The following is a 245,170-nucleotide window of genomic DNA, read 5'->3' as shown; positions in this document are numbered from 1 at the left end:
CCGCTTGCTCTCCTCCCCCTTTTCCCCCCACCAAACTGCTGGACCTCGGTACATGAACCGTAACTCCGGTGCTCCCAGTGGCCTTTTAAATTTTTTTCCCATTTTTCTTTTGATAGAGGGTGTGATAGGGAGAGAGGAAGGCTGCAACAATTTATTTATTTAATGATGGGGCAGGGGATTGAACCTGGGACTTCAGAGCCTCAGGCATGAGAGTCCCTTTACATAACCATTATGATATTTTCCCCCACCCTCCAGTTAGTTGTTCTTTACACAATATAACACACAGGATTTGTATTCAAGAGATTCCAGGAGAGAGACCCCAGGTTTAATCCCTGGCACCATCAGTAGCCACAGCTAAGCAATGCTCTGGGGGGAAAAACTATATATATATATGGTATTCTTTTAAAAAATTTTTTTTATATTTTATTTATTTTTTTTCCCTTTTGTTGCCCTTGTGGTTTTTTTATTGTTATTGTAGTTATTGTTGTCGTTATTGATGTCATTGTTGGATAGGACAGAGAGAAATGGAGAGAGGAGGGGAAAACAGAGAGAGGGAGAGAAAGACAGACACCTGCAGACCTGCTTCACCACCTGTGAAGCAACTCCCCTGCAGGTGGGGAACCAGGGGCTCGAACCGGGATCCTTATGCCAGTCCTTGCGCTTTGCGTCATGTGCACTTAAACCGCTGTGCTACCACCCGGTTCCCTTAACTTTACCTTTTAAATAATTTTATTTATTTATTGAAGAGGCAGAAATTCAGAGGGGCAAGGGAGGCAGAGGGAAAGAGACAGACACCTGCATCCCTGCTTCACCACTCGGGAAGCTTTCTCCCTGCAGATGGGGACCAGGGGCTTTAATCTGGGTCCCTGCACACTAATCTGTGCTTATAACCAGCTGTGCCACCACCTGGCCCCCATCTTTTTAATATTCTAAAAGAGAAAAACTAATCATGAGGGTCGGTGCCTTTAGAGGTATGTGCAGAAGTGTTGGGGAGGTGGGGTGGGAGGCTTGGGGACAGAGGGAGCTGGTGCCATCCATGGTGCAGTGAGGGGCAGGCTGAGTTAGTGACTAACTGTGAACAGGTAGTCTGGAAACAACTTCCTCTGCTAAACCAGTTCTTCCACTTTCTGACCAAGCCATTTACAGGATTAACAGGACTCCACAATCCAGAGCGGAGGAAGGTGACTACTCTGGTATCTGTGATCCTTCTCAGTAAGCCCAGGGACAACATGATAGAACACTCAGATGGTCAAGTGATGCCGACAGTGGAGCAGGTCTACCAGGGATCTGGAAAGTTAAAGCAAAGCCCAGGTTCCTGACTTCTAGAAGCCACTCTCCTAACTGACTGCACGAGCAAACGCACGCCGCCTGCAGCCTGCCTCGAACAAGGGACACTTAGTGCTGCTGGAAGCCTTGGAAGAAAGCACAGCCTGCTGTTTCTCTCTGCTGATGTTTGAAGAGCTTCTTAACCTCCAGTGAAGAGGACCTGCGGGCAGAGAGGGTAGAGGGAAGCCCAGACAGCCGGAGAGTAAGAAAGAGACTGAAATCAATCGAAGCCAGGTACTCCAGGGGATGGTGTCAGTCCAGAAAGTGCAAAAGCACATGCTGGGGAGTAGAGGGGACAGCTCCCTCCACCACCACCACCCCTACTGGCACATTTCTCCCTCTGCCTCTGCCTCTGCCTCTACCTCTTCCTCCCTCTCCCTTCAGCTCCCCAGAGGAGCACTGCACATAAAAAACCCCAAAGCCTGTCTGAGGAGTGCTGCCAGGTTAGAGCCATCCTCCACCTGGGCTTGGATCCAAATAACACTTGGATCAGGTGTTCAGGCGGCACCTACAAAGACAAATGGCACTATTCCCATTCGTGCTCCTGGAAAGCTGTCAGGGTATTATTTCTCTGGCCTCTGACCCCCATCTGTGCTTTCCCATATGCCCCCTCCTCAAGCCTGGAGTCAGCCCTCCTGGCATCAGCAGTGAAGGACACTGGGCTCAGGGAGTGGCTTTGAGATTTATCTGGGGTGGTCTGGGAAGTGGTGCAGTGGATAAAACATTAGACTCTCAAACATGAGGTCCTGAGTTCAATCCCTGGCAACATGTGTAACAGAGTGATGTCTGGTTCTTTCTCTCTTTCCTAGCCTTCTCAGAAATAAATAAACAAAAAAAATTTTTTAAGAAAAAAAAAGATTATCTGGGCACTTGCCAACACGTGTTCTGATCTCTGTAGCACATCTGCTGGCTTCCACCTACGATAGACAGATGTAGCCAGATGGTAGTGGTGCACTCTGAGTTCATAAGTAGTGTCCTTATGTCCTGATACTGGGGAATAGGGCAAGACTCCGGTCATAGACATCAAGTTCTTTCCTTGTGTTAACCTCTATCCTGGTGTTTTGAGCAGCAGCTGAGGGAGAAAATGGGTAGTGGAATATTGTCCCACTAAAGGAAGCCAGCTGATGCCAGCAAAACAACACAAAGGCCAGGCAGTGGTGCATCTGGCTGCGTGCACATCTTACTGTGCTCATGGACTCAGGTTCAAGTCCCTAGTCCCTACCTGCGGTGGGAGGGGATGTTGTGGAAGCCCCATGAGCTGTAAAGCAGGGCTGCAGGTGTCTCTCTGTCTCTTTCCCTCCCCTCTCCATTTCTCTCTGTCCTATCAAAAAACAAAAATAAATCTCAAAAGATTATTTTTTTTTAAAAATTACACATATGGCAACCTACTTTAAGAAGTGACAACCTAATTTTGTTGTCTGGAGCAGGGAGAGAACCAAACTGCCCTTACATAGAAATTAAAAGCAGCTGCCATAAACTGGATCCCATAGTTACAGCAAGGGAGTTAGTAGTGATGCAAGGTGTAAGTCTGAGGAGAGGACACCAGCCCTGCGTACACCAGCTGGGTGTGGAGCCCAGCATCCTGAAGGGGTAGGAGAGGGGCTGAGGTCCACTTCACGAGACCTGTAGACAAATGCATACCTTCTCTTTTTTTTTTTTTTTACTATTTTTATTTTATTAGTAATTTAATATTGATTTGTAAAATTACGAGATAACAGGTATGATTCCATATTGTTGCCATGAGTTGTCCCCTCCTTTCTCAGGGTAAAGAGGGGGATAGGAGGCTAAGTATATATTGAGTCTCAGCAAGAATCTCTCCATAGTGGCTGGAGATAATAGTTCAGCCAATCAATGGAGGGCAGGACTTGTATGCTTGAGTTTCCCAGTTTGATCCCCAGCAGCACATGTACCAGAGGATTCTGCCACATTTCTCCCTCTGCCTCTGCCTCTGCCTCTACCTCTTCCTCCCTCTCCCTCTGCCTCTCCTCTACCTCTTCCTCCCTCTCCCTCTGCCTCTCCCTCTCCTTCTCAATCTCCCTCTTCCTCTGCCTTTCCTTCTCCCTCTTACTTCCCCCTCCCCTCCCCTCTCCCTCTTTCTCCTCCCCTTTAAATAGTACAATGAATCTTTGTAACAGGTTGCAATAGAGATGACAGCAGTAAACCACTAAACCCATATTTGCATATGTGCATGCCAGTACTGGTTAGCAGAACATAGCTAATATAAGAGACCATGGTTTCAGACAGTTAGTCTAGACTTTCAGATCATTGGCCTAAAATATCGATAATGATTTCTCATGACCTTACCTTTCCTATTTGTGATTATGACTATATTCTTATTCCAGGTATGTATTTGTGATTATTATTTTTCTCTTATTAATCTTGCCATTGTTTCCTTGTCTTGCTGGTATTTCTTTTTTTTTTTTTTTTTTCGGAGAGAGTTGCTTAATTTACTACATATGAGAGAGCAAAAAGAGAGCAAGAGAAGTGAGCACACCATTCTGGTACATGTAATGCTAGGGATCAAACCGGAAACCCCGGATACGCAACTGCAGTGCTCTCTACCAGTTGAGCTATCTTCCCAGCTGCTTTGTTGATTTTTTTTTTCCCCCACCAGGGTTACTGTTTGGTGCTCAGTTGCCTGCATGATGAATTCACCACTCCTGGAGGCCATTAATTTTCTTTTTGATAGGAACAGAAATTGAGAGGGAAGTGGGAGGTAGAAGAAGAGGGAAGAGAGAAAGACGCCTGAAGTACTGCCTCACCCCCTCGTGATGCTTCCCCCTGAAGGTGGGGACTGGGGCCTTGAACCAGGGTTTTCGCACATGGAAATGTGCTCTGCCCAGTGTGTACTCACTGCTTGGCCCGTTTGTTGACGTTTTTAAAATTGCCAATTCTTCACTTTACTTTTGGATCTAGGGTTTCCCTTGGGGCTGGAGAGGACAGGTACATCTATTTCTCCCCGTTATTAGCTGCTCTTCCTTCATTCTGTAGACACTGCCACTCTTTTTGTCCGTGCTCTACTCTCAGCTGTGGTGTCCTTCCTTTGGTCCCGGAGCAGGAATGAACTGTTAGCTGTCACTATGTGCAAACGTGAAGTGCTATTTTCATAACTGTTCAGGCATTCCTGTGACAGGGCTTCATGCCTGCATGGCAACAAGAATAACTAAATTTAACTCGATCAAGTCCCATAAATAGTTCCGTCAGGCATTTTTTTCCACCAGCATCTGCTGTGAAGCGCTCTCTCTCTCTCTCTCTCTCTCTCTCTCTCTCTCTCAGGTTCTCTCTGAGCCCATCCATTCAGGAGTTGGTGCCACGGCTGGCTCTTAAACCAGGCAAAAGGCTGGGGCTCGGTGCCAGCACTACGGCCATTTTTCCTCCCTTCCCCTTTTATTTGATAGGATAAAGAGAAGTTGAAGGGGGGGGGGTAAACACCTGCAGACCTGCTTCACCACTCATGAAGCAGTGTCCCCCTTGCAGGTAGGGAGTAAAGAGGGTGGCTCAAACCCAGGTCGTTGCACTTGCTGATATGTGCGCTTAACTGGGTATGCCGCTGCCACCCCTGACCCCCATTCTTTTGTCCAGGCAACTGAGCACTCTGACCCACTCCTCTCCAGGAGTGTATCTTTGTGTATCTGAAATCAGCATTGTTAGGTTCTTTTTTCTTGCCAGAGGAAGGGATGCTCTGTTTGTGGCTGCCCAGGCAGGCTGTGTCAGAGGGAGCTCTCCTGGCCCTCCCCTCCATCCAGCATCCAGTGGTCCTCTTGAGACACTGTGTGGAGTGGGCAGCCCCCCCTGTTTCCAGGTTCATGTATTACCTTAGCTCATGCACAGAGAACATTTCTCATCAGTGTTCTGGTTTGTATAATGTCTTCAAATTGAGATTTGACCTGTTGTGAAACTGCTGTTGCCAGGAAATCATTGCTGGTTAATGTCCTAATTGCTAATTCAAAAGCAATTTAAGTTTCTTTTCTATCTGAAGTAGTCTCCTATACAGCTGTAGTCAGAAGGGGAAAGCATAGTGTCCTTCCTTCTAAATTGCAAGTGGACAGTACTCCCAGTACAAAAAAGATAAAAGCGTAATAGGAGTGGGCTGCAACCCAGAAGTCCCCCTTCTGCTCTGATTTTTAAAAATATCATTTATTTATGATTTATTGGAAAGAGACAGAAATAGAGAAGGAAGGGAGAGGGAGAGAGAGACACATACCTGCAACACTGTTTCACTGCTTGTGACACCCCTCCCACAGGTGGGGGCCAGTGGCTTGAACCCTGGTCCTTGCACAGGATAACGTGCACTCAACCGGGTGTGCCACCACCTGGCCCCTCTGCTCTGACTTTGAAAGAACAGTTTTAGGTCCTTTGTATGTTTTGGTTTTCTCCATTTCCATTTTCCTCCACATTGAAGTGGCAAGGCTTAGGAGACTCCTAGGGGAATTCTCAAAATACCAGATCATCACAAAAGGCCAGACTGAGCAAAGTCAGATGCAGAAGCTAAACTTGAAACCTCCACTCCGGGTTTCCCCTGGTTCCTTAGCCTAACGCTCAGCCACACTCCAGGTTAGAGAACACACCCTGACTCTGTTTGTTGCGTTGTTTGAGATTCCCTCTGTCTAGTTTCATAAATGCCATGTTCTCCTGCCCCCAAGAATGATTCATATACATAAACATAAATCAGGGAACGTCCCCCAGGCTCCACAACAGGATCCAGCACCATCTGGAGAGGGAAGTCCTGGCCCTCCCACTCCTCGTGACTGTGCCGTGGATTTCCAGAAGTCAGGAGCATTTGGTTTTCATCATCTACCACTTCTTCCATGTGGTAGGGTGGGGATTACTCTGCTGCGTCGTCTTCCTTAGGCTCAGAAAGTTAGAGATTTCCTCTCTGAATTTTTGTGGCTCCTGTTTAATATCTTTAAAAGAATTTATTATTATTATTATTTATTATTATTATTATTTTATGGGGAAGGGAGCCTTGAGTAATCAAACCACAAGGTCTAGACTCTTGGGCCCAGGGTGTTTGTTCCCTTTGGCATGGCCCTGTCTCTTTGGACTGTAGACTACAGAATCCAGCTTACACTTCTCCAAGTCTAATGGATTAGGAGAGAGACCAGGTGATGGCACAGCTATGTGTTTGGACCAGGATTCCCCAGTTCCCACTTGCAGGGGGGGGGCAGGGGAGCTTCAGGAGTGGAGGAGCAGTGCTGCAGGTATCTCTTTCTCCCTCCCTATCTCTCTGTCACTCACCTGTATCAAAAACTTACGTAGTTTCCAGGAACAGTGGAGTCATGCAGGCACTGAAGCCCAGCAGTAACCCTGCCATCTCCCAGTCTGCCTAGCAGGCGTCAGGAGGAACCTTCCCAACAGGCTCTTTCCTGATTTAGCTCAGCAGGAGCAGCATCCAGGGAGAGCTCTAGAGTCCCATAAAGTCCCCCACAATGCAGACAGCCCCCGGAAATCATTACTCTTGCTGCAATTAGCAACTCAGCGGCCATAATGGGCTCCTTGGCATTAGCCCAGTGGCCCAAGTGTTCCACTGTGAAGGAAGAGAACCAGACAGCAGGCTTGTGACAAACGCTGGAAGGGAGTATTATGAAAGGCTAAAGGCGGCAGTGAAATTAGGGCACATGTAGCTAGCACTTTGTAGTTTTCAGTGTACAAAGAAGAATTGGAACAGGTGAGTTCATCATTATGCCATAGCAGAGGGTGACAGGGAAAATGTTAGGGGACAATAGGTAACACATCAAATGGTAACAGGGAAAACTCATGCACACCTGTCACAGCCACGCCAGGATGGCTCAGAAACTCAGCAAATATTAGCGGGTATTCTCACCCCTGCCTTTGGAGGGGACACTTTTATGAACCCCCGTTTATGTATGAGACTTCTAAGGACCAGTTCACCAACATGTGGGCAAGCTGACAGTGCAAACCCACCATGCCACATCATCTCTCAGACACGCCCCACCCCTCTCAGTAGGTTAGGGGAAGCCATCATGGTGGAGGGGGAGCAAGCCTGTTTCCCACCATACTCCCCCAGATCCAGAGAGCTCAGAATGCTGTTACATCTAGTTTAGGAAGCTCCAACTCAGCCTCTTAAACTCAGGGTGTCCCAGGCAGCCATCATGCCAAGCATTTTAGAAAGGGTCTAGCCAATTTTCCTTAGCCCTCCAGGACCAGTCCATGAGGGTGAAACATCATGTCTGAGTTCTCTTATGAAGAAGGAAACAGTTGGAGCAATATGAGAGTTTACCTGGATAGAGCATTTGCTTTGCCATGTACACAACCCAGTTCAAGTCTCAAGCCCCCTCCTCCCACTGCATGGAAGCTCTGGTGCTGCACTAGCTTTTCCTCTCAACCTGTCTCTCATTATCTATCTACTGAGAGATGAAGGAAGGTCACTTAGGAGTGGTGAAACCTTGATGACAACAAGAAGAAACAGGATGAGTGGTGAACCCCCTGGATCCTCTCGGACCAAGGGAGAGCAGGCCCCACTGCACTGGGTTTTCTTTTGTTGGGGAGACTGTCTGCCAGACACGGCCTGCAGGGGCTCCAGATTGCAAAAGAGAGCAGCCTCTGGGAGGTGCTGACTCTTGCCCCACCTTCATGCTCTTTCCTATGCACACACACAGTCCTGTAAACAAAGGCCCACAGCAGAGTGGCCTTCTGCTGAAACAGAGGTGACTTAGGGCAGCAATTAAGCAGCAATTCTTTGTTTTCTGTTTGTTTGTTCCCCATGCTGGGGCTCCCCCAGCTCCGAACTGAGTTATTCAGATAGAAAGACAGAGGCAGGGGAGAGAGAGATACCACAGCACTGGATATTCTCCCAGTGCAGTAGGGGCTGGGCTCCACCCTGGGTCATGCACAGAGCAAAGCAAGAACCTTCCCAGATGAGCCATCTCCCTTTCTTTCTCTCTTTCTTTCTTTCTTTCTTTCTTTCTTTCTTTCTTTCTTTCTTTCTTTCTTTTTCTTCCTTTTTACCAGAGAACTGATCAGCTCTGGCTTAAAGTGCTGTGGGGGATTGAACCTGGAACTTCAGAGCCTCAGGCATGAGAGTCTCTTTGTATAACCATTATGCTATTTACCACCACCCGGCCGCCCCCCAAACAGCTCATCTTTTAAACTGGAAGTGTTTAAAACTAGTCATTTCCATTTGCCTTGTCAAGCCACTCTTCAGCTTTTGGGCCTCAGTGGAGCACACTGTTCCTTCCCTCCAGGGGTCATGACCTGGGGCCTTGGGTCAGGAGCTCAATGGTCTCAGGTGTCCCTCAGCACAATGCCATGTAGTGACAAACCTGTTCAGTAGGCCACTGCCATGCCTGCTTCTCTAGAGCTACAAGGCATCTTGAGTTGTTGCCACAGCTGAGAGGGCAACTTTTTCTTATTAGAAATGTCTCTGGACATTTCTAATGTCAGGCGGTAGCGCAGCTGTTAAGCGCATGTGACGCGAAGTGCAAGGACCGGCGTAAGGATCCCGGTTCGAGCCCCCGGCTCCCCACCTGTAGGGGAGTCGCTTCACAGGCGGTGAAGCAGGTCTGAGGTATCTTTCTCTCCCCCTCTCTGTCTTCCTTCCCCTCCTCTCTCCATTTCTCTCTGTCCTAACAATGACAACAATAACAACAACAATAACTACAACAACAATAAAAAGGGCAACAAAAGGGGAAAATAAATAAATAAAAATAAAAAAGTAAAAGTAAAAAAAGAGAAATATCTCATTTGGGGAGTTTGAAAGGTCCAAAGCACAAATGATTTTTCATCCACAGAAATACTCCCTCTATCCTAGTTCCCTTTCCATCTCTCTGCCTCCCCCCACCTAAGCCCTGGCCTGACTCAGTGCTGGTGGGTGAGGCAGGAGGGTTAACATAGTCAACCCTCTGATTAGACTTAGACCTATCTCCTTGTTATTTGCTTTCACCCTGTTATATATGCTTCCTTGATCTCTCTTCCTGCTTTTTAAAAAAATGAATATTAAAAGCAATTTATTTTAGTGAGAGATACAGAAAGCAAGACAGAGACAGACATCAGAGCACTGCTTAACTCTGGTTTATGGTGGTACAGGGGTTTGAACCTGAGATCTCAGAACCTCAGGCATGAAAGTCTTTTGCATAACTATTATGCTGTCTCCCCAATGCTTATGAGTATATCTTTTTAAAATATTTATTTATTTGTTCCCTTTTGTTGCCCTTGCTTTATTGTTGTAGTTATTATTGTTATTGTTATTGATGTTGTCATTGTTGGATAGGACAGAGAGAAATGGAGAGAGGAGGGGAAGACAGAGAGGGGGAGAGAAAGAGAGACACCTGCAGACCTGCTTCACTGCTTGTGAAGTAACTCCCCTGCAGATGGAGAGCCGGGGGCTCAAACCAGGATCCTTGCCCCCGTCCTTGTGCTTTGCACCATGTGCGCTTAACCCACTGTGCTATTGCCTCACACACACACACACACACACACACACACACACACACACACACACACACACCACACACACACAGTTTCATTTTGGATGCCTCTCCTGCCCTTGATCTCCAGAACCGTGAGGAGGACATTCCTGTTGGTCAAGTCCTCAGTCTATGGTATTTCTTGCAGGAGCCTGAGCAGGTTAAGACAATGTGTATGTGTGTGTGTGTGTGTGTGTGTGTGTGTGTGTGTGTGTGCGCGCGCAACTATTTTCTGGGTAGTAATTTGCTGACAAAGAGCTGACAAAACTGCTGAGAGGAATTTTAAAAGACCTAAATAGATGGAGAGATGCCTCATGTTAATGAGTTAGAAGTGTAAGTAGTAGAAAGGTGTCAAGTTTTTCCCCAAAATGATCTATAAAATTGCTGTGATCGTAATCAACAATCAGTATGTCTGCAATAAGCAGATTACATCTATATGCACAATCTGACTCTATGTATGTATAAATCAGATGCATTTACATACACACCTGATTCAAAAATCCTTAGGAAAAGATAAAGCACCAAAATGGACAAAGTGAGAAAGAATAACTAATTTTGAGGACTTACACTATCTGATTTCTTTTTTTAAAATCTTTATTTACTGGATAGAGACAGCCAGAAATTGAGAAGGGAGGGGATGATAGAGAGGGAGAGACAAGAGAGATACTTGCAACACTACTTCACCACTTGCAAAGCATTCCCCCTGCAGGTGGGGACTGGAGGCTCGAACCTGGGTCCTTGTGCACTATAACATGTGTGCTCAACCAGGTACACCACCACCTGGCCCACTATCTGATTTCAAGACATATTATATAGCTATCGTAACCAAGGCAGAATGATGCTGGCATAAAGACAGAAAGTAGTTGGTGGATCAGAATAGACGCTGTCTAAATGGATAAGGAAATCTATGGTTTACTTCTGATAAAAGTGTTTCTTAATGAAGAAGAGACAGTCTCTTAGCACATGGTGCTGGAACAGTGGGAGAACCACATACAAAAGTAGAAAGCTCTCTCCAATGTATCCAGAACCTCTTGTCTCTAGAGCCCTACCCCACTAGGGAAAGATTGACAGGCTGGGATGACCTGCTAACACCCATGTCCAGCAGAGAAGCAATTATAGAAGCCAGACCTTCCACATTCTGTACCCCAAAAAGAATTTTGGTCCATGCTCCCAGTGGGGGAGAAATGCTAGGGGGAAGATGACCAGAGGGCTCTGAACTCCAACTCCATCAGGACCTGAAGAGAGGAGGGAAAAGGGAGGGATATTCAGAAGTAGTATTAGGTATAAGTGTGACTTGGAAGGGAAGAAAAGATGGGGGAATCGGGCGGAAGCACAGCGGATTAAGCGCACATGATGCGAAGTGCAAGGGCCGGCTTAAGAATCCTGGTTCGAGCTCCCGGCTCCCTACCTGCAGGGGAGTTGCTTCACAGGTGGCGAAGCAGGTCTGCAGGTGTCTATCTTTTTCTCCCCCTCTGTCTTCCCCCTCCTCCCTCCATTTCTCTCTGTCATATCTAACAAAGACGCCATAAATAACAACAACAATAATAACTACAACAATAAAAAAGTAACAAGGGCAACAAAAGGGAAGATGAATAAATAAATAAATAAATATAAAAAATTAAAAAAAGAAGATGGGACCATGGGAAAAACTGGGCGAGTATATACAAATATAGACAGATAGTTGTAGAAATAATAGTTAACCCATATCTGCAACCTTGGGAGAACTACTGTAGCTTCCAATGGAGGGAATAGGGATACAGAACTCTGGTTCTGGTGGTGGGAATGGTGCAGAGTTATACCCCTGTTATCTTATAGTTTTGTAAATCAATATTAAATCACTTCTTCTTCTTCTAGCGTTTGCCCTTCTTCCGTAGCCAGTCAACAGCGTCAGGTTGAGCCTGATGTCTGCTTGTTGCTGGCTTTGAAAGTGACTGGGATCCATGTGGATTCAGTCGGCTAGGAAGGATCGTCAGTTTCCCCAATAAATGGGTACTCACGGGATGCACCACGAGAAGGTCGATCCAGTGCGTCCCATTAAATCACTAATACATTTCTTTTAAAAAGCTCCTACCATATCTCACACTGTGAAATCAATTCCAGAGGAATCATAGCCCTAAGTGGAAAAATCAAACTCTCTAAAATGTCTGCAAAGAAATATCAAAGAAAATCATTGTGCACTGAGTTAGACAAAACGTTTTATAAGTGTCACATCAAAATCACATTTATAAATGAAACAAAAATTTAGAAATTGAGAACTTCTGGGCCAGAAAATTTCTTACAGGTCATCTCTAATGCTCATGTACACACACACACACACACACACACACACACACACACACACACACACGATGTAATAACATCTATTAATATTTGTGCACACAAATTATTTGAGGACAGAAAGATACAGGTTCAGACTAAGTGGCAGGTGGCTGTTCCTCTCCATACCTCCCAGTGGTCTGGTCAGAGGACCAGTGGGAGGTTCTAGGGTGTGAAGACCTTGCAGTGAAGTCTTACAAACCAAATGGCCTCTTAAGGGGCTGAACTGGCAGGATTTTGCAAATTGGAAAATAAGAATCACACCTGACTCTGCTAATTACCAAGTGGTTAATCCTGAGTCCACTCTCACCCCTTCCGCCCGTCTCTCCCCCTCCTCTTTGAGAGTCAGAAAGGACTTGTTTTGGATCCTGACAGGTCCAGGAAGACAGCCAGTCCTGTCTCTTCCGCTCTAGTTGGTACAGTTCTGGCAACAACCCCAGAACCACCAACTTGACCCAGAGAATTCAGGACTTTCTTAGTTTTATTCCTGAAAGTCCCAAGTCCTTGCAACCAAGACCAGGACAGCTGGTGGAGGGGCAGAGACATTTGGGGTTCTTTGGGCTGAGCCTAATAATAAAATTGCCATCATAGGGATTAATAGGAGAAAAAAAATCTAATTCTATACAGACAGGGTGCCTCAGAGATATGAGTCCCCACCCAGAGTAAGTGGGACCAAAGCAGGCTGAGGCTGAGGTGGCACCCCGGGTTTTGGAGAAGAGGGTCAGGGTCTGGGCTGCAAAGGGGAGGCAGGTAATATATAGGAAGACAGGAAGAGCAAATGCTTGGTGGGTAAATGATGTCATGCCTTGCGGAGACCAGGAAGTGCGCTGTGGATAGTCTCCCACACTTGGCTCCGAAGCACGAGGTTGTCTCTGGAGGGAGCTGCCTTTCTGCTGTGGACAAGTAGCTAAACTCTTTTTCTTTTCTTTTATTTATTTTCCTTTTGTTGCCCTTGTTTATTGTTGTTGTTATTATTGTCTTTCTTGTTGGATAGGACAGAGAGAAATGGAGAGAGGAGGGGAAGACAGAGACGGGGAGAGAAAGACAGATAACTGCAGACCTGCTTCGCCACCTGTGAAGCGACTCCCCTGCAGGTGGGGAGCTGGGGCTCGAACCGGGATCCTTACATCAGTCCTTGAGCTTTGTGCCACGCGTGCTTAACCCGCTGCACCACTGCCCGGCTCCCAAGTAGCTAAACTCTTTTTAGGCAGCTAAGGGGGTGGAAAAAGGAAAACTACCTAAGTCCATCATGCCTTTTAAAAAAAGATCCGCCTAAAAATAATCTATATGCCAGAGAGACAGATTTCGATGTGGCAAATAGCGCTCCCCTTCAATGGTTTCCTGAATTATTAGTTTTTTTGGTAAATGAACTCTGAGATTCCTAGATCCTTATTTCTTTCCATTTCTTTCTCTTTCTTTCCTTTCTTTTGTTTTATTATTATTATTTGTTTGTTTTCTAAACAGGCTTCACACTTGCATGGTTTCCCTCTTTCCAGAGGACTCTCTGTCTTTTCTTTCATAGGAAAACAAAAAACAAAAAACGTGGAGAGGGAGAAGGAGAGAGAGGGGGGAGAGGGAGGTGAGAGACACGACAGTACCACTATACCACTTACAAAGCTTAGTCTTGTGTCTGGCGCTCCAGTCAGGTGCTGGAACCAGAGTCCTAGAACACAGTAAAGTGGCTGCTCTGCGGATGAGCCGTCTGATTGATGGTCCCTCACCCAGACCTTCAAGTGTTTATTTTCACATGAAATTACTGGGACCAAATTTGGACCTTAAGCTTGATAGTCCTATTTATCCAGAGTGCCACTTCCTGGCTGTGAGATCTTTCTTTCTTTCTTTCTTTCTTTCTTTCTTTCTTTCTTTCTTTCTTTCTTTTTAAAAGATTTTATTTATTTATGAGAAAGACAGGAGGAGAGAGAAAGAACCAGGCATCACTCTGGTACATGTGCTGCCGGGGATCGAACTCAGGACCTCATGCTTGACAGTCCAAAGCTTTATCATTGTGCCATCTCCCGGACCACAAGATTATTTCTTTTCTTTTCTCTTTTTCTTCTTCCTTTTTAATTTTTTTAAATATTTATTTATTTATTCCCTTTCGTTGCCCTTGTTGTTTTATTGTTGTAGTTGTTGTTGTTGTTGTTGATGTCATCATTGTTGGATAGGACAGAGAGAAATGGAGAGAGGAGGGGAAGACAGAGAGGGGGAGAGAAAGATAGACACCTGCAGACCTGCTTCACCGCCTGTGAAGCGACTCCCCTGCAGGTGGGGAGCCAGGGGCTCAAACCAGGATCTTTACACCAGTCCTTGCGCTTTGTACCACGTGCGCTTAACCCACTGTGCTACTGCCCAAGACCCTCTTCCTTTTTAATTTTTTAAAAGAGAGTCAGTCTATATCTTCTTTTCTTTTAAACTATATATATATATTTTTTTTTCCACCAGAGTGGTGGGGCATAGAATTGAACCTGGACCTTGGAGCTGCAGTCACAAGAGTCTCTTTGCATAACCATTATTCTATCTACGCCTACATATATATGTTTTTTTTTGCCACCAGGGTTATTGCTGGGGCTCAATGCCAGCACTATGAATCCACTACTCCTGGCAGCCATTTTTTTCCTTTTTTCTTTTTTTTTCCTATTTTATTTGATAGAACAGAGAGAAATTGATAGGGGAAGGAAAGAGAGCGGGAGAGAGAAGTAAATCCCCCCTGTAGAGGAGCAGAGGCTGGAAACTTGGTCCTTTCCCACAGTAATGCATGTGCTCAACCAAGTGTGTTACTGCTGACCCATCATTGTTAAAGGATTTTTATTATGATAGAGACTGAGAGAAATAGGGTGAGAGAAAAGGTGAGAGACAGAGACACCTGCAACACCGCTTCACTATTTGTGAAGCTTCTCTCCTGCAGTCAGAGACTGGGGCTTGAACCTGAGTCCTCTCAGATGATGTGAATGTTACCAGTTGCACCACTGCCCAGTCCTGAGATTTTTTTTTTTTTTTTGCCTCTAAGGTTATTGCTGGGGGCTTATTGCCTGCACTAGGAATCCACTGTTCCTGGTGGCCATTTCTTTATTTTTTAATATAGGATAGGACAGAGAGAAATTAAGAGGGGAAGGGAGGATAGAGAGGGGAAAGAAAGACAGACACCTGCAGACCTGCTTCACCACTTGTGAAGCGACCCCCCTGCGGGTGGGGAGCTGGAGGCTGGAACAGGGATCCTTGAGCATGTTCTTGCATTTTGTACTATGTGCACTTAACCTGGTGCACCACCGCCTAACTCCCCTGAGATCTTTATTTCTTTTTTTATTTTATTTTTTTTAATTTAATTTATTTATTTTCCCTTTTGCTGACCTTGTTGTTTTTTATTACTGTTGTAGTTGTTATTGATGTCGTCATTGTTAGATAGAACAGAGAGAAATGGACAGAGGAGGAGGAGACAGAGAGGGGGAGAGAAAGACACCTGCAGACCTGCTTCACTGCCTGTGAAGCGACTCCCCTGCAGGTGGGGAGCCGGGGGCTCAAACCCAGATCTTTACGCCAGTCCTTGTACTTTGTGCCATGTGCACTTAACCCACTGCACTATTGCCCGACTCCCGAGATCTTTATTTCTTAAGGAATCTCTGGGGAGGGAACCAGATGAACAGGAATGTCCTTCAAATCTTTGAAGAGATGGCAGTGGGTCAGGAAGGCATCCTGGGAAAACACACACAGCTCCTCATCACAGCCTGGGGTGTGTGGCTGCCTGCTTCTCACTGAACTCTGCTGTTCTCCCCCCACCATGGGAGGCTGTGTGTGTGTGTGGGGGGGGGGGGTGCAGACATAGCCTGCTTCAGGAATGAATGTCCTGGGGGCAAGACTCAGAGACAGCCAGGCGCAAAGCAACCACAGACAGGAAATTTCATTTCCAGACCTCCTTCAAACTCTTCCTTCCTGACTTATTACAGTCAGAGCACATTTAATTGTGCAAACAAAGCTGAGCCTCCCTCAGCTTCCTTAAAGTTCAGAGTTGAACTTGAGTATTTCACATAAACACAGCGAGCAGGGGGCGGGGAGGATGGTGCTGGCCGAATGGGGGAACACCCTGTGTCTTGCCATCTTTTATATAGACTCTCTGCTGCCACTGAGAGCACAGTGGGATTCCTCACCCCCACCCACCCCCACTATGAGATAGAAATGAAGCTGCTTAAGAGCTTGTTCTGTAATACTGTGCAGGGAGGCCTTGCAACACTCCAAACAAAGCTGAGTCTTTGTCCTTTTAATATGGGATTGGTCCCCAGGATGTCCAGAGCAAGCCTGTCCCAATATGTGTCACCTTGGTATGTAGAAATGAAGCCCCTGGAGACCTTGAAGCTCAAAGGGGGACCTCTTGCCTCTTACCCCATCCCCATTCCAGTCCCTTTGCTTTGTGATTCAGAAGGGACACTGTTCCTGCCAATGACCTAGAAGAGTGTAGTTTGGGGAATATCATCCAAATGGAGGTTTATCGGATCACACGCCATCTCTCTCTGTAACTGTCCCTTTTACCTTGGAGGCTTCTCATCAGGGGAGACTTCACCTCTTTCTTTAACACCCCAGGCCCCTTGCCACAAGATCTAAATCCTTGTGTGAGAAGTAGCCCGGTTGGTTTTAGCCTTTTTCATTGATGTCTAGCAACCCAGTCTGACTACAGACCCCTGACTTTTACATGGCTACGTGACTACAACCACGCCTTGTTTTTCTTCAAAATTAGCTTAGACTTCCCAGCCCCTTCCTAAATCTCCCATCCCCATTATAGCCACATTATAAACTCAGACTTCCTGGCCAGAAGCCCCTTCCTCAAATCTGTCTTTCCCAGTCTAGCCACATTGTCCTGGCCAAAATCCTCTTCCTGGCACTTTCTTTCCCACTATAGTCCCTCCTAATACCCACCCCCACTCCCTTTTCCTGAACGTGCCAATTCCCTCTCACCAGCGGGGAAGAGAACAGGTTGTTCCCATGTCCAGTCATGTATAAAAAGCTCTGAAGATGGCCTTTGGGGTGCTTGCTGCTTTATGCCCTTGCACCCTTTTGTATTTATATATATATGTAAAGCTTTTGCTTTGCTCATGACTCTAAGTTCTCAGTCCTTGTTTTAAGACATAGAAATAGTGCGTTTTGCACTATTTCCCACACTTGCTTCTTTTAGAATTGGAAACCATGTTGATTCTCCCCATGTAGATTATTAAATTTCATTGCATTCTCCTGTTAATCTGTCTGTTGTTCATTTATCCAGTCTCAGAAGATAAAGCTGGAGGGGGCTTCTCCTGTGCCCCATCATAAGAGATGTTTGCTGTTCCTAGGTCTTTGGTAGAAGTTGCACTGCTTTAAAAATCCTTGGAATGACTGCTGGTCGTGTCAATGGAAGCCTGTCCTGGATAGGTTCCCATGCGTGGATAACGTCTGTGACAGCGGAGCTGCATGGAGACACAGAGGAACAAAATCAGGGTTGGCCCCCAGCACCTCTTGGGACCTATCCTGGAAGGACCACAAAAGGGGGATGGTGGTCCCACATCTTTCACGTTATAGAGACAGCATCAGGGAGCATAGCTGCTCCACTGCAAGGCTGGAGGTGACAGAGGCTGGACTACGCAGTCGCTTGGATGTAGTTCTGACACGTACACTGCTGCAATGTCCCCGCTCCTATGTCCTACCCAACTGTTCTGCCCAAACGGGTGAGGGCAGTAAGACTCACCCATGTTGGGGTGAGTCCAGCTCCCTACCCCCAATTGAAACGTGCTGAATCAAACCCAGCTTTCTCGGTTTTCACAAGTGTTTGGCTTTATCTCTCTTTCAGAAATCCTTTCTGAGCCCCGTCCTGAGTGTCTGGAAAGCCATATGTTTCTGTGCCTGAGGTGGGGTGGGGGCCTCCCTCCAAGTCTCTGATGCAGAAAACCCCAACAAGAAAAGGTCCCATAGCCCCTAGTGTGTCTCCCCTGGGTAGGAGTGGGTGTTGGTCCTCTGTTCCCACCCAATACTAGGAATAGGGTTGCAGCTGAAGACAGAGGCAGCCTATCTTTCTGTCAGTCTGGGGACACATGGCAGGACGGAAGCAGACTCAGAGAAGGTGGGGGAGGGCCTGACGAGCCCCAGATGGTGCATCCCCAGCAGGGAAATCGTCCTGCCCTCGAATTTAATGACTGGGTATGCCTGGCAGGAGTCTTCCAGAGTTAATTCAGCAGAGGAAGTACCCCCCAGGGACCATAAGTAGAGGCTGAGCCTTCCAGCTCCCCTCCCTAACCCCCATAGCTGTGATTGTCGTGGATAAAGGAAGAGAGTAAGTCTGGAGTCTCAGCTGCTGAACCAGCGGGCAGATAGCAGCAGACCCCAAGTGTGTCTCCAGCTGCATCCCCATGTCCAGCCATGGCCCAGGGCCTCCTTCACCAAGGAAGGACAATATGTCCATGCTACCAGGCTCACCAGCCACCTAGGAGACGTGGGTCCTCTTCTACCTTCTTTGCTTTGGCAGGGCCTTCACCTTCTCCACCTCACTCCTGTGTCCTTAGAGCATCTGCCTGGAGCCAGGAGCTATATTTGGAGGGGGCTCAGGAGTGAGGATGGGGCCTCACCCCAACTTGCTGCCCTTTCTATGATTTCACCATTAGATATTCTACCTTTGTGTCTTGTGGACACAGAGACTCTGGCAGCATGGTTTTGGTGGAAATTGGGCCAGTCAACACCTTATAGGCTGTTCCAACTGCTGGGTTGTAGACATTAAGGTCTAGGGAGAAGCAAAAATGCTGGAATGGTTGCAGAGGTGGACAGGGTGGTGGCAAGATTCCAGGCTCAACTGAGATTGGGTGATTCCAGGTGCACAACAACAGCTGTCATCCTACATCAAAAGGCCATAATAACAGCCATAATGGGGAAGACGCATAAGAGGACTCCTGACCTGCTGTCAGCCCTCGTGTGGCAATGACACCAGGGCTGAACACCCGAGGACCATGGCAGGCACTGTCTGTGGAGACCGTGGCCACCCCAGCTGGTACAGGACAGGACCAACCCAAGAACACAGACCACCTGTACCATCCAGACATTGAAGTGGGATGGGGGAGGGGGGAAGACATGGGAGTTGGAAGAGATACCCATAAAGACCCCTTGCTTGGAGGGAGGGAAATATTGCAGTTTTTGCTCTTGAATCTGTGGACTAAAGTTCCCTTTGGGAAGCTGCTTGCTTGAACAGCTTTCTTCTGTCAAAGCTCCAGGTCTGTCTGTCTGTTGTTCTCTCTCTCCCCACTTTCAAAGTATACTTTTCCTTTAAGAAACTGCTTGCTCAGACAAAACACTTGCGTTTACATCTATTATTATTATTTTGCTTACCACCATTGTGTCATGTTAAGTTTGTAAGCTCAGAGTCAGCATAGCTCTTGGGTAGGACTTCTGGAGCCTTTTTCTGCCAATGACATTGATGTAAGCCTGCTATGTACAGGTTTGATCTGGGTTCTGGCATGACAGTAGTGGGCACTGGGATGGGACGGTGCTACAACAGGTGACTAATCACCGGAAAACTACATTTGTATACATATGAGTATATGTATATATTTTAAGAGAGAATGTTCTTAAGAGCTACCACAGCAATACAAAACAGCAGCTCAAAGAGTTCAAACTACTTCTTCTTCTTCTTCTAGCGTTTGCCCTTCTTCCGTAGCCAGTCAACAGCGTCAGGTTGAAAGCTGTCAGGAGCTGCTTGTTGCTGGCTTTGAAAGTGACTGGGATCCATGTGGATTCAGTCGGCTAGGAAGGATTGTCAGTTTCCCCAATGAATGGGTACTCACGGGATGCACCACGAGACGGTCGATCCAATGCATCCCGAACTACTGAGCAAAGACATTGAGGAAGCAAATAGCCTGCAGAAGGGTCTGAGCCAGGGAAAGTTCCTAAAGTTGAATTTTAGGGCAGCAGGCACTAGACAGGTGTATGTGTGTGCACGCGCGCTCACGCATATGAGTGTGTGTATTGAATATGTGTAATTTTGTATGTGCATGCACATGTGTATTCCTGTAAGTGTGTATGCATGTGTCAGTATGCGTGCATGTGATAATGAATGTGTGTGCCCAGACTGTAGGCCAGGCAGGAAGGCCCTTTGGTGAACAGGTGTGCTGTAGCTGGACAAGAAGGCCCTGATGACAGGAGTGTGGGGCCAGTGCAGTGGGGACTGAAAGGGAAAGAAGTGTGAGCAAGGAAGAGGCCACATGTTCAAGAGGTTTGTTTGCATTTTATCCTTAGAGAATAGGACAATGTCAATGGCTTTAAGTCTTGAGAGGACAGATTTATTTTTTCTGCTAGGGTTTTATGCCAACACAATTCCACTTCTGGCATAGATTTTTTCCCTGCCAAATAGAGGGTAAGACAAACACACACACACACACACACAGACAGAGAGAGAGAGAGAGAGAGAGAGAGAGACCGACCACAGCATTGCCTCACTGTTCCTATAGCGTGTTCTGTATGTGGCTTCTATATGGCAGCAGGGAGCTTGAACCTGTGTCCTCAGGCAAGGTAAAGTGTATGCTCTAAAGGGTGAGTTATCTCCCAGTGGCCTCTTTCCCCTTTTTCTTGTTTGCTTTGGGGATTCTCCCTGGCTATGCACTTGCACAATTCCACCATTCCTGCTAGATTAATTTTTTTCCTTTCAATCACAGATAGAAACAGAGGGAGGCAGAATGTACTACTTCATAGTTTGTGAAGCCCCTGTTGTGTGAGATTCTCCCATGTGGTAATGAAAGTTAAAACCCAGGTCTTCAGGCATGGCGAAGTGTGTGCTCTACCAGGTATCTCCCAGGCCCAGCTTGGTGGTTTTTTCAAAGTTGCACTAGGCTGCTGGGAGAAGGTGTGAGCATGGAGCAGGGAGGGAGGGGTCGTGGCCATGGGAGGCAGCAGCAGCAGTGTGCACCAGAGAGGAGCAAACCACAGCAGGAAAGTCTATTTCCCTGCAGTGTGCAATGTGCATTGGTGACTACCCTCATGCCTTCACATGAAGGGAGAAGCATCCAACAGGAAGAATGCGGGACTTCCTACAAAGCGTTCTCCTCCCTGACCCACTCCTGCTAGGAGAAGGTGGGCAGTGGGGCACCTGCTTGAGCACACCCATCATCTTGTGCAAGGATCTCGCTGGATTCAAGCCCTCAGACCCCACCTGCAGGAAGGAAGCTTCATGAGTGGTGAAGCAGTGGTCTGGTGTCTGTATCTCTCCCTCTCCTCTCGATTTCTTTCTGTCTCTATTAAAAAACAAAACAACTGGGGGGCCGAGTGATGGCGCACCTGGTTGAGAGCACATGTTACAGTGCTCAAGGATCTGGGTTCAAACCTTTGGTCCTCACCTGCAGGGGGAAAGCTTTGCGAGTGTTGAAGCAGGGCTGCAGGTGTCTCTGTCTCTCTCCCTATCTCCTGCTTCCTTCTCCATTTCTGACTGTGTTTATCCAATAAATAAAGATAATTAAAAAAAAAAACCTGCGAAGGGTAGGCGGCTGCACTCTATGGACCCCAGATGGTGGCTGGGGTGGGGTGGTGCCCCAAGCCCATCTATGTGTCTCGTGCCCGTGCGGGTATCTCGCGCCCGTATGCGTGTCTCGCACCCGTGCATGAGTCTCGCGCCCGTGCATGAGTCTCGCGCCCGTGCATGTGTCTCGCGCCCGTGCATGTGTCTCGCGCCTGTATGCGTGTCTCGCCTGTGCATGAGTCTCGCGCCCGTGCATGTGTCTCGAGCCCGTGCATGAGTCTCGAGCCCGTGCATGAGTCTCGCGCCCGTGCATGAGTCTCGCGCCCGTGCATGAGTCTCGTGCCCGTATGCGTGTCTCGCGCCTGTGCATGAGTCTCGCGCCTGTACGCGTGTCTCGTGCCCGTGTGCGTGTCTCGCGATATTTCCTCACCGGAGGCTTTGAGCGCCTGGCAGCCATAATCCACGTGGGCTGTGCTTGCATTTAGCCACTTGGGGAAATACTTGGGGAGGCCTGGAGCCCTGTTGAAGAGGCAGAACTGATCGGAGCCCCTGGTGAGGACCAGACCCCTGGGGTGGGGGGTATCACTTCTCCAGCCAGGGCGCCCCCAAGAGAGACCCGGGGTGCTGAGAGTCGGAAGCGCGGGAGGTGGTGGAGGGCAGCGCCTGCGATGAGGTCCAGGGGGCCCTCGGGCCATGCAGGAACCGGCCTTCCCTGCAGCGTGAGAGGCTCAGGGGCCAGCCGAGGACCTCCCCCCCCAGCGCCCGCCAGCTGCCCTTGAGGCTAAGGCACCCTGTGAGCAGCAGCCTGGAGGCCCTGGGGTCACCGCGGACGCCACCACCCTCCCCAAGCAGCACCGTGGCTGGAGAGCAAGCCAGGTGGGAGCGTGTCCGCGGAAAGCCAGTCGGGGTGGTGGGGGGCGACGACAGCAGGTGCAGTGAAGGGAGCATGAGTTGGAGGAGGACTTTCCCCCACCTCGCATGGCAGCTTTGTTGCTTGTTTCGAAGACATGGTAGAATGGCCTCGGAGGTGAGGTGTGCAGTGGCTAAAGCTCCGGACTTGCAAACATGAGGTCCCGCCTTGGACCTGTGGCATTGCGTTTGCCAGGGTGATGCTGCGGGAGGGCTCTCTCTCTCTCTCTTTCTCTCTCTTTCTCTCTCTCCCTCTCTCTTTCTCTCTCCATCTCTCTCTCATTAATAAATGAATCTTGAAGAGAAACAAAAATGATGGTAGAAAAGGAGGGCTGAAGTGGGCAGGAGAAGATGGGACCCCGGTACAGAGAGATGAAAGGGTCTGTTTGCCAGAGAAAAGGTCCCCCGTTTACATTTATCAGGTGGGCGAAGGAGCATTCAGAAGATTGCTCCTGAAGCTTTCTGGTTTCTTTCTTTTCTTTTAAAAAATTTTTAAATGATTTTAATTTATTTATTGGATAGAGGCAACCAGAAATTGAGAGGAAAGCGAGAGGTAGAGAGGGAGAAAGAGAGATAACCTGCAGCATTGCTTCACCATTCTCAGAGTTTTCCCTCTGCAGGTGAGGGACCCGGGGCTTGAACCTGGGTCATTGCATGTTGTAACATGTGTGCTCAACTAGGTGCGCCACCACCCAGCCCCACCTTTTTTATTTCTTTTAAAATTTTTTTTAAATTTATTTTATTTATTTTCCCTTTTGTTGCCCCTGTGGGTTTTTTTTTTTTATTGTTGTTGTAGTTATTGTTGTTGTTATTGATGTCATTGTTAGATAGGAAAGAGAGAAATGGGGAGAGGAGGGGAAGGCAGAGGGGGAGAGAAAGATGGACACCTGCAGACCTGCTTCACCACCTGTGAAACGACTCCCCTGCAGGTGGGGAGCCGGGGGCTCGAACCGGGCTCCTTAAGCCAGCCCTTGCACTTCACGCCATGTGCACTTAACCCGCTGTGCTACCACCCGACTCCCACCTTTTTGATTTCTAACTAAGGTAAAAGGGAGAGGTCTGTAATGTGGGGAGAGAAAGGTCAAAGGTTCAGAAGAATTGTCTCAGAGCAAGACAGAGGGAGCAGCCAAAAATAAAAAGCCTAGCATGTGTGTCTGACTGAGCAGAGGTGACCTCTGCAGTACTCACCAGTCCAGTTGTTGGGCAGACCAGTCCAGGTGGACAGCTGGGGTCACCAAGCCTGGAAGAAAAAGAGCAGGCTAGCTCAGGTCCAGAACAAGCATAGCCTCTGTCACAGGGCAGCTCACACACATGCAGGCTGGGACCAGTGAGACAATGACGGTGAACCTCACGCACATGTCTTTGGGGGGGTGTAAAAGGAAATGGAGGTTCCGGGAGAAAAGCCCCACAGACATGAGAACATGCCAACCCCACACAGTGTCCCCAGCTGGAATCATCTACCTTTTCTCATCATTGTTAGAACTAATCAGTAGCCGAAAAACAGAGCCAACCTAGATTTTAGGTGAGCTTATTTGAAGACTCAGCCTGAGTACTCAATAGTGAAAGGTCTTCTGTCCAAAGTTGTTGTGGTTGTGGTTGTTGTTATAGTTGGTCTATCTTATTAGCCTCTTTTTCTGGGAGCTGGAGACAGGCATCGTGTACTGCCTAGTTGCGTGTCCCTGACAGTGATGGTTGATGTGACTTTAGGTTGCTCCTGCCTTTTTGTGTCCGTTCTTCTCAGAGAGTATGGAATCTTCATGTATGGTTTCTTCACAGGGCCAGACTTGCTGTGTCCTGACTTTGGGTTCTCACATACATCCAAGAAAGGTGGCTTCAGACTAATTTCTTTGACAAGTCACAGCTTCTTTCACAAAGTGATGTGAGTGAAATGACAGTATTTGGAGACTGTAAACGGGAGAACATTCAGCAGGAAGAGAGCAGAAACTCTGAGTGTCATTAGAAGGATGCATCAGATGCTTTCATATCCAGCTTTTCTGACTAAAATATAAGACAATGGGGGGTATGAAACAGTAAATTATTTAATCCAGAAAGCAAGAAAGGGAATCCTAGAATAGGAAAATTGTACAGTCAGTACTTGATAATATAACAGATTTAAATCCCAGTATACTATTAATAATATTTGGATGAAACAAAATTGGGCTAAATGTTCCCATTAAAAGGCAAAAATTGCTAGATTTAAAAAATATTACAATCCAAGAGCCTCTCCACTAATGGAGATGTTGACCAAGAAAGCAAAGTCTGGTTGAGTGATAGCCACTGCATTAGAGCTCAGTGTTTAGTACCAACAAAACGGAAGTGCAGCAGGGCCAGGCTGTGGCACACCTGGCTGAGCACACACATTACCAGGCACAAGGATCCAGGTTCAAGCCCTCCCAGCCCCCACCTGTAGTGGGGGTAAGCTTCACAAGTGGTGAGGTAGTGCTGCAGGTGTCTCTCTCTCTACCTCCCCTTCCACTCTTAATTTCTCTGTCCCATTGATTCATTCATTAATTACAAATAACAAGAGGGATAGAAAAAGAACTGGAATGCAGAGAACACAGACCCTTGAGCCTGCAGGGACCATGTTTATGTAGGCAAAAGGGGTAGGACTAGGTCTGTTTATGCAAATGAAGTTTTCAGTCAGTGCTGTTCTGATTGGTGCAAAGTGGAAAGTGACCCATCTTGGGAAGTCTTGGGATCACTGGGTGGCTTTTGTCTCCAATGTGGGTGCATTTGAGCAAGATTATAAGACCAGGTGCTCCTGGAGGGACCTAAACCCCAACCCTCAGTGGCCTCATGATCCTTTATGGTTTTTACCTTGACTTTGATGGCTCCTTGTCCTTGTTTATATTTATGAGAAAGATAGGAGAGAGAAAGAAGCAGACATCACTCTGGTACATGTGCTGCCAGGGGTCGAACTTGGGACCTCACACTTGAGAGTCCAGTACCTTATCTACTGTGCCACCCCACCCCCAGACTACCGATTGTATTTATTTATTTATAGAGAGACTATAGTACCAAAATTTCCTTCAGTGCTGTGGGGGCTGGGCTTTAACCTGGTCATACACATGACAAAGCAGCACACTGTCCAAGTGAGCTATTTACCAGTGGCTTTTTTTTTTTTTAAATATTCTTTTCAGAGGATGATGCACTTGCTGCACACTGCCACTAGTCACTCAAGTCCCCGAAGCAGGTTCTAGGTACTGAGGAGGCTTCCAGGAATTCCATGGCAGTTGGAGCCCTTCAAGGGAAGGGGGCCATTTCCTGTACTGGTCTTGGAAGGGGGTGCCAATCAGTTGGGTCACTCATGATTGGAGCAGCCTTTGGTGAGAGCTGGTGAGTTCTATGGCGGTGTCAGGGGCAGAGTGAAGGCAGCCTCCTTAGGATGGAGGTCCTGAAGACAGCCACCCATCACCCACCCTGGAAGATGTTCTCCTCCCTGGTCTGTCCTGGCAGGTAGATCATCTTCTGGACTCCATATCTCCATTATACTTCATCCAGCCACTCCAGAGCAGTCCCTGCCCTTCTCTGCCCGCTGTCTTCTCCAGGAAACCCCCAACCCAGGCCTCCTCCTGTCAAAAATCCAGCACTAAGCTACCTCCCCAGGAGCTATCCCTGCTCTCCACAAATGAGTGCACAGATTTGACCTTTTCAGAAGACACCACTGTGTCAACAGGAACATCCTGGCTCTGGCCCTTGCCTTCAAGATGGCTATGTGGGAGTTTTAAATAAGTCCTCACCGGGGACTTATTTAAAGTATTTGGGGGACACTGGAGCTCTCCCACTTAAAGTACAGCTTGAAAGGGACCCTATCATTAAAAATCTACATATATATTTGCAGGGGCCAGGTGGTGGCGCACCTGGCTGAGTGCATATGTTATAACGCGCAAGGACCCAGGTTCGAGCCCCCGGTCCCCACCTGCAGGGGGAAAGCTTCGCAAGTGGTGAAGCAGGGCTGCAGGTGTCTCTCTATCTCTCTCCCTCTCTATCTCCCCTTCCCCTCTTGATTTATGGCTGTCTCTATCCAATAAATAAAGGTTTAAAATTTAAAAAAAAATCTATAAAAATATTTGCACATCATCTGTCTTGATTAGTAAGATCTGGGGTGTCCTCCTTTGTGTGGCACCTACAGGAGTCCTAACTTGCTTTACCCAAATCATGGCCCTTAGAGACATGAAGGTATTCTGGACCGTGTTACCCCAACTCTCCAATGAACTTTCCACCCCCAGGAAGAGCTGTGTGGAATTCTCCTGGCATATGGGGGATGTGAGCAGTTTTGGGGGAGTCTGAGGTTAGATCTGGTGAAATGCTGTGTTGGGGAGAGCACTAAAAGCAGGGCATAAATTAGGACAAGGACAATAGGATGGACTTTATATCCTGACAGTTCCCTGAGTCTAGCCAATGTCCTAGGGGTGCCATTTTCTTTGGTTGTCGTATCACCTTCCTGGGTTTCTTCTACCAACACATTTTGCCTTTTTCCCCACCCTCTTCCCTCTAAATTGCTGCCATCAATTGCTGCCTTCAGCCCTATCTCTGCCTTTCTCCTTCTGTCCCTTGGCAGTTGGCTATGATTTAAGAACGTGTCAAGATGTCACAGGATGTCAGGTTGGAATATTTGGAAGAAGTAAGCTCCATTATCCTGAGGTTCAAGCCGGATAAGTGGAGCAAGATGCTGGCTGCAGAGGAGAACATGGCCTTATTCACAGAATTCTTCGAGAAGCCTGATGTCTTTGTCCTGGTGATGACACTCAACCCCGCTGGCATGATCGTGCCCTGCCTGGGCTTCCCAGCCTCCCTCAAGTCCAAAGGCATTTACTTTATCAAGAAGGCGCCCGAGAATATCCGCAAGGACAACTACAAGGAGAGATTGGCCTATGGGGACCTAAGCCCTACGCCCGTGGACCAGCTGATTGCCGTCGTGGAGGAGGTGGGTGCACTGGTGGCAGGCGAGGACTTGAGAGGAGCCTGTTTCCTGTGCTGGCAGCGAGAGGCTTAGAGCCCTGCTACGCAAAGGGAGCCCTGGGGGCTGGTTGCAAACGTAGGAGCACAGGTCCCACCTGCCGGACTGCTGAGCCTTTTAGCTGGTGCTGTGCCCCTGTGGGCTGACAGGCTCAGCCATCCCACTCGTTCTTCATAGCACCAGGGCCCTGCCCGGGGCCTCAGAAGGTGTGGCTCATTCAAGTGCCATCAGCTGGTTTTCTCCAATTGTGAGACTCTGAGAAGTCAGGGGGGTTGCTTTCTGTCTCTCCACTCTCTGCTCCTCCCCAGAGGCCTCTGTGGGGAGACAGTGTGTGCCGCAGGCGAGGCAGGTACAGCGGGTGCTGCAGGTGCAGCCCACTTTGGACATTTCCAGCAGCCAGCACAGCGGGCACTTAGTCTCCTTGCTATTGCCTCCTCATCTGTGAAAGTGGGACTCTCATCCTGGCCTTCTGCCTACATGGAGCCCAGACTGCTTCCTTCACGTCTGAAGGGGGTGGGGAGGGGAGCTGGAGACTCAAAGCTGAAGTGCAGGGCCTATCTGTCGTAACAAAGTGTACGCTTGTGGAAGCCAGCAGTGTGCCACGCAGGAGTCTGAAGTCAGGCTGTTCACCAAGCCTTTCTCCTAGACATGTGGGCACTGCTTTCTCCCTGTGCCTTCAAGTGCTCATCCATCTGTGTGGGTCTGATCTCCTGTTTTATTTATTTATTCCCTTTTGTTGCCCTTGTTGTTTTTATTGTTGTAGTTGTTGTTGTTATTGATGTTGCCGTTGTTGGATGGGACAGAGAGAAATGGCGAGAGGAGGGGAAGACAGAGAAGGGGAGAGAAAGATAGACCTGCTTCCCCGCCTATGAAGCGACTCCCCTGCAGGTGGGGAACTGGCAGCTTGAACCGGGATCCTTAACGCCAGTCACCCTTGTGCTTTGCGCCACGTGTGCTTAACCCGCTGTGCTACCATCCAACTTCCCTGATCTCCTATTCTTACGAGGACCTCAGTCAGATTGGCTTAGCAACCACCCCGTGACCTTACTTTATGCTAAATTATCTCTGCAGAGTGTCCCCTCCAGAGGTGCACAAGGTTAAGACTGCAGAATGTAGACTTTGGAGGCGTGGACCAGCCCTGATTCCCTCACAGACGAAAGAGAATGCTTGCTGTGAGGATAGAGCAGTGGCTACTGCTGTAAGAGCTGGGCCTGCCAGCAGATGGCTTGTCACCTGTGACAGAGGCTCAGGAGCTGGCCTGTTGTTAGCCAACATTTTCCTCTTCCTTTCATGGGGAAGGGTGCAGGTCTCCCAGGTTCTGGGTGCCAAGGGTGGGGGCGCTAACTGGAGGAGATCCGGGCAGAACCACTGAACTTGCCTCCCTTCAGGTCCTGTATTCCCTGTTAACCCAAAGTGAAAACATGAGCGGCTGGCCTCGGGTGGTCTCAGAAGACATCGCGAAACAAGCCCACAAGCTGAAGAATGAGATGTTTGTGATGGGGGGCAAGATCAAAGGGAAAACCCTGCTGCCCATTCCAGAACACCTGGAGAGCTTGGACGGCACGTTGGAGTCCATGGAGAGGTAGGCAGCCTGGCCCAGGTCACCAGTGCGTGGAGGGCTGTCTGGGCCTTGATTAGTGAGCCCACATCACCTCTCTGCCTGCTGGTTTCAGAGCTCGGGAAACACATGAGCCACATAGTGCTGACAGGCTAGTTGACTGCACAGGGGAGGGCCGGAGTCAGCCCTGGGGGTTCTAGTTCTCGAAACTGCTGGGCTCCTGTGCTCCAGTCTCTCCTGTCACACACATATACCTGTCCAAGCATCACAAGGCCTGCACAAAATGCCACACTGTACATATCCACAGTCAGGAAAGGGGGCTTTCAGCTTGAGGATTTCAGCAGGTTGAGGCCCAGCAAGCACAGGACCTTAGGTGTCCCTTACCCTTGCCTGATCACTATGTGTACCTGCCAGATGTTTCACCCCCCAGAGGTGGCTGCGATTGGTGAGATGTCAAGTCAGGCTCTAACATCCATGCAGTCCCCGACTTGTGCCATGTGTGACTGTGTGAGGGCTTCTGGGACATGCCCTTGGAATATACACTTTGTCCCAGAGTTGGTCCACTTGCCCTGGGGTACAGCACCCAGCTCAGGGGCTCTCACAGTTGGGGTATTTGGAAACTTCTCCAGTCCCCTCGGGGCATCTGCAAGGAGATCAGGGTTATGTTGTAAGATGTGCCATGGATGGTTGTGGGGACCTGTTGACTGAGTGTCATGATGGTCCCCTCCTAGAAAAACATTGCTGGTGGCAGCTGTGCGTGGGGCTGCCAGAATATCTGCCCTGCTTGTTTGCCTTCCAGGTTGCCCCCTTCTCTGGACAACTCACTGCTGCATGCCATTGAGACCATCATCATTGACTGGTCCCACCAGATCAGGGACGTGCTGAGCAAGGACTCAGCCCAGCCACTGCTGGAGGGGCTGAACCCCTTACCTCGGGTGGAGTTTGAGTTCTGGGACGCCCGGCTGATGAATCTCAAGTGCATCCATGAGCAGGTGACAAAGCCTCTGCCTCATGCTGTGGCTGGGTGCTCAGCTGCTCGCTGGCCACACGGCCCTCATCCCATACAGGCCAGTTCAGAGCTCAGCCTCTCTGTGCTGGGTTGGGTGCCCAGAGTTACTCAGTCAAGCGGTCCACTACTCCAGCTGGCTGCAGGTCCAGGATGCCTTTTGTAAGGGCCTCTTTTGGAGGACTTAACAGACATCCTCTTCCCCTCTCAGCTCAACAGGCCCAAAGTCAATAAAATAGTTGAGATCCTGGAAAAAGCCAAAAGTTGCTATTGGCCGGCCCTGCAAAATGTTTACATGAACGTCACTGAGGGTGAGCTGGGGACCCTCAAGAAGTCCAGCTGGGGGTTCCTGGGAGGGCAGACCTATGGGGCAGATGTCTCTCCCAACCCTCTCCTTTCTGGAAAGATCCCATTTCTTGAGGGAATCAGTCCCAATAAGCACACTGAACAGAGTGGGTTGATAGCAGAGGCCAGTTGGCTCAGAGGTGTGCATGAGCAGATATTCTTCCCCGTGTAGGGCTGAAGGAAGCTGAGGACATTGTTCTGTACCTGAAGCCTCTGCGCATCTTGTTGGAGGAGATGGATCAAGCAGACTTCACGGTGGTGTGTTGGGGGTGGGGGTGGTGGAAATCACTTTACAAGCACTGGACCGGGTGAGAGAGCTGTGGGTTCCTTGGCTGTAGTTGGGCACCTCTCCCTTGCTCTCAGGGTCTCTGTTGAGAGCTGTGGGAAGGAAAGATGCTGCAACCCAACGCCTGTCTGTCTATCTGACTGTGTCTCTCCAGCTCCCAACCTTTATTGCCAAGGTGATGTACACCATTTGCTTTATCTGGGCCACCTCAGAGCACTACAACACACCCTCCCGGATCATTGTCATCCTGCAGGAGTTCTGCAACCAGGTCATCGAGATGGTAGTGTTGTCCTGCCCTTCCTCTCCTCTCTGTGGCTCTTCCTTGCCCCACTCCTGCTCAGACCTCCCTCCCCCACCCCACCCCCACCCCCACCCCTAGTACTAAAGCAGCAAAAATGTTGACACAGACACAAGGATTTTCAGATCCCAAGTTAAGGGTAGATGCTCTTAAGGTCCACTTCCCTCCCCATAGAGTCCTCCCCAAACCTGAAGTGTACCAGCCTACTGCAGCCCAGGCTGGGAGGGAGGCAGAAGAGAGGGAAGAAGAAGACAGAGCACTAGTCGAGGCGCTCCAGGGCAAGTTGGGGGTGGGGGAGTTGCGGGGTTCATCTTTTTCCACACTGAGCTGCAGCAGCTCCCCCTCTACACAGATTCCACCACTCCTTACCTTCCACAAGGATATATTCACAGCTACCCTCCTACACAAGTGAAAGCAGCACCCTTAGCTCTGGCTATAGGACTCGAAGGACCCTGGGACCCGGAGCTGTGCCCCGGCCCCAGCAAGTCTTACCATCCATGACCAAAAAGCCCTTTCGGTGGAGCCTTAGCAGGTGGAAGGACTGGTAGAGAGGGCGCTCAGCCTCCCCAAAATGACCTGGCAGTTGGCAGATAGGCTGAGACAGAAACCAGAGAGAGAGTTGATACTGTCCTAAGAAGCAGAACCAGCGAGCCCTGGTGAAGTGTCTCCGATGGCCAAAGGGCCTAGAGAGAGCACCCCAGGCTATCAGCTGGCTGAGACTCAGCAGAGCTCCAATCACCTTCTCTTTGAGCCAGACCCGAACCTTCCTGAGCCCAGACGAGGTGCTGAAGGGCCTGCAGGGGGAGATTGAGGAGGTGCTGAGTGGCATCTCACTGTCGGTGAGCGTGCTCAGGAGGCTCTACCACACCTATGACTTCTGCTGTGCCAACATGAACCTCTTCTTCAAGGTGTGTCCGGGTGCCAGAGCCAGAGTGGAGTCAGGTTGGGTTGATGCGGGCCCTGCAGCCAACACAGCCTCTTTTTCCTCCCTTCTCTAGGAAGGCAAAGAGCCAGTCCCTTGGGAATTTCCTTCATCACTTGCATTTTCCAGAATTAATTCCTTCTTCCATCGTTTGCAAACCATTGAGGTAAGAGAAAGTCTGGTTTCATTTAGCGTCATAGGTAACCCCAGCCCTTTCCTTCTTTGTCCCTCTCTGGGATTGCTTCCCAGAAGGGACAGTGATGGGCACACCCCAACAGTCTCTCCCGGGCCCTAGACCCATGGTGACTCGTTGCTTCTCCCAGTATGTTACACCTTCTGTTTGTGAACAGGCTGTTAGTATATTGAGTGACTGGTTTGGGGACCAAGAAGCCAACGGGAGAGTTATTGACAATAAGTAAGAGGGACCCCATGTAACATTGTTTGCATGTGGGGAGTGACACAGAACAAAGCAAACTTTAAAAGTTGTGCTTTTGCTTTGAACTCTGTATGTTTATCCTGCCACATTAACTCCATACACATGATACCCATGTCCCATTAAAAGAAGGGCCATCTTGACAGAGGACCTAGTGGGGGTTGTATTGTTATGTGGAAAACTGAGAAATGTTATGCATGTACAAACTATTGTATTTACTGTCGACTATAAAACATTAATCCCTCAATAAAGAAATTTTAAAAAGAAGAAGAAGAAGGGTCATCTTGTAACTACAAGGCACTGGCTTTGTGATGAGTGCCGTTGGACTAGTTTTAGAAAGGTTATCTGTGACCTCTGAGAGGAAGATGTGGCCCACTCAGGACTCAGATTACATCATCCAGTGACAATTCTCTTCCAAAAAACACTCACTTGTGGGGAGGAGGCCCCAGCTGTGTTCCTGGCCTGTAACTGTTGGTTCCTGCACGACTGATTCTGGAATGTGGTGGTTTCCAGGAAAGAGAGTCCTTGGGGTTGGAGGAGATGACTCTGCTCTCTATGTCCCAGATCCTCCTTATTGGGTGGAGGAGCCCGAGAGGAGGGCTGAGCTACACTGCTTCTTTACTCTCTGGGTTATCGTGGTTTTGCTTTGGTTGCATCCTGATCCTTTAGGGTTGCTGGCACAGGTGAGTAACATAAGCGCCACAGGGTCATCATCTTTGTCAGTACCTAGAGGCTGCTGGGGGCTCTCAGGAAACCTTCGGGGGTTCCCTGTCATGAGACCAGAAATGCTCAAACAAATGCTGATACTCTGATGAGACCACATGTGATGAAAAGCCAAAGTGAAGATCACAGAGAGCAAAGAGGGTTCTGGGCTAAGATTTTGGGGAGCCCTCAGGACTAGGGCAAGTGCTCCCCAAAAGAAGCTGGATTCACAGGCCCCAGGTAGCACAGAACCTGCAGTCCGGCAGGATCATCAGAGGTTGCCCCGTACCCTCCAAGCCAACGAGGCTCCAGCAGAGTGTTATTTATTTAGAGATGCATTTCAGTCAACAAGAAGCCAGGTCTCTTTCTCCTCCAAGTTCACAAATGGGAGATGCTACATATTGTGAAGAACTGTGGAGAACATTAACACAAATGAACATAACCCTCCCCACCACGTGACCCTGTGGCACTGGGGTCAGAGATCCAGTGTCGGAACCTTTGGATATGGTTATGAGGATGAATTGTCTAAGGATGCTGTTTTCTGTCTTTCTGTTTTGTTTTTTTTTCCTCTACCAGGATCTTTATAAAACAGCAATTGAGTTTCTAAAGCTGGAGAAGATTGAGCTTGGGGGAGTGAAGGGGAACATCCTCGGAAGCCTGGTCACCCAGATTTATGAGGAAGTGTTTGAGCTAGTGAAGGTTTTTGCTGAATGCAAATATGACCCCCTGGACCCAGGAGATTTGGTGAGTTTGGAGCCTTAGCTGCGTCAGTGGCAGATGCCATGGGAAGACACATAGATACGTACAGAGGTGTCTGCTTTTAAAGACATCACAAAACTAGCATGAGAGCATGGTCAGTTTAGTTCAGCAACCAGGCTGTCCTTGGGGATGGAGCAGGGACCAGTGTTGTGTGCTGATTACCAGGTAGGCATTTTCACTCATAGAGTTTTGATGAAGACTACGCTGATTTTGAGACCAAAATTCAGGATTTGGACCGGAGGCTGGCCACAATCTTTTGCCAAGGATTTGATGACTGCAATTGTATCGAGTCCTGTGCTAAGGTAGGTATGGTCAGGGTTGCTGGAATGGCTGATTTCTCGAAACCATATCCCATGGGTGCAGGTAACGCTAAGTGGACCTGAGCCCATAAGGAAAGGGTTATTTCCCCACCCCCCACCCCTGTGTCAGAGGGGGTCACTTCACAGGCAGTAAAGCAGGTCTGCAGGTGTCTATATCTTTCTCTCCCCCTGTCTTCCCATCCCCTCTCCATTTCTCTCTGTCCTAGCCAACAACAATAATAACAATACTGCTAACAACAATAATGATAACAGCAATGATAAACAACAAAGGCAACAAAAGGGGAAAAAATGGCCTCCAGGAGCAGTAGATTCATGGTACAGGCACTGTGCTCCAGCGATAATCCTGGAGGCAAATTAAAAAAAAAAAAGTGAGCAAGAAATGAGGTTTTTTTTTTTTTTTTTTTTTTTTTTTTAACTGATTCTCACTGTGTTCACTCAATAAAGAATAAAGATATGTCTTTTTTTCTTTTCTTCCTAATTTTATTTGGGCCCCCTGTGCCTAAATGATTTCATTTGTCTGGTAGGCTGTAATTTTTTTTTTTTTTTTTTTTAGATAGAAGGTGAGAGACAGGAAAAGAGAGGAAGAGGAGAAACACTGCTCCACCACTCATGAAGCCTTGTGCAGGTGGTCCCATGTAGTGGTCAGGGCCTCAAACCCTGGTCCGTGAGCCTGGTAAAGTGTGTGCTCTGTAGGCAAGCTATCCCCTACTCTTCTTTATTCTTATTTGACTTAATTTCCTCACAACTTAAAGGAATAGAAGTTAGAGAGAGGACAGGTTGCCATTAAAAACACATATATTTATTGTTTATTCCCCATGGTACTCACATATTTACTTACCAATAAGAAATCATAGGGTTATTGACTGAAAATACACCTCTTTATACAGCTTGTAGAGTATCTGTGTGCTCTTTGTTAACTGTTTGAGGGGAGTCAGCTGGGAGGTGACCCAGAGTAAGGCAACATACCTTGTGTGTGTGAGTGCCTGGGTTCTGTCCCAGCATTGCATAGAAGCAAGAAAGACGCGAGTAAATAGAATGTCACAGATAGAAGAGTGGTGCTTTGGTCTCAGGCACAAGATAATAAAATTTAGAAAATTTATTTATGAATAAAGTAAAGTTCCTACCTCACTCAGGCTGGGTGGTGGTGCACCCAGTTAAGCAAATATATTACCGAGTGCAGGGACCCAGGTTCAAGTCCCCACTCCCCACCTGCAGGAGGAATGCTGCACAAACAGTGAAGCAGGTCTGCAGGTATCTGTCTATCTCACCCTTCCTTCTCAATTTCTTTCTGTTCTATCTAATTAAAAGAAATTAGAAAGAAAAAGTCCCTACCCCACTCAAAATCACAGCACTGAGAAATCAGACAGATGCTATCGTTACAGGACTTGCCTTTGTTTTATCCACAGCACAGCTTCATGAACACACCCATTCATCTTTGTGACAGTTGGGCCTAAAAGATCCCTGGTGGGCTTTTTTGTGACTTGTGGTATATTTTTTAAAAGAATTTATTTATTTATTCATGAGAAACATAGGAGAAAAGAAAGAACCAGACATCACTCTCATACATGTGCTGCCGGGGATCGAACTCGGGACCTCATGGTTGAGAATCCAATGCTTTACCACTGTGCCACCTCCCGGACCACTCGTGGTATATTTTTAGATTGAATTCACACAGCACGCAATTCACCCCTGTAAAATGCACAGTGAAATGGCTTTCTAGTACATGGAAGGGCAGGCAATAGTCCATATCAGTTTAAATTTTTGTCACCCTAGTCTTCCTGTTCTGTTCATGTTGGGCCATCTTAGACCATCTCTCTGTCTCTGCAATTTGTCTGGTCTCACATGGTGAGTAAAAATCAAGTTAAGTTCACGTAAAATTCAGATTCTCACTCTCTCTTGGAAAAGTAGCTCTGGTCCCACCAGGCATACATAGTCCCTTATGAGAGCAAGTGACTGGAAGGAAACAGCTACTATTTATTCTGTGTAGGTAGAGTGGCGCCCTTTGCCCCAGTCCCATCAGTCTTTATTGTCCCCATTTCATATATTTGGATGACTTCCACAATTGAAAGGGAGGTTCTCTGCAGGGTGTAGCATGCTGAACTTTAGTTTACCTGAAAATTGAGTCTTCAGATTTTAATTGAGTGAGTAAGCATACCTATATGTTTAGGTAGCTTTCTTCCTGCTCTGTTGATCTATGGATGTATCTGTGGACCATGACTTTTTTCAGGTCTAAGCTATCTCTTTCCTTCCCTTTGCAAACCACGTGTTGCTATAGGCAGGACAGTCCCCATGGAGAATGCTCAGTAGTTACCATAGGATTTTAAATACCAAACATTTTGCCAAGCACTAGTGTTGTCTCAAAACAACCCACATTCTTTGCTAGACTCATTTCCTTCATTTGTATGTCCTATTTTGCCAGCTTAGATGGGTCAAGCTGCTGCCCAAGGTTACACAGCCAACAAACGGAGGAACCAGGAGCCCCAAACTAGCTCTGTTTCCAGGAGCCCGATGGGTCTCCAGGGTCAGCCAAGCAGCTGGGTTGTCTTGGTCAGCCCATAGTGATAGATATCTTTCTTGGGGGGTAACAGGCTTAAGCTTCCTGGAGCAGAGCTGGTGACTCAGAAAGCCTCATACCTTGAATGCAAAGATCTCTGCAACACGAATGCCCTTGCCTTTTAAACATCGTTTTTGAAAATGCAAATGCAAAGGAATCTGAAGCTTGGTGAATATAGATATGAGTTAAGTGGTAGATTGCAGTGACTCCAGGCAGAGATATCAATGAATGTAAATTAATACAGTTCTCTATGCCATTCCTTGCCTGGAACACCCTTCCCCTGGAAAGCTGCCTCCCCGAACTTACAGGAGAGACCTCCCTCCACCCTGAATAGCAGCCTCCCCCTTGTTCCCAAACTCCCCACTGCACCTTGAGACCATCCTACTAGGGCTTCCTTAGAATTTAGTTTTCTGGGGAGTCGGGCGGTAGTGCAGCAGGTTAAGTGCACATGGCGCAAAGCACAAGGACCAGTGGAAGGATCCCAGTTTGAGCCCCCGGCTCCCCACCTGGAGAGGAGTAGCTTCACAAATGGTGAAGCAGGTCTGCAGGTGTCTATCTTTCTCTCCCCCCTCTGTCTTTCCCTCCTCTCTCCATTTCTCTCTGTCCTACCCAACAACGACAACAATAATAACTACAATGGCAACAAAAGGAAATAAATAGATAAATAAATATTTAAAAAATTAGATTTAGTTTCCTGGTCCTCTACTGTGTGTTGATGGCTCCAGCTAGAGTATAAACTCACTGAGGGCAGGCAGTAGCTTTGAGTTTACATTGACTGTAGCCCAGCACATAACCAGTGCTTTTGAGTTTTTCCTTATACCTAGCCACCTTGTTACTGGAATCAAAGGCGAAGCTGACACCAGGTACCCCTTTCGGTACTGCTCAAAGCTCCATAGACTCCACAGCAGAGGACCTTGAGCAGAGGTTTTCAGGCAGCACTGTCATTGGGAAACACCAGCCCCTCCCCTGCCATGAGGTCACCATGGTCCTGGCTCCGGACCACAGTCTCTCCTTTACAACGGTCTAATACAAAAAATGAAAGTAATTTATTTATTGGATAGAGACAGAGCGAAATCAAGAGGGACAGGGGAAGATAACAACAAAGAGAGAGACATGCCTGCAGCCCTGCTTCACCACTTGCAAAGCTTTCCCTCTGCAGGTGGGAACCATGGGCTTGAACCTGGGTCCTCGCACTTTGTAATCAGGTGTGCCACCACCCAGCCCCAAGAAAGTCTTTTTTAATAAATTGTAACTCTTGTAAACCAACACTTTTCCTGCCTGCTCATGTTTCTCTCAGTACTTGAGTATTTTCCTTCCCATTTATCCCTGTGTTCTAATTAGGATAGACTCCTGGGGTTTCTTCCCTCTGTCCCTGGTTCCCTGCACATTCCCAAGCTGCCTTGGCACTCCTCCTCACTGTCAGTAATTCACACACAGCCAGAAATGTTCTAGAACAATTTTCCACATGACATCCTCTTGGCAGAAAATAAAATTAGCTTCCTTCCAGAAGCCAGAAGCCAAAAAACATGTAAGCATGAAAGGAAGGAAAAAGGTATAGGAAGAAAAAAGTGGGGAAGGTCACAGAGGAACATTTTTTTTCTCCCAAGCAGTCACATGACCATTTCTAACCATGACACAGGTGACCTGCTATGTCAAGAGCTCCCTTGCAGTAACTGGAGGAAACAGTGAACTAGACAGAATTTTAGTTTCTTTATTTCTATGATTGTTCCACCTGCTTTTGGCAACCTGAAACTCTCTCCTGTTTTCTTCCACCTTTTACTCTTTCCTCAAATGACTTAAATTTTTAATTTAAAATTTGTATTTATTTACTTATTTATTTGTTATTGGATAGTGACAGAGAGAAATTGAGAGAAGAGGGGGAGATAGAGAGGAAGAGAGACACCTGCAGACCTGCTTCACCACTTGTGAAGCGACTCCCCTGCAGGTGGGGAGCCGGGGGCTTGAACCAGGATCCTAACTGGTCCTTGTGCTTTGTGATTATCATTTTTAGAATACTCATTTATTACTGCTAAAGAACCAGAGCATCATTCTGATGCATGCAGAGCCAGGGACTGAACTTAGCACTTCCTGCATGTCATCTCAGCACCCTAGCCGTTGTGCCGCCTCCTGGGCTGCAATAGGCTGTTCTTGATTTCCACCAGTGTTATTGCTGAGGCTTGGTGCCTGCACAGCTCCATCACTCCCAGTAGCCTTTCTTTTTCTCCTCCTCCTTTTCCTTCGATAAAGGGTCTGAGAAAGGAGGAGAGACACTGTAGCACTTCTTACCCCTTGCATGCACTCCCATATGGTGTGGAGGTTTGAGCCCTGGTCCTCACTCATGGTAAAGTGTTCTTTTTACCAGATGAGCCACATTCCAGCCCTAAAAGCCTGTTTTACTATTTTATTATTTTTGAACAGAGTTCATATTTTTCAAACTTCAGACTGGGGCAAATCTGTGACTCAGGTTCGTAGTCTAACCCAGATAGAGTTTCCCTTTACCTGGGGAGGGGACATACCGCTTCAGCCCTAGGGCTCTTCCGGCCTGGTCTGGGGACCCCTGGAGGGAGTCATGGAGGTGGTGGGTAGAGGAGCTCGAGACCTCGGACTGGCTGCAGAGTCTTTTTTTTTTTTTTTTATTTAAGAAAGGATTAATTAACAAAACCATAGGGTAGGAGGGGTACAACTCCACACAATTCCCACCACCCAATCTCCATATCCCACCCCCTCCCCTGATAGCTTTCCCATTCTCCATCCCTCTGGGAGCATGGACCCAGGGTCATTGTGGGTTGCAGAAGGTAGAAGGTCTGGCTTCTGTAATTGCTTCCCCACTGAACATGGGTGTTGACTGGTCGGTCCATACTCCCAGTCTGCCTCTCTCTTTCCCTAGTAGGGTGGGTCTCTGGGGAAGCTGAGCTCCAGGACACATTGGTGGAGTCTTCAATCCAGGGAAGCCTGGCCAGCATCCTGGTGGCATCTGGAACCTGGTGATTGAAAAGAGAGTTAACATACGAAGCCAAACAAATTGTTGAGCAATCATGGACCCAAAGCTTGGAATAGTGGATAGGAAGTGTTAGGGAGGTACTCACTGCAAACTCTAGTGTACTTCTGCTTTCAGGTATGTATTTTGCAGTAGTTTATAGATACGTGTGAAGATATGCTCTCTCTCACAGAAACTGGTGTGTATCTAGGTTATGGGACTTTGTTAGAAAGTGAACCACCTGAGATGAAATTAGATTATACTATGAAAGGAAAGGTCTCACCCGAGTAATGAAGCTGAAGGGTTGTCATTCCACATGTGAAGTCTCTGGACACAGTCTGAAGTGAAGCATGTTGAGGTGGCAATTGTTGCGTTGGTTAGGTTGTGATCGGCGGATGCAATATTATTTGATATGGATTGGGAGAGACATACGGGAAAGTGGGCCCTATCCAAGGGTTCCAGGACTGGGGGAAGTAGGGGCTCTATAGTGGAGATGTGAGGTTCCTGCTGTCTTAGGGTTCAAAAAGACAATCGATAGTTAATTTTATCATCACATTATTTGGTAATTGGGTTAACTTTGAAAAGTCCTTTTGTTATGCTTTGCTGTACAGTACCCAGTATCTTGTATATAGCTATGCTATTGGATGCCTGGCTGCAGAGTCTATTCATTCTCTTGTCCCCCGCTCCCAGGTTGCCCTGCTCACTGGCTACCCCCCACCCCCACGCCTCCTGTCCCACAATGACCCTTTATGGACGGCTCCACTCTAATCCAATTTGAGTCACCATCTGATTCTAGTCAGAATCCTAACTGCCCCCCTCCCTGATAAGATGTCTTGTTCTCTTCTGCCAAGTTTTCCACTTGGCAAGCTATCCCCAGTGTTTCTCATACCTGGATGAGAGGCATGAGGTAGTTCCTTGCAAGGGTGCTCAGCATGATTACTAGTTCCAGGAATGCCCTTTTACTCCTCCTAGAGAACTTCAGGGTGGCAGCCTTCTGGTTGGCATCCACCTCAAAGGAGACCATGGCTTTCCCTAGTTCTAGCTTTGGAGTAGCTGGAACTTTGGAACCCCTGATGCTGATGTCCTGAGCTCTCCTGTAATTGTCTCAAACCCTCAGGGGTGTGACTTTCCACCCCCACTTCCCATTCCAGTATCTTGCACATTCTGGGCCCCAGTGCCACCTGTATCCCCCCACTAAACCCTCGGATACAGTACATCCCCTCCAATGCCTTTGTGGGATGCTGAACTACAACCTCCAGAAAAAAATATGCCCCTACAACCTAACCAACGCAACGATTGCCACCTCAACATGCTTCACCTCAGACTGTGTCCAGAGACTTCACGTGTGGAATGACAACCCTTCAGCTTCATTACTCGGGTGAGACCTTTCCTTTTATAGTACACTCTAATTTCATCTCAGGTGGTTCACTCTCTAACAAAGTCCCATAACCTAGATATACACCAGTTTTTTTTTTTTTTTTTTGCCTCCAGTGTTATCCCTAGGCCTCAGTGCCTACACTACGAACCCATTGCTCCTGGAGGCAATTTTTTTCCTTTTGTTGCCCTTGTTTATCATTGTTGTTGTTATCATGGTTGTTATTGCTGTCATTGCTGTTGCATAGGACAGAGAGACATGGAAAGAGGAGAGGAAGACAGGAGGAAAGAAAGATAGACAACGTGCAAACCTGCTTCACCGCCTGTGAAGCGACACCAGTATCCTTCCGCGGTCCTTGCACTTCATGCCATGTGCACACAACTCGATGCACCACCATCCAGCCCCCTGCTTAAAACTTTTGACTGTATTTCTTAGTTGTTCAAGCCTTTCCTGCCCAAACACTGATTTTTCGTGGCTCTGGAATACAGTTTTCAAAACACTGGATTTCATTTATGCTGTTAGTTTACAATTATTCTGAGACTCAGCGAACATCAACATGAAAATCATAGAAACACCTGCTCAATCAGATGTATCACAGAGAAAGGCACAGATGAATCTGTCTTGATGAACTTGGGTCTCTCTCCTGAGGTTTGGGCATGAACCTTGCATCCCCATCTGGGGGACCTGGTGAAGTTGTACCTCTCATTTCTCCCCAGCTCCTGTACATGTGTGGGGGCCTTTTGGAGCGACCCCTAATCCTTGCTGAGGTGGTGCCCCGGTACTCAGTCATGCTGGAGCTGTTTGATGCTGAACTGGACAATGCCAAGATCTTGTATGATGCTCAGATTGCAGCCTCGGAAAGTGGGACAATCCCCCCTATCCACAAAAACATGTCCCCAGTAGCAGGACAGCTCAAATGGAGTCTGGAGTTGCAGGAGAGGCTGGAGGCATCCATGAAGGATCTGAAGACCATTGACCATCCGTGAGTTAGGGTGCAGGTGGGAGTGCCGGGTAGGTGCTGCTTCCTTTCTCCCTCCCCTCTCTCTCCTTTTCCTTTTCCCCTCCATCTGCCCTCCCTCCTTTAAGAGAGAGAGAGAGAGAGAGATTGAGATATTTCAACACTCCTGGGTCAAGGTTTTTTTTTTTTGCCTCCAGGGTTATTGCTGGGGCTCAGTGCCTACACCACAAATTCACTGCTCCTAGAGGCTATTTTTTCCCTTTTGTTGCCCTTGTTTTATTGTTGTAGTTATTGTTGTTGTTATTGCTGTTATTGTTGTTGGATGGGACAGAGAGAAATGGAGAGAGGAGGGGAAGACAGAGGAGAGAAAGATAGACACCTGTAGACCTGCTTCACCGCCTGTGAAGCGACCTTCCTGCACGTGGGGGGCCGGGGGCTTAAACCGGGATCCTTATGTCAGTCCTTGCACTTCGCACCATGTGCACTTAACCCACTGCAGTTGTCATTTACCAAGTCCTGGTCATTTGGGACCACTTGTTGCAAAGGGTTGTGTCTGTCTGGATAGGTGACTACAGGCTAATGGCCTCTGTCTCTTTGGACACTTGAGTCTTGGATGAAGCAGAAAATTGCCCGTCTACATCATACCCTGAGATCTGGCAACTAGGTCAGGATGTTAGGCCCTAAAAGAGAGGAGGGCCTTACCACCCTCTCTTACTGATTTTAGGGTCATGTCCAGTGTGGAGGCCAATCTGGTCTACCAGAAATACGACGAGATGATGGAGCTGCTAAGAAACTACCGTGAGAATACCTACCAGCAGTGGGTGGCTCGGGTGGATGAGGACTGCCACTTCAACCTGGGGCAGCCCCTGATCCAGAGGGATCCCACCACAGACCTCATCCAAGTCAACTTTAGTAAAGCGGTGGGTGTGTGCTCAGGACTGGGGTTCCGCTATACTGGGGTGTGTGGAATGTGGGGGAGAAGCCCAGACCCCGCTCCGCACGCCCCCTGAGCCTAATCCATTTCAGTTGTCAGGGTGCAGAGAGTCCCCCATCTCTCCTGAGGCTGGACAGATGAACAAATTAATATCAGATTAGTAGGAAAAGTCAGAATTTTATGGCGTACACAGTCTTCATGGCTGTACATCAGTGTGGGTCAGAGCAGGGGTATTTATCCTGTGTTCAGGGACCTGGTATATCAAGAAGAGAGAAGAGAGAGGCTTGGGAATGGAGGAGACAGCATAATGGTTCTGAGAAAGACTTTCATTCCTGAGGCTCTGAAGTCCCAGGTTCAATTCCCCAAAACCTCCTCATGACAAGAAGCTGATAACTTTATCTACACTCTGAAAGTAAGAAGTTTCTCAGAGAGGGAGTGCTTGTACACTAATAAACCTGCAACTAGATGATATGTAAACTACATTCTCCTAGGTCATAGAAGCAGGGGACAGTGATCAGGTTTGTTTTTTTTTTTAAGAAGAGATCAAGGACTGAAACAAAAAACAAGAGATTATTTTAAGCCTCCAGGGCCTTAGCTCCCCTTAACTGAAAATTGTGGGCTTCTTTTTAAGTAATGGTGCTGACCTCGATGACTCACAGTTATTGCATTGACTTTAGTCCCAACTAAGGTCAATGCTACATTCAAAGGAAGAAGCCAGGCTCTGGACATATTGAGAAAAGTTATCCGAGCCTTTGGAGAAGATTGATCCCCTACTACCTCCAGCAGGAACTCATAGGGGATATTTATGTCTTCATTACTTGGAATTTTACTATTTAAGCATTTTTGAGAAGTGTATGTGGGATACACTTAAGATAGGTACCAAAATAGTATCCTCCTTGGAAATAGCTTCGTTTGAGTATGCTATTTTAAAGCTTGACTGCTTATCATTTGATCCAAAGGGGAAACATCAATTTAAGAATGTGAGAAATTAAAAAATAAAATGAAACAAAACACAAGGGTCCTTGCAAAATCTGGTTAAGCTGAGCAAGCTGGAGAGATTGGCACTAGGGGCTGCAGTGCGTTCCACACCCAAGAAGGGCCTCAGTGTGCCTCCATGTTCCAGGATGCAGGCAGGAGCCTCCTAGATCCTCAGGTACCTGCTCCACCCAGGAGGCTTCTGCCTGCAGTGACCCCAGGAGGCAGAGACACCCAGATTTGCTGTTTCCTCTGGAAACTCCTCTCTCACTAAAACCTGATTAATAGATTTTTCTCAAGCACCTTACTCACTGTATGTGCCTGGAATAAGTAAGTGAACCAGGAAAGCTTTCTGTCTTGGGGAGGAGGGTTGGGGGATGACGCATGAGCAGAACAAAAGAGGTCAAGCCTGTAATCCTGAGGAGGTGGTGAGAGCTGCTTCAAAAACTAGAAGGGCAGGTTAAGAGGGATCAGCAGAGCTGGAACAGGGATCAGGCTAAGGCTTTAAGCAAGGGCTTGCAGGAGGGAAGGAGATGAGCCTTCACAGATCTGCAGAGGAGTCTCTAGAAGCACCAAAGTGGGGTCAGGCGGGTGAGTGGGTGGAACAGAGGTGAAGCAGGAGTAAGGACAGGGCATGGGGAGGCTCATCAGTGAAAATGAGCTTTTTCTGAGTGACTTTGCATCCTAGGCAGGCTTTCAGGTAAAGGGGTGTCTAGATTTGATTAATATTTTTCAAGAATCCCTCTAGAAGGTAGAGTGAGGGTCCAGGACACCAGTTAGGAGCTTTTTGCTGTCATCCAGGTTGAGAGTTGAGAGAATGGAGATCTCTGGGGTATAACCAGTGGAGGAGAGGGGATGTGAAGGTTGGGCCCACAGGGAGGAGCAAGTGATGCCCAGAAGACTTTCTGCAAACAACCAGGGGACACTATGAGGGTGGCATCTGCCCACACAGGTGAGGCCAGCACCTTCTGTCTCTGGACTGAGAAATGGGGGTAGTGGGGAGAGATGTTTTAGGGTTCCCAGCAGCACCTCTTCCCACAGACCTCCACGGGCTTGGCGATCTCCAGCTTGTAAAAAGCACTCGGGCACTGCGCTCCTGCCATGTTGTGCAATCTGTGGAGGAGACCTCTGACCTCTGACCTCTCCTGTGTTCTGCCTCTACCTTAGTTGGTGGCTGTTCTGAGAGAAGTCAAGTACTTGAACTTTCAGCAACAAAAAGAAATTCCAATAAGTGCGGAGAGTTTGTTCTCACAGCATGAAATCTTCCGGAAGTTTGTGGGCAACTTGGAGCTCATTGTTGGCTGGTATAATGAGGTGAGTTGCTGTGAGTTGGTTTGTGTTCCTACTGCCAAGCTTTGACTTTGGTTTAGAACAAACACCAGTATGCAGTCTCTGAGGGGAGGAGAGTAAGAGGGTTCATAGTCATGTTGGAAGGTGGTCCAGGCTTCGCTCCACCATTCAGACAGACAGCAGAGCATAGATGGTGATCACCCCAAGCAGATAATGAGGGAATTCTGACTCCCCCCGGACTTGCATCTGTGGTACCTAATCGTCTCAGCTTCCTTAATTGTCTTTGTTTCTGGTTAATAGCAAAGTCATTGGAGATTGCTTCCATATTCCCATCATAGAGGAAGAGAGTTATTTCCTGGAGTCCAACTAGGATGACAGATTTCCCACTGACTATGGGAGGAAACTGTGTGTGTGTGTGTGTGTGTGTGTGTGTGTGTGTGTGTGTGTGTTCGTGCTTTCTTGATGGTGTCAGGGCGCAGTCACCTTCATTCAACTCTGTGGTGCAAGATTTCCATTTCCTTGCCATGGAGCAGGTGGTGGAGGACTAGCACCAGTCACTAAAGAGACTATGGATGGGTATCAGTCACCAATTAACCTTGGGGGACAAGCTATTTAGCAATAACCTCAGGGGGTTTTTTTAAGAGAACTGTCCCAAGGTCAACTGTCTGGGTCCTGGGGTAGAAGCTTTATAATTTGTGTACCTATGACAGAAGGTGACACTAACTATCTCTAGGAATTCTACAAAGTATAGTAAATCAGACAGCATGTCTGTCTCCTGTCCTGGTGTTATGCATACATTGAGGCAGACAGTCTATACATATGTCATGACTTTTCTGACAGCTTAATACTAGCTATCCCTTCACCAAAGTCCAGTGGACCTACTCTACCCTTTCAGCCCAATCCTTCCCCAATCACCACCACCACTGGTTTCTTGTTATAATCTCAAGTCAATCATTTTTATCATTGTGGGAACCTCACTGCTCCAGGCTGACTTGTTAAGACAGAGAGGAGAGAAGGAAAGACACCATAGCACTGAAACTTAGTCCAGTGTGGTGTGGGTCACATGCATGACAAAGCAGGCTCACTATCTCGCCAGCCCCTAAGACAGTTGGCAAATTGTAATTATATGCCCACTGGTTTTACACTGTGGAGTTTCCTTCTTTTTTTGGTAATTAAGATTTAAGTGCATACATGAATTCTTGATGATAAAAAATAATTTAAAAAGTTGAAATCACCTTAAATTTGACTTTCACATAATTCCCAGTAATGTAACACTAATAGTCTTTGATTTATTTATTATTATTGTTTTATATTTGATAGGAAAGAGAAATTGAGAGGGGAGAAGGGAGGAGGGTGAAAGAGAGGGAGAGATAAAGAGAGAAACCTGGGAGTAGGGTGGTAGCACAGCGGGTTAAGCGCATGTGGCACAAAGCACAAGGACCCCAGTTCCAGCCCCCGGCTCCCCACCTGCAGGGGAGTCGCTTCACAAGCGGTGAAGCAGGTTTGCAGGAATCTGTCTTTCTCTCTCCCGCTCTGTCTTCCCCTCCTCTCTCCATTTCTCTCTGTCCTAGCCAACAACAACGACATCAATAACTACAACAATAAAACAAGGGCAACAAAAGGGAATAAATAAATATTAAAGAGAGAGAAAAAAAAAAACCTTCAATGCTGCTTCACCTCTTAGGAAGCTTCTTCCCCCTGTGAGGGAATTTCTAAAATCTTAGCCCCTGAATGTGCTTATAGTATGTGCTTATAATATGATTGTAGTGTGTTTGTAAGAAAACCTCAGAGGGTGCCAAGAATATCTCTGCCCCCCCCCCCCATGGCTACTGGGGTCAAAGGCCCCTGGCAGGAAGACCAGAGCTGGGAGGAGGAGGAGAGAATGCAGAACTAAGAAGGGAACCAAATGCATATTACTAAGTCACAGAGACACAGAATAGAAAAAGCTGAAAATATATAGAAAGGCTGAGAATATGCAGAGAGATTGAGTCAGGTCAAGTAAGTGAAAACAAAGAACTGAGATAAAGAAGGTCAGACTGCAGCACTGTAAACTGAGCCATAGATAAGTAAAACAGAGGGCCAAGGGAGTAGATGTTTTATATAGAAAAAAGAGAATGTCAAGGCAAAGAAAGAGTTAACTAACCAAACTCTAAGAAAGAGAGAAGCCCCAGATAACAGTAGACCATGAGAAAGGACCCCCCCTCCCCACCACCCAGTGGTGTATCTTATGCTGAAGCTAAATTTTCCCAGACACAGCTATGCAGTAAAGATAACAGTAGCCGTAACAGTAACTAAGGCAACTGACCCTGAGCAATGGGTACAAGTCCCACCCCCTTAACCTTGCAGCCTCTGCTTCTGTAATGACACTTTCTGCTCTCAGCTTGCAAACACACACACACACACACACACCACACACACACACACACACACACACTGCCAATATAAGCTTGTACCGTCCTTTGTTTGGGGCTGGGGTTTTCAGAGTGATCTGAACTCTCAGTCTATGTGAATAAAACTCCTTTGTCCTCCACCCACTTTGGCTCCAATCTTTTTGATTTCCAGCAGAATTCCCTAACACCCCCCACAGGCAGGGACTAGGGGCTTAAGCCTAGGTCCTTGTGCACGATAATATGTGTACACAACCAAGTACACCGCCACTGGGCCCAACACTGATAGTCTTTGAGAGGTGTTAGATAATAAAAACTGTTGCCCTGGTTTCTAAAATTCAATTGGATTTGGAATAAAGGCCCTGAAACTATAACCTGTTTCTTACAGATTAAGACCACTCTGATGGATGAAGAATTCCCACTAGTAAAGTCTGAATTAGAAGCAATTGATGTCAAGTTACTGAGTGCTGAAACGACATTGTTCTGGAATGGTGAAGGTACACAGGCCACATTCTCACCTTGGGTTATTATGGGTGCCTGGTCTGTCCTAAAACAAACCCCAGGCTGTCTCTCTTCCCTGGAGGCCCACTCTTGACTTGAGCCTAAACCTGGCTGGGCTGGTTTAAAGTTAAATGATAGTCCTACCTGCTTGCCCGGCCCCAAAGAAATCTTACTTGTGTCACACAAACAGAACCAGGCTGAGGTTCCAAAGTTTCCAAGCTGCATGTGCATGAGGCCAGTGCTTTGTGGTGCTTTCTCATGTGAGTACAGGAGGTAAACAAATGCACATCACAGCTGGCTTGGCAGAAATTAGAAAAAGCTGGAAAAAGTATACCGGCCAATTCTTTTTCTCCTCTCACCCCACTGCACTGGATCCCCCAATTTCCCATATCCCCAGAACCCATCATGGCTCTTTCATGACCCTTCAGTTTGCCTTTAGCCATCCCCCCTTTTTTCAGCTCTCCTCTGCCATGTCCCCCCTTAACTCTCTCAACTGGAAAGCATTACTCCTAAAAACCCCTTCTAGATTTTTCCATGGAAAGAAGCCACAGGCTTCTTCTCTCTTACTTCTGCCCAAGAGCACATTTGTTCCAGCTGCTCCCACCCAGGACGCTGCGAGACATGTAAAGAAATTAAATTCTCTCCAGCATTTTGTTCATAGTTTGAGGGCCTTAGGACACACGGAGTGGGAACATGCAGGGGCAATCACAGGGTCATTTATCATCGATGCAAAGCTCCTGGGTGGAAGTAATGGTCCTCCTTTTTGGAGACAGGAGGTCCTGTTCCTGACGAGGCACAGTATGTGTTACTCCTCAGCGTCTCCTAGCAGGGAGCTCTCTGTGATCCCTGCTGGGTCATGTTCTAGAACAGAGATCATGTTTTCCAAGAGCTGTTACATAATAATGTGCAAACCAGCCCTAGAGAACTCTCCAACTTGCTTAATTTCTCATTTTTAAAGATTTCTATGTGCCCTTATTTCAGGTGTACTTGAATATATTCAGGAGATGAGAGAAATTCTACATAACTTGCAGAATAGAATACAAAAAGCAAAGCAAAACATAGATGCAATTTCCCAAGCCATGAAGGTGAGTTAAGAGCAGGGCACAGAGTAGGCTCAAGTTGATGCCCAGGAGAGAGTCTGGGGAAAGTATGGCCATTTGAAGATGCTCAGAGAAAGTGCCAAGACAGTGGGCATCCTCAGGGTGAGACTCTGGCCCCTATCATGATATAGGGTGATTCCCAAGGCTGGAATGGCTACAGCACTCAGCAGTGTTCAAGACTGCTCCATTCTGCTTGGCTGGGACCAGCTAGGAGAAAAGGTATACTGAGACTCAGCCTCACCTGGAACCAGTGCACTGCTCTATAAAAAAGCAGCCCAGTGTGTTGGTATGCTTTTAAAAACCCTTTCTGTTTCATTTGGTTTAAACCCCCCCTGCTTAACACTATTCTATTTACATAACCACTTCGTTCTATTTACATAACCACTGTTAACAAGCACCACCCTCCCTCCAGGGCATTGGTTCAATCCCCACTGGTTCAAGATATGTTTTTGCTCTGCCCCCTCTCCTTGTCACTCCACCTTCTCTGCGTCACATCCTGTTCCCACCCTACCGGGCTAGTATATTTATAAGGACAAGATTGTAGTTTTTAGTTTAGTTTAGCTTAGCTCAGCTTAGATTGTGCTGCGTCCTGCATGAATAAAGAGATACTGCCTACAGCTCAACCATGAGTCCCAGGTTGTCTGTCTCCCGTCAATGAAGCTCAGCCCGACACCAGTGGGCGCCAGGTGGTAGCACAGTGGGTTAAGCGCACATGGCGCAAAGCGCAAGGACCAGCTCAAGAATCCCAGTTCAAGCCCCCGGCTCCCCACCTGCAAGGGGAGTCGCTTCACAAGCGGTGAAGCAGGTCTGCAGGTGTCTTTCTCTCCCCCTCTTTCTCTCCTCTCTCCATTTCTCCCTGTCCTATCCAACAACAGTGACAACAGCAACAATAAACAAGGGCAACAAAAGGGAAAAGATGGCCTCCAAGAGCAGTGGATTCACGGTGCAGACACCGTGCCCCAGCAATAACCCTAACAGCAGAAACAACAACAACAACAAAAAACCAGTTTCTTTCATGTAGGCTCTATCTGAAAACTGAGGGAGGGAGATTCTTCACCTCGCCTGTGATCTGTCATCAGCTCCCACATGTGTCTCTTTGTCTCTTTCCCTGTTTATCTTTCCCTGTTCTCTCAATTTCTGGCTGTCTCCATCCAGTAAATAAAGATAATAAAAAAAAACTTTAAAAAAACACTAAAATAGAAGGGCTGTGTGGTGACTGCGTATGACCCTGCTCAAGGAGCTGGGTTCAAGTTCCTAGTTACCACCTGCAGGGAGAAAGCGTCCTATGCAGTGGAGCAATGTGGAGGGTGGGTGTCTTTCATAATTATTTCTCTTTCCTTCCCTCCCCACCTCTTTTTTTTTTTTTTTAAACTAGAGCACTGATTAGCTCTGGCTGGTTTATGGCCGGTGTCAGAGATTAAACCTGAGACTTTGGAGCCTCAGGTGTGAGAGTCTCTTTGCATAACTATTATGCTACCTACACCCGCCCTCTTTCCTTCCCTATGTCTTTCTGTCTTTCATCTCCTATAAGAAAAAAAAAATGCCACTGGTAATGAGACGCAGTAGTAACCCTGGTGGCAGAAAATTAAAATAGGGCTACACAGCTAATGAATGGGAGGGGTTATTATTTTTAAATTATCTCCTTTTATTTTTAATTTTTTAATTTTTTTTCTAAAATTGTGTTTAGATGATGCTGGTTTACAACAACACTATATGCTTTAGGAGTACAATTTCATGCCTCTACAAATGTTTGTTGCCACACCTGCCAATAAAATTTTCAACTATCTATTAACAATCCTTAATGACTCCCAGCTCACCAAGAGCTGAGAACCAGATTCCAGATGTAATTCTTCCTCTCTGATTTCCTTTCAGGATTGGTCAGCCAACCCAATGTTTGAAAGGAAAGATAACAAGAAAGAGGCCTTGCTGGACCTGGAAGGGCGGGCAATCAATCTCAGCAAACGATATACTGCAGTCAAGGATGCTGGTGTGAAGATCCAAGCCATGGTTGCAGTAAGAGCCACCCCAGGGAGCCCACTGCCTTTCAGAAGGGGGAGGAAGGAAGGAGAGACAGACATTATAAAATTGTCTCCAATCTGTCAGTAGTCATAGAAGGCTGCCATCCTTCATCTAAGATAGTCTTAGACTAAAAGAATGGGTCACTGGAATTGTATACTTTGGGTCTAATCCCTCTTGTTATATGTCTGCTGTTCACCCATCACAAGAAAACAGGCAAGTAACAGCACTGTTCAACACATCCTATCCCCAGGAAAGAGCTTGGGGGGGGAGGGTAGGTTAGTTGTGTGTGTGTGTGGTTTCCTTCCTAAATGTCCCACTCATGAGAGTGATAAAGCGACCACTGCAAGGGGAAGGTATGTATGGCATGTTGCTGATGACACATTTAAATGGGGAGGATGAGTGTGCCTGTGTCACTGCAGACATGTTTCAAGGACAGATGCAACATACTAGCCTGGCAGTCATAGAAGCCACACTGCACTGTGTGTGTGTGGGGAGGGGGGCAGTGTTCTCATGTCCTCCTTAAGGAGGCTTTTTTTTTTTTTTTGCTTATTTAGAGAGTAAATGTGAAAGGGGAACACTCCATTGGTCTGAAAAATCATGAAGTTCTGCCCCAAATTTAAGATATTTTCAGGGAAGCTTTTTCTTTCTGTTTCCTTTAGGGGAGGTTTCTTAGTGTCCAATGAAAATTGCTGGTACAGCTATGGGGATATCCTGTTAGACAACATGCCCCACAGGGATGCTGTCTACTGTTGGCAGTTCTCATGGTCCAGTCATTGCTGGGAAGGTTGTCACCCCAATGGACTGACTTGATTAGACAAAATCAAGTCTCATTTCCAGACCCTCTTTGCTCCTTTTTCCTTGGTGCCAAAAGGTTCTACAAAGTTAATTTACTTAGACATTCCTCAGATGTGCTGGAAATAACACAGGATGAATTTGACTACAGATCAGGAAAAGGTGATGACCACAGGGTCACAGACATACCATTGAGTGCTAAAGATAATGGTGGAAAGGAGAGTTAACCCCTATCTGTGTGAAACTTGGAGGCACAGAAAGGTCATACCAAAGACAAAATAGTTCACCATGTATGCCATGACAGGTATACATAACAGATGGTTGAGGATATACAAGTGGCAGGCAGGGACAGGAACCCAACTCAGAGTTGGACAAGGTGATGAGAAGGTAGCTGGACAAGGAGGAGGTAAAGAGGTGATGTCTGAACTGAAACCTAAAGGATAAGAAGACAGACCTGACAAGGATGGGAGGCAGCAGCCTATGCAGAGACTTGCCACGGAAAGAGCCCAGCACAGTCTAGAAGCTAGAAGCAGACCTTTCTTTCTGGGGTATGTGAGCAGGAACAAAGACAGCACACAGAGCCCCCGAGTAAACTGACTACAGACTGAGCCAGATAAGTAATAGCCAACTGCGTGTCTCTGTTTGTAGGAAAACGCAGAACTCTTCAAAGCAGATACCACAAGTCATTCCTGGAAAGACTATGTCAACTACATTGACGGCATGGTCTTGGATGAGTTTGACAATTTCATCCGCAAGTCTCTGAATTACCTAATAGACAACATGGCAACCGATGTGAGTTATACGGATAAGATAGATTCAGACGGGAGTCGGGCGGTGGTGCAATGGGTTAAGCGCACGTGGCGCAAAGCGCAGGGACCGGCGTAAGGATCCTGGTTCGAACCCCTGGCTCCCCACCTGCAGGGGAGTCGCTTCACGGGCGGCGAAGCAGGTCTGCAGGTGTCTATCTTTCTCTCCCCTCTCTCTCTGTCTTCCCCTCCTCTCTCCATTTCTCTCTGTCCTATCCAACAACAAAGCAACATCAACAATGGCAATAATAACCGCAACGAGGCTGCAACAACTAGGGCAACAAAAAAGGGGGGGAAAAGGCCTCCAGGAGCGGTGGATTCATGGTGCAGGCACCGAGCCCAGCAATAACCCTGGAGGAAAAAAAAAAAAAAGATAGATTCAGACATAGATGCACTGTTGCCTGTCACCACTCTAATCACTTTCATGCTACTGATTCACTCTGTCTTCATAATAAACCAAAAAGATGGAGACAGTTATTGTCTTTGTTCTAGGGAATGATGATCCTCATTTGATGTCTCTGGGCAAGGGGAGACTTGTCCTAGGTCTGGCAGCTAGAAAGTAGCACATTCAGGCTTTGAACTGAGGTAGTGGGCCCTTCTGCTCTTCTTGTCCCTGCTCCATTCTTCTCTGGTCTGCTCCAGCCTTCCCTCTGTCTTGTGGTGGTGCATTTGATTATGTGACACTAAGTCACCTGCAAAGGCTCCAGGACAGCAGGCTTTTCAAAATGGGGGCCAGGCAGTAGCATAGCAGGTTAAGCACACATGGTGTGAAGTGCAAGGACCAGCTCAAGGATCCCGGTTCAAGCCCCTGGCTCCCCACCTGCATTGGTTGGGGGTCACTTCACAAGTGGTGAAGCAGGTCTGCAGGTGTCTTATCTTTCTCTTCCCCTCTCTGTCTTCCCCACCTCCCGTGATTTCTCTCTGTCCTATCCAACAGCAATAACAGCAATGGCAATAATAACAACAAGGGCAACAAAATGGGAAAAATGACCTCCAGGAGCAGTGGATTTATAGTGCAGGCACTGAGCCCCAGTGATAACCCTGGAGGCAAAAAAAAAATCAAAAACAGTCCTAGCCAGTGGTACTTAGTCCTGACCTTTAGACACTTCGTCAAGACGAAGTTGTGACTCTAGCAATGACCTGTTCTAGGGGAGTGTTGCACCACTATTCGAGGTCCACATGGAACTGGAAAACGAGGGCCTGGTTTACAACCCATCCCTAGAGGTGGGCTCAGACCATGGCTTACTGACACTGATCGAAAGTCTGGTCAACGACATCTACAACGTAGCCAGGCTCATCCCCCGGCTGGCCAAGGGCCAACTCAACTACAAGGTTAGTCTGGGCTCTTCTGGTCCCGTTCATTTTCTCTATGGAGAGACCAGTGGCTCTTTGGGTTGGTAACTGGTCTTCCCAAATCAGCAATACCTAGTCACTTACATTTTAATTAGCGATACTTCTAAATGTGCTGATAAGACCAAAGGTTTTTGTCCAGTCAGGTTCCTGGAGACTACATGCTGAATTTCTCTTCTCTCCCAATGCACCCTCCTCCTTCCCAGAGTGGTTCTCAACCCCCCAACACACATTTCACTGCCCGCCCCCCAACTCCTAGCAAGATGTCAAGAGTGTACTCAAGCCCCATTTCCTAGTGTTTTATCCCTTCCATCATTTTGAGACCATCATCCCTTCTTCATTCAGGGCATTTTGACAAAGATGCCTTCTCCTGGTTTCTACCCCATGACTTCTAAATGCATGACACATCTGTCCTGGAGCTGCATGGCACAGGGACGGGGGCTCCCCTGAAAGAGAGGACTGAGAGATGTGTTTGTTAGGGCATTGTTTGTGTAACGGTGGAGGAGAAGAATGGAAAGGTCCTAAATGTCTGACTGGGTTCTGGCCCATCCACACAGAGACATCCAAATGAGTCACACAGATGAGCGGGCTTGGAAAGCTGCTCAGAGATGCTGATTGTTTATCAAGCTGTGGGACAGTGCTGGAAATAGGATACCATCTTTTATGCAGACAGAACTCTTTCTCTGGACACAGTCAATTTCTACCCCTAGACTGTACCCTCCTTGTCCAGGTCTCTAGTGACCATCCACCTCCTCCAGGACTCATAGCAGGTGCTGAATGGATGAACGTATGTGTAGGACATCCTAGGTCCGATGGACAAATACTACACCAACGACTTACCTTCCTCAGGAAGATTCCTGCAAGCCAGCAAATGTCCCTAGTTCCCATCTGCAGGGATAGGCAACAGATCCATCCCCAGGGCAGGGAGAACTCATGGGAGTTATGTTTGCCCCTCCGCTGCCCCCTTCAGGCAGACCTGGAAGACACACCAGACCTCATAGAGATGAGGGAGGAGGTCTCCAACCTGGTCATCAGCGCCATGAAGGAGGCTGAGGAGTACCAGGACTCCTTTGAGAGATACTCCTACCTGTGGTTGGACGACCTCCAGGAATTCATGAAGAACTTCCTCATCTATGGGCGTGCAGTCTCCGCAGAGGACCTGGACACGCGGATCGACGAGACTGTCCCCAAGACTCCACCCACCCTGGCTCAATTCCAGCAGCAGGTGAGTGTGGAACCCACCCACCAGTCCTCACCCCACAAGGGCCCACTGGACTTGGTCTAGCATTTGGGGGGGACAGATCTACCATGCAGGTTTTGTTGCTGCTCAGCAAACAGTTGCCACTGAAAGTGTAGTTGAAGGGGCTGGGTGGTGGCACACACCGTTAAGTGCTCATACTAATTACCACATGCTCCCACTCCTCACCTGCAGGGGGAAGCTTCACAAGTGGTGAAGCAGGTCTGTAGGGGCCTTTCTTTCTCCCTCTCTATTTCCCTCTCCTCAATTTCTCACTGTCCTATCCAATACCATAGAAAGCACGGGAAAAGAAAAGGGAAAAATGACCACTGGGAATGGTGGATTCTCAGTGCTGGCACTGAGACCCAGCAATAACCTTGGTGTCAATTTAAAAAGAAGGAAGGAAAGGAGGGAGGAAGGAAGGAAGGAAGGAAGGAAGGAAGAAAGGAAGGAAGGAAGGAAAGGTAGTTTGACTCATAGTTCCCAACGGAAGGGGCATGCCATACCATACAGAGCTACATGACAGCACCCGGTGTCATGTCACAGCGCACAGGGTCATGCTGTGCCATGTAGGCCCATGGGACATGGGGCCACGCCATATACTCAGGGCCACACAGGAGAGGCCCAAGATAGTCAGGAGTCAGGAGAGTCAAGGGAAAGCCTGTGACAAGCCTGTGTTGGGTTTGCACAGGAAGGAATAGACAAGCAGGGAAAACAGCCTTGGGATTGGCTAATGGGAATCATCTCAGCAAACATGGGTCACAGGGACTGTCCTGAGTCATCTGGGACCTGGCCTTGGGTAGCTAGCACAGAGGACTCTAGGTCCAGACTATAAGACCCTGTGAAAGCCCTGAGAGGTGGCAGGGTGGGGCTCTGGGTTGGTGGTTTGCTGTTGGTTGAAAGCTGGGGGAGGGGGAAATCCTGCTCTCTCCAGAAAACAGCTGGCCTTCCAGAGACCACCCCTGTGAACTGGGCGGGCACCTCAGGTGCTGACAAGGGACAGTGCCATGCAGTGAAGTTCCCCCTGCCCACGCACATGCCCAAAGCACACAGATGAGCAAGCCTGCCTTTTCCAGATTGACTCCTATGAGAAGCTGTACGAGGAGGTGTCCAAGTGTGAGAACACCAAGGTGTTCAACGGCTGGCTGCAGAGTGACTGCCGTCCCTTCAAGCAGGCGTTGCTCAACACCATTAAGCGCTGGAGCTTCATGTTCAAGCGGCACTTGAGTGACCATGTCACCAACAGGTGTGTTGGTGTGCCATACCCCAGGGGAGATGGCAGGAGCCTCAGTTACATCAGGAAATGCCTTTCAGGGGAGCATGTGATATCAGTGAGGCACCTTCTTTTGGGGAGGTGCTGTGAAGGTCAACCTGGGAGACCAGTGACCCTAGTGGTGCCTTGTGGGTCCTAGTGGGCTACAGGTGAACCCTTAGTTCCATGGTTCAACACCTACTGCTTCAGCTCTTACTATGTCTGGGCACCTGATGGCAGGGTAGCCATACGGAAAACTTGGGAGCCAAGAGTCCTGCAGGGCAGCTTGACCTGCAGTAGAGGGAGGGCTATTGGCTCAGCAGTCCCTGGCAGGGTGAGGCTGGGGACATGCGCACAGGACTGGGAGAGAGCACATTGCACAGATCTCCACCCAGGAGACCAGCCCAGGCCCACTGAGATATGACCCACCAGCGTGAGCAGAGCTGGTGTGTGGTTGACCAGCAGACAGACAACAGCTAGAAACAGGTGTCCAAGATGGCCAGGCCTCCCGAGGGGGCCACGGAGCCCTTACTGGGGTTCCTACCTAGATGCCTCACCCCCCAAGCATAGGCTGGAGGATAACTCCCAGATGGTACTCTTGTTCCTTAGCCTCAGTGACCTGGAAGCCTTCATGAAGGTTGCCAGGCAGGGCCTGACAAAGCCCCTCAAGGAGGGTGATTATGATGGCCTCGTGGAGGTGATGGGGCACCTGATGAAGGTCAAGGAGCGGCAGCAGGCCACCGACAACCTGTTCGAGCCCTTGAAGCAGACCATCGAGCTGCTCAAGAGCTATGGTGAGGAGATGCCTGAGGAGATACATGTGAAGCTGCAGGTTCGTGACCAGGCGCTCCGTTGAGGAGAGGGAGAACGGACCCCATGCCGGGAATGTGTGGATCAGCTGCCTCTCCTACTGATATGTCCTTGCAAAATGGTCAGGTGGGAGGAAAAGAGACAAGAGATGGCCTCCAAGGTGGGACCATGCTTCCTTCAGTTGGCTGGTATCTTTTTGGGTTAAAGCCCCCTTCATGGAGTCATACCATAGCACCTCAGTACAGTGCACACCTACCCTGTGTGAGGCCCTACGATGGCAGCACCAGGAATGGCATGAGTGTGGGAGGAGCCTTTCCAGCAATAGCCAAGTTATAGAAGTGGGGACTGATGGGTGATGGCCCAGAGTCAGCTTGGTGGGGGTGAGACTATGCAGATATGACAAAAAATAAGGCAGCTCCTTCTGGGAGGACACAGTACATGGGGATTATGGCTGTGAGCCCAGGAGCCTCCACAGGAAGTAAAGTGGCTGAGATCCACACATCTATGCCTGTGCTCATACCACAGTCACACACACGCACACGCATACACACACAAACACACACCTGTGCAGGAGTGCACATGAACAACACACACGTGTACACATATAGATTCAGGTGGCAGCACAAGGTAGATGCTGACAGATTCCATGATCTACCCCCCCCCCGCCCCATTTGGCATAAATGACAGCTGCGGGAGAGCCACCACAAGGTGTGGGTGGCCGGGGAGCAGCACACAGAGTGTTGTGCTGTTTGTGCAACTCCCCGCCAGCCTGCTGTTACTCCCACACAGTAAGTTGGTCCAGAAATAAAGGAAGGATTGATCTGTGACCCACAGGAGCTGCCGGAGCAGTGGACAAACACCAAGAAACTGGCCATCCAGGTGAAACAGAACGTGTCGCCCCTCCAGGCCAATGAAGTCAGCATCCTGAGGAGGAAGTGCCAGCAGTTTGAGGTAGGGTGGGCAGGGTGGAACTGCACCCGGGGAGCTCCCTTCTGGAAGTGAGAGCGTGTCTCACCTGCCCTGCGGTGCAATCTCGCAGCTGAAGCAGCACGAGTTCAGAGAGAAGTTCCGGCGGGAAGCCCCTTTCTCCTTCAGTGACCCTGAACCCTACAAGTCCCTGAATAAGGTCAGTCTATTCAAGAAGGACATGGGGCAGTTTCTCTGGGAACCATGTTGCTTTCCTGTTGTCCTCAAGCTAGCATTCTCCTAAATCCAGAAATAGCCTTGGTGGGACTCATGTTGCTTTCCTGTTGTCCCCAAGCTAGCATTCTCCTAAATCCAGAAATAGCCTTGGTGGGACTCACTTGGGGCTTGTGTATTTGTGTGTGTATGTGTGTGTGTGTGTGTGTGTGTGTGTGTGTATGTACCCTAGTGCAACTGTGTGTGCACATGTGTGTGTGGTCAAGCCTCCTCATGTCATTCCTTTGGTTGCATTGTGAAGTCTGTGGTCAATGTCCAGAAAGCAGCTCATGTGGCCCTGGGCTCATAAGCAGGACCTGTGAGGTGCTTGGGGCCCAGTGGGGAGCCCTGTACACACTCCCCCACCCGACCCGCACACACACACAGTGTTTAGTACCAGCAGTGATCTGGACCCAGCCCATACTTCCACCTCACTCTATAGAGGCACAGGGAACCCCATGATGTCCTGGGGGGGGTCACACTTCCCCCTCCCAAGTGCATTTCACTCACTATAATTCAGAGTCTGTCACCCTTGATAGCTTAACTGGATAGTGCACCTGCTTTGTCATGTGCCCTGGGGGAAGACACTTTGCTGCGGTGTATTACTCTCACCTTCTGTTCATCTCCATCTGCAAAGCCAACTTGGAGTGAAGTCCAGAAATGATTAAAAAAAAACAAGTTTGCTGTTCCCAAATGTCAGGACGTTGCCTTTTCTTCCTGTTCCTTTCTTCATCGTCTCCCCAAGTCACTGCTCTGTTCTTGGATTCCCCAAGGCACCATCCACTGGGCCCCTGGCTGGCTCTCTGAGAAGAGTCTGTGATGCCCCCCACCCCCTTTATTATCCACGCTCACACATGAGAAAGCAGTCCCAGCCCCTTGCACATACTAGGGGACCCTCAGTAACAACACATGCATTCAGCACCCAAGGCTGCAGAGTTTTCTCCTGACTCTTTGCTTATCTAGAGATTTCTAATTTTCTAAGCACCACAGATGACTTAGAAGACTTTTAATAAGATTTGTTTTATCTTGTTTAAGTCTCTAATGTTGAAATTGGGAATTCTCAGGAGGAAATTGGGCTTTCACACAACACTCAAAGGTCATTTTTGGTACCTGAACTCTCAAAGGGCAGGGATGTGGGAGGGGAAGGCAGAGAGATGCACCCCTGGATGGGAAGTTTGCTGTCACTACACAAGGAGGTGGAAATACAGCCTGGGAGGGGTTCTGAACAGGGTCACCTATGGGAGAAGGGGGTTACCACAGAGCCCGGGTAGCCTTGTTGATGGCCTTTTCCCATGTGCCCTACCCCTCCACCCCCCAGCAACAAAAGAGCATCTCAGCTATGGAGAACATTATGGAGGGTCTGATCAAATCGGGGAGCCTATTTGAAGTCACTGTCCCAGATTACAAGCAGTTAAAAGCTTGTCACAAGGAGGTTTGCTTGCTGAAGGAGCTCTGGGACATGATTGTCATGGTAAGAACAACAAGCCCTGGCATCCTGGGTGGGCCCTTCTGCATGCAGCTGCTCTGTGGCATCAGGAGGCGACTTTTCTTGTAAACTTGCTATAGCACTTAGCTTGTCTGTGTGTAGGGGGTGTGTGGGGAGGGCTCCATAGAGATCCCAGGAGTCCTGCTACATAATGTCAATCTTATTATTTTTGTTTGTGCAAGCATGTGGACTCATACCCCACTGTCTTTTACTTTCCTTCCTCCCTTCTCTGCTTCTTCCTCCCCAAATTCTCTAGCATTTCTTTCTTTTTTGATATCATGAAGTCCAGGCCATAGTCCCCCAAGCACCTGTGTTAACAATCAATCTCCAATTCCTGCAAGAACTAGCATCTTCAATCTCAAGGCCATTTGTAAACACACCCCCCCACCACCACCCTGGTTAAGGATGTGGTATTCTATTTTCATCCCTGGCAGGGATACCTCCAGGAGGTTCTTGTTTTGCACTGCCATGAATGGAATCACTTCTACCCTGTTTGTATCAGTCAGTGTAAGTTAGTGACCTTTGCAGTAACAGACCATCCTAAAATGATCTCTGCTCGTTAAAAATATAAAGTGTTTCTCTCCATCGTCCGAGTCCACATGGTTCCCAGCAGCCCTCTGGCAGCACAGTGTTTCAGCCTGCCTGTCAAGTCTCAACCCCATGATTGTCAAGCCAGGCAGAGAGAATGTATGAGCAATGGAATATTCCTGCCTCTAAGCATCAGAGGGGCCATGTCTCATTGTTCAGCTAAGCTCTGTGGCCATACCAAGAAGCAGGAGGGAACCTGGGTCATGGCAGGCTGTGATAATCTAGTTCTCCTCTGGATTTCACCCAAACAGTATTTAACTGTGAACTTTGACATTACACCTTTATGATACAACTGTGTTTACCACCTTGTATCCACCCACTTTACCAAACTAAGCTTTTTAGTTCTAACTGCCCCACACTGGGTTTTGCTGCCAGAAAGCAATGGCAGTGAGGTATCGTAGAGATTGTCTGAGCCTTCCCTCAGAAGAGCGGGTGGTGGGTGTCTCCACTGCAGGTAAACACCAGCATTGAAGACTGGAAAACCACCAAGTGGAAAGACATCAATGTGGAGCAGATGGACATAGATTGTAAGAAGTTTGCCAAAGACGTGCGGTCCCTAGACAAGGAGATGAAGACCTGGGATGCCTTCGTGGGACTAGACAACACTGTGAAGAACATGATCACATCCCTGCGTGCTGTGAGTGAGCTGCAGAACCCTGCCATCCGGGACCGCCACTGGCAGCAGCTCATGCAGGCCACCCAGGTACCACTGATCTGGGGACAGGAAAGTACACCTGGGTACCAGTGGCCTTGTGCAGGCTGGCCTGGCTTAGAGCTCTTTGGCTGACCTGGAAAGGTCACATGGAAACCTGTGTTCCAGGGGGGCAGGGAGGTGGGGGTGGGGGCGTTCCTCTGACCATCTTGAAATTCTTCATGATTTTTTTTTTTGTTTGTTTAACATTGTTTTCATTTTGCATGGAACCTCCCAAATGATGTATCCAATTCTGATGGTGAGTTGAATATCCAGTGGGGTAAAAAAAAAAAAAAAAAAAAAAAGGTCTGGGGCCTCTGCAAAGCTCTGTCAAGTCCCCTGTGCCTCAATTTTCCTGGGGAATTTCCTCTGTGGGTCACTGGCTTCTTGACACCCCTCAGCAGCAGCTAGGAGCACTCTAAATTGTCAGCTAACACTGAGCAAAACAGCACTGAACAGCCACTCTACAGAGGCACCACAGAGATACCAAAGGCAGAGAGACCAAGAGACCTTGCTCTCAGGAAAGCAAAGGCAAACACATCAGCTCATGTTATTGAGGCTAGAACATTAAGTAGGTTATTTAGTGACTCTAAGAGAGTTTAAAAGAGACTGTCGCTTCTAAGCAGAGGGGAGAACAGAAGAGGTTTCCAGAGCAGATGGAACTTGACCTGGATCTTGGGGCGAGAACAAACAAGACAAGTTGAAAGTCATCTTGTGTACTTGAATATTGAGATCCCTGGTTTTCCATGGCCGTGTTCCCTGCACTAAGGACGCTGGAACAGACACCCAGGAGGGAATCAACAAGCAATGTCTTAGATATTCATAGCCAAGGACTTTGCAAAACCCAGGGAGATAGTTTCTTCTAAGTGATTGGGAAGTGAAGTTGCTTGAATTGGCTCCAAATTGGCGCTGGGGAATGTCTACCTATGTGACAGTGAGGGGGATACAAGATGTGGGCTGGGGACAGACTGGAAGATTGGGTGGCACTGTGTGATAACCAGTGTTGTTACTAGAGTAAAAGTAGCTGTTACTGAAACAGTAGTTCCCAGAGGTGATACAGCAGTGCCCCATGGCTGCCATAACAAAGTGGGGACTCGGGCTACAGCAAAGTCTTCTATCATTACCCTGGAGGCCATGGTGTGAGATCTAGGTGTCACAGGGCCACACTTTCCCTGAAAGTTCTGGGAAACTTCTGGCATCATTCTTTGACCTGTGGCCATATCCCTTCCATCCTAGCACTCACATGGCTTTCCTCTACAACTCGTGTCTCCCTCTCTTTGTCTTGTAAGAATATCTGTTGGGGGGCAGGTGAGTTCATTCATTACTATGCACAGAGACCCGAGGGGAAGCATGAGTTGTGGAGCGAAGCTGCAGGTGTGTCTGTCTTTCTGTCTGTCTATCTTCGCCCCACCCCTCCTTCTCTGTCATTCACCATCAGAAGGAAAAATGGCTAGTGGGAATGGTGGAGTTATGGTGCAGGCACCAAGCCCTAGTATTAACCCTGGTGGCAAAAAAAAAAAAAAGTAAAACACTTGTCATTGAGTGTAGGTCCCACACAGACAATCCAGGGTTTGCTTCACATAAGGTCACATTCTGAAACCAGGTGGACATGCATTGAGGGGACACCATTTGACCTCAAATAGGTTGAGTCTGCTATTATGAATTTTCCAGATGAGACATAACTTTCCCAAGCCACTGAGCTCCCACTGCTCCACCCAAAGCTTGGGTCCCTCATTTACCTGCCTCCCCGTGAAGGACAAGACACCTGTCCAGTGACCTCAGATGGGACATGTCTGTTGACCCCCTCCCCAGGTGAAATTTGAAATGTCCGATGAGACCACGCTGGCGGATTTGCTCCAGTTGAACCTGCACAAGTATGAGGATGAGGTTCGAAACATCGTAGACAAGGCGGTGAAGGAATCGGGGATGGAAAAGGTACCCTTCTCCGGGCGACGCGCGCTCTGTATGGGATGATGCTGAAACCCATGTACCTTTTGAGTCCTGTTTCATGCAGGGTCTTGACAGTTGTTAATTCAACCTGTGACAGAAATTGTGTACAATTGCCAAAGTCAGGGAACAAAATTACAGTTCCTGCCTATAGCCTGTCTCCTGCGGTGACCCATATATACATTAAAAAATAAACTGGGAGGGGCTGGGTGGCGGCGCACCTGGTTAAGCAAACATGTTATAGTGAGCAAGGATCCGGTTTCGAGCCCCCAGTCCCCACCTGCAAGGGGAAAGTTCTGCGAGTGGTGAAGCGGGTCTGTAGGTGTCTCTGTCTCTCTTCCTCTCTGTCTCCCCCTTCCCTCTAGATTTCTGACTGTCTCTATCCAACAAATAAAGATAACTAACTAACTAATAAATAAATAAAGGAGTCGGGCAATAGTGCAGCGGGTTAAGTGCATGTGGTGCAAAGTGCAAGAACTGGCATAAGGATCCTGGTTCGAGCCCCTGCCTCCCCACCTGCAGGGGCGTTGCTTCACAGGTGGTGAAGCAAGTCTGCAGGTGTCTTTCTCCCCCTCTGTCTTCCCCTCCTCTCTCCATTTCTCTCTGTCCTATCTAACAAAGATGACATCAATAACAACAATAATAGCTACAACAACAATAAAAAGACAACAAAAGGAAAATAAATAAAAAATAAAATAAAGTAAATAAATAAATAAAAATAGCTTGGGGACTCCATTCTTGCTCAGCTCCCTTCTCTGTGTCCCCTCTGACTCTTCCTTGAACTTGGAGGAAGCAGGGCCAGGGAGGATTGGCCTCAGCTGGGAGCTGGGGTGAGGCAGCTCCAGGACTTGGGTATATTTGGAAGGACTCCTCTTATAATTCACACCTCTCTTCCTACCAACTGTTCTGTGGATTCGAAATGTCACATTTTGCCTTTTCTTCTATAAATTTCTTTATGAAACTAATCCATACTCCATACCATTCACCCATTCAATGTGTATAGTTTGGTGACTCTTAGCATGTTCACAGATATGTGTGACCATCACATGTTTAAATGAATTCTTTTACCAATGTTCAGACTGCCTCAAAAAGAAACCGTGAGTTGTAACCCACACCCCATACCTTCTCATAACTCCACACCCACCCCAGTTCTTTGTTGTTGCTTATTTTTTATTTTTCATTTTATATTTTTATTAGTGATTTAATAATGATCCACAAGACTGTGGGATAAGAGGGGTACAATTCCAGTTCCCCACCATCAGAGTTCTGTATCCCATCCCCTCTATTGGAAGCTTCCTTATTCTTTATCCTTCTGGGAGTGTGGACCCAGGATCATTATGGGTTGCAGAAGGTGGGAGGTCTGGCTTCTGTAATTGCTTCTCCACTGGACATGGGTATGACAGGTCGATCCATAACCCCAGCCTGTTTCTTTCTTTCCCTAGTGGGGAAGGGCTCTGAGGAGGTGGGGTTTCAGGACACACTGGTGAGGACATCTGCCCAGGGAAGTCAGGTTGGAGTCATGGTAGCATCTACAACTTGGTGTCTGACAAGCATTAAGATATAAAGCAGAACAAATCGTTTAATAATCTGAGACCTAAAGGTAAGAATATACTAAATGAGATTTGGGGTCTTCATTATGGAAGAAGCTAGGAAGTCTATTTTAGGTATATTCCAAGGGGTTCATGACTTCACTAATTTTTGCCTGAGCCCCACAGCTAACATGCAGGTGGACTGAAAGTATTGTCTGGGAAGATGGTGTCAGAGTAGTGGATAGGATTAGAAAGCTGGGTCAGGGCAGAGAGTAGCTCCCAAATAAGGGAAAAGTATATAAATATCATTAACTATAAACCCCACCGATCTGATCTAGGGCCCATATCTATTCATATTTAGCACAGGATCCTATGTATCCTCTGTATCCCTGTTGGTCTGAGCTCACATTCCCATGGTCACAGCTAGGAACATTCTAGGCTGCACTCATTGCAGGACCATTTTCCTCGAGTGGCAGGGTATGTTGACCCAGCCTCTCTTCGGAGAGTAGGGCAGTTTCTATCATTGTTGTTCTACATTGGGGGCAAGGTCCTGTACAGGCCCACAAGAGGGCTTATGATGTTGTTCCTGATGGAGATGACCAGTGATGGTGGAGAGAGGAGTCTGTTAGAACCTACCCCATTTCTAAACAACCACTAACTCATCTCTCATCTCAATAGAGTTGCCTGTTCTGGACATATTACACCCATGGAACATGTGACCTTTGGTGTCTGGCTTTTCCTATTGAGGCTTTTATGATTTGCCTACATTATAACCTACATGTTTTCAGGGTTTCACAGCATTGCGAGGTGTTATCAGTGCTTTGCTCCTCCTTATGGTTGAATGTTATTCCGTGATGTGAGCAGACAGTATCTTGTTGACCCTTTCATCCGTTGGTGGACACGGGTGGTTTCTGTCATTTGACCATTGTGGATAATGTGGGGGTGAGCAGCTGGAGTTTTCTGTGGGCCTTCTTTCCAAAATATTCTGGGAACCTGTGGGTCCTCTGTCCCTGTGCTGGCTGCTCCCTGGCCTGAAGAGGTGGGTCCCCTGCCTGCTCAGGTGGGGGGGCAGAGCTTCATGACTGCAGAGGAGACTTAGTCTTGTACCTTTGTCTCACCTCACAGGTACTGAAGGCCCTGGATAGCACCTGGTCCACCATGGTGTTTGAACATGAGCCGCACCCACGCACGGGCATCATGATGCTCAAGACGGATGAGGTGCTGGTGGAGACACTAGAGGACAACCAGGTGCAGCTGCAGAACCTGATGATGTCCAAGTACCTGTCCCACTTCCTGAAGGAGGTGACGAGCTGGCAGCAGAAGCTGTCCACGGCAGACTCGGTCATCTCCATCTGGTTTGAGGTCCAGAGAACCTGGAGCCACCTGGAGAGCATCTTCATTGGTTCCGAGGATATCCGTGCCCAGCTGCCAGAGGACTCCAAGCTCTTTGACGGCATTGACCAGGAGTTTAAGGTTAGCTCAGTCCTCTGCCGTCAGCCTGACAGCTGCAGAAATGGCAGCCCTGCAACAGGAGATGGCACAGTGGAAAGAGAGCTAGGCTTTCATACAGAAATGGTGGCCTTGGGAAGATGGGGCTTTTCATGTCCAGTTGGTTCCCTTCTCTTTTTAGGCCTTAATGGAAGATGCGGTAAAGACTCCCAACGTGGTGGAGGCCACCAACAAACCTGGTCTCTATGACAAACTTGAGAATCTAAAGAAGAGGTGGGTCCTCTGCCTGCCCAGATTTTGTGTGTGCGCGTGTGCTTGGGGGGGCTCTTCATGACTGCAGAGGGAACTTAGTCTTGCACCCCTGCTAACCAAGATGAATAGAGCACCACCCCACCCAGGTAACAGGTTGATTCCTTCCCTCCCTGGTACAACCTGGTTAGAATGTCTGAAAGATGGGGCAGGTTAAGCACACGTGGTGCAAAGCGCAAGGACTGGCATAAGGACCCGGTTCAAGCCCCCGGCTCCCCACCTGCAGGGGGGTTGCTTCACAAGTAGTGAAGCAGGTCTGCAGGTGTCTGTCTTTTTCTCCCCCTCTCTGTCTTCTCCTCCTCTCTCCATTTCTTTCTGTCCTATCCAATGACAATGATAGCAACAATAACAATTATAATAGCAATAACAATAAGCAACAAGGGCAACAAAAGGGAGGAAAAAGCCTCCAATGGATTTGTAGTGCAGGCACCAAGTCCCAGCTATAACCCTGAAGAAAAAAAAAAAGTCTGAATGAAACGGGCTGTTATAGACAGTCTAGATGAACAGGATGAAGTGGAAAGGGACCCAACAGCCGCCTCCTCCCTCTTAGCCTGGCAGTGTGTGAAAAGGCCTTGGCAGAATATCTAGAGACGAAAAGACTGGCATTTCCAAGGTTCTACTTTGTCTCCTCGGCTGACCTCCTGGACATTCTCTCCAATGGAAACGACCCTGTGGAGGTAGGGGGCCAGCCCCTCAAAGGATTAACTTTACGTGTGCCCCTGGGACCTCAGGCAGTGTCACACTCACTTTCGGGGGTTGTTTAAGTGACCACAGGTGTCCCTGGTTCACCTCTATCAGGTCGCTCACACCAGAAGCTACCTGGGGCCCACCATGACAGAGAAGCTGGTACACTGGTCTCAGAATCTGCCCTTCTCCTCCCAGGGCCTTGGGTCTTGTTCGTCCCTCTTGGAAGCCAGGTTTCTGGCATATGTACCCCCTGACTAGACTGCCCTCAGGCTTGTCTTGATAAGTTCAGGAGCCAGAAGGAATGATTCCCTAAGGGACTCTCTTGAAAGAGAGAAGGCCCAACTTACTAAGTGAAAAAGGAACACTTACATTTTATCTTAGTCACAAAATGCACAAGAAGGGGGGGCATACACAAGTGTGTACCACAAGTTAGGACCTGAGAGTATGTAGGGAAACAGGACCTTCTCAGGGAAGAGAAACCATCAGGAACAGACATCTATCTCTAAGTGTCCCCCTCAGTTCCTATGTCCCACCCAGGAGCTTTTTTTTCTATTTCTTTTTGTTGGTTAAGTGAAGTTAGCTTATTGAGGGGTGGGGGAAACATATCTCAAAAAGAAAGAAAGACGCTTAAACCTGCCCCAGCAGAACTGGGCTTGACTCCCCCCCCCCCCCCCGGGTCCTTCAGTCAGTACTTTGATGTTCTCCCTGCTCCAGGTGGGCCGCCACCTGTCCAAGCTCTTTGACAGCCTGTGTAAACTCAAGTTCCAACTCGATGCCAATGGGAAACCACTCAAATTTGGCCTGGGCATGTACAGCAAGGAGGACGAGTACGTGGATTTTGATCGAGAATGTGACCTCTCAGGGCAGGTGAGTCTTTACAGACCAGCGCACCAGCAAAGGCACTGCCCCACCCAGGTGATAGTGAGGTCGGTGTGAGAGCCACATACCAGGAGGGCTGCATTCCCTTCCTTTTGCTTAGCAAGAGGAAGGAAGGGGAGGAGGGGAGGGAAAAGGGTGATGTAGAGAGAAGAGTGTATTATTAATACCATTGTGGGTTGTTATTGTTGTTGTTTACTGTCTGCCAGAGGACCACACACATCCGAACCACCAAGTCCCAATTTCTGTTTGGAATAACTAGGCTCCTTGCTTTGCTCGTCAGAGGCCCCCTTGCCTTGGGCAGCCCTCTGCCCTTTGCAGCTGTTCCAGCAGATATGTTACCTCTGAACAGTCTAACTCCTGCTAACAGCAGATTTCCTGGATCCCCCCACCCCTCTCATCACCCAGCTACTGATTAAGCAGCAAAATTGATCTTGACATTAGCTAGCCTAAACAAAATGTAATTTTGAGGAACTCAGCCGGGGGGTAAAGTACATCTCATGCAAGAAAGCCCAAGCTTCAGAGATTGAACTTGGAAGGCCAGGCAGCTGGCTCTGTGTGAACAAGGCATAGGGTGGAGCTGTGATGAGAGCCTTTGTTCAGACTTGCTGCCCTCCTGAATTCCTTACTACAGGCTGCCTGCACTGTAGTTACAATTAGAGAGAAAAACCTTCCTGACTATTCTGTCTGGGTTTAGCCCTAGTACCAGTTTGTTGAGGGTTTGTATTTTAAAACACCAACAAGGCTGTAGTGGTGTCGTGTGTGAGGTTCTGGATTAAATCCCCAGCACTGAATATGCCATAGTGATGTTTTGGTCCTCTCATTCATTTGTTCAGTCATTAAATAAATAAAGCATTATAAGTGGGAAAAAAAACCCACTAAGGTTTGTTAGACTCTCAGATGATGCCGTTGGCTGAATTAATCACAGACACGAGATACTCATATATTCCAAAAAGTCTTAGGGACTCAGATATAAACTGTCTTCTAGATTTTCCTCTGCATCTTTTCCCTTTTCAGTCTCTAAATAACATGTGGGTATTCATGTCCAATGCCTGGGAATAGCTGGGCTCTCTAGCCACGTTGTATAACTGGGTCATTTCTATTGCTCTTTAAGGACCTGGACATTCTAGGAGCTGGCGGCAGTTCACCTGTTAGAGCACACACATTACTGTGCATGAAAGCCCAGGTTTGAGCCCATGGCCACCTCATGGGAGTGCCTATAGGGAGGAAGCTTCACTAGGAAAGTGATGCTATGGTGTCTCTCCTCTCTCTGTCTCTCTCCCTCTGTATCTCGTTGTCTCTCATTCTTTATCTAGAAGAAAGAAAAGAAAGGAAATGGACAGCAGGGACAGTGGAGTCGTTCAGACACAGTCCCAGCAATGAGCCTGGTGGCAAAAGACAAAAAAAAAAAAAAAGGCCTGGACATGTGTGCTTCTGAGATGATGGTGACAAATGGTAGATTTGATTTTTATGTTTTATGTTTTTAAGATTTTATTTATTCATTAATGAGAAAGGTGGGAGAGAGAAAGGACCAGACATCACTCCGGTACATGTGCTGCTAGGGATTGAACTCGAGACCTCAAGCTTGAGGGTCCAGTGCTTTATCCACTGCACCACCTCCTGGACCACTAGATTTGATTTTTAAACAACAAAGCAAATCATTGTAAGGAGCTGAGTCTGTTTCCCCTTGGTCAGTATAGCTCCTACCTACAGGTCGAGGTCTGGCTGAACCGAGTACTGGATCGGATGTGTGCCACGCTGCGCCATGAGATCCCAGAAGCTGTGGTGACATATGAGGAGAAGCCAAGGGAGCAGTGGATCTTTGATTATCCAGCCCAGGTCTGGGGCCTAGAGGCAGCTGAGGGCTTGGGGATACTGGGCTAAAACATCCTCTCTGTTGACCACAGTCTCACAGAAAAGAGCTTAACTTCTTGGCATGAACTGCTTCACCAGACATGGTACAGGAAGCATGTTACAGTGTTAGAACTATCTGAGGCCCATGCTGACTTCCAGGGTGACTGGGGGGCCTTGTCTGCTTGCAGATAGCACTCACGTGCACTCAGATCTGGTGGACCACTGAGGTGGGCCTGGCCTTCGCCCGACTGGAAGAAGGGTACGAAAACGCCATCAAAGACTACAACAAAAAGCAGGTGTGTGAGTGTGTGGGTGTGTGGGTCCACCTGAAACCCAAACTCCCTCAGGGTGTATCTGGTGGGATCTCCAAGTCAGAAGGCAAGCCCAGTCAAATGCTAGCCACCCTCCCCAGTGGCTCTGTCTACCAGTAGTCACTGTAGAAATACAAGGTTTGATTATATTTTAATGAGGTGCCAGGGGCTGATCCCAGTGCTTCGTGCATGCAGTCTGCTTCAGAGCCCCATCTTCCCCAGTCCAATGTTTTACTGTATGCTTTTGCGAGGAGTTCCTTCTGTGTGTCACAATTGTGAGCAAAAACCTGGTCTTCCAGACCCTGGGGTGGGGATGCTGGTGGGTGGGGGGTGGTGTGCACAGTGTGGGGAGCTCTGGGGCCATATGGGGTCCTGCAGAGCAACCTTGCTTTGCAGATCAGCCAGCTGAACTCGCTCATCACCCTGCTCATCGGGAACCTCAATCCCGGCGACAGGATGAAAATCATGACCATCTGCACCATCGACGTGCATGCGAGAGACGTGGTGGCCAAGATGATCATAGCGAAGGCAAGAGCTGGGCTTGGGGACTCTAGAACCTGCCCTGCTTCTCCTCCTCCTCCTCCTCCTCCTCCTCCTCCTCCTCCTCCTCCTCCTCCTCCTCCTCCTCCTTCGTCTCCTTCTCCTTCTCCTCCTCCTTCTCCTCCTCCTCCTTCTTCTTCATCTCCTTCTTCTTCTCCTCCTCCTTCCTCCTCCTCCTCCTCTTCTTCTTCGTTTTCTCCTCCTCCTCCTCCTTCTTTCCCTCCTTAATCACTTGATTGAGGAAATACTCATTTACGTGGTTGTTGTCGTATCTCCCCAAGTAGTGTGTCACCGTGGCTCACCCCACCCAGCCATCATCCTCCACATAGCCTAGGGCTTATTCTGACCTCTTTCTGGAAAGGTGACTGTTCCTGGCAGTGGCTGCCTCTCCCCCAACCCTAAGAGTCCAGGAATGGGGGCATATGGCCCAAGGGCTGTGTCAGGGATTTGAATTCATTTGGTCTGGCATTGCCAAAACAACCACAGCTTTTTTTTTTTTTTTTTATTGCCACCAGGGCTATTGCTGGGGCTTAGTGCCAGTACTATGAATCCACCTTTCCCAGTTGACCTTTTTTTTTCTTTTCTATTTTGTCTGAAAGGATAGAGAGAAATTGAGAGAGGAGGGGAGGTAGAGAAGGAGAGAGAACTATAGATAACTGAAGACTTGCTTCACTGCTCATGAAGCACCCCCCCCACACACACACACACACACAAGTAGGGAGCAGGGGATAGAATCTGGGTCCTTGCACTTGGTACTATGTGCACGTAACTGGGTGTGCCACCACTCACCCACCCCCTGCAGCATTTTTTTTTTTTGCCTCCAGGGTTATCGCTGGGGCTCGGTGCTTGCACTACAGATCTACTGCTCCTGGAGGCTGTTTTTTCCCTTTTTTTTTTTTTTTTGGTTGCTTTTATTGTTGTTATTGTCATTGTTGTTGTTGGATAGGACAGAGAAATCGACAGAGTGGGGAGAAAGATAAACACCTGCAGACCTGCTTCACTGCTTGTGAAGCGATCCCCCTGTAGTTGGGGAGCTGGGGGCTCAAACTGGGATCCTTGCGCCAGTCCTCTTGCCTTGCGCCATGTGCATTTAACCCGCTGTGCTAACTCCTGTCCCCCCACAGCTTTTTTCATAGCAACATTGGTGTTAATTTTTAAGTTGCTAATTTTGTATGATGCATGAGTGATACAATAAATACCCAAATGGCCCTTGGCAGGAAAAAAAGGTTCCTGTTCCCGCTAGATGAACCCCCCTGTAGGCGGTCAGATGAGCAGTTCATTGACAAACGTTTCCCCCCCCATTCTTTAGTGAAATTCAGCTGGGGCTGTGTTAGGGTGGAATGTGGGCACTGGAGGAGGAGCAGAGGGCTTGGGGTCATGCTGGGGTTGGACTGGGGTGGGGTGGTCAGGGGTCAGCTGGAGGCACACTGGCCTTCCCCCAGTTAGATATGGCTCTCATTGGGGAGTCGGGCTGTAGCGCAGCGGGTTAAGCGCAGGTGGCCCAAAGTACAAGGACCGGCATAAGGATCCCGGTTCGAACCCCGGCTCCCCACCTGCAGGGGAGTCGCTTCACAGGCGGTGAAGCAGGTCTGCAGGTGTCTATCTTTCTCTCCTCCTCTCTGTCTCCCCCTCCTCTCTCCATTTCTCTCTGTCCTATCCAACAACGACAACAACAATAATAACTACAACAATAAAATAACAAGGGCAACAAAAGGGAATAAATAAATAAAATAAATATTAAAAAAAAAAAAAAAGATATGGCTCTCATGCCTAGCCCTGTACCTCTGGCAGGTGGAAAGTTCCCAGGCCTTCACCTGGCAGTCTCAGCTCCGGCATCGTTGGGATGAGGAGAAGAAGCACTGCTTTGCCAACATCTGTGATGCCCAGATCCGGTATTCCTACGAGTACCTGGGCAACACGCCTCGGCTGGTCATCACACCCCTCACTGACAGGTGAGGATGCAGGATGTACCACACTTGCATGGGCTGAGAGACTGTCCTTAAAACACCCCGAAAGTGAAAACACGTGCCTGTTTGTGCCTCCCCTTTATCAAACCCAAACATGGGCCTGTGAGGCTGGAAGAGCCACCCCTTCTGCTACCTGTCAGGCACCCAACCTGGGCACGACATCCTGGTCCCTTCACTACAGGTCTTGGGGAAGTGACTTAGCCTCTCAGTAAAGTGAGGACGCTTTGGGGACCCTGCTGAACGTGTGTGGTGTCCATCCCAGTGTGGTCGTTCTGTTTGTCCCTTGGCCACCTCCTAAGTGCCCCTTCCTGCCTGCCCTCTCCACTTTATGCCTTCTTGGGACTCAGAATGTGTGACAAGAACATATTGAATAGAAACCGCAAGGAAAGAGAAAGTGAGGTGGCTGCTGGTTCCCCAGCACACACAGCAACAGGGGTCCTTTACAGGTGCTACATAACCTTGACCCAGTCCCTCCACCTGATCATGGGTGGAGCCCCTGCTGGCCCTGCTGGGACAGGCAAGACAGAGACCACCAAGGACCTGGGCAGAGCCCTGGGCACCATGGTGTATGTGTTCAACTGTTCCGAGCAGATGGACTACAAGGTATGTTCCTCTGGTTCAGAGGGAGTAGCCAAGGTTCTGCAGGAGTTAACGTATCTCTCAGAGGCCATGGCCTCCATGTCCTGAGTAGTCCCTAGATATCTGGGTACTGAAGATCTTGGATTACCAGTGGTGGCTGCCCCATGGGTGGGCCAGCGGTCACATTTTTGTTGATAGCTTTGACCCTTCTGGGAAGCTCAGCACTCTTGGACATGACAAGTACATCTAGAAGATGTCCCTAGGGTTGACAAACCCACCCCTCTCACACACACCCCAGTTCTTCCCTGCCCAGCCTCGTTTCATTTACACTACCCTGCAACGAGTATGCTCACCACATCTTTTAGAGTTCATTGTAGGACACTGGGAAAAGCAATGTCCAGGCAGACTCAGCAGGGAGGGTGGAGAGGACCACATAATCCTCAAAGGGCCCTAGGAATAAGAATTCCCTCATGAAAGGGTGAGTGGAGGAATGAGCATAGGAGTCGGAGCCCTTCCCTACTCGTATCTGGGATCCACTGTCTGGGGGACTGTACCCTGAGGCTGAGGCTGGGACTAGCCACCCCTTCTGACTGTCCAGGCCAAGCAGGTTGCACAGCTTCCTGGATTCCAGGAAAGTTAAATGTGAAATTAGTAAATATCTACCTTCAATGCCATGTGTCAGTGTTACAATGTGTGATTCCCCCCCCCAATCCACACCTTAAAGAGAGTTCCCCACAAATTTATCTGAGCTGTCAGGGGCCCCATACAAGGTCCTCATTCCAAAGAAGACCTGAGGGGGGGATAGGAAGAATGGACTCTTCCTGGAACCCAGCCTCACAGACTATTAACCCTTAAGTGGGCCATCCTTCTTGCCAGCCTTCCAAAACTTCCACATCTTAAAGGAAAGGGAGACAGGAGCCCCCCACACCCCTCCCAACTGTGAAATCAGCTGGAAGAGGTGGCAAAGGGACAGTCTGACTGCTCCAGCTTTGTTTGGTCTGTCCGGTGCTCAGTCTCTGACCTCCTTTCTAGTCCTGTGGGAACATCTACAAGGGCCTGGCCCAGACAGGAGCCTGGGGCTGCTTTGATGAATTCAACCGCATCTCCGTGGAAGTGCTATCTGTGATCGCTGTGCAGGTATGCCTGGGGCTTCAGGGTCAAGGTCGAGAACTCATATTCTGCCAGCCCAGGTGCCTTATCTTCCCTGCAGAAACACTCACCTGACAGAGGGTCAGCTTGACTTAGACAGATGATGGCCCCCAGCCCTCACTTTCTGGGGCTCATGGTCTAGCTGGACACACACAAGTGACCACAGTAAAATCAGTTATGGCAGCAGATACTTAACTGGACACAGATGAGGAGAGGATTAATCTTGTTAACAAGGACCGAGGACTTAGTTAGCTACAAGTGTCAGTGGGACTGGGCTCTGAAGGTTTTATTAAGTTTCTCAATTAGGCAAGGATGTTGTAAGACAACAGAAAGAAAAAGGAAGGAGGGGTCGGGTGGTGGCACACCTGGCTGAGCGCACATGTTGCTGCACACAAAGACCCAGGTTCAAGCCTCCAGCTGGGGCCCCAGTCCCCATCTGCAGGAGGAAGCTTCATGAGTGGTGAAGTAGTGCTGCGGGTTTCTCTCTGTATTTCTCGCTCTTATCTCCCCCTCCCAATTTCCCTCTGTCTCTACCCAATAATATATCTTACAGAGAGAAAGAGAAAGGGGAAGGAAGAGAGGGTGGCAGGAAGGGATATCGCCAGGTCAGGTATTTGGCGACGCTGATGCCAGAGCACAGCTCACATAGTAGGAGGCTGGCTCAGAATGGAAGCAGCTCAGTGCCACCTCACCCCGAGCCCATGTGGACCCACCCTACATGTTTGGAGAGCATTTCAGCAAATGCCCAGGGTGATCCTTAGAATCCAGAGAGCTGAGGAGCACTGGCCTCTCTCTGGTAAGCTAGCCCAACCCCGAGGGTCAGCTTTGCACCCTCCCTTTACCCCTGTAGATGAGTAGATAACAAGCTCCCCTGACTCACAGCCTCCAGATCACCGGTGAGGTGAGGCTGCAGGGGTTTGGGGTGAAGAGCCCCCTCCCGTTCCAAAGCAATGGAAGAAGGGGGTCTGGATGTTCAGCTACTCAGGGCCCACGAGTAGGATGAAAGGCCTGGCATAAACTTACTAACTTGGGGCTAGGAGGTGACTCACCCAGTAGAGTTCATGTGCTAGGACCTGGGTTCAAGCCTCTGGTCTCCACCTGCAGGGCGGAAGCTTCATGAGTGTGGAACAGTGCTGCAGGTGTCTCTCCTCCCCCCTTCTCTCTCCATCTCTCTCTCTCTATCAAACAAACAAACAAAATGACTGGCAGAAGTGGTAGGGTCCTGCAGGCACCAAGCTCCAGTGCTAGCCCTAGTGTCAGGGTAAACAAGCGAACTGGCTAATTTAGCTGCCTAATTTCATGCTGGGTGCTAACTTGAGCTCTGTGTGTCTCCCCGTATCTATAAAATGGGCTCCACAATACAGACTTGCTGACAAAACTGACAGTGAATACTAGTAGCAAGGACCCTCTACTGTCATTTCCCACCTGGACAAGGAACTGTCTATGACCCATGGCGGGGTGGGGGTGGGGGGTAGCGACTGGAGGCCAGTAAGGAAGAGCTTGAGTGCACCCACTTCACCTCTAAACCTACTGGCAACTGTCTAGGGAACCCCCTCCCCAACGTCAGTGAACAAACCTCTCACAACTACATACGGACAGCTTCCATGTATTCAGGATGTTTAAAGATGCCCAGATACACCCACTGGTGAGAAGAAACCTCCATGACAAGCCACACTGGTGAACCCTAAACCTTCGGTGATTGTTCAGTCACTACTGAACAAGCTTTCCACCAGTGAGCACGATAGTGACTGAGAATCCCATCTGCACGGACAAATCTAACCCACCCCCTGCAGACACCTTCCACACCAGGAATTTGGCCACAGGACCCAAGGGTCTATATTCCTTGAACTGCAGTTCTGTAGTGCAAATACACGGTGAGACTGCAAGGCTTACATCACAGTGCAGATGCTGCCACTGGAGCAGAGTCCAGTTTCTCAACAGACCTGTGAAGATGTTCATCCTCACATTACGGAAAATCAAATCAAAACCACAATGAGATTGTCACTTCATACGCATTAGAATTGTTATTGTGAAAAAAAAAAATGAAACAAGTACTAGAGGTGATAAAAAGGGATTCTCTTACAACGTTGGTTGGAGCAGCCATTATGGAATATAACTTTAAGGTATCTCAGAACTTTTAAGAATGAAACTGCCATACAGTTTGACCATGTATGTACACACACACACACACACACACACACACACACACACACACACACACCAGGGTTCCTTTAAGCAAAAGGTGAAGGGGCCAAGTGGTGGCTCACCCAGTAGTGTACACACATTGCCGTGCATGAGGACCTGGGCTCAAGTCTCAGGTCCCCACCTTCAGGGTGTTGCAGGTGCCTCTCCCTCTCTTACTTCTTTCAAAAAGAAAAGGGAAGAAAGAAAAAGGGGGAACAATCACCAGAAATAATGGGGCCATGCAAGCACAAGCCCCAGTGACAACACTGGTAGAAAAGAAAAAGGATGCAGTTTTGCTATTATAACAATATGCTTTGGGCCTTGAGGGTGTAGAGGAGAAGGGAAGAAATTCCCCCATCCATTGAGTTCTCTCTGGACTGTCTGAGCAAACAAATCAACATCAGACAGATTAGTAAGTGGAAAGGAAGAAATTTAATTACATACATATGGAGCATATAAGATCTACAGTAAATGAGACCAACTGGAGATTTATATTCTTGAGCTAATTGACTGGGGAGGGGCCTGGGATGGCAAGGAGAGAAAGAAGCCTCCCATGGTAAGTAGAGGGGGGCTTATATGAAAAACACCAGATGCTTTATGTGGCATATTTCTCTGGTAAAACAGCTGTTTCTGGAGATGATTCCAGATCCAAGTGGCCTTCACTCACTCAAGGTACTGGTAACTGTTTTTCTTGAAGCCCGTAGGGCTGCTAGGACCTCAGTACCACATGCCAACAGGGCACCTGCTGGAAAGAGCCTGCTCTGGACATTTTTTTGTGGGGGAGGGATGGCCTTTTAAAGGAACTATGCTCAAAGAAATAAACCAGACAGGGAAGGGGTAGGGTGATAGTGCAGCAGGTTAAGCACACATGGCATAAAGCTCAAGGACCAGTGTAAGGATTTCATTTTGAGCCCCCAGCTCCCCACCTACAGAGGGGTCGCTTCACAAGCAGTGAAGCAGGTCTGCAGGTGTCTGTCTATCTCTCCCACTCTCTGTATCCCCTCCTCTCTGGATTTCTCTCTTTTATCCAACAACATCAATAGCAACAATAACAAGGGCAACAAAAATGGAAAAAAATGGCCTCCAGGAGCAGTGGATTCATAGTGCAGGCACTGAGCCCCAGCAAATAACCCTGTAGGCAAAAAAGAAAAAAGAAAGAAAGAAAGGAAAACCAGATAGAGGATGACAAACGCTATGTGATCACTCTCATGTGTGGAATACAAAGAAACAAAGCAAGTGAGCCAAAAAGAAAAATATCTTAGATTATGAGAATAAAATGGCCCACCAGTGGGGGTGGTTAAGCCAGGCAGAGGCAGAGAACTAGAGTTTTGCAAGGAGCATAATGTAATAACATAGAGGGAGGAGTTATCATGCTAATGCCTACAATCAAAACCTATGTAATACTGTAAACCCATGCTTTTTAAAATAACTGACCCAAACCTAAAAGATAACTGGATATAAAGTGTAATACAGTCTTATAATTTCAGAGAGCGCACCAGGGTCTTCAAGTTTGTCAGGCAGGCACTGGAAACCAGCGTGTAACCGTGGTCATCGGGCGCCCCCCAGTGTCAGTCTGCAGGCTTGCAGTGAACTTGACCGTCATGTTCACTTTTGGCTAGAGAACCTGGGCCACTGGCAGAGCAGGGGCAGGACACAGGAAGCTTTGAGGAGCAAACACTGCCCGTAGTCAGAGGAAATGACCTTGAGATGGCTGCAGCATGGATGAATCACCACTGTTTCCCCAGTGACACTAGTTCATGAAACAACAGAATTACAGACGTGTGGAACAGATCAATGACTATGGGACATGAAGAAAGTGGGTGTGGTGACCGACCTCACTGGGAAGGGTCCTTGTGCTGCCCTGAGCCGACACTGGGGTCTCAGCAGGGACCTGCACTGTGGTTGTATAGGCATCAGCGCTAGAGACACGGGGTCCCCTTCATGGCATTTCTTACAACCACATATGAAGCTAGACACCAAGTAGATCTCTGTGAATCCCTAACCACACTCTCACTTTATTGAAGACCATGCGCTATGAAAAGGAGTGGTTTTTCCTGTGCTGACCTGCCTGTGTGCCAATCATATAGGTAAAATGTGTCCAAGATGCCATTCGGGCCAAGAAAAAGACGTTTAGTTTCCTGGGTGAAATGATCAGCCTCATCCCCACTGTTGGCATCTTCATCACCATGAACCCTGGATATGCTGGGCGCACAGAATTGCCAGAGAATCTGAAGGCCTTGTTCAGGTATGTGTGTCGGGGACAGCTGAGGGGACACCAAGCAGAGGAGAGAGCAGGGGAGGCTACCACAGGGTCAGCCTGGGTTAGAGGTGGGGGAGGCAGGGCTCTGAGTTAAAGGGGACTGGAGGACAGGCATCTTCCTGCCGGGGCAGAGGTCCCACTGCAAGTGCAGCCTGCCTGCGGGTACAGGCGACAGAAGGGTGAAGGAGGCAATGTTGGGGTTTGGAGACATTCCTGAGACAGGGTGCTGGGGGGAGGGAAAGAGGGGAGAGGCCAGGAACAGGTTCTGCAGTCCTAGACTCTGGGTCAGAATGCTGTGACCCACTCGGCAGTTGGGTGCACCCAAGCTGGGTTAGGAAGGGAATGGGAGAGAGATGGGGGAGGCCATAGCAGCTGCAGTTGTGTCCCTAGGCCCTGTGCCATGGTTGTCCCCGATTTTGAGCTGATCTGTGAGATCATGCTGGTGGCTGAGGGTTTCCTGGAAGCCCGTCTCCTGGCCAGGAAGTTCATCACCCTCTACACGCTATGCAAAGAGCTGCTCTCCAAGCAGGTATGTGCTGACAGTGCTTGGGACCATGGAGCCTGGGTGGGGAGGAATTGGAAGCACAAGCGCCCCGGGTCCCTCTGGGTAGGCCCACATGTCCCTAAAGCTTGCTAATGTCTGTGCCAGTTCTCCCTGAGCCCAGGCCAACCAAGGCTCAGGCAGTGACACTGTGGGCATCACCTTCGTGTGCAGAGGAGCACAGATCTGTGCCCCCTGTCCACAGGATCATTATGACTGGGGCTTGCGAGCCATAAAGTCTGTGCTGGTAGTGGCCGGCTCCCTGAAGAGGGGGGACCCCAGCCGGGCAGAGGACCAGGTGCTCATGAGGGCACTGAGGGATTTCAACATCCCCAAGATCGTGACGGATGACCTGCCTGTGTTCATGGGGCTGATTGGGGACCTCTTCCCAGCCCTGGACGTGCCCCGAAAGCGAGACCTAAACTTTGAGAAGGTATGCTGTGCTGGGGTTCCAGTCCTCCTCCAGGGGTCCCTACACAGTGAGGGCAGCATTGAGGTTGGACACCAAGTCTACCATATGCACGGCTCCTCTGCTGTGCCTGGTCCTAGGCGTCCTCTCTGCCCTGATCACTTGCTGCACATGGGGGTGAAGATATGTGGGGGTGGGGGGTGTCACCTGAGGAAGTGGAGGGGGTTTCAGGCAGTCCCTGCAGTGGGGCTCTCAGCAGCATCCACAGCACAACTGGCAAAGGCTTCTGTGCCAGGGGCATCTCCCCTGGGCAGAGTTCACCCCCCACCCCCAAAGGGCCATCTATCCCCTGAGTCCCACACTCAGCCCCCATCCCACTCCCCACCCGGCGCACCAGGTCATCAAGCAGAGTGTGGTGGAGCTGAAGCTGCAGGCAGAGGACAGCTTTGTGCTGAAGGTGGTGCAGCTGGAGGAGCTGCTGCAAGTGCGCCACTCTGTGTTTGTCATCGGGAACGCAGGCAGTGGCAAGTCCCAGGTGTGTCCTATCCACCTCCCTGAGTGGCCTTGCAGGGTTCCAGCACATGTGGGGAGAGGGGAGGGGGGCTGCAGGGGAGGCTGAGGGTGCATGCTCCGTCATTCCCCCAGCCCAGTGCAACTGGGAAAACCCTGGCCTGAAACACCAATCACCAGGAGTGACACTGGGGACAGAGGGACAGGAAATAAGGAGCAGCAGTGGTCCCACTAATGAGATCAGACCCCCACCCTCTCCTCTCCCACTTCCTGGACCACATGGCAAAGCAGAGGGTACTGACCAATGTGAATAACATCTATAACACTGGAAAATCCTAAACCAGCCAAGTGTTCAACCAGACGACGCCCACCGGATGGACTCTTGTGCTGTTAAAGAGTATTTCCAAAGGCCAACAACATGGGGACATGCACAGCAAGTTACTTTCTTAAAAAGCAGAAACTTTGGAGTGTGAGTTGGTTGACCTATGAAAAAGCACCCAATTTACCACACACAAAGGCCCACATCCAATTCCCCAGCTGCACAAAGGGGCAGCTTCCTGAGCAGAGCTGTGACATCTCTCCTCTTCCTGCCTCTCTGTTTGTCACACTTGATTGTAAAAAGAATTTTTTTTTTTGGCCTCCAGGGTTATCGCTGGGGCCTGGTGCCTACACTGTGAACCCGCTGCTCCTGGGGGCCATTTTCCCATCTTTGCTGCCCTTGTTGTTGTCATTGTTGTCATTGTTGTCATTGTTGCTGCTGCTGTTGTTGAATCGGACAGAGAGACATCAAAGGGGGAGAGAAAGATAGACATCTGCAGACCGGCTTCACCACTTGCGAAGTGAGCCCCCTGCAGGCGAGGAACTGGGGACTGGAACCAGGATCCTTAACGCCAGTCCTTGCGCTTCACACCATGTGCGCTTAACACACTGGGCTACCGCTTGGCCTCCAAAAGAAATGTTTACAGGCTAGGCGGTGGCACACCTGGTTGAGCACACACATTGCAGTGGTGGGGGAGCTTTGTGAGCAGTGTTTCTCTTTCTCCCTTTTTATCTCCCCATTCCCTCTCAGCTTCTCTTTCTCTCCAGAATAAAATAATTTACTTTACTTTTTTTTTTTTTACCAGAGTACTGCTCAACTCTGGCTGATGGTGCTGCTGGGGATTGGTCCTGAGGCCTCAGAGCCTCTTGCAGAGCCATTATGCTGTCTTCCCAGCCCTATAACAAATTAAATAAACATCTTAAGTGTCCACTGGTAGTGGTAAAATAACACAGGTGCAAAGCCCCAGCAGAAGTTCTTATAGCAATAAATAAATAGGCAGTAACTGTATGAACCTACTCTTGTGAAAAGATATATATATATATATTTGGGAGCTGGCTGATGGCACACCTGGTTGAGTGCACATGCTGCAATGTGCAAGGACCTGGGTTCGAGCCCCTGATCCCCACATTCAGGGGAAAGCTTTGTGAGTTGTAAAGGAGGGCTGCAGGTGTCTCTCTGTCTCTCTCCTTCGGTATCGCCCCCTTCCCTCTTGATTTCTGGCTGTCTCTATCCAATAAATAAAGATTAAAAACTTAAAAAAAATAAATATTTGTATGCTCATATGAAATATTCTCAGATGTCTTCAAATATGCTCCTCTCTGGGTGGTTTTTGCCCCTAATTTCTATGAGCATGGACTGCCTTTAATTTGTAATTTTTATATATTTTTTAAATTTATTTATTAATGAGAAAGATAGGAGGAGAGAGAGAAAGAACCAAACATCTTTCTGGTACATGTGATACCAGGGATCGAACTCAGGACCTCATGCTTGAGAGTCCAGTGCTTTATCCACTGCACCACCTCCTGGACCACAATTTTTAATTTTTTATATATTTATTTATTGGACAGAGAAAGCCAGAAATCAAGAGGGAAGGGGGTGACATAGAGGGAGAGAGACAGAAACACCTGCAACACTGCTTCACCACTTGAAAAGCTTTCCCCTTGCAGGTGGGGACTGGGGGTTCGAACCTAGGTTGTTGCGCATTATAACGTGCACTTGAACAGCTGTGCCACCACCTGACCCTTGACTGCCTTTATTATCAGCAAATTCCTGTGTGTGTTTCCCAACCTTGGTGCAGTCTCAGGACAGAGGAGTGATCACTTTCCCTGTTGGAGTCCACAGCCTCACCTGTGCCTCTCCAAAGCACATGGAAGCCTACTGGGCAGAGATTCTGCTTGTGGTTCACCACAGAGCCCGCCTGGAGCTGGGTGTGGGTCCGCTGGCCCCTAGAAAATTGCTCCATGAGTGCCCCCCTTTATGCAGGTCCTCAAGTCCCTCAACAAGACCTACCAGAACCTGAAGAGAAAGCCAGTGGCAGTGGACCTGGACCCCAAAGCCGTCACCTGTGACGAGCTCTTTGGCATCATCAACCCTGCAACCAGGGAGTGGAAAGATGGTAACAGGAGGGGGTACAGAATTGGGTCTGAACACCTGGGGAGGGATGGGGCAGCCAGCACTGCGAACACTGCCTGTGCATAGACCTGCCCCCAGACCAAGGGGAGAGACCCCCACCCCCACTCCAACCAGGTACACAGGAGATGAACCCTGATGGTAGGCAGGTCAGAGACAGGCTGGGGTGACCCCCAGGTGTGACGTACTGGGGAAGGGACTTCGGTGGACAGGGAATCTGAGTGAGATCTGTGTTTTCTGCAAACAAGTCAGGATACAGGGAAAAGGCTAGAGGAGTGGCAGAGAGGTTTGATCTAGAAAGAGGGGGAAGGCTGTGTTTGTTGTCAGGAGACCTGCCCCACATCCTATGAGACCATCCGCATATGCCTCCGAGATGAAGAGTCTGGGACAGGTTCTGCTCCACTATCCTCCCCCTCCCCATGAATGTTCTCATCTGCCCCCTAACTCCTTCTGCCCCTTGCCCTGCTTTCTCCTGGCTCAACCCACCACCCGCTCCCCTACACATAGTAGGACACATCTGGACACCAAGGCCACATGTGGGCGGGCAGGAGCTTTGTGTGTCCCCAAGCCCCTGCTCCAATCCTGATGCCTTGAGTGCTCAACAAATCTTTGTGGAAGGAAGGGGTGGGTGCCTTGTGGGAAGTGGGTGTAGAACTTCGAAGAACTGGACCCTAACGGCAGCCACAGGGAGTTGGGGGGGTGGGCAGAGAGAGGGCTAAGATTAGGGCCTGGGGCAGGAAGGAGGGTGCTCAGGGTCAAGAAAGGCAGGAAATGAGCTCCATACCCTCCTATTGGAGGGGCTCTGCTTTCCCCTGAAGTGGGGTCAGGTCACTCCTGGGTCAGGCCTCAGTCCTTGCAGCCATAAAATTCCCTGATCCATTGTCGGTCCCTCAACCAGTGCAGCCCAGCTCATGATAGCCCAGCTCATACCAGCTACAACTGACGCCAGCCTGGCTCACACCATCCCGACTCATTTGATAATAGGTCTGTTCTCCACCATAATGAGGGACCTGGCCAACATTACCCATGACGGCCCCAAGTGGATCGTTCTGGATGGGGACATAGACCCCATGTGGATCGAATCTCTCAACACTGTCATGGATGACAACAAGGTATGAGAGGCCCCTGAATTCCAGAGGTACCCTCCCACACCACCTCCAGGCCTCCAGAATATGGGGGTGGAGGACATGAGGAAAATGCTCATGTACAAACACATGCACACACGCACAGATGTCTTCATGACCTGTGTACTTAAGAATGAGGGGAAGTCCTGCCGTGAGACACATTCTTCCTCTGACTCAGTTGCACAGGAGGCCTAGCTCAACTCTTGGGTAAAGGGTATTGTTATGGCATGGATTCTTGTCCAAACCACATGGAAAGGGTAGCTGATATCTCAGAAGGCAGAAACGGTGTTCAGAGCTGTCTAGTAGAGATTAAGGAAATGCCTCTCTGTTAGGGTAAGTAGTATAATGGTTATACAAAAAGACTTCCCTGTCTGAATCTCCAAAGGCCCAGTTCAATCCTTAGCACCACAGTAAGCTAGAGCTGAGAGGTGCTATGGTGTGTATCTGTCTGTCTGTCTCTCTCTCCCTCCCTCCCTCCCTCCCTCCTCTCATTAAAATAAATAAAATATATTTTAAAAAGAAGAGAAATGACTGTCAGGCCAGCCAACGAAAGAGCTCACATGGAGGGTGCCTACACTGGGCTTAAACACAGGTTTGAGCCCAGCATGCTGCTACACTGGAGGGAGCTTCAGTGCTGTGGTGTCTTTCCCTCTTTCCCTCTCCCTCTGTCTCTAGCTCTACACACACACACACACACACACACACACACTCTTAGGTGGAGGAGGGAACTGGAATTCTCAGGAAATGGGAGGCACCATCATTTAAGAGCAGATTGACCCCACGTGAAATTCTGCCGAGCGCACACTTCTGGACACTGATACACCGCCAGGACGATGACAGTATATTAGCTGTGAACCCCCCTCCCTCGCTAGGTCCTCACCCTGGCCAGTAACGAGCGGATCCCACTGAATCGTACCATGAGGCTGGTGTTTGAGATCAGTCACCTGAGGACTGCCACCCCGGCCACAGTTTCTAGAGCTGGCATCCTCTACATCAACCCTGCTGATCTTGGGTGGAACCCGTGAGTTGTTTTTGAATTCTCCTGCTTTCTATCAGAGCAGAGGACAGGGTTACGTGTGTGTGCATACTTGCAATAAATGTTATGTGCCGAGGGAGTCAGGCGGTAGCGCAGCAGGTTAAGCACACGTGGCACAAAGCGCAAGGACCGGCGTAAGGATCCCGGTTTGAGCCCCCAGCTCCCCACCTGCAGGGGGGTAGCTTCACAGTCGGTGTCTGTCTTTCTCTCCCCCTCTCTGTCTTCCCCTCCTCTCTCCATTTCTCTCTCTCCTATCCAACAACAACGACATCAATAATAACTACAACAATAAAAAAATGTTATGTGCCAGGCCCTCCCCCAGGCCTCGGGTACACCATAATGAAAGGATGGGGAGCACACAGGGGTACAAGGAGACTCAGCAACACGACTGCTAAGGAGATGGGTGCTTGTACCATGTGCGGGGAGCTCAGGAGGTATGGGGTGGGCCTATGAGGTAGAGTTTGGGCCTATGCTGGACAAGGGCTGGCGGGGGGGGGGCATTCCCGGGGAGAACCAGCTCTACAAGGGCCCCATGAGCACAAATGTGAGGCCCTCAGGCATGGACAGTGATGGGAGAGTTCTCAGTGGCAGGGAGGGGCCCGGGCTGCCACATCCTCTCTGATGCGGTCTCTGCCGGCAGATTCATATTCATCTCTCCATTTATTATTCATTCATCCAGCCTGTACTTTCTGTGTACCTGTTGTATGTCCACACTAAAGAACTGGATTCTCGGGAGAGCCGGGTGGTAGTACAGCAGGTTAAGCGCAGGTGGTGCCAAGCACAAGGACCAACGTAAGAATCCCAGTTCAAGCCCCTGGCTCCCCACCTGCAGGGGAGTTGCTTCACAGGCAGTGAAGCAGGTCTGCAGGTGTCTGTCTTTCTCTCCCCCTCTCTGTCTTCCCCTCCTCTCTCCATTTCTCTCTGTCCTATTCAACAACAACAACATCATCAACAACAACAATAATAAAAAAACCCAAGGGCAATGAAAGGGAAAATAAATAAATATTTTAAAAAATTTTAAAAAGAATTGGATTCTCTCTCTCCCTCTCTCTCCTTCCTTCCCTCCCCCTCTCTCTACACATATATGTTATTTAATATATAATATATATTAAATATTTTTATTTATTATTGGATAGAGACAGAGAAAAATTGAGAGGAGAGGGGGAGATAGATAGAGAAAGAGACAGAGAGATACCTGCAGCCCTGCTCCAGCACTCGTGAAGCTTTCCCCCTGCAGTTGGGGACCAGGGGCTTGAACCTGGGTCCTTGTGCACTGTGATATGTGCACTTAACCAAGTGCACCACCGCCTGGCCCCATAAGAGTTGGATTCTCCAGTAGAGATCTGGAACATAGGGGAAAAAAACACTACTATGTCAACAGGAAGAGGACTAAAGGGGAAAATTGAAAAGAGCAGCCCCAAAGGCATGAGGACGAGTGGAAAACCAGGCTGGCAGCATCCCAGATACCCTGGGGGAAAGCATATCAGGAAAAGAGTCTGGTGGGTCACACCCAAGGTCAGGAAACCATGGACAGAAGAGTGCCCTTGGGCTTGACAGCTGGGAGCCTGTTGTTAGCTTGGGAAGCACCCCCTGGGCACGTTAGGGCCAAAGCCAGGTGGTGATGAATTGGGGAACTGGGAGGAGGAACAAGAATGCATCTCTTTCTAGAAATGAGTCTTCTGGTGGCTGGGGCAACATGGAAGGTCTGGTTTTCTAGGTGAGAATGATGGGAGCGTGAGGCTCAGACATTGCTGTTTCCAGATGTGGTCTGTAGGTGGGGAGAGAGGAAGGCGTGAGAGTGTTGCCTGAGCTCCTCTCTCCTCTGCAGTGGGAAATGAGAGCTCTGTGTGTAGGATGGAGGTACCATGGCCTCTGCAGAGATAGGACCGAATCCACCAAAACCCCACACCTCTGGGCTGTCATCTGTAGCAAAAACTGTCCGCCTCCTCATCTTAGTGTCCTGTGGCCACCAGAACATGGGCCCACAACCTGGGCAGCTTCACAGCCAAAGTCCATCTCTCATGGTTCTGCTGATGAAAGTTTTAAGATGAAGGCATGGGGTGGGATGGTAACTTCTGGAGGCTCAGAGGGCCAATCTAACCCCAAGTCCCTCCCCTGCATTTGGTGACTGCCAGCAAGCCTTGACATTGTCCTTGGACTTGTGTCTGCATACTTGTCACGTGGCCATTTTCTCTCTGTGCCTCCTCCTGTGCCTCTCTCCCAAATACTTTCTTATAAGGGACAGTCATGAGATCACACACACACATACACACACACCTCCCAGTACACACACGTGCGCGCGCAGCGCGCGCGCGCACACACACACACACACACACACACACACACACACACACACAACTCCCAGTCCTTTCAAAGTCTTTTAATCTGCAAAACCCTTGTTTCCAAATAAGGGTACATTAGTGAGTTCAGACAGACATGCCTTCTGAGGGCCTACATTCTGTCCACTGCACCACATCTGAGCATTTTATGGGTGATAGTAGGCAAAGCAGAAGAAATGAGACCAAGTCTGGGGAGCTGCCAAGACCTGGTGATCAGAGAGAAGAAAAATATGGGTTCCTGGGCCACAGGGGCAGGGATAACAGGAGCCAGAAGCAGAGCTGCCTTTGAGCCTGGAGTAATTCTCAGGGCTCCCAAGGAAGGGGCAAAATGGGGAACAGTTGAGGGGATGGAAGAGATGAGGCTGTGAAGTGAAGGGGAGCCTCAGAGAGCAGCTCTCCACAGGGAAGCTGGGCTGGGAAACGGGTGCACTTCCCAGAAGACAAGTGCAGGCTCTAGGGCCGGCTGTCCCCAGCCACCTCGGGGGACAGGGCAAGAGTGCGGCTTGCCTAGGAAACAGAAAGGCAACTTGTCCAATGAGAGTCAGTGTGCATGTCCCAATACTGCCTCTAAACAAAGCGAGATTTAAGGGGCCTGGTGGTGGCGCACCTGGTTGAGCACAAATGTTACAGTGCAAAGGACCCGGGTTCGAGCCCCCCCCCCTCGTCCCCACCTGCAGAAGGAAAGCTTTGCAAGTGGTGAAGCAGGGCTGTGGGTGTGTCTCTTTCTCTCTCCCTCTCTATCTTTCCTACCTTCTCAATTTCTGACTGTTTCTATCCAATAAAGGTAATTAAAAAAAAAATTTAAGTGAGATTTAAAACATAATGCATGGTCTGGGAGGGAACACAGTAGATAAAGTACTGGACTCTCAAGCAGGAGGTCCTGAGTTCGATCCCTGGCAGCACATGATGCCAGAGTGATGTCTGGTTCTTTCTCCTCCATCTTTCTCATTAATAAATAAAATATTTTTAAAAACATAATGCCACACCTTCAAGTAAAGGCAGCAGTCTGTGTGTACACCTTGCAGGTCAGTGTGCCTTCCAAAGGCCTTTGAGCCAGCCCAGGCCCTGGGGCTGCTTTGTTTGGAGACACTGACAGATCAGAGTTTGCTCTGTGATCCTAGCCAATCCGGGTGCCGTGGGGCCAAAGTCTGTGGCTCTTCAGTCCCTGCTTGGGCAGAGGGGCATGGAGGAGCAGGGCTGCCAGACAAGAGCTCCTTCAGAGAAGGGCGTGTATGAGGCTGCAGACGTAGGCCGTCCGTGTTTGGTAACGTGAGCTTCCTGGTTGGGCTCCAGCATCCTGGAAATGACACGCTCCCTGAGCTCACTGACCCACGAGGGAGCTGGACGCTGGTTATGCTTTTAGCAGGCACTTATTTAGCACTTAGTGTGCAAGGCTTGAAAAATATCGGCTTAGGTCGTGCTCTGACGGTGATTACCATCACTCCCATTCACAGAGAGAAATTCTGGGGCTCAGACAACTTGCCTAAGTCCACCACTGGCCACAGAAGTACTGACTGGAACCCAGACCCAGGGTTTCATGGCCCTCACTTCTGTGGTGGGCCGCGTCTATGCAACCCACTCCAGAGGCGGGTGGGTGCCAACTAGCACAACACGGCTTGTCAAGGAGAGCCCGTGGAATGGGTCTGGGCCTTTCCTCTCACATGACAAATGTAACTGAAACTAGCTGAATTAAAAAAAAAATCTGATTGGTTCAATTAAACCAGCATGCTTCAGGCATGGCTGAATCCTGGAGTCCAGCAGATGTCATGAGATGCTGCCGCTTGACTCCTCTCTTTCTCTCTCTCTCCCATTTCTTCCCTTCTCACCTTCTCACTCTCCCAACTCCACCCAGACATGTCACAAAACCTTCTCTCCTCTCTTCTCCTTTGCTTCTACCTCCCCCAAGCTCCACTGCTCCCCCCCCCCCCCGCAAGTTCCATTCAGGGTGGCCAGAATAGCTCCCAGTTGTGGAGGCTATTGTGTGTGTGCGTGGGGGGGGGGGGTCCTTTTTTCCTTTTTGATCAAGATGAAGAGAAATTGAGAGAAAAGGGGGAGGGAGAGAGGGAGAAAAGAAAAAGATACTTGCAGCACAGCTTCAACACTTCTGAAGGGGGACTAGGGTCTTGAACTCAGATCCTTTTACTTGATATGTGCACTCTACTGGGTGCACCACCGCCTGGCCCCACAGTTGTGTAGGCTTATAGCAACCCCCCAAAGCTAGGACCCCAGAGGGAGACTCCACCCCTCTTGCCACCCCCTCATCAGACCCCCTGAAAGTCTGCATCTGACCCCCATGTCAGGCAGAACGCCAACTTCACAGGGAGATACACAGAAGCTCTCCCAAGGGAGGGAAGAGATCTTGGCGGATCCAATACCACCACCACCACACCTGATGGCCCTCTCCCCCACCTCTCCCAGGGTGGTGAGCAGCTGGATTGAGAGGCGAAAGGTGCAGTCAGAAAAGGCCAACCTGATGATTCTCTTTGACAAATACCTGCCCACGTGCCTGGACAAAGTGCGTGTGGGCTTCAAGAAGATCACACCAGTACCCGAGATCACAGTCATCCAGATGCTGCTGTACCTGCTGGAGTGCCTGCTCACAGAGAAGACAGCGCCGCCCGACTCCCCCAAGGAGCTGTACGAGCTCTACTTCGTGTTCGCCTGCTTCTGGGCCTTTGGTGGAGCCATGTTTCAGGATCAGGTGACTGGCCTTGTTGGGAGCCCAGCGCCCCCCCCCCCCCACTATCTCTCGCAGCCCTGTTACGGAGCCCTGTCTTCACCTCTTGTCTTTTTCCAGCTGGTGGATTACCGAGTGGAGTTCAGCAGATGGTGGGTCAATGAATTTAAAACCATCAAGTTCCCCTCCCAAGGAACCATCTTTGACTACTACATAGATCCCGAAACCAAGAAGTTCCTGCCCTGGACGGACAGAGTACCCAGTTTTGAGCTGGACCCTGATGTCCCTTTGCAGGTAACAGCCTCAGGGTGGGGACAGTATACTGACCACCGGGGAGCAGAACTAAGTTTCCAGCCCCAGGGTTTTAGGTAGGATGCCCAGGCACCAGTGCTGTTCAAGCAAGACGTGGGCTTGAACTCACTGATTACCTGCAGTGAGTCAGAAGTAGAAACGGGTGGGTGGGGCTCCGATGTCTGAAAGTCATGGCATCCTCTCACCCTCATCCTCCTGCCCCCATCCCACCCCTTCGCAGGCCTCTCTGGTGCACACCACGGAAACCATCCGCATCCGCTATTTCATGAACTTGCTCATGGAGAAATCGTGGCCAGTGATGTTGGTGGGGAACGCTGGGACGGGCAAGTCGGTGCTGATGGGGGACAAGCTGGAAAGCCTCAGCACTGATGACTTCCTGGTGCAGGCCGTGCCCTTCAACTTCTACACCACCTCGGCCATGCTGCAGGGTGGGGCTGGGCATGGGCTACGGGGGTGGGGAGGGGAGGGTAGAGACCAGCAGCAGGGTTGTAGCATAAGGTCAGGGTCTGGGGTGGGTCCTTACAGCTCTTGTGGACTGACTCACTCAGCCACATGCGTCTCCTGCAGCTGCCGCTCCAACCCCCACATTCCCCGTGGTCTCTTCTCAGCACAGACCCAGAGACTAGCTGCTGGCCTCTCTCTTCCAGCCCACTGGGCTCTTTCCCTAGAGAGCAGACAGGGGGCAAACCCCTCACGGAGCTCCGCCCCACCTCAATCTGAGACAACCCTAAACTAGTGGGGAAGAAGGTTCTTACCGCCTGGGCTTCAGACCCTCTCTTTTTCTCCTGAAGTGGGCAGATTCAAAGCCCACCCATCTGGGACCCCCATGGGTTGCTGGATTCGTTGTAGGGGCCTGGGTCTCCACCTGGCAGACTAGAGGAGTCGCCTAGCAGGCTCTCTGGCGCAGACTCAGCCAGTGCTCTGTGGCGGCTCTAGGGGTCTTGGAGAAGCCGCTGGAGAAGAAATCAGGGCGCAACTATGGGCCACCAGGCACCAAGAAGCTGATCTACTTCATCGACGACATGAACATGCCAGAGGTGGACAAGTACGGGACGGTGGCTCCCCACACCCTCATCCGCCAGCACATGGACCATGGGCACTGGTGAGCAAAAGGGGAGAGGCAAGGGGGGTGGGGGCGGTTCTGAAACCAAAGTCCCATCAGAAGTTGGGCTGCAGATGCACACAGCCTCTTCCTGACTGCCATGAAATAGGCCCCTTAGACAAATGTGACAGCAGAACAGGAGAAGATCCTGACAGTGTCTGCTATTGAGGAATTCCTAGAAATTCCTAGAAAAGTGATGTGTAATGAGCAGAGGACCAAAACTGCAGACAGCACAAGAAAATATGCATATGCTCATTATATCCCGGTAACTCAGCCAGTACCCTAGACTTATCAAGACTCTGACATCAAGAAAACTATTAAGCCTATTTAATAATAATAATTAGCACCAACGATGATGCTGATGGGGTGGCAAACACTGGATGTGCCCTTCTGGTACTTCAAGGACCTGGTAGATGTTTTCTCTGACTAGCGTGAGAGCACTTGGACCTCACCAGTAACAACACACCGAGTCACAAAGCTGGCCCGTGCCCCAGAGTTCCCACACTGCCTATGGGAAACCTGGAATCTTAACCCAGCCCTGTGCTTGGAACCATTCAGTCACTTCCTGTTTGAAATGTCTCTTGAAAACAGAGAGGTGAAAGGTCAGTGGGCTCATGTCATCCTGTCCTTTGTCTTACTCTCTCCACACCCACACATGCCCTGGATCAGACCACCCACTCGGGGCATCTGGGCAAATGACAACTTGGTATGATGCCGATTAACTCACAGATCATTGATACCTGTTGGAGTTTTGCTGTTGTTGCTGTTGCTCTCTTAACCATGTGCAAGACATTATTGAGGTGGGTGGGGTGGGGGAGAGGGAGGGGGAGGCTGCAGGATGGTGGTCTCGCTTGTGCAGGTATGACAGGCAGAAGCTGACGCTAAAGGATGTGCATAACTGTCAATATGTGGCTTGTATGAACCCCACTTCTGGATCTTTCACCATTGACCCCAGGCTTCAGGTAGGCAGAAGTTGTATCATTTCACTTGGCTGCCATGTTGACCGGGGACCTAAGGCTATAGGTTGACACTCTCTGGAGAACCCCCTTGGGTTTTTGGGAGGTTTCAGGAACTTCCCAAGGGTTGGGATATCCAGAGGCTAGACAGCCCTCCCTGTGATCCCATATGACTGCTGGGTTTTGCAAGTTAAAAAAAAAAAATCCCCAGAAAAATCTGAATTTCAGATCAGCAGCAAACATTTATTTGGCATCAACATACACTAGCAGTGTCACAATATTGGGGGCATACTTTTGTTAAAGTTGATTGTTGTTGTTCTAAAATTCAGACTGAACTGGATATCCTGGCTCCTATCAGCTGCCCTACACTGGCAGGACCTGAGCTTCCACTGACCTAAGCAGATGCTGGAGTCCTGGAATATAAGCGTAGGCCTGTGATCAGACACGCGCTTGTCCCTGCCAAATATTTCTTGAGAACATAAAGTGAGCCAGGCTGTTTCCGATGTAATCAATACTTAATGGGATTTTACCACACACAAGGAGGGAAGCATTCTGGCCATGCCCACTAGACAGTCGGCAATGGAGAGAGAGTCCACTTTCCCAGAAAGGTGACCCCAGACCTCCAAACCCCATGACTGAGGTTTGTGGTTAATTCTGGCAGCGCCATTTCTGCGTGTTTGCTGTGAGTTTCCCAGGCCAGGAGGCCCTCACCACCATCTACAACACCATCCTGTCCCAGCACCTGGCCTATCGCTCGGCCCCCATAGTGGTCCAGAGGTTGAGCAACCAGCTGGTGGCCTCCGCTCTAGGTAAGCGGGCCAACCTCTTGCACTCTCCTGTCAGGAAAGACTGCTTTATGGGGTCGACGGCTTCTTCAGTTTTCCCTCTGGTGAATATTTTATTTATACTTTCAAATCAATAGTTTTTAAACGATGCTGTGTTTCGACAAGAGAGAATGTGAACTCCACTCGCTTGAGGGGGAGGTAGAGGTTAGGAAATTCAGTGCACAGAAATGATTTACATGTCAGTGGGGCAGTGCACTTCCTCTGTCTAGAGCAGTGCATATTTCTGACTTGAATTGTCACCGTTTCATAGTCCATTTGCTTTAGAGACTATACTTTCAGCTCTGCATTTCCTGAGGCCATTAAGAGTATAGGAATCGATGTCTTTTTTTTTTTTAATAAAAAGGAAACATTGACAAAACCATAGGATAAGAGGGGTACAGCTTCGCACAATTCCCACCACCAGAACTCTGTATCCCATCCCCTCCCCTGATAGCTTTCCTATTTTTTAACCCCCTGGGAGTATGGACCCAAGGTCATTGTGGGATGCAGAAGGTTAAAGGTCTGGCTTCTGTAATTCTGAACATGGGCATTGACAGGTGGATCCATACTCCCAGCCTGTCTCTCTCTTTCCTTAGTGGTGAAGGGCTCTGGGGAAGTGGAACTCCAGGACACATTGGTTAGGTTGTCTGTCCAGGGCAGTCTGGCCAGCATCATGCTAGGCTCTGGAACTTGGTGGTAGACAAGAGAGTTAACATACAAAGCCAAACAAATTGTTGAACAATAATGGACCTAAAGGCTGGAATAGTGCTGATGAAGAGTTGGGGAGGGGTCCTCCATTTTGTAGATAACTAGTAGGTATATATTAGTTAAATTTCAAAAGGCCTGTGGCTATACTAGTGTTTTTTTTTTTTTCTTTTTGCCCTTGAGCCTGAAATCTGATATGCCAGTGGATCCAAGATATTATCTGGGGAGATGATGTCATGGCTGGAAAAGGGGCTAGAAAGCTGGATCAGGCAAGAGAGTAGCTCCCCAATATGGGAAAGGGGTATAAATATTGTTGACTGTAAACCCCTTTGATTTGATGTGATCTGGGACCCATAATTAGCTTAGGAGCCTGTGTGATCTCTGCATCCCTGTAGATCTGAGCTCACATTCTGTGGTCATGAGTAGGAACATTCCAAGCTGCCCCAATATCGACCCATCTTCCTCAGGTGTAGCATAGAGTATGTTGTCCATTCTCCCTTTGGAAGATGGAACATTTTCTACCATTGTTGATCCAAGTTGAGGGCAAGGTCCTATGGGGGCCCACAAAGGGGTCTATTGTGTTGTTCCTGATAGGAATGACCGGTCACAATGGAGAGAGAGATTTATTGGAGTTCTAGGCCCATCAAGTCTGTTTGGGAATCTCAGGATTCCCTGATTAGGGTCCCAGCTGATGGAATGGCCTGATAGTGACTAAAGAGTCATCGTTAAAGTATGCCAGTCTCTTGCCCTTATTCAGCTTTTGCAGTCCTTGCTTTGATAAGGTTAGCTTTGGAGTGAGAGAACTGTAATAGGAAGTAGTTGAGGAGGGTACCTAAGTCTAAGGAGACACTATTTCATTATGAACTTGATACTGACTCTCTACATACTATTGTGTATTTTTGCTTTCAGGTATATATTTTGCCCTAATTTATGGATACATGTGAACATATGCTCTGTCTTATGGGACCTGGCCTATATGTAGGTTTTGGGACTTTGTTAGGAACTGAACCTCCTGGAATGGAATTAGAGACTATCGTGAAAGGAGAGGTCTCATCCAAGTGATGAGGGTGAAGGGTTGGCATTCCATGCCTGACATCTCTGGACACAGTCTGAGGTGAAGCGCGCTAAGGTGGTACTCGCATTGATTAGGTTGGGATCGGCAGATGCAATATCTTTTGGTATGACTTGAGAGAAGCATGCAGGGAAGTGAGCCCCACCCCAGAGGTTCCAGGACTGGGGGAAACATAGGCTCGCTCTATAGAGGAAGCAGGAGGTTCCTGTTGTCTTAGGGTTTAAGAAGACAATAGATAGTTGTAATAGATAGTTACTTCAATAATCATATTGTTTGGCAGTTGGGTTAACTTTGAAAAATCCCTCCATTAGGATTTGCTGTATCATAGACACCATCGCCATTATTTTATGTCCTTTGACATTATTTGTATATAGCTATGCCACCAGTTGCTTCTGTTCTCCCTGGACTAAGCTTTTGAGAGAGTCAACATATCAAAGACTCGGCCTATATATTAAAAAGAGTCTGTGCTTTAAAAAGTTTGAGACATTCAATCAGTTTTTCCTCTCTCATATTACTTAAATAGTAATTTATATGACTACAAGTTAATAGGAGTGTACTTAAACACCATTCCCACCACCAAAAGACTGTGTCCCATCCCCTCCCCGTCCCCCAATTTATGTCTTTTTCTTCTAACAGCTCTGCATCAGAAAGTCACAGCAACATTTCTTCCCACGGCCATTAAGTTTCATTATGTCTTCAACCTCAGGGACCTCTCCAATATTTTCCAGGTACTACTCTCTTAGCTCTATGTCAGACCGCCATATAATCTAGCTCCTGATACATAGAATCTCTGCTCTGCCTCTCACAAGAGAGAGACCCTAGTGACCTGTGGACTGACGGTGGTGATGATGATGATGATGGTGACAGTGACAGGAATATAATGGTGATCATGGTGGTGGTGGCATGGTAGTGGTGAGACTATGACAGTGAAAGTGTGATTGTGGTGATGGTGATGATGATGGTCATTGTAATGATGATAGTAATGATAACGGTGCTGATTGACAGGGAGGGTGATGGCTAAGGCACCCTGTCTTGTGACGAAAATTCTTAGGCTTCAGACACACGCTGCAGCCTCCCGCACAGACACATAGGTCTGTGGTCCTCAGTGACTTTCCCTGGTCCCAAATGCAAGTGCCCGCCATTTCGCAGATCATTCCTCTAGAAAATGCCGGCCTTCTTGTTTCTTCTGCACACAGTCCTCCATAACACTGACTCTCTGTGTCTGGGCAGGGCCTCTTGTTCTCTACCGCAGAGGTCCTGAAAACCCCACTTGACCTGGTCCGCCTCTGGCTGCATGAGGCTGAGCGTGTATATGGTGACAAGATGGTCGATGAGAAAGACCAGGATACTCTACGCAGAGTCACTATAGCCTCCACCAAGAAGTTTTTTGATGTAAGTTCTGGCACCACGTCCCAGGCCAAGGATACTTCCAGAACTGCTGGAAGGGCCTTTGGGTGGGGATGCTAAGGACCATGTCAGATCCCATGGTGTAACTGTCAAGTGGTTATGCATCTGAGTGAGAAGGAACTGACCCCTCAGATCTGATGTGGTCACTTCCCTCCGCATATGTGTAGAGCAGAAAGACCTGCTTGGATCAGTGTGCTCTGTGGTGTCTTCTGGTCTTCCCACCAGAGACTTCTGCCCACTGGTTTGTGATGTCCACAGGAGCCATGAGTCAGGCTGTCAAGGTTTGGCCCTGCATCCTGAGACCTCCTAGGCCACCACTGCTAGCTGCCAGTGTGACAAATAGCAAAAAACCCTCATCACTTATTTCCAGGACCTGGGAGAAGAGCTTTTATTTGCCAAGCCAAACATCTTCTGCCACTTTGCTCAAGGGATCGGTGATCCCAAGTACCTCTCAGTAACCGATGTGGCTCAGCTGAACAAGATATTAGTCGACGTCCTGGACAGCTACAATGAAGTCAACGCAGTTATGAACTTAGTGAGTGGTGCTTGGGCTGTGCATACAGGAGCAAGGGGCCTGGTCATGGGTTTCCCCTTCCCTGTCATGGTGCCCCGGGTGACATGGTCAGAGGCCGATCGTCTCTCTGGTGTCCTCAGGTGCTGTTTGAAGATGCAGTGTCACACATCTGCCGGATTAACCGAATCCTGGAGTCCCCCCGAGGGAACGCCCTCTTGGTGGGGGTGGGTGGCAGCGGTAAGCAGAGCCTCTCACGTCTGGCTGCCTACATCAGTGCCCTAGACGTGTTTCAGGTCACTCTCAAGAAGGGCTATGGAATCCCAGACCTCAAGGTGAGTTCTCACTTTTCTTTCTTTTTTCTTTCTCTTTCTTTTTTTTCCTTTTTCTTCTTTTTCTTTTTCTTTTTTTTTCTTTATATATAAAATAAGAGTCAAAGAGGCAGAGAGAGTTAAGATACCACAACAACTGAAGCTTCCTTCAGTGTGGTGGGGTTTGGGCTCAAGCCTGGGTCAAACACATAGCCAAGTAGTGTTCTATCCAAGTGAGCTTCTTTGCCAGCCCAAGAGATGTCACTTTTCTTTTTTAATTTAATTTTTATGATGATGAGACAGAAGTAGGATGAGATAGATGCAGGGAGGAAAGGGAAGAGAAAAATGACTGCAGCCTGCTCTACCACTTGTAAAGCTTCCCCCCTGCCAGGGACTCGAACCCAAGTCTTAACATATAATAATCTGTATGATTTACTGGTTGTGCCACCACCCAACCCTAAGATGTCACTTTTCAATAAACTGCTCTAAGAGAAGGATCTCAAACAAAACTCTCAGCCTTCTGAAGCTCTGCAAAATGAAACTAGCCAGCAGATTTGAACAGCAGCAGCAAGGCCTTTATCTTAAAAGGTAACTAACTTGGGGGTTGGGCGGTAGCGCAGCAGGTCAAGTGCACATGGTGCAAAGAGCAAGGACCGGCGTAAGGATCCCAGTTCGAGCCCCTGGCTCCCCACCTGCAGGGGAGTTGCTTCACAGGCAGTGAAGCAGGTCTGCAGGTGTCTATCTTTTTCTCCCTCCTGTCTCCATTTCTCTCTGTCCTATCCAACAACAACGACATCAATAACAACAACAATAATAATCACAACAAGGCTACAACAACAAGGGCAACAAAAGGGGGGGGGAAAGGTAACTAACTGTTTCTTAGGAAACATTTTCGCCAAGTGTCCACACCCCTCTAAAGAAGGTGAGAAGTGCTGTCTCTGACCGTGAGTTTGTGTCTGTAAAGTTAGCTCAGATAGCAGCAGCTATGGGAGGCCTTCTGACTCCTAGACATGGGCAGGTTCTGCATCATTCCCAGGCCTCCAGATTAGATCATTCAGGCCTGTTACTTGGTGTCTAACTACAGGCTCAGAACTCTGCGTGGCTGCTGTTCAAATTAATTAAATAAACATTAGTGTAAGCAGGTCTCCCATTCCCAAGACACACCGCCGAGGCTTTTGATTGATTTATTTTTCCCGAAAATTTGCTCTCTCAGGGAACTGTGTGGTAGTCAAACACAATTTGTCCAGAACACGTCACACGCCTCTGATTAGAACTGGAATACATTTGACCACATCACATGAGCATGTCTCTGCACGGATGCCAGTGCTGCTTCCGTGGGCCAGGACAATGCCAGAACCAGAGGGCCTCTTCTTAATTCATGGGGTGGGGGGAGCCCCCTAGGATCTTGGTGGACAGGGTGACTGTCAAGGACCCCAGGAAGGACGGTGGGGATGATGACTAGTTCTCAGACCTGCTCCTGGGCCACTGCCAGGACTGGTCATCACAGTCCTCTATTTCTCTAGCGGATTCTATCCTTTCTACTGAGAGAGTAGCCAACTGTAGCTTTAAAATCCTAGCATTGGGTGAGTTCTGGCATACACAGTGGTTCATGTAACAGACTTTCCATCCTGAGGCTTAGAGATCTGAAGTTCAGTCCCAGCAACAGCTGAGCAGTGCTCTGGTTAAAAAAAAAAAAAAAAAGCTCCCCATCTGCAGGGAAGTTGCTTCACAAGTGGTAAAGCATGTCTGCAGGTGTCTGTCTTTCTCTCCCCCATCTGTCTTCCCCTCTTCTCTCCACTTCTGTCTTATCCAACAGCGATGACGTCAATAATAATAATAGCTACAACAATAAAAACAACAAGGGCAGCAAAAGGGAATAAATAATTTTTAAAAAATCCTATTTAAAAAAAAAGAAACAAACTCACGTGCAGGGGGAAAGCTTTTCAAGTGGTGAGGCAGGGCTGCAGGTGTCTCTGTCTCTCTCCCTCTCTACTACCCCCTTCCCTCTTGATTTCTGGCTGTCTCTATCCAATAAATAAATAAAGATAATTTTAAAAATTTAAAAAAGAAACTAAAGTCCTATCATTAGGAAAAACTGAGAGCAGGGGAGATAGTATAATGATAAGCAAAAGACTTCCATGCCTGAGATGCCAGAAGTTCAATCCCCCACACCACCACAAGCCAGAGATGAGCAGTATCTTTCTCTCTGTATCTGTCTCATTTAAAAAACAATAATAAAATATTGAGAAAAAGATACTGGGCTAGGGAGATAGCATAATGGTTAAGCAAACCATTATACCTCATACCTGAGGCTACAAGGTCCCAAGTTCAATCCCCCCACACCAGTATAAACCAGAAATAAGCAGTGCTCTGGTACAAGAAATGTAATGAGAGAGAGAAAAAGAGAGAAGAAGGAGGAGGAGGAGGAGGAGGAAAGATGTTCCTAATTTAGCTTCTCCCACACACCATACCTCCGGAACTGCCTCAGTATGTCAGAGTCTCACCAAATCTCAGCCAACTGAGTGAGCTCATGCTGGCTCCCTGAGGCTTCTTTGCACATTTTATATTTACATGTGAACCTGAATCATTTTACTGCATCTTCTCCAGTGAAAAGTTTTTGGCCTTTTAACCAAATCTTACTGAATGGATTCCTTCCTTCCTTCCTATTCTACTTCTTCTTCTTTTTCTTCTTCTTCTTCTTCTTCTTCTTCTTCTTCTTCTTCTTCTTCTTCTCCTTCTCCTTCTCCTTCTCCTTCTCCTTCTCCCTCTCCTCCTCCTCCTCCTCCTCCTCCTCCTCCTCCTTTTTTTTAAATATTTATTTAGTAACTTGAGACAGGGAGTCACTCTTTTTTTAAAATTTTTTTTAATATTTTATTTTATTTTTTTTTATTTATTCCTTTTTGTTGCCCTTGTTGTTTTATTGTTGTAGTTATTATTGTTGTTGTCGTCGTTGTTGGATAGGACAGAGAGAAACGGAGGAGGGGAAGACAGAGAAAGGGAGAGAAAGACACCTGCAGACCTGCTTCACCGCCTGTGAAGCGACTCCCCTGCAGGTGGGGAGTCGGGGTTCGAACCGGGATCCTTATGCCGGTCCTTGTGCTTTGCGCCACCTGCACTTAACCCGCTGCGCTACAGCCCGACTCTTTTTTTTTTTAATTTTTTAAAATTTATTTTCCCATTTGTTGCCCTTGTTTTATTGTAGTTGTAGTTATTGTTGTTGTTGTTAGTGATGTTGTCATTGTGGGATAGAACAGAGAGAAATGGAGAGAGGGAGGGGAAGACAGAGAGGAGGAGAGAAAGACAGACACCTGCAGACCTGCTTCACCGCCTGTGAAGCAATTCCCCTGCAGGTGGGGAGCTGGGGGGCTCTAACCGGGATCCTTATGCCGGTCCTTGTGCTTCATGCCACATGCACTTCGTGCCGCTGCTCTACCACACGACTCCTGGGAGTCACTCTTATGTCACTCTGGCACATAGGATACTGGAGATTGAACTAGGACCTCATGCTTTTTTTTTATTTCTTTATTGGGGAATTAATGTTTTACATTCGGCAATAAATACAATAGTTTGTACATGCATGACATTTCCCAGTTTGACCTCATGCTTTTTTCATTTTTAAAATTTTTTATTTATAAAAAGGAAACATTGACAAAACCATAGGATAAGAGGGGTACAACTTCGCACAATTCCCACCACCAGACCTCCATATCCCATCCGCTCCCCTGATAGCTTTCCTATTCTTTACCCCTCTGAGAGTATGGACCCAAGATCATTGTGGGATGCAGAAGGTGGAAGGTCTGGCTACTGTAATTGCTTCCCTGCTGAACATGGGCGTTGACAGGTGGGTCCATACTTCCAACCTGTCTCTCTCTTTCCCTAGTGAGGAAGGGCTCTGGGAAAACGGAGCTCCAAGGCACATTGGTGGAGTTGTCTGTCCAGGGAAGTCTGGTCGCATCCTACTAGCATCTGGAACCTGGTGGCTGAAAAGAGAGTTAACATACAAAGCCAAACAAATTGTTGAACAATCATGGACCTAAAGGCTGAAATAGTGCTGATGAAGAGTTGGGGGGTCCTCCATTTTGTAGATAGCTAGTAGGCATATTTTAGTTATATTTCAAAGGGCCTGTGGCTATACTAGTGTTTTTTGTTTTTGTTTTTGTTTTTGCCTGAACCTGAAATCTGATATACAGGTGGATCCTAAATATTATCTGGGGAGATGATGTCATGGCTGGAAAAAAGGGCTAGAAAGCTGGATCAGGCAAGAGAGTAGCTCCCCAATATGGGAAAGGGGTATAAATATTGTTGACTGTAAACCCCTTCGATTTGATGTGATCTGGGGCCCATAATTAGCTTAGGAGCGTGTGTAATCTCTGCATCCATGTAGATCTGAGCTCACATTCTGTGGTCATGAGTAGGAACATTCCAAGCTGCCCCAATATCGACCCATCTTCCTCAGGTGTAGCATAGAGTATATTGTCCATTCTCCCTTTGGAAGATGGAACATTTTCTACCATTGTTGATCCAAGTTGAGGGCAAGGTCCTATGGGGGCCCACAAAGGGGTCTATTGTGTTGTTCCTGATAGGAATGACCGGTCACAATGGAGAGAGAGATTTATTGGAGTTCTAGGCCCATCAAGTCTGTTTGGGAATCTCAGGATTCCCTGATTAGGGTCCCAGCTGATGGAATGGCCTGATAGTGACTAAAGAGTCATCGTTAAAGTATGCCAGTCTCTTGCCCTTATTCAGCTTTTGCAGTCTTTGCTTTGATAAGGTTAGCTTTGGAGTGAGTGAGAGAACTGTAATAGGAAGTGGTTGAGGAGGGTATCTAAGTCTAAGGAGACACTATTTCATTATGAACTTGATACCAACTCACTACAGACTATTGTGCACTTTTGCTTTCAGGTATATATTTTGCCCTAATTCATGGATACATGTGAACATATGCTCTGTCTTATGGGTTCCTGGTCTATATGTAGGTTTTGGGACTTTGTTAGGAAGTGAACTTCCTGGAATGGAATTAATGAATACTATGAAAGGAAAGGTCTTGGGGGTCGGGCATGAAAAGCAAGGACCAGAATAAGGATCCCAGTTCGAGTCCCCAGCTCCCCACCTGCAGGGGAGTCACTTCACAAACGGTGAAGCAGGTCTGCAGGTGTCTGTCTCTCTCTCTGTCTTCACCCCTCCTCTCTCCATTTCTCTGTCCTATCCAACAATGATGACATCAACAAAAACAACAATAATAACTACAACAAAAGGGAAAATAATAATAAAATCTAAAAAAAAAAAAAAAAAGAAAGAAAGGAAAGGTCTCACCGAGTGATGAGGGTGAAGGGTTGGCATTCCATGCCTGACGTCTCTGGACACAGTCTGAGGTGAAGCATGCTGAGGTGGCACTCATTGCATTGATTAGGTTGGGATCGGCGGATGCAATATCTTTTGGCCTGACTTGAGAGAAGCATACAGGAAAGTGAGCCCCACTCCAGAGGTTCCAGGATTGGGGGAAACATAGGCTCGCTCTATAGAGGAAGCAGGAGGTTCCTGTTGTTTTAGGGTTTAAGAAGACAATAGATAGTTATAATAGATAGTTATTTCAATAATCATACTGTTTGGCAGTTGGGTTAACTTTGAAAATCCCTCCATTAGGATTTGCTGTATCATAGACACCATCGCCATATTTTATGTCCTTTGACATTATTTGTGTATAGCTGTGCCACTGGTTGCTTTTGTTCTCTCTGGACTAAGCTTTTAAGAGAGTCAATATATCAAAGACTCGGCCAATGTACTAAAAAGACTCAGTCTGTGCTTTAAAAAGTTTGAGACATTCAATCAGTTTTTCCTCTCTCATATTACTTAAATAGTGATTTATATGACTACAAATTAATAGGCATGTACATAAACACCATTCTCACCATCAAAAGACTGTGTCCCATCCCATCCCCCCAACACCCTCCCCCCCGCCACAGGAAGCTGAACATCCACCTTCACCCTCCACCCAGGGTTTTTACTTTTGTGCCCTACTACAAATTTAGTCAGATCCTGTTTTGAGTTTCCCTTTCTGTTTTTCTTTCTCAACTTCTGTTTATGAGTGGGATCATCCTGTACTCGTCTTTATCTTTCTGACTTAGGTCACTTAACATAATTCCTTCTAGCTCCATCCAAGATGGGTCAGCGAAGGTGGGTTCATTGTTCTTAATAGCTGCGTAGTGACCTCATGCTTTTAAGTTCAACACTGTAGCCACTGTACCACCACCCAGACTGCTTGGTTTCTTTTCATGATTGTGCCATGGGTTTCAGATACCTCCCTCCCCCGAGGCAGCCGTGGGAGTTCTGTCTTGACTGTGTGTGACTCAGGGGCATTAGCAGCAACAGTCCTGAGATCTGGTCATCTGAAACCTATCAGAGAGAGAGAGAGAGAGAGAGAGAGAGAGAGAGAGCGAGCAAAAACAAGCCCTGCTCTGCTCATTCCTTATTGTCTATTCAGCAGCTTCTGTAGATATGAAACTAAGGACACAGACAGACATGACAAAAGGACCTTGTGTCATCTTAGGGGAAGCGTGAGTTACAGCAAGTACTGTTGTTCTAACCTTATCATGTGCCAACATGATCTATGTTGTTAGTGTAGCTCAATGATATGACAGTGTCACCAAGCCCATGCCCTGTGCTGTGGGTGCTCTCTGGAGTTTAGAGATACCCTAGGAAAGCACCCCAAATGACATGATGTGCTAAGTGTAAATCCTTGGATTTGGTCTCAAGAAAACCAACCACTTCAGGATGTGTGGGCAGAGGTGGGGCATGGCCCAGAATCATTCTGAAATAATGTGGAGGTGGGGCTGAAGACTACATAGCTTGCCTCAAGGTGATTGAGATGCCCTGGAGGCCCTTTCCCATGGATATAATGAGGCAGTGAACCAGGGAGGGAGATACGAGGGATGGGAGAGGCTCTCCCCAGCAGATAGGTTTGTGTACAGGCCTGTGAGTGACTGGGCTCCCACCCACCTGACCCTGCTCTTCATTCCACACTGTGCATGCAGGCTTAGTGCATGGATTGCTCTGAGGAGTATTTCTTCTTCCTAGAATTAAGGCTCAGGCCTGTAGTGCATTTACTCCGGGTCTCTCTTGGGGTTGCCCTTGAAGGTGATTTCTGTTTGTTTGTTTTTTCTCTACTGTGTGAGGCAGAACACACAGTAAGCATATTAGCCATACAATTTAGTGAACAGTCATATTGCTGTGTAACCATCCCTAAAGTTCTCTCAACTTCCCAGTAGAAGTTCCGTGTTCACCAAACACTTGCCTCCCCTCCCCCAGTCCCAGAACCTACCACCCTGCTTCCTGTGTCAGAATTTTGACAACTCTGGATGCCACTGATGATTGGAGGCCTATAGGATTTGTCATTTGTGCTATATTTGCTTCAGCTTAATCTCCTGAGGTGCATCCACATCTCATGTACATTATTTTTAAATATTTTTACTACATTTATGTATTGGATAGAGACAGTCAGAAATTGAGAATAATGGGGAGATAGGGAGAGAGACAGAGAGACACCTGCAGCCCTGCTTCAACCCTTGTGTAGCTTTCCCCCTGCAGGTGGGGGACCGGGGACTTGAACCTGGGTCCTTGTGCAGTGTAACATGTGCGCCACCTCCCAGCCTCACATGTACATTATTTTTGTGGGGCATTGCTGTTGTAGTTTGTTTGTGAGTTTATCAGTGGGACTCAGTGCCTACATGACTCCATCACTGCTGACAGACAATTTTTTTTTTAAATATAGTGAAAGATAGAGAGGGAGCGTGTGTGACAGAGACAGAGAGACACTTGTATAGGTGCCCCCATGTGGTGGCTCAGTGCTTAAACTTGTGTCTTCGTGCAAGAAAATGTGCTCTGCTAAGCGAGCCATCTGCCAGCCCCTTTTTGTGGTCATTTTAAAAAATATTATTGTTTGTTTATTAGGAAAGAATGAGAGAGGATAGAGAGATACCAGAGCAGGTGGGGGTAGATTGCACCATGGTTATGCAAAGAGACTCTCCTGCCTGAGGCTCTGAAGTCCCAGGTTCAATCCCCTATACCACTGTAAGCCAGAGTTGAGTGTTCTGGTTAAAAAAAAAAAAAAGGTGAATTCACCATTAAAAAATAGAGAAAGGGGCCTGGGTGGTGGCTCACCTGGTTAAGTGCACATGTTACAGTGCGCAAGGATCCAGGTTTGAGCTCCTGGTCCCCACCTGCAGGGGGAAAGCTTCACAAGTAGTGAAGTAGTGCTGCAGGTGTCTCTCTGTCTCTCTCCCTCTCTATAACCCCCTTCCCTCTCAATTTCTGGCTTTGTCTATCCAATAAATAAATAGATTAAAAAATTTTAAAAGAGAGATAGAGATAGATAGACCAGAGCACTGATCAACTGGCATAAGCTGGTGCCAGGGACTGAACCTTCAGCCTCTGTGTCCTCAGGCATGCAAATGATACGTTTAGCAGACTGTGCTATCTCTAGTCCACATCTCTTATTTGCCTTCTACCCATGGATACAGTTTACCCCCTTTGGGTTACACTGAGCAACAGGGGTCTGGGTCCTCCTTGTACAGACCCCAATCATCTTCTGGGAGGCTGACCTCCAGGTTTTCCATCCTGGGTGGCTGTGGGGCAACCCTGCTGGCCAAGACTCTGACCGTTTCCTCCTTGGTCCCAGCTCGACCTGGCCGCCCAGTACATTAAGTCAGCTGTCAAGAACGTCCCCTCGGTGTTCCTGATGACCGACTCTCAGGTGGCCGAGGAGCAGTTTCTGGTGCTGATCAATGACCTCCTGGCCTCAGGGGAGATTCCTGGGCTGTTCATGGACGATGAGGTGGAGAACATTATTTCCTCCATGCGGCCACAAGTGAAGTCCCTTGGCATGGCTGACACTCGGGAGACCTGCTGGAAATTCTTCATTGAGAAAGTGCGCAGGCAGCTAAAGGTAGGCGTCTCTGGACAGAGGTCCTGGGAGAGCAGCACGGAGGCCACTCCATTCTAGGACCTGGGTCTTTTCCTCTGTTGAGTTTGAGGCTAGTCCTTCCAGAGTTCTTAGGAGAGTGCAGTGGGGCTCTTGGCTGGGTAAGACAAGGCACGGCCACTTGAAGTGCTTTGTATGCATACAAGCCCCCAACACACTGCAAGTGTAAGTAAACAAGTTTACTATGACAGTCCTTCTTAGCCAACCCAAGCCAGCCATACATGGGCTTCTTCTCTCACTCCTCCACTGAACTAGAAAAGATATCCTCTCCACAGGGTCCAGCGCCATAGCATTTTTAGGCCCCAGCCTGTTGTCAGTTTTTTGCCTGGTGCATGCAAATGAAGCAACTTTCCTTCTCCTCCCCTCTGCCTGGTGACCAGTCTGATAAAACAATGTGTGTGGGGGGGAGGGAGGCGGGCAGGGGTGAAGGATGCTCCCTGAACTTGGCTCCTTGATGGGACCGTCATTCCTGGGAAGCCACTGTACTTGTGGAAGAAAGGATTGGAGCATGAGAAAGACTCCCTCCACCATCCATGCCCAGAGGACCTCTGTCCTTAGGGGACTTACAGAGGTGCTCTGTCTCCCACTAGCAGGGTTGTGGCCCTGCCTGTTCAGGGGTTTCACCTACCCCGTGTGGATGCCCACTTCCCACTCAAATATTCAGCCACCTTTTTTTTTTTGAGGGGAGTCCTTCCCTCCACACCTTCACGCCTTAGTGTTTCCTGAAGTCAGTCAAGCCTATATTAAGCCACTGTGAATGTGTTCCCTGGTGTCTGGAGGCAGCACAGCTCCCAGTGCCTTTCCCTGCAGAAGGGATAGGACTGACCTCTGTGGGCCTGTGTCTCACATCTAGGTCATCCTGTGCTTCTCCCCTGTGGGCTCTGTCCTGCGTGTCCGTGCAAGAAAATTCCCTGCTGTGGTCAACTGCACGGCCATCAACTGGTTCCACGAGTGGCCGGAAGATGCCCTGGTGTCGGTCAGTGCTCGATTCCTGGAAGAAACACCAGGGATTCCGGTAGGTGTCTGGGGCATCATGCCAGCATCTGGAACCTCGTGGTTGACAAGAAGAGTTAACATAGAAAACCAAACAAATTGTTGACCAGTCACAGAGGACAGGTGAAGATCGGTGAATTAATGTAGAGGGAGGGAGCTTGTCCTCAGCCTGCAGGTTGGGATGAGGGTGGGCATGGCAAGCACTGGGTGGGTACATTAATTTTAAATTTTTTGTCACCAGTGTTATTGCTGGGGCTCAGTGCCTAAACAACTACCAATCTTGGTGACCTTTTTTTTTTCTTAGATACTGAAACCCAGATTTACATGGAGAGAGAGAGAGAGAGGAAGGCGACAGGAGCTACCATGTGACCTACATCCTCACACAAAATAATGTGTGCATCCTGCCAGACGAGCCACCTCTTGGCCCTCTGGGTGCAAATTTAAAGGGGGGAAAAACAGTCATCGTGATCAGGGGTGTTTTAATATAGTGCTGTGCATTGTGAATGCTGGGCTGGGAGATAGCATAGTGGTTATGCAAAAAAAGACTTTCATGCCAGGTTCAGTCCCCAGCATTACCCAAAACCAGAACTGAGCAGAACAAACCAAAAAACAAAAAACCTAAAAAAACAAACCAAAAAAAAAAACACCTAAAAAAATTACTGGGGGTCAGGCGGTAGTGCAGTGGGCTAAGCACACGAGGTGCAAAGCACAGGGACCGGCAGAAGGATCCCAGTTCAAGCCCCGGCTCCCCACCTGCAGGAGAGTCGCTTCACAGGTGGTGAAGCAGGTCTGCAGGTGTCTCTCTTTCTCTCTCCCTCTCTGTCTTCTCCTCCTCTTTCCGCTTCTCTCTGTCCTATCCAGAAAAAAAAAAAAAAAACTAAAGCCTTCATAGTGAAGAAGATATCAAAACTATAAACAAAAACAGGCTGTCGCTGTTTGTTAAGTCAACCGGTGTCACTGTGCCAGGGGACAGTTACGTCAATCAGCTCAGCCATGTGGACTTGGACCCTCCTTCCCCCAGGATAGTCCAGGAAGACTAAGGACCCTATGTGACCAGATTGGGCACCTTGGGCCCTAAGCCCCACACACACCCAGCTGAGCTGGCTGGAATCTGTGTTTAGTTGGCACACCCTTCTGTTTGTTTGTTTGTACCAGAGCACTGCTCAAATTAAGGTGGTGCCTGGGGCTGAACCCAGAACCTTGGGGCCTCAGACATGAGTCTTTTTCCATAACCACTATGCTAACTCCACCCGTACCATCCTTCCTATAGAGCATGACAAGGACGTTGCATAGTGGAGTGTGACCTCCTTTAATTTGTGTGTGTGGGGCAGGGGTTGGTAGCATAATGGTTATGCAAAGAAGCTCTCATAACTGAGGCTCCAAAGTCCCAACTTCAATCCCCTGCACCACCATTAGCCAGAGCTGAGCAGTGCTCTGGCCAATAAACAAAAAGACTAACTTTTGGAAGAGGCTTCCCACTTCCCACACTCACCGTATGTGCTAGTTACCAGCTCAGAAGCGAGAGTTGAACTCTGAGCCCCATCCCAATGCGAGGGAAAATTGACCCTAGAATCCACTCCACCTCATTATCGTGTTTATTTTTATTTATTTATTTATTCTGGAGTACAGAAGGTGGGAGTTCTGGCTTTTTAAAAAATATTTATTTATTTCCTTTTGTTGCCCTTGTTTTATTGTTGTAGTTATTATTGATGTCATTGTCATTGGATAGGACAGAGAGAGATGGAGAGAGGAAGGGAAGACAGAGGTGGGGAGAGAAAGATAGACACCTGCAGACCTGCTTCACCGCTTGTGAAGTGACTCCCCTGCAGGTGGGGAACTGGGGGCTCGAACCGGGATCCTTACTCTGGTCCTTTTGCTTTGTGCCACCTGCGCTTAACCCGTATCGTGTTTATTTTAAATACACTTGCAGTTAATTGTTCAGTAGGATGAACTAAGCCTAAAATTAACTTCTCCACAAAGTCCTTTCTTGTTGTCATCATTATTGGTGCTCACTTGCTGGGTGGGCTATTTAGAGAACACTGCAGTGACATTCCACTGGGGACAAGGACATGGGTGTAGGGTTCCAGGTGGGGCCTCAGAAGAGCCAGGCCTCACCCACCCCCATTGATCCCACAGTAGATGTCAAAGAGGCACCTGTTAGACCTGTCATAGGAACATAGTTCCAGAGTAACTTGGGTGAAAATGACCACCACTGGGACGATTCCTGGGGCTGTGTTCCCAGTACCCATGTTGAGGCAGGTGGGATGGACCCAGGTGCTAAAGTACAGGAACCTGACATGGAGGGAGGCTGGAGGAGCATAGGAAAGGGGCTCCAACCCCCAGGACCTGGCGTAGGATGCACACAGTAAATGCTAGATTATCCGAGGCCATTCCAACACCATCAGGCTTTGCCTTTCCCATCAAGCCAAGTGTGTGAGTATGGGCCAGTCAGAGAAAGACTATCAGTAACTTTCTGCTTTGTCCCTGGCACCAAGCTCAGCCTTGGGTAGTACAAAGTTGCCCATACCCCCGGCAGCCCTGACAGATCTCAGGACTCATGTGAAGGTTGAACCTCTAAGCATGAGAGAACCGACACCTCTTCCAGGGTCCCCAGCAACCAGGCCAAACCTTGCCCTGTGTTTCACTGAGGCCACAGACTCTTCTTCTTCTGGGATCTTCTGAGAGAGAAGCCAGGACCCTTGCATAAATAGAGTCTACCACCAGGGAATCAGGGAATACACAGACCGTCCTGTTTTTACAGTCAGAAGTCAAGTCCTCCATCAGCTTCTTCATGGCCTACGTGCACACCACCGTCAATGAGATGTCTAAGATGTACTTGGCCACCGAGAGGCGCTTCAACTACACCACACCCAAAACCTTCCTGGAACAAATCAAACTCTACCAGAACTTGCTGACCAAGAAGAGGATGGAGCTAGTGGCCAAGATCGAGAGGCTGGAAAACGGCCTGATGAAGCTGCAGAGCACCGCGTCTCAGGTAGGAGAGACCGAGGCTCCAGCCGCGGCTTCTGGAACCTTTTCCCAGACACGTGATGAAATCAGCTTACCTGCCATTCTCAGTGGCGAGTAGCTGGGTTTTAATGTAAACACCTAGAGCTTTGGTGCTGCCACTCAGCGCACCTCAGTCCTGGTGGAAGCTTCACATAGGTCTGAGTGACTGGACTGCTGTAGTCACAGTCCCTGCAAACATCTGCTCCCCAGTGTCCTTCATATGGGGGCACCGCATGCAGAGCTCTGTTTTTGCACTATAGTGATCTTTGCATTTTCTGCCTGGCTGTAAACGTCCTTCATGGTGTTGGCCTGGCTACTCCACCTTTACTGTTCACTGCTGGTGTCTCCAGGGGAACCCACAAAACAGACACTGGTGCAGGTGGGAGGTGGCCCAACCTTCTGCTTCCCATCTCTGAATCTTGACTCTAGCTGATGTCCTTCTGGGCCAGAGTCAGACCAGATTTCCAGCCAGGAGCTGTGCTGAGTGGGTCAGGCACCCCACCTCCCCATTGGGGTGGGGTGGGGTGAGAAGCATGGTGGTGGTTGTGGGGTTCTGGGAAGACACGGCTCAAATCTGCTGAGGAGCAGCCCACTCCAGCCAAGGCCATCTCCCTCAGAGGACCCAGCCCATCCAAATATACCTTCCTGGAGCACTGAATACATTCCAGGGGACGATCCCAGTAACTAGACAGCCTATGGTAGGACTCATCAAAAATGGAGCAGAATGTCCCACCTTGTCACTTCCCAACACAGGCTGACCAGCGCTTCAGGGCACTGTGACTGTAGCCACCTTGACTGGCAACTCCTTGAGCGATGAGAATGTGTCTTATACCTGCACCCCCCTCTGCCCCATGTACAGTCAGTGCTCAATAAATACCTGAAAACACGTTGAAATAAATCACTGGGAATCACAGTGACTCGCTGACACACTGCTCTGCTTGGCCCTGTGGCCGTCATGGCCACCAAATCGTCCACAGGGAGGACTGTACCCAGTGACGAGGACCTCAAGCCTGCTGGTCTCTTGGCCTCCCCACAGGTAGATGATTTAAAAGCCAAGCTGGCAATTCAGGAGGCTGAGCTAAAGGTGAAAAATGAGAATGCAGACAAGCTGATCCAAGTGGTGGGTGTGGAGACAGAGAAAGTCAGCAAGGAGAAGGCCATTGCTGATGAGGAGGAGATCAAGGTGGAGGTCATCAACAAGGTACGGAGTCTGCGGCCACCCAGCTTCAGGGAGGACTGCCATCCCTCCAGACCCAGGAAAGGCCAGAAGCAGCTTTTTCCAGAAAGAGGGTCACCCCAAGCATAGCGTCCCCCAGTTTGGAAGAATCTGTCCTTTAGATAAGTTCCCTCCACAGAGCTGAATTCCTCACGAATTGCCACGGTGGTAGCAGCTCTGTGAGCTGATGAGAATGCAGATTCTTGGCTCCCTTCTGCTTCTGCTGAATTGGGTCTGTGGTCTATGAACAACACACTGAGTCTGAGGAGACTCCCCAGGGTGGAGATAGGGGGACAGGGCTCGGATTTGCTGCACCAGAGCCCTTCCCACCTGGTCGGGAATGGGCAGGCGTCTCTATTTCTCCCTGCAGTCTGCACAATCCTAGCCCTGCTAGTCAGATGAGAAAACCCAGGCTCAGAGGAGCTGGCAACTTGCCTACAGTCTCCAAACCAGCAAGAGGTGTTATTGGGCTCTGGGCCTGGACCCCAACACTTCACCCCACACCTCCACCTCTGACCCCCAGTGTCAACAGGCAGTTGACTGGGTCTATATCCTGCCCTGTCCCGCCAACTCTTCTTTCAGAATAGCCCACCAGTAATGCTTTGGGAAAGACTCTGGATGATTTAGCACTTTCTGCACCCTGTCCCTCACCCCTTAAATTGGGGTGTTAATCTGGGTCCTGCAGGGGGTTCTTTGCTCTGACAGGGTGGGGTTTGCCATACCCCTTCACACACACACCCCCCTCCCGGGAAGATGACCGTCTTCCTCTGTGCCCCGCAAAGCCTGCAGCATCTCTGGGCTTTTCCACTGTCAGAAGATACTGCTCCTGAGTGACAAGGCACCCAGCTGCCTCTGGTTGCTCTGCTTGGCATGCTGAGACCCAGGGCTTCTTGCCCTGCAGAGGGAATCCAGGCACATGCTTGAAGGAATGCACACCCGCACACCTGCATGCATGGACCAGGTCTTATGCAGCTTGCCTGGGAGGACAAGCTGCTCCTCAAAACAGTGCCATGGGGCAGTGATCAGCCACTGGTGGCAGTCAGACCTCAGTGGGTGTGGTCGGCACGGCCACAGGTTTCCCACTCCAGCTGACGGAAGAGGCCTTCTCACCCAGAATCCTAACTCTATCCATGCACAACTGATTCAGCCTGAGTGGGGAGAGGCAGGGCCAAGGGGTGATGGAGGCAACTGCAGCCTCTTTATGGAGCTCAGACTTGCTGGAGCCTCCCTGGGCCCTCCCCCTGCCTGGGCCTCCTCCTGCTCACTTGCCACTCATGTGAGCCTGCATGGGCCCTTCTCGTCTGCCTTCCCTCTAGAACGTCACTGAGAAACAAAAGGCTTGTGAGACTGACCTGGCCAAGGCAGAGCCTGCCCTGTTGGCTGCACAGGAAGCGCTTGACACACTGAATAAGGTAGGGGAGGAGAAGGAAAAACAGGACCCCAAACTGCACTGGGAGGCACAAGTTGGAGACATCCAGGCAGTGTGTCCAAGTATTGTCATCCTCAGGGTGGCTGAACCCCTTCCAGGTGCCCCTCAGAGAGATGAACCCCTCCAGGTCCCCCTTGGAGGTACTGAACCCCCTCCAGGTCTACACTACATTGTCATTTGCAGAACAATTTGACAGAGCTGAAGTCCTTCGGATCCCCACCAGATGCCGTGGTCAATGTCACGGCTGCTGTCATGATTCTGACCGCACCTGGGGGCAAGATCCCCAAAGACAAGAGCTGGAAGGCTGCAAAGATCATGATGGGCAAGGTGGACACCTTCCTGGACTCCCTGAAGAAGTTTGACAAAGAACACATCCCAGAGGCCTGCCTGAAAGCCTTCAAGTGAGTCAGGGCACAGAGTGGCTGGAAGCTTTTCCCCCCACCCTTGGCCCTAAAATGTGCATTCCCAAAGGAAACACCTCTGCTATAGGGGGCCCGGGAATCTCAGCTACACACAGCAGGCTGGAGCCCCAGAGACAGCAGCAGCAACTGGAGCAAGTCTGGGTATATCTGAGTTGTTGGGGTGCAGAGATGAAGCACCTTACCTCTCCCCACACCCAAAGGAAGATGGGATAGGACTGAAAAGAGAACACAGTAGTTCGTTCTAGTGGTTATGCAAATATATATATGCCTGTGGTACCAAAGGTTGCAGGCTCAGTCTCCATCACCACCGTAAGCCAAAGCTGAGCAGTGCTTTGCTCGGGGGGGGGGGGGGGGGAGTGTGAATGTGGGGCAGAAAGAGAGGCCTGGCTGTTCTATGGCCACCTGATGCTGAGGAAGAGCCGCCCCCTGTGCTGGGATCGTCAGTCAGATGGAGCGACCAGCTGCCCAGGCCAGAGCCGACTGCAGAAGGCAACATCTGGGAAGCTGTAAACACAGAGCTTGGCACAGCATGCCTGCTTCTGCCACCTCCTGAGGGGGTTACTGTGGGCAGGCTGCTGGGCCCCTCTGAACCCCAGTTCTCTTCCCCAGGAATGGAATCACTGGAAAGTGAAAATGAAGGCAGCTCTATAAACAGAGAGCAGTGAGCAGTGTTCCCCCTGCCCCCAGGAGCATAACGGAGAGAGAATGCCGGTCCCTCCTTCCTCATGTGATGCAGGACCTCACGCATGAGTCATCTGTCAGAATTACTTTTTCCAGAACCGGAGTCACAAGCCTGCACAATTTTTTTATTTGTTTGTTTGTTTGGTTGCCTGTCTGGAGTATAGGTTTTTTAGGCAGAGGCCCATGAAAAATAAATTTTTAATTAAAAAAAAGAAGAAGAAGAGAACCTATAACATTCATACCTTGTTTCCCATGTCACAACTAGGACAGAGTATGGAAAACAGTAATACACTATGAAGTATACTGAATTGAATTTCAAATGAGTAGTAAATCCTAAGGACCACTTAGAGAGGCCAGCTGCCTACAGTGAAGTCCCAGAATTCTTCACTCAGTCCAGATTGTCCCCAAAGTGCATCCTGCTTGTGTGTTCAAATGAGTGTTGACTGAGGCCATCTCCCAGCCCTGAGCCTGCATGATATTACTGCTCTTAGATGCTTTTTCCTTGGGGCCAGGTGGTGGCACACCTGGTTGAACGCATGTATTACAATGTGCAAGGACCCGGGTTCAAGCCCCTAGCCCCCACCTGCAGGGGGAAAACTTTGTGAGTGGTGAAGCAGTGCTGCAGGTGTCTCTCTTCCTCTCTATCGCCCCCTTCCCTCTTGATTTCTGGCTGTCTGTATCCAGTAAATAAAGATTTAAAAAATGATGCTTTTTCCTGGGGGCCTGCCAGTGCTGCAGCCAGTTAAGCACACATATCACCACGTACAAGGACCTGGGTTCAAGGTCCTGCTCTCCACCTGCAGGGGGAAAGCTTCATGAACATTGCAGGTCTGCAAATGGCTTTCTCTCTCCCTATCTCTCCCCCCCCCCAATTTCTCTCTGTCCTATTGAATAAAGAAAGAAAGAAAGAAAGAAAGAGAGAGAGAGAGAGAGAGAGAGAGAGAGAGAGAGAGAAAGAAAGAAAGAAAGAAAGAAAGAAAGAAAGAAAGAAAAAGGAGTGTGGAATGGCCGCTCGGAGTGGTAGATTTGTAGTGCCAGCACTGAGCCCAAGTGACAACCCTGCTGGCAATAAATAAGTAAATAAACATTTTAAAGATGTTCTTTATTTTATTTTATTTGTTTTTAATTTTTTTTTTTTTTGCCTCCAGGGTTATTGCTGGCATTAGGTGCCTGCACTATGAATCCACTGCTCTTAGAAGCAATTTTTTCCCATTTTATTGCCCTTGTTGCTGTATTTATTGTTACTGTTGTCATTGCTGTTGTTGTTGGATAGACAGAGAGAAATCAAGAAAGGAGGGGAAGACAGAGAGGGGGAGAGAAAGACACCTGCAGACCTGCTTCACAGCTTCTGAAGCGACCTCCCTACAGGTGGGGAGTCAGGGACTCGAACCATGATCCTTAACACTGGTCCTTGCACTTTTGCACCATGTGCATTTAACCCACTGTGCTACCGCCTGCCCCCCCCCCATAAAGATACTTTTTAGGACATCACAGCACTAAGATGTTTCCCAGTGCCATGGCACTTCTACATGCTGCCAGGGCTCAAACCCGAGCCACAGCCTAGCAAGGCACGTACCCTACTCAGTGAGCAATTTAAAATATATATTGATTGGGACAGAGAAAAACAACCAAGCACCACTCTGCCATCCACCCATCCATGGACTTCTAGTATCTAATATAGTGACGTACAGGATCATAAGATAATATGGGCATAATTCTGTACCACTACAACCACCAAAGTTCTGTGCCCCTGACCCCTGCCAACGGTAACCACCCTGGTTCTCCAAAGTCATAGGTATGGATTGACTGTGTGCGTTTCTCTTTCTTTTTTCAAGTTCATATGTTTCGATTCTCTATATTCCACAAATGAGTGAAATCACCCTGTAGTTATCCATCACCTCCTTACTTACTTCACTAAGTATAATTACTGCTAGTTCCATCCAGTTTGTCCCAAAGGACACAATATAGTCTTATTTATTTATTTATTCTCTTCTGTTGCCCTTGTTGTTTTTATTATTGTAGTTATTATTGTTGTTGTTATTGATGTCATTGTTATTGGATAAGACAGAGAGGAATGGAGAGAGGAGGGGAAAACAGAGAGGGGGAGAGAAAGACAGACACCTGCAGACCTGCTTCACCGCTTGTGAAGCGACTCCCCCTGCAGGTGGGGAGCCGGGGCCTCGAACCGGGATCCTTATGCCAGTCCTTGTGCTTTGTGCCACCTGCGCTTAACCCACTGTGCTACCTCCCGACTCCCACAATATAATCTTTTTGAACTGCTAAGTTGTACTCCCTTGAATATATGTCCAGTGATGACTTCTTCCTCTCCCCTCCTCTCCTCTCATCTCCTCTCCTCCTTTTTGTATTTATCAGATTCAAACAAGTGGTTTTTATTCTACTATTAAGGGCTCCCCCTCCGCTCTAAGTATTCCCCATCCATGGACTTCTTGCTCTTCCTGTCTTTGCTGCTCTTCTGCAGTACAGAGGAGCAAACCCAAGGCTTAGTGTATGGAAGCATCCAGTCTATCACCCAGCCACCTCCCAGCCCCCCGCTCTTCATTTTCTTCTGTCACCACTGTCTGTTCCCCTCATACTCAAAAGTCTACATCAGCAACCAAAATTCCATCCTTTTATTTCTCCTTTCTGTGCACTTTATGTTACAAATAAAACTCCTGTCGCTGGTGATCAGAGAGCAGAGCAGTACCCATCGGTGAACTGCAGGCAGGAAGATAGAAGCACTAAGCCAAAACAACAAGGGCAACAAAAGGGAATAAATAAAATAATAAGAAAGAGAGAAAGAAAGAAAGAAAGAAAGAAAGAAAGAAAGGAAATTAGAAGCACTAAGCCAGCACCCCACTGTCCTCCCTCCAGGCCCTACCAAGGCAACCCGACATTTGACCCCGAATTCATCCGCTCCAAGTCCACAGCCGCTGCAGGGCTGTGCTCCTGGTGCATCAATATTGTGCGTTTCTATGAGGTCTACTGCGATGTGGCCCCCAAGAGGCTGGCCCTGGAGGAAGCTAACGCAGAACTTGCCGAGGCCCAGGAGAAGCTCTCCCGGATCAAAAACAAGATTGCTGTAAGTACTCCTCTGGTGCTGGTCCCATGCCAAAGCCACTTGTTTGGCTGCCGGTCACAGCTCTCCTGTTTAAAAGGGGAGAAATGCACAGCCACCATCACTGGAGACTACACATTGGACTCTGGACCCCTTCATATCAAGAGCCCCTCTGCACCTGTCCTCACTCCTTAAATGCCCCCGAGCTCCCAACATTCCTGGAGCCCTGTTCCATACTTACCCTCGGCGCTGGGCGTATGGGCATGGATGCTTCCTGTGTCTCTGTTTTGAGCCCTTTCTATTTTGTCTCTTCAGGAACTCAATGCCAACCTGAGCAACCTAACATCTGCATTTGAAAAAGCTACAGCTGAGAAGATCAAGTGCCAACAGGAGGCCGATGCCACCAACAGGGTGATCTCGCTGGCTAACAGGTAGCTCCTCCTTCCACCCCACCCTACCATGTTAGAGCCCAGGGCATCCAGTGACTCACAGGACATGAAATCCTTTGAAATGTGAATTCCAAATAGCCCAGATGTGCTGGGACAAAGCCTCCACAGGGACTTGATTCCAGATTCACATGGTCACCCGTATTCCATGTTAGTTCAGGTTTCTGGGGTGTCTTCCAGCTCCTCTGTCTTAGAGTTTGCACAGTGCTTGTGGACTCTAGAGCAGCCTGGTCCATAAGGAATAAGAGATGAATCACATCTGTCATTTTCATTTTTCCAATAGCCACATCCAAAGAGTACTAAGAAGCAGATGAAATTGGTTTCAGATAAGAATGGGAAATAGCACAGTACACAGTAGACTTTCATGCCTGAAGCTTCAGGATCCCAGGTTCAGTCCTCGGCACCATTATAATCTAGAGCTGAGCAGTGCTCTGGGGGGGAGGGGATATAAATAAAAGAAAGGGGTTGGGATAGATAGCATAATGGTTATGCAAACAGACTCTCATACCTGAGGCTCCATAGTCCCAGGTTCAACCCCCTCCACCACCACCACCATAAGCCAGATCTGAGCAGTGCTCTGGTGGAAAGAAAAGAAAAGAAAAGAAAAGAAAAGAAAAGGGAAAAGAAAAGAAAAAGAAAAGGAGCTTATTTCAATAATATATTTCATTTAACCCCAAATCCCCAAATATGATTATTTCAACATGTGGTCAATAAAAGAGTGATCTTTCTTTTTGTTTTTATTTTATAAACACATTTTTTATATTTTATTTATTTTATTAATGAGAAAGATTGGAGGAGAGAGATGAAGAGCCAGACAACACTATGGTACATGTGCTGTCGGGGATTGAACTCAGGACCTCATACTTGAGAGTCTAGTTCCTTAACCACTGCGCCACCTCTGGGACCACTATTTTATTTTATTTTATTTTTATTTATTTATTGGATAGTAACAGAGAGAAATTGAGAGGGGAGGGGGAGATAGAGATGGAGAGATCCAGAGATCCAGAGAGAGACCAGAGCACTGCTCATCTCTGGCTTATGGTGGTGCTGGGGATTGAATCTGGGACTTTGAAAACCTCAAGTATGAAAATATTTTTGTGGGAGTCAGGCGGTAGCACAGCGAGTTAAGCACACGTGGCGCAAAGCGCAGGGACCGATTAGGATCCTGGTTCAAGCCCCTGGCTCCCTGCCTGCAGGGGAGTCGCTTCACAGGCTGTGAAGCAGTGTCTCTCTTCCTCTCTATCTCCCCCTTCTCTCTCAATTTCTCTCTGTCTCTATCCAGTAACAAATAAGTAAATTAAAAAAATTTTAAAAAGAAAGTATTTTTGTAAAACAATTATGCCATCTCCCCAGCCCAAATGAGATCACTCATGCTTGCCTTCATACTGAGTCCTCAAAATCCACACCTTGATTCAGAACTGCCCCATCTCTGAGCCCACACATGGAGCCTGGTGCTGGGTGTAGCTTCTGGTTTCATTATTCCCTCTCCTGAGAGCTGCCACCTGTGATTGTGGTTGTCATAAAGGCCTGGGGACCCTTGGGGGATCCCCAAAGACTGACCTCCCATGGGTGAGTACATCACTCCTGCTGTGGATTTGAGGGACTTGGCTAAACCTGCCAAGAAAAGCAAAGTGACCTTTAGGCCATTGGGAAGTTAAAGTCACACAGATGACCTTAAGACGGAGCTCAATAATCCTCAGGGGGGCCCAATCTCTTTCAAGAAATGTGTCAACCTCTCTGACTCATTTGGAACACTTATAACTTAGGAGCAGCCCCGGAAAAGTACAGCACACATCCTAGAATACTGATCCACGGAGGACCATCATGCCCCATAGCCACCACTGGACGCCACCACCATCCATACTTCCTGCTGGTCAAAGCAGGCACTCAGAGGTGTCCAGGAAACAGGCTTCACAGAGGAATGGGAAAGATACTCACATACTCTCAACATAGACATGACTTCAACACACATGACGCAAGGAGGGGAAGTTCAGGTCCTCCCAGCTGCCTCCAAAAAAACCATTAGTTTTGTTTCCCTGTAACAAATAATTCCCCCAAATTACTCCAAGTGCATAGTCATTGTGAAACCACTGAGACATGGAAGGATTTGAGGTTGAACATGGGGGGTGATGTTTAGTCTCCTGGTGTCCCCCGATGCATGGCTCTCTTAGTCCCTTCTGAGCACCTCTTCCGTTGCAGGCTAGTCGGAGGGCTGGCATCAGAGAACGTCCGCTGGGCTGAGTCGGTGGAAAACTTCAAAAGCCAAGGAGTCACTCTGTGTGGAGATGTCCTGCTGATTTCTGCCTTTGTCTCCTATGTGGGCTACTTTACCAAGAAATACCGAAATGAGCTGATGGAAAAATTTTGGGTCCCTTATATCAATAAATTAAAGGTGAGAGGAGGCCAGGGAGAAGCCTTAGTGGATGAAGCATGATGAGCTGGTTTGCTCCCTGGCATCACATAGGAGCAGCATGGACCTCACTGAAGGGATACTGGACATGTTGCTGTGGTGTTTTGGTGTCTTGCCCTCATCGCCTCTCTATCCAACCCCACCTGAATATGTAGATCACTCAGCTGTTTTGTGCATGCGTGAAGCCCTGGTTTCATTCCAACCACATATTTTTTGGGGGAAGAGTGAGAAGGGTTGGTTTTTTTCTTTTAAAATTTATTTATTCTTTTGTTGCCCTTGTTTTATTGTTGTGGTTATTATTGTTGTTGATGTCGACATTGTTGGATAGGACAGAGAGAAATGGAGAGAGGAGGGGAAGACAGAGAGGGGGAGAGAAAGACAGACACCTGCAGACCTGCTTCACCGCCTGCAAAGCGACTCCCCTGCAGGTGGGGAGCCGGGGGCTCGAACCGGGATCCTCACATATAACCCGCTGCACTACCACCCGACTCCCGAGAAGGGTTACTTTTTGTGTTGTCGTTAATGTCACTGGGGATTCAGCGTTCTAGACTGGCCTTTTCAGATAGAAAGAGAGAAAGCTGCTGAGCTGTGGCACACGCAGTTAAACACACACATGCGCAAGAACCTAGATTAGAGCCTCCACTCCCCACCTGCAGGGGGCGCTCATGAGCAGTGAAGCAGGTCTGTAGCTGTCTGTCTTCTCTGTCCCTATCTCCCCCTTCCCTCTCAGTTTCTCTCTGTCCTAGCCAATAAAAAAAAATAATAATAATAATAATAAGGCTGCCGGGAGCAGTGGATTCATAGTGTAGGCACCAAGCCCCAGTGGCAATAAATATTTTTTTTTTTAAAGAAAAGAGAGGAACAGAGAGAATGAAAAAGACCATGCATGCAGGTGTCGGACTATAGCTCAGCGGGTTAAGCACAGGTGGTGCAAAGCACAGGGACCGGCATAAGGATCCCGGTTCGAGCCCCCGGCTCCCCACCTGCAGGGGCGTTGCTTCATAAGCGGTGAAGCAGGTCTGCAGGTGTCTTATCTTTCTCCCCCCCTCTCTGTCTCCCCCTCCTCTCTCCATTTCTCTCTGTCCTATCCAATAACGACGACATCAATAACTACAACAATAAAACAAGGGCAACAAAAGAGAATAAATAAATAAATATTAAAAAATATAAATAAATTTTTTTAAAAAAAGAGACCATACCATCAAAGCTTCCTCTAGTTTGGTGGGGGCCTGGCTCAAACCAGGGTCACAGGCATGGCAAAGCAGGAGCACAATCCAGGTGAGCTCTCAAGTTGGCCAAGGAAGGCATGCTTTTATCACACAGAAAATCCAGGGAAGTTCCTTGGCAGGGAAGACCCAGCCAGAGCTCAGCTTCTCCCAGCCACAAAGGAACTAGAGAAGTTTCGGACTAGCCCTGCTGTGTGCAGGTGGCCATCTGCTCCCAGGTGGCCTGTCCCTTCCCTTCTAACCACGTAGAGGATGCTTTTCTAAGTGTACTTCTTCCCTGGCAGGTCCCCATCCCGATCACGGCAGGCCTGGACCCCCTGACCCTGCTGACCGATGACGCAGACATCGCCACATGGAACAACCAGGGCCTCCCCAGCGACCGCATGTCCACGGAGAATGCCACTATCCTCTGCAACACAGAGCGCTGGCCCCTAATCGTGGATGCCCAGCTGCAGGGGATCAAGTGGATCAAGAACAAATATGGCAGTGAACTGAAAGCCATCCGCCTGGGACAGAAAAGGTGGGGTGGGGGCTGGAAAACTGGGGTGGGGAGGCTGCCTTGCCTGGCCAGGCCTCTGGGCTGGGGCCCCACCTTATAAGGTTCATTCTGACTTGTAAATGGATGGTGGGACTGCTGAATGCCAACACTGGCCCACAGGTAGATTTTTTTTTTTTTCTGGGGAATAATATTAGGAGTAAGACCTAAACATCAGGGGTCAGGACATAGCTCACCAGGATAGCACATGCCTGACCAAGCTGGAAACACCTGTGCACCGCATGAAGCTCCGTGGGCTGAGGAGCAGTGCTGCGATGCCTTCCCACACCCTCCTAAACGGCAACCCTCCTGTCTTCTCCCCATTATCTGCTGCCTGGCAGGGTGGGTGCTGCTATTGGCTCCAGGCCTGAGCTGAGTTTCATGCTGGCCAGCAGGCTGCAAAGGGATCATTTTTCACATCTCCTCTATTGTGTGGTTTATTGTGCTCATCACAGGGAGAAACACGGGCGGCCACAAAGGTTTCTCCGCCCGTTGTCTCATCCAACTGGGGGAGCTTTTTCACCTCCGTTCTGGAGGCCCTCAGGCATGACTGACAGGGTCTTCCTTAGGGAAATTAATTGTGGGGTCCCAGCTCACATCCCTTGAGTGCCTTCTCAGGCACAGAACTCAGGCATTTGCCTTCCATTGTCCCCTGTGTTGTGCCCACAGCTACCTGGACATCATCGAGCAGGCCATCTCTGAAGGAGACATCTTGCTCATCGAGAACATTGGTGAGACCGTGGACCCGGTGCTGGATCCTCTGCTGGGCAGGAACACCATTAAAAAGGGAAGGTGAGCTGATAGCTGAGCCTGCGCCTGCGCCTGCTCTAGGGAGCACGCTCAGTAGTCAGATGTGGTCTTCCTGGAGGGCAGCAGGGCCTTCAACAGAACATCCACAGTGTGAAGGCGACCTGCATCTCCCCGAGGAGGGTCTGGGGACTGGAGCGCCATGCCTCCAACTGAGCTGTCTACACAGACATTTTATTATCAATTAACTACAGATGGCAATTTTGAATGGTTAAAACTGTCTTCTTTTCATTTCTATGCATCTGGCAGATCGTGAGCCTGTATTATTATTTATTTATTTTACTGGAGCACTGCTCAGCTCTGGCTTATGGTGGTGAATGGGATTGAACCTGGATCTTTGGAGCCTCAGGTGTGAGAGTCCTTCATAACCATTATGCTATCTACCCCCACCACTGTATTGATTGTTGTTGTTGTGTGTGTGTGTGTGTGTGTGTGTGTGTGTGTGTGTGTGTGTGCGCCTCCAGGGTTATTGCTGGGGCTCAGTGCCTGCACCATGAATCCACTGCTCCTAGAGGCCATTTTCCCCCCCTTTTGTTGCCCTTTTTGTTGTAGCCTTGTTGTGGTTATTATTGTTGTTGATGTCGTTCGTTGTTGGATAGGACAGAGAGAAATCGAGAGAGGAGGGGAAGACAGAGAGGGGGAGAGAAAGATAGACACCTGCAGACTTGATTCACCGCCTGTGAAGAGACTCCCCTGCAGGTGGGGAGCTGGGGCTCAAACCAGGATCCTTACACTGGTCCTTGCGCTTTGCGCCACATGCGCTAAACCCACTGCGCTACCCCTCCCTGTACTGACTGTTTTTTAGCTCAGGTAAAATTCACCCAACTTCACCTCAGCCATCCAGTAGCATTTCAGACATTCACAGTGCTGTCTGATCACTACCTCTGTTTGACTCCAAATTTTCTCATCATACTGAAAGGACACTGGTACCCATCAAGCATTTACTCTCCAATCCCACTCTTTCCAGCCTCTGAAACTCCCAGTCTGCTCTCTGTCTCTGCAGGCTTGCTTTTCTGGACACTTTATATAACTGGAATCACAAAATATGTGGCCTTTTGTGTCTGGCTTCTCAGCATCATGTTTTCAAGGTTCATCTGTGTTGCAGCCTGTGTCAGTATGTCTATCTTTTTTCCCCTCCACTCCCTCATGGGCACAGAATAATATTCCACTACATGGATATACCCCATACTGCTTATTCATTCATTGGTACATTGAGCTGTTTTTTTTATAGTATATAGATACATAAATATCAGAGTTATAGAGGTCATCTTCAAATACAGGATCCTATAATGGGTGTGCAAATAAGTATTGTTTTTATGATGATATCTTGGACTCTGAAAAGGGTCTAATATCAGTGACCAAGGGGTGAATTGGACACCTCAAAAGTGAGATGGCACAGAAAGAGGAGTGAACACAGTGAGAAGCAGAGAGAAGTGCCCCCCCGCACACACAAACAGATCAGTGGACCAGGTTCCAGACACTGACTGTTCATCAGATTCATTGGGGAAGCTTCTGGAATGTTCTGATGCTCTGGTTGGGAACACGGGTTTCTTTCTAGTGTGGACACACTACCCCAAGCCACCAGCCTTGCACAGATACCACATAAAGACCAGAGCAGAGAGTTGGGTGGTAGCGCAGTGGGTTAAGCGCATATGGCACAAAGCACAAGGACCGGCATAAGGATCCTGGTTCGAGCCCCCAGCTCCCCACCTGCAGGGGAGTCGCTTCACAAGCGGTGAAGCAGGTCTTCAGGTGTCTTTCTCTCCCCATCTCTGTCTTCCCTCCTCTCTCCATTTCTCTCTGTCATATCTAACAGTGATGACATCAATAACAACAACAACAATGAAAAACAACAAGGGCAACAAAAGAGAAAATAAAATAAAATAAAAAACATTAAAAAAAAAAAAAAGACCAGAGCAAACCAGAGAAGGAGTGGGTGCATCTCCTCAAAAGATGGGCACAGGCCCGAAAGGACTGGAAGAGGGGCAGGGCTGTCCATACCCTGTGACCATCAGAGGCTGGCTTAACACGGCCTGGCCTGGAGACAGCCTGCTCAGCTGAGAGCAAAGGTGGCCTGTTGCCCAGGGCCTCAGAGCCTCTCCTTCACTCACCACCAGATTCATCAAGATCGGCGACAAGGAGGTGGAGTACCACCCTAGGTTCCGCCTAATCCTGCACACCAAGTACTTCAACCCGCACTATAAGCCCGAGATGCAGGCGCAGTGCACCCTCATCAACTTCCTGGTCACCAGGGATGGGCTGGAAGACCAGCTCTTGGCTGCAGTGGTGGCCAAAGAGCGCCCGGACCTGGAGCAGCTGAAGGTACAAGTCTGCCACACGGGGCAGCAGGGGCAGCGGAGGACTGGGCACCTCCCAGGCCCCTGTGTCTCCTGCCTCTCTCGGAGGCATCTCAGCCTCGTCTGTAGCTGGAGATTTCTTCTGGATGGTTCTCTAGAGCACCACATTGAAGGCCTGGGGAAGGGACTGTATTTTGTACAATAGAATGAATCCCTCTCCTTCCCCAAATTTCCTTCTGAGTCAAAGGGTTGCTTCACAGGAAACACACTGCCGAGGGAACCCTAAAACACCAAACCCACTTTCTTCACTCTGTCTTGCCAACAGTAGGGCTCAGAGGAACCCCAAGACCCATGGTTCCCCACAGTCCTCATGCCCTTTGCCACCTGCAGCCTCCAGCAGGCAGGCAGCCTCAGAGGCCAGGGCAGGCAAGCTGCTTTCTTGCAGGATTGACTGGATTCTTTCACCTAGGGCCTGGGGTCTGGGGCCTGGGGCCTCGGCCAAGCTATGGCCAAACCCTGAGCACAGGGTAGTGGAGCCAAAGCTGTACCCATCACAATCCCCCTGTTTGGGTCTCTGCCCATCCCGCAGGCCAACCTCACCAAGTCTCAAAATGAATTCAAGATTGTTCTGAAGGAGCTGGAAGACTCATTGCTGGCACGGCTGTCAGCTGCATCAGGAAATTTTCTGGGAGACACCGCCTTGGTGGAGAACTTGGAGACCACCAAGCACACAGCCAGCGAGATTGAAGAGAAGGTAGGAGGCTTGGCAGACCTCCTCTGGCCAGAGCCCAGGGGCAGGTACACTGCTAGGCTGAGGGGTGCTTTCCCACTGGACAATGAGCAAAAGTTGCAGTCAATGGAGTGCCCACAGTGGGCTGACTGGGCTGGAAGATAGAGCAGGGGTCCCCACTCGATACCCCATGTCTACTGAGGCTCCCAGGACCGCTTCCAGGAGAGCTAGGAGCTTTAGAAGGGAGTGGGGCGTGACTCAGTTCAACTGGGTGCCCATCTGCTGCTGTCTCTCAAGCCCCTTTGGTTGGCTTCAAGGTGAAAGAGGCAAAAATCACCGAAGTAAAAATCAATGAGGCAAGAGAAAACTACCGGCCGGCTGCTGAGAGGGCGTCCCTACTCTACTTCATCCTGAATGACCTCAACAAGATCAACCCCATCTACCAGTTCTCCCTCAAGGTGGGGCTGAGTCCAGGCTCCCCCAGGGAGACCGTGGGGGTGGTGCTGGGGTACCCCACCCTGTAAGGATGCATAGATCCATACTTGGGGGGTTGGGGTTGGGAGAACACTGTGTCTGTTGTGCGCCAGGGCCTCAAGGGAGGAGCTGGAGCTTCTGCTTGACTTCCCCTGATCCCCCCTCCCCGGCCCGCCCACTCTGCATGCCCCATGGGAACACACCAGAGAAGCCCACCGAGGCAGCATGCTGCTGGCTCTTCCGCAGGCCTTCAACGTGGTGTTTGAGAAAGCCATCCAGAAGACAGCCCCCGCCGATGAGGTCAAGCAGCGAGTGATCAACCTGACCGACGAGATCACCTACTCCGTCTACATGTACACGGCTCGGGGTCTCTTCGAGCGAGACAAACTCATTTTTCTGGCACAAATGGCATTTCAGGTGAAGTCTGGGTCGAGAAGCGCTGGGGTGGAGGGTTAAAGAGCATTTTACAAAGAAATGTCATTCTGTCCCATTTAAGTCTTGCTAAATAACTGGCTGCCCTCTGCAGATGGAACGCTTCTTATGCAAATAAAGGTGACAGGGCCAGAAAATGACTCACGGGGCAGAATATACATTTTGCTGTGCACGAAGACCCAGGTTCCAGTCCCCAGGACCCCCTGGGAGTACCATGCACAGCACCAGGGGAAGCTCTGCCCACTTTGGGGTGGAGCTCTGGTATTGCCCCTCCACTATCTCTCCATCTCTCTGTCTCTAAATTGAAAAGAAAAATACAAGGCCACAGGACACAGTGGAATCTTGTAGGCACAAGGCCCTGGTAGGGGAAAGAGGAGGAAAGGAAGGAAGGGTGCTAATGAATAAAAGTTCCTCCTGTTTGTTTAAGATTTTTGTTCCATTAAGCTGATTACATGGCCCCTTCATCATCTACTTGACTTTAAGTATGCTTGGAATCACTAACTGTGGACCACTGGAGGGTACCAATGTAAACCTGGTTTTCAATAGTTGTTTTCTTTCTTTCTTTCTTTCTTCCTTCCTTCCTTCCTTCCTTTCTTTTTTTAAGATTTTATTTATTTATTAATGAGAAAAATAAGAGAGAGAAAGAACCAGACATCACTCTGGCACATGTGCTGCCGGGGATCGAACTCAGGACCCCATGCTTGAGAGTCCAAAGCTTTATCACTGCGCCACCTCCCAGACCACCTTTCTTTTTTTTTTTTCTTTTTACCAGAGCACTGCTCAACTCTGGCTTATGGTGGTATGGGGGACTGAATCTGGGACTTTGGAGCCTCAGGCATGAGAGTCTTGCATAACCATTACGCTGTCTCCCACACCTCAAACCTGGTTTTCAGTGCAAACCCAAATTTGGAATTAATGGGCCCAGACTAAGGAGGTTTCTCTTCCATCTGAACCTCTGACTAATGGTTCCAGCTAACATGTCCACAGGATGAGACTCTGGGTTCTCCTTAACTTTCCAAGGTAGAATGCATTCATTTCAGGCTCAACGAACTTGTTTTTCACACCCTCCTCCACTTCCCCAACCATAAAAGAGAAATCTTCCTCAGGGACAAGTCTCTGTGGAGTCTAGGAAACTGAGTGCAGCTTCTCAGATGTGACAGTGAGCAGGGCCCTGGTTTCCCTGTCCCATGACGGACAGTGGGATCATGCCAGCTGTTTAACACAGCCACTGCACGTCCCCTGCAAGTTTCCCTCCTGGGTGGACAGCCGAGAATCTCAGGCAGACATTCACACAGGTGCCTGTGAATGAGTGTTAACAGTCGAACTAGGCCTTCCCCAAAGGTGGGAACAACCTAGCCTCCACCAGCAGCCGAGCAGATACACAAAACAGGGCCCATCCACACAATGGCATAGTGTCCAGTCATTGAAAGGGCTGGTGTTCAGGGCCAAGGTGGTGGCTCAGTGGCAGAGTGTCCGACTCGCACGTGTGAGGCCCAGGATTTGATCCCCAGCAAGGACAGAAACAGAGTAAGTGGGGGGAGTTGGGCGGTAGCGCAGCGGGTTAAGCACAGGTGGTGCAAAGTACAAGGACCAGCGTAAGGATCCGGGTTTGACCACCGGCTCCCCACCTGCAGGGGGTCGCTTCACAAGCAGTGAAGCAGATCTGCAGGTGTCTGTCTTTCTCTCCCCCGTCTCTGTCTTCCCCTCCTCTCTCCATTTCTCTCTGTCCTATCCAACAATGACGACATCAACAACAACAATAACTACAACAACAATAAAAAAAATTAACAAGGGCAACAAAAGGGAAAATAAATAATAAAAAAATTTTTAAAAGAAAGAAACAGCATAAATGGGAAGTGGTGCTGTGGTGCACAGCCCACACATACACGTGGCGTGGATAAACTTTGCAAGTGTGCTGAGTGAAAGAAACTCAGCAGAAGGCCGTGTACTGTATGGTTCGAAATGCAGCAGTACCCTCACACCTATGGACATCTAACCCTCAACAAAGGTGCCCAGACTATTAAATGGGGAGAAGAGAGTCTCTTCAACAAACGATACTGAAAAAATTGGGTTGGATCATGCAAAGAATAAAACTGAACCACTGCAGGGAAAGAAGGAAGGAAGCAAACAAGCAGAAAGGAAATTCAAACCAAGTGTTTCCACCTTTGCCCAGCAGCGGAAGACTAACTAGCTGACCAGGAAAGAGAAATCCACTCAGTAGCTTAAAACCAAGCAAAAAAGCATAGCTTTTCTTTTTGGTTAAGGAATTCAATCCAGGGTCTCATACATGTAAAATATACAGTCCACTTCTGACCTACATCCCCACTTCTTTTTTTAAATTAATTAATTTATTTATTTATTCCCTTCTGTTGCCCTTGTTGTTTTATTGTAGTTATTATTGTTGTTGTTGATGTCATTGTTGTTGGATAGGACAGAGAGAAATGGAGAGAGGAGGGGAAGACAGAGAGGGGGAGAGAAAGATAGACACCTGCAGACCTGCTTCATGGCTTATGAAGCGACTTCCCTGCAGGTGGGGAGCCGGGGGCTCGAACCGGGATCCTTACGCTGGTCCTTGTGCTTTGTGCCACGTGTGCTTAACCCACTGCGCTACTGCCCGACTCCCTACATCCTTACTTCTACAATTTTAAGTCTATGCCTTCAGCGATCATTAATAGTTAAATAAAGCACTTGTAAGGGCTCTGGGCACAAAACCAGGCATAGTTACCATGTGCTAGGACATAGAAACCCCGCAAGATTCAGAGCCTGATAGTAGAACAAGGGTTAATTAAGACTTTGGCTTTCTTGCTTGTTTGTTTTGTTTTGCTGTGCTGTGCTGCGTGGGTTGGGGTGGTTTGAAATGATTGAGAGTATAGCACATGCGGGACACACCACTTAGCTGCCTCTCTGCTCAGCTCACTTTATGTTTTTAGAGAAAGAAGAGACACACAAGGAAGGGAGGGAGGGAAGGAGGGAAGGAAAGGTGAAGGAAAGAATAGAAAAGAAATGGCTGCAATAGACAAACCTACAGAGTTGGAAAGAAGGCAGATTGAGGGCTGCCTGCGGCTTGACTTAGCAGGCTCAGGGTTTCCCCTGAAAAACCCCAGAGCAAGGTGGTGGTCCTGGCCGCACAGCAGTGTGAATATGCCAAATACCACAGGATTTTTGTCCACTAAGGGTTAAAATAGTCCGCTTTAGGCCCAGGAGGTGACTCACTGGGTAGAGGTCATGCCTTACCTGTGTGGGGCTCTGGGTTCCATGCCCAGCACCCCTGAGGAACAGCATAGCCAGCAACAGGAAAGCTCCATGGATGGCGAAGTGATGCTTTGTTTATTCTCTCTCTCTCTCTCCTCTCTCTTCTCTCCTCTCTTCCCTCTCCTCTATGTGTGTGTGTGTGTTGAAGATATAAAGGTTGACCCAAGAGATAGCTCAGCACCACATTAAAAATAATAATAATAAAATTGTGTCAACAGAATGACTCTTTTGGATAGTGTACTACTGTGCCATGTGAGCACCCTAGATTCTTGCCTGCCCCATCACAATAAAAGAAGCTGCAGTGCTGTGGGTTCTCTCTCTCTCTCTCTCTCCTTCTCTGTCTGTATCTGAAAAGTTAGCTGTGAGTGGTGAAGCCCTGGATATAACCAAAAATAGTCTATTTTATGGTGTTAATAATTTACCATTTTAAATAAAAAGCAAGGTAGTAGGAGATAGCCCACCTAGAATGCTCACCTTCCGATACACACGGCCATGGGTTTGAGCCCTGACACTGCATGGGAGCACCACAACACTGGAGGAAGCTCCCTGGGTGGTTGAGGGATGCTGTGGTATCTCAGTCTGTGTGTGTGTGCACGCGCAAGAGAAAGTGAGAAAGCAAAATGATAGAGAAAGAGGAGAGAGAGAGAAAGAAAGAAAGAAAGAGAGAAAGAAAGAAAGAAAGAAAATGAAAGTTTTGTCCTAACCCAGCAGGCTTCCCCTGCAGGGCAAGGAGTATGTGCCCCCCCAAGCCCATGTAGCATAGTGTCTGAGCCCCACATTCCACAGGTCTTGTCCATGAAGAAAGAGCTGAACCCTGTGGAGCTGGATTTCCTCCTTCGGTTCCCGTTCAAGGCTGGGGTGGTGTCCCCAGTGGACTTCCTGCAGCACCAGGGCTGGGGAGGCATCAAGGTTGGTTCCCAGACCATACCTTCTCCTGGTGTGGAGACCTCCCTCTGGGGGTGCCCCTAGTGACATTCCAGAAGTCAGGGGGTGCCACGAGTAGGACCAGGGCCAGGGTGCTGCCTGGCAGTTCACAGATGTGCTTCCCCATCCCAGCACAGCAGCTGTGATAGCCCTGAGTAGGGCAGGCAGCTCCCAAGGGTCAGGGGCACTCCAGGGGCCTCCCTCCCCTTCACCTCTGGCCCCACCTCATTTCCAGGCAACCGTCAGGCTTACACTTCAGACTTCTGCACACATTGACTCAGGGCCTCAAACCCCCCAAGTGTCAAGACTTCAATTCAAAAAAAGGCCCACTTAGAAGGTCGTCTCCCCCACCCCCCCAAAAAAAAAAGAAAGAAAAGAAAGGACCCGACTCTAAGACAGAGGGAGAAAGAACTTGAGTCCTCTCCCCCAGATCAGAGTGCCCCCTCCTGGGAACCTGGCCACATTCTCCAGTTTGTCCTGGTTGTTGGGAATAGCTTGGGTCTCCGTGACAGGTCACTCCTCACCCAGAGCTCCAGGCCTTTCCAGAGCAAGAGCAAGGCTCTGAGGGAAAGTTCTGGAACCTGGGCAGAGCCAAAAGGGTAGAAGAAACCTTGCATTTGACCCAGGCCTTGGCAGAGATGGATGAGTTCAAAAACCTGGATAACGACATCGAAGGGTCTGCCAAGCGGTGGAAGAAGCTGGTGGAGTCAGAAGCCCCGGAAAAGGAAATCTTCCCCAAAGAGTGGAAGAACAAGACAGCACTGCAGAAGCTCTGCATGGTGAGGTGCATGAGGCCCGACCGCATGACCTATGCCGTCAGGTGAGCCCCTGACCCAGGTGTCCTGGGCTGGAGGTGGTCCCCTGAGTGTGAACCTCACAGAAAGCCCTTCCACCAGCCTGCAGCCACGCAGGGGCCCTGAGGCCACACTCAGCTCGTCTCTGAGGCCCATTTTATACGGGGGAACTGAGGCTGGGGAGCATGAAGACAGAGGCAGGTTCTACTCCCTCTACCATCTTCATTTCTGGGCATGTCAGGAGGGAGTTAGCACCCTGGTAACTGAGTGATGAGGGATGTCCCAGAATAAATGAGAGAAAGCCTCCAGGGTTTTGACAGTTTGTAGCGTGGGCATCAATGACCCCATGGCTACATAAGCAGAGCCCTTTTAGGCTGTTGTGAGGAGGAAGATGGACAAAGGAGACAGTGCGTGAAGACCTGCAGCCCCTCAGCTGTGAAGCTTAAAGTAAATCTTTTTTGTCAGCAAGGGAAGAGTGTGCATACCGGCAGAGACCAGTTCCAATTCCATGAATCATGGAACGCCGGACCTGAAACCCTCCACAGTGGAGCCTCGCATCCTCTTACACCCCACCCCCTCAGGACCCTGACCTTCCACAGAAGGACCGAAGGGGTAGCCACATCCATGAGGCCCCCTGAGAGAGGAGCACACTCCCCACACACCCCGCACTCCCTACTGAGAGGAGGCTGAGCCCGAGCCCACTCTCAGGGGATGTGACTTTGGCGAGCCTTTGCTTGTCATTTGCCCAAGTAATCAGAGAGCAGCCAGGCTCCCCACAAGGTGTCCTGACTCCCACTCTTCTCTTGATTTGTCTTTGTGGGATGAAGAAGAGAGGAAGCTCAGAGGGGCTATGGGAAGAGGGGCAGGGTTGGTGAAACTGGAAAACAGTGTGAGGTACAGGCTGAGAGCAGGACGGGGAACCCTTTACCAGAGCGGGAGAAAGCCGAACTTCCTTCTCTGTCAGACCCCCCCCCCCCCCCCCAGTCTCAGGAGAACCCAGGACGCAGGGAGGCTCATTCCAGCTCTGTGCTTTCTCACTGCCTGGGTCTGGACAGCAGCTGGAAATTGTTGGGAAACCTTCCCTTTACTGGGAGAAAGGGGATGGGGGGTGCTGAGTGGGGCTACTAGACTCTGAAGATTGCTCCCCCGGGATGCCTGAGCCTTCCAGAAACTGCCCCCACGGGGCATAGCTTACCCACCCCCTGGCCACAGTGTCTGACTTTGAGTGTCTTCCTAGGAACTTTGTGGAGGAGAAGATGGGCAGTAAGTTTGTGGAGGGCCGCAGCGTGGAGTTCTCCAAATCCTATGAGGAGAGCAGCCCCTCCACGCCTATCTTCTTCATCCTCTCCCCGGGCGTCGACCCCTTGAAAGATGTGGAGGCTCTGGGTATGTGTGACCAGCCCAGGTGTCCTCAGAAATGGGGCATCCAAGCCACTTGGGGACACTGTCATCTGCTCCCCCAGTAGCTCTTAGTCCGCAGACAGAAGCCACAGGGACAAGGGTGGGAGAAAGTGGGACAGCTGGAATCTTGTGCTCGGCTGGTGGGAACATGAATGGTACCGCTGGGTGGTCCCTTGGCAAGTGAATCCACACGGCCCAGCGGTCCCATCCAAAGATCTGAAAGCAGAGGCTGGTAAAAAAGCACCTTACACATGCTCATTCACCACAGCCAAAAGGCAGCTATAAGCCGTGTTCATCAGCGGGCAAATGGACCTCCAGTGTGGTCTGTGCACTCAGTGGAATTCATAGTGCAGGCACTGAGCCCCAGCTATAACCTTGGAGGCAAAATAAAAAAAGAGCATTTTTTTTTTAAGTTGGGGAGCATTTTTTTAAAAGGTGGGGGAGAGGAAGAAGGGAGGGAGAGAGAAAAGGGAGTGGAGGTGGACACCACTATAACACACATGATCCTTGAGAGCCAAGGGGAGGATGCCAGACGCAGAAGCCCCACCTGCGTGTCCTCAGTCACCTGAGCAGCCCAGAGAGATAGGAAGCATCTCGGGAAACAGTGAACTCTCCTTTTGGTCTGGATCCGGACTGGTGGCCGCATGAAATTGCAGATCTATTCAGTGTAGCGACACTGAATCCAGCGGGATTTTACAGTTTAAGGTGGCTTTTCATACAGAACTTTTGCATACAGAGCAGGCAGGATGTGGGACTCCCGGCTGAGTCTGGAGCCTCACTCTTGGTCCCTCTGCTTTTTGTATTTCGTCATCTCATCGTCCCCTGGTTCACTCCCTTGCAGGGAAGAAGCTGGGATTCACCATCGACAACGGGAAGCTCCACAATGTGTCCCTGGGGCAGGGACAGGAAGTGGTGGCAGAGAAGGCTCTGGATGTGGCCGCAGAGAATGGACACTGGGTCATTCTGCAGGTTGGGAACTCTCGGGCTGAGTAGCGTGGGGATCCCACAGACACTAGGGAGAGAGAGCAGGTGACCACACCCCGCTCAGTGGCGTCTGGGTGAGCCAGACTTCCCTCCTCCTTCCCTTTGTTTGGGGAAAATGGCAGTAGTTCCAGAGATGTTCTCTGCACATCTGATGAAACCTGACATAACTGTCTTCCCCCCAACATCTCAGCCACTTGCCAACAGAGGGCAGAAAAGACTCAGTGAGGTGGGGGGGCTGTCTTGAATACACTGAGCCCACAGTCAACTAGGGCACTACTTAGCTGCAAATATCCATCATTTAACACACCTCCCCCCCTTTTTTTTCCACTAAAGCACTGTTCAGGTCTTGCTTATGGTGGTGTCAAGGGATTAAACCTGGGACCTTGAAGCCGTAAAAAAGCATTTTTAAAAAGTGGGGGAAGGTGGCTCGGGCGGTGGTGCAGTGGGTTAAGCGCACGTGGTGCAAAGCTCAAGGACCGGCGTAAGGATCTCTCCCAGTTCGAGCCCCCAGCTCCCCACCTGCAGGGCAGTCGCTTCACAGGCGGTGAAGCAGGTCTGCAGGTGTCTGTCTTTCTCTCCCCCTCTCTGTCTTCCCCTCCTCTCTCCATTTCTCTCTGCCCTACCAACAACGAACAACATGAACAATGGTAATAATAATGACCACAACGAGGCTACAACAACAAGGGCAACAAAAGGGGGGAAAATGGCTTCCAGGAGCGGTGGATTCATGGTGCAGGCACCGAGCCCAGCAATAACCCTGAAGGGAAAAAATAATAATAATAAAAATTAAAAAATTAAAAAGTGGGGGGAGGGAAGGAGGGAAGGCAGGGTACCCCTAGGCACCTGAAGTAGGTATCTCGTTCACTAAATGAGTGCAGGGAGGGCAGGGTACCCCTAGTAAGAGCCCTGCCCACAGGGTCACGGCCAGGTGGTGGGTCCCGCAGGTCCAGGCAGGAGTGTCTGGCTACTAAGCCCTGGTCTCCCCTACAGAACATCCACCTGGTGGCGCGGTGGCTGAGCACCTTGGACAAAAAGGTGGAGCGGTACAGCATGGGCAGCCACGAGGACTACCGTGTGTTCATCAGCGCCGAGCCCGCACCCAGCCCCGACTCCCACATCATCCCGCAGGGCATCCTGGAAAACGCCATCAAGATCACCAACGAGCCGCCCACAGGCATGCATGCCAACCTGCACAAGGCCCTGGACCTCTTCACCCAGGTAGGGCAGGGCCTGCTGCACATGGCACCCTGGGAAGGCAGAACTGGGATCAGACTCTGAACTTCAAGGACAGGCCAGGCCAGCCTGGCTCTGCCCCCCACCACCAGCCCCCAGCACACACTTGCACACACTCACCCTGCAGGTCTGTACAAGCCTGGAAGACTGTGTGGGGCACAGACAACTGAAAGTGCTAGGAGTGCTGCCCCATGGCTGCACGAGCCAGCCCAGTGACCTGCAGCTCGGCACAGGGCCAGGGACTGTCCAACACATTAGGATGGGGCACACTGCTCCTGGGGAGGGCTCTCCGAGGCCCACCATCCTTGCTGGGGACATAGTACTTCTCTGACCCTGATCCACACTCCTCCTGAGACCATCCTGGTCAGAAGGGGTTCCAGCACCTGTTGGCAGGAGGGCAGTGGTACCGAGCAGGAGGATGGCCCCTCCGGCCTCCCTGGGCTCTGGCTCCTGTTTAGTCTCTCTTCCCAGACTCCCCTTGGTGGGAAGGGTGCTAAAACACAAGGTCTCCTCCAGCTCCACCCACCCAGGGCTCTGCTTACCTGACTCCTCCTCCCTTCCAGACTTCAAGTCCCTGGGCTCTACTTTGTCCGTAAGATTCCCTACTTTTTTTTTTTTTTGGTGGTGGTGGTAGGCTGTGTTGTTTTTGCCCTGCAGGGTTATTGCTGAGGCTCGGCACTGGCATGACTGAATGTACTGCACCTGGCGGCCATTTTTTTCCATTTTAGTTGACAGGACAGAGAGAGATTGAGAGGGAAGGTCAGATAGACACCTGCAGACCTGCTTTGCCACTTGTGAAGCAACTCCCTGCAGGTTGTGGAACTGGAGCCTCGAACCAGATCTTTGCATGGGTCCTTGCACTTAGTACTTACTATGTGCGCTTAGCCAAGTGTGCCACCATCCAGCCCCCCCCACACAAACACTGTTCTTGCTGCCTGCTGCAAACAGCACCTGTATCCATTTTTTTGGGCACCTGGCCATCATCTTCTGTAGCAGAACATTCTCTTTGAAAACACTTGACCTTCAGCTGGAGTCAAAAATCCTGTGTCCCCTGACGGTACGGAACAAAGATCTACTTTGTAATATTCATGCGTAACTTCTAGGCCAGTTAATTTAATACATACACACATTTTAAAAAACTAAAAAAATAAATGAATGAAAGGGCAGTAGGTAGATAGCATAATGGTTATGCAAAGAGACTCTCATGCCTGAGGCTCCAAAGTTTCAGGTTCAATCCTCCACACCATCATCAGCCAGAGATGAGTAGTGCTCTCAAAAAAAAAAAAAAAAAAAACATACAAAAAAAATCTAGGTTTTTTGGTTTGTTTGTTTGTTTGTTTGTTTGTTGTTGTTGCTGCTGTTTTCCCCTGAGCCTGACATCTGATATGCAGGTGGACCCAAGTTATTGTCTGGGGAGGTGATGTCATGGCTGGAAAAAGGACCAGAAAGCTGGATCAGGAAAGAGAGCAGCTCCCAAATATGGGAAAGGTGTATAAATATTGTTGACCTGACCGTAAACCCCATCGACTGATGTGATCTGGGGCCCATATTCAGCTTAGGAACCTATGTGACCTCTGCATCCCTGTAGATCTGAGCTCACATTCTGTGGTCATGAGTAGAAACGTTCCAAGCTGCCCCAATATCAGGACCCATCTTCCTCAGGTGTAGCATAGAGTATGTTGTCCAGCCTCCCTTCGGAGGATGGGGCTTTCTCGACCGTTGTTGATCCAAGTTGAGGGCAAGGTCCTATGGGGGCCCACAAAGGGGTCTGTTTTTGTGTTCCTGATAGGAATAAGAAAGCTATCAGGGGAGGGGATGGGATACGGAGTTCTGGTGGGAATTGTGTGGAGTTGTACCCCTCTTATCCTGTGGTTTTTGTCAATGTTTCCTTTTTATATATAAATTAAAAAAAAAAAAAATCTGGGTTGTCAGCTAACACCTTCCAACCTGGTTTTTAATGTGACAACGGAGAATGAACAGAGGGCCTTGTGGACATGTGATGTCACTGAGCTATCTCCCAGCCCGACTTTATTCTTTTTTTCTTTTTTAACTTTATCATTGCTAGAGACAGAAATTGAAAAGCAAGGGGGGAGATAGAGGGAGAGAGACAGAGACACCTGCAGCCCTGCTCCACCACTCGTGAAGCTTTCCCCCTGCAGGTGGGGACCAGGGGCTTGAACCTGGGTCCTTGCTCACTGTGATGTGCGTGTTCAATCAGGTGCGCCACCACCCGGCCCTTCTTTATTCTTAGAGAGGAAAAGAGAAGAGAGGGAGAAGGGGAGCGGGCGCCGAGGGCTGGGTGGCGGTGCACTCCAGCGCGTGTGTGTGCGTGTGCGTGCGCGTGTGTGCGCGCGCGTGTGCGTGCGTGCGTGTGTGTACGTGCGTGTGTGTGTGCGCGTGGGTGCGTGCGTGCGTGGGTGCGTGCGTGCACGTGGGTGCGTGTGCGTGTGTGTGTGCGTGTGCGTGTGTGCGCGTGTGTGTGCGTGTGTGTGTGTGAACCATATGCACAGACTGGGGCTCGAGCCCCCGGCCCCCACCTTCAGAGGGAGGGGGAGCTTCACAAGCAGTGCTACAGGTATCTCTCTTTCTCTCTACCTTTCTCTTTCTCCTTTTCCTCTCAATTTATCTTTGTCTGTATCCAAAAACAATGAAAAATTTTAAAAGGGAGGGGCAGGGCCGTGGTGTACCTCGCTAAGTGCATGTATTACCCGGCACAGGCACTTGGGTTCGAGCTTCCAGCCCCTGCCTACAGGGGGCACACTCACGAGTGGTGAGGCAGGTCTGCAGATGCACGTGTGTGTGTGTGTGTGTGTGTGTGTGTGTGTGTGTGTGTGTGTGTGTGTGTCCCCCTTCCTCCTAATTTCTCTCTGCCCTATCAAATAAAATAGGGGGAAAAATTTTAAAAAGAAAGAGAATTAAAGGAAAAATGGCTGCTGGTGGTAGTGAATTGGTTGTAGGCATCAAGCCCCAGTGAGCCCTGGTGGCAGTAAACAATAAAGAGAGAGGGTCTTGAGGGAGAGACGCCGAAGTGCCACTCTGGCATCCACAGAGGACGCCCGTCCCCAGCCCCCCACCCACAGTGCCCCCAGGTCAGAGCTGCGTCTTCGCCCGTGGTGGCGTGTGCACTCTACTAGGTGAAGTATGTGATGGCCCAGAGAGAGTGCTGAGCCCCAAGCCTTCCAGACCGAAGACCAGCCCAGCCAGCGACTTGCCCCCACCCCAACCTGCAGCTGCACCCTCAGCTGGCAGAGTCCACGAGTCCACCTGGCCACACACCCGCCTCCCGCAGGACACCCTGGAGATGTGCACCAAGGAGATTGAGTTCAAGTGCATCCTCTTCTCCCTGTGCTACTTCCACGCCGTGGTGGCCGAGCGGCGCAAGTTCGGGCCGCAGGGCTGGAACAGGTCGTACCCCTTCAACAACGGGGACCTCACCATCTCCATCAACGTGCTCTACAACTACCTGGAGGCCAACACCAAGGTGGGTGATGCGCCGGCACCGCCTGCCCGAGTGAGCTCCCCACCAGCAGCAGCAGCAGCCCACGGGCCCGTGTGCTGCCCCCTTTTCGGTGTGATTAGCCTTGCGTTTAAGAGACAGTGACAGGGAGTCCGGCAGTCGCGCAGCAGGTCTGGCATAAGGATCCCGGTTCGAGCCCCCAGCCCCCCACCTGCAGGGGAGTCGCTTCACAAGCGGTGAAGCAGGTCTGCAGGTGTCTATCTTTCTCTCCCCCTCTCTGTCTTCCTCTCCTCTGTCCATTTCCCTCTGTCCTATCCAACATAACGACATCAATCATAACTACAGCAATCAAAAAACAAGGGCAACAAAATGGAGTAAATAAATAAATAATAAAATAAATAATAAATAAAGAGACAGTGACTAGCTCTCACAAGACAGGCAACATGTAACCTACCAACCTGCCCTGAACCGTCCCCTCCTGCAACTGTGGGAGGCTTCCTGCCATCTCCTGCTTTTCTGTCCCAGTCCACAGGGGCCAGGCATCTTTGCCTGGGCTGGACAGAAGCCCCCCCAAGAACCATGGCACTGTGAGCCAGAGAAGGGCCTTCCAGGTCACCGTAGGCCACATGGGTGCTGCTGTCTGCAGACAAAGTCAAAGATATGTCTAGGGAGACAGGAACTGCCTTTCATTTGGCTAAAAAGTAAAACAGGCCCCGTGGTGGCACACTGGATTAAGCTCATATAGTGTGAAGCGCAGAGACCAGCGCAAGGATCCTGGTTCGAGCCCCCGGCTCCCCACCTGCAGGGGGGTCCCTTCACAAGCGGTGAAGCAGGTCTGCAGGTGTCTGTCTTTCTCTCCCCCTCTCTGTCTTCCCTCCTCTCTCCGTTTCTCTCTGTCCTATCCAACAACGAACAACAGTAACAAAAAAAATGGAAAAAATGACAGCAAGGAGCGGGGTCTGTAGTGCCGGCATGATAATCCTAGAAGAGAAAAAAAAAGAAAGAAGAAAGAGAAAAAAAGTAAATAAAAAGTAGAACGCCTGTGTAGCCACATGCCCACAGCTGTAGAGGAACAGAATGAAGCCACCCGCTTAATCCTGTCCTAGTGGGAAGGGGGCAGGCTGGCTACTGACCGAGGGGCTCACGTGGCCTGAAGGGTGGGTATGGGGTGGGTTCTGACTACAGGGCTGGCTCCAGAGAACATGCTCCCAGGTAACAGCCCAGCGGCCCCATCTTAAGGGTGGCCCCACCTTGACAGTGGCCTTGTCTTGGGTGACCCCCTTAAGACTTGGCCTCACTTGGCATACTCCAGGCCTTTCCTCCCGTGAAGCCTCCCCCACCCTTGTACCCATAAGCCTTGGGCTCCTCCTCACTCTTGCGCCAGATCAACAACCACAAAGGCTGTGGCTACAAGAGAGCCCAGCACCTGATGCCTTTCTGCCAAAGAACGTGGGCGCCTCCCAAACCCCCTTGGGCTGTGGGTGCGGGGGCAAAGGCGGCCAGACAGCTGACAGGGCAGCGGCCCGTCCCGGCGCCCACTGCACGGTGACAAGCTGCGGCTGGTCTGTACCAGCTCCTGCTATGCAGCGGAGGCCCCCCTGAGAGTCTGGGGACAACACCCAGCCTCAAAGCTTTGGGGTTGAAGCCAGGTGAGACAGAGGTGCCCACCAAGTCTCAGAGCCCTCGTTTAGGATCCCACTAGTGTCTTCCTGTGGAGCTGGGAGGGTGAGCACAGCCCTGCATCCTGCTCCCCCCGGGGCCCAAGCTGGCCCAAGGTGGGGTGGACCGTGTCAACCTCTGACAGCAAGCCCCACCTTGCCCCTGCTCCACCTTCCAAGCCGACCACCACCTGGCTCTGCACTGGGGTGCTATGTACCAAGCTCCCCGCAGAGCAACCCCCATCAGAGGGGGTAGGGCCAGAGAAAGGTGCTCACCCTGACCTCCCCCCAGGTGGGTCACCGTGGTACTTTGGGGCGATGATGGAGGGTTAAGTGCTAGTGACCCTTGTTGTACAGGGTCTTGCCCTGGTCACCCAGAGGAAGGCACGGGAAAAAGTGAGGGACTGCTGCCATCCCATTCCACTCGGTAGGGAAGGGTGTGGGAGGAAGGAAGAGTCTTGTCACAAGTGTTTGGAGACATCTATTAGGGAGGCAGGTGGTAGCGCAGCGGGTTAAGCACACATGGCATGAAGGACTGGGGTAAGGATCCCGGTTCGAGCCCCTGGCCTCACCACCTGCACGGGAGTCGCTTCACAAGTGGTGAAGCAGGTCTGCAGGTGTCAGTCTTTCTCTCCCCCTCTCTGTCTTCCCCTCCTCTCTCCATTTCTCTCTCTCCTATCCAACAACAATGGCATTGATGACAGCAACAATAATAACCACAAGGACAACAAAAGGGGAAAAAATGGCTTCCAGGAGCAATGGATTTGTGGCGCAGGCACTAAGCCCCAGCAGTAACCCTGGAAGAGAAATAAAGACTTTTATTACAAGTTTCCGCATCTCACACACATGTACACAGGCAGGCTCCGAGTTGGGCAAGAGAGCTGGAGAAGGTACTCAGTGTGCCTCAGCCTACCGCAGGCTAAGGGCCACATGAGGAAGCCTGCCTCCGACTCTGCAGGTTGGTGCTCCCTCGCTGAGCCCGGCCCTCCCCTTCCAGTTCAGAGTGAGCTCAGCGCTTGCCACAGTGGCCTGCAGACTGACATGGGCTTGCTGGTCCGGGCAGCGCTGTGGGGGCTGGGGCTGGGGGCTGGGGGTGGGTGGGGAAAGTGCCGCAGAAGCAAGTCGATTAGAGGCAGAAAAAGCAGCTCAGCAGAGGCTGAAGATAACCAACCAGCTAGTCAAATAGTGACTACATGACAATCCAGAGAACTGCACCACAGAAAAACAGACAAAAAAACATAAAAAGAAAAAAAGTGCTCTGTTCTGTCTCTCTTGAGAAGAAGGACGAAGAGGAGGAAGAGGAAAAGGAAGAGGAATGAGAAGTAATGGAGATTTTAAACTTGGAATTAGGTGTGTGGCTGTTTCAGGCAGGGAGCCAGAGGCTGCACAGCGTAAATGCTCACCTGGTCCTTTAAGAGCTTTGAGCACCAGGATGGCCCGGCCCAGCACAGCGGCACACCACGTGCAGCCCCTCCAAATAAGGGGAACAAATCAAAGAAGTTTGGTACGAAAACAAGAATGGGGCTGGGGAGATGGCCTAATGGTTCTGCAAAAGCCTTTCAAGCCTAAGGTCTCAGTTCAATCCCCAGCACCGCCATACGCCAAAACTCAGCAGTGTTCTGGTCTCTCAAGAAAAAAAAAAGTAAAATGCCTGGCTGATAATTAGTGTTTGTGCTGGAATCACCTGCTGGAATACCTTTTTTACTTACACAGTCAGCAGAAACTTAAGATCTCACGTGAGGCTGTCATTCATCCCACCTGTGCCGGACTGTGTGTATGTTGAGGGAGGGCTTGCTCTCAGCAGGGGTGTGAGTGCTGCAGAAAGGAACCTGCTTCGTGGAGGCTTCCCTGAAGCAGGTCATCTGTCTATGCTCACGAGACTTGTGAGAGCTGCTGTGAAAGGTGGGTCAGGAGACTGGACCCAGGAGCTAGCTCACCAGGAAGGACGCATGCCTTGCCATGCACGTAAACCAGGTTCAAATCCTGCCACCGCATGGGAATAGGAAAGTCAACCCAGAAGTGGGGAAATCACACAGGCACTGGCACCACAAAAGGAAACAAAACTAATCTGATCAGGTCAATTCATGGCATTCGAAGAAAGACCCACTGGAGCGCACATATGCCATGCTCAAGGACTCGGGCTCAAGGTCCTCAGCCTCACCTGCAGGAGGGAAACCAGAGCAGTGAAGCAGTGCTGCAGGGTTCTCTCTTCTCTCTCCCCATCTCTCCCTCCTCTCAATTTCTCTCTGTCCTGTCGAAAGGAAGGAAGGAAGGAAGGAAGGAAGGGAGGGAGGGAGGGAGGGAGGGAAGGAGGGAGGAAGGGAGGAAAGGGTCGAGTGGTGGTGCACCTGGTTGAGCGCACATGTTACAATGTACAAGGACCCCAGTTCAAGCCTCCGGGCCCCACCTGCAGGGGGAAAGCCTTGCAAGTGTTGAAGCAGGGCTGCAGGTGTCTCTCTGTCTCTCTTCCACTCTAACTCCCCCTTCCCTCTCAATTTCTGACAGTCTCTATCCAATAAATAAAGAGGATAATAAAATGGTTAGGAGAAAGAAAGAGAAAAATGAAACAAATGCCTACCAGGAACAGTGGATTTGACATTTAGGCACTGAACCCCAGTGATAATCCTGGTGGCAAAGAAAAAAAAAGTTTTTGTCCTAATGAAAGAAAGAGCTACTGGATGCATTTTGAACATAAGGCTAACTGGACAGCTGGAGAGAGACCTCACAGGTAGAGCCCTGGACTTTGAGTTTGATCCTTGATGCCACATATGAAGCAGTGAAGCTCTAGCTTGTCTCTCCTCCCTTTCCTCGGTCCCATGTAAAATTCCCATATCCAAGGGACCAGGTGGTGGTGCACCTGGTAAAGCACTCACGTTACAGTGCTCAAGGACTCAGCTTCAAATCCCCAGTCCCCACCTGCAGGGAGAAAGTTTCACGATTGGTGAAGCAGGGCTTCGGTGTCTCTCTGTCTCTCTCCCTCTCTACCTCCCTCCTCTCACTTTCTCTGTCTCTATCCGATAATAAATAAATAAAATAAAAAGCTCATATCTATTAAAATAAACAATGAAACAAAGAAACTTCACTTCAGGGGGAGAAATGTTCACAGCAGCCGCATTTCAATTCTTGATGTGGAATGGAAGTGCTCATGCCGGCAGTGGACGTGGTGGGGTGGGGTGTGGTGGTAAAGCTACGGATGCCCCCCCCATCCTGTGAGTGAGTGGGGTGAGGAGGGCACAGGCAGGGACCGGGGTGCTCTACACACCAGCAGATGCTTCACTTCCTGCGGAGCTCTGTGGGCGGAGGGCACCTTGCCACGTGCGCCAGAGCCTGAAGACCCCTTGGACCTGGACAAGTGGGCCTGTGGGTGAGGAAGGGGAGCAGCTACTGCCGTGGCACAGGCCCCCACCCTGACTGGCTGCCTCCTCACTGACAGAGGCAGGGTCCCCAACACTCACCTGCCCCCCTCCTTTCTTCCTCAGGTGCCCTGGGATGACCTCCGCTACCTTTTTGGTGAAATCATGTATGGCGGCCACATCACGGACGACTGGGACCGCCGGCTCTGTCGCACATACTTGGGGGAATATATCCGGACAGAGATGCTGGAGGGGGAAGTCCACCTGGCCCCGGGCTTCCAGACACCCCCTAACCTGGACTACAAGGTGAGGAGCAGTCAGGCAGGGACGAGAGCGGACAGACACGGCTGATGCCCGGCTCAGGGGTGGAGCAAGAAGCAGCCGAAAGCGAGAGTCTGAAATGCAGCCTCTGAGCAGGGGTGCTGGGAACTCCTTTGTGTGGCTGGGGAGCAAAGGGGAGAAAGCCCAAAGGACTTAGCAAACCCTGGGAACTATGCCAAGGGCAGGCAAGGTGGGGGCAGAACATTCTGGTAAACACTGAGTGGAGGACACAGGTTCCAGCTTGTGCTGCTGAGCTGCGGCTGGCTGCTCCACACACACACACACACACACACACACCATCCCTTTGCAGGGTTACCACGAATACATTGACGAGAACCTGCCCCCCGAGAGCCCGTATCTGTATGGCTTGCACCCCAACGCCGAGATTGGCTTCCTGACGGTCACCTCAGAGAAGCTGTTCCGGACGGTCCTGGAAATGCAGCCCAAGGAGACCAACTCGGGAGCGGGCACGGGAGTGTCTCGCGAGGAAAAGGCAGGACCCTGAATGCTCATCCCAGTGGGCAGTGGGGGAAGGGTCTGGGACCCAGGGACCCAGCCGCAGCAGTGAGAGCGTGATAGCATCCACCCCTGGGGGTCCCACCTCAGGCCTCGGGTCAGAGGCTCTGAGGTGAAGTCTGCAGGCTGGTGAGCAGGTTTCATATCCCTGGTGATACGTCACTGGCTGTGAGTGGCGTGGGCCTGGAGAGGCAGCCAAAGGCTCGTGCTGCTCATGACCCCACTGGCAGAAAGTACCAGCCGGCGCCCCGCTCTCTCATGAGGAATTTGTGCTGAGTATAGTTCTGCTTTAAATGAGCTAACTACCATGCAAAGGGAAGCTTCGTAAGCAGGAAAGCAGTCCTAAGGTATCTCTCTCCTGTCTCACCTTCTCTCTGGGAAAAACAAAGTCCACTGGGAGTCATAGAGTCATGAAGCCTTGTGGTGAAAAATAAATGAGATCGGTTAAGTATTAGATGCCACAGTAAACACCAGATTCCTTTTTAATATTTATAAATTTTACAGAGAGAGAGATACCAGAACAGCACTGACTTACCGTGGTATGGTATCAGGGACTGAAGCTGGGAGCACTGGATTTCAGACACAATAGTCTGATGTACAGCTGCTGCCTTATATTGTCCTCCTACCTTTCTGACACAACCAGATTCTTGATTAGAGACCCTCACGGCTGTTAGACCCTGTGACCTTTTCTTGGTTTAATGGCTGAACCCAGAAGTCTATTGATGACCGTTGTGGGGCCCCTCCCAGAAAGCTTGTGTTCAGCATGGCCCGGTCCTACAGACGCCACGGGACATGACAGGAAACAGATGTGTTCAGACACATCTGGAGACAGCAGGCTGACCCCCGGGGATACAGCCTTGATGACAGGAGCAGAGCAGTCTAGCTGAGTGACCAGGGCTCCCTCGTCAGCCACAGCCACAGCCCCAGCCCCACAAGCCTGGTTCACTTACGGCTCCATGTCCCTCTGCTTCAGGACCAGGAGCCATGTCCCCAATGCTGAGGGGGGCTGGGAGGTGACATCAGGTGTCGGGGCTTACGGGGACTGCCTTCCAGGTGAAGGCCGTGCTGGAGGAGATCCTGGAGAAGATCCCCGAGATGTTCAATATGGCCGAGATCATGGCCAAAGCTGCTGAAAAGACCCCCTACGTGGTGGTGGCCTTTCAAGAATGTGAGCGAATGAACATCCTGACCAACGAGATGCGCCGCTCGCTGAAGGAGCTGAGCCTGGGGCTCAAGGTAAATCCCACCCGGGAGGCCAGGAGCAGGGCCTGACGTAAGCAGGCCGGCCAGGTCAGACTCAGCCCCGGCCCCTGCACTCCCTAGTGTGCAGTCTGGGTTCCCAAACAGGCATGAGAGAGGGGGTGTCACCTGGATGTCCCCTGGCAGGGGAACCTGCCAACCTCACTGTGCCCAGGCCTCTTCTACCCACAGCCCAGCACACACAGGGCACACCGCCCTGGCCACTGTGGTCTGGGCCAAACAGTACAGTCCGGTGTCTGTGTGTCCCTCAGGGGGAGCTGACCATCACGACTGACATGGAAGACCTGTCCACGGCCCTCTTCTATGACACTGTGCCCAACACCTGGGTGGCCAGGGCCTACCCCTCCATGATGGGCCTGGCAGCCTGGTATGCCGACCTGCTGCTTCGAGTCAGGGTGAGGATGGCACCTGTGGGACGAGGCAGGGGCCCTGGGGGAGCCACCCCTACGGCTGTGCATTCCCACCCAAGGTCTGTAGCACCAGAGAGAAGCCCCAGCCCTGCTGACCTGGCCTTTCTCAGAGCAGAGCCAGAGGCCACTAGATGTCTGAGAACACAAGCACTTCGAGAGGAAAAGAACAGAGCCGTGAGGCTTCCATGCCCACGCGTCACGGCCTAAAATCACACCCACTGGCACTAGCGGCTCCTGAGAGCTGCCGAGTGAGAAAGCAAAGACCCCTGTGGGACCCCCAGATTGCCATCAGAGGTGCAGCCATGCTTCCCGACCCTGGGGGCCCAGCTCTCACTAGCTTGTGCTTTGCAGGAGCTAGAGGCCTGGACCACCGACTTTGCGCTGCCCACCACAGTGTGGCTGGCTGGCTTCTTCAACCCCCAGTCCTTCCTCACAGCCATCATGCAGTCCATGGCCAGGAAGAACGAGTGGCCCCTGGACAAGATGTGTCTGTCGGTGGAAGTGACCAAGAAGAACCGGGAGGACATGACCGCACCCCCCAGAGAGGGGTCCTATGTGTACGGGCTCTTCATGGAAGGTCAGGCGGGTCACGTGCAGGCCACAAGGGGGCGTACGGGGGAGGCGTCACAGTGGGCCAGGCTGGAGGCAGTGGGCAGAGTCCAACTCAGAGGACCAACTCAGAGCCCAAGGGTAAGGGAAGCAGGCCAGGCAGGCAGCACCCCAGCTCTGGGGACACCCTCAAGGGTGGAGGGCTCAGCCTCTGGGCTGTGGAGCATGTGAGGGTGGGTGCAGGGCCTGCCTCTGCTGCCGTCCCCTCCTGAGAGCCAGCACAAAGCCAGGACCTGGGGCAGCAGGGGGACGGGACGGGTGATCATCGAGTCCACCCTGGCCACACCTGCCCTGTACTGAGCAAGGTCACTGGCCCACAGGTGTGACCAGCAGCTTTTCTATCCTTGTCACTGAGGCTGTCACCCCCGAGCTGGGTGGGGTGAGTCAGTTCAGCAGCAGAGGCTCAGGGCTCCCCAAGAACCAAAGACAAGCACGCAGACGGCCGTTGTCCATGTTTATTTGCATTACAGACAGGAGACAGTGACGCCATTAAATAGGGCGAGGAGAGGTAACAGCGGTCTGGCTCAAGGCAAGGAATAGTCCTGGGTGTATATTTATTCAGCTGCTCTGCATATATACATGTAAGGTAGACATTCCACGTGGGGGAAAAAAATCAGCATTTCCTACCATGACGGAAGGCTGGGAGATGAGGCTCTGAACACCAGAAATTCAGACAGAGGCGTCCAAGCTACCCTGCGTGCCATCACCACGGGCACATGCCACCCACCCAGTCCTTTGTCTCAGTCCTCCGTAGTGATGCCCCAGCACCTGGCCTGCACTCGGGGCAGAGGAGCCAGGTCGGGGGCCTGGGGGCACGAGCCTGTCTGTGCGGGGGCCAGGCCTCTCCCCAGTGCTGCCCTCACTCCCAGAAGCTCACCAGACAGCAAGCAGTCACCTCACCCTGGGCCACCCTGACCGTCCACCACACTGTCCCTGCAGGAGCTCGGTGGGACACGCAGACTGGAGTCATCGCCGAGGCGAGGCTGAAGGAGCTGACGCCAGCCATGCCTGTCATCTTCATCAAGGCCATCCCTGTGGACCGGATGGAGACCAAGAACATATATGAGTGTCCTGTGTACAAGACGCGTATCCGCGGCCCCACCTACGTCTGGACCTTTAACCTGAAGACCAAAGAGAAGGCAGCCAAGTGGATCCTGGCAGGCGTGGCGCTGCTCCTCCAGGTCTAGCTGGGCCCTGGCCTCATCCCAACCACACTGGAAGTTTACGACTAGAAACTTGGCCTTGCCAAGATCACTTATTTTTATAGAAACTGAGTTGCCTTTTGCCCTCCTAATACTGAGGCATTTCATAACTGGACTAGCCAGAGTGTGAAGGTTTAGGAGAAAGAGGTACGGACTGGAATAAAATCACACTCAGCTTGCTTTCTGACTCAGTGGGTCAGTCTTTAGCGTGGAAACTGTGGGCTACCAGGGTCTGGCACAGGCCTCGGGGTGAGTGAGGTCCGGTTCCCAGCAGCAGGACAAATATGCAGGGAAACAAACCCCAAAGCCTGGAGGCCCAAGGCTGCTCGCCTGTGAGCAGCAGGCAGAGCTGGGGGTGCAGCTGTCATGCCCTCTGGCCTGAAGACCCACCTGTGAGGGGACGGGCTGTTCCCTCAGCGCCAGGAGCTGCCACCTCCATAGACATGCCCAGCCAGTCACCTAAAGCAACTGTCCCTACTCCCAGGACACTTTCCAAAGTAGAGCAATGCCTCCCTCCCTCCACAACAACACCCGCCCCCAGAATTCTGCAAAACAAACTCCTCCACATCTGAGTAAAGCTTCAACTTCTGGTCTCTGAAGATGTCAGGAGCAGGACACAGTGAGGGACCATCTGAAGTGTGTGTGTGTCCTGGGAAGGCACAGGCGTCTGACTGTGCTACACACTGCCCAGTCCGCGGTCTCTTCTAGTCGGGGGCCATGTTCTGTCTTCTTTCACGGCCCCCACCTCAAGTGCTGGGTCCACCCCAAAGACGACCTTGGGCCTGTCTGGCGGGTGGAGGGGTATTTCTGTCTGTAGCCAAAATGAATTCGGCAGAAGTCAGAGCGGGAAGCCCGCAACCCACCTAACCTAGTGGCCCAGCTGACATAGTCTTCCAGGAAAGCCACCAGTGACAGCTGGCTGAGGCTGTGGTATAGACGAGCATTAGAACTAACTGGGGGGCCCGGGTGTGGTGCATCTGGCTGAATGCACATGTTATAGTGTGTAAGGACCCGGTTTGAGCCTCTGGTTCCCACCTGCTAGGGGAAAGCTTCGCAAGTGGTGAAGCAGTGCTGCAGATGTCTGTCTGTCTGTCTGTCTCTCTCTCCCTATCCTTCCCTCTCAGTTTCTATGTCTATCCAATAAAGATTAAAAAAAAAAAAACAGGAACAACTAACTAGGAAATTGGAGGCACAGTGTGTCAAATGAAGGTCCAGAAGGAGGCCCAGATGCTGGCAGCCTGATTTTGGGCTTGAGAGCAAAGGAAGCTGTGAATATCTGGCCTTGTTCTAAGTTCAACATGATCCCAAAGTCTTGTGAAAACATTTTTCTCAGCATGTTTGCCCAAACCATGAATGAAAAGGAGGTCCTAGAATCCTAGATTCTGAGACCCAGTGAGGCTGTTAAGAGGGAGGAGGAGGGAGTCAGGCGGTAGGGAAAAGGGTTAAGCAAATGTGGTGCGAAGCACAAGGACCAGCTTAAGGATCCCGGTTCGAGCCCCCGGCTCCCCACCTGCAGGGGAGTCGCTTCACAGGCGGTGAAGCAGGTCTGCAGGTGTCTGTCTCTCTCTCCTCCTCTCTGTCTTTCCCTCCTCTCTCCATTTCTCTCTGTCCTATCCAATGACAATATCAATAACAATAACTACAACAATAATACAAGGGCAACAAAAGGGAATAATAAATATTTTTTTAAAAAAGCATGGAGTTCTGAGTTTGATCCCTGGCATGCCACATGGCTGCCTAATGTTCTAGTTGTCTCTCACATTAATAAATAATTAAAAAGAAAAAAAAAGGGAGAAGGAAAGCATTTCTCAAGTCCTCTCTCCTTGGACTTAAGGAATCACTCCAGCCTCATAGGGGGCTGCATGGAGGAGGCAGTTCAGCAGGCCTGGCTGCCAGAAAACCTCCCCCGCTGGCCACAGGAGGTCACTGTAGCCCTTCATGTCCAGGCCGGAAGGGACAGGAGGACCGCCACCAGGCAGCTCCTCATTCCCTGGTAAGCCCACCAACTGGGAGGGTTTTCAGTTTTCCCCTTAAAGGCACACATACATACTGTGGGTGGTGAGCAAAATCATCTCCCAACTTTCCACAGTGAGATGATTCACCTCGGCTGCCAGGCTGGGCCAGTGAGGCAGGGCTGGGAGACAGCCGCTTCTTTCACCTGCTCTCTGAGCGCTGGCCGGCTGGGAGGTTGGGGAGCACTGGCTTGGGGGCAGGCCACGGATGGAGCAGGAAAGGCTGCCAGAGACTCCTGAAGGTGGGGAGCAGAGGCGGAGGGAGAGGCTGGGAACCGAAGGGAGCGGGCTGGATTGCTCAAGTCCGGGCACAGCCATGTTGACTCTGGTCCCACAAAATCTGTAGGAATGTGAATGCTGTTTACGGAAAGCCTCTCTCCAAACAAACCCAGTGCCCTGGCACATTCTTTTGGCTTCTCTAATCTAATTGTCCCACAGGACAATTTAATGAGCAGTTTGAAGGCAAACAGTGTTAACTGATGTGCTGCTGCCCCAGGGCAGCGTGGCCAAGCCCCAGCCCCACCCCAAACTCCCAACCACTAAACCCTGCAGACAGGCCCGGCCTGGGGGAGGGGCTCATGACAAGGTGCTCCAGCTCTGGGCAACACTGGGGGGGGGGGGGGGGGGACTAGGCCACAGAGGCCTTCCAGCACTGACCAAGGTGACCTCTGGAGCCATCAGCCTCTTGCAGAGCTAAGGGCTGGAGCCCAATCTCACACCTCGCCCTAGGGTGGCCAGGCCCCAGGGCCCCAGAGGTCACCACAAAAGTCTGTCTGTCCAAGGTTCAAGCACCTACAGATCTAGAGATTGAGTAGTGAGATGTGGAAATCTGCTGGGGGTAGGGAAATAACTTGAGTTTTGTAAATTCACATGACTGGTGCTTTAAATTTAAAGGTGGTTGCTGTGAGGTCACACCAATAAGAACAAGGTTTGTTATTCAATCAATAAACTACGGGGGGGGGGGGGGAAGAGTGAGGGTACACTGCACCCAGTCACACAGAGTGTGGGCCTTATTTAAGCTTCATGACATGTGAAGCCATGCTCTAAGTGTCTCTCCCTCTCTCCTTATTTCTGTATAAGAAAACAAGAGTATTTTTACACAATTGAATACTAGGCAGCTATTAAGAACAATGAACCCACCTTCTCTGACCCATCTTGGATGGAGCTAGAAGGAATTATGTTAAGTGAGCTAAGTCAGAAAGACAAAGAGGAGTATGGGGTGATCCCACTCATAAACAGAAGTTGAGAAAGAAAAACAGAAAGGGAAACTCAGAGCAGAATCTGAGTCTGGAGTATGGCACCAAAGTAAAAAATCTCTGGGTGGAGGGTGAGGGTGAGGGTGAGGGTGAGGGCGAGGGCGAGGGCGAGGGCGGATGCTCAGCTTCATGGGGCAGGCGGGGAGGGGGGACACAGGACACAGACCTTTGGTGGTGGGAATGGTGTTAATATACACTCATTAAAAGATGAATAAAAGAGGGGCTGGTGGCAACACACACAGCTGAGTGCACACACACATATTCAAGCCTCCAGTTCCCACCTGTGTGTGTGTGTTGGGGGAGGGAGGGGACACCCCATGAGCAGTGAAGCGGGGCTTCAGGTCTCCTCTCCCCTTCAACCTCAGTTTCTGTCTCACCTATAGACAGACAGACAAGACACCCAGATTTTTTAAAAAGGCCGACCACTGGGAGTGGTGGAGCTGTCAAACACCCTGGTAGCAAATAAAAAAAAGACTCAGGAGACTGGGTTTTGATGGACTTTTAGTATTTTGCTTTCTAAACGTGTACACTGCTATCTGAATAAGATTAAAATAAGGACAAACTGAGCGATGACATCAGTTTGAGTTCTCTGAAGGGAGACTTAGCAGCATTCCCTCAGCAGGACCCAGCCCCTCTGTCCTCAGCCTCTGCTGCAGGCACAGCACCAGCCCCACCAGCCACAGGTCCTTCTGGTCTCTGACCCCTTCTCTCTCTCCATTCCAGGAACCTGAGGTGCCCGAGGAACAGCCAGGACCATCTCCACTGCAGCCCCCTGAGACTGACCCCATCTGGGCACTCGGGGTGAGGTCAGAGGTGAAAAGGAACTAGAATCCAGAAGGTTGACTTGGGAGACACCCCTCCCTCAGAGCAGAGGACCTTGCCTAGGACAGCGGGGGCTCACTCGCACGTGCACAAAGAGGGTGGCTGTGGGCCGCACTGCTCCTGGGTGGGCAGAGCACATCATATTGGTTGCTGCCAGCCTGGAGGACATCATCTCCATGCGCACGTCATCACACACACGTCAGGGGCAGGAGGCAGCAGCCAGGCCTGGCTCCATAGCTAGCTCTTCCTGGCAAGCTGCAGCTGGCTAGGGCAGCAAGCCAGGCCGCTCTCTGACCAGGAGCATGTCCTCCTCCCGCCTGCGGTCAGACCCGAGCTGCGCTGAGCTTCCGGGGAGGCACAGGGCCTGCTTCCTGCACCCTGTCTCACAGCCTTTCTCCAGGGGCTTTTCCGACCCAAAAACCCATGTATGGAGGAGCAGAAGTGCAGCTGTGACAATGACCCCACACACAGCGGCTCCCGGACTCCTGGAGCCAGGCCCTGCCTGGAGATGAAAGAGCTACTTCATTTCACAGCAATGGTAAGCAGCCCAAGTCCGGAGACCCCCACTCGGCATGTAACCAGACAGAGGACATGTGCCTGCTTAGTGAGCAGGTCAGAGCACACTGGGTCCGCACCTGTCTGTCTTCAGAAGAAGTTCTTTATCAGCGGAGTCACCATCTTCACCCACAGCTTCACCTGCCGACTGGGCTGCTCAAAGGTGTCAGAGGACACCACGCCCGACCTCAAGTACAGCTGCTCTTGCTCCTGAGGAAGAGAAACAGGCAGGCGTGAGGGCACCATCCTTAAACACCCCGTAAAGAAGCGAAGACACTCTCTAACTTTTTAAAAACCTTATTTAGTTATTGGATAGAGAGAAACCAAGATAGAAGGGGTGGGGGGGAGAGACAGACAGGCAGACAGCTACAGAACTACTTTACTACTCATGAAGCTTCCGCCTATAGGTGGGGACCAGGGGCTTGAACCCAAGTCCTTGCACACTGTAGCATGAGCACTCAGTTGAGTGTGCCACCACCTGGTCCCAAGACACCCTCTCCAAACTCTTGAGACAGAGAAGTGTGCACAGCAAGCAACTCAGTGCTGAATAAACACAGATGGTGGGAAAAATTAAGCCATCCTCACTAAATGAAGGAGGAGTGCAAAGGAAACCAAGGAGATTCTTAAAAGACGAGTTTGGGAGCCGGGCGCTGGCACAATGGGTTAAGTGCATGTGGTACGAAGTGCAAGGACTGACATACGGATCCCAGTTCGAGCCCCCGGCTCCCCACCTGCAGGGGGGTTGATTCATAAGTGGTGAAGCAGGTCTGCAGGTGTCTGTCTTTCTCTCCCCTCTCTGTCTCCCCCTCTTCTCTCCATTTCTCTCTGTCCTATCCAACAACAATGACAGCAGTAACAACAACAACAAGGATGGTAAACAATAAGAGCCAACTACAGGGGAAAGAGAGAGAGAGAGAGAGAGACAAGAGTTTTTCTTCTCTTAAGCAGACAAGCTTTATAACATCACTGCCCTGTGCTGAAACAGGGACCCTCAAAGTGTGCATAGAAAAGGCTCAAACTCAACAAGGGCAACAAAAGGGGAAATAAATAAAAAAATTTTTAAAATTTAAAAAAAAAAAGAAAGAAAGAAAAGAAAAGGCTCAAACTGTCTTCCTAGAGAGCAATGGAGCAGATTGTTGGAAGCCTTTAAGAGCTCCACTTGCAAGAGCTTATCATAAGAAAATGCGCACCAAGATGTCTGTCTGCTATCACAACAGTTACAACTGGGGAAAACTGGAAACCACCTAAATGTCCAACAACTAACTGGATCAATAAGCGGCCATAAGACAAATCAGCACTGGCCACAAGACAGCCGTCTAACAGAAGAGCCTTCCCCACAGCTAGTAATAGGGAAATGCGCACTATGTTCAGCAAACGCGGCTGGGTATGAAGTCATGTACACTGTGTAATCCTGACTGCACTACGGGCCAGGCGGTGGCGCACCTGGTTAAGTGCACACATTACAGTGCACAAAGACCCAGGCTCAAGCTCCTAGTCCCCCACCTACAGGGAGAAAGCTTCACAAGTGGTGAAGCAGGGCTGCAGATGTCTCTCTCTCCCCCACCCCTCTCAATTACTCTGTATATACAATAATTTAAAAAAATGAAAATATTAAAAAAAAAGGAGCAAAACAACTTCTACCTCATACATGGACAAGACGGGTTGGAATAAGCAGGAGTATTTTTGTGATTGTCTCTTTTAATTTTCCTTGGCTTTTACAATGAGAAGTCATTTCCTATGTCAAAACAGGCTCTATAAACCTTGTCATAAGCTGTAGGCAGGATGTCTGAAGAAGAAACTGTGTCTTTTATTTATTTAGTCACTGGAGCTAACTTTTTCACACAAGAAGACAGAGGCAGAAGGGGAGAGACACCACAGCAGCGAAGCTTCCTTCAATGAAGGAAGGGCCAGACTCAAACCTGGGCCACGGGCATGACAAAGCAACCCACTGTCCAAGTGAGCTATTTTGCCAGCCCTTTATATTAAAATGCCAAGTGTGCACAGGTCTGTGTGATTGAACAGACCTATTTCTTAGTATGAGGAGACAGAGCCAGAGCACTCCTCTGGCATGTGGGATGCTGGGGGGGGGGGGGGCCTGAGGCCTCATGCACACAAATCTAGCCTCCTAACCACCAGGCGCCCAGGAGACACTGGCTGGGTGCTGCCCCGCCCCCTCACTTTTCCAGGGTGGGAGACGAGTCCTGGCCAGAGGACGCTCAGGCCTGCAGGACTCTCCCCTGTGGGCACTGCCGTGCTAGCCATCCCACCGGCTCCTGTCCCTTGGCTGCCTCGCTGCTGCCGCCAGATACGAGTCGCTGGCTGATGTGCCTGACAGAGGAGCCAGCCCTGGTCTCGGGGGGCTGGTTTGCAGAAGTCTCCACTGATGCGGCTCCAGCCTTATGTTTTCAAATATGCAGCCAAGATTTCAATTAAATTACCAGAAACACTTAAGTTTCCTCCTCGACTCCACAGCAGGGCTGGAGAAGGAAGTCAGCTGATGGAGGTTATGCTGTTCGAAGGAGTCTTCCTTTGGGTCACAAGTGGTAAACTGTGTGCTCTGAACAAAACCAGGAAGCTTTCGGTTTTATTGTACGTACTAAGTGAAGGGAGGGGCTTCAGATTATGATAAAAATATCTCCCCATTCCCAGGACCTACTGTGATAGGAACGGGTGCCTTCTCTGTGTCCCAACAGAGGTGGCTCTAGAGAGCAGGACCCCAGCAGCTGGAGTTTCAGGGACTTTTTGGGCTGGTGAGGAGGCTGTGTGGCTGGGCAGCCCCGGGACAGGCACTATGCGAGCCTCCCCCAAGGGTGCTGCAGCCCCAGGGTGCAAGTACGCAGTGGACTCATCGAGGGAGGCACTTCTGCATTCCCGGGGCCAGGGGCCCACGTGCCTCTGCAAGACAGAGGGGCCACTGGGGAGTGAACTGCCACCCACCCACAGTCAAAAGCCCCTGGGATTCAGGTTTGGGAAGAGAGAGAAACTACCCCAAATATGTCATTTGGGAAAGTAGCTCCTGACCACAGCCGCCCAATTTTTCTCCAGATCCAGGATGTGGGTTCAGTCCCCTTATTCAGGAAGTGGGGAGATGAGCCAGCGCCCGGAACCTGGGCATTAGCCTGGGGGACTTGCTCCCCCAAATCAACCCACATCCAGAGACCTCACCAAGTAACTCTGGCCGAGAGACCCTTCCTCTGCAAGTGGGGCAGAACTCTGACAGAGAAGGGCCTGTCCCCTCCCAGAGCCTCAGCTGTGGGGCTTCCTTAGGCATTGGCTGGAAGTCCCACTCTATCACGAAAGCTGCTGAGCAGATGGTATTGTCCTGCTGGCCACCCAGGGCATGACCACTGCCACTTCCTTTTGCCCCTGGCCTTGAGGCCTTCCCGGCACCACAGCCCCACTCGTCACTGTCAAGATTCCCAGCTCGCGGGAGACGGATCCAAGGGAACAAGGCAGTTACCATTTCCTTGTCCATCAACAAAAGCTCCAACAATTTCACAACAGTGATTCCCAAACACTGGAGAATAAAAGCTTAATGAAATCAATAGCTGGAGTATTTGAGGTCCGACCTACAACAGTGTTATCTGTGCTCCCTGACTCGGGACGGATGGGCACCTCCCATGGAAGGGCTTTCCTGTAAAGGTCACGAGTTCAGGATCTTTCCCCGAATCACGTGTACCGGTACCTGCAGCTCCAGGCTCTCAACATGCTGCAGATGACAGCAAACACAGATTCACACGGGAACACTAGTGGGTCCCCAGTAACTCTGCTATTCCCTATTCAAACCCCCAAGCATGACTGTTAGTGGAAGCAGAGCCAAGACTGTTGCCAGAACTCGTGGCAGTGTTGCTACCCTGGTGAGAAGACGGTGCTCTCCTGCCTCTGGCTCTGCTAGCAGTTCTCAGGCCTTTTGGCCTGGCTAGAGCCCCTGAGTCCTGTGACTCTGTGGTTCTAGCCTGGGGGGACCAAGGGCTGCTCTTGTGACAGCCACACTGATCAGAGCAGAGACCCAACTAGACATTGTGAGCTGCCTCTCTTAAGAGAGCAGGGGGTCCTTGGAGAGGTTAAGGGTGGGGGCTGTGCCCAACTGCCAAGCCACAGCAAGTTAGGCTTCTTTCAGGTCCCTCCCCTCCCCTAGTGAAGAAGGCCTGCCTGCACCTCTGACTGCTAAGGAAAAAAATCCCACGACAGCTATGCTTAAGAGAAAAACAGCACAGAGACGCCAAGACAAGAGCTGGAGGGTTGGTGTGGCCGCAGAGCAAGTGCCTTACACTCAGGAGACCCTGGGCTTGAACCTCAGCTCACACAGAAGTGGCAAAACAAGCATCGTCAGTGGTGGGGCAATGCTCCAGGCTCTCCCTCCTTTCTTCCCTCCCAACTGAAGAAGGGGGAAGGGAGGGGAAGATGGGGGTTGCGGAGGAAGGAGAAAATCCAAGACCCCCGCATTTGGTGAGGAATGCGGAGCCTGCTTTGCCCAAGCACTGCCCCCTGACTTGGGCAGGAGGCAAAGGAAGCCCATGAGCTTCCCCATGGCCCCCCATCACCCACCCAATCCCCAGACCTGGAAACACACCTGAGGGGCCTTGCTTCTGGCCAGGTGCACCCCCGGGCACCATCCCATCGCCTCCTGTCTAGTCAACCCCAAGCAAGTGAGGTGACTTCAGAACAAGAGAGACAGCGTCAGACTGACCAGTGCAGCAGGCTGGGCACAGTGACTCGGAGAACTCTGCCAGTGAAGAGCCCTGGAGACGTCTTGTTTCCACGACGCCCTCATACTACCTTCTCTGAGGGGACACAGACTTGTTCGCTGTGCCCCTTCTGCCTGGCGGCAACGCCAACACTCCTTACTGCAGCACCTCCTGGATGGTCTTTCTCAGACTAGCTGGGTGCTGCCTAAAGCTCCTCTCCTCAAGGGCCTTGGCCTTGATCCCCAGCCCCAGCCTCCCGGCATCACAGCAGACACACAGCCCAGACACCAGGAACCATAGCCGTTTCCATCCCCGTGCGAAACACTGTTCTCTTCCCACCAGAGCACACGCCAGGGCCCGGCCCTGAGAGCGCCCCTCCTGTGGGCTGGAGGCAGCAGGGGTCAGAGGCAGCTCTGCCACAGGGCTTCCCACCACGGGCTGACTGGCAGGAGCCCAGCTCTCTCTCCCTCTGCCCTCAGGGGAGGCTGAGCACCCCAGGGCAACCCCATCCATCACTCCAACCCACCTGGTGAAGCTGCTGCTGCAGGGCCTGGCTCTCCGTCACAATGGCGATCTGGGCCTCCAGGTCCCGGTGAACCGACCTGTACCCAAAATTAGGAGAGCCAATCAGCGTGAGGCAGGGCAGGCTGCTCCCTGCCAGGTACAGCCAGAGGCCTGCAGGGAAAAGGAAATGTGCAGACAGGAAGTGAGCACAGTGTCTGCCAAGGTGTCCACACCATGTTCCACTTAGGAGAAGGGCAGTCCACCCCCCGGAGTCTACAGACTATAGGCCTGGGGCAGCCTGTGCCCCAGAGATGGGTCCTCCCTGCTTTGCCTCATGCGCGTCCTGGCTGCTTTGTCCATGCCTGACGGAAGAGGGTTTTAGAAGGAGCCTCCAGCCATGTCCTGCCCAGGTTCTGAGCTCATGGCACCACTCCCCCTCCCCGTGTTCACCAGGCCCCTCCCAAAGGCCTCTCACTCTCTGAACTACTGTAGCTACATCCTGGCCAGCTGGGACTCAAAGCCCACCCTGGCCTCCGTGAAGAAGAGTTCCAAGAAGCCCTGGCAGTGAGGGACAGCAGTCCTCTGCTCGTAGGCTAGTGGCCAGCGCTGTCCCACAGGTAACAGGCCATGACAGGGGCACCTGGCAGTGACTCACTCCACTGCATCGACCTGGAAGCAGGCAGGCCCTCCTGACTAAGGTCACAGACTCTCCCTCCCCGGCCTTCCTGTTTCTACCTACTGACACACTCCACAAGACTATGAAGCCCAAGGGGGTGTCAGGTGGGAGAGAAAACCTGGGACCTTCAGGCCACAGGGGCAGAGTCCACCAGGTGCCGGTGAACAGAGGGCTGCAAGGGGACCTGCCACTTCTGCCCCACCCCAGAGAATACTACCCCCACCCCTTCTTTTTTGGTTAGGAAGTGAGCCAGAGGATGTGACAGTTAGTCGCAAAGCACTGTGTGGTGGCCGGAGCTGGGAGGACCTGGTACCCCCATCTGGAAACTTGGTGTGTCTTGACACTGAGAGGACACTTCTGAAATGAAGTCTGTGAGTCCTCTCAGGAGCCTAAATGTCACCTGACACAGACGGCAGGTGAGTCCTCTGCTAGCACGCTGCTACCCTTACTCTGCCCCACCCCCACCCCATCACAGGCTTTTATAAGCCAGTTCCCATCACAACTACTTCTCCCAAAAAGACGATGCCCCGAGCCTAAGTCCCCAGGGCCATCTGCTGCCCAGTTTCCTTCCTCCTACAGGGAGCACAACCTGATTCTGGCCTTGAGTCTCTCCTCCAGGCTGCCCCTCACCAGTGCTAAGACACTTAGTCCAGAGAGCCGGGCCTCACATCAGCGTGACGCCAGCCCCTCACACCCACCCACCACCCTGGGCTCCCCACGCCAACACGACCCTTTCAAAGGGCCCACAGATGTGCATGGTCTTCACACAAGAATCAACGTGTAAAGCATACCACACTCCTAAAATAGAAGGCCATTTCCTAATTCTCACTCAGAACAAGAGCATTTCCAAGAACATCTTGGGTAAGAGATGATGACGCTCAGCTGCCTGTTCCTGTAATGCGCTTGCCCCCACCACCCCAGGGGCCACATCAAAGCCACACACTCGTCGGCATGCATCTCTCTGCCGGGAGCAGCCCCCCACAGGCCCCCAGCTGCGGGCAGCCCGTGACTCGTCTTACCCCGCACCCAAGGACCACGGGGCCAGCCTGTGGACATGCACAGGGAGGGCTGAGCATACAATCAAGCCTGACCCTCAGCTCTGCCTTCCCAGCCCACCTCTCCACAAGGCCCACAGCAAGAGATGAGATGCGGAGGTCTCCACCGGCCTCTGGGTGAAGAAGGGCAAGAGCCATGCCACCTCCCTCACTGGCTCCAATTCTCCCGATGGCGAGATCAGCTCCTCAGAGGCTGGGCACTGGCTGCCTAGCTCCATGCAGCTGGGCCTGGAAGCTTGCCCAGCCCGCTGAGAGAGGCAGGTAAGAAGCAAGCGGCAGGGAAGCCTAGTACAGCACGGAATGAACTCCCCAAACCCAGGCGGGCACACAGGCTTGGGACGGCATTGCCAGATGAGAACACAGAAAGCAAAGTCTGCAGGCAGGGCCTGGTCTTCCGTCACTTTTAACACCACAGACATACCGTTCACATGCAATGTGTGTGTCTATGCTTTTCATATAGTTAAGACTAAGATTTTCTCTTCTTTTTAACTGATCTTTTTTAAAAAATTAATTAATTAATTATGAGAAAGGAGGAAAGAACCAGACATCACTCTGGTACATGCCCTGCTAGGGATTGAACTTGGGACCTTATACTTGAGAGTCCAATGTTTTATCCATTGCACCACCTCCCAGCCCACAAAGATTTTCTTTAGCACCCAGAACCTGTCCCTCTTCCTTAGACCACCATTATCCCCACAGGAATGCAGGATACACACCTTTATTTTTCTATGATTTTTCTCTTGCCTTTCCTCCTCCCCTCCCCTCCCTTCCTTTCTCTTTCCTTTCCTCCTCTTCCCACCCCCGTGATGCCAGTGCTTCCAGCACGTGAGATTCCATTGCTCCCCGGGCAACTTTATTTCACATAGACAGAAAGAGAGGCCTCAGCACTTCTCCTGGTGCTCCCAAGTGCTGCTAGGTTCGAGCCCCCGGCTCCCCACCTGCAGGGGAGTCGCTTCACAGGTGGTGAAGCAGGTCTGCAGGTGTCTGTCTTTCTCACCCCCTTATCTGTCTTCCCCTCCTCTCTCCATTTCTCCCTGTCCTATCCAACAACAACCTCCTCCCCGTGTAGGAGCCAGGGTCCGAATGCCACAGTGTGCTCAGGATGTGAGGGAAGGCATGAGGAGGGCAAGCCCGGGGCAAAGGTTCCGCCAGGAAGCGCAGCATTTCCCAGCCCCGTGCCATAAACCTGTTATCTAGCCCGGCTCCTCAGCCCAGGTCTGACCTTTGGGTCCAGAATCTCCACTATTCCGGGAACTGCCAGATTAGCAAAGAACTGCAAGAGGGATGACAGCATGGGCAGGAATGCACATGGCAGCTGAGTTCTGCAGCACAGGGTGGCTGCAAGCATGGGTGAGCATGTCCTAAGTCCCAAAGAGGACAAGGCTTCCGGTCCCGAAACTGCTGTGGCTCCATGCTCTGAGTCTCCCTCCAGAAAGAGGGGTGAGTGTCTGCTTCTGTCCTGCCAGCACCCACTCTCTCTGCACTCGGTGCCAGTATCATTCTAAAGAGGGATCCAAGATGGCCCCAAAGCTCCTGCCCCACCACTCTCTGTGACCCCTGAGCCCTTTCCTGCATGTAGGTGTGGCCAGCCCCTGCCCCACTCCCAGCCTCCTCACTCCGCTGAGGCCATGCAGGCCCCGTGCTGCTCCGGAAGCCTGGTGAGGTGTTTATGGCCATCCCAGTGCTCACTGAGCAGCTAGCTCCTTCACCCAGGTCTCTGCTCCAATGCTTGCCTCGTAACACCCTAGCTGCCAGACCCTGTCGCCTGCTGCGGTCTCCTCTGTGACCCTTTCCACTGCCTGCAGTATATTTGAATAGAAGCGTCTGCTTATTATCCGTGTGCCATTAAGATGCAAGCCTTACAAAGGCAAGGCGGTCATATGTCTTATCCCCAGTGAGCTAATCCCAAATGTTCCTGACAGTTCCCAATGCCTTTGCATGGTGTCTGCACTCAGCAGGCACTTGTTTGAATAAAATAAGATTAAGAATGTCTCTTCTAGTGGTCCGGGAGGTGGCGCAGTGGATAAAGCACTGGACTCTCAAGCATGAGGTCCTGAGTTTGACCCCCGGCAACACATGTACCAGAGTGATGTCTATCTAGTTCTTTCTCTCTCTCCCTATCCCTCTTATTGATAAATATAAAATATTTAAAATATATAAAATAAAAGAATGTCTCTTCCAGGGCCAGGCAGTGGTGCACCTAGTTAAGTGCACACATAACAGTGGGCAAGGGCCCAGGTTCAAGCCCTTGGACCCCACCTGCAGGGGGAAAGCTTCACGAGTGGTGAAGCAGGACTGCAGGTGTCTCTGTCTCTCCCTCTCTATTTCTCTGTCTCTATCCAATAATAAATAAGTAAATATATTTTTTTTAAAAATAAAAAGAATGTCTCTTCCATTCTCATGTCTAAGGCTCCGAAGTCCTAGGCTCAAGTCCCTAAACCACCATAAGCCCAAGCTGAGCTCTGGGGAAGGAAGGCAGGCAGGCAGGCAGGCAGGCATCTCATCACCAATGACTAAGTGTAAGACAGCTCTGTGACTCTACAGGAGGGGCACTGAACATTTTAGGTCAAAGGCCTCTCTCACCTCCCTCACAATGTTTTGCAATAAATTTCCGAGGGTCCCGGAATCCCTACAAAAACAAAGAAGGTGGGGGAGATAAGCATAATGGTTATGCAAATAGACTCTGATGCCTGAGGCTCCGAGGTCACAGGTTCGATCCCACATGCCACCATTAGCCAGAGCTGAGCAGTGCTCTGGTAAAATAAGATAAAATACAAAACAACAAAAACAAAGGAGGGAGAGAAGTCATCACAGCCCTGCTCTTCAGTGGCTGAGCACTGACAGCACTGAAAACCTCCAGGGCCTGGAGGGTGAGTGCACCTGTCACCTGTGGAGTTCCCAAGTGTGTGCGTCAGGCAGGCGGGGCGGAGCTGCCCCACTTGCCCTGTAAGTTCACCTGTGGGCGCTGTGCCAACAGGCCTATCAGGAAGGCCGTGAAAGCACTGACAACTCGCACAATCATTAACAGACTCTTCTGTCAGCAAGAGGCAGAAACCTCTTAATCCACGGGCTCGGCCCCACCCTGCCACACACACTGTGCTGGGAGAGCTGGTATGCCCCATCCAGCTGGTTTATTACATGCAGGTGAGCCCTGTGCCCGCCTCTTCAAACTCACTTTCCTACTCCTCCCTGTGAGGCCATGGGCTCAGTGTGGGTGGGAGGGCTGCTGGCTGAGGGCTTCAGCAAGGCTGAAAGCTGCATTGTCGGCTCCCAGCCAGAAGTCCTCTCAGGGGCTGAGCACTGTGAGAACCAGGCTGCACGTGTCACACGCCAGCAGGCGCCCCACAGACCGCTGTCTCTCCAGAACCCCAAGGTGAGGCAGCGGGCACAGGGAAGATGCACAACTCACACCAGCTAACAGAGCCATTGCTCCTGCGCCCTGGTCTCCCCTCCAAGCAAGGACCAGGCTCCACAGGGGAATCCTGGAATAGGGGATACTCTGTAGCAGGTGGAAAAGGCGCAAGCAGGCCCTGGACAAATGTGAAAGAATGTGTGTCACTTGTTGAGAATCCAGTCTGAACAGGCTGCGCTGTATGTCCAACTCTCTGGCTCTCTGGAAAAGGCAAAACTAGAGAGTAAAGAGGTTGAGGGTTAGTGGGGTGGGGAGAGGGAGGAAGAGGCGGTGAGTGCACAGAGGGTCTTTAGGGCAGAGAAGGTACTCTGCAATGACCCTAAACTGATGGTCGCAGGAGATGATCCATGTGTTCAAACCCACAGAGAGCACCGTGTCAAGACTGAACCCTAATGCCGGCTTGGACTCCAAGCACTAATGATGTGTCTAGGAAGACTTGCTCACTGCTCACTGAAGTGATGACAGTGGCGAGTGAGAATACAAGAACCTACTTTCTGCTCATGTTTGCTATGAGCCTAAACGGTTCTAAGCAATTAAATTTTAAAACATGTGAGTGAGGGCAGGTGGTGGCACACCCGGCTGAACGCACATGTGCCGCACACGTGAACCTGGGTTTGAGCACCTACTCCCCCACATGCTGGGAGGATGCTTTTCAAGCAGTGAAGCAGGTCTGCAGGTGCCTTTCTTTTTAAAAATATTATTTAAATAATATTTATTAAATATTTAATTTTATTAAATATTTATTAAATAAATATTCATTAAATATTATTAAATTTTATTTATTCCCTTTTGTTGTCCCTGTTGTTTTATTGTTGTAGTTATTATTGATGACGTTGTTATTGGATAAGACAGAGAGAAATGGAGAGAGGAGGGGAAGACAGAGGGGGAGAGAAAGACAGACACCTGCAGACCTGCTTCACCACTTGTGAAATGACTCCCCTGCAGGTGGGGAGCCGGGGGCTCGAACTGGGATCCTTACGCTGGTCCTTGCGCTTTGTGCCATGTGTGCTTAACCCACTGTGCTACCACCCGACTCCCGCAGGTGCCTTTCTCTTCCTCTCCCTCATTATCTCCCTTTCCCTCTCAATTTTTCTGTCTTATCAAATAAAATAGAAAGGAGGAAAAAGAAGGGGAAAATGGCTACCAGAATTGGTAGATTTGCAGCACTGGCACCAAGTCACAGCAATAAACTTGGTGTCAATAAAACATTATAAAAAAATAAATAAACAGAGGGCCAAGTGGTGGCACACTTGTTTGAGCACACATGTTACAGTGTACAAGGACCCAGGTTTGAGTCCCCGGTCCCCACCTACAGAGGGAAAGCTCTGTGAGTGGTGAAGCAGTGCTGCAGGTGTCTCTCTGTCTCTCTCCCTATCTTCCCCTCGCTTCTCAATTTCTGTCTCTATCCAATAAATGAAGATAATTTTAAAAAATTAAACATAAGTAAATAGGTGATCATTTCAGTTGTGACAATTACAAAAGCCAGCCTAGCAAGAGCAGTGCCTGCGCACCTACGCCCCACACAACAAGCAGATGCAGAGGGCAGGCCCAGAGTCTAGGGGCCACAGCTCAGTCTGGCCCTGCCTGATCCCAGGACCTTGACCCACCTCGTCTACAAGGGAAGGAGTGAGACCCAGAGGACAGGAAGCTGACTAGGAATGAAGATAAGTGCCCGCTGCCCAACGTCTAGCTCGGACCCTTGCCCAACCCCCACAGGCTGCCCAACAGGCCAAGGGCTGTAGGGAAACCCTGCGTCACCTTCACAGACGACAGGGACAGCAGACACAGAACTAAGAGACTAGGGCTCCTAGACCAGCTGCACTCAGGTCTGACCGTGAGCTCTCTCCTCAACTCTGAACTGCTATGTCACATCACCCTTGTCTCCAGAAAGTAATCTAGTGTCGTAGCCCCATTTTAAAAAGAACTTGAATCGGGTCCCTGGTAAATGTGAGTTGAAGCTCAGGCTTCAAAGCTCCACCCTCTTTACCAAATCATGCATTCAGGAGTGACTTCAGTGTTTCCTTGATGCAGTGCCAGAAACCAAACTTGGTCTCACACATAACACTGCCCCAAAGCCACCTCCCTTGCCCAGACTCTTCTTTTTCATTTTTTAAAGTTTTTTTCTTTTTTTTTTAATATTTATTTCTCTTTTGTTGCCCTTGTTGTTTTATTATTGTAGTTACTGATGTAGTTGTTGTTGGATAGGACAGAGGAGAAATGGAGAGAGGAGGGGAAGACAGAGAGGGGGAGAGAAAGACAGACACCTGCAGACCTGCTTCACCGCCTGTGAAGCGACTCCCCTGCAGGTGGGGAGCCGGGGGCTCGAACCGGGATCCTTACGCCGGTCCTTGCACTGCACTACTGCCCGACCCCCCCCTTTCATTCTTTTTTTTACAGGTGAGACAGAAAATGTGCAAACCAAGCACTGCTCTACTATCTGTGGAGTGCTGCTCATCTGAGCTGTGCTTTGCGTGCATGTCTGTAACAGTGGAAGGTTCTGGGGCTGGGTGGCGGCCGCTCCAGTTGAGCACACACACATTACCAGACACCAGGACCGGGTTCACGCCCCAGTCTCTACCTGGGGAAGCTTCCCAAGCAGTGGAGCCGTGCTACAGGTGTCTCCCCTTCTGTCTCTCGCTTCCTCCCTCACTGTCTCTTACTCTTTGATAACAAAAAGGGGTAGGGGCCAGGTGGTGGTGCACCTGGTTAAGCCACATACATTGCAATGCAAAAGGACCCAGGTTCAAGCCCCTGGTCCCCACCTGCAAGGGGGTTGCTTCAAAAGTGGTGAAGCAAGGCTACAGGTGTTTCTTTCTCTCTCAATCTCCCTCTCACCTCTAAATTTGTCTCTAATAAATAAATAAAATATTTTTTTAAAAAAGGGTTAGACAGCATATGGCTATGCAAAGAGATCCTCATGGCTGAGGCTCCAAAGTCCAAGGTACAATCTCCCACACAACCATAAGCCAGAGCTAAGCACTGCTCTGGAAGAAAGGGGGGGAAAAAGGCAGGCAGGCAGGCAAACAGACTCTTGGAACAATGAAATTGGGCAGACACTGAATCCCAATGATAACCCTGGAGGCAAATACACACACACACACACACACATACACACCACAAAAATAGTAGAAAGTTCTTCAAAACAATTGGTTTAATTGAGTGCTGACATCTGAGTTCCACTTCTGTACTACAGAAGTCTAAAAAGCAACAGTCTGAGTCTGAGTCTGAGTCTGAGTACTGCCTCTGCTCAGTCCAGCAAGCAGAGTAAACTCTGATCACACACAGTCACCCTATCGAAGCATCTGAGCTACTGTGCAGTCCTCCAAGCAACACCTGATAAGATAAAAGATTCCAGGGAATGTGCCCTGTCACTCACTGATCTGAGATTCCCCCTGCACCTACTGACCTGTCTGGTCACTGCCCATGAGGCGGCTGCTTCTCCCCTCCTGAGGCATCAGCCTCCCGAGGGAAGGACCCGTGGAGCTCTCCTGCACCAGTGCCCGAGCTCGCCCCTCCCTGGATGTTCCACACAGTCACCCTCAGAACCACCACAACCCGAAATCCAAGCTACACAGGGCTGATGAAGAATGCAGGCCCGGCCCCATCTCCTTGCTCAAGGAATTGGAAAAAAAAAAAAAAAAAAAAGCTGTGAGCAGCCCAGGCCCATCCTATAGGAATGTGTGTGGGTAAGGAGGTTGCCTGCACAGCCTTCAGCACATGCAAGCAGACACACTGCTTATACCTAGCACAGGCTTTGCAAAGTAGAAAGTCAGTAGCGGGGGCCCAGTGATGAAACACTGGATTAAGTGCACGTAGTACAAAGAGCAAACGCCTGCACAAGGATCCCAGTTTGAGCCCTGGCTCCCCATCAGTCACTTTACAAGCAGCTCTGCAGGTGTCTGACTTTCTCCCTCTTAATCTCCCCCTCCCCTCTCAATTTTTCTCTGTCCTATCAATTAAAAGAAAAGAAAAAATGGCCGCCAGGAGCAGTGGACTCATAGTGCAGGCAACAAGCTCAAGTGATAACCCTGGAGGCAAAAAAAAAAAAAAAAAAGAAAGTCAGTAGCAATAAATGGCACATAGCTCCTATCTCTAATCCAGACCACTATCTGGGCTGCCTGCTCATTCCAAATTTCTAGGGGCAGGGGTCACACAGCAGAGAGACAGCACAGTGGTTTAAGCAACACCTTTCATGCCTGAGGCTCTGAGGCCTTAGGTTCCAGCCCCTGAATCACCGTAAGTCAGAGCTGAGCAGGGCACTGTTGGGGTGGGGAGCCCTGGGGACTGACCATAAAAAAAATAAAATAAATAAAATCAAAGAATGAATATTAAAAAAAAAAAAGGGGGGGTGGAATGTGGTCCAGGAAGTGGTGCAGTGGATAAAGCATTGGACTCTTAATTAACCATGAGGTCCCAAGTTTGATCACCAGCAGCACATGTGCCAGAGTGATATCTGGTTCTTTCTGTCTCTCTCTCATGAATAAATTCTTTAAAAAAGGCAGGGAGGCTGACTTATGTCCCTCCTGGCTATCAATCAAATCCTCGGCACTGAGTGACCACCCTGATTCCTAGATATTAGTTGAGCCCCGCCCACCCACCCCCCTGCTCTCAGGAGCATCCTTCCCGCCACCTCCTCTCTCACCCGTGCAGGCATGTTCCCTGGGATCCCGTCTTCCCCACTCACCCAGGGCTCCCAGACTACGGATCTCCACCCACACAGGGAGGACATGGCAGGGGCACACCAGTCCGGGAAAAGGCAAGGCACACTGGAAAAGCCGGTTAGGTGTTTCTGTCTCAACTGTGACTGCAGAGTCACTCCACATTTATGAGTGTAGCTTTAGGGGAGACACACACAAAGAAGTCAAACTGAAGGCTGGGCTGAGCTGGGGTCCCCAAGAAACCAGGAGCCCTCTTACCGAGTCAGTACCCAAGTAGAAAGCGAGAGAGCCACTTGTGTGTGCCTCTGCACTGTGTCAGGTACACATGGCCAGGCCGGTGCATCCTCTTTGCAGCTCAGAGCTTCTGCCACTGCTCTGCTCTGCCTTTTAGTACCCCACCCCCAGGTATCAGTGTTATTCTCAGAAGTGACCGAGCTAAGTACTAAGTACTTCCCGTATCCCGCAGCAGCTGAACCTACCTGCCCCGAGACACTGTCCACCAGTCTGCTTACCCCATGACACATGCCCCCATCAGCCCGGAGGCACAATGGACCGGTGCACCACCTGCCTGAGCAGGCCCATGGCCTCACTGTAGGAAGCAGAACCACCCGGGAGGACAGAAGTGTCACCATTTTGAGACATTACACTGGCTAAGCATCACAATCACCTGGAAAGTTTTTAAAACACCATGCTGTACACCTGAAGGTCCAGCCCCCCAAAACACACATGCCAGACCTAAGCAGAACATCTGGTCTCTCTCCTTCACAAAAATAAATGAGTCTTCCAAATCACGCAGCACTAGGGAAATGAATGACACTTTTGGTTCACAGAAGGGAGATTCTGCATCCCTGGGCTGACCACTATAAGAGTGGCACAACTGGGGAGTCAAGCGGTAGCGCAGCAGGTTAAGCGCAGGTGGTGCAAAGAACAAGGATTGGCATAAGGATCCCGGTTCGAGCACCTGGCTCCCCACCTGCGGGGGGTGGGGGGGGGTCGCTTCATAAGTGGTGAAGCAGGTCTGCAGGTGTCTCTTTCTCTCCCCATCTTCCCCTCCTCTCTCCATTTCTCTCTGTCCTAACAACGACATCAATAACAATTACAACAATAAATTTTTTTAAAAGGAAATAAATAAATAAATAAATATTTTAAAAAGAGTAACACAACTGCAGGGCACAGGAGAAGGGGCAGAGCACTGACCAGGGAGCTGGGAGTAGGGGGGCTATGCCAGGGCAGTGCTCTACAGTGACACGTACCTTTGGCATGAAATGTCCAGTCCCTCCGCCAGTACTCCTGTAGCTGGACCCGCTCCTGCTGCCCCAGGCTGCACACCTCCCGGTAGAACTGCCGCTCAATGTGCACATAGGCTGCTGGGATGGCACCTGCCACCCCTTTGGCCCCAAAAAAGCCATTGACCTCTGGGGAGGCCAATAGGATCTGGTACTCGGCCCGTGTGCCCAAGACCAGGTCCATGTAGGCCTGAGTCAGGTTGAAGTAGCCAGTGGTGAGGTAGACCCTGGCACCCCGCTCAGCCTCAGTCAGCAGGGTCTCGGTGACGATTTCATCTATCTGGATCTCAAAGGGCTTCATCTGGATCAAGGGGTAAATCCAGGTGTCTGGGGCTGGCCTCCGATCACCCGCAGCAGCAGCATCTTCCTGAGTCAAAAGGGAGTCACCGTGGAAGGTCTGGGCGTGCAGCATTTGCTGGCGGGTCCTGGCCGAGTTGATCACGTCCATCACCCTCTTGTTGGCTGCCTTGCAATACGCAGCCCGGTCACCTAGAGGGGAACACAGGAAAGGAGTAAAGGGGAGAGAAGAAGAGACTCTGGACTTCCTCTGCCCAGCAGAGGGGACACGCACTCGACAAGCAAGCACAAACCCCACACCCAACTGTGTACTGAATGTGTTCCTTCTAAATTTTGTTTTATTAATTTTATTTTTGAGAGAGATGCAGAGAGACACACACAGAGAGAAACACCAGAGCACTGCTCAGCTCTGGCTTATGGTGATGCGGGGAATTGAACCTGGGACTTAGGAGCCTCAGGCATGAGGGTCTGTTTGCATAACCATTATGCTGTCGCCCCTGCCCCTGAACGTGTTTCTATTAAACAAGAGGTAGGTGGCCTCAAGCAGTGATCCTTGTGGACAGTGCCTTGTCTGTGAGGAGCCTGAACTCAGTGGGAGTTAAACAGGCCTCTGCCAATTCCACTTATAAAGGGCTCAAAAGCAGGCACCACAACCTGAAGGTGACAGAAATCAGGGCAGTGGGACCCTAGGGGTGTGGGGGTTGGATATCCAGCTGGGAGGAGGCCTCTGGTACCTAAGCTGCACAGCTGTGCCTGGTACGGAATGAGCACACCACACTCCAGAACATCGCCCCCATGAAGAGACACATGTAAGTATGACCAAAAAGATGGTGAGAGCCTTGAACCACGAGGCAGGCGTGTCACAAAGTACTGGCAGAATTCTGAGTAGGAAAAGTTGCCAGTGGGTGGCACAAGAGAGTCTTCCCAAGGGCAAAGCATCCTGAGGCAGGCTCAGGGTCCTGAGAATTTGCATAGGACAATGGTGACAAGAAGCTGTCCAGACACATAAAGGGAAATGACTTAAAAGCTGGTAGAGCACATGCCTTGCATTTGTGAAGTTCTGAGTTCAATCCCTAGCACTTCATGAAAATAAGATGGGGGCCAGGTGGTGGTACACCTGGTTAAGCGCTCACATTAAATATAGTAAAGGATGGGGATTGGGGTGCAGTGGGGGTGGGCCAAGTCCTGGTGCATGAGAATGTTCTGCTGGGGTTGAGAATGTTCTGCAGAAAACTGAGAGACTTTTACACATGTATCAAAAACTTTATTTGCTATAAACCATTAATCCCAATTACAAAAAAATATATATATACATTAGCAAAAAAAAAAAAAAAGTTCGGTTCTCTCAAAAGCTATGCACACAGCCTAGGCAGTGGCACTGTGGATAAAACATTGGACTCTCAAGCATGAGGTCCCAGGTTTGATCCTTGGCATACCATGTGAGTAATGCTATTGTTCTCTCTCTCATCATCTCCTTCTCTCTCACTTAAAATTAAAAAATCAGGCAGGGTAGTGGCACAACTGGCTGAGTGAAAACATTACGGTGCACAAGGACCTGGTGCCTGGTGCCCACCCGCAGGGGAAGCTGCATAAGCAGTGAAACAGTGCTGCAGGTGCACCCCACCTACTCCTTCCCTCTCAACTTCTTTGAGTCCATCCAAAATAAATGAACAATAAAATAAAAAGGCAGGGACCAGACAGTAGCATGCCTGGTTGAGCACGTATGTTGCCATGTGCAAGGACCTGGGTTCAAGCCCCCAGTCTTCACCTACAGGGGGGGAAGCTTCAGAATCAGTAAAGTAGTGATGCAGATGTCTATCTTCCCTTCCCTCTCAATTTCTGTCTCTAGTCACTAAGTAAAGAGGTATTTTTGGGAGTCCGGCAGTAGCGCAGTGGGTTAAATGCAGGTGGTGCGAAGCACAAGGACCAGAGTAAGGATCCTGGTTCGAACCCCCGGCTCCCCACCTGCAGGGGAGTCGCTTCACAAGCGGTGAAGCAGGTCTGCAGGTGTCTGTCTTTCTTTCCCCCTCTGTCTTACTCTCCTCTTTCCATTTCTCCCTGTCCTATCCAGCAACAATGACACCAATAACAGCAACAATAATAGCTACAACAATAAAAAACAAGGGCAACAAAAAGGAATAAATATTAAAAAAGAAATATTTTTTAAAAGATTTTATTTATGAGAAAGACAGGAGGAGAGAGAAAGAACCAGACATCACTCTGGCACATGCTCCCCATCTCTCTCCATTTCTCTCTGTTCTATCCAACAATGACAACATCAGTAACAACAACAATAAATAACTACAACAACAATAAGAAAACAAGAGCAACAAAAGGGAATAAATAAATATAAAAAAAATAAAAAAGAAAGAAAAAAATTTTTGTCTTTAAAAAAGAAAATCTGTTGGCAAGGGTGATCAAGAATGACAAAGGGGGCCAGGTGGTGGCACACCTGGTTAAGCGCACACATTACAGTGCATAAGGACCCATGTTCAAGCCCCTGGTCCCCACCTGCAGGGGGAAAGCTTCATAAGTGGTGAAGTAGAGCTGTAGGTGTCTCCCTGTCTCTCTCCCCTCTCAATTTCTCTCTGTCTATCCAGTAATAAATAAATAAGTAATTAAAAAAAAAAGAAAATGATCATATGTGGTCTGGGAGTTGGCACAGTGGATAAAGCATTGGATTCTCAACCATGAGGTCCTAAGTTCAATCCCTGGCAGCACATGTACCAGAGTGATGTCTGGTTCTTTCCCTCTCTCCTTCCATCTTTCTCATGAATAAATAAATTCTTTAAAAAAAAAGAATGAAAAAGGAGGGGGCCAGGCAGTAGCACAGCAGGTTAAGCACACGTGGCGCAAAGCGCAAGGACAGACTCAAGGATCCCAGTTCGATCCCCCAGCTCCCCACCTGCAGGAAGGTCGCTTCCTAAGCAGTGAAGCAGATCTGCAGGTGTCTGTCTTTCTCTCCCCTTCTCTGTCTTTCGTCCTCTCTCGATTTCTCTCTGTCCTATCCAACAATAATGACAGCAATAACAACAGCAATAATAATAACAATAACAACAACGATAAACAACAAAAGGGAAAAATAGCCTCCAGGAGCAGTGAATTCATAACGCAGGCACCAAGCCCCAGCAATAACACTGGAGATAAAAAAAGAAAGAAAAAGGAAGCTCCTAGGCAGTGGCTAGTACAATGGACCCTCAAACATGAGGTTCCAAGTTCAATCTCCAGTATCATATGTGCCAAAGTGATGCTCTGATCCTTTCTTTCTTTCCCCTGGCCCCATTAATAAATCTATAAATCAATTTAAATATTTTATTTACTTGATAGAGACAGAAATTGAGCGGGATGGGGGAAATAGGGAGAGAGAAAGTGAGACACCTGCAGCATTTCTTCACCATTTGCAAAGCATTCCCCCTACAGGTGGGGTCTGGGTTTGAACCTGACTCCTTGCACATTGTGACTTGTGCTCAAGCAGGTGCACCATCACCTGGCCTCCCTCCAAAGGAACTGAAAAACAGAGTGAGGCTGACAAAATAGCTCATTTGGTTGAAGCCCAGCCCCACTGCACTGGAGGAAGCTTTGGTTTTGTGAAGTCTTTCCCTCTCTGTCTTGCTCAATCTGAAAAATTCAGCCCAGGGCAGTAAAGCCTTGGTGATAACAAAGGGGAGGGGAGGAAGAGGAGGGAGTGGGGGAGGTGGGAAGGGGAGGGAAGGGAAAGGAAGGAAAAGGAAGGGGAAGGAGGATGAAAAGAATGAAAGAGAGGGGAGGATAACTGTCCCGGTATCCTCCTCTGTATGAGTAGGGACAGGAGGACACGAATGTACTCTGGGACTAAGGTACAGAACAGAGATAGGCTGGGGTTGTGGTGATACTACCGGAGGGGAACAGTCATCCCACATGCCATGTTGGGCTGTGAGAAGAAGATTGCGTCCTTCCCATGACTGTGGGCGTCCCTCGTGTGGAGAGACCCTCTTGAGAGTTTGTTTGGAGGCTCTAGCAGGGTAGTGCAGCTACTCGTATACCAAAGACCGGTCCGTCTCTATTCGGGGAAGGCCGTCCTCTCTGACCCAGTGCGCAGCTCCGGGAGGAACACACACAGAGCACTGAGGGAGGAAGGGAACACCCGCCTAGCCAGCCAGATCAGCCGAATCAACCCTGGCAATCAATGGGGTGACAGATGTCGCAGCCGGATCGCCCTCACATCCATGGAAAGACCTTCTTGCACCAGCCCGGGCGCCCTCCTCACTCCAGCACTCTGACCCACTCATCTCTGAACTTGGGGGATCTTCTGTCAGCGTATTCCACTCTGTAAGTTAGACCATGGCTTTGTGAGCCAAACAGCAGGATAATGAGGATAATGGAGAGCTGGACACTCGTTCAACAAGAAAGCAAACAGATTTCCACAAATCTTTTACTGATGAAAGGTAAATTATGAAAGTTCTAACTAAGTGTGCAATCTGCCATGGGCAGGACAGGCACAGAAATAAGGCTGGCTCCTTGGCCCTGGGTTCAGGAGCAGAGGTGTTCACCAGGTATCCCTCTTTGCTGCTTCTCTATCAGGCTCTGAACCGCTGGAGCATCTCAAAGGGTCCACATTCAAGCCCCTCCCCTACACTACTGGCTTTGCTGCTAATTCAGCAGTCGACCCTCCTCCAGGCCACCAGGAAGCCACAAGCATGTCAGGAATACAAATGTCCTAGAAGACTCACTGCCCAGATGTGCATTTCCAGTGGAGTTGAGGGCTCTCCCATTTCACTTTCCAGACAGAAGGCCACAGGCACAGCAGGGCTGAGAGTGAGAAGCAAGTCTGAAGGGGGCAGCCATGCAGCAGGCTGCTTCTTGGAAATGCCAGGCAAGCTTCTGGTCCTCACCCCACAGCCCACACTCCCACCTGCCCATAAAGCATGACTGATGACCAGTGAGTCACAACTGTCTGGCTCCCGAGACAAAAGCACCACAAGACCTTGTCACTCAGCTAAAGCCATGGGGAGGTGTCACAGCAGGGAACAGGATGTTCCCTCCAGTTTGCATCCCATCCTGCCCCACCTCAGGAGGCTTCGGAGCCTGGGGCCCTACCTTTGTAAGGGTGCGCCATGCCCTCTACCACCTGCACCGTGTCATCCCCCTGCAGCTGCAGGGACACGTCCCCGACTGCATCCACCAACTCCGTGAAGAAGTCAGCAATCTCAGGGCAGTCCTGCAAAAACACGTAGCGATCCTGGCGGTTGGTGAAGTAGGAGTCACTCAGGTTGGCTCTGCAGGGAGAGGAGGAGGTAGGATCTCAATGGGAGGGCAAATGAAGATCCAGCGGCCCCGGTCTGCGTTAGCCAGCAGAACAGGGTGTGACAAGCAGGAGCAGGACACAAAGTCAGTCCACAGACAACCAGGTCTGAGTGTGAACAAGTCCTGCAGAGGCCAGAATGGTACAAAGGTGACACAGAAAAGAAACCACAAAATCCCTCTTGTGATAGCACTGCCAACCTACTGAGAAAAAATTGACAGCAGTTACAAGGCAACTTACCCACATACCCATGATTTAGAATCAAAAGGACATGGAGTTCCAGGCCAGTTCTACCTTTTTTTTTCCCCCCTGGCTCTGTCTGACAAAGTTATTTGTTCTCCTGTGAGCCCTGATTTCTCATGGCTTAGGAGAGGAGAAAGCAACACAGAACTGAATGTCCACAAGAACTGAATGAGGGGGAACAGCAGGTAAAATGTGTGACTTGCAAGCATGAGGTCCCTAGTTTAATTTTTTTTTTAAAGTACCATTGAACCATCCATAGTACTCCTTTTTTTTTTTTAAGATTTTATTTATTTAGTTATGAGAAAGATAGGAGGAGAGAGAGAGAACCAGACATCACTCTGGCACATGTGCTGCCGGAGATCCAACTCAGGACCTCATGCTTGAGAGTCCAAAGCCTTATCAGTGCGCCACCTCCCAGACTACGCCTAGTTTAATTTTAATCCCTGCCTCGCCTCCTATAGATAAATGCTCTGGTCCTCCCCTTCTCTCTCCTATAAATAAGTCTTTAGAAAAAAGAGCTGACTGTGCGCAGCGGCAAGAATACAGGAAGTGCTCAGTGGCCTATGCTTTCAATCATTCTGCATGTGTTTCTAGCTTCAGTGGCAGATGTGGCGCCACAGCTGTTGCAAAGGGAACTCAACTGAAAGTATGTAAAAGAAGTTTCAAGAAAGCTGAAGGAGCTAGATTTCCCCTGTTCCATCATCTGCTGACATGGGCCCAGAATGAGCAAACTCACCCACTCAAGATGACATTGTTGTCAAAGAGATAGACTTTGATGTGCTGGAGGCCAATGGTCTCATTGAAACGTTCAGGGATCAGGAGCCGCAGCAGTCCCCGCAGGTTGGGTGTGTGGAAGAGGGAGACGCGGACCTGTTCTGGAAACTTCTGTAGGAGTGGGAGCAGCATTGTGCGAGAGTTCTTCCTACCTGAATACAAACAGAAGGAAATGGATATGCAAGTCACTCCAAGAAGAAAACAAAAACAGAAAACCCTAGCCTGCCAGTGAGAATGACCTGCCCCAGGTCCCCACTCCCCTGGGCTGTCTGTCTAAAGTGATCAGACCACCAAGAGCTATTTGCTCCAGATCGCCCTTCACCTGGACACTAGAAATGCCTCAGGGCAAGACTACACCAGTCAGGGCAGCAGACAGCTGTTGCCTGGCCACCCAGTGCCCACTCAGCCTCCTGCTAACTGCACCCACTCTCCTGCTAGAGTACTACTCACCCAGTCTCCAAAGTGCTGCTCTATGTGATGCCATTCTCTACTCTGAGCCATGTAGGGGGGGGGGGGGGTGAAGCGAGGGACACAAAGGCCTGGCCTGAACTGGTCAGACACTCAGAGGCCCTGGAGCCTGCCCACAGCAGACTCTAGGGAACTTTGGTCTGACTAGCAGGGAGGTAAACTGTCTTCAGCAGACAGGATATCATGTGGCGAGACAGGTCTGGGGTTTTCAACCACCATACAGAACTGGAGAAGGAAGTTAGTCCAAAGGAAACAGGGCCAGGGGAGAAAACTTGGAAACAGAGCTAAATCCCAAGTCATGACCACCTGAAACAAGTCTGTACACCAGTCAAAATGTTCTTCTTTTTTTTTTGCCTGAGCTGTTTCTAGGTGGGCTTTCAGTCACTTGCTACAAGAAGGAATCCTTACTCAATCACCAGGCCAGCCCAGATTGTCATCAGATAGCTTTGCCTCTACAGGTTAACCTTAAGACACAGGCTCCTATGGCCAGCAAGGCTCAGACCTACCTCTTGAACCCCGCATGAAGTCTAGGAGAATGGAGACCTTGAGGTCGGAGGGAAACTTTGCTTGGAGTGACTTTTCTAGAGTGCTTTCCAGGCAATCCACCTGTCAGGAAAAGAACCCCGGAAGAATAGGAGTGTAAGACCCAAAAAGCTGAGCATGTATCTACAAAGAATCAACTTGTCAGCTAGTGCTGCCAGCATCCTCTTTGAACACAAACACGGTTAGAGCTCAGATGCCAGGGCTTCCAGACTTCACCTGACACCAGCTGGGCAAGTCGACAATAACATCTGTCAGCAGAGACGTCTGACACCGCCCCAGTCTGAGCCTCATAGAAAGCCTTGGGCCAGAGGCCTGCTACCCGAGCAGCCTGGACCCTAATCCCCAAGACACCAGCTACCACACACATCTCACAGACCCATCATCACAGGTACACAACACACCGTGTCCTATACATGGAGAGCACATAGTAAACATGTGTCCAGTGATGTGTCCAAGACACAACCTGCTTGCAGGTCCTTCCCGGGGATGGAATTACATTCTTATCCTAAGCGGATGAATTGTGTCCAAGCAGGCAGTTAGGTGTGAGTCTTAAAAACAGAGGGAGGCCTCCCTCCTCAAAGAAAAAGTGCTTAAGTCAACTTGTCTTCCCCTTGCCTCTACACTTGCACCCTTACCCATGAGCTACTGAACAAGGATGAATCAAGAGCCGACACCGAGCAGCAGGCCTAGCCCACTGCCTCAGAGTAGAATGGCAGTCCAGGAGACCAGACAAAACATGATTTCATCCACAGACTTACATCAACTCAACCCACCAGAGGCCTGCTGGACTCACAAGTCCTGTCCCTTCCCACCCTTGGCTATCTCACTGTAAGTGACAAATCTGGCGTGACAGCTCATCCAGGTAGAACAAGGCCAGCTGCACACCTGGCGCCTAATAACCAGTCTTTGGCAAGAGCAGTGAGCCAGTCCAACCTGCACTGCAGTTCAGAAAACCTTTTCTGTCAAGGGCCAGAGAGTAAATATTTTGGGTAGTGTAAGCCAAACGGTCTCTGTTACTACTTGGTTTTACATGGTAAGAAGTCAACTGTGTCCTGGGAGGTGGCAGTGGATAAAAAAGCATTAGGTTCTCAAGGGGACCGGGTGGTGGTGCACCTAGCCGAGCATATTACAATGCTCAAGGACCCTGGTTCAAGCCCTGGTGCCCACCTGTAGGGGAAAGCCTCACAAGTAGTGAAGCAGGACCGCAGATGACTTTCTCTCTTTCTCTTGCTCCCTCTTCCCTCTAGATTTCTCTCTAGTTCTAGCCAATAAATAAAAATATTAATTTTTTTTAAATTAAAATTTGGGGGGCAGGTGGTGGCACACCTGGTTAAGTGGTCACATTACAGTGTGCAAAAACCCAAGTTCAAGCCCCTGGTACCCACCTGCAGGGAAAAAGCTTTACAAGTGGTGAAGCAAGGAAGGCTGCAGGTGTCTTTTTTTTTTTAAGTTTTATTTTATTTATTTATTTTCCCTTTTGTTGTCCTTGTTGTCTTTTTTTATTGTTGTTGTAGTTATTGTTGTTATTGATGTCGTTGTTGTTGGATAGAACAGAGAGAAATGGAGAGAGGAAGGAAAGACAGAGAGGGGGAGAGAAAGACAGACACCTGCAGACCTGCTTCACCTCCTGTGAAGTGACTCCCCTGCAAGTGGGGAGCCGGGGGCTCGAACCAGGATCCTTACGCCGGTCCTTGCGCTTTGCGCCATGGGCGCTTAACCCACTGCTCTACCGCCCGACCCCCAGGTGTCTCTTTCTTTCTCCCTCTCTAGCTCCCCCCATCTCTCTCAATTTCTATCTCTATCCCATAATAAATAAATAAATAAAATTTAAATTTGGTGTATTGCACCAAAATAAAGGATTCTGAGGTGAGAAAACAAATCCTGGAACATGATGGCAGAAGAGGACCTAGGTAGGGGTTAGAGTGTTATGTGGAAAAATAAGAAATGTTACACATGTGCCAACTACCGTATAAAGCACTAATCCCCCCCAAGAAAGGAAAAAAAAAGTCCTTAGAAAAAATTTTTTTAATCAATGGGGTCTCAACTGTGAGGTCCTGAGTTCAATCTCCAGAGTGATAATCTGGTCTTCCACATACACCCCCAATTATTAATAAATAAATCTTTTTAAAAAATCACCCACAAAGGATGGGATACAGAACTCTAGTCATGAGAAGTGTATGGAATTGTACCGCTCTTATCCTATAGTCTTGTCGAACATTATTAAATCACTAATAAAAATTAAATAAATAGAATATTACTTTCATTGGGGGGGGGGTCACCCACAGACAATACATAAATGAAGTGGCTGAATTCCAAGAAATCTGTATTTATGGACATAGAAATTTGAATTTCACATCCTTTTTGTATGTCACAAATAGTCTTCTGACTTTTCATCTAATCATTTGAAAATACAATAACCATTCTCAGTTCACAGGCCACAGAGGAACAGATGTCAGGCCAGATTTACCCAGTGGGCCATGGATTGCCAAGCCCTGGGCGGGTGGACCAGGAGTCTAGAGACCCCTGTGCAGGGTAAGAAGAGCAGGGAAGCCAGAAAACCCAAGATCAGACTTCCCTGTTCCCCACTCACTTGTTGATCCTCTGACAGGCCCCAATAGCTACACCAATAAGACCAACAGCTGGTCAAGAAGTAAAAGGCAAGGCAGGGCAGTTCTCTCCCAGCTCTGTAGTTGGACAGCTGGTAGGGGGCAAGGTAAATCACTGTTACACTTAAATCAATCTTACCAGTTCCTGTTCCAAAGGACCTGTTCCCAGGTAGAGCGATGCCATCACAACCCGTCTCTTGGCTACTTTTATCTGCCCCTGAAAGAAAAGTAAGTAATTCAAAATCTACATTTTGCAGTTCACTGAGAAAATATAGTCCTTTGGTCTTGGAGGCAAATTAACACTCCAAGCTGAACTATCCTGTATATCTTTACCAATTTGTATTTAAAGCAAACTTTCCAAGAGATATTGATACCCTACCAAGGATCCACAATTCTACTGAAAATATATAGCAGAGGCCAGAGAAGTAAAGGTGTCTGCCTTAGCACGCCCGAGTCCCACATATGGTGTGCCCCTGCTGTGTCTGTCTCTCTGAACTAAATACCAACCCTAAATGAAATGAATGAATGAATGAGTGAATGAATGAATGAATGAATGAATTCCCAGATTAACATTTAAAAATGAAAAAGGTATACTGGGTAAAGGTGTATACCCTTGGGGACAACAACAATTTTATAAATCAACAATTTATAAAATTTTCAATTTCTTTATTTTCAATAAAGAAATACTGAAGTTGGTGGGTGGGGCTAGACAGCATAATGGTTATGCAAAGAGACTCTCATGCCTGAAGCTCCAAGGTCCTAGGTTCAATCCCCTGCACTATCATAAGCCAGAGGTGAGCAGCACTCTGGTAAATAAATAAATAAATACATACATACTGAAGTTGGAAAAAGAAAGCATTCAGGCTGAAGTAAAGAATGATCTAACCCTACACAAGGTAAGAGGCTGCACTGAACACAGGAAACTGACCCGTGTACACTAGCCTGAGGGAACATCCACCAGCATGACTGAGACAAAAGCAACTCGCTGAACGGAAACGCTAGTCAGGCATCCACTTCTCACACCCTCCTGCACACACCTGGACACAAACACCCAGATGTGCCAGGTCAGGAGAAACACACTAAGCTGCTGAGAGCTGGCCCTTAGAAAGAGAGAGACGTCAAAGAAAGGGGTTACCAGCCTGTATGCTCCCCCATCTGCACTGCATCTTATGCAGAAGACAGGTAGTCACAAGGGAATACACAGAGAGAATACAAAATACACCTGAATATATGTTCAAATATGACACCTCTCCCTAGACCAGCTCCAGCCCCGGGGCCAAAACTGACCCACCTAGCAGACCACCCAAACAAGGTGGCCAGGCAGTACCTCCAAAGGTCAAGCTCTGGAAAAGCATACAGAAGAGCAGAATGACAGAAAGCAAGGAGGGGCTACACCCAGTCTACAAGGACACACCAGCAGAGAAAGACCACCACGCAAGGAAGAAACAAAGGAATTCCCTTGGTCTGCTATTTCCTGCTTTGTTATCAACTAAGACAGTGGCTTGTGGGAAAAGTGATTATGAAGACAAAGGAAAGCAAGACCACTCAGCAAGCAAACAGCTCCTCTGAACAGTGCTTTGCTCTGTGTGTGGCTCAAGCCTGCCTCACCACTTGGGAAGAAACTCTGGTGCTATTGCAGTGGCCCCTCTCCCCTCAGCCCTCTCCCTCTCTAGCTGAAGGGGGGAGTTGTTTACTATTGCACCTGGGCCTTCAGCTGTCCCGGACACTGTACTAGACAGAAACCAGCACTGCACTACCTTCTCAGTGAGGTAGTATAGCCCACCCCACCCGACACACACAATATAGTCAGCCTGGTCTCCATCCAGGAGGCAGAAAGGTCTCATCTCTTCTTGCCTTCACAGTCCATGCACAACAAACAGGTGGAGATTCAGTCCATCTGTCATTCATTGGGGTTGATTAAGTCACTAAGATAAACTCTTTTCAAGCTCCTTTTCTCTTCAAGCCAAGGAAAGACTCAAGTGAGAGCAAAGAGCAAACAGGCATCACACGAAGACACACAGGGAAGAGGAGCAAGGATACAGGGGAGTGTCCCCATGCACGTGTATATACACAGAATGTACTGACATGAGTCGGTAGACATGAGTCAGCTCAGTGTGGATCTACAAGGCGACAGGACAAAAGGATAGAGAATATACAAAAACAATCGAAAGAACCAAGAGTTGATGCTGCAGAAGTGACTATCTGCATTTCCTTATAACAGTCAACATTCTGCTTTCTGATCTCACCATACCTGACTTCTAACATCACATTGTTAATATGAACTCAGGGAGCCCGTATTAACATTTAATTAGCACTGGATTACTTCATTCTAATTAGTCTGTTATAACTAGATAAATACCGTGTTGAAAGCTGAGCACCCCCACCCCCAATGCAAAGTCTGGCATCTGTACCAGGAAGACAAGGCACAGATTTTAAAGTCACAGCAAAGAATCTGGATCAGGAGGCCTAGAGCTGGAGGTCCCAATTTCCTAGTCATCTGTTTCTGCCTCTTCACCAAATGGCCAACATGTCTAATCCTACCCCCAGTTCATTACAGTCTGTATTTCCTGTCAATTATATCTACCAAGATGATTCAACTGTGTCCTGGAGCTGTTTTCAGCAGCAAGAGTCTACCATGCTCCAACTAGAAGGAAGCTTGTTTCTTTAGACATCTTTAGCAGGGACGTGTGTGGTCCACAGGCCCTTCTGAACCTCTCTTCAAGTGGTGTGCACGTCAACATGGATGGAAGGAGTCCACCTATACTCAAAAATTGAAACCTAGGACCTGACCTACTCTGAGCTGCTCTACTCCAGACAGCACAATACAACAGAGTTCCTGACACCTCAACTACGCTATCTGTGAAGTTGCAGCCTAATCACCACCACCAGTGTTTCTAGAACATCAGGTGCTTCTGTTCAGGACTAGTCCAACCTTATGCCTCCATACTAATTTGAATGTCTTCACTTCTTCACCAGTCACAACTTACCTTCATGAGCTCAAAAAATTCCCCAGGGGAAGAAAGCACCCTGACATGTGAGCTGGACACACCAAACTCTGGAACCAGGTTTCGAATCCACTGGAACCGGTGCACGCCCTCTGGACACAGGCAGCAGGGTGGGGAAGTGACCTGGGGGATGGTGGGAGACAGCAGAGGAGCCAATAGCAGCCATGGTGACCTGGTCAAAGAGACATACGGAGGGTCACACTTCTCAGTATTTACTCTGAAGCCTCTCTTAGCTACTGGGGCTGGTGCTAGAGGGGATGGCCAATTTTAGATTTTCAAAAATTTTACCTGAGCTCAAGTCAGATTCTGCAAAAGGGTGTTTCCCTCAGTCCTGCTAGTTAAATAGCTAGAGATGCGTCAACACTTGTGGACAAACCCCAAGCTCTACACTGATTCTGTCTAACTCCAAATTTATAGTGGCCATGAGTTAAGTCACAAAAGCCACTGTGTAGTAAGTACTGTCACCCAGCCAGCCCCTACCTCCCAACAAATCCCAAGAATGAGGACACAGCTGAGGGTTGTTAGCCCAGACACTTGTGGTAGGCCCATGATAACAGAGCTTTGATTTAGGGAAGGCTCCCCTCAGCAAAAAAAACTGTTCTCTTTAGTACTTGGATAAGGAGAAGAGCAGAAGCTCTTGAGAAGAGGTTGGGAAAGACGAGGGCATCTCAAAAGGTGCCTGCAGAGATGAGGGTTGCCCCCTTCACCTTCTGTTCTGCTTTGTGTCCCTTCACACAGCCTGGGGGAGTGGGGGTCACTCTATGGAAGGAAAGCAAGTTGGCAGTAAGCATAGCCCTGACAGTGAGTCACATCTCTGCAGCCAGGACTACAGTCTCAGGGGATGGGAGAGGGACGGGAAAAACACACACACACACACACACACACACACACAAACACTCTTACTCTCCCTCTCCCTCTCCCTCTCTCTCATAATCTCCATTCCAACAAAGAACAGTAGGAAACCCTCTTCAGTGTGTGATGGTCTAGCGCAGACTCAGGGAAAGGACACTTAAGCTCTCCAAGGCCTGAAAGGCTACAGATTCCAGGAAGATGATTTCATTTATTTGCTCATGATAAAGTGCTGAATCGTTTCAGAGTTTGTAAATGTCCTGAACAGATGCCAGATGACCCAAAGCTGTGCTTCCCAGAAAGCCCACTTGTCCGTCAAAGCCCATTCATGGCTATGAACTTGAGTCAAGGGACTCCTAGGTCCTGGGAAGTTGGAGACAGGCTGCAGACTAGCCAGGGTAGAGGAGGGAAAGCAGCTATCCTCACTGTCTGTAAAGAGGTGCTGGGTTCGCAGCCTGCCCCTTGCTCTGGCTTCCAGGTAGTGGACAGCAACTAGTCAATGAAAGGCCTGGATGTATAGACCAGGGGTTGCTGTCCCAGTTTCCCAAACTATAGGCAATGGCCCTGCTGTGTTCAAGGCTAACTTGGAAAGAGAAGGAAAGATCCTTTAGTCCAATGGAAAACCACCAGACAGTGGGGAAGTTAAACAGCAATCTATCAATGTAAAGCCCCTGGGGGGGGGGGGGGGCTGAAGTCTACTATTCATTATTTAAACATGTCTGCTTGAGGTGGAAAATCCCAAAGCAGCAGGTCAACTCATCTCCCAGTACACAGCACCCCTCTCTTCTCAGACCAAATAACAAAGACCCTGGGCATCACCTGGCACCCCAGCCCATGCAGGCAGGCCTCAGGAATCCTTCTTAGGAGCCAAAAGGAAGATGAGGAAACTCCTTCTTGGCACACAGAAACTCAGGAAAGGGTAAGTGCCAACCCAGGCCCCAATCCAAGCTATCATCTGAGCACCTACGAAGTACTGTAGAGGGAACAAAAGAGGGGCCAGGCAGGGCTGGGGTACCCACAAACAAAGTCCACCACAGTCGACGGAGATCAACGAGAGAGAAAACACCAAAAGAGCTTACAGAGTGGCGATGCTCTGGGCAAGCACCTGCGGCGATCAGCCGGTGGAACTGGCAAGTGGGGCGAGTGGAGGGGCTTTCCACCCTTGAATGGGTTCTGGAACCCAGCAGGACGGGAGAGGGAAGGGACAGGCAGTGTTTCAGAGGGCTAGGTGTGAACACCTTACAAAGTGACAAGTAACAAAGGGAACTGGGGAGACAGCATAATGGTTATGAAAAAGCCTTTCAAGCCGGAGGCTCTGAGGTTCCAGGTTCAATCCCCACCACCACCATAAGCCAGAACTGAGCAGTGTTTCTTTCTTTCAATATCTTTCCCTCTGTATCTACTCTTTCTCATTAAAATAAAATAAATAAATAATAAATAAGTAACAAGGGGAGGGAGGAGATAACACAAGGGTTCTGCAAAGAGACTCTCATGCCTGAGGTTCCAAAATCCCAGGTTCAATCTCCTTCACCACCACAAGCCAGAGCTGAGCAGTGCTCTGGTAAAAAAAAAATAGATAAATCAGCTCCCCACCTGCAGGGGAGTCGCTTCACAAGCAGTGAAGCAGGTCTGCAGGTGTCTTTCTCTCCCCCTCTCTGTCTTCCCCTCCTCTCTCCATTTCTCCGTCCTAACAATGACAACATCAATAACAACAATAGTAACTACAAGAACAATGAAAAACAACAAGGGCAACAAAAGGGAAAATAAATAAATATAAAAATTAAAGGGAGCCAGGCGGTAGCGCAGCGGGTTAAGCACAGGTGGCACAAAACGTAAGGACCGGCATAAGGATCCCAGTTCGAGCCCCCGGCTCCCCACCTGCAGAGGAGTCGCTTCACAGGTGGTGAAGCAGGTCTGCAGGTGTCTGTCTTTCTCTCCCCCTCTCTGTCTTCCCCTCCTCTCTCCCTTTCTCTCTGTACTACCCAACAATGACATCAATCATAATTACAACAATAAAACAACAAGAGCAACAAAAGGAAATAAATAATAAATATTTTTAAAATCTTTTAAAAAATTAAAAATAGATAAATAAATAAATAATATTAATAAGAATAACAACAGGGAAAAGGAAACCATTCTGAGCAAGCACTTAGAGCCTACAAAGACTCAAGGTCACCTCTATCCTACCCAGAACAGGAGTTGGGGCAGGTTGGGGCACTCCCAGCCACCTTGGGCAGGTCCTCTCCTGCCAGGCATCGTTCCCTGGGAATGTTCCACCAGGGCCTCCATCCAAAACTTGTTGAGAGCTTTTTTATGTTGGCTTCCTGTTTAATCTGTATACTGACAGGTTTATTTTTGTTAGAGAGGAGAAGGAGCTAAAAGCCAATTAGGGCTCAGGGATTCATTGTGGAGAAGACCCAACCCTCAAGAGGCAATCTGATCGACTCAAAGAGGAAGGGGCTTTGAGAGGGAGCAAAGTGCTTCCACAAGCCCCACAGACACAGCACGGGCTGGGAGGTCTCACCCAGGGTGGCAACACCCAACCTCACTAGAGCCCTCACCCAGCTCCATTCTACACTCTAGGTGCTGCTGCTTCTCAGAAGCCTGCACACGGTCCATTTATTCTTTCACTTCAGCCATAAGCTAGGGGGAGGGGAGGGGAGGGGTTAGTTCCCGCTTTCCACCATGGAGCTCCTGGGGATCTTCTCCGAAGAGCTTTCTCCCCAGCTAGCAGCAGCCCTAGCTACAGGGTAATCCCGATCCCTGGGGGCTGACCACCTGCACAATCAATTCCCCTCCCTCCAGAGAGGTTTCCTGAGAAACCACACGTCACAAAACCTACCCCCTCTGCCCCAGAAGCAAGAAAGCAAGGAGCTGTGGTTTCTCTACTAAAAAAAAAAAAAAGCAGAGCTCTAGCACTCACTATTTAGAGAACTTAAGCACACACACAGTTTCCACATCTAGACTGGGGCTCCCCATTCATCTCCCTAGAAACCATCTCGCTCCCAGTCTAGTTGTGGGAGGTGGAAGTGGTAGGTGGCCAGACAGCAAGGTTCTGCGACTCGATGGGGCCCAACCGTCCTCCAGAACACCGGGAGCAGCATTCACACTCGGGCAGCAGCGGAGGCAGCAACAACTAGCAGTCCAATGCCATATTAAGCCTGTCACCCGAAAAGTGAAGTGGGACAGACATCCTCTCCAGTCACCCACAGGACACCTGACTCTGGGTAAAGGTTTAGTCATGTGATTTAAGGTTCCCTGTGGCCTCCACAGATAACTTCCCTGAACTGGGGAGCAGGCTGGGTCTGAGTACTGAGGACTCCAGAGCTGGGGGGTGAAAGGCTGCAACCTTAGGAAGAGGGCAGGGAGGGCAGTTTCTCCCACCACCTCTAGAAGGTACCCACACAGGAACTGCCTTGACTAGGGAGATCAAAAATTGGGCTTCTTGCCCCTGAGCTCGTGCTGTGGGGTCACCCCCAAGGCAGTCTGGCTTGGGTCTAGACAGAATGATGCACCACCCCCTTCCATCCCTGATGGCAGTGGGCCTGGAGCACAGGGCAGTCAGTCAGGCAAAAGGCAAGAGCTGGGAGTCAGGCAGTAGAGCAGAGGGTTAAGCGCAGGTGGCCCAAAGCACAAGGACCAGCATAAGGATCCCGGTTCGAGCCCCTGGCTCCCCACCTGCAGGGGAGTTGCTTCACAAACGGTGAAGCAGGTCTGCAGGTGTCTTTCTCTCCCCCTCTCTGTCTTCCCCTCCTCTCTCCATTTCTCTCTGTCCTATCCAACGACGACGACATCAAAAATAACTACAATAGAGCAAGGGCAACAAAAGGGAATAAATAAATATTAAAATTTTTTTTAATTTAAAAAAGACGAGCCTGGGTGGCTGTGGGACATAGCAATTCAGAAAGAAGCTGGGAACAGGGAAGAGAGCATTCCTCCTTTAGTTCCATTCCACCCAGCACTCTGAAGCTGGGTGTGTGCCATGGAAAGACTATTTCCCCCCGCGCAGGAATTCGCAACGTCAGCCTGGAGGTCCCCTGAGTTTCATGTGGCCCGTCTGGGGAGACAGAAACTCGCATGTCGGTCTCCACCCCACCTCAACACACCCCTGCCCCTCCTCGACACCATCACAGGACAAAGGTCTGCTTCCCCGAAACCACAGTGCTGAGTGTCATCTCCTATGCTTGTGACACTTCCACAGAAGGCTGATTCGTAATTTTTCAAAATAAGGTAGATGGGCCCCTGGACAAAGAACACAGTGATCCTGGAGGGTCTTCCTGGGTGCTGAGCACAAATCCAGAGAGAGAGCAGGGTTCTGCGTATCCTACCTGGGGCACTGACTAAATGTTCCTTTCTGGGACTCAAGAGTCATGGTCCAAAAGCCCACTAGGTCTTCTGGAACTAGAAGATAAGATTTGCGGTACCAATCCTATGGCTTGGATTGCGTCCAGATCTGTACAGATGATGATGATGATTATGATGATGATAGGAAGAGGAGCAGCAGGAGGAAGGAGTTTTCAAAAGAAACTGAACTCTCTAGATTGTATTATTTTCAGAAACTACTTTTTAAGAAAAGTCCCTGTCCCCCTCAGTCTTACGCACCTAAATGTAAAATATCAAGCTGGTGAGGGGGAAAAAAAAAAGTCATAGTCATAACACTTCCTACGAAAGGCTCAAGAAACTACACGATGGTACCGTACTTCCTGCAGCCCTGGCAGCAGGCAGCCCTTCCTGACTAAGGCAAGACCTCAACCCCAGTAAGGGAAATGAGTGTGAATTCCTGTAGGTTGCAACAGACCAAAGGCCTGCTGGGCATCTCTAAGAAGCACGCAGTAGAAACAAAACCCACACCTGGCCCCCCTGCCGCCCAGCCGGCTCTCCTCAAGGTTTGCCCAGAAAGAAATCAATACATGTAAAGGCCAGGAATCTAAAAAATAGGCCTGGCCCACAACACATCTTAGGTAGTCAAATGCATCAGGCATGTCAGAGTATGTGCCAGGAAGCCATGTGCTACTAACCCAAAAGGTAAAGAACCTTCCACCAGCCTGATTTCCAGTAGTCTTGAGGTCTCCATGTGCACTCACTAGATCACGTGTTTGTTTACACGTGGACTGTCTAGCAGAACACAAATCCCAGGCTTGTAGCTCCAGTTATCTCCAGGTGCCAGCTGAGTAATCCCGCCCGCCTAACTTATCCCCAGCTGCAATGTGCTGGAGCACCGGGGCTAACAGTGACAAGGCTACAACTGAAGGCAGTCAGCTGTAAACCTTTGGCTTATTCCCTCTAAGAGTACACATGAATTATTGGGGTACTAACCTTTGATGCTGAAGATTCCCTTTTGACAAACTGTGCTGCTAGAAATAAACCCAGAGATGGCTCTCATGAAAAAGGGGGGCTGGGACTGTCCCCCCACCCCAAGTTAGACAACAACAACAAAGTCATTTCTAGAGTTCTTATGGCCCCTCAGTATAAACTCTTACGACGGTGAACACATATGTGCTAACTTGCCCTTACAACGGAAGGACGGTCTGCCGATGGACTGTATCTCTCTTCTCACTCAGGGGAGTTAGGGCCCCGTTCTTGTAACAAGCACACAAACCGGAACAGAGAAAACAGAACCTGAGTTTCAGGAATACACACTTTCCTATACATATGGCACAAACTGAACATTATTATTTTTTTAAATCATAGGAAAGTCATATTTCCTTGTATGGAAGAAAAACTCAAAATTAGGAACTAATACCTTCTTGACACATTTCTAAAAGAAAACCAGAAAGGACACATTTCCCACTCTCACCCCACTCCAAATAACAAGTCTGTCATCTGATGACTCCAGTGAACTTTCTCAGTTGTTTTTTCCTCTCCTGAGCATCAGTCCTGCCACAGTGGGTGCTGAACGCCTCCAATTGAATGTACCTGGCCACTAATGACCAAGCAAGCAGGCCCTCAACCTGCCACACCACCAGAAGCACGGCTACCCTGCAGCAGCCTCCCACCAGAGCTGATTCTGATCCCACCCACTCCACTCTCCTGACCCTGGCTTCCTTGGCATAAGCTCTACCAATTCAGGTCTAGACCAGATCAACAAGAAATTATACATGTAGTTATTAGAGCTTGGGTCCCTGGGCCTCTGCCCAGAACATTGGCTTGTTCCTAACTCCCTCTCCCTCTCTCCCCTACTCCACACCCATCAGCTCCTAGAAATAGTTTGTGTACCTGGGGGACCTCAGAACTGCCTTCTGCTATAACCGCAATCATCAGCCCAGGTCACTCACTGTCCCTGAACACCCACTACGTCATTCCTTCATGCGGCCTACTGTTTGTGCCCCCTCTAAAACACAGCTCCTAGATCACCTCCACCATGAAGCTCTGTGACCTCCAGATGTTCTTCTTAGGGTCAACCACAACTTACTATCTTACTTTCATAGTTTATGGGTCTGTGTATTTTGAACTTAAGGGTTATGTCTGTCTCTTGGGTTCTAAGCACAGCCCAGCATGAATAAATTAAGCCAAAAAATCATAAAGATGAGTTACCATCAAAAAAAGAAAATGCCTGAATAGTTTTTCTAGATCACTAATCAAAAATGGTTTTGCGTGGAGCTGCCTGTCAGTGGAACTGTTTCTACATAGAAAATGAAACCACAGCAGGAAAGGGATAGTTAGCTCCCTCCCACCACTGCTCTTGACAGTTACAAGGATTCACCAGCCACTCCAACGTTGAGTCACGTTGGCAAGTAAAGTCTACACAATAACTCAAGTTCATGACTACACAGAACTATTATCATTGAATCAATGATTAGAGTTACAAGAAACCACATCATTCGGGGAATGGAGAACTGGGAGGTGTTGCTGAAGAATGGGGAAGAAATGAAAGTCAGCAACCAACAGAGGGTGAATGGCCATGAGTAACCCCCAAAAAATCAAGGCCACAGAAAAAAGAGGGGGGAGAGGGGACGGGACCTCCTTAAGGGCACATATTACCATGCACAAGACCAGGGTTCAAGCCCTCAGCCCCCATCTGCAGGAGGGAAGCTTCACAAGCAGTGAAGCAGTGCTGCAGGTGTCTCTCTATCCCATTCTATCCCCTCCTCTGTTTCTCTCTGTCCTGTCAAATTAAATGAAGTTTAAAAAAATCTTTAGGGGGTCAGATGGTAGCGCAACGGGTTAAGCGCATGTGGCACAAAGCGCAAGGACTGTTGTAAGGATCCAGTTTGAGCCCCCGGCTCCCCATCTGCAGGGGAGTCGCTTCACAGGCGGTGAAGCAGGTCTGCAGGTGTCTATCTTTCTCTCCCCTCTCTGTCTTCCCCTCCTCTCTCCATTTCTCTCTGTACTATTCAACAGCAACAATAATAGCAATAAAACAAGGGCAACAAAAGGGAAAATAAATAATAATAATAATAACAACAACAATAATAAAATCTTTAAGAAAGAAACTACAAACTGACTTAGGAAAATAAAGAGATCAGAAACCAATGGTATTAACAACAATAAACAACAAGGATAACAAAAGGGAAAAAATAGCCTTCAGGAACAGTGGATTATAGTGCTGGCACCGAGCCCCAGCAATAACCCTGGAGGCAAAAGAAAAAAAAAGTCGTCAATGGTATTATATTAATACTGATAAAAGCATTTATAACTTTAGTATAGCAAATATACTTTAAAACACAAACTTCTGACATTTTTGTTCGTTTTAACTGTTGACTCAGAAGTAATGGTCTGGTTTCGTGTCTGTGTTTTCACTAATATTATTTAGAAAGTGTGTTTTTACTAATATTATTTAGCAAGTGTGTGTGTGTGTGTGTGTGTGTGTGTGTGTGTGTGTGTGTGTTCACTAATATTATTTAGCAAGTGGACTTTCCAAAATCAATCAACGCTATCCCCACTGTGACAGAGGTTAGCTCAGCAAGCAAAAAGCACTCCCTGCATGTCTGAGGCCCCAGGTTGACCCAGGCACCACATGCAACGCAACAGTGCTTTAGTCTCTCAAAGTGAAAGTATCTTTTAAAATAAATAAGTAAAACTATCCCCATCTGCCCCATTCCCAAAAAAGGCACTAAAGAAAAATGTTTTTTAAATATTTATTTATTCCCTTTTGTTGCCCTTGTTTTATTGTTGCAGTTATTATTGTTGTCATTGTTGGATAGGACAGAGAAATGGAAAGAGGAGCGAAAGACAGAGAGGGGGAGAGAAAGACAGACTGCTTGTGAAGCGACTCCCCTGCAGGTGGGGAGCCGGGGGCTCGAACCGGGATCCTTATGCTGGTGCTTGTGCTTTGCGCCACCTGCGCTTAACCCGCTGTGCTACAGCCCGACTCCCTTTTTTTTTTTTTAAAAAAAAAAGGACTTGTGGAGATTACCCCAACATCCTTTAGTAAACCATCCCAATGTTAAATGATGAAATACTTCTTGAGTAAACACTTAAAAGGAAATGACAAAGTCAACGAGATATCTCATCTTTGAGAACAGAACTTATTTAAAGATTTACTTATTTTTTTATTTTTATTTATTTATTCCCTTTTGTTGCCCTTGTTTTATTGTTGTGGTTATTACTGTTGTTATTGATGTCGTTGTTGTTGGATAGCACAGATAGAAATGGAGAGAGGAGTCTACGGCCATAGCACCCTGAACACGCCCGATCTTGTCTGATCTCGGAAGCTAAGCAGGGTCGGGCCTGGTTAGTACTTGGATGGGAGAAATGGAGAGAGGAGGGAAAGACAGAGGGGGAGAGAAAGCCACTTGTGAAGTGGCTCCTCTGTAGGTGGGGAGCCGGGGGCTCAAACCAGGATCCTTATACCGGTCCTTGCACTTTGTGCCACATGTGCTTAACCTGCTGCGCTACTGCCCAACTCCCAAGATTTACTTATTTTATGGCATATGTAGTTCTCGGGATCAAAGCTGGTGTGATCTCAATATATAAGTCCCATCCTTTCCCAGCTAAGCCACCTTTCTATCCAAAGGACTTTTTCTTTTGAAATTTTTAAGCCAAATTTCTCCAGGGTGTGGGGGGAGGGTGATGTCAGAATCTAGAACTGTAGAACTGCCTGTACCCACTAGAATGAGCTGGGTTGTGCCAAGTACCAATCATAAACAATGGGGCTGCCACCTTTTCTATTCCTTCTGCTCCCACTAGGTTCACTGATGTGAAACTAGTCATCTGATCAGTGAGTTTCCAAGAGTTCTGTGCTCTCCTAATTGACTTTTTTTTTTTTAAGCTGGGGCCTTGTGCATACACAATTTCACTGCTCCAGGCTTCTTTTTCATTCAGAGACAGCGACTAAAAGAGACTCCAGCTTTTCCTCCAGGGTCATAGCACCTCCCAAACTTGAACCTTAGCCAAATACCCAGTAAGGCACATGCCTACCCAGTGAGTTCTCTGGCCCTGCAATGAATCTTCCCCCAGGCCCCTCACCTCCACCTCCACCCCTACCCCCCAGTGAAGGCTTCACACATGCACTATTGCACTGCTGCTGGGTCAACTTTTTCATTCTTTTTATTTCAGATGGAGAAACAGAGACAGCAATAAAGAAGACATACAGGGCTGGGTGGTGGCACAACTGGTTGAGCACACATGTTGCAATGCTCAAGAACCAGGGTTCGAGCCCCCACTGCCCACCTGCAGGTAGAAAGCTTCCTGAGTGGTGAAGCAGTGCTGCAGGTGTCTCTCTGTGTCTCTATCACCCCCTACCCTCTCAATTTCTGGCATCTCTATCCAATAAATAAAGATAATAATAAAAAGAAGACATACCATAGCACTGGAGGCCCCCCCCCACTTTCATGTGGTGTGCCCTAGTCGGCTGTATAGCAAAGGCATGTACCCTACCAAGTGAGCTATCTTCCTGTCTCTGCCCTGATAATATCACCTGAAAGTTCCTCCTAAGTCACAACTGATTTTTTTTTTTTTTTTAGATTTTATTTATTTATTGAGAAACAGGAGGAGAGAGAAAGAGCCAGACATCACTCTGGTACGTGTGCTGCTAGGGATTGAACTCAGGACCTCATGCTTGAGAGTCCAATGCTTTATCCACTGTGCCACTTCCCGGACCACCACAGTTGAATTTTTGCTGAGAATTTCCCACAATTCAGTAGAGTAACAGGTTCCTACCCATACCTGAAAGCTGCACTCATGATGGGCAGATCTCTAGAACGATGGCCTTGAAGTCAAATCTCACCCAAAGAGCCCAGAGAAAAACCTGAGACAACTGCAAACCTTACAAAAGGATGCAGTTCTAAAGGTTCTGGTCGGGGCAGAGAGTACATAGTACAATGGTTGTGCAAAGAGACTCTCCCACCTGAGGCTCCAAAGTCCCAGGTTCAGTCCCCTACACCACCCTAAGCCAGAGGTGAACACAGTGCTCTGGTAAGAAATAAATAAATAAATAAATAAATGTTCTAGTTATTCATTTGTTTGAAGGGTCACATGCAAGACCTGAGCCAATCTACCAAGAAAACCACTGGACACTTCTTTTTTTTGTTTGTTTTTGTTTTTTTTCCTGGTATTAGCAATAGCAGTAAGGCCCCACGGTCAGCATGTTCTTGGCAAATGTTTACTCTGAAAGACCACGGCCTGAACAAGTTGCTTCAAAGCCTACTTCACCATTTATTTACGTAACTCACTGCAGTACTTTTCCAGGACATGGGCCCTTTGAAAAGTGTCAAAGGGGGTTCGAGTGGTTCCTCTTCCCTTGCCTGAGTGCTACTGACTCAGGATTGCTTCACAGCCCTTCTCTCCGGCAGGATGTGAGGGATGAATGCTGCTCGGCACAGAATCCCAGCAGGGCTGATTCACCACCCACCCTCCGCCCCTGCCAGTCACCTCGCAGTCAAGATTTACTTGAAGAAAAGACCCCTCCGCACCCAGACACAGGCGCTCAGCCTCGGGGGCCTGCGTGAAGCCCCGCAGCCTCCCTCCCCTCGGCAGGCAAACAGAGCTGCCCCACGGCTCCCGGGGCGCAGAGCGGCCAGGCCCAGCTGCCCCCAGCACGGCCAGGGCGGCAGGGCGGCAGGGCGGCGGCCCGCAGCGAGGCCCGGCGGGCGGGCGGTCACCCCGCAGCCCCGCAGCCCCGCAGCCCCGCCGGGGAGAGGACCCAGCCCTTGGAGGGAAGGGGCGTGGGACACGGCGGGCCGGGCTCGCCCGCAACCCCGCCGCCCGGCTCACCTCCGGCGCCCGCGGTCCCGGTTCCGGGTCAGGCGGTCGGACAAACGGCCCAGGAGCGCGGCGAGCCCGGGTCGTCCCGGCAAGAGGCCCAGCAGTCGCCTCCAGAACACCGGCCCCGCCACCGCCGCCGCCATGGAGACTCGCCGCTTCCGCTTCCGGTGCGCAACAACTTTATTGACAACGACGCGCACGGACACGCGGCGGCGCGCGCTGGCCTCCCCGCTGCTGCTCAGCCTCAGTTTCCCCTTCCCCGGCACGTGTGCGCACGCGGGGTGGCCTAGGAGGTAGCGGGGGAGGGGGCCTCATCTTCAAGCGGAAGCTGTCGGGTTCACGCTGCACCTGAAAGGAGGGGCGCCGTCGCCGGAGATGCGCGTGAAGTTGGTGGGTGGCTGGGTACAGCTGACTCCCAAAAATGGGAGTCAAAGAATACGAAAAATCCTCGCCGGACTGAGGTGGGGTCTTTTCTCACCTGGCCAGCCCCGGGTCTGCAGCTCCGAGCACGAGCAGATCTGTGCACGCAGCCCCGCCCCTTGCAGGAGCTGTTCTGTCAACCCACGTGGGGCAACGAGGGCCCCTCTGTCCCCTGATGAATCCGGAATGCATGCTGTGACCTCCCCCAGTGCTGCTCTATGGGCACGGAGGCTAAGGAGCTCATCCCTATAACCAGGGGAAACTTGCAGCACCCTGAGAAGCAGGAGAGATGGTTCTGATCTGTAACACGTGACTCTGGTGTACTTACAAGGTCTGAAACTTGGAAACTGAAAAAGTTACAAGATATTATCAGCTTCTACTTATCCCAGGGAGGGCCTTACGAGATTAAAAGGATAAGGAAGCACCAGATAACACCAGAACACACCAAGTTCATGGCTACCAAGTGATAAATGGTACCAACCAAGCCAATTGCACATTCCCAACAAAAATGTTCATCTTCGGCCCAGGAGGTGGTGCAGTGGATAAAAATGTTCATCTTCGAGTTTTTCAGAATATCAAATATGTGGAAGCATCACTATGTGGATAGGCCATGCATCAATTAAAGGCGGGTGGTGGTGGCACACTCGGTTAAGTGCACATATCAGCCAGCATAGGCAAGGATCCAGGTTGGAACCCCCATTCCCACCTGCAGAAAGGCCTCTTCAGGAGCAGTAAAGCAGGTCTGTAGGCGTCTATCTTTCTCTTTCCCTCTCTATCTCCCCTTCTCTCTCAATTTCTCTCTGTCCTGTCAAGTCAAATAAAGTAGAAAGAATGGAAAAAGTGGCTTCCAGAAGCCATAGATTCCTAGTGCCCACACCAAGCCCCAGTGATCAACCTGGAGGAAATAAATAAGGGAGAATTTTGATCTAGAGGAATGTTTAATGATATTAAGTGTAAAATCCAAATTTCCTAGAGGAGTATACAGATTACATAATGTTAAAAATTGGAAAGAGACAGGCAGGGAAATAACTCAAACTAGTAGAGTATGGGACTTGAATGTGATTTGATCCCCATCTTTGCATGTGCCAGGTGGTGCTCTGGCATCTTTCTTTCATGTGAAACTCCCTCTACCTCACATAAAATAAATAAGAAGTAAATCTTGAGGGCTGGACGGCAGCACAACAGGTTAAGCATACATGGCACAAAGCACAAGGACCCGAATAAGGATCCTAGTTTGAGCCCCGGCTCCCCACCTGTTGGGGCGTTGCTTCACAAGCGGTGAAACAGATCTGCAGGTGTCTTTCTCTCCTCCTCTCTATCTTCCCTTCCTCTCTCGATTTCTCTTTGTCATATCCAACAACAACAACAATGGCAACAATAACAAGGGCAACAAAATGGGAAAAATAACTTTCAGGAGCAGTGGATTCATAGTGTAGGCACCGAGCCCCAGAGATAACCCTGGAGGCAAAAAAAATTGAGAGAGGGTGGAGGAGATAGTATAAGATTATTATACAAAAAGACTCATGCCTAAGGCTCTGAAGTCCCAAATACAATCCCCTACACAAATATAAGCCAGAGCTGGCCAATGCTCTGATATAAATAAGTAGGGGGCCGGGCAGTGGTACACCCAGTCAATTGCACACACTACAGTGCTTGAGGACCCGAGTTCAAACTGCTACTCCCCACCTGCAAGGGGGAAGCTTCACGAGTGGTAAAAAACAGGGCTATAGGTGTCTATCTTTCTCTCTCCCTTTCTTCCCCTCCCCTCTCAGTTTCTCTCTGCCCAACCCAATAAAGAAGAAAGGAAGAAAGGAAAGGAAGATAGAAAGGAAAGATGATGAAAAAAAAAAAAAGAAAGAAAAGAAAGGAAAATATGGTGGGGGTAGATAGCATAATGGTTATGCAGAGAGACTCTCATTCCTGAGGCTCCAATTTCTCAGGTTCTGTTCCCTGTACCACCTAAAGCCAGAGCTGAGCAATGCTCTGGTAAAAAGGAAGAGAGGGAGAGAGAGAGAGAGAAAGGAAGAGGGGCCAGGTGGTGGTACACCTGGTTAAGTGCACACATTACAGTGCGTAAAGACCCAGGTTCAAGCTCCTGGTCTCCACCTGCAGGGGAAAGCTTCCCAAGTGGTGAAGTAGTGCTGCAGGTGTCTCTCTGTCTCTCTTCCTATATCCCCCTTCCCTCTCAATTTCTCTCTGTCTCTATATAATAATAAATAAATAAACTAAATTTTAAAAAAAATTAAAAGGGCAGGGGTTGATAGCATAATGGTTATGCAAAGAGACTCTCATGCCTGAGGCTTCAAAGTCCCAGGTTCAAACCCCTGAACCACCATAAGTCAGAGCTGAGCGGTGCTCTGATAAAAAAAAATAAAATAATGACATAAATAAAAATTTAAGAAACGAAAAGAAAGAAAAATGGCCATCAGGAATGGTGGTGGATTCATGCATGATGCAAGCACCAAGCAATGATAACACTAGTAGTGATTAAAGAAAGAAAGAAAGAAATATTGGAGAGAAAGAACTGACACACCAAAATGCTCATGCTGCTGTTACTCAAGAATTTCCAAAGTGTTTATAATGGGTCTTTCAAACCGATTTTGAATTTTCCCTTTAAGTTTAGAGAACTTTACAAATACCAGGTGGAATTTGATTCAACTCTCCCAAATTAGAGGTGATGAGTCATCAAATTTTCCAACTTCCAGTAACCAGGATGAGTTCCACTTATTCAGTTACACGCTCCTGCTTCTGCACAGCGCCGACAGGGAGGAATTGAAGGGCAGAGTTGCTGACCAGTGGCACCATGGTGCTCAATCCTCTGTCCCAGGGATCACAGGAGCAGCTTAGCCATTCTGAAAAGAGCTGGCAGCTTCTTTTTGTATATGCTGGTTTTTTTTTTCTTCTTTTCTTTTTTAATTTCTTTATTGGGAGACTAATGTTTTATAGTTGACAGTAAATACAATAGTTTGTACATGCATAACATTTCTCAGTTTTCTTTTTTTTTATATTTTATTTATTTATTCATGAGAAATGATAGGAGAGAGAGAAAGAACCAGCCATCACTCTGGTACATGTGCTGCCGGGGATTGAACTTGGGACCTCACGCTTGAGAGTCCAATGCCCTATCCAGTGCGCCACCTCTCGGACCACCTCAGTTTTCCACATAACAATACAACCCCCACTAGGTCCTCTGTCATCCTTTCCAGGACCTGAACTCCCTCCACCCTCACCCAGACCAGAGTCTTTTACTTTGGTGCAATACACCAACTCCATGTATTGCTGCTTTGTGATGTGAGGTATTAGAGTAAGACAAGTGACACAAGTGTCAATCCCCCTGGGAATTTCTGATCTGAAATAAATTGTGGTTACACATGGCAAAATTAAAATTGACAGCGTGGTAAGTATATACAACAAGCAATGCCCCAGTTCTTTCTGAAACCCCACACCGAGAGCCTCTGGCCTTTATGATGAGTTTAAGACAGAGCTACAACCAAGAATGAAGCAACCATGACTTTGCCCAAGGACATGCAATACATTTAGAGGTTGCAAAATTTTTAAATAATGGTTTTCAGAGATTGAGAAATTTGTTAAGTGGTTCCATTTACATCATGATAGCACAAACATTTTCCATCAGGAGGGCTCATCTGGGCTGCTTAGTGAGAAGTCCAGGAGAGGAAAATACTCCCAAATAACACAGGTGGCCCAAACAGTTGACCTGGGAAGTACTCCAAGCTGTTTTGAGGGTGCGTGATGGAACAGACGCTATTGCTGCTGGGGTCTGTTGAGTCACACACACCCTGATGATCCAGGATGAGAAGGCACCTGTTCTCTGAGACCCCCTGGAGGTTTCAGAGCCCATCAGCTGCATCCTCTTCACCCACTGCCTTCTTGTTAGTTGTGCTTGCAACTTCCCACACAGGAGGTGCTAGGGTTAGAATGACTGGGTCCATTGGATTGATGACAGATACCATGTTTTCCCAAACGGAAAAGGAAATCCATTCATTAGAAAGAGGGTTGACGTCAGGAAATGGAGGCCCACTGGCCCTGATGGCAGGACTCTGTCCCAGCCAGGAAGCATCAGGAAATCCTGAGCCCAGGGCTCACTCCCCTCTGACTGTCCGTGATTCACTGCATGAGCCGAAAATCATGCCCATGCGGGAAGAAGGCCTGAGGTCCCTAGCTTACTTCAGCAAGGGTCTCTACCAAACACAAGCTGTTAACAAATTCCAGACAGAGGGCAAGACTGACCATCCAATCTGCCTCCAGCCATGAAAAACTCCTGTGTTGGGAGTCAGGCAGTGGCGCAGCGGGTTAAGCGCACGTGGCACAAAGTGCAAGGACCGACGTAAGGATCATGGTTCGAGGCCCCGGCTCCCCACCTGCAGGGGAGTCTCTTCACAGGCAGTGAAGCAGGTCTGCAGGTGTCTATCTTTCTCTCCCCCTCTCTGTCTTCCCCTCCTCTCTCCATTTCTCTCTGTCCTATCCCACAAAGACATCAATTACCACAACAATGTTAAACAAGGGCAACAAAAAGGAAAATAAATAAATAAATATAAAAAAATTAAAATAAAAACTCCTGTATCAGTTTTATAGAAAACAGAACCTGGGGAGGGGGGGTCAGGTGATTGTGCCTTTGGTTAAGTGCATGTATTACCATGCAAAAGGACCCAGGTTCAAGCCCCTAGTCCCCTCCTGCAAGGGGGATGCTTCATGAGTGCTGTAGCAGGACTGCGGGTGGCTCTCTATCTCCCCTTCCCTCTCAATTTCTATCTGTTCTAGCAAATAAAAATAAAGTTAAAAAAAAACTTAGAGGGGAGTCGGGCAGTAGCACAGCGGGTTAAGCGCAGGTGGCGCTAAGGACAAGGACCAGTGTAAGGATCCTGGTTCGAGCCCCCGGCTCCCCACCTGCAGGGGAGTCGATTCATAGGAGGTGAAGCAGGTCTGCAGGTGTCTATCTTTCTCTCCCTTTCTTTGTCTTCCCCTCCTCTCTCCATTTCTCTCTGTCCTATCTAACAACAACGAGATCAACAACAATAATAACTACAACAATAAAACAACAAGGGCAACAAAAGGGAATAAATAAATAAATAAATAATTTTTTAAAAAACTTAGAGATAGAGAGACTATAACCTAGGTAGGTACTAAGCATAGGATGAAACCAGCCTTGGGGTCACTGCCTGCCCCCCCAAACATACACCTTATTCCACCTACTTCAACCCTTCAAACTCTGCCCACACATTGCTGCCTCAGGAGGAATCTTTGTATTAGCTGTTCTCTCTCTGCATAAACCTCTTCCCTACTCCCTTCATCTTGCTCTGCCCTATTCTTCCCCTAGAAATGGCCTCCTGTCCCTATAACAGGATCTTACTCTCTTCATAACTTACTGTGATCTGATCTTATTTACTGTGTGTGTGTGTGTGTGTGTGTGTGTGTATGTGTGTGTGTGTGTGTGTTTTAGATAGAGACAGAAGAGCAGAGAGAAAGAGTGAAAGAAACCACAACTCGGGGAGTCAGGCGGTAGTGCAGTAGGTTAAGCGCACATGGCGCAAAGTGCAAGGACCAGTTAGGATCCCGGTTCAAGCACCCGGCTCCCCACCTGCAGGGGAGTTGCTTCACAGGTGGTAAAGCAGGCCTGCAGGTGTCTCTCTGTCTCTCTTCCTCTCCATCTCCTCCTTCTCTCTCAATTTTTCTCTGTCTCTATCCAATAACAAATAAATAAATAAATAAAATAATGATAAAAGAAACCACAACTCCAAAGTGATCTTCAGTGCAGTGGGGGTCAGGCTCAAACCTACGTCACACATGTGGTAAAGCAGTACACTATCCAAGTGAGTTGTTCGCTGGGCTTGTTAGTATGTGATCTGTATTCCTGTCCTACCACCACCTCTGGGATGAGCCCTGAGAGCCTTGTGTGCGTGCTCCACTTGCCAAATATGGGACCAAGCACCAGACTTCCTTCCTTTCTTTCTTTCTTTGTTTCTTTCTTTTTATAAGATTATACTTATTTATTCATGAGAAAGAAACAGACATCATTCTGGTACATGTGCTGCCGGGGATTGAACTCAGGACCTCATGCTTTAAGAGTCCAGTGCTTTATCTACTGCACCAACCCCCCAGACCACCCAAGCACCAGACTTTCTACACTCTGGTTTGCAAATATATGACCATCAGATGCCGCACCTGCAGGAGGACTGTGTTCTGCCGCACAGGATGGGAGCACTAGTGGCTGGGTCTCCTATGAGTGTACTGACCAGTGGTCAATGATTACTTTGCAAACCTGGAAGCTCAGGTTTACATTTTGGGGATGGCTTGACAAGACCCTTAGCCTTGTGTCAGCCCCCCAACCCTTTCATGTTCTTATTCTTTTTAGAGTATTCCCTGCCCCCGCCCACCCTACCCTGTGCTGTTATTCTGACCTTTTCCAGTGCTTGAGACCTATTTCCCTCCCAAACTGAGATCTAACCCTGGCCTTCCCTGGTATCAGAATTCCTCTCCCTCCAAGGAGAGGTGGGCAAAGGTTTTCCTAAAGGACCTCCTAGCAAATATTTTATACTCTGCAGTCTTGATGGCCAGAGCAGGGGCAAGGAGACTACAACAGAAATGAGCTCAGCTGAGTACAAAAAAAAAACAAAAAAAAAACCTTAATTCAGCCTCTGCTTTCAAAACCAGCCTTCCGCGTGGCTGCTGCCTCATGCCTGACATTCATCGTGCCAGGCCTGCTTGGCCCCAAAGTAGTTGAGATGAGGTCTTCTGGCACCAGAGTTGTGAGTCACAGAGAGCAGTGGGAAGCACCAGAGGGGCTCAAAGTCACAAAGAATTATTTGCCAAGAGCTCAAGCCAACAGGCTGGCAGTTAGGGGTGGTGGCTAGTCAAGGCTCCTGCACTTATCCCTTCAACGTTTCAATGTCGGAAACCATGTCATCTGCAAAACAAAACACCTATTGCTCAATGGCTTCCAGGCCACAAAGAGGCCTGGGATTATCTGGCATTTCATCAACCAGAAGCCAGAGTCCTAATTTCTGGAAATGCCTTCTGGGCAGAGCACACTGGTTTGTTTCTCTGTCCAGTGAGAGAGAAATGCTGCTCTCAGTTTCAGGGGAACCTCAGCCTCTTGTGGCATGGCAAGCAGCCAGCACCACCCCAGCGAGGAGCTGCCTGTCGCCTAGTGATCCCGCAGCCCAGTGTGTGGGCAGACAAGGGCCTCTGGCCAGCTATGGCCCAGGGAATCCTGGACCCCTCAGCAAAGTGGCTTCCTTGTGGAACCCTGCCTTAATGTCTGTCCCGTTCCCCTGCCTCTCCTTGAGAGCTACCCGCACTCTCACCCCCAGCTGAATTGAAGGGAATGGCTATGTGCCCAAAGGCTGGCATCACGTCTCACTTAGGACAAGTCTTGCTTGAGATGAGGCCAAATCAGAGTCAGAGCGCTCTGGACAATCTGGCGAAGGCCTGGCCTATCTTCAAACTCCTGGAATTTAGGGAAGAGCCGCAAGTTAAATCCCCAATGTAAATCACCCTCCTTGCCTATTAACCCACAGAGAGGAACCAGGAGGCCAAAAGCCAGGTGGAGTTTCTGCCTCCCCCATGCAGCTCCTGGGCAAGCGAGTAATGGTGCTTGTCCTAGGGAGGTGGGCCTGGAGGTCACAGCTGAACCCAGAGAACAAACAGGGACCTGCCGGAACACAAGCTTCATCTGCAAGAATAAGCCCCACCTTCATATGGAGGTGTGAAATTTACAGATTTTTAAATGTCTCAAAAAAAAAAAAAAAAAGAGAGAGCAGAGGTGGTGGAACACCCCGTTGAGCACACATTACCAAGGACCCAGGTTTGGTTCAAGCTCCCATCCCCACCTGCAGGGAGGACGACACTTCTGGGCATTGAAGCAAGTCTTGAGGTGTCTATCTTTCTCCCTTTCTGTCTCCTCATCCCTTCTCAATTTCTCCGGCCCTATCAAATAAAATAGAAAAACAAAACAAACAAACAAACAAAACATCAGTGGAGGGTGCTTTACAAGCGGTGAAGTAGGTGTGCAGATGTTTCTCTTTCTTACTATCTTTATTTATTGGACAGAGACAGCCAGAAATCAAGAGGGAAGGGGGTGACAGAGAAGGAGAGAGACAGAGTCACAGGCAGCACTGTTTCACCACTCGCAAAGCTTTCCCACTGCAGGTGGGGACCAGGGGTTTGAACCTGGGTCCTTGAACATTGTAACATGTGCACTCAACCTGGTATGCCACCACCTGGCCTCAAGTGTCTCTCTTTCTCTCTCCCTTTTTCTTCTTCTTTTGCTTCTTCTTCTTCTCTTCCATTAGGATTTTTAAAAATATATATTTATTCATTCCCTTTTGTTGCCCTTGTTGTTTTTTATTGTTGTAGTTATTATTATTGTTGTTGTTATTGATGTTGTTGTTGGATAGGACAGAGAGAAATAGAGAGGGGAGGGGGAGACAGAGAAAGATAGACACCTGCAGACCTGCTTCACCGCCTGTGAAGCAACTCCTCTACAGGTGGGGAGCCGGGGGCTTGAACTGGGATCCTTGCGCTTTGCGCCACCTGCGCTTAACCCACTGCGCTACCGCCTGACTCCTTCCATTAGGATTTTTGCTGGGGCTCAGTGCCAGCACTACAAATCCACCACTCCCAGCAGCCATTTTTCCCCTTCCTTTCTATTATTATTATTATTATTGTTTTAATAGCAAAGCACTGTTCAGCTCTGGTTTATAGTGACATTGGGGATTGAACCTGGGACTTTGGAGCCTCAGGCATGAGAGTCTATTTGCATGACCATTATGCCATCTACCTCCGGCCTTTTTTTCTCTTTCTAATGTTTACTAGATAGGAGAGAAAGAAATTGAGAGAAGGGGAAGATAGAGAGAAGGAGAGAGAGATAGACACTTAAAAAAAGAAAAAATAGGGAGTCGGGCTGTAGCGCAGCGGGTTAAGCGCAGGTGGCGCAAAGCACAAGGACCGGCATAAGGATCCCGGTTCGAATCCCGGCTCCCCACCTGCAGGGGAGTCGCTTCACAGGCGGTGAAGCAGGTCTGCAGGTGTCTATCTTTCTCTCCTCCTCTCTGTCTTCCCCTCCTCTCTCCATTTCTCTGTCCTATCCAACAACGACAACAACAATAATAACTACAAGAATAAAAAAACAACAAGGGCAACAAAAGGGAATAAATAAATAAATAAATATAAAAAAAAGAAAAAATTGAATAAGAGGAAAAAAGAAAGAAAGAAAGAAAGAAAGAGAGAGAGAGAAAGGAAGGAAACAAGGAAGGAAGGAGGGGGTTGGGCAGTAGCACAGCAGGTTAAGCACACATGGCGCAAAGCACAAGAACCAGCATAAGGCTCCCCACCTGCAAGTGGTGTTGCTTCACAGGCGGTGAAATAGGTCTGCAGGTGTCTGTCTTGCTCTCCTTCTCTCTGTCTTCCCCTCCTCTCTCGATTTCTCTTTGTCCTATCCAGCAACAATGACAACAACAATAATAATAACGATAAACAACAAGGGCAACAAAAAGGGAGATAATGGCCTCCAGGAGCAGTGGATTCATAGTGCAGGCACCGAGCCCCAGTAATAACCCTGGAGGCCAAAAAAAAAAGAAGAAGAAGAAGAAGAAGAAGAAGAAGGAAGAAAAAATGGCCTCCAGGAGTGGTGGACTGGTAGTGCTAGGACCAATTCTCAGTGATAACCCTGGTGACAGAGAAGAAAAAAATGGGGGGTGGGGGAGAGGAGAAAGAGAGGAGGGAGAGAGAGAAGGAAGGAAAACATGCCATGACTCCCATGAGTGGTGAATTTCAGTGCCAGCACTGAGCCCCAGTGATAACCCTGGTGACAATTTTATATATATATTTCCCCTGAGAGCGCTGCTCAGCTCTAGCTTATAGTAGAGTGCAGGATTGAACCTAGGACCTCAGAGCCTCAGGTATGAGAGTCTTTTGTTTGTAAAGCACATCTTGGGAGTCAGTAGCACAGCAGGTTAAGAGCAGGTGGCTCAAAGCGCAAGGACCCCGGTTTGAGCCCTGGCTCCCCACCTGCAGGGGAAGCAGATCTGCAGATGTCTATCTTTCTCTCCCCCTCTCTGTCTTTCCCCATCTCTCTCGATTTCTTTCTGTCTTATCCAACAATGATGACAACAACAACAATAACTACAACAATAAAAAACAAGGGCAACAAAAGGGAATTAATAAATAAAAGCACATCTTATGTAGCAAAAGTCATGACTCAGCTCCTACTGGTAGTCTGGGGTCTGATATTCTTGTCTTCAGCTCAGGGCCACCATGGGTTGAATGTGGAAGCTGGGAGCTGAGAGTTTGAGTGAGGGCAGCAGAAGTGAGCAGGGTCAGGGTACTGACTGGCAGCAGTGCTGTGCAGGGCTGCGCCTTCTTCACACTGCTTACACTCTTCACACCTGCAAGCTGAAACTTTGGACAGGTCAGGGAGTCTGTCCTGACCTCAGCTTCTCTTATATCTGCCTAGTGTCATTTCCTCAGAGAAACCCCTTGAGTGCACCTCCCCCCAAGCATTAGATCTCTTCATAATATGCTCCCACAACCCCCTTCAGACTTCTCTTTCATTGGATTTGCTGCAACCAAAATTAATCCATCATAGCATTAATTAGGGGAGAATATAATCTTTCCAGAAAGATTGTTCTGGCTGATTGGTTAGTTCCAGGCATACAGCTCCAACTCTGACACAGGTTGGTATGTGTTAGCATCTGACACTTGATAAATCTGATATACACAGGTAGGTATGTGTTAGTATCGGACACTTGATAAATTTCTCTCTACACCCTATTGTCACCTGCTCTGTTCCAACTTTCTGGTTTCTACTTATTAAACATTTTATCCTGCCTCATAACTTACTGCCTTTCAGTGACCAAGTTGCAGGTGCTACTATGATTCCATTCTGAATTCCATGGGTGGAGGATCTCACCAAGGTGCCCCAGAACTTCACCTCTCCAGAGCCCTACCCCACTGGGGAAAGACAGAAACAGGCTGGGGGTATGGATCAACCTGCCAATGCCCATGTTCAGCAGAGAAGTAACTACAGAAGCCAGAACTCCTACCTTCTGCATCCCAAAAAGAATCATGGTCCACACTTTCAGAGGGGTGAAATATTAGGTGAAGGTGACCAGAGAGCTCTGAATTCCAATTCCACCAGGACCCAGAGAGAGAAGAGGGGAAAAAGGAAAGACAATTAGAACTAGTAACAGGTGTAGGTGTGAATTAAAAAGAAAGGAAGGCAGGATCATAGGAAAAACTGGGGGGAAAAATAGATACAGTTATAGAAATAATAGTCAACTCATATCTGTGATCTTGGGAAAACCGCTGCAGTTTCCAATGGAGGGAATGCGAACACAGAATTCTGGTGGTGGGAATGGTGTGGAATTGTACACCTGTTATTTTGTAAATCATTACTAATAAAAAAAAATTCTCCCTTGATGTTGTAAGTAAATGAGTGGATAGCAAATGGTTTTGTAAAAACCATCTTGCAGGAGCAAGAAGTGAATCAGATAGGATCACCTAGCCCAGGATTCATTTGTGAAATCCTGGAAAAGAGTCCGTTCAGTGTTCTGGGAGGTGGAGCAGTAAATAAAGCATTGAACTCTCAAACATGAGGTCCTGAGTTCAATCCCCCATAGCACATGTACCAGAGTGATGTTTGGTTCTTTCTGTCCTCTTATCTTTTTCATAAATAAATAAATAAATAAAACCTTATATAAAAAAGAGTCAGTTCACATGTCATATCTGAGGGTAAGAAATTCTGAGCATGTGACCCAGGAAGTAAAGCAGCAGACAGCCAAGAGGTCCTCAGTTCCACCCCCAGCATTACATGTGCCAGAGTGATACTTTGGTTTTCTTGATCTCTTCCCCCTTCTTGCTCATAAATAAAGAAATAAATCTTGGGGTGGTGGTAGATAGCATAATAGTTATGCAAAGAGACTCTCACGCCTGAGGCTCCAAGTCCCAGGTTCAATCCCCCACAGCACCATAAACTAGAGCTGAGCAGTGCTCTGATAAACAAAATAAATAAGAGAGAGAGAGAGAGAGAGAGAGGAAGAAAGAAAGAAAGGAAGAAAGGGAGAGATGGTGGGGTCCGGGAGGTAGCGCAGTGGATAAAGCACTGGATTCTCAACCATGAGGTCCCGAGTTCGATTCCCGGGCAGCACATTTACCAGAGTGATGGCTGGTTCTTTCTCTCCTCCTATCTTTCTCATGAATAAATAAATAAATAAATAAATAAGGCTTTTTAAAAAAAGGAAGGAAGAAAGAAAGAAAGAGAAAGAAAGAAAGAAAGAAAGAAAGAAAGAAAGAAAGAAAGAAAGAAAGAGGGAGAGAGTCAGGCGGTAGCACAGTGGGTTAAGCGCAGGTGGCGCGCAGCACAAGGACGGGCATAAGGATCTTGGTTCAAGCCCCCGGCTCCCCACCTGCAGGGGAGTCGCTTCACAAGCGGTGAAGCAGATCTGCAGGTGTCTGTCTTTCTCTCCCCCTCTCTGTCTTCCCCTCCTCTCTCCATTTCTCTCTGTCCTATCCAACAACAATGACATCAATAACAGTAATAATAACTACAACAATAAAAAACAACAAGGGCAACAAATGGGAATAAGTAAATACATAAATATTTTTAAAAGGATATTAATCCTATAAAAAAGAGAAATCTTAGGGCCAGGTGGTGGCGCACCTGGCTGAGTGCACATGTTACAGTGCTCAGGGACTTGGGTTCGAGCCCCTGTTCTCCACCTGCAGGGGGGGAAGATTTGCAAGCCATAAAGCAGTGTTGCAGGAGTCTCTGTCTCTCTCCCTCTCTATCTCCCCCTTCCCTCTTGATTCCTCTCTCTATGTCTCCAGTAATGAATACTTTTAAAAATAAATAGAGGGAGTCGGGCTGTAGTGCAGCGGGTTAAGCGCAGGTGGCGCAAAGCACAAGGACCGGCATAAGGATCCCGGTTCGAACCCCGGCTCCCCACCTGCAGGGGAGTCGCTTCACAGGCGGTGACGCAGGTCTGCAGGTGTCTGTCTTTCTCTCCCCCTCTCTGTCTTCCCCTCCTCTCTCCATTTCTCTCTGTCCTATCCAACAACGACAACAACAATAATAACTACAACAATAAAACAACAAGGGCAACAAAAGGGAATAAATAAATTAAAATAAAAAATTAAAAAATTAAAAATTAAAAAATAAATAGAAAGGATCTCATTTCTGCCCACCTTCCACTCTTTTTTTTTTAAATGTATTTATTTTATCATTTTATTGGGAAGGGGTAATGGTGTATTCTGTTGTTGACACAACGGATGCCATTTCTTTTCTTTTTTCGCTCCAGGGTTATCAATGGGGCTTGGTGCCTGCAGTGGCTGCACTACAAATCCACCACTCCTGGAGGCCATTTTTCCCTCTTGTTGCCCTTGTTTATTGTTGTTGTTACTGATGTCATTGTTGTTGGATAGGACAGAGAGAAGTGGTGAGAGATGGGGAAGACAGAGTGGGAGAGAAAGATAGATACCTGCAGACCTGCTTCACCACTTGAGAAGTGACCCCCCCCTCTCCACAGGTGGAGAGCTGGGGGCTCGAACAAGGATCCTTACAAGGTCCTTGCGCTTTGCACCATGTGCATTTAACCCTGCACTACAGCCCAGCCCCTCAGATTCAATTCCTCATCTCCCCATGATAGGCGTCTGTATAACACTCTCACCCCCAACATAGGTTCTTTTCCATAATCCTGGGCCAAGACTTCAATGCCTCCCACCCCACCCTTCAGCCCCTCCCACCCCTCCTTCCCCAGAGTCCTTTGCTTTGATGCAATATTCCAACCTCCCACTCCTGCTAATCCACTTCTCTGTCTGGCAGCTGGTTCCTGACCTTGGGAGACAGAGAGAAGGTATGTCATTTCTCCCTTTGAATTTGTCCAAGAATCTGAGCACAGCAAAAGTGTGTGTAATATGAGCTTCAGGATGTGGGGGGGACCAGGAGCCTTCCCTAGAGGGGCATGCACCAGAATTGGGGATTAGCAATGGTTGAGGGGGGCCTTGCTGGGGGTCACACCTGACCTAAGATCCCTGCAATAGCTCTCCAAGGGCACCTGGGCTCCAGGGTGTGCCTTCCAGGAGCCTGGCTCTCTCCTCACCCCTTAGCCCTCCTCCACAGACACTTCGGCTCCAGGCGCCTGGCCAGGCCTCATTTGCCTTACAGCCCAGATGGTTCAGCAGCCCAGCTTCCCAGAACTGCCCCCCTACCCTGGGGTCTGTTTCCCGTGCGGATGCACACAGGCTTGGGCACAGCAGCTGCTTTGGGCCAAAGAGAGGCTATTCCTGTCCTTAGAACAACAGGGCCTGATGGTTTGGGGTCAGGACAGACAGTTGACTGGAAGCTAATTCGCCTCATTCCCTACCCCTCCCTACACTCTCAACTTGGAACAGCTGTGAATTCCTCTTAGAGACGGTGAGAACCCGCCCCCAGTGCCCCCTGTACTACACAAAGTCGATATTCTCTGCATTCCATAGTGTCAACCCTAGCCCGCCCACCCCATAACCCCCTTTGTGGGTGGAGGAATGGGTGCCCAGGCTGGGGGCCGGCTACTCAGGTCCAGCCTCACCCCCAGAGGGAAAGAGAAATCTGAGATGGCTGGGTGGGTTGATGAAGTGTTTTTTTGTTTTGTTTTATTTTGTTTTTTTCCCCTCCCCTCTGCGCTTTTTCTGGGAAATACCAGAGGCCAGCAGGGCCTGGAATGTCAGGCTTGAAAGAACTCCTCCACAACGCACAGACATCCGAGCCGCAAACCTTTTCATTAGCTGGCCGCCCCTCCGGGCAGGAACAAAGCCCGCGTGCTGGAATGCCGCTTCCCAGCTTCCCGGCCGCAGGCTATTGTCCCGGCCTCCCCACCCGCCTCTCTGGAGAGTCTCTAGAGGGAAGAGATGCTCTGAGTCCACCTGGTGTGAGCCCTGCCCCTGCAGCCTCTGTCCCTGCACTCCAGAAGACCTTGGCCTTTAGCCTCCCAGCCACTTCTACTGTCAGTCCTGGGGTGGGGGCTTTAGCAGATGGGCCAAGATGTAGGCTACCACTCTGGGGGGAGGAGCTGTGCTTCGAAAGAGGTCAACTGAGAGCCAGGTGCCTCAATATCTTCAAGATGGTGGTGAGAAAGGGGAGGGGGAGGGTGACCCTAACTACAATACTGGACTCCTGAGGGAAAGAGGCAGTTCTCCCTCCCCACGACTGCACCCCCAGGCCCCTGGCACTCAAAGGAGCTCAATCATTGCGGAAGAAAGTTTTAGACCTGTGCGTGGACTCAGGCCTCTGAAAGGCACTTGGTTCTCTTGTTCAAATCACTAACAAAAGAAGAAGATACAAACTTCACCGGTGGTTTAAAAGCAACTTATTCAATAACACAGATGTTAGAGGGAAAGAAGGGAGCTAAAAGGAAGGACAAGAAAAAAAAAAAAAAGTAGGGCCAAAGGTGGAGAGGAGATAAAACTCTGGACACCCCCCAGGGTCTTTTAGATTTAAAGATTTATTTAGGGTTGGGGAGATAGTATATGGGTTAGGCAAAAGACTTTCCTGGTTGTATTTATTTATTTATTATTATTGAATAGATGAGAGCATGTAACAGAGAGAACTACAATATTACACTGGCACATTCAGTGCCAGGGATCGAATTTCGGACCTCATGCCTGCTAGCCCATGGCTGTTAGCACTTCATCACCTCCTGGGTTGCAACATTTTAGTTATTAGTTATTAGTTGATTGATTGATTTTTATCAGAGAGACTGGACCACTACTCAGTTCTGGCATACAGTGGTGTCAGAGACTGAACTTGGGACCTCAGAGCCTTGGGTATACTTCTTCTTCTAGAGTTTGCCCTTCTTCCGTAGCCAGTCAACAGCGTCAGGTTGAGCCTGATGTCTGCTTGTTGCTGGCTTTGAAAGTGACTGGGATCCATGTGGATTCAGTCGGCTAGGAAGGATCGTCAGTTTCCCCAATAAATGGGTACTCACGGGATGCACCACGAGAAGGTCGATCCAATGCATCCCTTGGGTATACTAATACTCTGTTTCACCACTCTAAGTTATTTCTCTGGTCTCCCTTCCAGTTTTTACCAGACCCTCCTTGCCCCTTGTTTGCGTCAAATGTGCTCAGACTGATGCTCATACACCATTGGTTCAGTTCAGGTGTTTTTTTTTGTTTGTTTTTTAGATATTATTATTGTTAATGAGACAGATAAGGAGAGAAAAGAGAACCAGACATCGTTGTGGTTTATGTAATGCTGGGGATCAAACTTAGAACCTTAGGCTTGAGAGTCCAATGCTTTATTCACTGCACCACCCTCTAGATAGCCCAGGTGATGCTAACTAGTCATCTTTTGCTGTTTGCAATAGGCTACAGTCTCTCAGGTGACTGTCACATCAGCTGGGCATCTGCCATCTTAGCTCCATTGGTGCTATGTGGTCCCTGCATCTGGGGCTTGTCCATTGTAACAGGAGCACTGGGCAGCTGGGAAGGCAGGAGGGTTTGGTGCTCAGCAACTCTGTACCCTGACATCTGTCTCTTGTCCCATGTGGAGATAGCTATGGAATAATGGCACCCTCTGGACAAAGGACAAGGAGATCATATGAGTAATGCGCAACCTTGAGTTCCCCAAGTCTGTCTATAGAGTCCCAAGACCACCCTCTTCACTTCCCACACACATGCCCCAGTGCTCAGTGCCTGTTTCCTATCTATGAAGTTTGGGAAAGAACTCATCATCTGTCACACAGCATGAGTAAGTGGAGCCCACAGGCAGCTGAAACCACTGTGGACTTCCCCTCCGCCTTGAATGCATTTCTCTATTATCTTTATGACCAAGCACCTTTGCCTGGAAATGGGATTCTCTGACTTCATAGAAATTTTGCCCAGGCAGAGATTAGGAAAAGGCAGGAATCTCCTAAATCCCTCAACTGAGACAATGGATGGGAAGAATGACCAAAAGTGGAGAATGTTCTGTCTCCTGGAGCCACTGATTGACAAGTTGGGAAGACCTTGAGGCGGGAGGCCCCTCCTAGAAAGGGTATGGACCTCTTTCTGGCCTGGAAGCATGTCCCAGGAAGTACGCTCCATGTTTTCCTGCCAAATTGGAGGTCTTGCTTCCTTTGTTGTTAGATTAGCTGGCTTCATTATCATCACCAAACCATGTGCAGCCTTGCACGCCCTCTTGCCCACCTATGGTCTCCTAACCCCAATAGGAAGTCAAAAACTGCTTCAGGAAGGGGGAAGGTCTATGGTGATGGAAAAGAGAAGTCAACACAATTCCTTAAAAATTCTCAGGGTGGGGGGGCGGTTCGGCTGTAGCACAAGGGGTTAAGCGCACATAGTGCAAGTACCGGCAGAAGGATCCCGGCTCAACCCCCTGGCTCTCCACAGGCGGTGAAGCAGGTCTGCAGGTGTCTATCTTTCTTCCCCTCTCTGTCTTCCCCTCTTCTCTCCATTTCTCTCTGTCCTATCCAACAACAATGACATCGATGACAGCAATAATAATAACCACAACAACGATAAAGCAACAAGGACAACAAAGAGGGGGAAAATGGCTGCCAGGAGCAGTAGATTTGTGGTGCAGGTACAGAGCCCAGCAATTAATCTGGCGGCAAAAAAAAAAAAAATTCTCGACACACCTGCAATGTACAGATTTCAAGCTATCAAAGAAAGAAAGAAAGAAAGAAAGAAAGAAAGAAAGAAAGAGCAAAAAAAACCCCACAAAAGTTCTTGATGGACAAATAAGGCAGAACACGTCGCTCAATGCAGAAAGAGTTGTCCTGGCAGTTTCAGCTGAATCTTTGCCAAAGCTTAAGATAAGGTAGAAATCAGCCAAACTGAAAGGCTGTTTCATCCAGAAGAAAGGAAATATGCAAAGACTCAAGCCTTAGGAAGATTTTAGAGATACAGGAATTGCATGTATCTGGAGCACGAGGTGCCCGTGGACAGCTGAGGTGCTGAGGTGGAACAGAGTTTCAGACATACACTCACTGAGATAACTGGATCATCCCAAAGGCAATAGAAAACCCCTGGAGGAAGTGGAAAGCCAAAGGGAAAGCTAATGGCTCCTTGAACTGTTTAAGTCAAGCAGCTTCTGGGAAGGCATTTGATATAAGATATATATATATATATATATATATATATATATATATATATATATATATATGTGTGTGTGTGTGTGTGTGTGTGTGTGTGTGTGTATGGCTATCACAAAAGTCATGACACATTTTTGCATAAAATAACATAGAAAAGGAGGGGGAATACTATTATGGTTATGCAAATAGATTCTCATACCTGAGGCTCTGAAGTCCCAGGTTTAATCCCCACCACCACCACCATAGGCCAGAGCTGAGCAGTGCTGTGTAAAAAAGAAGAAAAAGAAGAAACAAAAGGAGAGAGAAGTGGTCCAGTGTGGCACAGTGGCTAAGGCACTAGGTTCTCAAGCATGAGGTCCTGAGTTCATTCCCCAGCAGCACATGTACCAGAGTGATGTCTGGTTCTCTCTCTCCTCCTATCTTTCTCATTAATATAAATAAAATCTTTAAAAAAGAAAGAAAGAAATATGTCATGACTTTTCCAACAACCCAATAGCTCCCCAAAGCATGAAGTCACTCATGGTCATGCCCTAGTATTCCAAGGTATGGCAGGCAGCTCAGTTTCACCCCGTTTTCTCTCCCCTCCCCCCAAAGACTCCCCAAGGCTGTCACAATAAGAACTCCAGATGATTTCATCTATTGCAAGCCACTCTTTGGGTTTCTGTTTATTTATTCCTCACAACAATCAGAGAAGGTAAGTACTACTCTCAGCCCATTTTACAGAAAGGGAAGGCAAGGCATGGCTGAGGATATGTCACCCAACACCATATAACTGCTGGGGGCCCAGCCCACCTTCCCACCTTGTCTATCAGGGATAGCCTTTCTGGAGACCCTGTAAGGCCTGCCAAGCCTGCCCCTCCCCTCTGCTCTTCAAATTACCCCTCCACTCCTGAGTCTACTCTTGAGCTCCCAGCTGGCCACACACATGTTGCTGCTGGTCAAAAGAGAGCCTAGGTCTACTTGGCTACTGTGCTATTGGCATGAGAGAACTTAGCTGTATCCAAAGTTCAAGTCTCTCCAACCAGACTGGAATTTTCTGGGCAAAAAGACCATTTCTTCCTCTTCACCCTCCCCCTCCTCTGTGAGTCCATACCACCACAAAATGAGCTATCACTGTCTCATAGGGTGGTGATCACTGCCAACACTTTCTCCCAGCATTTATCACATGGTAGTCCAGGTCTCTTGCCATGGCTATCTTTCTGCAGGATTCACCCAGCATTTCTGTTTTTCTCTGCCCTCTGCCCCATGCCTGGCAAAAGCAGGCAGTTAATGAGGGCTTGCAGAGTGGATGAATGAAGCTGACTTGTGTTAGAGCGTTATAATTTACAAAGCACTTTCTCATCCATTAACTTGAGGGCTAGTCCTTGGGAATCTTCCTCATCTCCATGGGGCTCAGCACAGAAGTGTATGGTCATGGTGCATTCTCCTAATAATCAATGGAGGAGGGAAAGAATGACTGCTGATTCTAGAGAGAAGGAGAATCCATTTCATTAACCCACAAGCATCTTAAGGGCAAAGACCAGATTTTAGTCATCAGTATATTTCAAAGCTCAGCACAATGCCTGCTACCATCCAGCCTAGTATTTATGAAGCAGCCCAGTTTCCTCCTCTGCAGAAGTAATGAGATTTCCTTCTTTCTACTGCTTGTGTGTTTAAAAAAAAAAAAACACTTCCATTTTGGGGTCACGTTTTGACGTGTAGAGTTCTTTCTTATTTTTTTTCTTTGGGTTGGTGCTCTGATGGGAAAAGATTACAATTCCTGTTTTATAGACGATGAGAGCAAACCCAAGAGATGTCTCTCCCCCCTCCCCTAACAGGAAAAGTAGCTCAGTCCACCACAGCCCCTGCGTCCTGAAAAGTGATCGTCCAGCCACAGCCCCTGCTAGTTCTTCACTGCCTGTTCTGACACAAATTGCAAGCCGTGCCTTTCTTTCTGTTTGTTTATTTATTTATTTATTAAGATTTTATTTATTTATGAGAAATATAGGAGGAGAGAAAGAACCAGACATCATCACTCTGGTACATGTACTGCCAGAGATCGAACTCAGGATCTCATGCTTGAGAGTCCATTGCTTTATCCACTGCGCCACTTCCCGGACCACCGAACCGTGCCTTTCTTCATTATGCTGGCCCCTTGCCCACCCAGGCCATCCAAACTAATGCAGCGTGACCAAGGGGGGGGGAGCCACCTTTCGCTCCCATCAAGGGTTTTTCTCATGAATGGAATGGGGGGGCAGCCAGACCCCCCACACCCCAGTCAGACTCCCCACACCTCTGCAAAAGGTGAGGGGTATGCAGGGGCTGGGTCACCTGAAGTGGGCTGAACTGAAAACAGTTTTCTCGAAACCCAGCCCTGCTGGGCATTCACTGTCAGATCTACTTCCCGTCTGTGATGTGTATACTCCTCTTCCCAGCTCCTCCTGCTCACCCACTAAAGGTCGCTCGCCCAAACTCCAAGGACCGCATCCCTTAGGCCCCCAGGGGTTTCCATTCCAGAGCGCTGGTGCAGAGCAGCGAGGGCCGGGAGCGCCCTCTCGCGGACGCCAGGGAAGCGGGGTGGGGCCAATGCTCGTCCTCTGGCCGGCTCCGCTGCGTAGGAGCACCTGGCCCGACCCACACCGCTAGCAGGTCTGGACACCCAGATGTGCGAAAGCGGCCGTTTCTGTTTGGGTGGTGGGAGGCGGCCCTGCGTCAGCGGCGGCAGGGACCTGGCAGCGGGCCTGTGGGCTGAGCCCGGACAGCTGCCACGCGGGCGACTCCATCTCCATCCCCGGGACTCCGGCGGGCCCGCGGGCACATGCCCACAGGTAACTGTAGCGCCCCGGCCCCCAGCCCTGCGCTCCGCGGGTCAGCTTTCGGGTATCCCCGACTCCCTCTGGGCAGGCCCAGGCCCCCCACACACACACACCTCCCCCGGGACCACTCTCGAGACCTCGGGCAGACCCGGGTGGCGGCGAGGGGGTGTCCCCGCCAGATCCGAGAAGGAGGGAAAGGGAGCCTGGAGACTCTCCTGCTCGGCCTCCTGGAACTGCCTGCAGTCCGGGAGCGGCGCCCCCCGCCTCTGCCAGAAACCGGCCTTCTTAGAAGGGAGAGCCGGAGGGAGGGAAGGAGGGGGAAAGTGTGAATGAGAAGTTGGGGGCGGAGCGCTCCGGGGGGAGGGGCCGCTGCCAGGAACGCGCCGCCGGGGCTGGCCAGGTGCCAGCCTGCTGCCCGGGCGGCCTGGAGCTGCGCTTTGTCTCCGCGCGCCTCTGCCGGTCCCCGGGCCCGCTCGCGGCCCGCCCTCGGCCGCCGCGGCCCCTCCCTCGCCCTCTGCGCGCAGCCTTTCATGCAGCGAGTAGTGACTAAACATTACAAGAAAGGCCGGCGCTCAGTTCCTGGAATAGAGGGGGGCGGGGCGCGCGCCGCGTATATACCCGAGAGCTCGGCCTCCGCGGCTGCTCCGACTCGGACTCCCCGCGCCGCCGCCGCCCCCAGCGCCGCCACTCCGGCCCCGCACTCGCCCAGCGCGCCTGCCAGCCCGGCCCCGCTCCCGCCGCAGCCCTTGCCTCGCCCCCGCCCGGCCGACCCGGGGGCGCGCAGGGGGCAGGGCGGCCGCCCCGGCGAAGCTCCAGGGACGCGCGCACCGGGCTCCTTTGTGGACTGGCCCGCCTTCAACATCTGGGCGCCGCGCGGGCCACCTCTGGGCGCCGCGCCGCCGCGCCGCCGCGCCTTGGGGACCCTCGGAGGCGCAGCCCCGAGGCCGGAGACTTCAGTTTGGGACCAGGTAGGCAGAAGAGGCGCGCTTGGGCCCTCGGTCGTCCCGGGCGCTGTTCCCGACTCCCCCCCCCCGCCCCGCACACACACACACACACACACACCCGCCCCTTCCCGGGCCGTTCCCGGCAGGGAGTGGACGCGCAGAGGGGCAGAGAGGATGGAAGCCGGCGGTCCCAGGTTCCCGGAATGGCCCAGGCTGGGCCCGCGGGCCGCTCAGCTCATATTCCCTCCCTACCCCCTAAGCCTCGGCTTTCTCTCCTGGTCCCCGCCGCCCGGGCCACGGGACTGAACGGCACCCCGAGCGTCCCGGGGGCCCCTTCTCGCGCTCCCCACCCGACCACGCTCCCGGAGACCCAACTTCCGCGCCCGAGTTTCCCACTCGGCGCCTCCCAGTGCGCGGCCGGGAAGGAGCTGCGGGGGGCTCCCGTCTGGCGGGGTGCCACGGGCTGGGCGGGCTCCTGGAGGTGCCTGGGTGGGCTCAGGGGGCCCGGGCGAGAACCTTCTCCCGGGCAGAGGGGGCCCCCGAGCTCGGGGCGGGGGACACGCTGGAGGGTTCCGGGCACTCACGCGGAGCGCTGCTTCCTCCCCGCAGCCCCCCGGGATGCGGTAGCGGCCGCTGTGCGGAGGCCGCCGAGCAGCTGCAGCCGCCGCCGCCGCGCAGATCCACGCTGGCTCCGTGCGCCATGGTCACCCACAGCAAGTTTCCCGCCGCCGGGATGAGCCGCCCCCTAGACACCAGCCTGCGCCTCAAGACCTTCAGCTCCAAGAGTGAATACCAGCTGGTGGTGAACGCAGTGCGCAAGCTGCAGGACAGCGGCTTCTACTGGAGCGCCGTGACCGGGGGCGAGGCGAACCTGCTGCTCAGCGCTGAGCCCGCCGGCACCTTCCTCATCCGCGACAGCTCGGACCAGCGCCACTTCTTCACGCTCAGCGTCAAGACCCAGTCCGGGACCAAAAACCTGCGAATCCAGTGCGAGGGGGGCAGCTTCTCGCTGCAGAGCGACCCTCGGAGCACGCAGCCTGTGCCCCGCTTCGACTGTGTGCTCAAGCTGGTCCATCACTACATGCCGCCCCCTGGCGCCCCCTCCTATGCCTCGCCCCCTACCGAACCCTCCTCTGAGGTGCCCGAGCAACCGCCGGCCCAGCCGCCCCCAGGGAACCCCCCGAGGAGAGCCTATTACATCTACTCCGGGGGCGAGAAGATTCCTCTGGTTTTGAGCCGACCCCTCTCCTCCAACGTGGCCACCCTTCAGCATCTCTGTCGCAAGACCGTCAATGGCCACCTGGACTCCTATGAGAAAGTCACTCAGCTGCCTGGACCCATTCGGGAGTTTCTGGACCAGTATGATGCCCCGCTTTAAGATGCAAAAGGCAGGGGTCGAGGAGAGGGGCCTAGACCCCCTCTCCCCCTGCACCACAGAGCACAAGCACAAGAATCCAGCCTGAAGAGTCCTGGAGCTCTGGGTGAGGCAGGGGGTGGACAGGTGGCCCTGCCCCCTGCAGAACGGCCTCAAGGACCGGGAACATGTTGGAGGGTCTCGGGAGCACCGCGGGGCTAGCTCCCTGCCCTACTCCGGCCTCTGCTGGAGCCAGCTGGCCGGGTGGCCCACAGCTGAGACTGGTGGATTCTCTCCTCTCACCTCTTCCGCTCCCCCACTGCCTCCGCTGCAGGAATGTTGGACTTGTGAGGACTACCTGGGGATCTTCAAACTTTCCAATGGAACTTGTTTGCTTTTGGTTTAAAATGTATCTTTAAGCCAAAGCAGGGCCGGGAGCCTGGAGAAGGGCAGCTGAGAAGGGAGCACAGGAGGGACCCCTGGGCTGCAGGCTAGCAGAACAGAAGGTGGCCTCTTAGGTGAGGAGGGTGGCTTCTAGCTCTTCCTTCGGCTCTGGCAAGAAGGACAAGGGTGAACTGAAGGGGACCCTTTTGCTTCCCCTCCCTTGGAACAGCCACCAGAAACATGGGTCCCTGAGTCTGTCCCGTGCCTGGGTGCCCAGGACCCTTCCCCGTTTTAAGGGGGAGGAGACATTTTTTTTTTTTGGGGGGGGGTGATCAGGCTGGTCAGTTGCTCTTCTCTCCATCCACCTTTGACCTCTCAGTCCCTGGGGGTAAAGAAAGCTGAGTTGTCTTTGATCCCAGACAGAGAAGATAGGGGGTGATTCTACTTTGTGCCTCCTGAGTTTGGCGAGATTTGCCTTAAATGATCCTTGTCCTATGGACAGGGACTGGCACACAGAAGCCACACACTCAGCCAATCCCAGTAGTGGCCGAGGGATTCTGGGAGGGCCTAAGGCCAGCCACTCAGCACCGCAGAGGGGGGGGGGCGGAGACCTGCCACCTGGGTTCTGGCTGAGCATCAGCCTGGCTGTTAGCCACCAGTTAACAATGCCTCCCGGTGCCGGGCCCTGGGCCAGACCAGAGCCATCAGATCCCGTACCCCTCCAGACCCTGCACAGCAGCCCCTCACCTGGGCAGAGGAGTCAGGCATAGACAGTAAATCTTAAGAGGCCTCCCACCCTCACCCCCACCCCTGAGCTGCTTCTGCTCTTGGATAGCACTGATCAGTGAAAATTTACAGGAATGTAGCAGCAATGGAATTACCTGGAACTGTTCTTTTCTCGGGGGAGAAGTCAACAAAGATTTTTTTCCCCCCTCTATGTCAGGTATGGGACTGGATGAGGCAGTGGTGTGTTGGGGTAGTTTTTTTTTTTTTCTGTTATTTTTTGTTTTGTTTTGAATAATGTTTACAATCTGCCTCAATCACTCTGTCTTTTTATAAAGAGTCCACCTCCAGTCCTCACCTCCCCCCCTGCCCCTAGGCCTTCGAGGCTGTTAGGAGATGCTTGAAGAACTCAACAAAATACCAATTCAAGTCAAACTTTGCACATATTTATATTTATATTCAGAAGAGAAACATTTCAGTAATTTATAATAAAGAGCACTATTTTTTAATGAAAAAAACAGGACTGGTACTTCTTCTCTGCATCCCCCACCACCACCACACACACACACACACAGCTTTCTCTTTCATCCTTACCACCAGCACCCAACGAAAAGGAAGGGGCCCACGAGGGCTGCTGCCACTGCCCCGTGGCTGCCCTGGCGCTGGTTCTCCTCAGGTCTTCACGTCACTGCCTAACTTGGGCCACCACCAAGAAGGGGTAATTCCTGCCAGTGTGATTCAGATCTGACCAGAATATGCAAAGCAAGTTCGAAGGAAGCGCTTCAAAGGGCTTGCAGGGAGCCTGCTGCTCTGTGGTCAAAGCTTTTAGAGGCTCCAAGCTATTAGAGGCACACTGGCAGGGAGGTGTTCCGAGAACACCCAGCTTGCGGGGTCCTGCTGGTGACCCGTGACCTCCGCAGCCCAGTTCGTGGGAGGGGAGGGAGGAAGGTTTTCCACACAGGCCTGATAGACAGGTGGGGTGCTCCCCAGGGACACTGCTCCTCTCACACACCCTTGCAGCTCCCCAACTCCAAGAAGCCCCAATCTGAGTAGCCATCTATCTATTTTCTCCCCAAGGCCCCCAGCCATTATCCATTTTTAGTTTCTCCCAGCCCCTGACACTGAGGCTGCCTTTCAGCTCCTACCCTAAAGGATAGGTCCTAATCCTCTCTGTTCTCAGACGCCTGCCGCCTGCTGCGGAGCAACCCAGTAAGCGTGGACATGGACTGGTCACTTCTGATGCCTAACATGGTGCTCAGTAAATATTTGTCAGCTGAGGGGCAGCCTAGGAGGTTAAGCAACCCATCCCAAGGACATGCCACTTGGGAACGTGGGAAGGATTCTGGAATCCTGGAGTACCCAGCCTCCCAGTGGAAGCACTAATGGAAGTACATGCTCACGGTTGGCCCAGGCGGGTCCTCTCTGCAAATCCTAGAGGTTAACCCCCTCCCCAAACAAAACCCCCCACACACACACACCTAGTTGTTTAGGCACTGGAGTTGGCCTAAAAAGCAAAAGAGCTGGGAGTTGGGCGGTAACTCAGCGGGTTAAGCGCACGTAGCGCAAAGCGCAAGGATCAGTTCGAACCCCGGCTCCCCACCTGCAAAGGAGTCGCTTCACAGGCGGTGAAGCAGGTCTGCAGGTGTCTATCTTTCTCTCCCCCTCTCTGTCTTCCCCTCCTCTCTCCATTTCTCTCTGTCCTATCCAACAACAACAACATCAATAACAACAACAGTAATAACTACAACAATAAAACAACAAGGGCAACAAAAGGGAATAAATATTTTTAAAAATATTAAAAAAAAAAAAAAAAGCAAAAGAGCTGAGAGCTGCTGTGTCATTTTCCTCCACATCTCATGTTCTTCTCCATCCCCACCCCACCATAACTGCACAGAGAAGAGTTACCCCTCATACCTCCCAGGGTTGGGACTCAGGCCCCTCCTCCAATACTGAAACACATGCAGAGCCCTCTGCCTGCTCCTCTAGCATCCGATAAGCAGCTCTGGGAATCAATGTCCAAAAGGTAATCGAGAGAGTAAATAAACAAAGTCGTTTTTCTTTCCCAGTTCCTGGACTTTGGGAGAAAATAACCTAAAGTGTTTGTGGGGGGGGGGGAGGTTGAGTGGTAGCACAGCGGGTTAAGTGCATATGGCACAAAGAGCAAGGACTGGCATAAGGATCCTGGTTCGAGCCCCCAGCTCCCCACCTGGAGTGGAGTCGCTTCACAAGCAGTGAAGCAGGTCTGCAGGTGTCTTCTCTCCCCCTCTCTTGTCTTCCCCTCCTCTCTCCATTTCTCTCTGTCCTATCCAACAACAAACGACATCAACAGCAACAATAATAACCACAACAAGGGCAACAAAAGGGGGAAAAAATGGCCTCCAGGAGCAGTGGATTCATGGTGCAGGCACTGAGCCCCAGCAATAACCGTGGAGGCAAAAAATAATAATAAAATAAAATAAATAACCTAAAGTGACCAGGCCAGGCTCAATGAGACCACTGAGTGGAGAGGGCACATGGCACATGCTCAGGGGACAGTTGCCTCTGGAAATGCAGACCCAGGTAAGGTCATCTTTGCTGAGCACAAGGTCAGGAAGGGGACTCAGTGAGGCCTGGTGCCCAGATGCCTCCCAGAAGGATGGAGACCTGGGAAACCTTGGGTCAGTTAGGTTCTTTCCTGCCCTAGTGCCTGCAACCTGTCTTTGATGCAGAGAGCTCTGCATCTGCTGGGAGAGCCCTTTTAACCTCGAGGCCTGTAGCACCCCAAGTTCCCATCTACAGTCCAGAAGCAGCTGTTCCGTTAAGGAGTCCAGTGCTGATAGGGCCCTAGAAAGATAAAGTAAGGCCTTCTTAGCTGCCTGTAGGAAACACCACTTCTGGCCCCTGGAAGTGGGACAGGGAGGCCAGGAGACCCCTCACTCCCCACTCCTGTTCACCCAATCCCTTTTTTTCTTTATTGGGGGATTAATGCTTTACATTCGACATTACATGCATAACATTTCTCAGTTTTCCATATAACAATCTGTCATCCCTTTTCAGGACCTGTATTCTCCCCCAAACCCACCCCCCCACCCCAGAGTCTTTGACTTTGGTGCAATACACTAACTCCAGTCCAGGTTCTGCTGAGTGTTTTCTTTTCTGATCTTGCTTTTTCAAATTCTGCCTGTGCACCCCACTCCCTTATAACATTTGTCCCTACATTTCCATTGATTGGACTAACTCTCTGGTTTTGTGGAAAGGGCACAAAGAGACCTGGAGAAGGTATGCAACTTGCTCAAGTTTTTAAGCAAGCTAGAAGCAGTGCAGCAAGACTGGCTCTCTAGCAGGTCTTCATCCCTTCTCTCCTATCCTCCCTCACTCCACTCCATTTTTTCCCCCTTGATCCTTTTGGGGGCAGATGCCCTTTTAAGGGCTTAGTGGGGGACCCTCTGTTCTACCTTCCAAGGCAGTGATATTTCTGGCTCCAAGACTTGCTAAGAAAAGAAAAAAAAAAAAGACTAAAGACCTGCTGCAAAGTTTAGGGGTTATTCCCTGAGGCTTGAAAGCAGACAGGGTGCCTCTGGGGATAGCACATCTGGGAACCCTCTCCCAGGCCCTGCGTCTCATTACCCTGCTTCCAGAGGACTAAGAATCCACCCCTTATAGGCCCTAGCTGTTCTCCGGTGGTGCTGTTTTTGGGTCGGGTCCTGATGAGTTACAGCCAGGGGTGGGAAATCCAAGGCCTGCTCTGGGGGAGGGAGGGAAGGAGGCCTAAGCAGGGGAGCTGGTGCTGGAAAATGAGCTGTAAGGGCTGCCTTAGTCTGAGGAATGAGTAAAGATGCTTGCAAAGGGGCACCTCTGGGCTACCAGGCAGATACGAACGTGGGGAGAGATGTGTTACAGAAGGGATCTGAACAGAGACACAAATCTGGGTGTTGGAGGACAACCCGCACCCGGATGGTCCGAGAAGATCCAGGAGCCCCGGACCCTGCTGCAGAACCCCGGCCACGGCCACGGATGCACCTTCCCAGGCCCGTCTCTTTCTTTCCCGTCCGGGCGATCAGGTCCCTCCGAGGCCTCCCGCTGCCAGAAAAGTCACTTCCCGGACAACACTGGAGCCCAGGAGGAGCTATGCGAAGAATGTCCTCTACGAGCCCCGGGCGTTGCGTGTTGGGGGTAGGGGTGGGGGGTGGCACCTCTGGAGCCTCCGCCCCGCCCATCGCGCACGCCGCCCCGGGGCGCAGCCCCGCCCCGCCGCCCGCCAAGCGGGTCGCCATGACAACGGGATGACAAGCGTAGAGTGCTGTTTATTCTCAACTGAGTGCCAGGAAATTCGGCCGGGAGGCTGCCAGGCGCACCTCCCTAGGGTGGGGGTGGGGGTGGGGGTGGGCGTGGAGGGGGCGGAGGGGGAAGAGAGAGGGTGGACTAGCCCGTGTGTGTGTGTGTGTGTGTGTGTGTGTGTGTGTGTGTGTGTGTGTGTGTGTGTGTGTGTGTGTGTGTGTGTGTGTGTGTGTGTGTGTGTGTGTGTGTGTGTGTGTGTGTGTGTGTGCGCGCGCGCGCGCGCGCGCGTGCGTGCGCAGGGGATTGAACCTGGGACTTTGGAGCCTCAGGCATGAGTCTGTTTGCATAACTATCATGCTATCTACCCCTGCTCCAAACCCCAGACTCTTTCCAGGCCATGAATGAATCAAGTTTTCTTGTCCCAGGAGGAGAGATATTATCCCCATCCCTCAACTCTGTGACCGCCACACACATACACACACACACACACACACACACATCCTCTCTCTCTCACTTGTCCTTGAAATCCCATGACATCCTGCCTCCCTCATTCATTCATCTGTGGAACACACCCTGATGTGTGATGGTGTGTATCAGGCAAGACCAGACCCTGCCAGTCTTGCTCTCCAAGACTGCATGTGAGACCCAAAGTTGACTAGCAAATGTGTAGATGAAAGACACACACACACACACACACACACACTACTTTGTGTACCCCAAAGCCTCAAGCCATATTTTCCTTATACTGGGGATCCTGTCCCCTCCCTGTAGGAGGGTGATCAGCCTGTCCCAGTTGCTCAGTATTGGCAAGGCTTTGCTCTGAAAAACCAGAGGACCAAGGTAACTGTCAGTGTGACCCCTGGGCTAGATGCATCCATTTCAGGGATGGAGATTTCAGAGATGGAGAGACTGAGGCCTGACCAGTCACTGCAGAGAGAGAGAGAGAGAGAGAGAGAGAGCAGTGGAGGCCCTACCTTAGGGCTTTCAGCTATACTGTTCACTGTGCAGAACCCCCTGCCCCCCAGCCCCCATTACTGGCCTCCCAAATGGATGGATTTGCTAGTTCCTGGATTCCACCCCTAACTCTTCTGAATCAGAGCCCAGCAGATAGTCCGGGAATCTGAATAATCAATATCTTCCTGGGTGACTCTGGGACCACTTGCTGAAGCCATGGGGGAGACAAGCCTGGGTAAGAGCCTCCTCTCATCTAGGACGGTGCATTTCCTCCTTGAACCTTGACTAAGCCAGAGCTGGGAAGTCAGCTGGGAGGGGAGGCCTGCTCACCGCCCACCTGGCCTGCACTGCGGCAAGTGTGGACAAGCACAGCCCTTCCCTCTCTTGGGTTCCAGCCCCAGGCCCAGGCCAGGGCTGAGGACAGCTGGGAGGACAGAGCTGCTTCCCTGCAGCGCTGAGCCCTCCCAGCTGTGCTGTGCTGGGAATAGGCCAAGCCTTTGTGAGATTCTTGGGTGAGCCTGACCCACTGTCATGAGGACCGCCTGTGGAAGCTGGCGCTGGGAGAGGGTGGGGGGCTGTTCCCAGAAATGGGGAGAACTCTGGACTTCCCACTCCTGGGCGCTCCGTATTGCAGCACTGCTTTAAGCAACAGCAGAGGCCTGGAAGGCCAGAAATGCAGAGAATCAGAGGCCCTGGTTGGCTGCTGAGAGGAAGCCAGGGCTCTGGACTCTCAAAACTGCAGCTCACTCTATGGTACTCTCACTGCTACTGTTCCCAGTATGGACCTGATCCAGCCCTCTGAAGAAACCAAGAGCCCAGGTTTGAATACCCAAACAGGGGCTGCAGAAATAGCATAGTGGCTGGTGATGCAAAAAGACTTTCTTGCCCGTGACTCTGAAGTCCTAATTTCAATCCCCAGTACCATCACAAGCCAGAGCTGTGTAGTGCTCTGGATAAAAAAGCAAAGCAGAGCAAAACTAAACAAACAACAACAAAAACAAGATGCAATTTCCTTATTTACAATATACAGGGAAAGGTGTTTCCTCTCCCCCTTCCTCTCCTCCAAATCTCAAATCTCTTTCTCTTTCAGAAGATGATATTTAGTATCTACAATTGATAGGGTACTGAGGGGACAGACACATCTTGCTTTATTAGTTTTGCCTTATCAGGTTTTGCAGATAGGTTATTATTAGTTATTATCATTATTATTATTTACAAATTGAAGCTTTGTGAACATCCTGTGTTGAACAAGTCTACTGGTGCCACCTCTCCCACAGTGTGTGCTCACTTTGTGTTTCTGGGTCACGTTTCATTGAGGACTATTCACTGTTTTCACACATGATGCTGTTCACACTTGATAACCACAGTTCAGGTAAATGTAACTGGTATGTGTGCTAGGAAACCAAAAATCCCTGTGACTCATTTTATTGCAGCATCTGCAAACCTACAATCTCTCTATACTGGACTATGTAGACACAGAGAATAATACCCAGAAGCATGGGGTCAGGCACACCAGGTTATATGCACATATTACAGTGCACAAGGACACAGGTTCAAGCCCCTGGTCCCCACCTACAGGGGGAAAGCTTTGTGAGTGCTGCAGGTGTCTCCTCTGTCTCTCTCCCTCTCTATCTCCCCCCACCACTCCCCTCTCAGTTTCTCTCTGTCTCTACCCAATAAAAAAAAACGTAAGTGAAAGGGGCTGGGTTTTGGTGCACCTGGTTGAGCACACACATTACAATGCTCAAGGACCGGGGTTCGAGCCACTAGTCCCTACCTGCAGGGGGAAAGCTTTGCAAGTGAAGTGGCGAAGCAGTGTTGCAAGTGTCTGTCTGTCTCCCTCTCTATCTTCCCCTTCCCTCTCAATTTCTGGCTGTCTCTATCAAATAAATAAAGATAATAGAAAATTTTAAAATGATAATAATAAAACCCCAGAAGCGCCATGACCTCTATACTCTAGAACAGCTGTGGGGATGCCAGACCCAGGCAGTCTTGTGGCAGGGCTAGGACCTCAGAGTACCTGGGCATAAACAATCACATTCAGTTGGTGCCCACAGGGGCAAGTCCTGCTCTGGTTCTGTGCCCCATGCTGGAGTCAATGCCAAGCAGAGAACATTTGGACTTCAAGAAGCTTACAGTCTGAAACAGGAACCGGCTGTGAAAACCAAGAAGTCTCCTTAAAAGGAATGGGTGTAAAAATAAAATCACAGACAGGGCACAGCTGGGGGTGCCCTGGAGGAAATGACCTCCCTTGGTGGCTTCCCAGAAGAGGTGACTAGGAGTAGCTACTATGAAACAGCAGGTGTTCCTTCTGCAGGCAGGCGGGAGGGAAGCAGCCAGCAGTCTGAAGACCAGAAGCAGGGGCCCAGCCTGGAAAAGGCATAATGCTTTGGGGGAACTTTTGAGAGGCTTGCCATGTCCCCATTAAGCACATCCATATGAGACTCATCTTCTAAAAATACTGGGTTTCCGTCACAGAGACACACAGCTTCCCCTTGGCTCATTCCTCTAAGGCTGGCTCTCATATCCCCAGCACCTTCTAACTGCTTATCTTCCTTACTTCTGCTTCCTCTCCCACACTGGAAACTGCTTCCTCCAAGGGGGACGGGGGTCTCTTTACCTGTCTGCTATGCATTTCACACTCGCTTGTGTGCCTGAACCCAATCCACTCATCCCTTCCCTCTGATTTAGAAATCAGCCTCTCTTTTGAGGCTCTTGCATCTTCCCAGAAGCCCTCCTGGACTGCCATGCCCTAGAGAGCTCCCTTTCCTCAGAAAGCTCCCTAGAAATATAGTCTCTCAGGGAGTGAGGCGGTAGCATAGTGGGTTAAGTGCACATGGCGCAAAGCGCAAGGACTGGCATAAGGATCCCAGTTCAAGCCCCCAACTCCCCACCTGCAGGGGAGTCACTCTACCAGGCAGTGAAGCAGGTCTGCAGGTGTCTATCTTTCTCTCCCCCTCTCTGTCTTCCCCTCCTCTCTTTATTTCTCTCTGTCCTATCCAACAACAACAACAATAACTACAACAATAAAACAACAAAGTAAACAAAAGGGAATAAATAAATATTTTTTTAAATTATATATATATATATATATATATATATATATATATATATATATATATATATATATATATATATATAAAAGAAGGGAGTCGGGTGGTAACGCAGCAGGTTAAGTACACACGGCACCAAGCACAAGGACCAGTGTAAGGATCCCGGTTCGAGTCCCTGGCTCCCCACCTGTAGGGAGTCGCTTCAAAGGCGGTGAAGCAGGTCTGCAGGTGTCTGTCTTTCTCTCCCTCTCTGTCTTCCCCTCCTCTCTCCATTTCTCTCTGTCCTTCCTCTCCAACAACGATGACATCAATAACAACAATAATAACTACAACAATAATTTTTTTAAAAAGGGCAACAAAAGGAAATAAATAAATTTTTTAAAAAAGAAGAAGAACTATAGTCTCTCTGGGGCATTAGTCACTTGGCCATAAGGTCTCCGAATTTCTTCCAAACTGAACTTTGAGCTCTTCAAAGGAAGAAATCCCCTCTTACTCTCTCCTCCCGTGAGTATTCTCAGACTATCTCCTCTATCTTTATCTCTCTATCTCCTCTTTAGCACTTTCCTGTTCTTTATGGTCTTCCCCAAACGCAGGGGAGTGATGGCAGCCAGAAGAGGACCATGCAGTCTGGCAAGCATCACCCCCACAGCGTGACACAGCGTGAGAGGAGCAGGGGTCATCTGCAGTCCAGGCAAAGTGCATTCTGACGGGAAGCAGGTTGGCTGTGGTGGGCAGACTGAGCCAGTTTTCTGGAAGAAGGTTGAAACTACAAAGAAGGGTGTGCTGAGACTTGAACGGGTTGAGCCCAAATGCAGATCTAAGAGAAAGCTGGCTACGAGAAGATGCCGGCAGTGTTGTGAGCTGGGAGGGGAGAAGAAGAGAAAGGCCCAGGGGATCCAGTTCTGACTTCATCTTTTGTTTGTTCTAGAGACAATACAATAGGTTATGTTTGAAAAAAAAAAAAAAAGGGAGGGGTTTCCTGAACTGGGCTGGGCTAAGTGGTGGCCCACCTGATTGAATGCACATGTGACCATGCACAAGGGCAGGGGTTCCAGTCCCCAGTCCCCACCTACAAGGGGAGGCTTCACAAGCAGTGACATACAGCTATGTCTCTCTCTCTTTTTCCCTTCTTCCTTCTCTCCTCTTTCTCCTTTTGTTTTTTCAGAGCACTAATCAACTCTGATTTATGGTGGTGTGGAGAATTGAAGCTGGGACTTTAGAGCCTTGGGCATAAAAATCTTTTTGCATAATCATTATGCTACCTCCCTCCCTTTCCTTCCCATCTCAATTAGTCTCTGTCTCTTTACAAAAATAAAAATGATGGGAGTTGGGCAGTAGCGTAGCTGGTTAAGCACACATGGTACAAAGAGCAAGGACCATCATAAGAATCCTGGTTCGAGCCCACGGCTCCCCACCTGCAGGGGGGTCGCTTCATAAGCGGTGAAGCAGGTCTGCAGGTGTCTGTCTTTCTCTCCCCCTCTCTGTCTTCCCCTCCTCTCTCAATTTCTCTCTGTCCTATCCAACTACAACAACATCAATAACAACAACAATAATAACTACAACAAAAAACAAGGGCAACAAAAGGGAAAATAAATAAATATTTTTTTAAATTAAAAAATAATATAAATAAAATGATTTAAACTTTATAAATAAAAAATAGGGGAGTCAGGTGGTAGCACAATGGGTTAAGCACAGGTGTCGCCAAGCGCAAGAACCGGTGTAAGGATCCCTGAGTTGGATCCCCTACATTGCATGTGCCAAAGTGATAGATACTCTGGTTGTCTCCCTCCTCCACTTTGTCTCTCATAATAAATAAATCTAAAAAAGAAAAAAAAAAATCCAGCACCGCCCCATACACTCTAGGTATTCTCCAGTAAACTCTCTTAAAACAACAAGAAAAGCCAAACAAACAAACAAACAAAAAATTCTGCTGGTGAAGCACAGGACTTGCATGCCTGAAGTTCCTGGTTCCACCCCCGGCACCACAGGTTAAGGAAAAGCATGCCCTATTCCTTTTCTTTCTTTCTTTTTTAACTTTTTTCATTCTTGACTTTAAATCTCTTTCTCTTTCTGTGTGTATGTAAGTAACTAGGACCTCATAAATGCAGTGCACTGAGCCAATTAAAAAAATATTTATTTGTTGGATAGAGATAGAGAAATCAAGAGGGCTGGGGAAGATATCAAAGAAGAGAGACAAAGAGACACCTGCAGCACTGCTTCACCTCTCTTTCAAAGCTCTCCCCCTGCAGGTGGGGGCCCTGGCTTGAACCTTGGTCCTTGTGCTTTGTAAAGTATGTGTTCAACCAGGGTGTGCTACCAGCCAGCCCCACCAATTTTTTTTCTTTCTTTCAGAGGGAAAGGGAGATTCCATAGCACTGGAGCTTCTCTCAGTGCCATGGCACCTCCCACACACTGCACACACCCATAGCAAGGCCAGCCCTCTACCTAGTGGGCTGTCTCTCCAGCTCTCATCCCTATTATTTGTCAGTTTTTAAAAAATATTTATTTTCCCTTTTGTTGCCCATATTTTATTGTTGTAGTTATTATTGTTGTTGTTATTGATGTTGTTGTTGTTGGATAGGACAGAGAGAAATGGAGAGAGGAAGGGAAGACAGAGAAGAGAAAGACAGACAGATACCTACAGACCTGCTTCACTGCTTGTGAAGCGACCCCCCTGCAGGTGGGGAGCTGGGGGCTCGAACCAGGATCCTTACACTGGTCCTTGAGCTTCACACCACTTGTGCTTAACCCGCTGCACTACCACCCGACTCCTTTTCACCCCTATTATTTATTTATTTATTTATTCCCTTTTGTTGCCCTTGTTTTTTATTATTGTTGTTGTTATTGATGTTGTTGTTGTTGGATACTACAGAGATAAATGGAGAGAGGAGAGGAAGACGGAGAAGGGGAGAGAGAAACACCTACATACCTGCTTTACCACCTGTGAAGTGACTCCCCTTACAGGTGGGGATTGGGGGCTTGAACCCTGATCATTGTGCATTGTAACATGTGCACTCAACCAGGTGTGCTACCACCCAGCCCCTGAAACTTTTTCATATGTGATAAATAAATATTTTTGGGGGTCGGGCCATAGCATACCAGGTTAAGTGCACATAGTACAAAGTGCAAGAACCTGTGAAAGGATCCTGGTTCAAGTCCCTGACTCCCTACTTGCAGGAGGGTCGCTTCACAAGTGGTGAAGCAGGTCTGCAAGGGTCTCTTTCTCTCTCCCTCACTATCTCCCCTCCCCTCTCAGTTTCTCTCTGTTCTATTGAATAAAAATTTTAAAAAATGGTCACGCAGAGCAGTGGATACATAGCGCAGGCACCGAGCCCCAGCAATAACCCTAGAGGCAAAAATAAAAAACAAAAAAATCAGTACCCTTTTATTTAAAAATAATAAAATAAAATATATATGTATATATATTTTAAAATATTTATTTATTTTTGTTGCCCTTGTTGTTTTATTGTTGTAGTTATTATTGTTGTTGTTACTGATGTCATCGTTGTTGCATAGGACAGAGAGAAATGGAGAGAGGAGGAGAAGACAGAGAAGGGGAGAGAAAGATAGACACCCACAGACCTGCTTAACTGCTTGTGAAGCGACTCCCCTGCAGGTGGGGAGCTGGGGAGGCTGAAACCAGGATCCTTACGCCGGTCCTTGTGCTTTGTGCCACCTATGCTTAACCCACTGCGCCACCACCTGACTCCCTATATACATATATATATTTAAATGAAGGTTTAGGTTTGGGGAAATAGCATAGTGGTTATGCAAACAGACTTTCATGCCTGAGACTCCAAAGTCCCAGGTTCAGTCCCCTACACCACCATAAGCCAAAGCTGAGCAGTGCTCTGGTAAAAATAATAAATAAATAAATAAATAATTGACTTTTAAATATATATATATATATATATATATATATATATATATATATCAAAGGTGGCTGGAGAGAGTGGAGAGCTAGTGCTGGGAGAAAGGGGTCTCAGTCATGAGAGTATCTTTGCATAACCATTATGCTACTTACCCCCACCATATTTCATTCTTTTTTATTTGTTAAAGGGAGAGAGAATCAGAGCATCATTCTCACATAAGCAGTGCCAGGGATGAGACTTGTGACTGCACGTCTGCAAGTCTGGTGCTTTATCCACTGCATAGCTCCCCAGGCTGCTGTCCCTGGCCATTTGGTGAAAGGCCACACAGAAGATCTGCAGAAACCAGCCAGCTTTGCCCAGTGGGAGCTGGGGACAGTCAGTGGTTGTGGAATCCTGTTTTGTGTCTTGGGGCTTCCCCACTGGACTCCTTGGGCCAGAATTCTGGGGTTGGCTGAGAACTTAGCAAGGACCCTGAGCAAGCTCTGGCGGGAGCCCTGGAGTGGAGGGGAAGAGCCCAAGGAAACAGCCAGCCCTCCCTCAGGCACACTGCCAGGCCTCTCCAGTCTAAGAGAAGGAGCTGAGAAGGTCAGCCAAGGGACCCAGCTGCAGGGAGAGACCTTGTCCCCACACCAGGATGAGGACTGAGCGGGTCAGTCCTGAGTGGGGGAGGGGAGGGCCTCCACCCAGGCAGTGGGTACAAGGCTCTGGGGCCATCTGGCTGTCTGTGCAGCTGGTAGGAGGAAAGACATCTGGAGAAGAGCCAAAGAAAAGAGCCAGATGCCCAGTGGAGGCTGTGGGGCCCCAACAGAAGATGGGGAACCAGTCAGTGATGACTGAAGGGCTTCCTGGAGGCATAGGGGTGCACGCACAGTGCGCCACGCACCTCTCAGCTGCTCAATGCTGAACTCTCAGAAATCATGGCAAGAGGTGCTGCCCCTCAATGAGTACTATGAGTCCCACAAAATATGTCACTTGGATAGTGACCAGCTTTGCCATATGAGCAACCCAGGTTCAGTTCCCATTGAAGGCAACCTCAGTGCTGTGGTCTCTTTCACTTGCTCTCTGTCTCTCAATGTCTATCCCATTATGAGACCCAAAACCAGCTTTCAGGGTAGAGGTGAGCACAGGCATACCAGCCTTTTCCAGAAGGATAAAGCTGGCCTGACCCAGGTTTAACAGGTGTCCCTGGTCTTCAAAGTTGGGTTCAGAGAGCTGAGTCAGCCTGCCCAGTGTATAGGCAGGCCTCTACTCTCTGGCTGGCATCAGCGGCCTTCCTTGCTAGGGTCTGTGGGAGACAAACCAGGGCTGTGTGGGGACGCTGCTCGCTTTAGTCTTCCTCTGACCTGCAGAAGACAAATAACACAGGCTCTTCCTCCTAAAGTCCCCAGACCTGGAGGAAAAAAGCCCTCACCCAGAGTGCTGTGTTTACTTCACAAACTCCTCCATGGTCAAGCGTCTCTTGCACCAAGCACTTAAAACATATTGGTTCAGGAGTCAGGCGGTAGCGCAGCGGGTTAAGTGCAGGTGGCGCAAAGTACAAGGACCAGAGTAAGGATCCCAGTTCGAGCCCTGGCTCCCCACCTGCAGGAGAGTTGCTTCACAGGCAGTGAAGCAGGTCTGCAGGTGTCTGTCTTTCTCTCCCCCTCTCTGTCTTCCCCTCCTCTTTCCATTTAATTTATTTTACTTAACAGAGACAGAAAGGAATTGACTGGGAAAATAGAAAGGGAGGAGAAAGAGACTTGCAGACCTGCTTTACTGCTTATGAAACTTTCCCCCTACATTTGGGGACTGGAGGCTTGAACCCAGGTCTTTGTGCCTGATAATGTGTGCTCATCTGGGTGTGCAACCTCCCAGCCCCTTACATTCCTCTCTTTTTATTAGGACACCAATCATTGAATTAATCCCAGATGAATACAGTATGACCACATCCTAACTCAATGACATCTCCAAAGACCCTATTTCTAAATAAGGTCATATTTCCAGGTTCCACATGAACACAGAATATGATTCTACTCAACTCCATGCTGCTAGAGGGTCCTGTGGGATCTCAAGTGGTTTGTTTGTTTGCTTTTTGTTTTACCCCCTTGCCTTGCCTCTTCCAGGAAGAAGCCTGAGTATGCTCTTTGCTCTTGGGCAGATGAAAAGGCCCAGTGCCCTCCCTGTACTTTGTTAACAACACCCTGGGTGAGGACAGACAGAGCAAGGGGCTAGAAGCCAGCATGGGGCTGAGAGGCAGCTGCTTGGCTGGAGGCAGGGCTGGCAGGGGAGGGAGCACACGTCTGGAGGCTGCCTGGCAAGACCTGGTTCTCTGCAGACGTTGCCTCATTTAGCTGCAGGGATGCTTCCTGCGTTTCTCTGCTGAAGAGCTTCAGTCTAGCAGCCTCAGATGACCCCCACAGAAGAAGCAGCATCTTCCAGAAAGCTTATTCTGAGAGAGGGAGGAGGAAGCCTGGACTGGACCAGGGAAATCTGGCCAGGACCACAGCGACTTGGCAATGTCACCAAGGGAAAAGTCCAAGGGGGTACCAGCAGCCAGCTCTTTGCAGAGCCCCAAGTGTCTGAGGGTGAGGTGGCCACAGGTGTGGCAGCAGCTCCAGCCCACAGATGTACCTGTCAAATCCAGACATACAGGTTAGGGAGAGCCAGGGCCTGAGGTTAGGAGGTTTCTTCTGCACTGGTCCCCCTGTACACTCCTGCTTATCACATAGGAGGCAGATGGAGGGCATCTCTGGGGGGATCCCTGTGAGTTCCTCCCTTCCCTAAATGTCTCACCTGGTCATAGCCCCATCTCCTGGCCCCTCCCTTGGCTGTTTCCTCACCTATATTTGGGACTCTGGACAAATTTCTGGCCCTAACAGACTCCCCAGAACACCCTCCTCTGACATCTAGAACCCTGGGCTGCTGGTAGAATGACAATCTTAGTGGCTTAAGTGGACATGGACTTTCTAGCTGTGGAGCTCATCGTCATATCACACCATGGAGGAGCTGGCCTGCGTAGAGCTAGCAGCAGAAAGCTTGGTCCCCGGAGTCATGGGGTCAAAGAGCCTGGGCAGAAGGGTGAGGGAGGATGCCAAGAAGTCATGGGGTTAAACTCTTACCTGAACCACAGGAAGGGGACCGCCCTGCCTCAGCATCCCTGCAGCTGCTCTTCTAGGCATGGGAAGTCAGCTGAGTACTGAGCAGCCTGAGTACTGAAGGAGGGGGAGAGCCACCTGGGTGGTCAACTGGGCCTTCTACAACACAGGTTCCCACATGCAGTTCAGGTGGGTGGCAGGGCTAGGGGTCTAGATTTGCATCCCAGTTTAGTTTTTATTTTATATTATATTATTTAATTTTTTATTTATTTAAAAAAGAGACATTAACAAAACCGTAGGATAAGAGGGGTACAACTCCACACAATTCCCACCACCAGATCTCCATACTCCATCCCCTCCCCTGATAGCTTTCCTATTCTTTATCCCTCTGGGAGTATGGACCCAAGGTCATTGAGGGGTGCTGAAGGTGGAAGGTCTGGCTTCTGTCATTGCTTCCCTGCTGAACATGGGTGTTGACTGGTTGCCACCAGGGTTATTGCTGGGATTTGATGCCTATACTATGACTCCTCTGTTCCTGGTGGCCCTTTCTTCTTTCTTTCTATTTTGCTTGATAGAACAGAGAGAAATTGGGAGTCGGGCAGTAGCACAGTGGGTTAAGCACACGAGGTGTGAAGCACAAGGACCGGCATAAGGATCCTGGTTCAAGGTCCCCCTGCTCCCCACCTGCAGGGGAGTGGCTTCACAGGTGGTGAAGCAGGTCTGCAGGTGTCTATCTTTCTCTCCCCCTCTCTGTCTTTCCCTCCTCTCTCCATTTCTCTCTGTCCTATCCAACAATGACGACAATAACATCAATAATAACTACAACAACAATAAAAAACAACAAAGGCAACACAAGGGAAAATAAATAAATAAATAAATAAATAAATACAAAAAAATTAAGAACAGAGAGAAATTGAGAAGGGAGAGGGAGAGAGAGAAAGACAGACATGGGCAGTGGTGGATAACAAAATGGTTATGCAAAGAGACTCTCATGCCTGAGGCTCTGAGGACCCAGGTTCAATCCCTGCACCACCACAAGCTAGAACTGAGCAGTGCTCTGGTAAGAAAGAAAGAAAGAAAGAAAGAAAGAAGGAAAAAAAGAAAGGACAAGACATCTGCAGCCCTGCTTCACCACTCATGAACCCCCTACAAGTGGGGAGGAGAGGTTTCAACTCAGGTCCTTACACATGGTAATGTGTGTGCTCAACTAGGTGTCCCACCGCACAGCCCCCACCCCTGAGGGGTTCTTTGGCTTTGTCTCAGTTAGAAGGTCCAGGCAGGTCTCTAACTTCACTCCCCACCTGTACAGTGGGGATACTCATGATGGAATCCTCCCCACACACACCCCAAGCATTGCCAGCAGGCAATGAATGCTTGGTCAATAGTGGTCCTTGTGCCCCAGTATGGTTCCGTAGCCCCCATGTCCACTTGGTCGATTCCAAATTATATTCCTCCATGAGGATAATTTCTGGAACCATCCGTTCCACCCCGGTTCCATGGCTGCCAGTTCTCAGCAACATCGCCCCGCCAGATATTCGTCGGGATGCGGCATCATCTAAGTTCATTTCCCACATCTACGCTCGACCGGACCTGCCAATATACACGGATATCTTCGCCCACCCTGTCCAACGCTTGACGTCTCGTCATCCAATCTGGTCTCCTACGCCTACACTGAACTTCTCTGTTCCAGACTCTTGGAAACAGAGTTGGCAGTCAGCTGAGGTAAAGAACAAACACCTCATCACAGACCCCTGCAAGCGTCAACCCGGCTTTGACCTAGCACGTTATGATTGGGCCTTCCTCAATCGCTATCGAACAGGCCATGGCCGGTGCGACGCTATGTTCCACCGCTGGGGAGCCAGAGACGACCCGAACTGCCCCTGCGGCTCCAGACAGACTATGACCCATATAGTCAACGACTGCCACCTCTCCAGATTCAAAGGAGGTCTCGAAACTTTACATCAGGCTCAACCTGACACTGTTAACTGGCTACGGAAGAAGGGCAAAAGCTAGAAGAAGTGGTCCTTGTGGTGTCCTTGAGAAGGGAGTGAGCCTCTGGATAGACTGGCTTTCCTGCAAGTGATCTAGTGTTTAAGTAGTGGCCTGTCTTGCTTAGGGGCAGTAAGACCACCTCCAGGCAGCCCACCTGGTCAGCTCATTTGATCTGGGGATCAGTGGCCCATACACACCTCACTCCTCATGCACAGGGCTCCCCATACCAGGGCCCTTCTCTCTTAGGCTGGCCTGTCCAACCATAGGACAAGCAGGCTTTGGGCCAAGTAGTTACAGAAAGCTAGACCTGCCCCTCCTTATGTGAGGTACCACCATGCCTCAGGCCTGTGCCTTGGTCCTCATAGAGGAGAAGGTGTGTGTGTGTGTGTGTGTGTGTGTGTGTGTGTGTGTGTGCGCGCGCACGCGGGTGCACGTGTGTGGTGGTGGTGGTGGGAGGGTACCAGGGGCTCCTTCCTGGCCTGGTGCACTAGCCAGATCCTAACCCTATCTCTAAGACACTCCAGTCTTCCCAGTGATCTCCAGGGGCCTGGGCCTGGCTGGCAGTCACCCCACCCAAGTTGCAAAGGGCAGCTGAAGCAGCAGCAAGCGTCCAGGAGAGGTTGACTCACCCCCACCAGGCTGGGCCCTCTGTTAATATTCTTGGATCTCAGCCTGGGATTCCTGCAGGTTCAAACAACAAGTTGGACCATTGCTTTTGCATGAGGTGGGTTCTAAGGTAACCCGAGGAGGGGGTGGGGGGGGCATGCAGACAACGGTGTTGCTGTATTCAGGGCTCAGGGCTGGGGGCAGGACAGTGACACAGGAAAACCTAACTGATTGAGGCCTGACCGAGGAGGAGAAGGAAAAGAAGACCTTGCTTACAGAGTGCACAGCGCATTACATAATTATTCTATTTTAATCACAACAGTCCTGTATGGTAGAGATGACTAATCGCTGGTTAACAGATGAGGAAACTTAGGTACCTATACACTCAGCCTGGGGGGTGGTGCATCGAGGATGATGTGGGGGACATCCACACCTGTTCCTGGGACTGCATCTGATAGCAACACCCACATTTCAACAGGCAGGGAGGGAAGGGCAGGTTAAGGAGGCTCCTGGAGGTAGGAGCCCCTGTGCCCCAGCTCACATCACTCTGGCTGCTGGTGACCATGGCAACGGCTGGGCTGTTGCTCCCTCTTCCGGTACCGTGGAAATAGAACACACACACAGAGCCAGCTGCGAATTCTTCAGTCTCTCCATCAGCCGGGCCTCCAAGCCTCAAAGGCCTTCCTCCCCGCTGAGGTCAGCGGCCCGCCTGCCGCCTGGAGCTGGCCCCGAGCCGGCTTCCCTGGCTCCATCCCCGCCCAGCCCGCAACCCACCCCCGGGGTCCCAACCCCTTCCTCAATCACCTCCCCCCGCTCGGCCCTTAGCCTAAGCCCCCATCCCAATTCCTGCCCCTCCCGAGCCCCCGCCCAAAGACCAGACCCCTCCTCAAGCACTGACTAGGGCCCTCCCACTGCCCCCCCCCCCGCCCCTCTCCCGGAATCCCGGCTGCCCGCACCCTGGGCCTCTGAGCCCTCTCCACAAGCCCAGCGCCCCGCCCCCAGTTTTTACCCCCAGTCTCCCCACCCACGCCCCTCCTCGCACGCGCCTGGAAGCCTGCGCTCTGTGCACCCCGTGCGCCCCAAAGCTGGGCCCCCCCAGCGCGCAGTCCGCAGACCTGCAGGCCCAGCCCTATTTCGGGCGCTGGCGCAGCGGGTCGGGGCAGCCCTGCCCGGAAAAGAGGTTATTCTGGGCCGGGCCGGCCACAGCAGCTGCGGCCCTAGGGCTTCCCGGCAGGGTGCGCGCCCGGGACAGAGGGCACACTAGGGCAGGGTTCCCCCCCCCCCCCCCCGCCCCACCTAGCTCCCAGGCCGCGCCCAGCTCCCTCCCCTTTTTAGCCAAACCCAGGTCCTTTTCCCAGTCCGGGAATAGTCTTTGGCGCTGAGCTGCTAAATTGCCCACAGGCGGTGCCTATGGCGCATCCCTTCCGGCGCCCACGAGGCAGGCAGGCTCTGCACCCTGTCTCCACTCCTCAGTCCTGGGTGACTTTGCCAGGCGCGCAGACCATTGCTCGCACTTTCTACCTAACCCCTCACCTCTGTGTCAATGTCAACTCCTCAACACTGAACCGGCATCCCATCTGCAAGAGGCACTGCATACAAATTAAACTTTTAGCACATTTAGGACACTAAACTCTGGTTCCTTTTGAGGTCCATTTCCTTGAATTCCAGCTGCCCCAGAGCCCTCTCCGGAGTGCCCACCTAGGCTTGACCTGCGTGTGCTCCTGTTCTGCTTGGATTTGCTTTGTGACAGGAGGGCCACCTGTTAGCCTCCCCAGGGCCACACTCTTCTTCCTTTTTTTTTTTTTTTTAATTATTCCTTTTTGTTGCCCTTGTTGTTTTATTATAGTTATTATTGATGTCGTTGTTGGCTAGGACAGAGAGAAATGGAGAGGAGGGGAAGACAGAGAGGGGGAGAGAAAGACACCTGCAGACCTGTTTCACCGCTTGTGAAGCGACTCCCCTGCTCCCCTGCGGGTGGAGAGCCAGGGACTCACGTGCACTTAACCCACTGAGCTACCGCCCGACTCCCGGGCACACTCTTCTGCCCCTGACTGAAGACCAAGGTACTTGCGTTTATCCCCACAACACTGGCAATAAGGACACAGTACGGGCAATGCCATCAGACTGCAAGTCACCGTTGTAACTTAGCATTATCTAAGGAAACCCTCCTTGCAGAGCACAGGGTTTCCCTGAGTTTCTGAGCAACTCCGGAAGGAAGAGAACAGAGAAGAGAGAACAGAAAAAAAGGAGGGGGTGGGGGGGAGAAAGTGTGGTTCTAACATAGGCCCAGGAAGAACCAGGAAACCACTTTCTCCCCAGGGCCCTTCCTTTCCATCGTTGGGGGCAAGCTGGAACAGGTGAGGGGAAACCCAGAAGCACCGACACCGGCTTCGTGAATAAGTAACAACTACCCAGGCTCTGACTCACTTGTCAATAGATAGTTGATTTCCCGGCTGAGGTTCCTGCATTCACACTCCCATGGAAGTGGAAGGGTAATCAATGGGTGATTAATTAAAAGTGGAAGTTGCTAGGAATACAGAATTGCCCTCATCAACAACGTGCAGTGGGCCAGGCAGGGCTATTTAGATGTACATCTGGGCCCGAGATCAGAGCTACAAGCAGAATATGCCTGCATGGTGGTCTGGTTTCCTGAAGGATTTGCCCCCTCCCAGTCTTGGGCCCTGATGAGCCAAGTGAGATCCTTCTCTACTGCATGGGGGGTGGGGAGGAGGAGTGAGATACTGCACTAGATACATGGCTGGTACCCTCAGAATCCTCTGCCTAACAGCCCCAGTGGGTGGCCCCAAATCAATCCCTCAATTCTGGAACTGGAAGAAGCATTGCCAGTCCAGTTCCCCATGAAGATGGATGTTTTCTCAGACTTGGGCCATTGGGTAAAAGTCAAAGTTCTCATTTCTGAGAGGACAGGAAAGTGACCTACATGTGGGGTGGGGGTAAAGCAGGGGGGAGGAGGGGAAAGGACTGGGAAACCATACCATTCTCACTTCTGTTTTGCGGGTTATAAACACTGAGTTGCCCACAGTCCTCTTGGCTCATAACTTCCTCCCTAGAGCCCGATGATGACCATTTGCATATGTCTCTTTGCAATTCCGGATCAGAGAGTCACCCTCTCCTCCCCAGAGCCCCCAGAGGGTGGCTATAACATCACTGGGGAACCAATGGGGTTATGACCATGGGAGAACAGTTAGCCCCAAACCTCCCCCTGACTGATTCACCCTTACTTAATGGACAGTTCATTTTCCTAGAATGTTGTTGCATCAGGGGTATTAGGGTTTTTCCATCAATTTCCACTGCCGATAACTCAACCCTTGAGCCCCTCAAGTGGGACTCCAAGAGACTCCCACGGGTTGGGGTAACTGGAAATCACTTGTCCCTACCAAAGAAACAGGAAGGCGTAGTTTTAAAATTCTTTTTTTGAGAGAAAAAAAGTTCTTAGGGTCAGCAGCAGTAGTGCAACAGACTATTATGCCAGAGGCTCCTACACCCAGCTTCAGTCCCTGACACCTCCATAAGTCAGAGCTGAGCAGTCCTCTGATAAAAAAATAATAAGTTAATTAATGAAGTAATTGATTAAAAGTCAATTTGACTGTCTTAATGGAGTAAGAAGGTAAAAGACAGCTACACTATCAGATGATTTTGAAACTTGAAAAGAGACAAAAAAAAAGTCCAAAAAAAAATATATATATATATATATATATATTTTTTTTTTTACCAGAGCACTGTTCAGCTCTAGCTTATGGTGATGCAGGGGATTGAATATGGGACTTTGGAGCCTCAGGCATGAGAGTCTATTTGCATAACAATTATGCCATCTACCCCCCACCCTCAAACTATCTCTAAGTCTTTGTGAGAACTATGGTGGTCATCATTGGGAGGGTGGAGCACAGAACTTTGGTGGCAGATAGTGTGGAACTATACTCCTAACCTTACAATTTTGTAAGCCGTTATTAAAACTAATAAAACTACATTAAATGAAGAAAATAAAGAGCTAAGTTAGCAATAAAAAAGAAAAAGAAATAAATAATGTATCCTGAGTTTGACCCTTTTCATCTTTACTTATTTCTTCACTTTGGCTGGGAAACTCTTCAACTCTTTTTTTTTTAATTTTTAAAAAATATTTATATATTTATTTATTCCCTTTTATTGCCCTTGTTGTTTTATTGTTGTAGTTGTTATTGATGTCACTGTTGTTGGATAGGACAGAGAGAAATGGAGAGAGGAGGGGAAGACAGAGAGAAGGAGATAAAGGAGAGACACCTGCAGACCTGCTTCACCGCCTGTGAAGCGACTCCCCTGCAGGTGGGGAGCCGGGGGCTCGAACCCGGATCCTTACGCCGGCCGGCTGCGCTACCGCCTGACTCCCTCTTCAACTCTTAAATCCTAACTGCTCAGTCAGTGGATCCCAAGCTCTTCAAGGGCACAATCTAGTCTCATTTATTTTTATTTTTAAAAAGGTTTATTTATTAATGAGAGAGATAGGAGGAGAGAAATAACCAGATATCATTCTGGTACATATACTGCCAGGGATTGAACTCGGGACCTCATACTTGAGAGTCCAGTGCTTTGTCCACTGCGCCACCTCCCAGACCACATCTCTTTTTTTTTTTCTTTCTCTAGTCCCTGTTTCATAGTCACATATTTGCAGCTCAGTGAATCTGGTTATATAGGACTGCGTTGCCCTCCTTAGCCAGCATTTAGAGGGTCGACTGCTCACCTTGGTTTGGGCTGGCTGAGGAAACACCTTGGTGGTGAGGTTAAGGATGGCTTATGTTACAGTGAAGGGTCTCAGGTTTGAACACCAGGAAAGGAACTTCATGTTCACATAGGGCTTTAAATTTTATTTATTTATTTATTTTAAATTAATTAATTAATTAATGAGAGAGATAGGAGGAGAGAAAGAACCAGACATCACTCTGCTACCTGTGCAGCCGGGGATCGAACTCGGACCTCATGGTTGAGAATCTGATGCTTTATCCATTGCGCCACCTCCCGGACCACTTTATTTATTTATTAATGAGAAAGATAGGAGGGGAGAAAGAGTCAGACATCACTTTGGTACATGTGCTGCCAGGGACTGAACTCAAGACCTCATGCTTGAGAGTCCAGTGCTTTATCCACTGAGCTACTTCTCAGACCACAGTAATTTAGCTTTTAAGGGACTATGCAGGGTTAGGAAAATGATAAACTGTTGAGCATGTGTCCACTGAGAGACAAGTGACTTTTTTTTTCTTTCTATTATACCTGACAGGACAGAGAGAAATAGAGACATGAGGGGAGATAGAGAAGGAGGGAGAAAGACAGACACTTGCAGACCTGTTTCCTGTCTCAGGCTCACAAAATGTCCTCCAGGCAGCTGGGGCGGGGTTTGGGGGGAGCAGGGACACTGGAAGCTGGTTCATTCTACATGGTAATATGTGTGTTTAACCAGGTGTGCCATGCTACTGAAAGATTTTTAAAGATTTATTTATCTGTTAATAAGAGAAAGAGAGAGAATTAGATCATCACTCTGGTACATATGATACTGGATTCCAACTCAGGACTTCATACTTTATTTACATAATTAAAATATATTTTATTCACTTTATTTTCATGAAAGATTAAACAGAGAAAGAGAGAGAAAGATCAAAGCACTGCTCAACTCTGGCTTACGGTGGTGCTGGAGATGGAACCAGGGACCTCAGAACCATAGGCATGAAAAGTCTTTTGCAGGAGTCAGGCAGCAGCGCAGTGGGCACATGTGGCACCAAGCGCAAGGACCGGGGTAAGGATCCCCACCTGCAGGGGAGTCGCTTCACAGGTGGTGAAGCAGGTCTGCAGGTGTCTCTCTTTCTCTCCCCCTCTCTGTCTTCCCCTCCTCTCTCCATTTCTCTCTGTCCTATCCAACAACGACAACAATAATAACAACAACAATAAAACAAGGGCAACAAAAGGGAATAAATAAATAATTTTAAAAAAGAAAGTCTTTTGCATAGCCGTTATGCTGTCTCCCTGGCCCACTTCATGATTTTAAGTCTAACCACTGTGCCACCTCCTGGGCCCCTCACAAAGGATCTTTATGAGAAGAGACAATGGTAGGTGGGGTTACTAAAGGAAGCACTGGGTACTTTCAGGGAAGCTGAGGTCATATTCCAAAAAGAATGAGGAGAGGAGAAATGGAGGGAGGAGCTTCAAACAAAAGAACAGAGGCAAGAGACTAGTTAAATAGTATAAATGATAGAGCATTGAACTTTTGTGCCTAAAGTTTCTGGTTCTATCCCCAGCACCATACATACCAGAGTGGTCCTCTGGTTTGTCTCCCTCTCTTTGTCTCATGAGAAGTTCTCGCTCATATGTAACAAATAAAAATAAACCTTAGAGGGGCAGGTGGCAGCACACTGGGTTAAGCTCACATAGTAGGAAGCACAAGGACCAGAGCAAGGATGGGCGGGGGGGTTTAGGAACACTGCTAGGACCAGAGCAAGGATTCCGGTTCGAGCCCCCTGACTCCCCACTTGCAGGGGGGTCACTTCATGAGCAGTGAATCAGGTCTGCAGGTGTCTCTCTTTCTCTCCCCCTTTCTGTCTTCCCCTCCTCTCTTGATTTCTCTCTGTCCTATCTAACAATGACAACATCAATAACAACAATAACTACAACAACAACAGTAGGAAAAAAACGGTTACCGGGAGCGGTGGACTAGTAGTGCAGGCACGAGCCCCAGCAATAACCCTGGAGGCAAATAATAATAATAATAAATTAAAAAATAAACCTTTAAAAAGGGATAAAAGAACAAAGGATAGATTCAGTCCTTAGGTGAGAGAACCAGTTGTGTCTAATAACAGAAGTGGAAGCGGAATGAAAGCTGCCTTGATTGAGTACCAACTTGGCAGGTGTTCACCCTCCAAGGTCTGTCAATTACACCAAAGCCTGAAGTGGCTATTGCCCCTTCCCGCAAGGGAGCATCTCCACAGGACCACACTCTGGCCACTTCTCCAAAAGGCCTCTCAAGGTCTTGCAGGCTGCTCCAAGTTCTGCTAGCTTCTCCATCAAACTCAGAAGGAAAGTAACACAGGGTGCGGGTAAGCAGGAACCGAAGCCAAGGTGGGGGAGGAGCCCATGGGAGTGAACGGAAGACTCTGAGTCAGAAGCAAGTCTCTGCCCAGGTGAGCGCCATCCTGGGATAGGAGGGGACAGGCACTCCTGGTTGGGGAGTGGCGACTTTTCAGGCATCCCCGAGACCAGAAGATGGGCAAAGCAGTCCCCTGTGGGGCAGAAACTAGACTTGGGAAACTGGAAGCCAGCAAGCATGATGTTAATCACCAGTGCCATGCTAGAATTAATCATTAAGCAAATTCATCTGTTCATATACTTAGTCAATAAAATTTATGAGTGTATCTCAGTATTAGGCAAGATTTGGGGTGAAATCTTCAATTGGGATAGACTTTCCCTTCTTCTTCTTCTAGCGTTTGCCCTTCTTCCGTAGCCAGTCAACAGCGTCAGGTTGAAAGCTGTCAGGAGCTGCTTGTTGCTGGCTTTGAAAGTGACTGGGATCCATGTGGATTCAGTGGGCTAGGAAGGAATGTCAGTTTCCCCAATAAATGGGTACTCACGGGATGCACCACGAGAAGGTCGATCCAATGCATCCCAGACTTTCCCTAAAGAAGCTTAGCAATGACAGAGAGGTGATAGACATAATTATTGTGATAGAGAACATGTTTACCAAGAAAGTCTAGATAAATGTTATGGGAGTCAAAGGCTATTTGCAAAAGGCAGACTATAATATCTGAGTTTATTTCAGGGAAAGTACCAAGCATGTTCAATAAGGAATTGACTGTGTTTATGAAGGCAAAAAGGGAAAAGAAAAAAAAAAAAAAAAGGAATCCTGAGCTGGGGAGACAGCATAATGGTTATACAAACAACTTTCATGCCTAAGACTCTGGATTCTGCAGGTTCAATCCCCAACACTACCAAAAGCCAGAGGAGAGCAGTGCTCTGGTAAAAAACAAAAAACAAATAAACAAAAAAAACGGAATTCAATGCCACGAGATCACTTGAGTAGATAGTGTCCTTGATATAGATTACTACAAAACAAACTGTCTATGTAGCTGTGAATTTATATACACATGAAAATAGTCGGGAGTTGGGCGGTAGCGCAGCGGGTTAAGCACTCATGGTGCAAAGCACAAGGGCCAGCGTAAGGATCCTGGTTTGAGCCCCCGGCTCCCCACCTGCAAGAGGTCACTTCCAAAGCGGTGAAGCAGGTCTGCAGGTGTCTATCTTTCTCTCCTCCTCTCTGTCTTCCCCTCCTCTCTCCATTTCTCTCTGTCTTATCCAACAACAACAACAGCTATGACAACAAGCACAACAAGGGCAACAAAATGGGAAAAATAGCCTCCAGGAGCAGTGGATTCCTAGTGCAGGTACCAAGACCCAGCAATAACCCTGGAGGGAAAAAAAAAAAAAGTCACTAAATACCAGTAAGTGGAAAAAAATAACAGATAACAAAAGCGTATTTAGATTTGATTGCATTAAATTTTATTCTGTTATCTTTAAATATATTTATTGATTTATGAGAACCAGACAATCACTCTGGAGTATATGAAAAAACTTTCTCTCACACACATATGTAATAAATAAATCTTTAAAAAAAATGTAATCACATGGCCTGGTAGTAGACATAGGGATTGAATTCAGGATTTTATGCTTTATCTACTATGTTAACTGCCAGGCCATGTAATTACATTAAAGTTTTTTTTAATATATATTTATTCCCTTTTGTTGCCCTTGTTGTTTTATTGTTGTTGACATTG

General features: G+C 49.5%; 3 protein-coding genes and 3 long non-coding RNA genes across 14 annotated transcripts; 2 read left to right on the top strand and 4 right to left on the bottom strand.

Moving 5' to 3' along the window:
* Positions 1 to 27,008: 27,008 nt before the first annotated feature.
* On the top strand, positions 27,009 to 147,892 carry DNAH17 (dynein axonemal heavy chain 17). Its single transcript, XM_007535566.3, has 80 exons — positions 27,009 to 27,355; positions 28,777 to 28,970; positions 29,746 to 29,938; positions 30,164 to 30,263; positions 30,470 to 30,555; positions 30,738 to 30,863; positions 31,637 to 31,789; positions 31,880 to 31,969; positions 33,515 to 33,682; positions 33,883 to 33,999; positions 41,640 to 41,905; positions 42,606 to 42,801; positions 44,958 to 45,104; positions 47,856 to 47,964; positions 48,950 to 49,053; positions 50,941 to 51,081; positions 52,528 to 52,671; positions 53,835 to 54,017; positions 55,006 to 55,260; positions 56,349 to 56,518; positions 57,134 to 57,356; positions 58,169 to 58,285; positions 58,374 to 58,460; positions 59,832 to 59,984; positions 61,042 to 61,290; positions 63,091 to 63,213; positions 65,880 to 66,227; positions 66,385 to 66,476; positions 67,063 to 67,189; positions 67,914 to 68,066; positions 69,789 to 69,914; positions 70,118 to 70,225; positions 70,637 to 70,768; positions 72,572 to 72,732; positions 73,194 to 73,350; positions 74,359 to 74,463; positions 78,747 to 78,904; positions 79,310 to 79,448; positions 79,666 to 79,893; positions 80,267 to 80,404; positions 82,682 to 82,814; positions 83,813 to 83,940; positions 84,825 to 84,973; positions 89,746 to 90,028; positions 90,125 to 90,298; positions 90,537 to 90,744; positions 91,253 to 91,418; positions 92,278 to 92,380; positions 93,036 to 93,183; positions 95,612 to 95,703; positions 96,206 to 96,367; positions 96,753 to 96,917; positions 97,037 to 97,228; positions 105,879 to 106,145; positions 107,035 to 107,196; positions 109,936 to 110,169; positions 111,220 to 111,384; positions 112,716 to 112,811; positions 113,012 to 113,229; positions 116,803 to 117,010; positions 117,302 to 117,417; positions 119,632 to 119,824; positions 121,353 to 121,588; positions 122,273 to 122,395; positions 124,528 to 124,732; positions 125,297 to 125,461; positions 125,755 to 125,895; positions 126,158 to 126,328; positions 130,382 to 130,504; positions 131,146 to 131,339; positions 132,551 to 132,699; positions 133,556 to 133,683; positions 134,689 to 134,916; positions 138,221 to 138,412; positions 143,526 to 143,705; positions 144,031 to 144,213; positions 145,290 to 145,472; positions 145,748 to 145,891; positions 146,258 to 146,483; positions 147,455 to 147,892. Exons 1-80 carry the CDS (start codon positions 27,017 to 27,019, stop codon positions 147,700 to 147,702), a joined length of 13,386 nt encoding a protein of 4,461 aa, XP_007535628.1. The 5' UTR covers positions 27,009 to 27,016; the 3' UTR covers positions 147,703 to 147,892.
* Positions 116,539 to 117,727, bottom strand: LOC132541858 (uncharacterized). Of its 2 annotated transcripts, XR_009552955.1 has the most exons (3): positions 117,477 to 117,727; positions 117,228 to 117,332; positions 116,539 to 117,075 (listed from the first exon to the last, which is right to left on the bottom strand). It is a non-coding gene; the product is annotated as an uncharacterized LOC132541858 (long non-coding RNA). The 2 variants fall into 2 exon arrangements; XR_009552956.1 differs by lacking the exon at positions 117,477 to 117,727 and having other exon boundaries at positions 117,228 to 117,358.
* On the bottom strand, positions 140,847 to 143,536 carry LOC132541857 (uncharacterized). The gene is made up of 2 exons (XR_009552954.1): positions 142,625 to 143,536; positions 140,847 to 142,207 (listed from the first exon to the last, which is right to left on the bottom strand). It is a non-coding gene; the product is annotated as an uncharacterized LOC132541857 (long non-coding RNA).
* Positions 147,408 to 194,383, bottom strand: PGS1 (phosphatidylglycerophosphate synthase 1). 8 transcript variants are annotated; one of them, XR_009552950.1, is made up of 11 exons: positions 193,862 to 194,377; positions 181,841 to 182,030; positions 178,993 to 179,070; positions 176,211 to 176,310; positions 175,199 to 175,388; positions 174,015 to 174,193; positions 168,609 to 169,130; positions 157,577 to 157,725; positions 152,443 to 152,572; positions 149,768 to 150,069; positions 147,408 to 147,547 (listed from the first exon to the last, which is right to left on the bottom strand). XR_009552950.1 is itself a non-coding variant. In XM_007535565.2 (10 exons), exons 1-9 carry the CDS (start codon positions 193,993 to 193,995, stop codon positions 152,453 to 152,455), a joined length of 1,662 nt encoding a protein of 553 aa, XP_007535627.1. In that variant the 5' UTR covers positions 193,996 to 194,375; the 3' UTR covers positions 147,416 to 147,547; positions 152,443 to 152,452. The 8 variants fall into 8 exon arrangements, 3 of the variants coding, with proteins under 3 accessions (XP_007535627.1, XP_060058833.1, XP_060058834.1); XR_009552949.1 differs by having other exon boundaries at positions 147,409 to 147,547; positions 149,820 to 150,069; XR_009552952.1 differs by lacking the exon at positions 157,577 to 157,725 and having other exon boundaries at positions 147,409 to 147,547; positions 149,820 to 150,069; positions 193,862 to 194,382.
* Positions 194,384 to 215,975: 21,592 nt separating this feature from the next.
* SOCS3 (suppressor of cytokine signaling 3) lies at positions 215,976 to 219,073 on the top strand. The gene is made up of 2 exons (XM_060202849.1): positions 215,976 to 216,118; positions 216,704 to 219,073. The coding sequence occupies exon 2, from the start codon at positions 216,795 to 216,797 to the stop codon at positions 217,470 to 217,472; it is 678 nt and encodes a 225-aa protein (XP_060058832.1). The 5' UTR covers positions 215,976 to 216,118; positions 216,704 to 216,794; the 3' UTR covers positions 217,473 to 219,073.
* Positions 219,074 to 234,092: 15,019 nt separating this feature from the next.
* LOC132541702 (uncharacterized) lies at positions 234,093 to 237,072 on the bottom strand. The gene is made up of 3 exons (XR_009552799.1): positions 236,741 to 237,072; positions 236,387 to 236,438; positions 234,093 to 234,332 (listed from the first exon to the last, which is right to left on the bottom strand). It is a non-coding gene; the product is annotated as an uncharacterized LOC132541702 (long non-coding RNA).
* Between the last annotated feature and the right edge of the window lie 8,098 nt (positions 237,073 to 245,170).

The sequence above is a fragment of the Erinaceus europaeus genome, chromosome 12 (assembly GCF_950295315.1).
Source record: "Erinaceus europaeus chromosome 12, mEriEur2.1, whole genome shotgun sequence".
Classification (NCBI taxonomy): Eukaryota; Metazoa; Chordata; class Mammalia; order Eulipotyphla; family Erinaceidae; genus Erinaceus; species Erinaceus europaeus.
Note: the sequence above shows the minus strand (reverse complement) of the source record. Positions and strands in the feature narration are given on the sequence as shown.

Bases quoted from the DNA above. Each gene is read 5' to 3' on its own strand.
- DNAH17 (XM_007535566.3), top strand. From the start codon at position 27,017: ATGTCACAGGATGTCAGGTTGGAATATTTGGAAGAAGTAAGCTCCATT. The intron at 122,396-124,527 runs GTGAGCTGATAG...ACTCACCACCAG, and splicing joins AACACCATTAAAAAGGGAAG to ATTCATCAAGATCGGCGACA. The intron at 124,733-125,296 runs GTACAAGTCTGC...CCCATCCCGCAG, and splicing joins CGGACCTGGAGCAGCTGAAG to GCCAACCTCACCAAGTCTCA.
- PGS1 (XM_060202850.1), bottom strand. From the start codon at position 193,995: ATGGCGGCGGCGGTGGCGGGGCCGGTGTTCTGGAGGCGACTGCTGGGC. The intron at 175,389-176,210 runs GTAGGTCTGAGC...GTTTGTATTCAG, and splicing joins CTTCATGCGGGGTTCAAGAG to GTAGGAAGAACTCTCGCACA. The intron at 169,131-174,014 runs GTAGGGCCCCAG...GTTCCCCTCTAG, and splicing joins CATGGCGCACCCTTACAAAG to GTGACCGGGCTGCGTATTGC.
- SOCS3 (XM_060202849.1), top strand. From the start codon at position 216,795: ATGGTCACCCACAGCAAGTTTCCCGCCGCCGGGATGAGCCGCCCCCTA.